This window comes from Melanostigma gelatinosum (assembly GCF_949748355.1).
Source record: "Melanostigma gelatinosum genome assembly, chromosome: 11".
Taxonomy (NCBI): Eukaryota; Metazoa; Chordata; class Actinopteri; order Perciformes; family Zoarcidae; genus Melanostigma; species Melanostigma gelatinosum.
The window spans coordinates 15,070,653-15,339,285 of record NC_136644.1 but is presented as its reverse complement, the minus strand read 5'-3'; the positions used below and the strand labels follow the sequence as shown (position 1 = coordinate 15,339,285).

The 268,633-nt window shown below is 41.9% G+C and overlaps 24 protein-coding genes across 35 annotated transcripts; 11 read left to right on the top strand and 13 right to left on the bottom strand.

Annotated features, from left to right (window-relative positions):
• Nucleotides 1-17,552: 17,552 nt before the first annotated feature.
• Nucleotides 17,553-33,359, top strand: krt222 (keratin 222; the record flags this gene model as incomplete). The annotated part of the gene is made up of 9 exons (XM_079278636.1): nt 17,553-17,564; nt 17,975-18,057; nt 19,454-19,607; nt 21,929-22,219; nt 24,774-24,899; nt 25,186-25,406; nt 26,924-27,144; nt 27,223-27,319; nt 32,961-33,359. 9 exons carry the CDS (start codon nt 17,553-17,555, stop codon nt 33,172-33,174), a joined length of 1,419 nt encoding a protein of 472 aa, XP_079134762.1. The 3' UTR covers nt 33,175-33,359.
• Nucleotides 33,360-35,984: 2,625 nt separating this feature from the next.
• LOC306784292 (tensin-4-like) lies at nt 35,985-45,741 on the bottom strand. The gene is made up of 13 exons (XM_079278198.1): nt 45,691-45,741; nt 43,996-44,281; nt 42,542-42,878; nt 41,693-42,024; nt 41,502-41,597; nt 41,189-41,320; nt 39,773-39,865; nt 39,016-39,093; nt 38,837-38,896; nt 38,197-38,368; nt 37,998-38,066; nt 37,771-37,800; nt 35,985-36,807 (listed from the first exon to the last, which is right to left on the bottom strand). Exons 2-13 carry the CDS (start codon nt 44,249-44,251, stop codon nt 36,675-36,677), a joined length of 1,788 nt encoding a protein of 595 aa, XP_079134324.1. The 5' UTR covers nt 44,252-44,281; nt 45,691-45,741; the 3' UTR covers nt 35,985-36,674.
• A 1,892-nt stretch (nt 45,742-47,633) lies between these two features.
• Nucleotides 47,634-50,602, bottom strand: ccr7 (chemokine (C-C motif) receptor 7). The gene is made up of 3 exons (XM_079279554.1): nt 50,558-50,602; nt 49,276-49,325; nt 47,634-48,995 (listed from the first exon to the last, which is right to left on the bottom strand). The coding sequence occupies exons 1-3, from the start codon at nt 50,571-50,573 to the stop codon at nt 47,910-47,912; spliced, it is 1,152 nt and encodes a 383-aa protein (XP_079135680.1). The 5' UTR covers nt 50,574-50,602; the 3' UTR covers nt 47,634-47,909.
• Nucleotides 50,603-51,914: 1,312 nt separating this feature from the next.
• LOC306784607 (SWI/SNF-related matrix-associated actin-dependent regulator of chromatin subfamily E member 1-like) lies at nt 51,915-57,790 on the bottom strand (the record flags this gene model as incomplete). Its single annotated transcript, XM_079278635.1, has 8 exons — nt 51,915-53,107; nt 53,189-53,435; nt 53,858-53,959; nt 54,080-54,252; nt 55,912-56,083; nt 56,306-56,437; nt 56,760-56,840; nt 57,689-57,790. The coding sequence occupies 8 exons, from the start codon at nt 57,788-57,790 to the stop codon at nt 52,902-52,904; spliced, it is 1,215 nt and encodes a 404-aa protein (XP_079134761.1). The 3' UTR covers nt 51,915-52,901.
• A 6,416-nt stretch (nt 57,791-64,206) lies between these two features.
• Nucleotides 64,207-82,736, bottom strand: LOC306784736 (insulin-like growth factor-binding protein 4). The gene is made up of 4 exons (XM_079278843.1): nt 81,845-82,736; nt 68,756-68,919; nt 67,449-67,574; nt 64,207-64,876 (listed from the first exon to the last, which is right to left on the bottom strand). The coding sequence occupies exons 1-4, from the start codon at nt 82,200-82,202 to the stop codon at nt 64,739-64,741; spliced, it is 786 nt and encodes a 261-aa protein (XP_079134969.1). The 5' UTR covers nt 82,203-82,736; the 3' UTR covers nt 64,207-64,738.
• LOC306784735 (uncharacterized protein) lies at nt 73,630-74,982 on the top strand. The gene is made up of 2 exons (XM_079278842.1): nt 73,630-74,742; nt 74,891-74,982. Exons 1-2 carry the CDS (start codon nt 73,648-73,650, stop codon nt 74,900-74,902), a joined length of 1,107 nt encoding a protein of 368 aa, XP_079134968.1. The 5' UTR covers nt 73,630-73,647; the 3' UTR covers nt 74,903-74,982.
• A 2,545-nt stretch (nt 82,737-85,281) lies between the features above and the next one.
• LOC306785257 (zinc finger protein Aiolos-like) lies at nt 85,282-94,259 on the top strand. The gene is made up of 8 exons (XM_079279560.1): nt 85,282-85,346; nt 86,238-86,302; nt 86,628-86,738; nt 88,659-89,075; nt 90,060-90,227; nt 90,639-90,755; nt 91,748-91,858; nt 93,182-94,259. Exons 2-8 carry the CDS (start codon nt 86,251-86,253, stop codon nt 93,808-93,810), a joined length of 1,605 nt encoding a protein of 534 aa, XP_079135686.1. The 5' UTR covers nt 85,282-85,346; nt 86,238-86,250; the 3' UTR covers nt 93,811-94,259.
• Nucleotides 94,260-96,912: 2,653 nt separating this feature from the next.
• On the top strand, nt 96,913-116,776 carry LOC306784137 (protein AF-17-like). The gene is made up of 20 exons (XM_079277983.1): nt 96,913-97,089; nt 97,948-98,027; nt 98,147-98,201; nt 98,308-98,417; nt 101,577-101,680; nt 102,336-102,429; nt 103,110-103,214; nt 103,521-103,610; nt 103,707-103,854; nt 103,960-104,820; nt 105,299-105,498; nt 106,120-106,237; nt 106,450-106,516; nt 106,858-107,006; nt 110,599-110,799; nt 111,370-111,446; nt 112,080-112,447; nt 112,624-112,729; nt 113,778-113,981; nt 114,069-116,776. The coding sequence occupies exons 1-20, from the start codon at nt 96,981-96,983 to the stop codon at nt 114,102-114,104; spliced, it is 3,282 nt and encodes a 1,093-aa protein (XP_079134109.1). The 5' UTR covers nt 96,913-96,980; the 3' UTR covers nt 114,105-116,776.
• Nucleotides 116,777-117,124: 348 nt separating this feature from the next.
• On the top strand, nt 117,125-129,146 carry LOC306784973 (CDGSH iron-sulfur domain-containing protein 3, mitochondrial-like). 3 transcript variants are annotated; one of them, XM_079279185.1, is made up of 5 exons: nt 117,125-117,276; nt 117,634-117,750; nt 125,780-125,873; nt 126,617-126,646; nt 128,157-128,267. In XM_079279185.1, the coding sequence occupies exons 1-4, from the start codon at nt 117,205-117,207 to the stop codon at nt 126,640-126,642; spliced, it is 309 nt and encodes a 102-aa protein (XP_079135311.1). In that variant the 5' UTR covers nt 117,125-117,204; the 3' UTR covers nt 126,643-126,646; nt 128,157-128,267. The 3 variants fall into 3 exon arrangements, with proteins under 3 accessions (XP_079135311.1, XP_079135309.1, XP_079135310.1); XM_079279183.1 differs by lacking the exons at nt 125,780-125,873; nt 126,617-126,646 and adding an exon at nt 128,351-129,146; XM_079279184.1 differs by lacking the exons at nt 117,125-117,276; nt 117,634-117,750; nt 125,780-125,873; nt 126,617-126,646 and adding exons at nt 127,322-127,516; nt 128,351-129,146.
• A 2,232-nt stretch (nt 129,147-131,378) lies between these two features.
• On the bottom strand, nt 131,379-137,706 carry LOC306784964 (polycomb complex protein BMI-1-like). Of its 2 annotated transcripts, none has more exons than XM_079279171.1 (9): nt 137,590-137,706; nt 136,819-137,399; nt 136,295-136,391; nt 136,146-136,201; nt 135,922-136,051; nt 135,624-135,663; nt 135,429-135,527; nt 133,800-133,880; nt 131,379-132,547 (listed from the first exon to the last, which is right to left on the bottom strand). In XM_079279171.1, the coding sequence occupies exons 2-9, from the start codon at nt 136,970-136,972 to the stop codon at nt 132,167-132,169; spliced, it is 1,038 nt and encodes a 345-aa protein (XP_079135297.1). In that variant the 5' UTR covers nt 136,973-137,399; nt 137,590-137,706; the 3' UTR covers nt 131,379-132,166. The 2 variants fall into 2 exon arrangements, with proteins under 2 accessions (XP_079135297.1, XP_079135298.1); XM_079279172.1 differs by having other exon boundaries at nt 136,819-136,946; nt 137,590-137,704.
• A 2,757-nt stretch (nt 137,707-140,463) lies between these two features.
• LOC306784641 (phosphatidylinositol 5-phosphate 4-kinase type-2 beta-like) lies at nt 140,464-150,523 on the top strand. Its single transcript, XM_079278689.1, has 10 exons — nt 140,464-141,035; nt 143,830-143,927; nt 144,748-144,844; nt 144,959-145,111; nt 145,637-145,783; nt 146,065-146,103; nt 146,505-146,618; nt 147,700-147,961; nt 148,180-148,283; nt 149,365-150,523. The coding sequence occupies exons 1-10, from the start codon at nt 140,892-140,894 to the stop codon at nt 149,443-149,445; spliced, it is 1,239 nt and encodes a 412-aa protein (XP_079134815.1). The 5' UTR covers nt 140,464-140,891; the 3' UTR covers nt 149,446-150,523.
• Nucleotides 150,524-151,144: 621 nt separating this feature from the next.
• On the bottom strand, nt 151,145-154,046 carry psmb3 (proteasome 20S subunit beta 3). Its single transcript, XM_079278690.1, has 6 exons — nt 153,902-154,046; nt 152,592-152,776; nt 152,219-152,326; nt 151,913-152,090; nt 151,395-151,489; nt 151,145-151,314 (listed from the first exon to the last, which is right to left on the bottom strand). The coding sequence occupies exons 1-6, from the start codon at nt 153,902-153,904 to the stop codon at nt 151,266-151,268; spliced, it is 618 nt and encodes a 205-aa protein (XP_079134816.1). The 5' UTR covers nt 153,905-154,046; the 3' UTR covers nt 151,145-151,265.
• A 756-nt stretch (nt 154,047-154,802) lies between these two features.
• On the bottom strand, nt 154,803-158,753 carry cwc25 (CWC25 spliceosome associated protein homolog). Its single transcript, XM_079278190.1, has 9 exons — nt 158,615-158,753; nt 157,694-157,866; nt 157,366-157,602; nt 157,207-157,276; nt 156,832-156,971; nt 156,643-156,712; nt 156,317-156,522; nt 155,646-155,813; nt 154,803-155,471 (listed from the first exon to the last, which is right to left on the bottom strand). Exons 1-9 carry the CDS (start codon nt 158,630-158,632, stop codon nt 155,360-155,362), a joined length of 1,194 nt encoding a protein of 397 aa, XP_079134316.1. The 5' UTR covers nt 158,633-158,753; the 3' UTR covers nt 154,803-155,359.
• A 3,088-nt stretch (nt 158,754-161,841) lies between these two features.
• Nucleotides 161,842-167,636, bottom strand: sp6 (Sp6 transcription factor). The gene is made up of 2 exons (XM_079277862.1): nt 167,498-167,636; nt 161,842-162,896 (listed from the first exon to the last, which is right to left on the bottom strand). The coding sequence occupies exon 2, from the start codon at nt 162,776-162,778 to the stop codon at nt 161,852-161,854; it is 927 nt and encodes a 308-aa protein (XP_079133988.1). The 5' UTR covers nt 162,779-162,896; nt 167,498-167,636; the 3' UTR covers nt 161,842-161,851.
• Nucleotides 167,637-175,846: 8,210 nt separating this feature from the next.
• scrn2 (secernin 2) lies at nt 175,847-185,721 on the top strand. 3 transcript variants are annotated; one of them, XM_079277839.1, is made up of 9 exons: nt 175,847-175,956; nt 176,658-176,820; nt 177,977-178,158; nt 178,827-179,026; nt 180,074-180,289; nt 180,437-180,602; nt 182,466-182,646; nt 184,540-184,696; nt 185,213-185,720. In XM_079277839.1, the coding sequence occupies exons 2-9, from the start codon at nt 176,659-176,661 to the stop codon at nt 185,239-185,241; spliced, it is 1,293 nt and encodes a 430-aa protein (XP_079133965.1). In that variant the 5' UTR covers nt 175,847-175,956; nt 176,658; the 3' UTR covers nt 185,242-185,720. The 3 variants fall into 3 exon arrangements, with proteins under 3 accessions (XP_079133965.1, XP_079133964.1, XP_079133966.1); XM_079277838.1 differs by lacking the exon at nt 175,847-175,956 and adding an exon at nt 176,320-176,408 and having other exon boundaries at nt 185,213-185,721; XM_079277840.1 differs by lacking the exon at nt 175,847-175,956 and adding an exon at nt 176,473-176,562.
• Nucleotides 185,722-186,458: 737 nt separating this feature from the next.
• LOC306784253 (uncharacterized protein) lies at nt 186,459-191,094 on the top strand. Of its 2 annotated transcripts, none has more exons than XM_079278141.1 (4): nt 186,459-186,617; nt 187,472-188,132; nt 188,221-188,322; nt 189,197-191,094. In XM_079278141.1, the coding sequence occupies exons 2-4, from the start codon at nt 187,512-187,514 to the stop codon at nt 190,412-190,414; spliced, it is 1,941 nt and encodes a 646-aa protein (XP_079134267.1). In that variant the 5' UTR covers nt 186,459-186,617; nt 187,472-187,511; the 3' UTR covers nt 190,415-191,094. The 2 variants fall into 2 exon arrangements, with proteins under 2 accessions (XP_079134267.1, XP_079134268.1); XM_079278142.1 differs by lacking the exon at nt 186,459-186,617 and adding an exon at nt 187,166-187,332.
• Nucleotides 191,095-193,583: 2,489 nt separating this feature from the next.
• LOC306784710 (uncharacterized protein) lies at nt 193,584-201,189 on the top strand. Of its 2 annotated transcripts, XR_013772378.1 has the most exons (7): nt 193,584-193,703; nt 193,862-194,392; nt 194,531-194,674; nt 195,631-197,013; nt 198,165-198,240; nt 198,653-198,727; nt 200,681-201,189. XR_013772378.1 is itself a non-coding variant. In XM_079278803.1 (6 exons), exons 2-5 carry the CDS (start codon nt 193,904-193,906, stop codon nt 198,237-198,239), a joined length of 2,091 nt encoding a protein of 696 aa, XP_079134929.1. In that variant the 5' UTR covers nt 193,584-193,703; nt 193,862-193,903; the 3' UTR covers nt 198,240; nt 198,653-199,689. The 2 variants fall into 2 exon arrangements, 1 of the variants encoding a protein (XP_079134929.1); XM_079278803.1 differs by lacking the exon at nt 200,681-201,189 and having other exon boundaries at nt 198,653-199,689.
• Nucleotides 200,650-202,721, bottom strand: LOC306784712 (group XIIB secretory phospholipase A2-like protein; the record flags this gene model as incomplete). The annotated part of the gene is made up of 4 exons (XM_079278805.1): nt 200,650-200,768; nt 201,230-201,395; nt 201,674-201,762; nt 202,460-202,721. The coding sequence occupies 4 exons, from the start codon at nt 202,719-202,721 to the stop codon at nt 200,650-200,652; spliced, it is 636 nt and encodes a 211-aa protein (XP_079134931.1).
• Nucleotides 202,722-205,082: 2,361 nt separating this feature from the next.
• Nucleotides 205,083-213,732, top strand: LOC306784986 (uncharacterized protein). The gene is made up of 10 exons (XM_079279200.1): nt 205,083-205,430; nt 205,516-205,594; nt 206,806-207,168; nt 208,954-209,067; nt 209,202-209,317; nt 209,445-209,553; nt 209,654-209,790; nt 209,941-211,712; nt 211,811-211,915; nt 212,878-213,732. Exons 1-10 carry the CDS (start codon nt 205,348-205,350, stop codon nt 213,186-213,188), a joined length of 3,189 nt encoding a protein of 1,062 aa, XP_079135326.1. The 5' UTR covers nt 205,083-205,347; the 3' UTR covers nt 213,189-213,732.
• A 2,588-nt stretch (nt 213,733-216,320) lies between these two features.
• Nucleotides 216,321-231,699, bottom strand: LOC306784131 (integrin alpha-L; the record flags this gene model as incomplete). 2 transcript variants are annotated; one of them, XM_079277972.1, is made up of 31 exons in its annotated part: nt 216,321-218,825; nt 219,000-219,110; nt 219,226-219,258; nt 219,356-219,469; nt 219,563-219,688; nt 219,780-219,821; nt 219,932-220,039; nt 220,253-220,328; nt 220,459-220,539; nt 220,676-220,755; nt 220,929-221,027; nt 221,424-221,565; nt 221,642-221,712; nt 222,414-222,530; nt 222,877-223,043; nt 223,134-223,291; nt 223,843-223,973; nt 224,406-224,603; nt 224,934-225,080; nt 225,539-225,681; nt 225,848-225,965; nt 226,955-227,028; nt 227,143-227,272; nt 227,558-227,705; nt 227,883-228,025; nt 228,126-228,256; nt 228,381-228,495; nt 228,623-228,690; nt 228,828-228,919; nt 229,274-229,391; nt 231,648-231,699. In XM_079277972.1, the coding sequence occupies 31 exons, from the start codon at nt 231,697-231,699 to the stop codon at nt 218,613-218,615; spliced, it is 3,546 nt and encodes a 1,181-aa protein (XP_079134098.1). In that variant the 3' UTR covers nt 216,321-218,612. The 2 variants fall into 2 exon arrangements, with proteins under 2 accessions (XP_079134098.1, XP_079134099.1); XM_079277973.1 differs by lacking the exon at nt 216,321-218,825 and having other exon boundaries at nt 219,009-219,110; nt 219,563-219,654.
• Nucleotides 231,700-234,599: 2,900 nt separating this feature from the next.
• Nucleotides 234,600-237,685, bottom strand: LOC306784000 (nicotinate-nucleotide pyrophosphorylase [carboxylating]-like; the record flags this gene model as incomplete). Its single annotated transcript, XM_079277805.1, has 4 exons — nt 234,600-234,809; nt 234,931-235,062; nt 235,898-236,208; nt 237,433-237,685. 4 exons carry the CDS (start codon nt 237,683-237,685, stop codon nt 234,600-234,602), a joined length of 906 nt encoding a protein of 301 aa, XP_079133931.1.
• Nucleotides 237,686-240,299: 2,614 nt separating this feature from the next.
• ppp1r12c (protein phosphatase 1, regulatory subunit 12C) lies at nt 240,300-253,997 on the top strand. Of its 3 annotated transcripts, none has more exons than XM_079278498.1 (20): nt 240,300-240,623; nt 242,855-243,029; nt 243,145-243,275; nt 243,617-243,735; nt 244,588-244,747; nt 244,892-245,036; nt 245,234-245,308; nt 245,412-245,476; nt 245,739-245,851; nt 245,939-246,000; nt 246,679-246,809; nt 246,975-247,062; nt 247,472-247,589; nt 248,249-248,364; nt 249,867-249,901; nt 250,252-250,279; nt 250,546-250,650; nt 251,011-251,061; nt 251,397-251,447; nt 252,885-253,997. In XM_079278498.1, exons 1-20 carry the CDS (start codon nt 240,415-240,417, stop codon nt 252,969-252,971), a joined length of 2,064 nt encoding a protein of 687 aa, XP_079134624.1. In that variant the 5' UTR covers nt 240,300-240,414; the 3' UTR covers nt 252,972-253,997. The 3 variants fall into 3 exon arrangements, with proteins under 3 accessions (XP_079134624.1, XP_079134625.1, XP_079134623.1); XM_079278499.1 differs by having other exon boundaries at nt 251,369-251,447; XM_079278497.1 differs by having other exon boundaries at nt 250,546-250,659.
• A 700-nt stretch (nt 253,998-254,697) lies between these two features.
• Nucleotides 254,698-262,316, bottom strand: LOC306784893 (rho GDP-dissociation inhibitor 1-like). 2 transcript variants are annotated; one of them, XM_079279073.1, is made up of 6 exons: nt 262,244-262,316; nt 258,931-259,119; nt 258,289-258,372; nt 257,128-257,204; nt 256,704-256,767; nt 254,698-256,544 (listed from the first exon to the last, which is right to left on the bottom strand). In XM_079279073.1, exons 2-6 carry the CDS (start codon nt 259,115-259,117, stop codon nt 256,354-256,356), a joined length of 603 nt encoding a protein of 200 aa, XP_079135199.1. In that variant the 5' UTR covers nt 259,118-259,119; nt 262,244-262,316; the 3' UTR covers nt 254,698-256,353. The 2 variants fall into 2 exon arrangements, with proteins under 2 accessions (XP_079135199.1, XP_079135200.1); XM_079279074.1 differs by lacking the exon at nt 262,244-262,316 and adding an exon at nt 262,003-262,135.
• A 694-nt stretch (nt 262,317-263,010) lies between these two features.
• LOC306784168 (aly/REF export factor 2-like) lies at nt 263,011-266,322 on the bottom strand. The gene is made up of 6 exons (XM_079278022.1): nt 266,037-266,322; nt 265,281-265,439; nt 265,050-265,197; nt 264,881-264,947; nt 264,015-264,219; nt 263,011-263,923 (listed from the first exon to the last, which is right to left on the bottom strand). The coding sequence occupies exons 1-6, from the start codon at nt 266,229-266,231 to the stop codon at nt 263,909-263,911; spliced, it is 789 nt and encodes a 262-aa protein (XP_079134148.1). The 5' UTR covers nt 266,232-266,322; the 3' UTR covers nt 263,011-263,908.
• Nucleotides 266,323-268,633: the final 2,311 nt, after the last annotated feature.

The following is a 268,633-nucleotide window of genomic DNA, read 5'->3' as shown; positions in this document are numbered from 1 at the left end:
ATTCTCATTTTTCAAATTTAACTGGATGGATTATAAATAATACATAGAAAGACATGAATAAATGTTCTTCTCATTTCAAGTAAAATAACGGCTGGATTAAAAAATAAATTACTTGACAAAATTAATTTTAGCAAAATCATTTTCACTGAATTGCGCTGCAGCTTTAAATTCAGTTCATTCAGGGCGAAGTGAAAAGCCATAATATTATATTTTTCCCATCTTCCAAAAAGAGAAATTAGTGTTTGACTGGACAGACTCATATAGGTGAATTTTTCAGTCTAATGACTCTGGTCTCTCCGGCCATTTCTCTCTTTTGGAGATCGTCCTATGATTTGACTTTCACCACCTCAATAAATAGTCCTGCTCTGCTCATATGTCCTCGTCTCTCCCCGTGTGTCACGGTGTGTGTACATCTCACTCAAGTCAGGAAACTTGTCAGAATACCTATATTTCATTGGCTGAGCTTTATCATGTGATGTGATTCACAACGCATTGGTCGGTGTTTTTCCTGCACCGCTGAACAAGTGCCGTAAATGCTGGAATAATTCCGCTGCATAAAAAATGCCCTTCAAAATTAAATCACTTTTTTTTGTCCCACTTTTGTCCCACGCGACCCACTGAAAACGGGTCCCCGACCCACCAGTTGAGAATCACTGCCCTAAAGCATCCCGTGCTTTATCCTCTATTTTACTCCAAATGGCAACATAAGTTACGAAATGACCATCATGCTGTATTGATGAAGGCTTGAAACTAGCAATGGAGACTATAAACTCATGTTTAAAATGTTTGAAGTAGTTTCTCATAGACTGGACTTCTTTTTGCAACCAGAGAAGATGCCCCCTGCTGGCCATTGGAAAGAATGCATGTTTAAGGCACTTAGGTTTCAGGCTCATCAGCTTTATTTGCAGCCTGTTTGGGGACCATGGCCATGCATTGGCAATATAATCAACAGTTGAAACAGTAGACTACTCAACAAAGTATTGACCCCTGTGAGCGATACATCATACAATATTCTCCCACACTGTTTACACAACATGATTCTGTGCTGCCAAGGGGCTTTTTAAGATGACTTTGGATCACTTTGTTGGTGTTGGCACAATTATCAGGGATCACGTATATAATTGCTCAGAATAACTACATGTTCCTTTATTGCTGCTTCAGGCTGTTGCATTTTTGTGTGCTCAAACTAATTACCGGTATGTTGAATGTCTTGAAGAGCAGCTACCGTTTCTCTGGCCTTGTGTACTATGCTGCTCCCTCTTAGTCAACTAATCGGTCGTCATAATAAAACATCCGTGTTTTCCAACGTTTTGAAGCGCTGAGAATAAACCGTAATTTTTCAAGATGAAATGTCACGTAAGTGCTTCTGATATGTGAGAATGTCTCTTGTCATATCAAAGTTTTCTTCTAATTACAGTATTTCTTATTTGTGCTTTAATTAAATAGTTTAACTGATGAGATTGTCTTCTTCTTCTCAGTTTGAAATGCACTTTCTAACTAAACTCAGAACTTGGATGTAACTAAGAACAAGAATCGTCCCCTTTTACAGAAAGACAGAGGCCCGCATTTCTCCTTCAGATAATAATCGTTTCATGCCATGTTGTGGTTTATTGATATCCAGGCAGGTCTCAGCATGTTTTAATTCAAGTGACCTCAATTTGCAACCGGTGTATCACAGAAGATAGTCACACAAACACAAGTGTCATCTGATCCCTCACTGGCAGATGCACAAGACTGGGATGTTGTATTGGGATAAGGGCTGGGTATTGTTTATAACCAGTACCCTTAAAGTGACGCTGATACCAATAGAGTACTTCATTTGTACCTTTTTTTGCTACTTTTCAATACCCGGCAGAAGCGAAGCGCTCAGTTGTGTTAAAACCACCTCCACAGCCGCCACAGGTGTACTAAAGCCATACATTCAACCGTTTTTGTGGCATTTCTGCACGCTGAAGTAGAAACTCCATCAAATTCACTGCGCTCGATTTCACCACATACCACCGACTGTATGGGTTGTAGCTGGTAATGGGCCAATCACAAGCTGAATTAAATAAAAATAAAAATGTTCTCTATCTGGGTATAAAAAGGATCTAAAGCAGGTATTGTTTGACTGGAGAAGTTTTGAAACTACTTGGTACTGGATGATTTCGGTTGACAACTTAAAGGTATGGAGTACCGATTACCAGCCCCAATTGGGATCCAGGATGACTAGAGTTCACATTACAATCAAAACGTGGAGCAATCCGTTCCTTTCTATCTGCTAAAAAGCTTTCTTTGCCTATACTGTGCAAAAAAATGTTTTGCCGTGACAGTAAAAATTGATATTGGCAGCAATAGTGGAACAGGGTTTGGTAACTGCCAAGCAGCTGTTATGGGAAAGAGAAACTCTGAAACTGAAAACTGGAAAGGCTCCAATTCCCATGAAAGGCGTCTATATATCATTGAAATGATTTGTTATTACCAGTGTGGACCATGTGACAGGGATAAAAAAAAAAAAAAAGAGACTTGCACCTGTTGTGTTACATTAGTTAATGGGTGGACGAGCAGGTACTGATTTTTGGTGTTTTTAAGCTGTCGTTTCTTTTGTCTATTGCTACCTTTCAATTTGCTAAGGACACCTTCAGTAAACTGGTCTTCCGGGTTAATGTTTACTCTCAAGTAACCACAATATCGAGCCACAAACCCACAGAGATAACCGCACAGCTATTTTTAACCGTTTCAGAAACTTTCAGCTCATTGTTGTGGTTTTAAAGCCTTTACTGTCATCAGTTTCATTTCGAGACACACAGCAAGCAGCTAATCAACCTACATTTACAACAGCAACTTTGTACTTCATAAGAAAAATATTTTCCACAAGAGTTTGTGGAGACCAAGTCAGAGATTAAAGTATTCGGTTAAGAGCCTGCCGGCGTTGCTCTGTTTTTATATTTTTCTTGTTTATTTGTAAACATATACGTTGTGAGCAAAGTGAAAACCGGAGTCAAATTCCTTGTATGCGTACGCATACATGGCCAATTAAGCTGATTCTGATTCTGATCCCTTGGAGATTAAATTTTTGATGTGGTGTCATGAATGACCTTAATGTTAACCTTAATGTTGATATGGCAAAAACATTTAAAAATGACACTTCACATCAAAAAGGTTGCCAACCCCTGGGTTAGACCAATATATAGTTTTTTCAACATACAGTGTCAGGCCAAGCTTTTTGTTTGTCCATGTTTATCTGTGAGATGGAGGTCTTTCACCTTAGTTTTTAAAGTGAGCTGTCAATGCACCGCGGCCTGTAAAGACCCACTGTGGACACCATGCGCGGCTCATTCCGCAGAGCCCTGAAGCCCCGAAGAATTTATGGCTTGTTTAGCCAAAGTTAAATAATATTGGATGTGTCATGTGTTCAAATTGCACCAATTTCGACACTGCACGTCCTTTGGTACCCATAATACACCCGCCAATAGGTTGGATGAACAAGATATGCGCTGGACACACATTCATACTAATTCATACTGTTTTATAGTTAGATTTAGAGGTAAAACAGACAAAGTGGGAAGATTTGAATTCAACAAGTTGAATGGACCCCTGGAAAAAATCACTCAAACAATAATCTGTCATGAAATAAATCACTCCTTTACAAATTGAACTATAGCTGTAAGGTAAGATATCACGTCATAAGGAAAGCCAGTGCTAAAGCATATCAGGTCATCATCGGGGACAAGCTAAGAACACGGTCTTGACTTGTTGGGCTGTGAAAATATTTGCCCAACCTTGTTTTACACATCGCTAAATGACAGCTAAGTGTGACACTCCTGTTGTAATTGTGTGGTGTAAGCCTGAGGCGCGTCGCAAAAACATATTATGGCGAGGATAATAGTTTTTCAGGCCCTGTCACAGTAGTTCTTTTCAATTATTATGCAAGTAATTAATGACACTGACTTTAATGTAAGTCTTTAAGAGTTTCTTCAGGTGTTTGATCTTTTCCAGCCTTAGGGGAATACTCAAACTTGTTTTCTCTGTTGCTTTTGAGAACCAGTGTGGGATGGCACAAAGCAGCATGAATGACGGCAGTTAATGACACACTGTTTTCTAATTAATTATGTTCCATGGAATCCTTTTCAACCAACTTTCCTTGTCAGTCAGGAGGAGCCACCCGGCCTTTTCCAGGCATGTGCGTCAGAAGAATCTAGCCGTTCCCTTTACTGTATAGTTTAAAAACTTCTTCAAAGTTATTTGTCTTCGAGACTAAACTATGAAATGTATGGAATGATGTGTGGCTGGTAGTCTGTATGGCAACCACTAATTCACCACTGGTACGATCAACATGAAAGTCTGAGGTGTGGAGGGGAAGGGAACGTTAGAATTAAAAGAGGAGGGAAATGTTCTTGGCTGATAAGCTGCTGTTTGATCTACGATTAAAATAAAATGGGCTCATTGATACTTGAAATGTGTCTTCTTCTTGGGCTCAGGTTCAGCAGATTTTAATTCAATGTTTCAAGCTTACTTACCTGTCTGGATGGCTGCGGCAAAACACAACTTTCGTTGCCAACATGCGCAAGCATATTTTTTGATGACCTCGGTTGTAAAAGGGTCCATACAGGTGTTCTTTTATGCTACACAAGAAAAACAAATAAAAACAGAAGCGCATTCCTGAAGACCATTTTTTCCTTTGCATCAGATCGAATGTAAACAGCAGCAACAAAACACTGGTGAATTCTGGTCAGATAATATGGCCGGAATTTTAACATAAAAAAGTTGACATCGGGAAAACATTGTCGATCAACTTTGATTCCGTTTGAGCATCAAGTATTACAGAGACCAACAATGGGCTAGTCACTAACTTTATCTGTCTGCCGTTTGATGCGGGACATCTAGCATAGACTGCGTTTATTAAAGCTTTTTTGTGAAATTAGGCTGTTGAGAGCAACAAATCTGAACCAAAGTAAAGTTGAGGGCTGGAAAACTAAAACAATAAGCGGTAAGGTGCTAGAACTGAACTGATGGTAACAGTGGATTTGGCTGTCTTTTGGGTTTTTCACTACAAGCGACTTCTTTCACGTCAGATATTTGAATGGTTGGTACAATGATCATTTTCAGTAGAGGCATAGATCACGAGTGCTTGAATCAGAACTTGACAGGCATAACTCACGACAGGCTCGAAGGGATTTATGTAAGTTAGAGGTTGAGTGATGTGGCATTTGTAAGATCTACTGTTATTGCACTTTCTGTCTCTTACAATACCTTTGAACAACAAGTAAACACACATGAAATGTGCTTTATTTGAACATAGCCCTTATAGCATAGTCTGGTAAAGAGTTTATGTGAAGATAATCCCTCTTGCGGTTTTGGCTTTACACCACAATACCTTCCACTCCAGAACTAATGAGTTTTATGTAATTATATCAAGTACAGACAAAAACCTTCTGGCAGGGAGTTTGTTTTAGAATTGTTAAAGAGTGGGTCAAAGTGTGGTATGTCTTTATAACGGATGTTTCTCTTTTTTCACCTAAAAGGGTCCTTGTACAGAAAATGAGGGCTCACAAATGACCAAAGAGCTCCTAAGCGCCCACCCTTGTGGGCAACAGAGGCAGAGGAATGTGAAGTCACAGAGGTCGGGTACATGCGGGAGCTCTTAAAACGGTTTAAACCTGTAATCTGAGGCTGACTTGTTTGGTTTTCATCCTCTCGTAGGCAGTGTCCACCTCTGATGCCTCCACCTCTGCTCCTGAAATTTGACTAACAAGTCACCACCTGCATTTCCTTGTAGCCCTCAGTTACGGGATTCCCCTGGCCAAACACTCCCGTAAATGTCGTGCGACAAGGAGCAAATGAGATTTCTTGGATCTTTGTGGGAGCAACATGTTGTGTAAAAACAGACTCGGTGGCATTTTTGCGGTCACAGCAAATCATCTGTCCTAGACACTGAGAACAAACACTTCGCTGCTCTCTTGCCAACGGAAGGCCACCTTGCTGAGAGGGTGTGGGAGTGAGATGACGGTTAGTCTCCCAGCTGGCATGTTTGGTTAGTCAGCATGCTTTTGTGTGTTTGCTGACTTATTAAAATTCACATTACCATTTTGTTCTGTCTACAATGGACATTTTCTCCCCCTCTCTCTATCAATCAGGGGTGAAAACCACAACCCTGACACCACATGAGAAAGTCATCCAGCTCTTCCTCCGTCCCTCCTCTGCAAAAAGAACAAAGGTGGAAGTGCAGGCTCAGCTCAGTATTAATAATCCCCACATCCTGCCTCTCAGCAAGGCAGGCTTGTTTACCACCTTTAAGTCATATGATTAGCAAAGCCTCAGACACAGAACAAATGTACAAAAGTGGCTCCCTGAGGGCAAATTAGGTTTCACAGAAACAGAAAAAGAAAATCTTACTAACAGGGAAACCCTGTATTAATATAGACTCCGATTTAACTGTACCATTCACAATTCATGCACGTTTGTAATGTTTTCAAACCCTTAAAGGTTCTCTATACGATATTCAGAGTGTTAATATAGCATCAAACAACTATTTCCTCTGTAAAGACGCAGTTGAGTAATGAAGAATGAAGTCGCTCTCGCTCTGTGCATGTTGTTATCCAAGCTTCTCCTTGCTTTTTTTTTACATGGATGGATCGGCCACGCATGCCTTTTAGTGCATGTTAGTGTATGTGAGTGTGCCCCACTGGTTAGCTCAAGGCAGCTGCTCTTCACTGTTCTCATACACCGCTTACAGCTGATAACGTCGTCCACAACTCAGGGCGGCCTCGCGTTGGCGCAGCACCCACCCTCCGCTTCTCCCTCAAGTGCAGTGTTAGGTCAACGCTGGTTAGCATGTTAGCAGTTAGCCCGTCAGCTGAGTCAATACTTGCTCGGCAAGGTAATTGCTTCTTGCATCACTATGTGTCACAAAGGCACACATATAGACGTCACCTCGCTGTGCCACTTGTTGGTGTGACGTGACCCGTATGCTATATTTTAGCATTTAGCCTGGGACTTCCACTTTTAGGGCAGCGGTGGTTACAAAGTCTCATATTAGTGAAATCAGAGAGTAAAGGTCAATTACGTAAATTTAGCGTAGTTTTATTCTCTGAGCCATACGATTACAGGTTTTAATTTGTGTGGGCCGACCCATTTGTTTACATTTGGATCACAGCTTGTGCCTTCAAACATTCAATACAATCTTCATGTCACGCCCCTAGCTTAACCAAACATACATCTTATCATAACACCTTAAATATTTTCAGTACAGTATTGATGTCTGTGGTGACATCATCTGCTGGCTGTACAAGATAGTGTATATAAAAAAGTCACAATGTGACTCTGCTGAAACCATAAAGTCTATGGCTGAAACACAGGGCTGTAGTTGTGGCATGTCTTTGAACATTGTATCCAAGGAAATGTTGAAGGGCACATTATAGTATTTAGAAGATTAAACCTTTGACCCAGACAGACACAAACTCAGCTATTTTAAAACCAGCCAAGACTGTTATTGAGCAAGAGGTAACTCTGCACAAAGTGTGTATTACTTGACTTCAGATCAGTGTATAGGCACACATTAATTATAGTACATGTATTGGTATCCCCTTATTAAAGCACCACTCAAATACACACTCACACATACACACTCACACAGGTCCTGTCACTGTGTCTCCCTGAACATTCCCTCTACAGCTTGTGTTGCTGCCTGTTTGAAAGCGGCTCAGTAATCCTGGATCTGAGAGTACAAAGGGCCCCAGAGTGCTGGTGATGTAAGCACTGTGTCCAGCGCTTACCCCACTGCTCTCCCTTCTCCCACATGCTGCCTGGTGGGGGGGGGGGGAACATCCCTGTTGTGGGTGATCCTGAAGACCACAGACTGTCGGTGATACCGGGGCAGGCTAACAGCAGCCAGTCTGCTCTGTCTCCGTGGCCTACCGCTGATGACCTGGGACACAGTGGGAAGGAGAAAGTGTTGACCAGATCACTCTAGAGGAATGTGGCTAATCTGTAGGGAGTGGTGGATCGGTGCAGTGTGACCAGGAGAACAGACTGAGGGACTTTTGCTGCATCGTTACACTTACTGTGCCTTATTCATATAAGGCCACGTTGCCACAAGTGAGTATCACTGTAAACATTTACCTGGTTAACGCCTCTGCAGCGTGTGATCTGAAATGGGTAGCGAACTGTTTGCTGTTATAACTTTGTAGGACTGTGCATGTATTCTGCAAGAAACGACGTCTGTCAGTCTAAATATTTAGGCTGTCAGTCTAAATATTTAGGCCATCATCGGCATTATTGGCTGTGTCATGTGATGGAATCGTCAGCGCCTGGTAGTGTGTGTCTGTAAACATTTGGATGTGCGCTCTCTCAGGTCTCCATGGACTTGCTGCAGGACTCCAGTCACACTATGTGGGGACTGAACGTCCGCTTGAAGTGCTTCCTGGAGCAGGTGAACAGGCTGCAGGAGGCCAACCAGCGGCTGGAGGCTCAGATAGCCGACTGGTCCGTCAGGAGCACCTCACGCTCCCGGGACTGGTCCCAGCAGGAAAACACTATGAAGGAGCTCCGCGTCCAGGTAAGACACTGTTTGTTTCTAGAGATTGTTCAGCTATCAGGTGATTATTCAAAGTCTCTCAGACTATTAAAAAGTGTTGCCAGAAAAAGATATGAGGTGTTGCAGATTTGCTCCAAGACTATTTATATTCACGTGTCATGATTATGCTCAGATTATGTTCCCTGACTTCAGCTCAAGGCCATAGTAGCCTGCAGGCAACAGAAGCAGTTGTGAAAGGCAGCAGACTAGTGTTGCTGACAACTGCTTGCAACATTCATTTAATTGATTAAAGCCACCATGTAACAACAACTCTTTAACACTCTTTGGAAAGTGATCCAAGGGCTGAAAGTGAATGGTGGTTAAACCTGGGTTTGAGGCTATAAACATTGCTGTTGATTGTTTTCAAGTTTCATGTTTTACTTCAGCTGGTTGGGAGAATCAGCAACCTCTTCTTGATATAGAAAACCCTTTTCAAAACCGAGGGGATACTGAAACTCACTTGTCATCAAGCTAAAAGAAGCATATCTTAGTTCTGTAAGAAACACTGTTCTGAAACTGAACAATGAAATGCTTATTTGTGATGTGTAACTATGGGTCAAGTAGGCTACTTTGAATGATCTGTATTTTTTTTAAATCTGTACATGAACAAAATGTCAGTACTTAAAGTGTACTGCAAGTCAATGAGGTGAGAGGTAACTCCACATCAAACAAACTTGTTGCAGAGGATTAGTAGCAGATAATGTGTGTCATTGTGTCTGGGTCAGAGCCAGACAGACGCTGGCTGTCACACACTGAAAGAATGCCAAACTCTTTATTTAAATTGTCGTGGAAAAATGCAGCAAGAAACACAGACCTTCTTAAAGCAGAGAATTGTATTACAAGTAACAAAAGACAATCATGTTTAAAAAGAGACAGCTGAAAGATGATAAGACGAATAATGTAGTGATTGTATAGATGTGACCAGCTCATAAGAAGAGATGATATCATGATTGACAGCCCCAGACGATGACAGCTGGAAATTATGAGTCGGAGCAGGATGAGAAATAAACTACAGCCCTAAGCGTGCAAAAGGAATGGACTTCCTGACCGAACTTACGCTATAGCTTCATTACTTTAAAGGTCATTCCACTTAGTAGACCGCATTACTAACCGGTCTGGTGATCTCACATGATCCGACATGATGGTTTTTAACTGCTCCCTTGTGTAAGAGTCAGTTTCTGCATGAGTAAGTGTCACTGACAGATCGCTCGTCTCCAGAGCTTTGGCTGGTATTCCCATGACTATGAGCAAACTCTTAGTAGTTTCATTGTTGAGTGATGCATAACTTATGGGATTACTTTTCTATTTGTCTTCTTAAGAACTATAATGGTATTTACAACACAGACTAGTAAAACAATAATATGAGATTGTGTCAGAGTGCAGATTCACTCATCACACAAGAGCTCAAAAATGAGACAGTGTATTGAGACATCTTCATCCTGTTGAGTGTCTCTGTGAGGTATAAATGGTATGGAATATTCCATGTTATCTCTGGCTTGCCTTCAACATGGGTGTGTGAGATAAAAGTCAAGGAGCCTCCTTTTTGTAAAAAATCAAATAAATCTTGAAAGAATTGTGCGAATTTCAGCCACTGCTAATGTTAAACACATAAATACAGTTGTTTGTTGGCTGTGTTGAAGATATTAGCTTTATTCCATGTACAGTATGTATGTAGTATGATGTACATACTGAGAGGTAATCACTAATTTCTTTTGAATGTTACTTGTTACGCTTTCAACTTCAGTTTTTTAAACAATTCAAAATACATTTGTATTGTATTGTGCTATAGACCTCAATATCGATTATGTTAGGGGGGTCTGGGGCCCACAGGGAGCAGGACTCAAAAGCAGACTCAAGGCGAGGTAGATAGGTTCCACGTACAAGTTCTTTACTTCGAGTAGGGTTCGGTACACAGGAGCGGCACACAGGGAAATATCGCAGATACAATCCTCAAACATCTCTGAGACAAACTGGCACAGGACACAGAGGAAACACAGACTAAATACAAAAGGGGAACGAGGCCCAGGTGGAAACAATGAGGGCGGGCTTGTAATCACCCAGGAGGACGGCACACGAGAGAGGGGAGGTGTCTGAAACGAGAGACAAGGTGAGTGACAAACACAACAGGAAAAGACTGTGGCAACAAACACTACCCCGAAGGCCTAGGCGTAACAGTACCTCCCCCTCCACGGCCGGCACCTGACGGCCCAGGGTTCTCAGGGAACCTCAGGTGGAAGTCTCGGATCAGGTCCGGGTCCAAAATGTCACTGGCCTTCTCCCAAGACCTCTCCTCCGGCCCGTATCCCTCCCAATCCACAAGGTATTGCCGACCGCGGCCGCGTCGGCGAACCGCTAAGAGCCGTTTGACAGTGTAGGTCGGCCCGCCATCAATGATTCGGGGTGGCGGTGGGGGTCTGGTGGCAGGGACCAACCTGCTCTCCTTGGCTGGTTGTAGCCGGGCCACATGAAATGTGGGGTGAACCCTCATGGGTCTGGGGAGTTTCAGTCTCATCGCCACTGGGTTAATCACCCTCGAAATCGGGAAGGGCCCCACAAACCGAGGCCCCAACTTGCGGCACTCCCCGTGAAGAGGGAGGTCACGTGTAGATAGCCACACCTTCTGGCCGACCCGATAGGTAGGGCCCCGGATCCTCCGTCGATCCGCCGTCCTCTTGTACCGAGTAGTGTTCTTGACGAGAGTCCGGCGGGCTCGGGCCCAGGTGCGGCGGCAACGGCGGACCACGGCCAAAGCAGAGGGCACCCGAGACTCCCCCTCCAGGGCAGGAAACAAGGGTGGCTGGTAGCCATAGGCACACTGGAACGGAGAGAGACCAGTAGATGAGGAGGGGAGAGTGTTGTGCGCATACTCAACCCAAATGAGGTGTCTGCACCAGGAAGTGGGGTTGTGAGACACCAGACAGCGAAGGCCGGTCTCCAGCTCCTGGTTCAATCGCTCCGTCTGCCCATTCGATTGGGGGTGGTATCCAGAGGACAGACTGACCGTTGCTCCTAAGAGGCTGCAGAACTCCCTCCAGAACTTGGAAACGAATTGGGGCCCCCGGTCCGACACCACATCTGTAGGGAAACCATGGAGACGGAAAACATGAGACAGAACAGCCTCCGCCGTCTCCTTGGCGGAGGGCAACTTAGGCAGGGGAATGAAGTGGACCATTTTGGAGAATCGATCCACGACCGTAAGAACAGTGGTGTTACCCCCGGACAGGGGAAACCCTGTGACAAAGTCCAGCGATATGTCCGACCAGGGGCGATGTGGGACCGGTAGCGGCCGTAGGAGACCAGACGGAGGAAGCCGGGGAACCTTACTCCGCGCACACACCTGGCAGGCCGATACGTACTCTCCTACCTCCTTCTCCATTGCGGACCACCAGAACCGCTGCTTTATGACAAACATCGTCCTCCGAACCCCGGGGTGGCAGGAAACACGAGAAGAGTGAGCCCACTGGATTACCTGAGATCGGAGAGAAGAGGGGACAAACAGCCTGCCGGGGGGGCAACCCTTAGGGACAGAAACATTTGTGGTAGCCTGTCTCACCCTCTCCTCAATCTCCCATGTGACGGCCCCCACCAGGCAGGACGGGGGCAGAATGCAGGAGGGAGGATTGGGGGGGGCAACAGGGTCAAACAGCCGAGACAGCGCATCCGGTTTGACGTTCTTCGAGCCCGGCCGATACGACAAGGAAAAGTTAAACCTATTAAAGAACAGAGCCCACCTGGCTTGACGAGGGTTCAGTCTTTTAGCGGTTCGCAGATATTCGAGGTTCTTATGGTCGGTCCAGACCAGAAATGGGTGCTCCGCTCCCTCCAACCAGTGCCGCCACTCCTCCAGGGCAATCTTGACAGCTAGCAGTTCCCGGTCCCCGATATCATAATTCCTCTCTGCAGGTGAAAGTCTCCGGGAGAGAAAAGCACAGGGGTGGAGCTTGTTATCCTCCGCTGACCTCTGGGAGAGTATCGCCCCAACCCCCATCCCTGAAGCGTCCACCTCCACCACGAACTGCCGCCGGGCGTCCGGAAGAGTAAGCACCGGAGCAGTGGTGAATGCGCCCTTGAGGCATCGGAAAGCAGCATCGGCGGCGGGGTTCCACTGAAACTTAACAGCAGAGGAAGTTAATACATGCAGGGGGGCTGCTACAGAGCTGAAGTTCCTAATAAACCTCCTATAGAAATTAGCAAACCCCAAAAACCGTTGGACCTCCTTGCGGTTGTTAGGGGTGGCCCAATCCGTGACTGCTCTGACCTTCTCAGGTTCCATCTCCACCTTGCCCTCAGACACCCTAAATCCCAGAAATGAGACAGTGGACACGTGAAACTCACATTTCTCAGCCTTCACAAACAGCTGGTGGTTGAGAAGGCGACAGAGAACCTGCCTGACGTGACCCCGGTGGGTCTCCTCGTCGGGGGAGAAGATCAGAATATCGTCCAAATAAACGAAAACAGAAATATTGAGGAGATCCCGCAGGACATCGTTCGCCAGGCCCTGAAAAACAGCTGGAGCATTGGTTAGACCAAACGGCATCACGAGATACTCGTAGTGCCCACTAGGGGTATTGAAAGCAGTCTTCCATTCATCCCCCTCCCTAATTCTGACCAAATGGTAGGCATTTCTCAAATCAAGCTTGGTAAAGACCTTCGCGTCTTGTAACAGATCAAATGCCGACGAAATAAGAGGGAGGGGGTACCGGTTCTTGATGGTGATGTCGTTCAGGCCCCTGTAATCAATACAGGGACGGAGGGTCTTGTCCTTCTTGCCGACGAAAAAAAACCCCGCTCCTGCCGGCGATGATGATGGTCTAATCAGGCCTGCAGCCAACGCGGAGGTCACATACTCCTTCATAGCCTGTGTCTCCGGCGCAGACAGGGAGTAGAGTCGCCCTCTGGGAGGAGACGATCCCGGGAGTAGATCAATGGCGCAATCATACTCTCGGTGTGGCGGCAGCGAGGTGGCTCGGGCCTTATTAAATACCTCCTTAAGGTCATGGTAGCAAGCCGGCACCCTGGACAGGTCCGGGTAGTCGGAATCCAGTGGAGGCGCTGGCCGAGAGGTAGGTGGTGTAAAGTTCAGGGAAGTCCCTGTGGGGAAGCACCTGTCCGCACACTCCCTCCCCCATGCAATCACCGTCCCCGAAGCCCAGTCCAAATGGGGGTTGTGTAGGATCAGCCAGGGGTGGCCCAAAATGAGGGGGTGTTGCAGGGACTGGAACAGGTGAAAACAAATAGTCTCTGTGTGGTGGTCAGGGAAGGTTAGCTCTACAGGAGCCGTGCGGTGAGTTACCCGGCAGAGTAAGCGCCCATCGAGGGCGCTAGCTTCCAGGGGTCTGGGGAGGGAATGGACCTCCACCCCTAACCTGCAAGCCAATCCACTGTCCATCAGGTTTGCGTCAGAGCCGGAATCCACCAACACCTCCTGACTAAGAGAGGCGGTCGGAGAGGTGATAGAAACACTGGGGAGTCTACGAGGGGAATCTACGGACAGGGTTGTACGGCTCACCAATGTCGTCCTCATTGGTAAGCCTGGTCTTTTACTGGACATGCGGCAATGAGGTGGCCCCTCTGTCCGCAGTAGATGCACCTGCCCTCCCGTAGGCGACGCTGCCGTTCCTCAGCAGTCAATCTGGTCCTTCCAAGCTGCATGGGTTCCTCAGCGGGGAAGTGGGGGGCGGAGAAGCCAGGAATGGCAGGAGGCCTAGAGGCTGGGTTGGTACAGAGATCGCTGGGGAATGGGTTCCGGTTGAGACCCGGCCCAGATCTCCCGAGGTGAAACGGAGGGGCTGACAAGCTAAAAGGGCGGCTAGGTCTCTCTCTCCTAAGCTCCCCAAGACGGCTCTCTAGTCGTACTGCGAGGGCGATTAAGGCATCCAGACTCTCCGAGTCGTCCCTCACTACTAGCTCCCCCCTCACCGGGTCATTAAGACCTCTGAGAAAAACCCCCTGAAGAGATATATCTGACCACCCTGACCCCTGTGCTATAGTTCTGAAGTCGATGGAAAACTCCGCTATGCTCCGGGATCCCTGCTGTAAGGAAAGTAGACGTGAGGCAACGTCCTTACCGAGAACGGGGTGATCAAAAACCTTCCGCATCTCCTCTGAGAAGCACTGGAAGGAGGAACTAGTGTGAGACTGACTCTCCCATATGCTAGCAGCCCAGGCTAACGCTCTCCCAGTAAGTGACCCCATAACAAACGCGATCTTAGCTCTGTCCGTCACATATCTAGAGGGCTGCTGGTCGAATACTAAGGAGCACTGCATAAGAAACAACCTGCATGTCCCCAGGTCTCCAGCGTAGCGCTCCGGTGCTGGGACGTGGGGCTCCCGGGCCCCAAAGATGACCCCGACAGGAGTCACGGCGTCCGGGGCAGCATCCGGATGGACCTGTTGTCCCAGCTGGTTCACGTCAGCAGCAAGGGACTGGAGGGTCCTCATCATGTCCCGGAGAAGCTGGTCGTGTTGACCCAGGAGAGCGCCTTGTGCGGCGAGGGCTTCACGTAGAGGCACGGAGTCCGCTGAGTCCATCGGTTTGGCCAGTTTGTACTGTTAGGGGGGTCTGGGGCCCACAGGGAGCAGGACTCAAAAGCAGACTCAAGGCGAGGTAGATAGGTTCCACGTACAAGTTCTTTACTTCGAGTAGGGTTCGGTACACAGGAGCGGCACACAGGGAAATATCGCAGATACAATCCTCAAACATCTCTGAGACAAACTGGCACAGGACACAGAGGAAACACAGACTAAATACAAAAGGGGAACGAGGCCCAGGTGGAAACAATGAGGGCGGGCTTGTAATCACCCAGGAGGACGGCACACGAGAGAGGGGAGGTGTCTGAAACGAGAGACAAGGTGAGTGACAAACACAACAGGAAAAGACTGTGGCAACAAACACTACCCCGAAGGCCTAGGCGTAACAGATTACTCCTAACTATTACGTCAACCTGATTATTTCAGTATTCTATCAAATATTTACAAGTTTAGAGAATTGATATATTATGTAGTCTTGATTGTGATTATCTTTTTCAAAAGAGATACTGTAATAATGATGTCAGCTAACTGAATCTTAATACAAACGTTTGTTTTGTGGATTGTGCAACACCTTTTAGTCACAGTTTTGAAGGGAGTGGATTCATTTCGTAATACACACGGTTTCCCTTGTTCTTCCCTACCCTTGTCAACAAAGAAGTTAATTTGATAAATTAGCTGTTTAATGACGTAGTAATCAACCGTTCATCCGATCCTCCTCACACTTGGCGGGTGTATTGCTGAGGACCAAATGAAGTGCAGTGTTGACTGCGAGCTCTAGAGATCTACGGGATATTTTTATTCGGAGTTTGTTATGTACACGTTGTGTAGTGTATTGAGAGGGGACCGCTGGGTACAGCTCCCCTTTTGTCACTCGCTACAATACAGTGCTGCAGGGAGGAAGTTACCGCATTGGTTCCCTCGACAAAAAGCAAATTGTTTTTTTCAAACTAAATACACCAACTTGTGATAACCACAGACAGACAAAAACACAGTTAAAAAAAAACATTACCGTAACTATGAGAGGGGGATATCGGAAGTGCAAAAATGCTAACTCATACTCATTTATGACCCAGTCTTGCAGCACTCTATATTAACTTTTACACTCCCGCCCACACAGCCTGCTATGCAAAGCTTGCTCTTAGTCGATATTTGTTTTGCACACAAATGATGTGTATACTGTTGTGTGTGTCACGGGAGTTCACAGGTAGGACCCAAACGCAAGACCACAGGAGACAGAAGTTAATATTAACAGGTTTTATTTAGACTGTGTGAAGGTGTGGAGCCCGTGGTCCGACACCCGGGTGGCAGATCGACGGTGTGAGTCCCGTGGCTCGACACCGGAGGGCTGACAGCTTGACGGCGAGTGTAGTCCGTGTAACACAAGGAGGGCAGAGCGGCGGAGTGTAATCCGTAGACCACAAGGAGGGCAGCGCGGCGGAGTGTAATCCATAAACACGAGGGCAGAGGATGCCACGGGGTTTCAGCGGGTGAAAGACGGTACGACCTGACAACCCCAGACTGCAGGACCAGAGTTTATATAGAGACAGCAGCCTCATTAGTGGGCCCTGAGTCTGGTGTGTCAGGCTGCAGGAGGTGATCGGCTGGAGTGTCCTCAGCTGTGCACAATCAAGGGTGCGGCCATGGGAGGTGTCTGGAGGCAGAGGACAAACAGAGCCCATGGCACACAATAACAAACAGGGGAATGACAGGACACATGAGAGGAGATCAGGGGAAACACCCAACGGGTCAGACAGGGATCCTGGATCCAGACAGTACCCCCCCCCCCCCCTTAAGGAACGGATTCCAGACGTACAACAAGACACAAAACAGGGCGGGTGGAGGGGGTCCGGAGGAGGGATGTCCCCACAGCTACAAGGCCAACTAGGGTGGGCGGCGGGAGTCCGGAGGAGGGGTGACAGGATCTGACCGGCCACGGGGCCGCCGAAGAGCATCGGCCACCGGTGCTCCGGCGGACGGCCGTGAGGGCAGAAGGGCTCCGGACACGGGTGCTCCGGCGGGCGGAAGGGCTCTGGAGAATAGGATGCCGGTGCAGCAGTGGCAGGTACTGGAGGTCTCTGCTGCTCCGCGACAGCAGCGGGCACTGGTGGTCGCTGCTGCTCCGTGACGGCAGCGGGCACTGGAGGCCGCTGCCGCTCAGAGACGGCCACTGGAGGTCGTTGAGCCTCTGGGACCACCAGGACCAGAGTTTATATAGAGACAGTAGACTCATTAGTGGGCCCTGAGTCGGGTGTGTCAGGCTGCAGGAGGTGATCGGCTGGAGTGTCCTCAGCTGTGCACAATCAAGGGTGTGGCCATGGGAGGTGTCTGGAGGCAGAGGACAAACACAGAGCACATGGCACACAATAACAAACAGGGGAATGACAGAACACATGAGGAGAGGAGATCAGGGGAAACACCCAACGGGTCAGACAGGGATCCTGGATCCTGACAGTGTGGGGCTGCAACTATGTCACGGCAGGTGTATTGGACCCAAGGAAGCGTTATGTTGAGTGTGAAGTTGTTTGGATGAGAGTTTCTTGAGGAAGTCGCAAGCAGCAACATCGAAGGCCAAGCAATGTACGAGCATCAAATCTTTTACTAGTATTACTACGGTTGTAGAAAAAGGAGACACATAGTCATCCTTGATAGAAAACCTATTCCACCAGTTGTACTTTTTCATACAATGACAAAATATCACTTGTTGGTGATAAAACATTCAATATTCATATAAAGTCGTTTACTTTCATGTTTTCAGTAGATTTCACCCGAATGCCTCAGCCTAAAGCAATTTCACTTACATTCTCATAGAAAATGCTGTAGAATTGCATATAGTTGTGTACTTTCCTTGATCTAATCTCATGTTATTGTATTTTTGTTTTGTGTTGTCAGGTTGGTAACCTACTGATGGAGAATGCCCAGCTGGCATTACAGTCTGACAGCATGAAGTCCAGAGCTGCTGCCATCCAGGCCAGGTCAGCTGTATTTGGCTGTAGTTTTCCTAACGCTCTAAACGCTAAATATATCAGGCATGAGGTCGCATCCCAAAAAAAATGTACACCCATTCACACAGTTTATGTCTAAAGTGATCAGGCACAGAGGAGGAAAATACAGATTTTAGATAATATAACAGGTAACATGCGAGAAGAAAATGTGTGATTATCATTACTGGCCCATTAAGGCATCACAATATATGAACCATAGATGTAGAATAACTACACTTCCTGTTTTCATCCTGCTGCAATGCTTTTCCAGTCGTCTGTTATCTAACTCGGGCCAGTTCCCACTCCTGTTAGCCAACCTGCATACAAATCCAGGCCGGGCTTTGTGCCGCGTCGGCACTTTCACTTATGTATTGATGCAGAGTGACACCAAGCCCCCCCCCACACACACACACACACACACACACACCAGCCTCAACACACGCACCCACACACACCATACCGCTGCTGTCAGCCATTAACCCCTGAAGGACAGTGGCAACCTGTTCTATTTACAGCTCTACCTGATGTCTCCTGACCCGCTGAGTGTGACTGTGAGACTCTGGACTCTTTTTCTGACACATTTAAATGATGTCAAGGTCTTTTTCATCCTTTGGACTTGTACCTTCCTTCACTGACACACACCAAAATGGGATATTTCAGCTAAAACAACCTTCAATCCCTTAGTGGATACTCACTAGCTATTATCTATTTTCCTTACTGATACCAAGTACCGATCCTGCATCAGTGAGTTAAAAACACCAACAATAACAACAAAAAGACTATATCTATTGTGTAAGAACACAATTCAATTGATTAGGATGTAAATGATTGTTATAAAAAAATCTTGGCATTAGTACTTTTAATCATGTGTTATAAGCTGCTGGGAGCTAGTGTTTGGAAATGAAACAGGTCATAATATCTATTTTATATTGCCGTGCTAAACATCTCCTTGAAACAACAGTATTTATTCAGGATTCTCACCAAAAACTACATTCTACAGGATTACATTTGAACTCGTCATGATAGCATCAGATTATAATTTATTCTTCGGGTAGGGAGTGACTCGTGTTGTTGTTTTTGTGTAAATGAGCTAATAAAGTATATGATAAAGTGACATAGACCAAGCGTACTCCCTGGAACAATTTTACTGTTATCAGCAATCCCCTTTTAAATTGAGTTAATCTGCATATATGCCAAGTCGGCGGAATATGTCAATACTTTCCATTGGACTTTAAACTGATAAATGGCTCTATTTGAATGAATGTAATTTCTTTGGCCTTTTTACCCTTTCTTCCCTGTGTTTATTTATGTATGTCGTGATTAAATGATTGACAATAAACACAGAATGGGGCTCAGTAAAGCCCTGTCTGTTGACGTCACCTCATAGGTGTGAGACTGAGGAGAGGAACACCGGGCGTCTGGAGCAACAGGTGGCTCTGCTCAGGGAGTCAAAGAGGAAGGCAGATCAGAGCAGCACGACGCTGCAGGCAGACCTTTGGCACTCCATGTCAGATCTGCAGGCGATGCACCAGGAGTTTGAGGTCACTAAATGTGCTGCGTGCAAATGCGTGTTATGACATCTTTTTCTTTCTTTCTTTTCCCTTTTTCTATCAAAGTCATGCCTCTGCCTTTTACACTGTGCCTGTCTATCTTTCTTTCTGAATGGTGTTTTTTTTCCATCTGTATGCATGCACGGTCTCACACTACAACCCTTTCTATTTTAAAGGGACAATAGACACGTTTTCAGTAGCTTGCATAGCATAGACGTGCTAATGCTAGTTAAAGACGTCTGTAATGATGTCTGTTGATGTCTGTAATGATGTAATGTTAGCTCCACAGGTTGGACCCATCGGAGCTGGCTGATGCTACGCTATGATTGGCCAGTCTGCCTAAATTGTTCAGATTGTTATTACAAGTGTCTGACAACATTATGAAAAGTAACCGACAGAGAAATAAAACGTCTTTCTTCACAATGGTGGCAAATTGTAAGCACTTTCTGTAATCGATTATTGGTAGCATTAACAATCAATCCAGGCTTAACACCAACAAATATGGATTGAAGCAGAATATTTTGTTAGATAAAAACATGTTATTGAATTTAACCATTTTTAGAAATGGTCACATGTATCTTTATTCAATACATTTTAACCTAGGACTGAGACAAGGATTTAGCGCTATGATGTTCGTGGTTTTTTTTGTTTTTGAGAGAGGAGGGGAGAAAAGGCTGAAGGTGGACTAGTGCACTCAATGTTTTATGTTTAATAATATTTTGAATGTCTCAACGTTACGAATAAAGCTTCAAACTATTCGGTACAGCCCTAGAAAACACCTCCTTGGACGTTATTTTGCGAGAATGCAGACATGCTGTTGTGCTAGATTTGCCAGTTTGGGGAATCCTTGCATTGACTTAACTAGTCTGTCGGTAGTTTGAATCCAAGAATGGGAGTACATCTCATTAAAAAGTTGTCCGTTACATTTCTCTTTAAAAGCGTGTGTTTTAGCACATCATTAACTAGCGTTAGCAATTCTATGCTACGCTAGCTACCGCAGGTTTACAGCATGTTTCCACATGCTACTTTTGAAATATAATCATTACAACAGTGAATAAAGACCTACCCGGCACTACAGGAGCCTTAATTTAATTGTCTTCTGTCTCCATTGCCCGGTGATGTGGTGGTTCACTTTTACCCTGTGATCTGTAGGCTTTAGCTTCTATCTTTCTCTTTCAACCTGTTTTCACAGTTTGACATCAGTTTGACATCCTGGATAATGTCCTTCAAACGCTTATTGAGGATCTTTCTGTGTGCTTTTCTCTAAAATCGCTTTTTTGTTTTTTCAAAAATTTGATGAATTTTTTTCAGGGAGTGCAGTTAGTGACAGTCTGGACTCCATGCCAGTAGCAGTGTGTACGTGTGTGTGGGTTAGCAAAGGGTCAATTACAGTGAAGGATTACATAACAGCTCTTTTAGCAGCCGCCTGCCATGGTAGTGTTGCTAAATACCAGACCAATTTTGAAAAATGTGTCCCCATTAGTCATTTAGATGCAAAATCATAGGAAAATCTGGTTAAAAATTGAAGTTGTCAATTCAGCTTTCCAGATCTGCGAGCGTGGCTGTTGGCTCTTAATTTTGCTTTGCACAGTCCTTTTTGAAAATGCAGTGTTACACCAGCTGACATTGCTGTTTTGCCATCTTGTTATTGGTACTAAGATGATGCTAATGCTGACCAGGACAACTAGTTCTAAGAGCAGATAAAATGATCAGTGTGTAATTTATTGTATTTGAACATTACAGTATAAAATCTCTTATCATTGTTATTACAACAGTTGAATTATAAGTAGCCTGTTGTACTTTATACTCTCAACCCTGACATTAGTGTTGCGTCATGTGTGTATGTGTGCATTTGATTTGTAAGGGATTCATTTCACAGCATCTAATGATGTCTTGTCCCTTTACTATGACCTCATCCACCCCTCCTCTCTTCCTCATTTCCTTATTCCTGCTGACTAATACTTCCCTCCCTCAGTTCAAGTGTCTTTTCCTGCATACAGATGCACACACATGCTCACTTACATACACATATGTACACGTAGGGCTCAATAACAGATTTTTCTTTTGTCTCTTACCTCTGCATTGCGTGGACTCTCTGCCCCACACACACGCATACACACACTCACTCTTGCCATCTTTTTCTCCTCTGCACCTATTCATCCACAAACAAGTTTCTTCTCCCTCTTTGTCTTGTTTTTCTCTTCTCACTCTTTACATCACTCACTCTCTTTCTCACCCTTTCTCTGTCTTACACTCTCCCTCTCTCTCCTTCTCTCCCCATATTCTTGCTCCATCTGGTTGGCTGTTTGCAGGCAGCCCGGGCTCTGCAGCTGCAGCGGGCCAGCTCCTGCGATGCTCTGTTAGCGACGGCCACAGCAGCAGCAGCATTAGCAGGAGGGGAGGAGGAGGATGGCACAGGGATGGAGCTCACCCAGCTCCTCGACCGAATCAGAGCGCAGTGTGACCATGGCAGACTTCCCGTCCTGGGCGAGAGACACCTTGGCCTGGGTACCGTGTCAAATCCACCCCCCGGCTTGGTCAGGCCCAGTTGCTCTGGAGCGGCAGCAGCAGCATCCAGAACACATGGAGGAGTTCTCAGTGAGGTACGCATATACTACTGCATCTTCACTTGTGTTTTTTTTTTTAATGTCTCTCTTATGTTGTCCTGGCCCACTGCCAGCCAGACACACCCTCAAGACCCACTTCAGGCTGTCCCATAGGCACGGCTGAGTGATGCTTGTGCTCGGCTGGAGTTAAATGCTTAGCAGAGTGGTTGACTGTGCTGAAAGGCTGTAGATTTAGGGCTTGCATGCTTGTGTATATTATTGCCTGATTGCCTCCTCACTCACTTTTTACTGTGACACACATTTACAATATTGTGTTACAAAATATGATCAGTTACTTCTCTGAGTGAATGATCCCTGACCTTCATTAAAAATGAATGAGCCAAATTACAACCTGAGTATTCTCATATATCTTGAAGATGTTTCATTGTTTATCCAGTAATAGCAGCATTTCTACTGTTGTTTTAGCCTAACTGTCCTCTTTTTTGTTATTACGGGAAAAGGCGCAGTATGGGTGCCTTTTATGATACCAGTGTTCCTCTGCCACAGAACAATGACTTTGGTCTGACAGCCATAATAAAGTGTCTTCGCCAAGCGCTGCAAAGCAACCACAGTGCTTAAGTGGAGCAGGTTTTATGAAATGCTGTTGTTTGCATGAGACCTTCTCTGTCTTTTCCCCCCAAAGTAACACAGTGGTTACACAAGAGTTACACAATGCTGTGTAGTCAAAAGCCTGCTTGATGTCCATAATTATCATGGATGATATTTACATTTAGCTCTGTTTTTTTTTAAAGAAAAGTGCTAAACTATGACTATTAACATGCAATCAGCGCAATGTTATATTACAATATTAAACAAACAAAATTTGTGCTTCCCGGGAAGAGTTGGATTATTTCCTCCATGAGTTGGCAAAGTTCGGCAACAAGGTAATTCAAAGGTCTTTACATAAAGCATCAAAAGCATTGAGACAAAGTGCTAAATAAACACTCCACAAAAGGACATTTAGATACAATTAAAAACATTAAAAAGCCAAGAGAATAGAAAAGGAGCTAAAATAGCATAGACTATAAGAATAAAGGTTACAGTGCTGTGTAAGAAAAATATAATTGTTTGATTGAATATAATTCAGCAGCAAACAGAAAAGTCTTCAGCCTTGAGTTAAAATAATTGAGAGCAGCCGTAATCTGGGAGTTTGTTCCTGATATTGTTCTCCATGTTTAGTTTTGCAGGCACAAAATCATGTTTAGTGAATCTGTTTAAACTTAAATGTGCCCTGCGAAGTTTTTTGTACACAAAAAACAGTTATGTGTAAAACGGATTGAGTGTATCCTTCAATGTGTTGAATGCATTTCCTTCCACATAAAATATTTGCAAAGCTGATTGCATTCTTTACATCCATGGTTGCTAGCTTGTAGACCTCTGCACTGTGCTTGTTGATGCATTGCTGTGTTTCTCAGTGTAATAACAATGCCCATCGACCAGTAGAACAGTGTGAAACCATTTGTAACCACTGTTGGGTCGTGCATGTGTGCCTTAAAGCATATGCACGATACATGCAAAACGGGCTCGTAAAACATTGCTCTATACAGCAACACTGGTGGTCAAAATCTACATAGAGTACCTTTATATTTTGCTCAGTTAGAATATCTCTAATGGTTTATAATATAAACTTTAAATCAGTAACAATATGTTCAGATGTACAGACACCAGTAGTTGACAAAATCAGACCAGTGGTGTATGAAAAAACATCAGTTCTGTAAAGTAACAATTTAAAGTTACTTTGCTTCGTATTTCCATTTGATGCTGCCGCACACTTCTACGTTCCAGAGCGAAATTTTTCTCTTTTTACAAAATGTATCTGATTGTAATAGTTATTTGTTTATTAGTCAAGCTTTTATATACAAAACAAATGACAGTCAAATAAGATTAGATGCATTGTTATAGATCAAACAATATAAGTTTAAATTGACTTCACCTCGACTGCATTATTTAATAAAACGCTACTTGTAGTACATGTTAAGTATGTAATATAATATATAATAGTATGACAGGAGCCATTCTGCATAATGAGTAACTTTAACTTTTGTAGGGGAGTTTAAATAATGAGTGCCTCATCCATCACTGCCTGAGATGACAGACAAGACAAGATCAAGACAGCTTCGCTGCTTCACTGCATTTGAATGGGGAGAGGACGGAGGGTGTGATGCGCTCTACAGCTGTACAGTGTAAACACAGCTTGTACAGCTGTGTGTACACATGGGTGTCTGCTCTCCTGTCTGTTTACCTAAACTGAAACACGCACTACCAATAGCACCACCTGCAGCTGCTTCTCCTCTGACTTTCTGATTGACTGCCAATGGGAAAAAACTGTTACCCACAAGGTGAAGGTGTATAAAGTTAACTGGGGATTAGAGGTTCAAATGAGTGTGTGTGTGTGTGTGTGTGTGTGTGTGTGTGTGTGTGTGTGTGTGTGTGTGTGTGTGTGTGTGTGTGTGTGTGTGTGTGTGTGTGTGTGTGTGTGTGTGTGTGTGTGGATGGTGGCAGTGGTTTTGGGGTTCTTGTACCTCTGTCTCATCCCTGTCACCTCACCCAGGACGAGGCAGCGTGGATGCAGGTGAGCCTCGGTGGCGCTGCCCTGAGGGAGGCCCGGGCCGAGCTAGCTGAGGCCAGGAGCCAGTGGCACTCACTGCAGGTGGAGATTGAGACCCTACATGCCTTGGTAAGAAATCACACATCATCACGTATCACCCCGGTTTAGAAAAACAGAATATATTTACATTAGTTGCTCAGAATGTAGCATTAATCAGCAGGGCCTAGGGCTTGGCCAGACCAAGCTAACAAACACAACTGACATTGTTGGTGGTGGGAAGCCAGTGAGGGATGATGCTCTTGTTTTTTATAACTATTAGACTAAGTTCTAACATAATTAGCTTCCAGACTCTTAATCAAATTTAAGGACAACTGTGTAGTCATTATCCTAAAGCTCCCTGCGTTTTGTTTTTCAGGAGAAAGGCCTGGAGAGCTCCCTGCAGAACACTCAGCGGGTGTACTCCAGCCAGCTGCAGGACCTTTCCCAGGTGATCGCTGGGCTGGAGAGCGAGCTGGAGCAGGTGAGGAGCGGGCTGGCGACACAGCGCCAGCGCCACAGCCAGCTCCTCAACACCAAGATGAGGCTGGAGCGAGAGATCGGCACTTACCGACGTCTGCTGGAGCGTGAAGAGGGCAGGTTAGGGCAAGACGCCGAGAAAGGAATGGAAACATTAGAGGAAGCAGGAAGAAATCATTCAGTTGGCATTGTTTGTGGTTTTAGTGTCAAAATAGAATGATATTTTGTAGTGGAAAAGATTTCCCCAGAACGATGGAGCAGTAACAGGGCAGCAAATATAGAAAAGAAAGGCTAGTATATTAATACACAATATTATAGAGCAAAGTCTGAATCTAAATTGCAGACTACACACACACTGACTTGAGTAAGACAGAAATGTCTCCACTTCAGAAATAAGTCAACAAAAGAATTACTATTTTGTTTCTTTAGATATGACATTATTTCGCTAGAGCAGCATTTATGGTACACGTAAAGTTTGGTCAACGTTTACTGTTCTGTTAGGGATTATGTAAAATCTGTATGGAAACTGAAAACCCACACTATTAATTGCAGGTTGAGTCATACAGAAGCTGTAGAGCACGGCCAAGAAACACAGTGACATGTAAAAACTGTGATTGGAAATTTATTACAAATTCCAGTTATCTGCACAAACAAAAAAGCATGAACGACACGTGAAAAAGACAAACCTTCCACCAGTAATTCATAGCCTAGAAATGCAGCTCTGTCTTGAATCAGACAAAATCTCTTTGTCTGGTCTCATAACTTATTTCCTGCCATCGTCAAATTAGGGAATATTCCATTCTTTTGGCATGGCCTTTAATTATCGTAGACATCTCTCATCCAGCTCCTTTCCAATTTAACACATTGGCTGCCTCAACCATGTGATTATCATTTTATAGTTTTTAAAGTAATTTAGTTTTATGACACATAGAGGTTACATACAGATTGGGGCGCTTCTAAATTTCTTTGGATGCTTTTCATTCAGGATATAGCCGACTGATGTCATTGATCCAAGGAGAGACAGGACGTGGCATCTGAAATTTGAATTGTTTGTTCATATTTGAGAAGGGTGGCGACTGAGCACAAAAGGCTGTGTGACAAAAAAAGGAGACAAGACCATCCTCATACAATGAAAATGACTCTTTCTCACTGAAGCATCTGCACACATAAAAGCTCAAAGGTTTGCGAGTTGGGTACGTCTGCAAATTAACCGAGTGAAAGGGACAAAAGATGATACTGAAAGATCAGTGCACAATACTTTTATATCATCTTTTAACCATCCAGAGTTCTGCTCAGGCAGTGCAAAGAGAGCTCTTATGAGAGAAGGAAAGAAGGAGGACGCGAGGAGGGGTAGATGGTATTTGAAGAAGATCATGAATCAAGTTTTTCACTTACACTCTTTCAGTTATCGTCATGGAGGTTAGCAATGACGATGACTTCAAAGTAATACCAGCACACTGTGAGACACAAATGTTGGTGGCATCAATCCAGTGAGCTTGGGTCGACGTGTCAGACCTTCCAGTAGGAGTTTTACAACTCTTCCCCTAGTTTTTTTAGCCCTTTACTAGGCTTCTGCTCACCGCTGGACATAGATGTCATAATTTCCTGGACAGAATGTTGTGCCCTTCTGCCTGCAGATACATGGGCCGTAATGGGCAGCCAATGGGTCTACGGCCATGGAGGTTTTCCATGGTGGAGCCGAAGGATACAGGGCTAGAGAACGGCTTCAGTGACCTTGCAGTTACTCCAGACGAACCCAAGTCTGAGCCCCTGCCTGAAATACCGTCACTCCTCCCAGCAGACAGCGGGCTAAAGAAAGGCATACTGCAAAGACAGCAAAGCCTTGTGATACTCACAGGTAACACACACACACACACATACATACTCTTAATACAGTCATATCTTGTTATGATTTCTCATCAATGTCTTCTCACAGAGCCAGAAAAAGACTTGCCAATCTCCACTGTGAAGACTCAGGAGATTCTTCAGGGCAATGTGGTGCGGGAGAGTGCTGAGGGTCACGGCACCATTGAGTAAGTATTGATCTTTTTTCCCCCATCGACCTGTAGTCAGCACCTTTGGTTCAGTCCGATATATAGGCCTTTTGTAGTAGCGAGCACCAACAGCATTACTTCAGAGAGCGCTGCGCTACATTGCCTAGATAAATACCTTTTTTGACTACGAACATAGTTGCTTGCTTGGTTAATCTCCTGAAACCTTCACACCTCTTAGGCTTTGACTCAATGAGCTTTTAATCACTCGTTAGTTTACAATCAGACAATCATCCAGCTCATCCCCACCCCGGCGACGTCTGGTCCAGATGACTAGACGTACAAGCTCTCAGAGGAATTACCATTGCACGCTCAACAAGTTACGAGGCATAAAACACTTAGTTGGCAGCACAGGTTCCCATGAGTAATTCATCATAGCGCTGCATGGGAATGTTCCACCTTTCATGGGTTGTGTTTGATGTGGAGATACAGGTTTGGTATGGAATCTACAGGGCGTGGCACCTGCTATTGTTGGACGAGACATGGGCGGAATTCTTTGGTCATGCTTCGGGTGTTACTGTCGGGAATGAAACTCACCCCACAGAGGAGGCCAGACCACACGTGTCTCAGCTGCTTTTTACAGTCGACACGCTGCATTAATAACTCTACCAAAACTGGTTTACAGTTAAAGGGATTTAATCCCACTGATGCAAGTACGATTACATTTAAACATTGGAGTACATACTCCTATGAAGTATTACAATATTAACCCACTTTGGAAAAAACTACCTCTGGTCCCAGGACACAGCCGTCCCAGGCAACCACACGCTAAAAGAGGCAGAAAAACACTTCTATCCCCGCTCACATATTCGTTCGCGACTCCTCCCCTTCCGTCTATCTCAATTTTTATGAGCTAACTTCTCTATGCACTTCAGTAAACGCCTATCTCCACATCTCTCTCTCCCTGAGCAGCTAACAAATTCAAATTCTGTCAGTTATGACTTACTCCCTTCTATGATAATCCTTCAGTATAAAAGCTAAACTTCTGCAACTTGGCAGAAGCTTCATGTGTTATTAGCTCCTAATCCTACAACACTTTATGTTTATCTTAATTATGCATTCCCAATACACTTATGATGATGACAAATTATGAATTCTTAATTATGAATTATTAAACACTTTTATTATATCTACTAAACACACCGTTTTTTGCTCAAATTTCTTACATTACCAGCCGCATGCAAAGATCCAAAAAGCAACACACACACACTCATGCATTATATCATAAGAGAGCTACACGTGTATAGTCACTCCAACCAGAATATTTACTTTGTCTGTGAGCAGCATATCACAGTGTAAGTCCCTCTGTCACTTGTGTTGGGGTCTGACCATATGGCTTCAACATGTGCTGTGAACAAAGAGAATCAGGCCTTCCCTTTTGCAAGCAAAGGTTACATCCTGCTTGTGGTTTGATGAGAGCAAACCTCCTCTGAAGGAATTTCACATTAGGGTGTGAATTCCCCCCCCCCCCAAAAAAAACTATGGTTCCTGAAGTCACCTGAATGCACCGCTGCAATCTCATTGGCCGAGAGCCAAGACAGCACCAGGACCCCTGTGGTTCAGCCACTGTCCTACAAAACTGCCTGCAGCTCACACCTCATTGCTTTTCCCCTTCGACCTCCGTCGAGCTAAGGAGCACACAAACGCTCTCTTCGCTCTGACCCCCGTCCAGGCCACAGAAGATTCAGCTTTCCCCTCCAGCGTCACGCTAGCGACGCTGGCCACGAGGAAGCAACGGCCTTCTCCCCTCCTCAAACCCTGACAGGTCACGAGCCATTTCGCTGGACGAAACAGACAGTGCTCCACTTTGAGTAAGGCTCCTTACCCCGCTGAGACGGATCCCTCCAACGAGACCCGTCTCCGCTTTTGCCCTTTTCTTTTTGTGCACACATACCGGCAGGAGGAAAGACGACTAAGCCTCAATCCTCCACCGATGATTCCCGGTAAGACGCACGGACCACGTCGTCTAAAACCGAAGTAAAATCATCCTCCCTGCAGCGAGGATAGATCACGTCTGCGTGTCGCTCCAGAGCGAGCTCACGCCACGACGGCCCGACGCCAGCTGCAAAGCCGCGCCGACCAGCAAGCTCCCCCTGAACACCCTTCCTGACGAGGAAAAAGGACAACTTCCCCACGAACACTTTTCCCTTGCTCCGAAGCATCTAAAAGTAAGGTTCATGGTATCTGGCCATAGCTTAGCTTAAATTAACTTAAGTTTAATTCAGGTCATTTCATTTATGTGTTGATATTCCCATATTTTGTTGTGAGAAGTTACTGTCGTGCGATATTAAGGTGTTGCGTAATCAGCGCGGACGCCGAAGCCCCGCTGTATTGTCTTGAACTGCTGTAACTGTCTGCATTAGACCCGTCGCTGCTGGGAGATTGAGAGTTGTGTAGTATCACTTGAGAGATGTGATCAGAGAACACTACGCTCATCTCACCGCAGCGATAAAGATCTGTTTATTTGGGGATTATTTGATTTCATTTTGTTTCTTGCTCTATTTCCTTGAATCGATTCTGTGAGTGAAGTGTGGAAACGCGACTATCGTGCACAAGTGTCGTCAGTTCGCGAAGCGACAACGGCAGCTTGTGCAAGATACGGTCTGCGACCCTCACACTCACTACGACGCGACGCCGCACACAGAAACTCTGATTCCTCTGTCTGCCCTTTTATTTCTCTTGGTTTTCCGTAACTTGCATACACAAACCCACAAACCAAGCCAGAAATCTAGGTGTAGTTATGGATTCAGACCTCAACCTGAACAGCCATATCAATTACAAAATCAGCCTACTATCACCTGAAGAATATATCAAGGATTAGAGGACTTATGTCTCAACAGGATTTGGAAAAACTTGTCCACGCATTTATCTTCAGCAGACTGGACTACTGTAACGGTGTGTTTACAGGTCTCTGTAAAAAGTCCGTCAGAAAGCAGCAGCTGATTCAGAACGCTGCAGCTCGAGTCCTCACTAAGACCAGGAGGGTGGTCACATCACTCCAGTTCTGAGGTCTTTGCACTGGCTTCCTGTCCAACCAAGAATTGACTTTAAAATACTGCTATTGGTTTACAAAGCACTGAATGGTTTAGGGCCAAAATACATCTCTGATCTGCTGCTACCTTATGAACCATCCCGACCCCTCAGGTCGTCTGGGACCGGTCTACTTTCTGTTCCCAGAGTCAGAACTAAACATGGAGAAGCAGCGTTCAGTTTTTCTGCTCCACATATCTGGAACAAAGTCCCAGAAAGCTGCAGGTCTGCTGAGACCCTCAGCTCATTTAAATCAAGATTGAAGACCTTTCTGTTTGCTGCTGCCTTTAATTGAACCACATTCAATTAATATATTAATCAATTTCCTGCATTTCTGCATTTTACGACTGAATTTAATTTCTTACACTGTTTCTTTAATTGTTTTTAAATCTCCTTTTCTTTTGCCTTATGTTTTGATGCTTTTAATGGTTTTATGTGAAGCACTTTGAATTACCTTGTTGTTGAAATGTGCTATACATATAAACTTGCCTTGCCTTGCCTTACACATAGGCTGCCCCTGGGTAACCCCGTTGCCTATTGTCCCAACTCACGCGATGCATCGGCACATGTGATTACATACAGCAATCTCACAGTCATTTTGTCAGAGTCCCTCGACTGCGCCATCTGGTGGTAGTTTCGCTGTAGTTCTTTAAGGCACCTCCCCTCACACACACGTGACTACACGCACAGCCTCCCCCTCCCTTTTGTCTGCGTCACTCGGCGCCGCCATCTTTGTAGTTTTCGACTGTAGTTTTAAGACCCCCCTTTTCTTTTCACACACAGACCCACACACACACACACCCACACACACACACACACACCCACACACACACACACACACACACACACACATACTTGTATTACATACATCCTCACCCATTTTATTCATTCTTTAGATATTAGGCATATAAAATTGTATGATAACGTTTATTGGTTGCAATATTAATTGATTTGATCATTTACTATTTTGATTTAATAAACTCTGTTATACTTTAAGGAGCAGTCGTCTGTGATTACTTGTGCATATGTGCGTAATGAAATTGTATGTAGTAGCCCTGTGTACGAACTTAACCCTTCACTGTCACTGAATGTGTAGTCGCACCCGACTATTGACATTATGAGTGACCACTAATTATGAGACTTAGTTTTATCGTTTGGTTATTGGTCCCTGTTCGCAGGGTGGTGCCCCGTTGTTATTAATAATCATTAATAATTGTTACATACATTAATAATTCTATTGATGTCAAGAATTCAGTTTCTTAAATGCTGATAACCCAAACATGCTCCTTTACGTTCCCAACACTTGATTGATTCTTTACTGATAGCAAGGGACATTTAATTTATTTTAACTGAATGTTCCTTGACTCCTTATCCTCATCATTTCTGTCAGACAGGAAGCATTACCTTGTAAAATACTCCCATTAGTTCTTGATGCTTTCAAAAGCATTAAGTTGGTCGGCTACTTTGTTAGGTAATGCTCCAGCATCAAGGCACCTATAAGTATTGATGGAAACAGTGTTAGCCAGCTGAATGCTCCCCATACCATTAAAACTACCTCACGGGCCAGTTCAGTTGAAAACATTCCTAATGTGCATGTCATCGATGCTGTTTGCGTCACAGTCATAGTCAAAAGCTGTGGTGATATTGGAGCTGAGATTCATGGTACTAGACAATATTTTCTACTCACTGATGTGTCTTAACCCACTGTAAAAGCCGTCAGCAGGTTATAAATGAAAGAGTGTTCAGGTGTTATGAAAGAGGTTGCTCGTGGTGTTGAACCCACAGAAAATAATTACTCGACTCTGCTGTTCACCTGCGCTGTACACAGCATTGTTTAGATTTTACAAATGTATTGTTTGGGCTGACTCTCACTGCACTCATCAACCTTGTTTCCAGTCGCAGCATGCGTCTATTCTCTGCAAACACGCTCTAATAACCCCACTGTAGGCTACCTGCTAAGTGGCAAACAGCAGACAGATATTTTCATCAGGCTAAAAGGAGAGTGAATATTGGACTTATGTTCATCTGTTGGCCAGAGACACCAAATAAATGCTAATGTTGCTCTGCGTCTGTTATCAATTGGTCTGATTGGTTACCCTGTTCATGCAGTGACACACTTGCATATAGACAGACATTTGGGATGTACTTGACAATCATCCCAGGTCCTGATCTTCAGTTAGTCAGTGCCAGACTGGTTGCATGTTGTTTCAAAGGGGGTGCACTTTCTGTTATATAGCTTTTATACCAGGTCGCATCTAAGGAAATTAAAATGTTCTCTCTTATTGCCCCCTGGTGTTACTGTTCAACCAGGTGCATTAAGCATAAATTAATGAAAGGATTTTAAAATAGTTTTGTAACACAGTACCATTGAAGTGGTCCATACCACATGGGATTACATGACACACAAAAATACTTTCGAGAAACAAATTGACTGCCGGCAAATGAAAGATCAATTATTTCTGCATATCAAATACTATAAATCTTCCAGAACAAAATAAAACAGATTTGACACATAAACCGAATAGAGGCCAAAAACATTAACATCACCTTTTATTGCCACGGCTTCTAACCTTCTAACCTTCTAACCTTCCAGGACCGAGAAGATTGACCAGGTGATAAAGCAGTGGGAGAGCTCTTTCTTCAGAGGGAATCCCAAGCTGCGCAAGAAGTCGGTGTCACTGCGCTTTGATCTGCACATGGCTGCAGCAGACGAGGGGTGTGCCCAGACTAAACAGGACAGCCTCCCCGACGTAGAGGTGCGTCTGATCATGAAGAGATCTCGCAGCATCCCAGCCATCACACAGTGACTCTAACTGGTTCGCCAGACTCAACACTGCATTGCAGTTGTTTGTGGAAACCATGGTGAGTTACAGAAATAGTAGCTGGGTCATTGACATCTAGGCAGTGGTGGACCGCCAGGGCCTGTAAGGCCTTCTCTGCTGGCCTAAACAGAATCACAAAGTTATATCTATTTTATAATTTAATCATTTTTCTTAAATACACTACATGTATTATAATTTATTATATTATATATTATACTTATTTTCTCATTGCACAGCTACTGTCTTCCTCAGTTGCTCTGCTTCCAGTGCAGCTTGTTTTAAGTAGAGCTTTTATCCAATCAGATCTCACCTCTGTGTCTCTAGGTAAGAAGAGAGGCCCGAGGCCTGCAGACTCACAAGTCAATCCATGTGCAGTTTAAGTGAATGGGGACGATATTGTTGATTGTCATAGTGTTCAACCAATCAGATCTTGAGTTTGACATGTTGGGCGTATTCTTTGACGTGTCAGCGCCTGCTAGCCACCTGCTTAGCCAGCCTATGACGTCAGCATTACGTGCAGCTCAGTGTCCATGTGCAGCTCTGCCGCAAGGTGCAGAGTGTGCTGTGATTGGTCAGTGGGCGAGCACGTGACTATCGTGAAACGAAACTTAACAGCAGAGGCTTAGTCGGGTAGTGAATCACATCACGCGATGCAGCTCAGCCAATCAAATATGGGCATTCTGACAAGTTTCCTGACTCGAGTGAGATGTACCACACACCGTGACACAGGGGGCGAGGAAAGATATTGCAGAGCAGTAGTACTGCTCAATGTTCAAGTTGTGAAAAGTAAAATCCTAAGATGAACTCTGTGGGTTGCGGCTTGTCATTAAGGAATGATGGTGGGTCCCACAGCCAGACCAGCTGAGAACCACTGTCCTACATGAGCGCAGAAAACATTATATTGTCCTGAATTGAAGCTTCTGCATTTTCCAAATGCTTTAGTATTAATCAAATGTATTGTAAGCCTCGTACCGAACAGTTTACATGGTTACGGCCTTAAAAATGAATAATAGCTGTGGCGCCATCATGTGGTTATAAGGTGGTATTTCAGCTGCAGGACAGCAGTGAAGGCCTAGGTATAAAATGCACGGCCCGCCACTGCATCTAGGATATTACCATCCATTGCCACCATACCTATTATGTATTTTTAAATCAACATTGCTGATGACTGAATCTGAATTTTTTCTCATCAAATCTGGACTCTGGCACAATAAGCATTTCCCATTAGGCTTTGGGCTATTTTTTATAGTGTCAGAAAACCATCATCAAATATATCAGACCGACATCCATTACCTTACAGAGGAAAACAATTTAAATATTTAAACATATTTAAACATATTTCTTCATCATCACTCTAGATGAAGAAAAGTGTCCCTCAATACTGTGATTGTTTCAGTATGAGGTCACTGGACAAAAGAGATTATATCGACCGTATGACTCTGTTTAACTCGTTCTAATCAACACTTGGCCCAGGAGAATGAGTTCACAGGTGGATGCAGATAATTGGAGGTGTGGAGCCACAGATAACCATGAGCTGCTGTGAACTATCTAAAGGTGGATTTTTTTGCATTTGTTCTTTAAGAGACTGTACAAAAATTCTCATGGGGAGAAGGGTGCAGAAAAAGAGATGATTGTGGCTTTTGTTTTCGTAATTGAATGGTATCTCTTCAGTTATCACTTAATTTCTGCTCCATCACAATCAATAGCAGCTCCGAGCTTCACCGTATTCTGCATCTCAACAGAAAGCAGAACTGCAGTAAACATAACGTAAATTTTTTTTACACCTTTTACTTTACTGTAGTTCTATTATTGGCCATATGTTTAAAGAACACACTCTTATATTTTTTTGTGTGATTTTAGTTATTAATGGCAAATTGAATTGTAACAATTCAATAAATCAATATTACTTTAACATTTTGTTGTGAGGGTTTTGCAATTTTTTTCTAATTCAAGTCATGATGCTGAGGAGGGTCATGCTTTTTAAAAAGTAAAACATATTGTTCCGCACTCCCCCCTTCCCACCCAAATCATTTCCCTACAGTTCACATGCAGCACTTATAAGAACATCAGCACTGAGAGATTCCTTGATTGTGTGTGTATTGAAGGTATTTTGTCATTGAAGTTAATTCCTTTTGTGGAGAGAAAAAAAAGAAATCTTGCAACTCATGCTGACAATGTAGCTTTATTTTACGATGCATTATCGCAAAAACAACAACAACAACAAAACAGCTCACTGTGATCTTAACAGCAGTGAGGCTCTTAACACTCACCATGTGTCTCAGAGAATTTAGATTCCCTGCCTCAACCAGAGGAGGGCAGTATTTGTAAATAGATAACTCTGTAGTCAATGCTCAACTCTGGTTTTGTAACAGATCTGTTACACCTTAGATTACGAGTTGTTATGCTAAATTTTGAGTTGGCACCAAAGATATTAAAAATAAGAAAAGGACCATGGTGAATTGCATTTGAGTGCCTCACAATATATTATATTTAAAGATATTATCTATGCAGTTCTGTGCTTGATTTTGCTTTGCTTCATGAAGCACACTTCATTTTGGGAGCTCTGTAACTTCAGAATGGAGAATTGTGCTTTTAGCTAACACTTTATCATTTAAAATTAAAATAAAAGAGTGACTTGTGTTTTCTTTCTTTTTTTATTTCATGTATTCCATTTCTCTGTCTCAGACGTAAACATTTGCAAGCATGCACACACCCAAGTTCAACATGTTTATTTCTCATCATAACAATTTAAAAAAAAACATGAATATACAGAGAATAAATTGTTTACAGTGCCGTATAATAAATATTCTGAACAATACAACTAGAGTAACATTTCTGCTTTGAAATGAAAGGACGTGACAATTGTTCAGTTTTTCTTCTAGTCTATTAACAGAACCTTCAAAATCCCTCATATCAAATCACTATCATCATCATCACTATAATTAATCGCCGTTAATGAGTTAACCATACCCTAACCTCTATGTAGGTGTTGGTTTCTAGCATTTTCGACAATATTTTCGACAACATTTTACAAACATGAAATATTTTTTGGGAGCTTCTTATATCAAGAATTACATAAATATTGTTGAATTTGTTTTAACATATTTACAAACTGGTTGGACATTATTTTAACAGTATCAGTGTGGCATTTAATTACAATCATATGTTGCTGGTTGCTTGTATGTTATGTTCTTGCTTGACAGCTGTTCAGTCTTGTACATCTTCATATATGTATATACAGTTACATCTGTCTTTTCAATATGACTTTAATCAGGTGACCGTGGTACGAGTCGGGGTCGTCCAAAGCGCTTCTAAATCAAATTGTGATGGTATTGTGTCTGGCAGAAAAAGTAATTCATCCAGTTTAACAACAGCAGCAGACTTACGATGACCACCATATTGGACAGGTTACTTGAGAAAAGTACAGTGTAAGACAGACAGTGTTGGTGAGGTCTTAAGATCATGTTGTCTCCGTCCTTGTGTGTCTAAGGCTTGGCTATGGCAGCCTGAATAACCTCAATGACTTTGTTGCAAGACTGCAGAGGGTCATATTCTGCAAAGACGTGGCATACATTCTCCATGCGAGCCTCCACACCTTTCGCCACGAAGCCAAACATCCTATTGGGACAAAAAAACACTCGATTAGATTAAATTAGTCAAAGTTCAAGAATAAGTGTTTTTTTAAAGTGGCAATAGAAAACCTTTCTACTCCCCCCTTAGTTTCGAAGTGGTATTATTGGTGTTGCAAAGGTTACTTTTTGGTTTTCCTCAGTGGCTAATACTAGCAACAAACTAAGCAATTTATTCAGACCATCAGGGAAACGGCAAGATATACAGTATATATTCAGATATATGATATTGTTGTTCATTCCCAATGCTGCTCAGAATAATCACAGTCCACAGCTTCTCTGCAAACAGCAAGCTGTCTCTCCCTCTCCTCTTGCATCACACACAGGCAGTCTCTCCCTCACTGCCAACCAATAAGCTGTATGTGAGCTGACGTCAACAATATGCAAATGAGTACATGACGTCATCTGCCGCCTTTTAGAGCTAGTGCTAACTACTTTCATTGCAGTTGTCAACACTGCACAGGACACACTGCATTTTGTTTTCCACAATTACTTCAGTTCCGTCATTTTTGCTTCAATGGATCGGAACAAATTGCAAAAACTTACATTGATACTCTTTGGTAACTGGAGACAGATACCGATCGATACCGTGGAAAACTAAAACTCTGTCCCCTTCCTGTTTTGGTTGCACAATGGTTGACGCACTTCCTTTATGCTGTAAACGGAGCCTTCATTTTCTTGGGAGATTGTTCCCAGTAGCCGACAGAATTGCAAAGTGACAGCAAGACTTATATGGACGCAATCTAACCACCAATGGATTCATCATTCTATAACCATTACATTGTCCAATCAACATCTATTTCATACTGTTAAAGCAAAAAAACTTTACTATTGCCACTTTAAACACAAGTATAAAAGGTAAGTATTGCATGTGAGCCTGAAACCTGGGAGACTTTAAAGTTAAACACAAAACATTTTTCTGACTTTGTAAGCAATTATAGTTCAAAATTACCTTGCACCAAAACTGGAACCTTTCAACCACCTGTAAGAGTTAAAAAAGAAAGTTTCAGATTACAATATGTTGACAAAAATGTTTTGTTTAATGGTACTAATGGTGATCTGCTCTTTGTATCCAGTTACTGACATAAAAGACAATGCAACCATAATGAATGTCACATAAGAGTGTATTTTCTAAAAAATAAAGGCCTTTGATTTCATAACTTGTTGCTGTATACTCACAGTCGATTGTCTGGATCTTCACCACTGTAGCTAAGCAGGTGAGCAGGGTAATGGCGTCTGAAGAAGAGTCTGTGAAGAAATTATTATGGCTGTTAGAAATGATCAGTTTTAACAAAATGTTGCACATAAACCATCATGATTGGTTGTGCACTGTAAATACAATCTCAGCAGCAGGATGACAGGATGTGTGTTTTCTTACTTCCTGTTGATATCTGTCAGTGTGACACCCTTCAAAGACACCTTCAGGTTGACTATGGTTGGTATGAAGGAACCCGGGGCCTTCTCAAGTGTAGAGCGCACCGCTTTCTGCACTGCACATGGGCCCGTCAGCATCTCAGTGGGGACAGCATTCAGGTAGACAAAATTGCGAGCTATGGAAAAGGCAAATATTTTGGAGGTTATATTAGGAATAGAGGTTGAATGCACATGCACATGTCATTAAATATGTAGGGTAATACATTTAAGTAAGTGAAACTCCCTCCCGGAATTTTCTTTTAATTCTCATAAGAAAAACAGACATGAACAGATCATTTGAAATATGATTTGGCCCAAATTTACGTACATAGCATATATTTGTTGCTAACAGGAGACACAGTAACCTTTGATCAAAGCTGTCTTTTCACATGCAGTTCCAATGGACAGGTCTATTCTCTTCTTATTCACAGCCAATGTCTTAACTCATCATAACAAGTACAGCTGTAATCAATACCACTAATTAGCTAATGCTTCGCTCCACTCAAGATTCTGGGTAAATGTTTGACAAGTGATAGTAAAATGTACATGCTAATGTAAACAATTTGGGTTTTTATTCTTTTATATTATTTATTGATTTGTCCCACCTGTTCTACTCTTGTCCTCTGATGTTGGTTTGTGATTTGTGCTCTCTGCTGCATCCAGATCTGTGTAGGCAAAGAGATAAGGGTTTTCATTTATCTACACGTACACACACACACACATACAGATACATACACACACACACAGACAAAGAAACATCCTGTGTCTTGCAATAATGGCCTACCTCTGGAGTGGAGCAGTAATTTGCAGGGTAAAGCATAGGCAGAAATAGTGTGCTGGTAGACCAGGGCAGAGAGGCTACCTGCAAAGATAACACAAAAGCATTGCTTTGGTTAAGTACAAGTTCTAAAAAGAAACCATTGTGTTATTTTGAAACAAAAAAGGTCTGACAAAAAATGTAATATTTCAATGGCATTATTTTAAAGTGTAATTGAGGAGGGGGAGATTTTATGATTATTAGTGCTGCATAGTTTTTTTCTGTAGGTTATTTTCTTGGTGTGCATAGAAATTTTGCTTTTTAAATGTATTTCAATCCATTGGTTCATTCTAGGATCAATCTAGTTAAAAAATTCTAGATTCTTTTTTTACATGATATATACACTTAAAGGTGGAATTGAAAACAAAATCTGCTTCAGATTGCTGTTTGGTGGTTTTACAGAGCCAGATAGATTTCACTATAGAGATATCATTCTGTGGAAGCAGATAAGAAAGAGAGCCACAATAAACCGTGATAATGGCTCTGTGGGTGTGAGAACACACCCAGTGAACTCATACTGAATAAAGAAAAAGATCTACCCGCTGCCGCCCACCCATTTGTTAAAAGGCCCGACATGGCTGACTCAGTGCTGGTGGGGCAGACATCATCCGCCAGACCAAGGTGTGTACTCAACCTGAGTAGGCGAGTGCATTTTGAGTGAGTTGAGAAGGATTACTTCTAGATTATGTGCAACAAAGAGGTCTTCTTGTTGACCTTTACTTACCAAAGTATGGTTCCTGAGAAGAGCCTTTGATACGTACGCCCTTAGCTGATGATTCAATAAGGAAGTGTCTGATGAGATCTGAGTTGCTCTCTCCTGTTTACATGAAAGAACAATTGTCAGAAAAAAATCATATTTACAGTGGAGTTAATGTACATTATATGATATTGATACATAAAAGTGATGGCACTGCCAGTTATTTCATGGCTTATGGCTGATCAATGTAAAATATATATATATTTAGATTATCTTAACTTATTGATTTATAATGTCCTGAGCAACATATGGGCTGAGAAGATTCTAGACAACAACAAACACCAAGATGATCCCACCGCCAACTCATTAAAAAGCCAACTTAACAAATTACCTTCAGACAACCGAAATAGGAGTCAGCTTTTTTTTCAAAAAGATGATTCTGTCGGTTGCTGTACATGAGACATTTAATCACAAAATCGAATTCATCTTGAACAACACCAAGATCACTAAAAACACATAAATGCTGCTCTTCAGGAATGCCTCTATACCTGTCTACTCCATCTACTCCATCTGCCAGTGTCTGTTGACTCTTATAAATTAAATTCAAAATGTGGGTCTATGTAGTACTCTTTCATTTGAATGTTATTTCCAAGTTTGCACTTGTTTCTGATCTCAGTGTTCATCGGCCCGTCAATGTGCCAGCTCTTGCTGGCTCATTATATCATTGAGCTGCCCCCACCACAGCTGACGCCCACACAAATGCATTATGTTTTGGGGTTATCCGTCTGGTTCATTAACGCAATATCTCAGGAATGCCTGGAGGGTAATTATTAAAAAATTCAAAATGTCCACTTGGACTCAAGGATGAACTGATTAGAATTTGGTGGTCAAAGGTCACTGTGACCACACAAAAAAAACGTTTTTGGCCATAACTCAAGATTTGATATGCCAACAATTCCACACAAATGTCTAATTGGATAAAATGATGATGTGATGACGTGTTGGACAGACATGGACATAAACTGCAACATGACTGGTTGGCGGAGGCATACAACCACGAAGCGGTAATTCTAGTTTCCTCTTTGATTGCTTGGAGTGCCATAAACAGCGGGTTTTCTTTCGTGTTTACACAGCGTATACTGTGGGTGGAAAACATAACAGCACTGTCTCCTGCCTCACCACAGATAGCTGGAGGTCATCAGACATGCCCATTCACATCAGCACAGTTGGGTAAGTGATTCCTTGTTCCTTCTAGACCCCTGTTTATAGACAAATGACGACAGCTGCATGGCACACTATGTTCACATCTGTGATTGTGGTAGTTGTGGCATTAATGACCTTCTCTTTGCTGTATCTGACCAAACACTCCTATGACTTTTATAACAGCATGTGATTCAACATTTGTCATAAGGGCAAGACACCCGACTGTCAGTAAAAGTTTACCTGGGTTGGTGGTATCAGTGATGTTGGCGGCCGTTTGGTCCACCTTCATAGCCAGACCGAAACTGCCTCTGTGGGAGGTGCTGTCTCTCACAATAAATGCTCCTACTTCCTTCTCCTTTACCAGAGCTTCAGCTGGAATGAATGAAACATCACAGAAAAGGCCTTGAGACAGTTGCAAATGTGTGTATCGGTACTGCAGAGTAGTCCTACACCCCTGAAGGAAATATAGTAGATACTGCAAGATAACTTCAGAGCTGAAGTAAAGCTATTACGTCTTCAAAGAGTTATTTCTGTAATGTTTTGAGGTTCTCACCTTCTGCTCTGTTGAAATGTGGACGGAACCAAAACTTTGAAGTGTCCATGACGAACTTCATTGAGGGCTGGCTGCCATTAAAATGGGCTTGGAAACCTTTTACAACCACAAAAATATGATAGTGAGGTCAAATACTGTTTTACATACGGTAGCTGCCACTAAAATAGACTACTGTGAGGCGTGTGACTCACTGTGAGGAGAAAATGGCTTTGCGTTAGACACGTGGACGGTCTGCATTAAATCAACTTCTTGTCCAGACGACTGGATGTGCAGATCCGGCTGTGGTTCACCGTTGACTAGCAGTACAGGAATATCGCTCAAAGACCGAGAGAGTAAAGCAGGACTTTTCTGTGCTCCTTTGCCTTGAAGCTCCTGCAGGTGTCCTCGCTTGAACAGCGGGGGCTTGTCTGGGCTGTGCCTGTTCTCATATGCTGTAGTTCTGGACCCATCGCTAAAGGAGGCGGACGTGTGAGTGAGGAAGACGTCTTGAAAGTCAGCGTCTTCACTGGCCAAGGACAGGTTGCTACGCAGGGAGAGAGGATGGAATACAAATATACAGATCAACACGGTGTACTAGTAAACTTTAACATCACAGAAAAGGAGAAACGTTCTACCCGTCTGTTATTGATGGCACCACATTGTTTCTCGGAATAAATGGTTACATGTTCCTGTTTGGTCAGCTTCTTAATACAATACAATACTAAGCTATTCAAATAATACACAGGTTCATATATTCATGTTTTTATTTTAAACATGTGCAAGGCACAGTGAGTAGGGTGGCCGTGCCACTGCCATTTATAAACATACCTTTATATTTATATATAACATACATTTATAAGCATACAATACTGAACCATTAAAATAATGGACAGATTCATGTTTGGAAAAAGAAAAAAATTGTCTCATAAACCAAACATTTCGCGGACCCCCTGCAGTACTTCCGCGGACCCCCTAGGGGTCGCGGACCCCCTGTTGAAGACCTCTGCAGTAGTAGTGAGTAGAGATTCATATTTTGGACTGGCTTTGATTATGATTTTTACCTGCCAAGGATGTAGCTGGTGTCTGAGCATGTTGACATGGAGAGTAGCGAGACGCCACTGTTTCTGTTGGAGGGTGACAGGCGCATGGATCCTTGCGAAAAGGCTGCGTCATGTTTCGGTGACGGATTTCGACGGGCTGCACTGCCACATGGCAGCGGAGGCCGGGAGGATGTAGGGGAGCTGGAGAACACCAGTGTGCCATGGGGACTGCAGCAGACACTGCTGTACGTAGGGATGGGGATACTGGCTGACACAGATGGGACCACAGTGGGCAGGGAGCAGGGAGAACATCCTCTCGGGACCAACACGCAGTGGGAGACATCTTCATCTGAGTCGTCTGTGAATAGAGAGGGAAGTGTTAGCTAACACACTGGAAATGGATAATGTGGGAAACCCCTGCGTGTTGCTTGATTTTGCTTATTTTGTGCCTTTTTTTGTCAGCAAAAAGGGCTTGGCCTCCTTATGCTTAGTTGCAAAATCTCCGAATAAACACTTCCATATTTGTCATGCAGGTACTTGCTTGCAAAGCTCAGATCATTCCTTCCAAAATATGTGCTTTGAATTGTGCATTTCTGGTGTTGCAATGACACCAAATCACTAGAGGAGTCCCAACTTGTTCTTCAGGCATCTGTCTGCCTCACTGTGTTAATGGGCACTGAGTGAGTTCATGCCCTCAGGAAAACACTGAAGCCTGTGGGCAATGTGTGACTGGTGGTCGTCTGCACCACAGTTACACAATAATGACAAATGTTGAAACAGAAATATATAAATGTGTCTGAGACTACTGGCAGGTGCCGTGGTGAGTGCTGTTTCAAAGGGGAAATACTGTATTTTGCAGCAATGGTAAAGAAGCACGAAACTTAGCGCATTCATTTTCTCTTTAATTGTTTTAACTGATGAAATTAACCTTTCTTCACCTGATGTCTCATCTCTGTTGCTTGATTTCCTTTACTTTAAGCACTCTGTCCCATAAACATGCAACCAAGCATCTTTCAAGACAAGATGAGCAACAGGAAATCCATTTGTATGCTTTGTTGACTCTTGTGCACACTTTCTGATCAGCGCAGGTCTGAGTGAAGACACCCCCGTACCACCTTCGGTCTACTTCAGTGATCTTCTCTGTGTATGCAGCCCAACATGTGCAGGGTGTGGTACTAGTCTGGGCAGTAATCCCAGAACTGCTGAAGTGGTGCAATTACCCCATGATTTAGAACAATTAAAACCATCTCAAAAAGGAAGGGTGCATTCCCAAAGTCCCAGCATATGAGTACTATTTGTTCTATAAGGGTGACTGTGGTTTATTTTGCTCTTTTTCACACCCGAGTAGGTTGTAGGCTGTTATTTGTTGCCCTTTGTTGACCTCATTGATGTGTTTTAAGTAAGAGACATAATATGGCAATAAAAGTTTGAAAAGTGTAGAAACAAAGGGAAGTGGCTTTACAGTCGCACTGTACCTGTAGGAGGGCTGATGCACAAAGGACTTTTGTTGACGTCAAAAGGTTCAAATGTCGGATCCAGTTCCAGGATGAGCTGGTTGAGATTATCCAGGGAAATATCAAGATCAGGGTCACCATGGTTACTGCTGGGCTCCGTGAGACTGGGATGTTGATTGACTGTCACCTGCGGCCCCGAGTCCAGACGGATAGTTTGACCCACTCTCAGGACGTGATTGGGTATAATTTGGGACATGCATTTAGCTGTAGGCATCATGTTAGGAGAGCTCACAGTCTTCTGGGACTACTGCAGACATGAGATACAATGAAGGGAGATCAGTTACACCTTCGTTACTGGAAGGATAGCCTTACCTTTGTCCTTTTTTGCAAAACAGACCCATTAAACAGACCCCCCCCCCCCCAGATACTCATATTCATAGATAATTTAGTGCATTTTGGCCACTGTCACACGATATGCATAAACACTTTTCTCAAGTTTTTCATTGTTGCCTTCTTTTACTAAATCAACATCTTCCCAACATTTGCAGTGGAAAAGCAATTTGCAGCTGCCAGATTTAAATAAAATATGTTCTTCAATAGATGTGATAGATAAACATTTTTTTCAGTATTAACACATATTTCATTAGCTCACTGGATTTTAAAGGAAAATGTGCCACCTATTATGTGGATGTCCAATTAGTGCTGATGGTAAATGTACGCAATCAATTACTCACTTTGTGCTATACTGACCGAGAAAGCTGAGTTTTCTTGCCTGTGGAGCAGAACCTCGGACTCTCACTGCTGCATTTCTTCAGCTGTATACTCTGTCTTAAATAAATACGGCTGAATATCCCAGCGGCACAGACGGCAAATCCAAGCTAAAATTGCAGCCTGTAGTTCTTTCTTGCATTCCACTACGTCACTGTCACAGCAAATGACGGCGCTGGATGCAGGAAGCACAACATATTTTGCAGCTGCAAACTCAGCTTTGGTCAATATCGACTACATTTATTCATCAACACTGATTGGACTTCCACATAAAAAGGTGGCAAAGTTTCTCTTTTAAGCTAAATTAACTTGACAGTAAGTTTGTGTCCTACAGTGCATAAGTCAGTACATGTAGCGCAAGGCTTTTCATACAACACAATGAATAATGACACAAGCTGAGTAATTGTTTCAATTCAATGCTGATATCAGCATGAATATAGCTGTGCAGGAAGGGTGTGTCATATGAGGGATGATCAGATCATAATATGTCTCCCTCTCCGTGTTTCAGACGAGGAGTGGTGCTCAATGAGTCACCCAGGTGACTCGTGGTTACCGTAACTACAATAGTGTTTTTCATAAACAGCCAAAACATTTCTTTTAAGTAGTCTCCAGACAAAATCAGCTTGTTTTATTGAATAGTCAGATCTTTTTAAAAATGTTGAGCAGCACCCATTTAGGTTTACAATTCCTCATCTTGGTCAATAACATAGTGTGCCATGAAATACAATGGGCATATGAGCTGTAATGCAAGAATGCAACTTTCGAGTTATTCAGTCGTATTTCATTTCAGGAAACAAGAGTATACATGTGGAGCGTCCTAATTTGCTTTAAAATAGCTTTTTATCTCCCTGCTAATAACTGCTGCAGTAATAATGATAATAATAATAGACACAGTTTAACTGCAACTGATTGTACATCTTAAGTTGAGGTAAAGAACGGTCATCTTACCTTCTTTTCTTCTTGTTAAGATTCTGCATTCGTAATGTTTTACTCTTGGACTGTTCACTGTATTACCTCAAGTTTTCGTGAGTTGCATGCTTTTATTAATAAAATCCCCACCCTTTTCCCTGTGAGCCTATCAGCAGTGAGGATCACTAATCCCTGCTGGCTCCGGCTGATGATGTCACCATAGCAGTGTAAAGTATTTGAATGGAGGGGTGGGTGTTTTTTTTTACACCTTTAACTGTACTAAAGAAAGTGCTTCAAAAGAGATTGTAATGTTGTGCTTGTGTAAACACTTACTCACAGCTGTTTCAACGTTAGCATGATGAAATATATCACTGGCGAGGGCATACAGTAGCTGTGGAGAGTGCTTGCAGAGAATGCTGTGTTATAGGAATCGTTGAAACAAGCAGGAGCTTAACTCCACTGATCCTGTGTGTTGCATTCTCATCCATCATCACAATCTGAAATTAGCTTTATATCTGATTTTGTTCTGATTTTACTGATGATGTAGACGATTTTACAAAGCCAGTATGGTGGTGAGTTTATTAGTGCTACTGAATATTTAGATTGTATTCACTGTGTGAAGGTAAACATAGTATCATGACACAACTCAAGCTGCAGCTGTGAAGTAAGCTTTTTTTATGTGAAATGTAAAAAATATTATTTTCTTTACAGTCAACCTGCACACTGTGCATTCTGGTGTGTTTAACAGCATGGGATAACTTGGTAAATTGTTTCAATAAAGCATGTCAGTCTGCTCTGGAAGTTTATGCCTCCCTTAACCTTAAAGTCAAGTGATGTCTGGATTAATGATGATATCTGGTGTGGAAAAGACTTCGGATGCTGCATTTGCCATTCCTTTTCTTAGAAGCAAACTTAAATCTGTGTTTCTTTTTTCTCCAGCAACTCAAATACAACAAACACCAGCACCGGGGGTCTGATTCCGGACTTCCCAGACTCCCCAACGGGTCAGCAAACTCTCTGTGGCTGCCATTATATAGGTTAGACCCAGCGCTGTGGCTGGCCACTAGCCGGCTGTAATTATGGTTGCTACAGCAGCGAACTAAAGATCCATCTCCCGTAGATGCCGACCGCTCTCCTCCCGGTGAAGTAGTCTCCTGGTGGCGTGAAGGCGTTTTCTCGTTTCAGACACTTTGGATTTAATTCCATAAAGAAACTATCAAAATGTACACTGACACAATAAACACAACATATCAGAAACCACACGGGAAGCTTATAAGGTAGCAGTGTTATTTTGACCGTCTCTGGGTTTCAGCAGTTTGGTTGAATTTTGCATATTCTTGCCCTGCTGTTAGTTAGTTGTTGGAATTGTTATATGTTATTGTTTGGAGCGTGCATCCAAGTGTTACACATTGTAACTTTAAGCCTTATGCCTAATTTGTACTTTGACCAAAAAGATTTCGCAGAGCTTCTGCACCCCTCATGAAAAATGTGCCTATGCGCCAGACGCCTCAGAAGTTTGATTGAACTTGAGCACAAGGAGCTGGGATCACTGCCTAAAGAATTTAAAAACAGCACGTCCAAATAAAAAGAAATGACATGCACCATGCCTCGGCACTACATATTCCTGGCCCGGACAGTACTGCTGTAGAAGTATAAATCATTAGCGTCCTTTGAGAAATGTCTTCTGGTTGTTATGCAATCTGCACACATGCACTGTTCTGTTTCCCTATGCCAAAAAACTTTGTTGTGTTTCATAACACATATTTGGATCCATTTTTCCTATATTTTATCAATGTCCCTGAGCATAAGTTAATGTGTTTTTTTTATTTATTAAATCCACACTAATTCTGTCAATCCACCACTTTAAAGTCTTCAGTGATTCTAATCTTATTGGTTTGTTTTTCAATATTGCAAATTGTTTAGAACACAGAAAAGAGACTTTGATTTGTTCAGTTTATTTAACATGATTCGGTGTTCTTCAGATGGATGAGCTTTTCATTAACACTGTGAATTTCTTGAAATACTGTATACTGTAGCCAACACAAACAAATAACCAAAGCCTTGTTTCATCATAACTGATGAGAATAAACACCATCAAGAGACAAACAACAAAAAACAACAAAAACCCAATTGTCATTTAAGCTTGATATGTCCATGCACGATGTTCTGTGTTTTAGTTGAGACTTTTATCCTAATGTTCAATAGTCCACTGTGTGGTCTGCAGGAATGAATTGGCGGTTTTTCATACTGAAACAGCTTTAAGGAGAGAATGTGGTGGTGGTCTCAGTGTCGGTGGCCCCTGAGCTCCTCCTCCTGCCCCTGGTATACCTGATGAACCAGGCATGGCTCATGCAGCCCAAGTCCTTCAGTAGCTTCAGGAGGTCATGACGAAACTTGACGCCAATAAAGGCGTAGACGAAGGGGTTCAGGCAGCACCTCAGGAAAGCTATGCACTGGGTGACATCGGTGGCATAAAGGACATTGTTCTCGTAGTTGCAGTCTATGGTTCCTCCTTTTGCTGTGACAACTGTGTTCAAAATCAAGACCAGGTTATAAGGCAATTGACAAAACAGGAAGACAGCTACCACAGCGAGAATCACCTTGATGGCCTTATTGCGTTCAAAGCCACGAGCCTGGCAAAGGGTCTGGACAATGCTGCTGTAACAGATGCTCATGACCAGGAGCGGGAGGGCAAAAGCCAAAACAATCTGGCTGGCCTGTATTTTGACACGGAGCATGTCAGAAGTGCTGGAGTAAGGGGTGCAGGTGTTGTTATTGATTGTGCTGTAGGTCATTTCTGGTATGGAGAAGATCAGTGCCATCACCCAGATGGCAACTGATGACACCTTGCTGAGAAGCACTGCCTGGGAGCGGTAGCGGTGAGCAGAGACGGCCTTGGCGATGACGAAGTAGCGTTCCACGCTGATGAAAGTGAGAATGAACATGCTGCTGTAGAAGCTGACCTTGTAAACAGTGTGCATGGCTTTACACACCACCAGACCCAGCACCCATTCTGACATGGAGTTGGCTGCCCAAAAGGGGAGCGACAGAGCAAAGAGCAGGTCCGCAAAGGACAAGTTGAGCAGGTACACGTCCGTCATGGTCTTGAGACGCTTGAAGTAGAAGAAGGTGAGGATGACAAGTAGGTTCCCTGCCAGCCCCAGAAAGCAGATGATGGAGTAGAAGGTAGGCATGAACCAGCTGCGGAACAGGCGGTTGGATTCTTTCACACAGAGCTCAGGATATGCACCATAATCCACACTGTAGTTTTCCAGGTTGATGGAGAAGTCATAGTCCGTGATGTTAATGATGCTTTGACTGAATTCATGTTGAGACATGGAATACTGGAATCAAAGTCAGATTAAATGGTCAGATAAAAGCAAGTAAAGTAGAGCAAGTAACCAACACGTTTTTTGTTTTTGGTACACCTTTTCAACCACTTCCTTCGAGGAAATATTGCTTGTGAGGGGAAGGTCGTGGTTAGTTACCTGCTGCCTGCTATTTTCCCCTCTGATACAAACAAATACGATGTGGATACAAATTGCTACGAATGTGTTAACATCTTGTCACCTTTCATGTTTATAACTCTAATAAGATTGTGCTGCACTTGTGTTTTAATCTTACCTTGAAACTCGTTAACAGTATCAGCACAGCTGGCAGAAGGTTTGGGAGATCTGAAAAACAAATGAATACATTTTTAGAAGACCAAGCACTGTAATAGCATGATTGACAATATCTTAATAAGCGGTATAGACGACTATCATAATGTTAGAGAGCAATAGAATGATCAGTTAAAGGGGTGCTGCAATCCCATAATGTCAAGGTACTCGTGAGAGACAGATTTACAAAAGAAGGGTCAAAACTGAAGAAAAAAACCCCAAAATATCTTGAAAATTGCTACACCAGCCATAATGCTACCAATAGCATCTCTCCATTAGCCTCTACCTGCCTGGTGCATACATATGTATTTTTAACTACACAAACCCAGTTAATAACCCAGACTTTCTGTTGTACACGTGTAGTGTCCAAGCCCAGACTGAGATAATTATTTATTTTATTAGACTTGACAAAGAATATCTTCTTATCACTAGTAAACTGACCTGTATGTGGAAAATTGGTGGAGTTCCCCTTTAAATGCTAGCCTGTTGGTCATATTCTCTGCTTTGAATGTGTTTTCAGATTACTATGACACTGCCGTGCATTTTATTGTTAGATGTAAATGTTTCCAGTGGATGTGGTTTTAGTCAGTAGTTTAGTTCTGCATTTGTGTTAAAGCTCTTAGTAATTGTCATCAGCCAACATTTCCAGTCATTGACACTGTGTTGTAAAATGTGTTTTATTACACTTCAATACAGACTGCATATAACTTGACATTGGTAAAACCATATGTGTTTTTTACAGGGTATATGTCAGTAATTGCTATTTGGCCAACGAGATAAGACAGATATCTGTTTATGTTATTGTCTATTTAAAAAATAATAGTAATCAAATATGACCATTTAGATTTCGGCTACTCCAAAAATAATGTTGGCTGATAAACAACTACAGACGTACAGTTCTTACTGATTAACACATAAGTTAACAACAAAACACGTCTACGACAGAGACTGAAACATTGACACCAGTGTTCAATCATTTTACCCATTGACACTTTAAATGTAGTTGATGGTTGACACAATATCTATGAGTTCATTTGATTCCAGAAAGTTATTTTAGCCTGGTGTTTTAGGTCACTTTTATCAGATATGCTTTTGACTATTACTATCATAACTATGATTACCTTTAACTTGTTTATTATTTCAAATACTGTATGATCATTTTGATGCCTTTTTTTTATACATGCATTCATTCACAAAAGTAAATACGACATCCTTTTAGCTTAGTTAAACTCGAATAAGGTACTCACCGCTGACGCCAGTCATGTTGACTGAGAGTAGTACGCTGCACCTAAAGCCACTAAACACAGATGAGTTGATGAGTCTGTGTTTGATGGTGGTTTCCCTTTTGTTGAAATGAAAAAAACAACTGTCTCCGTGAAACCTTTTTCTCTTCAGCCCTGAAGTATCATGTGAGGAAACCACAGACTCCAACTAAAATGTCAACCAAAAACTTCTTATTTTTTGTGGTAAAATAAACTCTTAAAGACAAAGCTAATCATGCGCAAATCATGCACACGTTATCCACACACTCATGCATGATACACAAACGTAACTCGTGTAAATTTGCGAAAATGTCCTATAAAGTGTATCATATGTGTGGGGTCGACGGCCCTCTAGCTCCTTATCGCGCTTTGTGCCTTATGTTAAATGTTGTACATCAACCTGTTCTTTGTCTGCCCTTGTGTATTTTATCTCTGTATCTTTGTACCTGTAAAGTCCCCATTTATTTTAGTTGTTGCACCAATAAAAATTAAAAAAAGAAAAAAAAATGCAACAATGCCCAGTTTGCCAGACTCATTTTGGGGGTTCCAGTGTATTCAACTTTCGCACTTAACATTCAAACTGTTATTTTTATCTCACAAGAGTAAATATTAAGTCATCATATAGTTTACAGTATTTAATAAAATATGATGAGAGACAGCTTGCTTTTCTTAAAAAGATAATTCTGTTAAAACCAGGAGTTATTTGCTTGTATTTCCAACAGCCTTTCTTTTTGCAACATTGTACAGTGTACAGTTTTATGGAGACAGTTGTCGTGCTGGACAGCCTACAATGAGTTCTAGACTGGCGTCTGCACACCTGTGTCTCTGCGGTTGTGGTTTCTTGCTTTCACTTGAGGCAGTGGTAACCGCATGGAACGAAATGTGGCAAGTTGCATTGCAGGCGACATCTGTCACATTGAAACTACAGCACTATGACGTCTGATCATTACTCCATGCTATGGGAGGCTTAAATCATAGAAAACATGACACATAAAGCTTATATCTCCTATCAGGTCTAATTCTCTCCTTTAGGCTCTAATGCTGAATTTTGTGACAACACAAAATAACTTTCAGGAAGGTTGCTAGTTCTGCACTGATAACAGGAAATCAGAACCATTCCCTCTCATCTTACCCACTTCCCTTACCTATACTGTGCAAAGGACTAATAGCTATGTGAACGCACTGCACATTGTGTGCAACTATGAGTGTTTGATACAAGCCTCTGCATACCTGTTTACCACGTACTTGTTTGTGATCTTTTTGCTGCAAAGGTTTTTGTGAACAACAATTGAAGCGAGAACTTGTTCAGGGTAGAAAAGTTTATTGATATAAATATGCAAAAAGGAAATTCATTGTAAGACTGCATGGTTATGACTGTTCTTCAAGCTGTTTCACAACATGAAAATCCATGTTTAAGCAAACCTCGTTACACTGTGTACACAATTACGGTACGGAAAATTGCAATATTCATCATGACAGACATGTTCTAAGCATACTGCTTTTGATTTGATTGACAGCTAGCAAACTTGAGAACACTGGTAGTCGAGCATTGTACAGCATTGATGATCATGTGATATACTTATTGGATGAACTGGGACAACCAACACACAAAGTTTAATAAAAATGCTGATAATAAATAACAGAAATAAGCACAACTGCTTACAGACTGCTGAGACAATACTGTCACTGTAATACTGATACGGAGAGTACCGGGTAAACTAATATTCTCCTGCCAAGGAGATGGTCACCCAGCATCACTCTTCACAAGTGTGCCAACTTATTTTCAAACATTGCATCATGCAAAAATGACAATCAAAGAAACAAGGGCATTACAATACAAAGGACAAAGTTAAATATAACACTGAACAATGTTTGTTTCATGTGACAGCGTTTTTTCAAATAGCCAGCCTTAATTTGCGAGTCTGGCGTCTGCGAGACAGAGTGCTAGAGATATGTATCGGTGTGTGCTGAAGACGGCTCGTATGGGTTCTTCCAAATGGCAATGAGGCCTGTGGAGGAAATATAGTGCTTTCACATGGGTGCACTTAGCAGCCATTGATTTTAGACAGGACCTTTGCTTTGTCAGCTTTACATTTTTTATCATTTTTTTTGTATTCAGCGCATGTCTGCGAGCCTTGGTGTTTTCAAACTCAACTCAAACATCCTCTTTCCCTCAGGCGTGTTAAAACATTGAGCCCATCTAAATGTTCTTCATATTCTTTGACAAACTAAGATGATACTGTGCAATATATGATATCAGAGGGTGATACCGGAGACCGGCAGACGCAATGATAGCCTTACAGTTCACAGCTGGTGAACCTTGTTGGACTCAGTGGGCTGCTTTTGCCCTGCTGGACCCCTCTGATGGCTCACTAGTCGGGGCATCTTCTGTCTGAGCAGAGGTGGTCTCTGAGCCTGTGTTACTGTCGCTGGTTCCCTCCTCCATGGCTCCCTCTGGGACGCTCTCCTTGTCCTCAGATGCCCCCTCCTCACTGCCTGGATGAGTCTCAAGCTCCTCTGAAGCTTTTGGCTTCCCTGAGTCAAAGAAACAAGAAGATTGCATGATGTTAAAAAACATGACGAGAGCTAGATAACAGCAAAGCCAGCGTGGCTCACCTGGTGTATCTGTGGCGTTGGATTCTGCTTCCTCGCCTTCTTTGTTGCTGCTTTCACTTTGAGAGTTTTGCTGGGACTTATTGCCATGTGTGGCACAGATGTGTTTTTCTTCTTCTGCCAACACACAGGTTGAGGCATCTCTTGTGCCTCTGTCTCCTGCATCCTTATCGCGTTCTACCATTCGTTTGCGAACGTTCTCTTCTGCTGCGGAGATCTCCGCAGAAATCTTCTCCATGTCCACTTCCACCTTCAGACAGCACAGCTTTAAAGTACAGTAATGTGGAATTTAATGTAGAAAGGTGGAAACGATTGCTGCACTCTTCACTTTTCAAAGTTTAGTATTGGTTGAACATACATGTGCAGGTTGAACACAAAGTAACAACTTAATGTAACTGAATAATGTAACTGAACGAGTTACGTTCATAACTACAACACGGTTTCAGTACATGTTTGAAAATACTACTTCTGAGTCAGTGAATAGATTCTGTAGAGGATAAATGGCGCCGCCTGTTGTGAACAGTAGACAGTGCATTCAACTGCACAGTGCTGCATCTCATTTCAGAACTAAGGTTATCATTAGGGCTACACATTGTAACCACTAACAGCTATGGTAAACATGCCAAATGAAGCTTGCGTGTGGGCAGAACGATGATGTCAAAGATGGCGTACCCTTTTGAGCTCATTCGTGAATGACTCTGTGGCATCGATGAATTTTCTTTTCTTGTCCTGGTGGCGATCTTCAATCTGAAGCAACTCTGCTTCCAATTTTCTCTGTGACACATGACACACACGGTTCCAAGTGATTATTACATTATTAACCCATAAAAAACAAAAGCTGTGTGCTAAATGCCACCGTTATGTGAAGATTAGAAGACCACAACGGGATCGTACCTGGTGCACCATCAGAGACTGGACCTGGCGTTTGAGGACCTGCATGCGAGCAGTGGTAACAACTGAGCGCACATCTGGGACGACGCTCTCACTGAGGATCTCGCTGATCAGACGGTGGTTGCGTTGGAAACGAGCTGCAGCCGAGTGCTTTATTGAAAACCCATCGTCGTAATCTGAAGAAATAAAAAAACATCTGAGTTATAAATAAATATTCACACACCTGCCTGTCAAAAGGCAAAGAGTAGAGATGTGTTGCACAGTCACAAGCATGAGAGGCTTCGGCAAACTACGACACTCGTGACAGAATGATGCAAATACTGCTGTATCAAGAAACTATAAACAGGAGGAGGATATTGCTCAATATTTATACAGAAAGAGGCTGAAGTATAGGCCATTATGTGAAAATACATCCTGAAGCAAAGCAGAACCGTTATTGTAAGGCAAATGGAACCAGCGCTTAATTATAACCCAGTGTAAGTGGACACTTTCAAGATGTAGTCTGCAATTTCCATTCGTCAGCAAATGTTCTTCTTTGTCTTAAATGTATACTCCGCTGACATTTAGATACAGGATGATGGTGCAAGAAGAATTACACCTGGTTACTTCTTCCACACTGCAGTGGTAAGGAATCAAATCCAGATTACCTTCAAATAGGATATTTTATTTAATTGTATATTTTACAAATGCATTCAGACTAAAATACAGAACTACAGTAACTGTGAGAATCATCTTTGCCAGTGATTACAACTTGTTGTTCAACACTGTTATGTGCGAGGCACTCCTTTTTGGCTTTGTTGTGGCAAAACTTTGCTAAACCTCTGTGCGATGCAACAAAAGCTCTCATCACGTGAAGTTGCTGCTGTGTGTGCACCCATGTGTGGGTTTCAAAGAGAGCAGAAATGAATCTCATCTGCCATGTTGAACGTTTCAACGGTGCTCAAGTATTTGACACCACAACAGGAAACAGTCAAGTAAAACATTCTGACGTTAGTGTGTGAGAATTCAGTCCCATCAATGTGTTGAACTTGGTATTTTTTGACAATATTCTGCATGATTAATGTTGTTTCAGGTTATGTTGCATTAGATTTTAAGTATACACGGCACCTCCTGAATGGCAAATATTGTCCCGATTAAATTACACCCATTACAAACGTTCAACAAATACTGTATTTATTAATAAAGCCCAATCTCTGAGTATGTAGCCACCCGGAGAGCTTACTCTCATTTAATCATTGACGTACGTGCAGTCTTATGAGAACATAACTCACTGGGATACAAAGTCACATTTTTATGGTCTGGGGTGTTTCTGAATAGCAATTGGTTTTATCTGTAGTTTTCCTGTTCATCATTATCGTCTACTGTAACCCTGCCCGACCCCAGACAAGCATCATTTCCTTCAGGTGGGTGTAACTCAAACGTCTTCTTCTGGCTTGGGTGTTTATCGTGTGTGTGTGTGCGTGTGTGTGCATGTGTGTGTGTGTGTGTGTGTGTGTGTGTGTGTGAGCGTGTGAGTGTGCGTGTGTGTGTTTGTGTGAGTCTTAAAAACAACAGACAAAAGAATGTAAATTCTGCAATTACGTCTAAACCAATGCCAGGAAAGTTTACAAAATGTAAACAATTGTGCAAAACATAAATGTTTTTTTCCCATTTTGCAGCTTGAAAGCAGAAATGGGATTTCAAAGGTAGCGTTGCCAAAAATGTGGATGTAGCGGTGTAGAAAGAGGGGGGAAGATAACACAGTGTCAACTCTGTGTGGTCATGCTACAGTAAATAAAGCTCTGTCACAGTGCTCTAAACCTTGGGAGACGAAGCATTTAGCTGAGTGGCCTTACCATCTGGATCCTCCGCTGGCTGAATGCTTATGTAAGGATCGCCCTTGTCCAGTCTGGACTGCCTCTGGCGGCTCTCCTCTTCCAGGGCGGCCTCGGCCCGGCTTTTTGCAGCGACGTAGGCCAGGTAGGCTGGTGAGTTGTGATAGGCCTTCATGCTCTCGTTATACTCAATCTACGGCGGAAAAGATGAAAGGAATGACAAGGAAACCAAGATGGCAAGCAGACACAGCGTGGGCCCTCGTTTCTATCAACTACGACATGATAGGGAAAGAGGTTTAGTCAGGGCTGTTAGGAAGCAAGGAATAATGACAGGAGGGACCCACAACTGTTAGAGACACATCTACTGGTCACCCGTCAGAAAAATCCCATAAACACCCCTTGTTAAACAACGAACCTTCTCTGCTTCGTAGTCATTCAAATAATCCTGTTTCTCCTCATCAGTGAGGTCCCTCCACATGCCACCGATTATCTTCCCAATTTCCCATAGCTTCAGATCAGGATTGGAGGCTTTTACTTGATCCCAAACCTGGTGATGAGAACCAGACATGGGTGTGAAGTTGGGTTGGAGGGGCTTTAGGTGGTTATCTCTTTGCAGAGAGGTCACAAACCAGAGGAGGCCGTGTGTTTTGAGCTTCATCTCCAAGTTGATGAATCCCACTATGTGATGTGGACAGTCCTGGCTTAATTTAGCTTGATACCTACCTCGATAAACAGCTGTTAGTCTCTGAAACTAAATGTGCGTCTTGCTTTTTTTTTAGCTAATAGAATATCTTAAAAGCAAAGCATCCCTGTCTTCCAACAGAGCACATCATGTTGCAAAATGCAGCAATCACACACTTTGTACTTACCTTACGACTATATCTCATATATGGCATCAATGGCTTATCAGGTGGCTTGGGCGGCTTTGGGATATTTGTTCCAGAGGAATTCTGGTAAAAAAAGAAAAAGAGTCACCTTAAGGCAATGTTGCTGTGGAGTTATCAGTCAACCCTGTAAACACTCCTGCTTACCTCGGCTAAAGACAGCTCATGAAACTATGTGCAGGTGCATGTTATGTAATATGAAATAAAACTATCCAAAAAAATGACTTATAATCAAATACAAGATGCATCAAAGTAACTTTTTATCAGTTCAATTAACTTGATTTATTAATGACAGTTTGAGGAGCCTTTGAGTACAAAGGAACAGCGCTGACTGTGAAATGAAAATACAAAAACCCAACTTAAGCTGAGATTTGCCCATAATGCCATTATTAGAGTCAGCGACTGAATTACTGCTCAGCAGCGAGTCTGTAATACCATGGCAGCACTGGTGGCATGGGTTACTTATTTACATGGCTGTCAGAAATGACGTCTTTGAAAGGCAGGTGGAATTTGAACGCACACAGATGGAATCTTAACCAGCCTGCACTGTGATGGAGACAGCAGAGGGAGTCTAGAGTGACACGCATTACAGGTTCATTCTCAGTAATAGAGGGAGTTAGGCTTTTCATATGGACCTTTTTATCTGCAGCGTCTGCTCTTTTAACAGTGGGAATGCAAAATATGTCTCTAAACTTATTTGCAATGAACAAAGCAAAGGTCGATCTTGTGAAAAGCTCCAACGCTGTTGATGCTTGCAGAGGTTTCTGCAGTGTCTTCTTTTGACTAAGCAGGCTGACTGTTTAGTGTTGTGTCAAACTTAAGTAGAAGTGAACTGTTTTATTTCGATTTTAGTTTCTCCACTTGGGTCTGCTTGACATTTTTGGTCACCTTACGTTTTCTGTTCATATTCATACCGTTACACGACTGTTGCTGCTTTGGCTCCCTCCCAGTCTGTAGTTGTTGTAGGCCAGATGGCTGTATGGGTTGTAGCCCACAAACCCGGCAGTGTTGGGCATTTGCTGAAGGAAATAAATGAGACAGAAATATGAATGAGAAATTACATAAAAGAAGATGGGGGGGGGGGACCCCAACACAAAATAAAAATAAAGTAACCAGTGAAAAAAGCTGGGAAAATGCAAAATAAAGAAACTTGCATTCATGCTGAGGCAATAAAGAAACAATCATTTCAGAAGCAGCGGTAGTCAGTCTTGATCCTTAACAGGGTTTGTGGATTCAACAAAAAGACTAATCTCTTTGAAGAATGTATGGTAAAGCATATATTAAAATCATGCACTTAAATTAAGTGTCCAAACAGCAACATCAGCTCTTACTGTTGTAGGGGCGGGGGGAGGGGGCGGGGCATGTGATGGTCTCTCTGTTGTGAGAGAAAAGGTCCAAATGAAACATCAGCATCAGTCAAGTGAAACAGCATTTTATTATTTCCAATTCTCCAACATTCATTCTTAGCTAACCCTTTTACTGTTATTTCTTCGAAACAATACTTGCTGTCTAAAACCATCAGTAACAAATCTATTCTGTTCATCAAAAATAAACGTAAGATATGAATGTGTTATGATTGTGTCACGTAACATGGATTCATGGAGACAGTCTGATGTATGTGATACTTTATATCATAACGTTAGCTAAAACACTCCCAGGTCCTTACTTGACATCTCTGCAGTGAGGAGAAGGTATCAGTGTGTTCCAGTCATTGGCTCTGTAATAAACACATTTTAAGAGCAGGATAGCGTTTGATCTCGTATTGATGAGTTGAATTATGTGGACAGGGTGGTTCCTACATGGTACAAAACAAAAGAGATGCCGTCGGTGACGCCGGCTAGAAAACGACAATAGTTTATTATCTGCAGATATTTCGGATATAACTTGCAGGAACATTTCATGTTAGGCAACGAGATGTTGTCAACAACAGCGTTTCTTTGATATGGGTCGCACGAAATGTCAAAGACGTTATGACTATTTGGATATGGCAACGTGGAGAGGTGGACAAGCACTGGTAATCGGGACTGCACCCTACGTTCTCCCGACGCTAGCGCTACATCTATGCGAACATCAATGAGAGTGCTGCAGTTTAGCTACCAAGCTAATGTTAGCATGTATTCATGCTAGCGGGGTAGCTAGTGATGTAACGTTAGCTAGCTACTGTAGTTTGTTGTTTCTACTTAGCCTGGTTAGCTAGTATGCAGCAGAAGCCAGCAGCAAATACAGCGTTTGTTAACGTGCGTTAGCTGTAATTATATTGTTTTAACGTTAGCTAGATATTTGATACCATATCGTTAGCTTGTCTCCTCAGATGAATTAACGTTAGCTGGTCTGGTTACGTAGCTTAGCCTATATGAAAAGAAAAATGACATCTGAGATACAATTAGCATGCAACGTCAAGTCAAACCAACATATCTAGAGGTATACAAATTCCAATATATTTTTGATGGTGACAAGCAAGCTTGTATACTAAAGTGAGAAAACTCACCCTTATACCTTTAGTCCCCCACCACAGTTGTGGCTTTGACAGGGAAGGCTAACCCACCTAGCTCCTAGAAACAGTCCCCACAATAAACGAATGAAATGGGGTCCACTCGTAAGATTCCTGCAGAATCTTCCAGAATTGCACCCCCACCCTCTCCTCATAACAGCTGTGCTTTGCCTCGATGCTGATGCTCATCGCCATCAACTGTCAGTGCTGCAGCTCTCACTTATCAATATGACAGCAGAAACATATTTCTCCTCAAGAACTGTCACTCCATTCTTATAAAAGAGAAGGTAACTTAACAGCGCAGCCAAATGGGATTTCACGTTTTACCGACATTATCTTTGACATGTAGATGTGCACCATCATAAAAATTGTCACAAACATAATGGAGCAAAAAGCTGATTTACAGTACTATCTTGACTGCAAAATGACATCACCTCATGTCAAAAATGTACCACGCAAGTGCAGCTGCTCTACAGTTTACAGCCATGTTTTGCAAAAAGGTAATAATCTCAGGATATATCATGTTTTAAAAAAAGTATTCATTATGTCACCATACCGTAAATTGTATAACGGAGGCTTCACAGGCCACTAGTTTTTGAGAAAATCAAGGTTGCCCTATTCACTGCTCCATTGTTGTTAGAACTGAAATACTTTGCATTCTTGTTCACATTGTTTGAGAGCCGCCCAGGTCAATAGATGTAATAGTGTGTTCCCTAAAGACAACAATCCAAAGCCTGTAGGATTTAGCCTACATCTCTGTCCATTCAACCTGAATAGTGCTTGTTTTGGATTTGTTAATTGATTGTGTTCATTGTGTCCCCGTTTCTGTCTGTTTGCACTGCACACTTGAGAGATTATTGTATTTCTGCTTGACCTGCATCCTGTACAATATGCATGAAGACGATGTTGTGGTCCAATCTGCAGGTGTGGTGCTTCATGTTCTTTTCCTCTCCCAGGCAATGGCCAGAAACCTGCAGATTCCACACAAGGCATGGGCAGGAGGACCTTGTATAGTGCCGGACACCTGTTTTGGAGTCCATCTGGAGGTAGGGTGGAGGTCACATGCCTCCTGTAAGCTACTGTGCAGGTTTAACACACACACTCGCACAGGGCCTCCCAGGCACAGCTGTGGGATTGTGGATGCCCAGAGGCAGCAGGGCCTGTGACATTTCTAATCAATCAAAGGAAAACCTGTAAAGCTGTTCTTGTAATGCAGCTTCAGACCCAGTTCATAAGCCTTTAGAGATCCCCAAAATAGACTCAGGCAGTGGAACTAAGCAGACTTGAAAGTTTATTCCGGTGGTGGATGGTGGGGGTATTTTTAGAAGCTGCTGCAGTCAGATTGTTATGATGTATCATTCCAGAGGTATTCTTTTGACAAATGCCTTATGTTTTATCATTAACCTGTCTGTCAAACCAGCATTCACCATATGTTCAAGGAAACATATGGGGCATTTTCTTTCTGACTTGGTTGGTTTCATGAATTCCTAAAAGTCAACCGTAAATGTTAAATAGTATGCCTCTGGCCGGATGCAACCTTTTGACATTTTGTTGAAAGAAACACATAGACTGATAAGCTCTGGTCTGGTTGTAAATTCTGATGTGAAGTATCTCCTGGAACACAGCTCATTATGTAATCAAGCACCTGCAACCTTTTATCCAAAAATGTACAGTATCTATCTGCACAGTATCTATTGATGCTTTGGTTACTTTTTCCTAACAAATCACATGTAAGCATTTAGAAATAGTCACAACATAACTTAAAAACAACAATACAAACACATCACAAATATGTTGCATTAAATAAATAACATTATATTACGGCTATTAAATACGTTTTTGATAGAATAGCCACCAAAGACGAGTTCATCTTTCTATACTAGTAAATTCTTAATGTTTGTTTACTTTTCGTATTTTGTCTATGTGATACAAACTAGAAAACAAAGCTGCATGGCGTTTTGTACTTCCTGTGACTTACTGGTACCAATATATCTGATAAGCTAAAATCGTCCAATACTACTGATATTACTACTGCTACTAATAATAACAGCAACAGCAACAAAATTGTAGTTTCTAAAGTGTTTTAATTGATTCATTACAATGTGTACAATTTCATCAGGTAAACATTTACAATGTAACTGATCATCTCACTGGTTGAAACTCTAGATTTCAGTTCTTTCATCACACATGGCGTTTTATTACAGTGGTCCTGTTCTGGACAATATACACAAGACCTATATTTCCAACCCCGGCCCATTTGTATGCATGCAAACATTAATTCATATCTTCTGAACGTTAATAGATAATATCAAAGGCAAACAGGGACAGTCTATTCCCGAGAAATGCAATTACAGTTCAGTACAGCAAGGTTAGAGATCAAGCAACGTACTATAGTTTACGTAAATACACAGTTTATAGTTAGAAGGCCTTTACAATGTCAAAGCCGAAGCCATTTGCCATTTACTCTCTCAAATATTACCATTAACATAAGAGAAATGTGTTGAGTAACAATTCATTAGTTGATGGTAATGATTAGAAGGAGTTTGTGCATGCAGTTCACTGAATGAATATTGATGTCTCCAGATGCTTGTAATCTTTGGAAGTTTTATGATATTTGGTTGTTGACAATTTTAAGCTGTAGCAATGATTCTCCATCCATACCATCTCCTATCTATCTCTCTGTGTTTTGGTGAACTACCTTAGCATACATTTCGTTTTGTAGTGACAAGCTAAATTGGTCATAAGGTGGCAATACATTGTTTCCAGCAAACTGACCACTGGCTTCACTGATATGATTACATTTTTCTTGTATGGAGTATGTAGTTTTCTTTCCTTAGATCATTTATATTAGTTTAGTTTGTAATGAATAAACATCTAGGATGTGAATCTATTGCAAATTAATTGTAATTCTCTTTAAGTTATTTTTTTCCAATTTCTTAAGTGAGCTTTGAAGCAAAATGATAGAAGACAAAGTGCACTAAAAACACAACATTCAAGTTCTTAAGTTTAAAAATAGTAGAAAGATTGTTACAAAATGTCACCTTCATGAAGCTTCAAGATGCACTGAAGATACGTTAAAGAAATCCTCAGTCTGATGTTGATTTTGGGATTGGGCTGGCCCATACAGTATCTAACTGTCCTCACTTTGCTGTGTTGAGATTACTGGGTGAGAGCAACTACATTTCGCAGCTGAAGGTTTTATGTTTTTCTCCCTCGCACGATAACCGAATGAGAATAGCACCACAATTAGAGGAGTTTACCTTTCTCACTCACTACTATTTATATATGCATATACTTCTGCATTTTCGGGGGGGGGGGGGGGAGTTGGACCGAATTGAATATGAAAAAATGTGCAAAAATGCATTAGAATAATGATAACAGTAATAGTTTTCATGGCACTTTTTAACAACTGTGTGGAGCTGAATGGACCTCCCTTCAGAGTGTTGTGCTCTAATAGTTCTATTTAAAGCTCACCGGATGTAATATCAGTGTGTGGAGACAGAAAGAATCAGAACTGTGTGAGAGTAGCTGTCTCGTTATAATCTCTTTTGTTATCTGACATTACTACACTGTAATCTACACACCAATGATTTGTTAGGTTGACATTGATGCTGTTCTGCATGGTACAGCAACACTAATACTGGCCCTCTATATCCACACAAGATGAATTTGTGCTTGAGTCATTTATAACCAAAGTCTCCCATGGAACAGATAGAGCAGGCTGTCCAAACACCACCACTAGCTTAAACCTGCTGCTCTGCTCACAATGCTTTACAATCAAACTGTTATAAGAATATTGCCAGTCTTGCCTACAGTATCTAAAATATTTGATGAGTAGCTACGTCATTTGCACTGGTAAAACACTCCTTTACTTATTAGTGGGATGCCCTACAGACGACATGAACGCTGAACACTAGTGTTGTCAAATTAAAAGAGGAAATTCTGGTTTCCACATAATCATTATGCTATCTTTACTGCTGCACCTCCTCCATCCAAAGCTTTATGTTAAGTAGGAGTTGCTATGCTGCTAGGAGCTTAATCATTCAAACGTATGACACTCTGCTTGTATATTTGAGACACATCACATCTGCAATTTACAGCACTGGCCAATGAACAAATCAGCCGGTTGTAGCTGCAGTGATAGTGCAGCACCAAGGTTGGATGTTTCTTTCATATTTTAACAATAACATTCAAAACACACATTGAAAGCAGCCTTTTCCAATAGTGCAGGTGGTCACACATTTAGGTGTTTCCTCGCACTTGCTGATGCTAATTGCTCCACTTCCTCAAAGTCCCAGTTTTCTGTTACAATCCTAAAAAATGCCCAACAATTTTTAATTTTGTTTTGTATTTTGGCACAATCAGCATATAGCACCACCAAAGTTCTGCCAAGCAGTCTGTTTGGAGAGAAATCCTGTATGTTGAAGCGTATTCATCCAAACATGAAAGACACACTGGCATTTTAGCACCAGCTGGAGAAATGAGATTATCCTATCAGCAGTGTACAGAGTTTCTAGCCCCGCTATGCTGCAAGTCCCTCTGGAGCTCGATGCTAGAGAGAGCTCTTCGGCAAAGAGAGCAAGCAGAGTTAACCACCGGGAGATGAAGCACATCCATTCTGGCCTTTCAGAGATACAGTTGTTCAAACTAAATCCCTTTTCACTTTGGTCTTGATGTTGTGAAAAGCTATGGCTTATCATTTGGTAACTCATAGCAGGGGTTTGTTGCATTCCTTTGTTTCCCGTTTCTTTTTTCATTTTATCTGTTCTCATCCCATCTTTTATTGCTACTCTTGTGTCGTCGCTGAACTAGACTTTCTGTTTGCAAAGACTTTTTGTGCTTTGTTTTGACCTTCTGACCAGATGGGTGGGGTTTAAGACATAAAGGGCAGTAGAATAAGAGCCATATGTTACAACCAATTCCGCAAATTGTGTGAAAAACTAGTCTGCAATCCTTTAATTAATATTTCTGGATAGTCCTAATGCAATAATTCTAACTGGTCTAGTGCTCCAGAGAGATTAAAACAAATGTTAACAGACCCTGTTGTAGTTGAGGTCTGATTATCTGGTATGTTGATGCATTTTCATACTTTTCAAGAAAACCCTATTGTTAGACTCAGGAAAACAACACATTTTGCTCTCTAACAACAGTCACAATTACGACTGTTATCTGTGGAAGGTTATTTTCTGCCACCTGTAACTTTAAAGCACATGTGTCTCAAGACTTAACGGTCTTAAGTTCACATAGTAGAAACAATACACAACAAGTGCTCAAAAGACACGCATACTCTCACACACAGAAACAAAATAGCAAAAGAACTCAAATCATTGGTTTCCTCTTTGTTGCACAGGCTCAAGTACCGTTGGCCTCAGGTGAAGTGAGGCTTTAGAGCAAAGTCCTTTCCTCGTGTAGTTCTACTAATAAACGCCAGTAGAATTCAGCTGGTACTGCACCCTCACTGCTTCTCCACTCTTCAATCTCTCAGGGTAGCAGTCATTAACTGGTGGCAGTCCAGATCCCCTCGAAGCTCCAGTGGGCCTGGCAGCCTCATGCCCGTCTTCTGATCCACACACCAGCACTTTCCCCGCAGTCCGTCACGTGCGGGATGACACTGTGGCCAGAAAAGAAATATAATACTCTCGTCACATATAGCAGCTTCTTCAGCTACAGGTTCAAATATTAAAGTTGCTGTAATAAATGTTTTTGTATTAACAATGGAATAAAGTACTTTGAGTAACGTGAACATTGTTGCTCTTAATAACAAACACACAGACACTCATCATATGACTCTGCAGTTCTCATAAGCTTCACTGGGCTTTATGGCATTTTATAAATCAGTATTGTGGTTTTACTGTTCACTCTCATGATTCTCATCAGTATATACAATGGTTTTAAAAGCCCACTGTACACTACCTGTCCAGCACCAAATGGTATGCTAACAATGTTGGCTACTAGCTGGTGAACACTGCACAGATGGGGACTTGGACTCAAGTTGATTTCAGTCGCACTCTGCTCTTGCTCAAAGATGTGACACTTGACTTGGACTCCAGCTCAAAGACTTGAGACTTGGCTTGGTCTCTATTGTAGCTCAAAGTTTTGAGACTTGACTTGGACTCTAGTTTAAAGACTTGAGACTTGACTTGGACTCTAGTTTAAAGATTTGAGACTTGACTTGGACTCTAGTTTAAAGATTTGAGACTTGACTTGGACTCTAGTTTAAAGACTTGAGACTTGACTTGGTCTCTGCTGTAGCTCAAATACTTGAGGAGTGACTTGGTCTCTAATGTTGCTCTGTCTCTGCTGGATGTCTTAATAGGCAATTACTTGTGAACATGTTTGGTTCAGGTGATAATTAGTGTTTGTGTTTACAGCTTGTTGTGCAGCCCTCAATAATCAATGAATGCAGGTTTATATAAAACTGAGCCCTAGGTAAGAGGTTCCAGACTATTATCTTGAAGAGCAGTTGATGCTCTGTTGGCAGGGCCATATTCCGCTGAGATAACATCAGACCTGCAGCTTTTAAAGATGCTTTCAATGAGATGTTTTCAAACGACTGTATGTCTGATCCTGTTTATTTATATATATATATACACACACACACACGCACACACATGAATATATGTATAAAAACAGACTACGCCCAGATCACAAGTAATTCAATTATCAGATTTACAGCTGGGTGCATGAGATTCCTTTTGCAAACTTTAAAAAAGTAATAAAAGGTTTATAGGGTTATCTTGTACTTTTTCTGGAGTTGATGTACTGTGTCAATAAGCACCTAATACCAGTTAACAATGTCAGAGCAACCCTGCCATGAAATGATTGCCAGTTTTCCCTCATGACCTGTGCTTTACTTCCCAATAGGGTTTTATCACAGTGCGGTTTTAGTTAAACAGTAAACAGATGCCTGTGATTCTGAGCAGACAGAGATACTTTAATCATGTTACACAATCAACATAACTCAGACTCTTGATGACTGGTGCCTTAGCAGAGCTCTCTTTTCTATCTCTCACTCTGTGTCTGCTGCTTTGATTGCATACACAAGTCACAGCAGTCTTATCTGTGTTTTCGTGTTCTCTGATTCTCTCACCCTTATCTGCATAGTTGCCCAATCTTGCAAAGACAGATTAACAAAACAAGTAACTGCATCCAAAAGCTAATTTCATCCATCACAGCAATAAAGTGATTATCGTTAACGGTTTAGGTGAAACCACTTAACACACACTGTTTAACTCTTGTTGCAAATTTATTGTAATTCTCTTTAAGTTATTTTTTTCCAATTTCTTAAGTAAGTTTTGAAGCAAAATGACAAAGTGCACTATATAGAGACTTGAGACCTGAGACTTGACTTGGCCTCTACTGTAACTCAAATACTTAAGACTTGACTTAGACTGTAGCTCAAGGACTTCGACTTGACTTGGTCTCTACTGTAGCTCAGACTTAAGACTTGACTTGGTCTCTAGTTCAAAGACTTGAGACTTGACTTGGACCGTAGTTGAAAGAATTGAGACTGGCCTTGTACTCTAGCTCAAATACTTGAGGAGTGACTTGGTCTCTAATGTTGCTCCGTCTCTGCTGGATGTCTTAATAGGCAATTACTTGTGAACATGTTTGGTTAAGGTGATAATTAGTGTTTGTGTTGTGTTTACAGCTTGTTGTGCAGCCCTCAATAATCAATGAATGCAGGTTTATATAAAACTGAGCACTAGGTAAGAGGTTAGAGAATATATGTATAAAAACAGACTACACCCAGATCACAAGTAATTCAATTGTCAAATTTACAGCTGAGAGCATGAGTTTCCTTTTGCAAACTTTAAAAAAGTAATAAAAAGTTTATAGGGTTATTTTGTACTTTTTCTCTACTTGTTCCTGGACAAAAAAAATTGCTTTTGTGAGCTTAGAAAAATAAGGACATGGCATTACCACGACTGTCTGCTTGGAGACACTTTTGTGTTGATCTTGAAGTAGTAAATGACAATGTTTCATCGGCTGCAAGGCCTGTTTTGTGTTTTTGCCCACAGATTGCTGGTTTGAAAGGAGCTGTTTGAAGTATAAAGATAGGCATGTTTATTTGAATTGGCTTAATAATAGAGACTAATAGATCACCACTGCACATGGCCAAATAGTGGTCTACTCAGTAATTCAATAAAGCTCATAACGAGTGTGTGCTTGAATTCCCACACCTGTTTAGGGTGGAAATCTCCGTTCTTGTCACAGTTGGGTATGGGGATGGTGAAGAGATCATCATGTGTGCGGCTGTTTGACGCCAGTCTGTCCAGCGCTCTCTGTAGCTCAGCACGACATGGAGCCTGGAGGAGAAATCATTTTTCATTTGACATCAGCAGCGTTCCAGATGTAGATTTGTGTGTAGACATTTACAGTGGTGCAAAAAACAAATGGCTGTTTCTAAACAAATGCAAAATTATTATCTCCGATTTTCAGAAGAAAGTTACGAGGTCAAATAAAAACATCGACCACTATAAGTTAAGTGAGTGAGTGTCCGCGCGGCCAAAGTGACGTCACTCCATCAGACATGGCCCTTTGCGGGGGTTCAGTGCGGCAGGTTTTCACCTGTACGTGCACATCAAACATTGTCTTTACGCGGATTGGCAAAGACACTTTGGGGAGAATGTTGGTTTGTCTCAAGGAGCAACGAGTATAGAAGATCTAAATGTTTCCTCTTTACGAAGCCGCGTCAGTTGATGTCTGTGCAACCGTCCTTGCAGAAAGTGTATATACAAAACTACCGGTATGTATATAAACTTACTTTTTCACATTCTTATGACAATTTTAGTTACATTTTTATTGATTTAACCAAAATTCTGGCCAGATCTTAAAAACAATTCCAGAAAAATTCAGAGCAGGCCAACTTTAATTTTGCAATCATGATTTATTTATTGAAATCAAAGTCTAAGTGCTTTAGTGAGGCAACAGCGAAACAGATGTTTTGATTTGACCCAAATACATTTTCTTACATTGTTCTGGCATTTAGATGTATTTGCAAATAGTGCTAAGAGTGAGCCTCGTTGAATTTACGAGCCAAGTATTGACTCCATGTGAATGCATCATTCTGGCAGATTCTTTTAATCAATCTCCAACAGAAAGTCTTTAAAAACATAAAACATTCTATACGTGGGAGACGGTGGTATTACTGTGCATTCATGCTACACATTTCTGTGGTAAATGAATGTACTAAAATGTGGTACACCCAGCCTGTTACAGTTTAATGGGGACTTTAGGATCCTGCCCTTGCCATGTTGATGTCAATGTGCACCTGTACTTTATTTCGCAAGACTGCAATTCAATGTTATGGTCTGTAAATAACTAATTTGTACATTTACAACCTGACAGTTAAGCTTGTGGCTTTGGAACCAAAAAGCCTTAATCTAAAACACCTGCTGGGGCCGAGGCATGTGCTGCAGAGGGGATTGCTTGGGGTTTTTTGTTTTCCGTGAAACTGATAAGATGTCAGAAGGTCGGTTTCTCTCACCAGCGCTGCCTTGGTCTCCTCCCTGGCAGTGTTGCTTCTCTGATTTGTGGATTTTGGAGGATGTCTCGCCAGGGTCTTCTGTATGCAACGCTTGTCCTGTGGACTGCACCGGATATTGCTGTTGTTTGGGTGGTCGGGAATGATCTCATCCTGCCTGTCCATTGCTGAAGGACAAGGAATAATACTTTAGTTCCTTAAATCCAACAAGAAGGACACATCGAGCATTGCATAAACAGTTAGTCAAACACATTTGCATTTAATATCACGTTTTAATACGAGCATAATTTAGGGCAGCATCCATTATTTTAACGATTAGCTTGGGTGTCAGAGCAGGAGCTGTTCTGCCTTTCCCCCTTGTCCTTCTACATAACATCCCATACAGCTGAGCATGTAGAGATGTAGGCTAAAAATAAGGTCAGGTTAACCATCAAGGACACAGAGCCGTATTTCCGCTCTGGGGGGTAATCTGTATCTTGGCTCTTGCTCTGGTACTCAACCACCGCACCACAGCTGTGCCACGAGCTCGGAGGCTATTTAAACGATCGCTGGAGTGCTGTGGTCCGGCAGGCAGCCAGCTGCTTCCTCAGGAAATGCCCCCCTCCCTTTTCATTCTCCACCACTCCACAACAACCTTGGTCTGTGCCAGATGGAGGTTGTTAGAGGGTATTTGCACTGTCACGAGTGGGCACAACTGTGTGTGAGGTGGTTGGTGGCCTGGGGGGCACAAGATGGGCAAAATGAAGGATAAAGGTTGTGCGTGCCTCTCTGTGTGCACATGCATGCAGCTTTTCACCTGTGGCTTGTAAAACTTGGCAGAGCTTTCTGCTCATAACCCATGGCATTTTACAGATTGGCACCAGAGTCAAAGCACTGCAGTTTTACCATTTTGAAGCTGTTCACGGTCTGAACCAGATCCGAGCTCTGGTTAATATCCAAGGTCACTGCCAGGCATTCAGTTAATTGCTGTTGGCAAAGAGACAATGAAAGTGGCTCAGTATAGCCTCCTCTATCTTGTGCAATGTGCAGCCTTTCTCAGGTCTACAATGCATGAAGGACACATACACACAATCCAAACCAGTCAGCGTTTCTTTCTGGTACTAGTTTGTGAGTTGTTTTGTTGTTTTTTTACAACTTGGCAACAGGAGTTGGAAGGTGACCATGTTTCTCTGAACTTCATAGAGAGTCATCTTTCTTCGCTTGGTTTGTCTGGGGGAGAAGTGTCTCTTGGCTGTTTTTAATCTTTTTGCACTAAAGGCTTGCTCATCAGCATTTTCTTCCCCACGAGCAAACAGGGTTTCAGCTGTTTCCTTTGTTCCAAGTTGTTCGTTCACCCCTTTTTGCTAGTTCACACTTTTCCGATACTTTTCGTAGGGCGAGCCAAAGTGATTTAGAAGTGGGTCAGGGGTGGCATGTCCTGTTTGCTACCACTGCTGTTTTCTATGGAGGAAGTTGCAACTTCTCTGTGTGGTTTCAATTGAGCAGCTCTTGGCTTTTAAAAACATAATTGTTACGTTGCATTGTCATCCCTAGAGCTGATACACATGTGCACAGCAAACATAAAGACAGATCAGGAGTAAACATATAATCATTGTTGCTCAATCAAGTTCATAGTTAAATATTTGTTGTCACATATCAGCTGCCGCACTTGCAAATGTATTCATCATTCAGGCCACCAGCCGTGTGAGCATCATTCATTATGGGATAGAGAGAGCAGATCAACACATTTTCTGGTTCGGGAAACATCACTTTACAAGTTATTTGCGAATACATAATTGAATCTACATTATTACAAGTCCATGCCAAATGTTCTGTTTATATGTACAGTGGTATGAGGAATTAAAGGGGTCATCAGATTTCAAATTCCACTGTTTGTGGCTTTAAGGCTGAACTTGTAAACCTCAGAGACAAATATCCTCCTCAAATAAATATTTAGTTTTGCTCAGTAGGATTGGCAGAGTGCTTTCCTATGGTTTATACTTCCACTCGCTCAGATATTGGGTCTGAGTCAAACGAGTCTCCGCTATGTGAGACATTTGTACAAACGCCTGAGATGCAGCCATTTAAAAATAACAAATAACATTACAAAACAACATCTTCATTTGTGCTTTGTTTAAGACACACTAAGTATTGCTACAGGGTGCAGGTAGATAGATAAGCCTTTACATTTAAGTTTGAAAACAGTAAGAGGAACTGCTGAGTTACAGGGCATAGAGCCTGACTGAAGTATCAGCAAATATATTCTTGTCACAGATACATCTGTATTGACATTTGTTATAGAGTAACAATAAATTGGAGAGCGTATGTAAGAATACTGACGGGCATGCTTTCCAACTGTAAAATGTCCCACTCAGTTCATATATTGATGACAATTCTTTAAAATACTCACGTAATTTGCTTTTTCTGACCTCTAGTGGTTTAGCGCCACAATTCGCCGCAATGATGTAAGACTGTGCTTCAAGGTGCGTCAGTACACGGTGACATCACTCTTGGGTTTGGTTGCAGGTGAATATTTGGTTAGGTATGGCTCTACAGAATGACATTTTTTAATCAAGGTTCAAATGTAATAAAAGTTACATTTGATGCAGTCCGAGCGTCATAGCACTTTTCTGACAAAACACGCTGAAAACATTTAACTTCAGTGGGCAGTAAAGCTACTTTAGTCTAAAATGTCAAAATAGAAAAGAAACAGAAAATAAATTGTAGCGCAATGGTGAAATCAGTATTGTTGAGATCTTAAATTTAACTTAAATTGAACTCTTATATATGCTATTTGTCTTCTGCATTTAATCCATCCCAACTGCCCAGGCGTCAACTCCATTACTGAGTTCTGTGCCTTAGCCAGGGTCATTTCTGTTCTGCCGCCTTATTGATTACAGACATGGGGATTAGCCTGATTTTAACAAAATGCAAAACACAACTTGCCTAGTGTGGCTTGAAATGGGAATTTCATGTTGTAACTTTCCTTGACACCAGTTAGAATAAATTATACAATATTGACACAAACTAATCTCCTGAAAAAGTATGACTCTTTGGGGAGGCTACTCCAAAACGTTTTGTAACACTTTAATAAGCGTCTTTTCAGCAGTTTTGGGCAGCAGCTCAAAGGTCACTTAGGCTACCAAAAAACTATTATTTTCTCTCAATACTTGATCCTAGTTTCCAGGCAGGAGATTTATTTGAATCCGTTAATCATCATCGTTCGTGTCTAGTGCACTTGTGAGAACACTGTTAAAGACGACCAAAATGAGAAGGCCAATGGAAATTTTGGAAAAGTGTCATTTGTCCAAGGAAAGATGTGAAATGAAGTTAAATCTCCTTAAATCAACACTGAATCACAAAGGCAGCATTTGTGTAACTGAAACCTGCTGCTGCGGCCGTACTGTCTGATGCTGCTTTGGCCACTTACTATTCATCTGATGATGAAACAGACATGTACGAGGTAGGACATGTTTGTGAGTTTGGATTAAAAGAGAGCAGAGCAGTCAGCAGTTTGCTGTCCTGTTTGATTAAATCTTCAACACAATCTTTTACATAGAAAATAGCTGTTTGCTGCTATATTAATGCTCTGAATATAGAGAATCTTTAACAGCCCCAATCAAGAGAGAAACAAAATATTGTGGCAGCCGGAGGGGCAACCCCAGAGGGGTAGTGATAGAGGGACGATATTGCATGACATGGAGGCGGAGCCCCCATGTCAGGGAATGGAAAAGAGCGCCAAACCACCATCAGCCCAACAAGCAACACCTGAGGAGGAGAGACGAGGGAGCGACCACACCCTATCAGAGGAGGAGGAGGGGACTACAAAAGGGCCCAGGAAACAGGAAACCAGGAGAGAGTAGGAGTAGAAGAAGAAGAAGTAGCCTGATCAACGAACCCCTTGGAAAAGACTGCCTTACCCCTGGATCACCCTGGAACGTCTGACTACCCGCCCGGCTCACGACCCCTGCCTGTACGACTACCCTGCTCCTGCCCGCGCCCTGGACCGTCTGAGGAATACCCGTTGTGCACCGACCCGTGGAATTGGACACCGACCCTCCCTCTGGAAAGCGGACATTGTGTGCTTGAGTGTCTATCCTACCTCTTTCCACTCTCTACCTTCAGTAAAAGCCTCACTTGAACCGTTTATCTGCCGACTGGTTGTGTTTATTGGTCAGTGTTGTCGTGAAACCCCCTGTCCACCCCGGGGGCTGTCACAATTTGGTGGAGAATGTGGGCACAACCCGGTTCTGGCAACGCTGACCGATAGACCAACCGACCCAGTAAGCATGGCCACCCCGGTGCCATTTCAAGAGCTGCTAGCGGGGCTAATCGCTAGCAACCAAGAAACCCAAAAGCGCCACGAACAAGCCATGCAAGTACAAATGCAAATCCTCCAATCCCAGCAGCAACAACAATACCAACAGCAAATACAAATGGAGAAATATATGGAATTGCAAACAGAACGCGCGGATGCCATGCAAAGCGAAATCAAGGGCATGTTACAAAACCAACAGGAGCAACATACCGTGGAGAAAGCCAATCCAGCGCGCTTCATGCTCAAACAAACGGCAGCTGACGATGTTGAAGTTTTTTTTCAAATATTCCAGACAACGGCACTCCGGGAAAAATGGCCCGAAGAGCACTGGGCAGAGTTAATAGCCCCCTTTTTGATCAATGAAACGCAAGTAACGTATCAGGACTTAGAGCGCGCTGGAAAAGTTGACTTCCGGGTTTTGAAAGCGGAAGCGTTACAGCGATGCGGGGTCACGCTGTTCTTAAAGGCACAGCGATTTCATGAATGGTCATATGACGCCTCACTTTCTCCGCGAGCCCAGATGCATGAGATCAAAAGGATTACGACGGCCTGGCTACACGCAGAGCCAACAGAGGTGTCGCCCACCGATCGCGTGGTCATGGACAAATACATCAGATCACTCCCGTATGAGGCAAAAAAATTGGCAGGCCAGAGAAACCCCCGCAACATCGAGGACCTGGTGGAAATAATGGAGGGTTACCAAGCAGCACAAGCTTTAGTGCGTGGGGGAAGAAACCAGACATTAGAGGGGCCCACCCGCAAAGGAAAAATTAAAACTGAGGAAAATAAATATGTGTCTCCCTCCTTCCCCCCAGGCTTTCCCCGACGTCGGCCGGCGTTTGGACAGGAAGAGAGGAGGTGCTACAACTGCGGCGAGATCGGGCACATCGCCTGGGAATGCCCTCACCGCCAGGACGCACCCATGCCCACGGCCAGTGAGGGGAGTCGCCCATGCGGCTTGATTACCGGATGCTGGGCCACTCACGAGGACCACATGCCCCTCACCCCTGTCAAAGTCAACGGCCGCGACGCCTCAGCGATGGTGGACTCCGGGAGCGCCATTACATTGGTGAGACCCACGTATGCTCAGTACCCGCTCCTAACAGGCACCCGAGCGGTCACGTGCATCCATGGGGAGACCCGCGAATACCCCACCACCGCCCTAGAGATCTACACGACAAGGGGTAGATACATCGGCACTGCAGGAGTCGTGGAAGGACTCCCCGTAGAGGTGCTCGTCGGCCGAGACCTGCCCGTGTTCCAGGAGCTTTGGCGCAGCCTGGTGGTGAAACCAGGTACGACCCCTCCCCGAAAGTACAAAAAAAAAGCCATCTGTGGGCTGGGGGAGGAGATCTCCACCGATCCCCTATCGGAAGGAGTCGCCAGTGCCGTGGCCCGGGCGTTGGTGGAGGCCACCCAACCCAACCCCGATGACGTCTATGCCACAGCCATCGAGAACGACGGACCCTCCAGCCCCAGTGAGCCCGAAGGAGAGGCGCCGCCCATCCCCGAGGAAGCAGATACCCCCTCCCTCGACGAAGAGGAGCTGGCCGGGCTGTTTCCCCAGGACCCGGAGGAGCCCATCTTACCCGGGCCCCTCACAGGGAGGTTTGGGACGGCCCAGTTGGAGGACCCCAACCTAGCCAACGCCCTTCGGCAGGTGGCCGCCGTAGACGGACGACCACTGGACGGGGTAAGAGACCTCCCTCCCACACATTTTTCCATATATAACGGGCTCCTATACCAGGTAGTAATGAGGGACGGGGCCCCCCTCAGGTTGTTACTGGTGCCACGGCCTTTTATACCCTCTGTCCTACAGTTAGCCCACTCCCATCTCCTAGGTGCCCATCTAGGAGTGGAGAAAACCCTGGAAAGGGTGAGGGCCAGGTTCCACTGGCCCGGAATAAAAAAGGCCGTCGAAGATTACTGCCGGAGCTGCCCCGAATGTCAACAAGTGGCCCCACAACCCCATCACAGAAACCCGCTGGTGCCCCTGCCGATCATCACCGTCCCCTTCAGCAGGATCGGGATGGACCTAGTGGGGCCACTACCCAAGACCAACAGGGGACACAGGTACATCCTGGTTATTGTTGATTACGCCACCCGGTATCCCGAAGCCATCCCCCTACGCTCTATGGCCACCAAGGGCATAGCCAGGGAGCTGGTGATGTTGTTTTCCAGGGTCGGAATACCGGAGGAGATTCTCACCGACCAAGGGACCCCGTTCATGTCTAGGATCATGAAGGACCTGTGTGGCATGCTGAAGGTGACACAACTGAGGACGTCGGTGTATCACCCCCAAACGGACGGCCTAGTAGAGAGATTCAACCAGACACTAAAAAAAATGCTGAAAAAGACCATGGACCAGGACGGTAAGAATTGGGACCAACTGCTGCCATTCCTTATGTTCTCCATCAGAGAGGTGCCCCAGGCGTCTACAGGATTCTCACCCTTCGAGCTCCTGTACGGTCGCCGACCCCGGGGACTACTCGACCTGGCCAAGGAAGCCTGGGAACACCAACCCTCCCCCTACCGCACCATGGTGGACCACGTCGAGGAGATGAGGGTGAGGATGGCATCACTCTGGCCCATAGTCCGAGAACACATGGCCGAGGCACAGGCGGCCCAAGCCCGCGTGTACAACCGGGGAACACAACCCCGAGTGTTTAACCCAGGGGATCGGGTGTTGGTCCTGGTGCCCACGGCGGAATGTAAGTTTTTAGCCCGATGGAGGGGACCGTATGAAGTGATGGAAAGATTGGGGCCGGTAAACTACCGAGTCAGGCAACCAGGTCGAAGGCACCCAACGAAGATTTATCATGTTAACCTTCTCAAGAAATGGGTGAGTAGGGATGCCATGCTCTGTTTCTCTCTCTCTACACCCCCAGGAAAAACAGAGCCAGTCGAGGTACCCGTGGGAGAAGAGTTGACCCCCCGGCAGAAGCAGGACGTCCGGGAAATGGTGGATCGGTTCCGAGACGTGTTCTCCCCGGACCCCGGATACACCACACTGGTGCAACACCGGATAATCACCGAGCCCGGGAAGAAGGTAAAACTAAGGCCGTACCGCATCCCCGAAGCCCGCCGGGGGGCGATAGAGCGAGAGGTACAGAGTATGCTGGAGGCAGACATCATCGAACCCTCGACTAGCGAGTGGTGCAGCCCTATAGTGTTGGTTCCGAAACCAGATGGCTCAGTCAGATTCTGCAATGATTTTAGACAGCTCAACGCCATCTCAAAATTTGATGCCTACCCGATGCCCAGGGTGGACGAAATGATAGAGCGCATCGGGAGGGCCAGATACATAACCACCCTCGACTTGACTAAAGGCTACTGGCAAGTGGCAGTGGCCCCCGAAGACAGGGAAAAAACGGCCTTCACTACTCCCATGGGCCTGTACCACTATAAGAGGCTGCCGTTCGGTCTCCACGGAGCCCCCCCCACGTACCAGAGACTGATGGACCAGGTACTTCGTCCCCATCGAGAATACGCGGCAGCCTATCTGGACGACATCGTCGTACACGGGGAGGAATGGGGGGCTCACCTCCAAAGACTGGAAGCAGTCCTGAAAGCTCTGCGAGGGGCGGGGCTGACAGCCAACCCCAAGAAATGTCGCCTCGGCCTCCGGGAAGCTGACTACCTGGGGTACACCATCGGCCGCGGCTGCGTCAAGCCCCAGGTAGGGAAAGTCGAGGCGATCCGGGAGTGGCCCCGCCCCCCGCACAAAGAAACAGGTACGAGCATTCATTGGGCTAGCTAGCTACTACCGACGTTTTGTTCCCCAGTTCTCTGCCCTTGCAGCGCCCCTGACGGACCTAACCAAAAACCGGCTGCCAGATCGGATCGTCTGGACGGCAGAGACCGAGGACGCCTTCGAGAAGCTGAAGGAAGCCCTTTGTTCCGAACCAGTGCTGGTGACCCCGGACTTTACCCAACCGTTGGTGGTACAGACGGATGCCTCCGAGACCGGGGTGGGTGCCGTCCTGTCCCAGCTGAGGGATGGAGAGGAGCACCCCATCACATACGTAAGCAGAAAACTATTACCTAGAGAAACAAGATACGCCACGGTCGAGAAGGAATGTTTGGCCATCAAATGGGCGCTGGGGGAATTGAAGTACTATCTGCTGGGACGGCACTTTACCCTGGTCACGGACCACGCCCCCCTGGTATGGATGTCTAGAGCGAAAGACAATAACGCCAGGGTCACCCGCTGGTTTTTATCCCTTCAGCCGTATGCTTTCTCTGTTGTCCACAGATCCGGGGCCGCTCATGGAAACGCGGACGCCCTGTCAAGACGGGACGCCCTAGGTTCCTGGAGCAGTCCTCCCCCCAGGTCGGATTTAAGGGGGGGGGTATGTGGCAGCCGGAGGGGCAACCCCAGAGGGGTAGTGATAGAGGGACGATATTGCATGACATGGAGGCGGAGCCCCCATGTCAGGGAATGGAAAAGAGCGCCAAACCACCATCAGCCCAACAAGCAACACCTGAGGAGGAGAGACGAGGGAGCGACCACACCCTATCAGAGGAGGAGGAGGGGACTACAAAAGGGCCCAGGAAACAGGAAACCAGGAGAGAGTAGGAGTAGAAGAAGAAGAAGTAGCCTGATCAACGAACCCCTTGGAAAAGACTGCCTTACCCCTGGATCACCCTGGAACGTCTGACTACCCGCCCGGCTCACGACCCCTGCCTGTACGACTACCCTGCTCCTGCCCGCGCCCTGGACCGTCTGAGGAATACCCGTTGTGCACCGACCCGTGGAATTGGACACCGACCCTCCCTCTGGAAAGCGGACATTGTGTGCTTGAGTGTCTATCCTACCTCTTTCCACTCTCTACCTTCAGTAAAAGCCTCACTTGAACCGTTTATCTGCCGACTGGTTGTGTTTATTGGTCAGTGTTGTCGTGAAACCCCCTGTCCACCCCGGGGGCTGTCACAATATGAACAAAGGAAAGAGCAGAAAGTCTTCCAGATGGATCATCCTCAGAATAAATATTCTTTGTCCTGACAGAAATCTTTTGGATCAAACATTTCACTGCATGATGGAAAGAAATCACGTTTGGCAAACTGGAGTGCAGTTTGAGGTTTCCCCTACATTCACTGCCTCCTCTGAGAGTCATCGTTTTCAGGATGCAATCCTATTTTTCAATTCATATAAACACATGTTCAAAGACATGTGTCACTTATCCAACAACATAAACTAAACTGAGGTATTATATTCATGTTAAACCTCAGTGACGTAACTCCATAGGCAGTTTTCAAGATTTATTTGCCAGCAGATCTGTGAGTAAATTCTGTCACAGCAAGCTGAGGTAATCTTGGCCATCCATCACTTGTTGATGCACTAGAGAGAAACCTGCAGCTGCAGTGAATTATGTCAATCTATTTTGAGTTACATCATGAACTTAATTTTGACTGGATTGCTCTTGTTTTAATATATGCACAGAATCAGGGTCTTGCCAGGAGAGGAAATGATTAACACTGCAGTATTTATACAGGCCAGTGAAGGGATGCTATGAATATTCGTAACAGATACAATATTTAATCTTTATGAAAGTTATGGATGAACAGTAATGACCACTGCTCAGAAAATAGAATTGTCAATAAAATTCACCATTAATCCAGATTTTGACTTGTAGATTACTGCATTGTTTTTATTGAATGAATGGGTTCATGTCTGAAATCTGAAAGTTTATGAGGATTAACTGTCCTCCTTAGATTAGGCCTGTTTCATGGCAATGTTGGGTTGTTTATGTATCTCTCAACCCCAACACTAGAAGGGGGCTAATCACAGTTAATCCTGCACGAGAGCCCCAGCTGTACAAATGTGCTGCACAACCCAAAGAAAGCAAATACACAACATTAAGTGACATCTGCTGAAAGAGGTTTGGGGAAAATCTTGATGTAGCACTCTGCAAATACGTCCACATCTTAAATAAAACTCCCAAAACATACTGAGGAGTCCTCGCTCATAGCAGAGAGGAAAATCTAGGTTAGCATGCTGCTTTCATAAAGAACTGTGTGCGTCACAGTAAACTGGGGCGTAGTTGGACAGAGTCTGGCTCCATCGACAGCTTCATTCATGCAACTCCTTCGGTGCCTGTAGGTGTAGGACTTTTCATATCTGACATCTGTATCGGTTTGTAAATAAGATCCGTTCCACTGTCAGAGGGAAGCATTTGCATACGACACCAAGGCAGACTCTGCAGGAATGCAGTAACAGATGCCAACACACGCATGATGATTTATTCCAAGTATTGAAATAGAGAGGGTTTTCTAAGGATTAGATATTAAGATGCACTAAAGCCTGACTCAGACCTTGTCATAAGATGCAAGGTAATATGTGTTGTTGCTGTGGAAATTTGGTTCAAGATTAGCCTTAAGGTTGATACATTTTTGAGAGAAAAACACAGTTTAGAACCAAAGAAAATGGACTAATGGCTCATAATTCTTTCCAGCCTGGTTTCATGAATTACCGTTACTTTGCTACTTCTTTCATTGGTAGTTAGAAGAAAGTCAGCCTTAAAATGAAGTAGCAAAAATATGTCAGCACAAATCTTTGTGATACAAGTGTTATGTTGCATTATGTTGATGCGGAGCTGTAACTATTAGCCCAAACACCCTAAATTCCCTTTAATGGGCTGCTGAGATCTGCCTCTATCCCAGGGTCCTTTTTATCATGAATTCTCTTGGATTTTCAAAACCCTCTTCCCTTTTTATCTAGCATGTTCACTGTTGCTAGGAGTGGGGCAGTGTCAGACATGTATTCAGGAGATGCACCCCCTTGTTTAATAATGCATAAGTACGGTGAATGCACCACAAAGGAAATCTCCTGCTTGTGACTGGAGCTCGCCTCTCCCCCACGCCTTTCTGATTGTCTCTCTGCTGCCATGGTTTACATAGAACATTCTTATACAGCGGTTCTGAGCTGCTGCCCAGAATAATTGATTTACAGTGAGATTTATTGGACAGCACCTTCCCCACTTTGTTATGACAGACTCCAGGGGTGAGGAGGAGTGTGGAGGTAAACAAAACTCAGCACTCAGACTACAGAACACCAAAAACAAAATGTATGAACTTTCCAAAAATCTTCCATCTACTGCCGTCCATCCCCTGAGAAGGGACCCGAGACTCCCCCAAATAATGAATATTCTGAAAGATAAACTGATATGGATGGACAGAGCCAGGCCAAGCTAAGACAGCCCTCCGTTTGTATCGTGCTGTGAAAAGCTTTCCTCTTCTTTCTGATTCCATTTAGTCATGCTATGTGCCTGCCTAACCTATGCTGGCCCTGCACAGAGAGCAGAAGGCTCTCATTTCAGCTCTGGCAGCAAGAGTGCCGATGAGCTCATCCTCTTGAAGGAGCTTGACGTGGTGGGCGATGCGCTCGAAGGCTTGTTGGGGTGGGGGTGGGGTCCAGGGGAAGCAGATGCTGCAATGAAGATGAGAGTCCTGGGAATTTTATATTGGCTAAGTTTATCCAAATCTTTGTTGTTCTGGCGCTAGCCGACAGCCAACTGCCATCAACAGTAACTATTTTGGAGCCTGGGCTCAGTGGGGCCTGTTAGTTGATAATCTGAAACAAATGCAAAAACTGCGACACACATAACAATTGTCTCATATGGCATAATGGAAATCAACACCACTCCCTTTGTGGAGAGCAGAGGAAGACAAACAAGAAGTTAACGTCAAAGCAGTGAACTGGATCTTCAGATAAGACATCCAGCATTAGACATCCCCCTGTGTGAAAGTGGAAACAGACTTTGTTCTTTGCAAGAGGAATGCAACAATAACGAGGAGAACAAGAAGCCACACCAAAAGAGTGTGATAGAGACATCAGCAGTAGAAGAAGAGTACGACATCTGCAGCAGCAGGAGGAGGAATGGGGGCGTCCGTGAAAGAGCACCAAGTGAATTACTGCGAGCTCTAATAGCCCCAGGCTGGCCACACTCCATTACAGTCATTTCATACAGAAGCTTTTATTACCTCCTCCCATTACAAACACACACACATATTCACTTCCCCACACACACTCAGACTCTCACATTCCCAGTACCACCACAATGCATTTCAATTCACTGCCTGCACTACACGACTACCTGCAGGATCTCAGTTTAGCATTGGCGTGACGAGGTAATTGCACACCCAAGGGTTTCTGGGAAAGGACAATTCTAGTGTGGCTATTCCCTCAAACAGGTAACTAACCTGTATGCTAAACAGTTATAAAGAGTGCAGACACATGCAGCAGATACATAGAGTAGAATGAGTCCTCATGCACACTAGTATGCACACACGTCCACCTCAGCTCAGCGCTCTCCTCTCTGAAGCCTGCTCTGCGTCTTACATCAGGGCCCCTTTCACAGCGAGCGGCCGCAAGACAGCAGAGGGACTGTGTGCGCTCTCCCATCAGGCCATGCGTGAGGAGCTGGTGTGTGTCCACCCTCTGGTTCAGGGCTTAGCCGAGATTAGGGTAAACAAGCAGCACATTGTCACCCCCCCCCCCCCCCCCCAGCCCTAACTCTGACCCTGCCTAAGGTAAGGCCCAGGGAGCGGAGACAGAAAAATATTCTGGTCTGCTCGGGTCCACAGAGCGAGAGGAACATGAAATGCCAGTCCAGGTTTGGAGAGACATGGTCACCATACTATGAGAGCATCTTGACATACTAATCTGCAGATTAAAGATCTGGTGTCAATGCTTTGGTGCTGTGAGCTTAATTATAATTGACAATTACTAAAAGGAAAAAAAAGTGCCCAGTGTAAAGAAGTTCACACACAGACTCTGACCCCTTCGCTCTCACCTGAGTTGTCCTCCACCTCTCTCTCATCGGTGCACACCCCCTGGCCGTGCATCAGTGAGTGCAGTGGCCTCTCCACGCCACGTGGCGGGAAGCAGCTGAGGCCCGTGCCACAACGGGGCGAGTAGACACCACAGTGAGCCCCTTTTGGCAGAGCGCAGGTGGGGCAGCAGCCACAGCCGGGCTCCCGCACGGTCTCCTCACAGCCATCCGGCAGACGACAGCTGGCTAACCTCTCCTCGGAGCACACCGGGCAACGGATGGCTTGGTCCGACAAGCACAGTGCCACCAGCGACAGGGCGCCAAATGCCCAAAGGCCCCAGCAGGAAGGAGCTACTGCCACGCCACCTCCACGCACCATGGCAGCCCCGGCACCTGCACGCAGTCCTTCGCCCGCGTATATGCTCCCCTTGGCTTCCCTCTCCTCTGAGTGTTGTGCAGCTTTTGATCACTTTCTACTTCAGCAGCAGATCTTAGACCTACAAGGGAGGTTTGAGGTTTGTCCAGGATAGTCTTTGATATTTTCAGCTGGTTAGTGTTTCAGTTGCAGAAATACTAAGCCTCTGCTGTATTGCCTCTCTGTTCCTCTGATTCAATTTCACAGCGCAGAAATTGGAGCCTGCTCTTGATCTGCGCGGCTGGCGAATGTAGTGGTGATAAGAACTAGTTTTTGTTATGTTGGAATGAACAGTTGCAGGAAAGATATCCACCACTGTGTTCAGGTGTGTCTTGCGCTCTCTTCGAGTTTGAGTCCGGAGGCTCGCCCGCCCTCTAAATGAAACACCAAAAAATCTGGTCTACAAGTGTCCAAATGCAAAGCAGGTCATCAAAAGGCAGCGTTTTAAGTAACAGCTGCAGTTTCCTCCTCTTGCCGGTGTGCAGTGTAAAGGACTCGCTCCTGAGAATGGCTCAACCCGAGTGGCTCTCCTTGGACTTTATACTGGTCCATGGACACGCCTCTTTCTCCAGTGAGAGGAGCTGAAAAGCACAGCAGAGAAGAGCCAAGCCAAAGCTCTCTCCCTCTGTCTTACTCTCTAGCTCGCTTAGACAGACACACAAGCTTATATACACACTCACTCACTTGTCCTTTCTCAATCCTGAGTGCACGCAGGGAGACAAAACAGCTGAATCGCCCGCTCACTTGTTCACACACTGATTACACTACGTCCTCTCTCTCCACCCTCCTATTATTGTTCTCGTCAGTCATTTATGTCTGACTTAGTTCATGTCACAATTACTCGGATATATTGATTTGATGTGACATTTGGGTCCATAAAAAACAAAGAACATATTGTGGTGTTGACCCCCAAATGCCCAACACACACACACGTGTGCCTCTGGGGTCGTATCATTGTTCAAACAACAAAGCAGCCTCATGCCTGCCCCCTCAACAAGGTATCAGTGTGTGTTTATGTGTGTGTTTGCATATGTGTGCGTCCAGTGGTCAGTCCAGTCTTTGCTGTTGCCCCCCCCCCTCATCATGTCCTCCCCCAAATCTCTCTCTCTCTCTCTTGCTACTAACTGGAATGGGCAGCTATAAAAGGCAAACGGACAGCCTAACCCCCCCCCCCCCCCCCTCCTTGCTGCCGCCCTACCCCCACTGGTCCTAAAAAAGCCTCCAACCAGTGAGATTGCAAGATAAGTTTTAACAACGCTGCAAACCGGGGCCGTTTATTATATATGTGTGTGTTTCCGATCATGAAAGAGTATGTAAATCAGTGTGTTACTTTGTTCTTGTTTGCCCGTGTGTGCAGATATGCCCCTACACCCAGCTTTTAAGGTTTTGAATCATGGCTTGTATTGGTCGACGTCTCTTTTTTCCCCCTGTGTTCCTTTGCCTCCATTTTGCCATGGAAACCCAGCATGTATTGTAATGCCTTTGTGAGTGTGCTTTCTTTCAGCTTTTTTCTTCCGTCTGGTAGCTGGTTGCCATAGGCGGACCATGGGCCGCAGCCAAGCCTTACAAGGCCGTTCACCACTCAGGTGGGTGCTGGGTGTTTGTCTGTTACACTGCAGCCAGATTCCTCATCTGTCCCTTGGTAAATGATCAGGAATTAGTCAAGATCCTCGCTGTGATTCAGCCACTTTCTGAATTGCAAGTCAAATATTTGAGAAGAAAAACTACATCTGGTCAACATAAAGTAAATAGCTTGACAGAATGTAATAACAATGTACTAAAACAGTTGGTAGTTAGAGGAGCGGCTCTCTGGTCCTGGAGCTCATAAGAGAGGCAGCGGTTTCATTATGTGTCATTTATGAGGTGTTTTAGTGTGTGTGTTTTAGTGTGTGTGTGTGTGTGTGTGTGTTTTTCAAGGATTTATCATTGCCATTTTACAATACAACATTGCACAATGAAATGTAGTCTGGGGGCATTCAGGGTGATTACTCAGAGCTTAGCCATGCTGTTCTGTAGGTGTTTGATGTGTGCCAATGAGCTGTATTTTATTGTGTGGCTGTAGTTTGTAAATTGTAAATTGGTGAAACAGACCAACAGAACTAAGATAGATGTGAATAAATGTCTTCCTGTGCGTTTCTTTTAACCCCAACTCCCAGCCCTCGGTCCAGCCTCGGTCTCTGCCTCACACATGAACAGCTATTAGTGCATTTGACAACTTTTAGGACATATTGATTTAAACCAGGGCTATTCATGCATTTTTACTGGGAAGTTGATGTACCTCAAAAAACAGAGAAAAAGATCCACTGATTTACAGACGTCTCTTTCCCAATGTAAGTCTATGGGAAAAGTTAGTTTGGCGCTCTTCCAGTGCCCCATCATCCAATACTCAATAGCTCAGATAGTGTGATGTTATTTTGTTATTTTAAGAGATGAGTTCCTCAGTTGATTTATTTTTAACTTAAAATGATGCCTAAAGTTTGGGCCTAGTTGAAGTAAAAATATTTTTTGTACGCTACATTTTTACATTGCTCTCATTTGGCAGATGCTCTTTTCCAAAGCAACCTAAGTACATTAAACTCAACAGGAACAAGAGATACAAATATGTTCGAATAGCTACAGTACAAGTACTTATAGGGTCTTTTCAAAAGTGTCTACAGTCTTATTTTATTGATTGGGGAGAGAAAAGTTCGAATGAAAAGTAGTGTTGTAGTTTGGCCACAAGATGGAGTGGTAGCTCCTTAAATGGTCAGGAACCATGTGGCCCGCCTGAATCGATACAGGACCCATAATCAGGTCTTTGTTTCACTCATAAACGTACAGTTTTATAGACTCTACTTGTTAAGTGAAGGAGTGTTTGTGTTACGATCATGGAACCGGTAAGGCCGAGTAATCTAAATCTTTGGTGTTGCTACTCTGCTGTGTGAACATGCTCTGGTCTTTGTTGCTCAACATTGTTCAAAACATGTTCCTGTTCCTTTAAGGGATCTCTCCTACTTCACCGTAGTGACGTTGCGCGCAGTATATTCCTTATTCAGAGAAAGTCCAGTGGCGGAGTGTGGAATCTCCTACTGCCATAGCAGTCTCCTCCAGGTGCTGAGCAAAAAGCAGGTCAGATCATTTCATCTTTACTCCAATCTTTGCTACGTCCAACAAACTATAAAACACAAAAAAGTGCCGTGGCATTAATTGTCACGTTTTGACATGCGCTTCTCAATTTCATTTTGAGTGTGTGAGAAAGTTTGTTATTGCTGTATTTTCCTCACAGAATGTGATGTAAGAGTAGTTGCAGCTCTCTAAATGATAAACAACTGTTCTACATAACTACGCAGGTTTTATTCTAATTACGGTTACACTTGTAATATACATTGTAAAAGTAGTCATGCTCTGGGAATTGTGATTAGTTCAATGAAAAGTGATATCGTGTCTCTAAAGCGGATCTGTATTTATTTATTTCCAAATTAACTTTCAAACTTTGGCTAAGAGTGTTGGGAGACTCACTGGCTGTTGGTGGTGAAAGCGCGTTTACACTTGCTCCTATGTACAGACCTGGCAGGAAGTGCATGTGCAGTGAACATCATCTCTTTCTCATAAGGCTAAATGTAGTGGCAGGGTTGAGCAATCAACCGTGGGCTTTTACCCACATCTTTTTTTAATAAACTTCTTTGTATGCTGTCCAACCAACAGGAACAGTGAGATGCACATGTTCCTTCTATTTCTTCACCTGCTTTTTCGAAATCGTAAGGGAGGCTTTTAATAGTGTCGAAAACCTTAAGAAAGGTATATTCGTGTCAATGTGTCAAGATAAAAGGCCACACTTTGAATATATGCAGCAAATATCATTTTTATAATGTGCTAGATGTTCTCTCTCCATATTGCTGTGTAAACTTAGATCTAGTTCTGAAAACACGATATATAAGAAGTAATGTGGCTTGACCTGATTACATTCATTTGGATTCCAAACTGTCTCTTATTGATGAATATTGTAATTCCTCTCCACAGAATATTTTTTATCATGAACACAGACAAAGATCCTGAATTTACCACCCCAGAGGGAAACGGGATGGGTGAGTGTCTGATTCCTTGTCTTTCGTGTGAAGGCGTACGTGATCAGGTTGCACACACGTTTCTCCACAGCTGCCACCATCCTGCTTACCGCACTGCCTCAGCACACATGACTGAAAAGTGTTGAAAGCTGAAGCTGGATGTGTGCAGGCTGCATTTGATAACAGACCATAAGTTTTCTGTGTTCCTGAACATTGATTGTCTGTGAAGGGATTTTAATATTCCATTATTCTAACAGATAGCTGTGGCTTACTGGTTTAAAGTTCTCCAAATGAAACAAAAAGTAACACAGAGTATTTGCACATGCACAACGTGTCACTTTTTCAGACGTTTGCAGTGATGTTGCAGATGTGAAGCCACAGGAGGAGGAAGAAGAGAGGGAAGATAATTCATTCAGTGAGAATGGAATGCAGTGCGCTGAAGGTGTGACGGCTTCACGTATGTACACCCCCCCCCCCCCCAACACACACACACACAATTTACATCTTTCCATTACGCTTCGCATTTTAGCCATCGAGCTCACACCGTCCATCAGTTTACACTTACTTTGTTGTCCACTGACATTCCGAAGCGTTGGAAAAAGTTTGAGGTACGAACCGCTACAAACCCTGTGAATTAATACAATGAAGCGCTGCTGTTTGGAAACACATTTTAGTAGTAAAAGTCTAGCAAAGTAACTCAAAACATGATCTCGTTTCTATCATTTCTATGTTTACCTGAAGGCTTGTAATAGTTTCGTATCTCAAAGTGTGATAGAATTTTCTGAAACCATCGAAACAAGGGGGAGTTTTATCCTTTCACTTCAGTTGAAATAATAATAATATTTAAAAAATGTAATTAAATATGATCAACTAGTGACAGATTACGGACAAGTGCATGAAGTAAGAGCCATTTGTATGTCCTCCAACAGATTAGACAGGAAAGGCATCATGAAGGCCTTCTAGTTATCCTGGGGTAGAGTTAAACGCTCCTGCACTGGAGCTCATCATTAGGTTTTATTCAATGCAAATTAATGAGAAATTCATTCTCAGAATTTGATTCAATCTGCTTTGAACACTGTTCGGGAAGATCCAGAGCATGAACATGAGAAACATGTGGGCTAGATCAACCCCAGTCTGGTTTTGTTGCTCATTGCAGTGTCATGTATTGTCGGATGAAACTTACATCTTAATTCATCTTAAATGTGACATGTTAACATGGTCAGATATTATGGGTATTTCTTCATCAGCAGTTTACACTCACACCGGGCAGAAACACACACACACACACACTATTTTGAGTGTGGAAATGTCACTCAGACTTGTGGCCTTCGCATCTCCTTTGTCACAAAATAACGTGGTGTTACAGACAGCTCTCCTATTTTTTTCTGACTGCCACCCATCTGCTCCACTGGGTGCACATCCTAAAGCCCTGCTCTGCATCTGATGAGTAGCCTGCGGTTCACTCTCTGAGACCCTGGACTCTATATCGGGCCTCTCGGAGCTCTGCATGTGCAAAGTTTCCATTGCACCTCTGAGCGCTTTCCACAATACAAGGTGCCGCTCTTCAGCTCATCACCAGTCGCCGCCAAGACCACAGTGTGGTTTCTGGATGGAACCGAGTACATTGACACTAAGCAAGCGTTTAGGTGAGAGGTCCTGCAAACCATGGCCTCGGGACCGTGCGTGTCAACAGCTGTGGGGTTGAGAAATTGAAATACAGTTGGGCGGATCCTGTAAGGTGTGGAAGTTTGACCTCCAGTGGGTAAGGAGTTGTGGCTAAGATAAAATGGTCAAGAAGAAATAACAGGAAAAACTTGTATATGCTAGAATTGGACTAGAATTACAGCAGTGCACTGCTGGCTGTGGTGCAGATGAATGTTTTTCAGTGTCAGGGATACAGGCAATAAATAATCAATCTGAAATCTATTTTTAAAAGCAGATGAGGAATTGGTGGTGTCTGTGTGAGGCGCCTGCTCTCTTTCTCTCCTGCCCTGGTTCTAGTTTCTGTGTGTTCAGAGGAAATGCCTTCCCCCTTATCTCGTGTACACATCTTCTGAATCTCTTTGTGACACTTCACATAAGCCCAAATTAAGATACCCACACATTGGAGATGAGCTAGTATTAGTATGAAACTATCAGCTATAAATACAAATGTAGAAGTAAAGATGTGACAGCGTTTTGCATTCTGGTTGGAGTGGAGTCTCATCAAGCTTATTTAATGCCTTATTTGGAAATGAGAACAAACATCAACTGTTGTATATGGACTACACATCACTTCACATGTCTTGTCTCTTCCTTATCACATTTCAGTCACTGCATGTGTGTTTGCATCCGATGTCACTCCAAATATATTCTCCCTTGCTTCCTCCTTGCTTAGATGTGATAAAGATTGAGGCAGAGGAGATGGAAGACGACGAGCAGTACCCTCAGGCTGAAAAAGAAAGAGAGATATCGCTAAAAGAGGAAATGGAGGGGGCCAGTGAGGACGGGACGGAGGAAGGATTCGATGAGGAGAGGACAGAGGAGGACGATGATGAAGAGAGGGACGGGGAGGGTGATGAAGAGGGAGATACCCTGAATGAGCCACAGGACCTGTCGCTGGTGGACTACTCGCGTTACGACAGCGCGGCCCAGCCAGACGCCCACGCAGGAGCAGCGGCTGGTGCAGAAGGGACCTACGTGCCTGGAGCCGTGGCCCCTCGCATCCAGACGACAGGCAAGCTCAACTGTGACATCTGTGGCCTGTCCTGCGTCAGCATCAACGTACTGCTGGTGCACAAACGCAGCCACACGGGTAAAGCACAGGAACACAGCCTAAAGCACCTGACCTCAAACACAACAGTTGCACAATCGTCTCTCTGTTGATAGCACTAGTGGATACCGCCTTGCATTGACTAGGTCAAGATGTTTGATCGCGTAACTACGATTAAGAACGCACGAGTCTGCATGATACATGACGCACGTGTCCTAACCAGTGCTGCAGTGACAGCAGGAGGTTGTGAAATATCCTCTGTTGTTGTTTAAATATGAAGCACATGCAGTACCTTTGTGATTTGTGTGTAAACAGATAGGTTAACATAACATAGTACATCTACAGTCATTATTTGCCCTGAATTATGCAATTCCTGTAATTAATGAACTCACTAGTATATATGGTGCATGCTTTTTGTCTATCCACATGTTGTAATACTTATCATTGTGCAGAGTGGTTGTCAGCCACATGAACACACGTCGTCTATTAACACACTCATCATTTTACTGATGAGTACAGTTGACTCGTAGAAAAATGCTGACTTCAGATGGAACTCATGAGGATGTGTTTTTGACACGGGGAGTGAGGTGCACAATATTCTTGGCATTTGCGTGGTTTGAGTCGTGAGAACATTTGTTTCTAGGTTTCTGGCAATCTGAGTGGATGTTGCCTTGTTCCCTTTTCAAAGATGGTGAATGATTACGTGTTTTTTTGCAATTCACTGTAATACTAGGGACAAGAAGAGTGTCGTTCAACATTAGTAAATCATTAAAAAAAACAGTTTTTTTATTTCTTAAGATATCAACATCAGAGTATTAAAAGATTTTCACTCAATAAGTTTTGAACACCACATCAATGTGTTCAACAGTAACCCAGCCCAACACAGTGAATCTGCAGCAACAGATCATTTACAGTGGTGGAACTTGACGAATAAAAAAGTAAATTAAAAAAAAGTTGTGTGATCAAAAGAAGCAGATGTCATCTTGCAGGCTTGTTTTTCATGGTGTGTTTTTCTTCCTCACCTAGGTGAGAGGCCATTCCACTGCACTCAGTGCGGGGCCTCCTTCACCCAGAAGGGAAACCTGCTGCGCCACATCAAACTGCACTCCGGGGAGAAGCCTTTCAAATGCCCCATGTGCAGCTACGCCTGCCGTCGACGTGATGCTCTGAGCGGGCACCTGCGCACCCATTCTGGTACCAGCCAGCCACATACTCACTCTCATGTAAAGCTGATATGCACTGATACTGTATGCACCTGTGCACAGTGTCATGTTGGTTGGTTTGTCACTCCTTGGTGTTGGTTTCTCACTCCTTTTGAATCACATGAGGTCTGCTGAGCCTGCATTGCTCTTCCAGTAACAACCTGCCATGTACTCTCATACGGTTACGCTCATCACATATGACGTCTTACTCATTTACCTCTGGAAACTTACTCATTCACTTTCAGTTCACGTGTTTTACCTGCAGACACGCTGCACAGTCTCTTAATGTGCTCATCATCAGTTTTGTGTGAAACCGCAAACTTAAGGAAATAATACTTGCTGTAACATTTAGACGGTGTTGATGTTTCATGTGTTGGTGATTAACTGAAACTCCTGCTCACAGTGGAGAAACCCTTCAAGTGCAACCACTGCAGTCGCAGCTATAAGCAGCGCAGCTCCCTCGAGGAGCACAGAGAGAGGTGCCATGTGTACATTCAGAGCAAAGGCCCCGCTGAGAGAGGTGAGCACACAGTACGAACTCAGCCACTTTCTGACACTCGCTGCATCGGGCAACATCTTTGAAACTCCTACATGTCTTCACAGGACACACAAAGACACACTTCAGATATGCACACATAACTGCTAATGTAATCTGACCACTGCACAGTTTACATAAGCTCATTTGCACATATGGAGCGCGCAATTACAGCTGTTATTTCTATCAGATCCTGTTTTTATAGCCTCGTTGAATTAATGAGCTTATGACTGTTACCCATCATTACAGCTAAATAGGTTATGGCTGCTGCGGTTTGGAGGCACAGCGTATGAAGACCGCTTCTAATGTCTGGAGCGACAAAGGGGAAGCCAAATATGTAGGGCAAATGTTTCAACCCAGCCGCTCAACACACGCACACCAACCCTCTAAATTTAATTTATTCAACTGTTATTTAAACAAATAATATCCACTGATAAAAATCTATCTGGCCAGGAAGGCAGCAAAGTTAAACATTGATTTCATGCATACAATACAATACAATACAGAGTAAACAAATTAAGTCCACGCATCAACAGAAGAGGTTAAATTGACACGATGTACATAACCTCCCCCCAAAAATGCCTCTACGTACAGGACAGTTGCACGGTTGCAACACACGAAGCTCTGCTTCTGTGGTCACCAAATGTCGTAAGTTTATGCCTGATAGTGCCGTAGTGGTGAGGAAGTACATCCTCATCCTGTGGTCTCCTCTCCTGCACTGGTGAAGTAAAAACCCACCAGGAAGTTAAGTCAAAGGAGCTTCTGATCTCAAATTAATATCTTGTTCCTCCCAGTGTGACTCAGCTTCGAGCAGCTGGTGTGTCTTGCAGGGTTGTTGTTTTTTTACTTCACTTTACAACCTCAAAAGCTTTGACAGGTGGACAGTTGCAGCTCAGTGCACTGCCTTTACTTTTGATCGAGAAGAGGTTCTCATTTCTGTGTTGCACTTACTCTCTCACTCTCTTCCTGTCAAGCAGAGGACAGCCAGACATCCAGGACTCAAATGGGCACTGAGCGCGCTCTGCTGCTCGACAGGCTCGCCAGCAACGTAGCCAAACGGAAGAGCTCAATGCCACAGAAGTTCACCGGTAAGAGCAGCTGAACACACAGACACGCAGGGGCCGAGTAGAGGCAATGACCTAAAGCAGATTAAAGAGTGTTGAAGTTTTAAAATGATTTAAGATTAAAACAAAAGATTATGAATGCCTACATTTTCTAAGTTTGATTGATATGTTCATCTACCGATTTGCTTATTAATATTTTTATGTTAATGCATATTTGTTTCCTGACTTCTGTATTTTTAAACTTTATCATCTTGTGCTGTGGTCTTTTTGACATTTTTACATTGTTTGTGCTTTTTGCTATGCATTTATGCTTTGTAGATGATTTCAAGTTGTCTGTATAAGCTACTTGTTTGTCTGTCTATTTGTCTTTGCTGGCCTCCATCTCTTGGCAAACAGGAATTGAGGGCAGAATACCTGCCTCATACCTGCACACACCACAGAGTGGCTGCCACTGTCCTAAATTCTCTGCGAGAAATGTGCCGTAGGTGGGTATTGGTAACCATGCATGGTTAAATTAATGGCTACATGTTTAAAAAAAAGAGAGAGAGAGAGCGATAGAAACAGAAACTTGCACTTGAAACTTGTAAAATATGTAATTCCTCACTTTGTAGGTTTTCATTCAAACTCGGATGCTTTCTCTGAGGGATGAATGATCTAAAGATATGAGTTTAAGTGAATAGCTGACCTTGGGGTCCTACACACACACACACACACAATGATTTTCAGTTTGCTCTTCAGCTTGAACATTGGGTTGTAGTTTCGTAAATCATACCTCAAGCTGCTCACAAAAAGAGAAAAAAACTCCTACATGTCTCTATCAGGTTGACAAATGAAGTGAGATCTTTCAATATGACAACCACAGGGGGGAAAAGAGAAGTAATGTCTGCAACCACAGAGAGAGAGAGAAAGAGAGAGAGAACAGGCGGGAGGCGAGAAACGTGAGCAGGTGCCTCTCTGTCTATTCTTTGTGGTACAGCTGCACTAGAGGCCTTCGTCTGCGTCGCCTGCTTCCTCTCAGCCCTCTGTCCTCTCATGCCGCCAAGCTCAACTGCTGGCTCAGGGTCCTCTACTGCTTTAAAGCTTCTTCTGTCCTGGGATCCGGGCATGTTCCAGGTTTCCTTTGTGTTTACCCATGGATGCAAATTGTTCTAATTGTCTTTAGTCAACACCAAAGTGACGACCCCTTAGAGTCCTATAAGGATCTTTAGTAGATATTTTCCCATCTATAAGCAATAACTGTTTTAACTGCTGCTTGTGCTATTTCTCTGGGTCTGCTGTTGGATGAAGTATGTGAAACATCTTCCTGCGGAGTCTTCAGTGCTCTTTTTTCTCATGCTGCCGGTCTAGGCGATAATGGTGTCTGCCTGGACCTGAGCTTTAACAGGGAGCTGGTCTACCGAACTGACGTCAAGGATCCTCCGCCGGGCTCCCCAGGGCCCGACACCCACCAACAACCCACAAGGCCAGACAGTAACCCAGCTCCCTCCCGCAGGCCCTACCCCATCCAGTTGGGCCGCAGCGACATCAGCCCCATGGGCCTCACTAACGGCCACAAGATGGGCATGCCGGTTCTTGGCCACCCCCACGCCACCCAGCCACCCCTCGGCGTGGACTCGTTCCATACTGACGGCTCCCAGATGTCCCAGCCTGTAATGTACAGCTTAGGGCACCTCCTGGGGGGGCTGAATCATCAGAACGGCATCCCTCACCCACACGCCCAGTCCATCCCCTTGTCGCCACTGGAGGCTTTACGGGTGGTGCGGGTAGACGGGGAGGGCGGAGCGCTGCCCGGGGCGGTGTACCCCTGTGGCCACTGCAGGGTGATCTTCCTGGACTATGTCATGTTCACCATCCACATGGGGTGCCACGGCTTCCGCGACCCGCTTGAGTGCAACGTGTGCGGCCACCGCAGTCGGGACCGTTACGAGTTCTCGTCCCACATAGCCCGCGGCGAGCACCGCCTAGAACTGAAGTAGCTTTCATCCATGCAGACATTCATGCTTTCAAACACACATACCCTCACACATGCACACGCACACACACACACATATGCTCCGATAGATAACACTGTATAAGAACACACAGATTTACTCATATAAGTAGCTGGTAGTATCAGAAATGAAAGCATGAAGTAGTAGTCTTTTATGTGTGTGTTTGTGTGTGTGTGTGTGTGTGTGTGTGTGTGCGCGTGTGAGTGCATGTGTGTGTGTCTGTGTGTGTGTATGCGTGCGTGTGTGTGTGTGTAAGATAGAGCTATTGAGAGAGATGTTATAGGAGTGCGGCAGGTGTCAGTGTTCTTAGTCATACTGTACTCATCTGAAAAGATGGCCTGTAAAGTGTCTATGCGGGAGTAATTCTACTTCCTTTTCATATGTTACATTAGTAGTTAATGATCACTGCTGTAGCCACTGTTTATATGATATAGTCAGCCATATATACATTCAAATGTTCAACAAGATAGCAAAAATGAATGAATTTATTGTGTATCTGCTGTCGTTCTTTTACTGTTATATGTGTAAAGATGTAAAAATAAAAGATAACCACTCCTTTTCCTTCATAACACATAGACCTGCAACTTGTTGAGAGAAGTTTATCTTCTCTTGAAAGCACTTGCCAATTCAAGACTGCAGAAGAAAAAAATCCTATTATCTAGAAGGTCACATGTCTCCCTTTAGGCTGTGGTTTGAGAGAAGTGCAGTTCACAGCTTCAAACGACATCCCTTCGCTCTGCACCATGTGTTGGTTTCTCACAATATTATACACTCAAAGTTAGAAAGGGCTCACAGAGTTATTGTCGCACGGAATAGAGATGTATATATTTAGGACTTAGAAAGTATCAGGGGTATAAATGAAAGTTGAGATAGGTCTAAATTAAATGTCAAGTGCTGTTGAAGATTTCTCTGAAAGCATATTAAAGCTTTTACATTAAATCAGGAACAAAGACTATGAGCCACTGCAGTATATACAATTGGTATTATCTGAAAAAATGATCAAATGACGGTAAAACAGCAAATGACTCTTGCCTTGTGATGTGGGATTGTCAATCGACATCACCTCTTCTTCCTTCCCACCCGGATGGTGAAGAAATGAATGGCAGTGGATCACAAATCTCTTCACACCAGCCCCCATCTGCTGGGAGAAGTGTGATACTGCACGACAGTGACTTACTTTTGATGTGTTCTCCTTACACAGTATCACTCCAGAGCAGTGGGTCCCAAAGTGGTTTCTATTATCCACTTGGGGCCCTTTAAAATAGTGCAGGGGGCTCCCAAACTAAACAAAGAATAGCGCAATGCATTTATTATTTCTTTAACTTGAAGAAAACTCCATGAGAGAATTATTCTTATCAATAGTTTCACTCTTCCCACTAACTCTCACTTCACCCACAGAACAGGTGGTAGTAAGTGATGTCTGCCAGTAAAACTCCACACATGGGAATTTATGTGTTTGATGGAAAAATGTAGCTTCAAATGGAGGGTATGTGGTCATTTTTGATATGACAGACTTCAGGAACCTCCGTTGACAGCTGTTATTGGAAGAGGTTTAGGTGAACACACAAAATGGGTTCTGACATAGCAACTAAGTCGGTGCATGGGGGCCGTGTGTGGATGCACTACGCCCACATGACAGCGCGGGGACTCAGTCACGCCTTGCTGCCTTTCGACCAGAACAGGGTGTTAGCTTCATCCAGCTGCCACCCCGCTATCTGTCCTCTCCATCAGTGCCAGTTCCCTTTTCTCTCTTTGGGTTTGATGAGAAGTGACACTTGTGAGGCAAACTGTCATGACAGCTTCATGTTCATACGTTAGATAAAAAAGCCCAGTCATCCATTTAAAAAATGTCCAGGCTGCTTCTCTTTTTTTTACGAGATGTAAAAGGTTGACTTCAGGGTCATTTTCTTCTGAGTAGTTTGTTGAGTAAGAGTGCAGAAGTGTAAAGCTAGAATGGAAGTCAGGCACGTTTGTGCTAGTGTAGGAGGATAAGAAAAAACAACCTATGGACTCATATAGGATATTTTTTGACACATCACTCCTGAGCAAAAAAGAACAAAAGATAAGAAAAGGGGAATTGCACTATGTTCAGACAGCCCTGCTTGTGTGTTTCCGGAGTCCCATATCCACCATAAAACCGGCCTGTCAGACAGAGTTTACTCAGCCAGTCGAGACAAAAGTCATAAAGCAGTCCAGTCAAAACGAGAGGTGTCTAGTGACATCTGCTGACTGAATTATAGAAGTCAACTTATTTACCAAAAATCTGAATGAGACCCATGCTGATGTAGTTTAACTGGAACAACACACTGTACACTGACCTTAACAGCAACCAAGGAATCAAATAAAGTTTGAGTCATGAAACCTCAGTAGGCTACGGGTCAGTTTGACAAACTGGAATTTGAATCTAAATGTGTTTTTATTGTTTTGGCTGTAACGGGAAAGAGTGATGCCCACAAATAGAGAAAGAATACAAGATAAATGTAGATAACTGTTTGTGAATCATTTTAACCAAAATGGAACGAATCAGAATAAAGTCAAATGAAATGGTCATATACACACAGGTGTATCATTCACACTGGATGTTTTGCATTTTAGGTCAGCACATCGGATGGTGAAATAGCTTGTAATTCTTTCCCGTTATTCTGTGGAAATCCTGAAGATGGTGCTGTTGAAACAAACTTGATAGAGAAAGAGTGCAGCCAGCGGTTTTGACTGACTGCTCGACATGTTTTACTAATCTAATTTATAGAACTATTCCACGCCTTTAGGTACAATATATTGTCACATGATGATCATTTCAAAAATAATGCTGCAGTCTGAAAACACGCGGCGAAAAAGGGCTTCATGTCCACAAAATAACAATAACTTGCTACCTTTTGCTGTGACTTATTCCGAACCAAAAGAGCAAGTCTGAGCATGCGCACTGCATCGGTTCTATGGGGACGGGGAGGACATCACGGAAAAAACGTAGCAGCAGCAGCACCACAAACCCCACGCCGAGATTTCCCCTCTCCGCAGCGCTAGAAGTGCGCGACGAAAGCGGCCCACGGCTATGCCCGGTGCGGCGTTAAAGTGCGGGACGTCCACTTGACAGGCCTGGGTGAGGTCTGAGCCGTTACCGGGAGGAAAAATACATTTATTCGTATGGGAGCAGCATGCGGGAAATGGTTGGAGGTTGCTGCGTGTGTTCAGACGAGCGAGGCTGGGCAGAGAACCCTCTGGTTTACTGTGATGGACACGGCTGCAGCGTCGCCGTTCACCAAGGTAACGTTAGCCGCCGATGGAGCGTAATTACTGGGTAGCTGTGGCGGCTGGAGGCAGCCAGAGGTGCTGGTAGGTTTCTTCGTAGGTCCATCGCTGTGTACGTGCGTGTGGTGTGTGTGGGAGGGGTAGGTAGGCGTGCTGTTTGTTGTTTCCTCTCCGCACACATGATTAAACACACAGGGCCAAGCAGCAGAGTGTGACACCGAGTCTGGATGGCGCCTTGATGGCACTTCAGGTCCGTGTACGTACGTACGTGCGTGCGTGCGTGTCTGGCCCGGTTTGGATTCACGACACACTGCGAGAGGCGTGTTTTTGCGACAAAAACAGCCCCGGCGAGGCCCGCCGGTTTGGACATTATGTTGCCTTGTGTCCACTTGCTTTGTTGCTTTTTAAGGAGACAAAACAAGTGTAGCAGTTTTAACTTCCAGGATCATGTTTGTGAGCAGAAATCAGCCACTGATTGTTGGACCAACTGTGGGAGGCTGCTGTAGATTTATGCCTGGTGGACTTTCCTCATCTGCAGGTTGATTTTTTTGAAGTAGAGATGACTTTGTTCCTGTAAAGTCAACGAAAGTGCTATAACATGTAATAAAGAAAGATTAGTTCGAAGCTGCCACAGCAGGCTGAGTTGAGAGCTGTCTTCATAGGGTCAATTTATTTCATATTCAATCTTAAATTGAAGTTCCAACTGGATACATTTCTTCTTTCAAATATTACCTGACCAAGGTGCCAGCAGCACTTAACGGTACTGACACAACAACACAATATAAGAGATGTGTGTAAAATACATTGCGGTAGAAAATGGAATATGTATCAAAATAGTACTATTAACCTGTCGTGTGTGTGTTTCCATCCCAGCATGTTATGGCATTGTCCAGGTTCCCACCGGTCCGTGGTTCTGTCGGAAGTGTGAATCACAGGAGAGGGCGGCACGCGTGGTGAGTATGCCAACACACACACACAACATGACACGAAGCACACCCATCCGTTCCTGCTTCACCCGTTAGGATCGATGCCACGCTCACTACAAGCTCTGCTCTCTCCTGTCCTGCCTCAGAGGTGTGAGCTGTGTCCCCACAAAGATGGTGCCCTCAAGAGGACAGACAGCGGAGGTAAATCTAACCCTCCTGCTGTTTCTCTAAGTGAACTGAACAGATTTCTACTTCATTCATAAGCAACCTTATTGTGTTATTGATCCACTGCCAATCTCTCCGTCAGGCTGGGCACACGTTGTGTGCGCGCTCTACATCCCTGAGGTTCAGTTTGCCAACGTCCTCACCATGGAGCCCATCATCCTGCAGTATGTCCCACATGAGAGATACATCAAGGTACTGACACACACACACACACACTCTGTTGACTGGATAAAACCTGTAACACATTGTGAAGTGAACAGGTTTTAGTCTACAGGACTTCCTCGTGGTGTGTTGCCCTGTCTCGAAACTTATACTAAGGATATACAGAAAGGTGTTTGTATTTCTGGACAGCCAGAGAATGGTGTCCACATGTCATCTGTTTTTTGTTTTTTTCCTGCGGGAGTGGCTGAAACACGCATAAAAACACCCTTTAGCAGAGATGACAAGCAGAGATGACAAGCATCTATGACCGGGTATCGAACATCGATACTTTCAAACCAAAAGAAGTTTGTTTTGAAAAAAACAGCACCAAATGATTGGTCCGATTCATATTTGCTCTACCTGTTCTCTCTTGAAGTTTATTTAGGCAATGTTCTCATACAGATGTTTGATTATTATAATGTTGTATCTTATTTTCCTCAGTGATATTTCTGTTGAACATTTGTTTTAGAAGTAAAGTTTTGGAAAACGTAAAGTCTTGGTATCTGAACTCAAACTTCGTCTTACACAACTAATTCAAATAAACCTTTCTTCACTTAGAGTGGAAATAGACAACTTTTCAAATGGGAATAGCTAGCGGGGAAAACAAAAGTGCTCTACTCTTCCTGCTTTTGTTGACACAGTTCCTTTGTGCCCTAAATATAGCCTTTATTTTTCCAGAGAGAATTGCATCGTGAAACCAAGGATTATGGAAACCAATCTAAACGCAGATGTTGTCATTATTCTACAGCTATCTAAATCATCATTTATTTCATAATGATGAATTAAATAAAAAAAGCTTTGTCTAAACCATGTATTTTGCCACTTTCAAGTTCAGTTGGAAATAGAACTGAAAATATCAGCTTTGGAGTCAGTCCCTGAAAAACAGAGAAACAGAGCAGTGCCTTTGTTTTAGGAAACACTTTTTTCTGCAGTGTCACAAATCCCACAGAGAGAAATCCATCATAAAAGAAGAAAGCATGAGCAGTTTCTCCACCAACGACAGTAGCTACAGCAAACGCAGCTTTAAGTCTTCCGGGAAACGGCACAACTATTATTTCTCCTTTAACCGGAAAAGAAATGTTTTCCTCCACCACATCACCATCTCTCCACCTACATGCTCCGTAGAAACCCACAGCCGAATGTGGCAAGGTCGCTTCTGCTCTCTGGAGGTTGTTAAAAGTCATTCTGGGAAACGTGGGAGATTTTCATCTTAAAGGGACAGTTTACCTCAAAATCAAAAATGCATATTCCTCCTCTTACCTGTGTTGCTGTTTATCAATCTAGAATGTTTTGATCTTGAGTTGTGTAGTTTTTGAGGTATTGGCCTTAGAGATTTCTGCCTTCTCTCCAATAAAATGGGACTAGATGGCACTCGGCTTGTGGAGCTCAAAGCGGCAAAAAAAAAAGAAGATACCGGTACATTTGAAAAACTTGAATTGATTATTAAAAAACAGTTAGTAAAAATAATCATTCGTTAAGGAGTACAGAGCGTCATGAATTGATGGTATCTGACAAAGAAGCATCTCCAGGTCTAATCATGTAATGTGTGTGTTCGTAAAACAAATGAACAATGATTTCATTCTGCATACTGACAGACAAAATCCAAAGATAGCCGGACCTCACACAGAGTCCTAACGTGCAGAGTAACACATATTCTACTAATGTGTATTTATTTCACTTTTTAAAGCAAACTGTTAAACCACAAACTACTTCAAGACCATTATCATACATCTGCTGTCTTGTAACTTTATCCATTTGTACCTTTTTTTTATTGTCTGTTCAGCCTTTGGCAGACTGTGTTTACCAGAAGTAGTGAGCGCTGGTGTATCCAGCATGCATCAGAGCAGGCCTTTTCAAAGCAATGCACATTACAAATATATCAATATTTGACGCATGTACTCATTAGTCTTGGCAGCCAGTGGCTGACGTGCTGTGTGTATGTAATGTGAGTGTGTCTGTGTGCATGCCTGCATATAAATATACACATGTGAGTGTTTGAGTGCCTGGTTTCATATTACTGTGTCAGCTACAGTAAATTGCATGCAGCTTTCCCTGTCGGAGCCATTCATCCAGATTTTGCTGCCTGCATTCCTAGACAGCGTTACAATGTACAGGGAAAACTTGAGAAGCCGCTCTTCCTTTTACACGCTTGGTGTAGTTATGGCTCCGGCCTTTCATTACATAGACGACATCCTCCGAGGGGAACAGGGAGCAGAGTAAGGATGACGGGAGTAGAGGAAGACAGAGGAAAGGGAAGAGAAAGGGCAAAACAGAGAGAGCTGAAGCAAAAAAAAAGGTAAAGAGCCCGCTGTTCCTTTGTCCTGCACCTGTTGCTAGGCCTCTTCTGCCCCCCCACCAGCAGTCTGCCCCGCTTACTGGGGACAAGCTGAGGAAGAAGTACAAAAGCTGTGTGTGTGTGTGTGCGTGCGCGTGCGTGCGTGCGTGCGTGCGTGCGTTTGTCTGCTTGTGTGTGTGATCACATGTATATGCTTGCATGTATTTTGTGTGCACATTAACATGTCAGTGAAGACTGATGCTGCTGTCATGCTGGAGGCATTTTTTTTGTTTTTCTTTTGCTGCATCAATGCAAGTTCCCCGCAGTTTATCATGAAACCATTTTACACCAATTGTATTCAAACTAGAAGGAAATGATGGAGGAAACACATTTTTAGATTTTAGTACCATCCTGATGCAAAACTAAAAGCTCTGTTTTGAAAACAAATGCACAACAAGCCATGAGCTCTTCAGTGTCAGCTTTTGTTTCATTCAACATTCCCAAACATCTGGTTAACAGTTTTGCTGTACAAAGCTGGAAGCACTGAGCAAACTGCGTTCTGTTGGAAAGCTCCATCTGTTGTCTTGACAAGCAAAACGTCCTAATCTTTTACAGTAGAGCTGCCTCTGGACTCAAACTAAGGACAATTCAACTTTGTGGAATTCACAATGGTTCTCTTGAATAGCCAAATAACATGAATGAATGAGCGTTACTCAGCTTTCCACATGAATTTGCATTTTAGTTTTTCGAAATGGTGAAGGCTTTGTGTGCACTTAGTTCTTCTACAGGGCAATGTAGCACCTGTTAATAATACTAATAACTGATATGTCTCTGTTCCCTCTTCTCCCATTCTCTCCATTTGGCCTCTTCACCAGACCTGTTACATCTGTGAGGACCACGGGAGAGAGAGCAAGGCGGCCTGCGGAGCCTGCATGACCTGCAACAGACAGGGCTGCAGACAAGCTTTCCATGTCACCTGGTGAGTCTTAAAGGGATAGTTAAGTGTATTACCGACAGTAGATGACGGTCCGCATACTCCCAGTTTTGAAAAACAGACACGAGTACGAGCACGGAAGCAAAGTAATGTACTGGTGCGGATTTCAAATTTCACCAGAGTTGCACAATAACAAAAACTACGATCAAGGCGTAATCTGATTTTAGATGCACATGATTGATTTTACTTGTTGACTGATGCAATTAGTTGTGAAACAGCGCCAGAATGAATGGCCTGCTGCCGTCCACAGTTGGCCTCAGAATGCTGATTTGTGTTTCCCTTAGCTGTATTTGTTTGCACTACTTTTCCCACTCTACCACCCTATCTGCTTACATTTCTATTTATTTGCTCTGTGCCTTAATTATTATTATTTATATATTATAATGTGTAAGCTGCAGCTAATTCCTATCACAATGCAGAAGTTGAAAACTCAAGGCTAAAATCCATCCTGGAATATTGTACAGCGCAGATTTCTGTGTGCAGAGATCTGACATTTGATCCATCCTGTCTTGATCAATGGCAAAAGCTCTCAGGTGACTCAGGTGTGTGTGTGTGTGTGTGTGTGTGTGTGTGTGTGTGTGTGTGTGTGTGTGCTCTCCTGTTTCCTCTCCTGTCTGACCCTGTGACACCCTGCGTTCAGTGCTCAGATGGCAGGTCTGCTGTGCGAGGAGGAAGGCCCAGAAGCTGACAATGTGAAGTATTGCGGCTACTGCAAGCACCACTACAACAAAATGGTAAGATGGACAACAATATGGCAAACTAATATCATCGCACAACACGTCGCATAAATCAAGAAATTAAAGAGTTGATTGACATTTTAACAATTATTGATGAAAATGGTATCAGCTACAAACATCAGAGATAAAAGTCCTTACCCAAAATCCCCTCTTAAATGCACTGTGAAGTGTTAACTCTGCCATTTAACAGTAAACATAATTGCTAAACTTTTTATTACCACCTCAAACGAGTAGTTTATTTGTATGTTTGAGTCTCAGCAGCCTAATAATCAAATTGAGCTGGCATCTTTAGTTTAGTTGTGTTGATTTCATCCATGCTTGATGATGTTTTTGTGGCTCTGGCATAGGGATGGGAATAGAGAACCGGTTCCAAATTTGGAATAGTATGCCTCCGAGGTTATCAATTTATTGATTTATCTTTCCTTTACAGTTGCGCATTACAAAAGCTCATGCAACATGGCGTCAAAGTTGCAGTGTGTCACATTAATTTGACTACCTAGACGTATGCCCTCCACCGTTTCATAATGACCTGAACATATTTGTACAATAAGTCCGCGCACTCTGCCCGGGGATTCAACTTGGCCGCTCAGTGTTGGAGGATACCCTTGTGTGCCACACAAGCTGAAGTTTTATTTGTTGTTGAGACCATGCTTACTTTTTCCTTTTGGATTTTACAGCAGAAGAAGTTACGTTCCAGTGAAAATACAAGTAGCTCCTTCGGTCATCTCCGGGGACGCTCAAGTTCTCCAGCACTCGACAAACATCACCACAGACAGAGGAAGGTAAGTGCTAGTGTCGATGGGTGTAACTGTAAGGGCCAAGTGTGCTAATTACCAAAGGTTTGCATTGAATATCTGGTTTACACATTCTTTGACCAGTAAGCTTCTAATGTAAATTATAACTTTCAACAATTTTACAGAGGTGAAGTTCTTGTCTGTCTGCTTGTGTTAGAGTAACAATATCATTTATGAACTATTGCTGTTAATATTTTTTTTTAAGTGTTTTGTGGTTTTGTGGCACTACTTTAAAAATATAACTCCTCGTAGGATCTTAACATACCTTAGCCCTGTGTATTTATGTCTGTTCAGAGTCATAAGGACAAGATTCGGCAAAAAGAGCGCCACAAGAAGTCCTCTGACAGCCTGGGCTCTTCAGTGATGACCAGCAGTATAGAAAAGGTATGAAAAGCTAACCCACGGGATGACTTGTGACATGCTGGGCACTTTGACAAGTAGTCGAGCTAATCTAGTTATAACCTGTGTGTTTTGGTAAAGATATCCTCCAGTCACCACAGCAGCAAGGACAGTGAAGGAAAGTCCAAGAAGCTGAGCTCACACAGTCACGGTCATCGCAGTAAGAAGACGGGAAGCACTGGCAAGAGCTGCTCCTCCTCCTCCTGCTCCTCCAGTCCATTCAACACAGGTACAATGTGCAGAATGAAAGAGGAGACAGAGTGAAATGTTGACATGAAGGCTAAGTATAGCAGTTGTATTTGAATTTGATTATCACTTTGTGTTTCTATTGGAGGTGGCTCACTGTCTTCCGCTCCGGATTTCCATTCGTTTTCATCATCCTCGCGCCTGGAGCGTGAACAGGACCAAGGGGCCGACGTCCACAGTGGTGAGGAGCGTAAGGAGCGCCACAGGAGGCCAGCAGTCCAGGAGGAGGAGGAGGAGGAGGAGAATGAAGAGGAGGATGAAAAGCACGAGGACAAAGATGAGGAGGACAGTAAATACCACAAGCCACCAGCTTTGACTCCTGCTGATGGCCCACTGGCAGGGTCACAGGGTCACGACAGGTCGGAGGGCAACTCGAGCCCTTTCGAGAACAAGGTCACTATTTCCACCTTTGGGTCCATCATGCGCATCACCTCTTCGTCGGGGCTGGGCAGCAGTAGCAAGATCCGGAAGATCTCCTCCTCCGGGGACTACAAGCCCTCCAAGAGTCTCTGTAAGCCGTCTCAACTGAGCACGCCGCCCATCCTGGAGGAGGCGGCCCAGGAGGACAAAGCCACGCCTCCACCGCTGCCCAGAGAGAGGCGGCATCGCGGCAACAAGAAGAGCAGCCACGGTCCAGGGCGGCCACGGGGCAGCAAGAACCGAGAGAGGAGGGAAGAGGAGCACCACCACCACCATCACCGCGCAGTGCCGCCTCCTCCAGCCTTAACCTCCTCGCTATACCCGAGCCCATCTTCCATCCCTCACCCCGCCTTCCCCTCCACGCTGCCTCCCACAGCCATCTCTTCTTTCTCCTCCACGCTGCCTCCCACAGCCATCTCTTCTTTCTCCTCCACGCTGCCTCCCACAGCCATCTCTTCTTTCTCCTCCTCTTCCTCCTCCTCTTCCGGCGTTTTTTCCACAAGCCGTGGCAACTCTCTGCTCAACTCTGGTGAGTCTAAGTGAGTGGGTGTGTGTGGTAACTCTCTAGCTTCCTGTGTGTGAGAGCGAGTGTGTGTGTGTGTGTAAAAAAAAAAAAATTCACTTTGTTGTGTTCATTTGCAGCTTGCTTTTAAAGTGGTGAAATGTTTCCATTTCACATGTGCTATGTCAGCGCCACCGTAGCAGCTTATCTGTATATCAGAACCTCAGAGTGTATTATAATAAGCCATCGGATACTGTTAAAGTACATGCCACTGTTTCCATACACAGGGTTTTAAAATTCAGAATATTGCCCTAGATAGTGTTTTTTGTGTGTGCTCAGCTGCACATATCTCTGAGTGCTAGATTTCCTGCCCTACTTACAGATTGATTCTCTCGTGTGCACGAATGCTCGGCTGCCATGTGTTGTTGTCTTTTGGGGGTCTTCCAACTTCTGAGATGAAATTATTCATAAATATCTTTTTTCTTTTATCTCTCCCATCCTTCAGGTATCTACTCCAGTCTAAAGGACCCTCTTGTACTGGGCGGGGGTGTCTGCAGTACCCCTCTCTCCCTGGGTGGAGGGGTGTGTAACACCTCCTTGTCCCTGGGAGGGGGCATGTGTAGCACCCCTCTCTCCTCAGGACTTCTTACTTCCCACGTGTCCTCGCTCTCACTTCCGTCAGTCAACGCTGTCTCAAACACACAGGTACTTCAGAGAGTCAGCATTCGGGTCACACAGGGAACTGTTTAGTAAACTTGTTATCAGTACCACTGCACAGCTGCCATGCCTGGTGTTTATATTTGTGTCTGGGACAATATCTACTTGTTGTGTTATTGTTAGCATGACATAATTATACAGGTGAAACTATGAGTCAACTAATTATTTAGCTGATCGGCAGAAAAAATAATATTCAACTTTGACAATTGATAATCATCATTTAGTTATTTTTCAAGCCAAAAAAACAAACAGTTCCAGCTTATCAAGTGTGAGGATTTACTGCTTTTCTTTGTCATATATGTCAGTGAAGTAAATCTCTTACGGGTTTGGACAATCAGTTGGATAAATTAAGCAACATCTCCTTAGGCTCTGGGAAATTAAAATGCACATTTTTTACAGTTGTCTGACTTTCTTTCTTTATTATTTGATTATTATTATAATTACTATGAATAATTTCTTTCCGTAGACAATTTAATATATCAAGACATTTTATTTTCTTACTCCTTTGTGTGCCTGCTGTTCTTATTTGACCTTTTTTTCACCTGTAGTGTATCAGTCGCATAAAGAGATTTCTTTTTCGGCCAGATGTTGACGTTCACTGTCTCGTAGGTCCATCCAGGTTCCAGCACCAGCTATAGCCTGACCTCCACTCAGCCATTCTCCAGCTGTCTCTCCACAGCCCCGACGCTGCCACCACTACTGACCCAAGCCCAGTCCTCACTGCCAGGTGAGCGGGAAATCAAGGTTCAGAGATCAACATTATGTTTTTGCATTTGTTGAGAAACTGAAGCTAGTTTTAGATTAGCTTCCTTTAAAAAATGCTTCTTCTGACATATATTCCTACCTTTGTCAGAATCCGGCATGCATTAAATCTCTTCAATTTGTACCACCTTTCTTTAAACAGAAGTAAAGTTCACAACTCTTTGTCCTAATTTTCAGAGTCCGACCTCGACGACTGTCGCTTCCCGTGTCAGGGGAACTCACCAAGAGAGAGTCTTTCTTCACAGTATGTCTCATTTCATCTTTTTGGTATTTTTAATGCTAAGTCGTGGACGTTACACTATTTTAAATCCTGACTGAAAATGTGAGAGCGAGTAGTAAAACACATCTCTTTGATACATCAAAGGAAACATAATTTGGATAAAGTGTCCCTGTACTGTAGCCTGTTGTCAGATCAGTTTCTATTTCTGTAACCAGTAACAGGAAAAGGAGGCAAATAGCAGCATTAGAAAGAAATAGTAACCACAGCCACAGGGTTTTGCTGGTAGTTTCCCAGCTTTGCTGCAGCGATGACTTCTTATTTCTTTCTGACTCCTTGTTGGGTTTCTTCTCCTCCTCCACACGTAGGTCTCCTATGAGCTGTCTTCCTCTTCTGTTTGACCAGAGGGACGGGTTGAGTGCTGGAGTCAGAGCCCATCCTGAGAACGTCCCTCCAGCCAGCTCCCACATTGAGCTCCTGCTGGAGAAACACAGCAATGGAGAGATGGGAGTTAACAGTGAGTGACATGGACGAGTGGTTACCACGTGGTTCCAAGACAAAACTCTAAAAATGATTTGGTTATTTTGCCTAAATTACGGGGTACTTTCATCTTGTCAGGTCTCTTGATGATTTGAATTTAACAATGTTGTTTAAATGTTGTTTAATTCAGTTTAGTGGTCACACTAAACTAGACATGGTAAAAAAAACAAAAATAGCATTTATAATCTGGACAAGATTCTGTTTACACTGTGCAGTTCTGTCTGTGCGAACATGACCTGGTACTATTTAGTAGGGCTGTAGCGAATAGTTTGAAGCTTCATTCATAACTAAATCAACATTCGAATGCTGCGCAGTTTGTTTGATTGTTTTGTTTTTTGCATGTCTATTCATTGTTTAAAATCGTTTAAAACCGGTATTTCAGCACAGTTGCAGATAAAGATTAGTCTACTCTAATATTAGTATTCAGGGTTCCCGCGAATCCTTTTAAAAAATCAAAAAAAGGCCTCAAATTCATTAATCTAAAAATAAGGCCTTAATTGGTATTAAAATATCTTAAATAAACCTTTCAAAAATACGAAGACTTCGGAAGTAGGATTTTATCAATTCCTTTTTTCTGACATTTCAAAATCTCAAACCAATTGGTAACATCTATTTTTTCCATAATTTACAAATTGCCTCTCGTATTAATGTCACACAGATCAAGAAAGCGTAACAATAAACATTTTTGTAATTGTGCGGTTGGTCTTAAATTTATTTTGGAGTAGCATGAAATAGTCTTAGCATTCAGCTGTGGGAACCCTGAGTCTTTTACCATTTGTAGATTTACATTCCAGTGCTGTGTTCGTGATGCGCTGACTTTCTATCACGTGTTTAGGCAGGCGGTTGACAAAGTAACGTTCTGAGTAAGTTATTAATAACTTAGAGAGGTGGAAGGTGGACGACTGCACGCAGCTGTCTCCTCCCCTCTCTCTGTCTCTCTCTGCTCAGTCCACACCACAGACTGTATCTAACTTCACACATATGGTCTTTGATCCGCACCTACATTCTTTATGTTGGCCACACTGCTGAGCCATATATTCATTTAAGAAAGTCAATTTAATAAGAAATTACCTCAATTATTTTTAACTGATTTAACCACGGCATTCAAATTGAGGATTTTGTTTGACTTTTTTTTCTTTTTATGCCTCTGTGCCACCAACAAACGTGGCCTGAAGCATTATGCTTTGGGGTTGTCTGTCTTTCCTTCCAGACGTACATGCATATGTCAAATTTGGCACAAACGTCCACTTGAACTCCAGGATGAACTAGTAAGAATATGGAGGACTTGTTTGACTGGTTTGCGGAGGCATGCAGCCGCGAGGAGGTGATTCTAGTTTTTAATTCTATTACCCCAGACATTCCAAGCTTCTTTAGAAAACCTCAATAGACGCTTTGAATGTAAAAACATAATGACATTCGGTACAGCCCTACTACTGATGATGAATGTGCCTGTAGACGCTGTTGGGGACAAACAATAGCACAGCAAGAGATGGCATGCTGTGACATGCCAAGCTCTAACAGCTTTGTTTCTCATGTTCCTTAACTGCTTTCTGTTGTGCTCTCTCCTCAACCTGCTCACTGACTCTTGCTCAGACTCACTTTTTCTCTGGGGACATCATCTGCTGACCCTTGCTTTTTTTCAATCTATTTTCGCTCTGTTTTGTTTCTCCACCCAGTGATGTCACACTGTTTCCATTTTCCCTCATACTTCTTTTACTTTTCCTTTTCTTTTCTACCGTTATTATCTTTCTGTTTCACCACTGTTGCCTCTCCCAAGCTCTGACTTGGACCCTTCTTTCCTCCCCATCCCTCGTAACATCTCTTAACTATGTACATTTGTATGCATCTTAGCCTCCCATCCTCTGTAAACAGAAAAACCCTGCAGTCTGCACCTAAATATATTTCTCTGTACCCCAGGGAGAGTTCACTTTCGACTAACGAGTGTTAACTGCTCTTTCTCTCTGCAGAAATGAGAGAGAAGTGTGTTTGTTCTCCCAGTCTGTGATGCAGGGCACGCTGCACTGATAGCTCCATAGAAAATCAATTACGAAAGCATTTAGACTAGGATGGGGTTGAATTCCTAGTTCAGACCTGATGCCACTGCTGTGAAGTAACACTCGGTCTAAGAGCAAGTCCAGGAACCACCAGTTAATGTCAGCATTTTCTATTCCGGGTTGAAGTGTAGTTTCTGTAAATTGTACATCTTTGGCAATAGTTTATAGAAAGATGTGGTGGAGTTACAAATGTTTGTGTCAGAACTATTTTATCGAAGTTAAACATGTAGGATTTTCTCAAATAGTATTTCAAAATTAACTCCAATAGCAGCAACTGTAAGCGTGTAATAATGGTATCGCATTGAAACTGCCACCCTTTTAAAGCCCTCGTATACCTGTAGTCCACCATTATACCTAGGTCTTTCTACATATTCTTCTTGATTAGACCCCTAATCCAGAAAAGGACTGTGTGGGTGTGTCCACACTCAAAGCGATTAACGTCTCCCTCATTCGCTTCTTATCTTTTTTCAACCTGTTATGGTGGGACATCTTAGGACTCCATTAAATCAGGGGTCATCAACTACATTTGTCTAAGGGCCAGACACAGTGGGGATGGGACTGTAAAATATATCATATGCATTCATTTAGCCTATTGATTAATATTATTTGTATTAGGCCATATCAGTGTAAACAGACTCCTAAAAAAACCTGGGAAATCCATAATGATAACTAGACACTTAACTAGAAAATACTCTGAAACCTCCACCAAGGAGGCAGACCACTGAGGACTGATGGTTCAAATCTGCAATTGGGACAAAAAAATAAATTCTTTTCCATCAATATTCTGCGGGCCGAATGAGTATTAGTTTCTAGTGAGCAATAAATTGACATGTCAGACACTTACCAATCATCATTGGTAGGGCTGTCCCCTCTTTGGGATAGATATTTCCCCATGCATTAGATTGTTTAACCACAACTAATTTATCCTGATACATTAATAGGAATATTATAAAATCAGTACTGGGTCTTCTGCTTATTGACTTTAACAGCATACTTTCAATTAGGACAGATACTGACTCATTTAGAATTGTTAACAGATTTACTGAAAAATAAATAGTCCCGTATTTTATGTTAATTGCCAATTACTTTGACCTCCTGGAAAAAGCTGAATGTATTAAGTGGATTTTTCATAATAAATAATATTCCAGTCATCACAACTGGTTAAAATCTTTTATACAATAAACAATACATTTTAGAATACATTAGTGTAAATATGATTCATAGATGCAAGTATAGATGAGTAAGTAGACATCCTGCTCTGTCCTGATGGCTGGCATCATCCATCATTCAGTTGGATTTTTTTTTTAACTGTGACAGCTCAAAATTATGAGCAAAGCATCTCACACTTGGTATATAGTGGTCTTCCCATGCACGTTGTAGTCCAACTCATTTGGATACTTCTTGTCCGCATCACATGCCACCCCACAATGCAGTCAAATAATTTCAGTGGAGGCGGACCTCCACTGACATGCGGTTTCTGTATGATGACACGTCTGTCCTCCCTGCTTCTTGTAGTTGTGGAGATGCTCCAGTCGCTCCACTCCCTGCAGCAGGAGAACCAGCGCCTCCAGGACCAGATCCTCAGCCTGACGGCAAAGAAAGAGCGGCTGCAGCTGCTCAACACGGATCTGGCCGTGTCTTTCCCTCCACACTTTCACTCCGCCCACGGCCCCATGCACACCTCTGCCCAGATCAACTTCCTGTCATCCTCCCAAGGTCAGATGCCAATTTGCAATAGTTGAAACACTTGTTCAATAAAATGTCCAGACACTGGTGGTGGCTGATGAGTTGATGAAAAGAGACGGCAGCAGGATGATAGGCTAACGATGTAATTGTGTCGTTGTGCTATTGGATAAAGGAGACCAGCTCATCAGAACAGCTGATATCATGATTTACAGCCCCAAACAATGACAGCAAGGCAATTATGAGTGAGCATGCGTGAGAGGAGTGAATGACAGATGTATGAGAAGTAAACTTTCCTTCCACTGACGCAACAACTGATTGTTAACTTCTGCACTGGAAGTCTGCACGTTTTCTGATTTTGATAACTAAAGTAATGTCCCGCAATCCCGTAAATCAATGCAGCAGATTTCCCATGAAATCATGCCTGGCAGCACAAAAATAACACATGTTGTAAAATGCAGTGTAGAGGACACAGAACTTATTCAAATAAAAGATGTTGTGATTATTTGTTGATGTGAAAATGTGATATGTCAGGAATTTAAACATCAATTTAAAAAGAAATTTGTAGTTTTCACCCTGTCTTTGTGCCTCTCTTTTCCTTAGACCCCCTCAGCACCAATAAGAGTCCCCTGTCCAAAAGCTGCTTCCTGAATGACACCTCCTTTGTTACCTCGTCTGAGGTGAGAACCTGTAGACCCTTTCTTACCTTGAACACACCATACAAAACTGTACTGAATAGTTCCAAGCCTCAATCATAACATTGGCATTTCAATTTTAAATCCACATTTGAATGCTACTCAGCTTTTCTTTGCATGTCTATTTATTCTGTTTAGATCTGGCATTTCTGCACAGTTGAAAATAAAGACCAGGCTACACTAATATTATGAGTATTATACTGTTTAGATGTTGAAATTAGATTCCAGTTGTGGCTGCATTGTACGGGTTTCTGACTTGTGTGATCCAAATATTTCCAATACCTACAGAGTGCTGTAAAAATGCATTTAAAAAAGATAAATGGAATCATTTCCAAAATTCACATGTTTTTATCGAACAAAATACTAAAATCCATATTTGTTGGCATTTAGCCTTTCATAAACAATGCTCTCCTTCTTGCACACAAAGGGAGGCACGCACCTGTATTAACAGGACAATCTAGCAGCAATCTAAGAGCGCCATAAATTATATTTTCATAACTACAATAACACAAACACTATTATTTTCCTTCGATAAGATGTGCAACGGCACTGAATTCACATCAGAAGCAAAAGCTCAGAGCTAAATTGCTACAACGCTTTTTCATGTGTTTGTTTCAGGAGCTCCACTCTGGCAGTCAGTCCCGCAGTAGCTCCTCCCTCTCCTTCCAAAGTACTCCTCCTCCTCAGCAGAGCCCCGCCTCCTTCGGCCAGCCCCTGCTGAACGGCCTGAGTCGAGGTTTGAGCGATGGCTTGGGGCCCATCGGTCAGGCTGTCAGCTCCTGTCAGCTGGTGGGCGGGTTCATGTCATCCCTGGCAGGAAGTCCTCAGCTGAATATGAACGGCGTGCTGGGCAGTCTGAACGGTGTGATCCAGTCTTCTGTGCAGAACGCCTCTCAGCCCACACTCCCCGCTTTGCGCCCCCAGCCTCCACCGCTCAACTCCCAGGCACTGGCACAGGGCTTTCAGCTGCCCAAGAGTGTGAGCCCGTATGTACCAAGTCTGTCTTTAAATCAGCCGAGGGAGAAATCCACTTTGAAATACATTCTTGTTTTCTTTTAAGGCCTCGACATTATGTCTAGGACAAGTAATGTAAGTGTTTGGACCGATCAGTGTTGCATCGTGTGGTGTGTAATGTGGCCGTGTGTCGTTGCTTGTGTTTCAGGTCTTCTCTCCTGACAGAGCAGCAGAAGCAGCTTCTTCTCGAGCAGCAGCAGCAGCAGCAACAGCAGCAGCTCCAGCAGTTCCTCACCTCACAGAACTTCACTCCTGTAATGATTCACACTTTGTCATATTCTCACCAGTTTTTCTCACGATGTACATTTTCTCATAGAATCGCAAAGACAATGGCCATAGGCAGATTTTGTTACTTTTGGACAGAGGCTAGAGGTTTCCTCCTCTTTGCAGTCTTTTTGCTAAGCTAAGCGAACTGTATGCTGGCTCTAGCTTCATATTTAATATACAGACTTGAGAGCAATACTGATTTTCTCATCTAACAATCAGCAATAAGTGTATTTCCCAAAATGTCAAACTATTCCTTTTAATGAAAGTAAATTTAACCTGTGTCCGAATCAACCCAATTTATTTTAAATAATTAACCAGAATTAGGAGTATTTTGTCTATATACAAAAGTAGTGCTCCTTATTTCTTCTTACTTCCTCTCATTAGTCTTTAGACAAAATGTAAAGTCAAACATGTGACACTAATGATCAGAAGCACAATGCTTAATTAACTGTACAAAATGGTAAGATGTCACATATTGTCAATTCATAGCAATTACATTTTAGGATTAATATTGGGGTAACAGTGTCTCCAGTAGTTCGAGGCCAACTAGCTGCTGATGTTATGAGTCATTGTGTGACTCCTTTTGAACAACAGGAAACTAGCCACCATGAGTCTTCCTATTTGACTTGCAAACTGGTAAAAGTCTGGTAGAGTTTGGAGCCAATCAGACACTGTGGACATCTGGTAAACATAAAACTGCTTCTTTCTTTGGTGGCTCGTGTTTTAGGGTTTATTTGAGATCATGTTCTGGTACATTCAAGACACCAGTGAACTGGACTTTTCTACTTTTCACGATACAAGTGTTGCACATGAAAAACGTACGTGGATGACCCAATGAAAGTTGCACTTGTTCAGCGGCTTTGGACCAGTTTTTGTAGGTTTTGTAACATTTTGGGGAGATGAAACACTTGCTGCTTTTTAGTAAACAAGATTACTAAAGCTTACAGATGGATTAATGTGAATTAATGTTAAAACCTTTCCCAGGGTTCCTGAATGTCCCATAAACTGGCTGTTTTGTCCACCTACATCCACCAGGAGCAGCAGGCGATGGTGTGCCAGATGCTGCAGCAGCAGAGACAGAGGGAGCTGCAGCGCCTCACGCTGACGGGAGCACTCACCTCCACCCCAAACTCACCCATGATCACCCAGTCACCCAACCTGCTGTCCTCAGCTACAGCCTCACCACTACAGGGAGGCAGCCTCTTTGGTCTGCAGGACAATGCACTTCACAAGCCTGGGGTGAGTAGTACTGCAGGACTTCTAATTGTGATCCAATTATATAAAAGTTTTTGAAATTGAAGAACCATTGTGTGATTGTACTTTCAGGCTGCGGGGGAGAAAGGTGGAGACAAGAATGGGTGACGTTTCTTGATTTCACAGGAGCAGCTCAAATGAAGATATGGGGCATCACAGCCCGCTTGAAGAACTACGGTCAACTTACATGACTTCTGAACATGTTTCCTTCTCTGTCATCTTTATCTTCCATCCTCTTTTATGAATGTATAACAGGATGGACTTAAACGTCAAGGTGAAGTTTTTCGTGTTTATATCAGAGGTTCTTCTCATCGGTTTTTTTGTGTAGGCAGCTTTCAGAGAGCATGAATACAGTGGTCTCTTAAATTGCACTAATTTGTTAACTAGACCAATGGGGCTGCTTATGAAGGCAGAGCCAGAGTTCCTGCTCATCCCTGCAGGTGCTGTGGAGGTGTTTGGGTTGAAGTGTGAACTCGAGGTCAGAGCGCCTCTTTCCTGACTTCTCCAAGCACAGACCGTTCATGGTTTCCCACTGTGGCTTGAGCCAGAGTTTCCATTCTGTCCGTGAGAATCACAGACGTCTGGCACTTCTTGCAACCTCCACTGTCTTCCTTGATATTGTGTCTTCCCTTTGTGTTCACCCCATCCAGATCTTCTATATGTTGCAGCCTCTCGCAGGCACTTATTATGTAAAGGATACATTTACTGTCATTTCTGATGTATGGTTCGTGGCATTTCAACATTAAGCTAGTTATTACCTCAGATGTTTCTGCCACCCATTTTCCATTGTTTAAATTTTGTGCTGAGTCATTGCCGCAATAGCCTTCACTGGATATAAATGCCCACCAAAAATCTTGATGTTAACTCAAAGGTTACCCATGTAAATGTAAAAGTGGCACTAAACTCACGTGTCCAAAATGGCGCTGTGGTCCCCTAGAGACTGGCCTCAACAAGAACGTTGAGCACCAGATTTTATTCAAGACAACCTAAAGATTTTTATATCTTCCCAGTTGCTATCGAGATTACGCAGACAAAACCAAACATTTGGAAATTGTAAGTAAGAAATGACTTGTTTTTCTTTCGTAAACAAGTGTGCACTTTGCATGTTAGTAGCTAACAAAGCAAATTAGCCATCAACACAGTACCTTTATGAAGGACGCTCGGTACTTACTAGGCCACCAGGGACTGACAGGTTTTTGATTTATGTGAATATTTTGCACTCCTCCTCCTGAAGTGTCAGTTTTTATGTTACTTCCATACATATATATTCCTTTCATGTTCACCAACTAGTTGTTCTTTTAGCAATACTGGATAGATAATGCCTTAATGATGCTAGATTTACAGAGAAAACCATGAGCCCAAAGGCTTATACTCTCTTGTCGTCTTTCTTCTATAGTGTTTTTTTATCTTGGGGTACAAGGAGAGGTATATTAGCACACTGAAAGCACTCTTCCTAAAAACCCATTTATACTTTTGATAGCTAACTGATGATTTCAAAAGTTGAAATGTGTGAATAACCGTATAGTGGTAACTGAAGTATCAAATCATTTTCTATTGCAATTTTTGTGTTCAGATGCAATGTTCTTTCGTTGTTTGTGCTTCAGCGACCTGAGAAACAAGGACTTAAGGAGAATCTGACAGTATAGCCTGACCGGCTGTGTCATCGGAGACGGCTGGGGACGGCCAAGATGTAAACTGTTATTAAAGTGCTGTCGCAGCGGTGTGTGATGCATAGTGTAGCTGTTATCAGACGGTGAATTGCCGGTGTCGTTACTGTTGACCTTCACTGCAGGGCCGTTTGAGCCCATTTCATAACTTAAGCAAATGTAGAGATAAGCGTGTCTTTCCTTTCACTTCACTTGATCATGTGATGCCTCTGTTTGGCTCAGTTTTACTAACAAAGGCTACTCGCAAAGTAAGGGATTGTTTGATTTTATTTTCTCCTGTGTTTCTCACTTGTTTGCAATCTTGAACATGATCTCCCTTACATGTGATATCTTGAGTGCTAGATTATTTTGTTAGCAGCTAATGTAGACATCATAAAGGAACTTCTAGCAGCTCACTAGTCTGTGATAAATACTGTAGCAATGACAAAAGGAGAATGTTGATTCTGTTGATAAAGACATGAGCCAACGCGTTGACATGACTCCTAGTGGGAGGTCTGCAATTGACCAAGTATGTCCTTATGATTCACCTCTCAGTTGAGGCAAAGTCCAGACACACGACGTCCAAGAGTTTTGCGAAGGATTTCTGAAGCGGTTTGTTTCTCATGTTGCACTGGGGCGCTTTGGGCCCATTTGTAAATCGTTTTTAGTACCTTTTCAATTTTGTTGGAGTAAGAGTTGTATACTTTAATATGTTTGTATAAAAACACATTCATTCTTTTAAGCCTTGAAGTTTGGGTAACCAAGATAATCCATGTTCTGAACGTCGTACTGTGTATCTTTTATGTATTCTAACATTTAAGCACCTGGCTCTGAACGAGGTTTGATGCAGAGCGAGTTACCTATTGGGATATGAATTGCATGAAATGCAGTGACGTCTCTCAGATGTGTTGCTTAATACCAAGTATAACTATGCATAATTTTGAATGCATTGTTCCCTGAAAAAAAAAAAATTTAACTGCAATGAGCACTGAATTTAAAAAAAGGACAAGCATGTTGTCATTGTACAGTGTATTTGTTTGAGAGAATTGATCAAAACTAATTTGACATTATTCAGATTAAAAGCCCTGTAAAGTATTTTGATATTTTTGTGTGTAAAATTAAAAGGATGGATTAAGACGACTTTTTTGTCAATAAATGTATTTTACTGAGTTGTTTTACATTTTCTATCTCGTGTTGAATGACTTACCTGTTTATTAGTTTGTGTACTTGAGTAGAGAGGAAAGAGGAAATGAATTCATACCTTTTTAGTTACGAATAATAAAAGAAAATACTCTGTTACAGCAGTTTAAGTTAAGCAGGTATTTCTTCTTAACAGTTCTGACAAGCGAATTATACCTTTTAAATGTAATGGATGGAAGAGGGGTGAGGTAGAAATTGAAGGAGTGGCTTCAGCACGTGAACTAATTACAGTCAACCAAGAGGCGGAAGCCATGTTGTAACTTCTGCTGAAGTCCGCCCATGTTTTGTGAGGCAGCTTTTTGTTAAATCCTGGGCTTTTGACAGGAGTTAAGAATATCACGATTTTGTCACGTGAACTTTAAATGAACACGAGCAGCTTTATCGTCGCAGTACGGAGAGGATGTACGCACATCAGACCTGTTCCCTCGTCGATGGTGAGCGATCATTGTCTAATCTTACAAACTGAAAGTCTCACTATATGCATTGCTTATTAGCTGTTAGTGGATCACTTTCCTATAATATTTACTGACGATATTTAGCGGAGTATTTCAGAGTGCTCAGTCACGAGTCACGACAATAAATCGAATGTAGGCTACCTTTCCTTTTTAACGCAAACCCAAAACACGACACCTACTGGTTAAAATTGAGCTGTCCAAGAACTATATTCTGAATATTTATTCATAGATATAAATACATATATATTGTATGTGTGTATGTATGTATGTATATATAATTGATTACGCAGTTCTCTGTGCTGTGTCACGTGTTCTGATGATTCATTCTGTCTGCAGGTTCAGCACTGCCTGCAGTCCACACAGCCTGTAGCTGCAGCTCGGCTGCCCTACAGAGTGAAGGTGACTGCTGGGAAACGTTACGCCTGGTGTGCTTGTGGACACAGTAAGAAACAGGTGAGTAAGTATGGCGTCTTAGGGTTCAACTTTCAGAAGCGCCTGGGCTAAAAGCAGGAAGCCGGTCATGTAGCGTCACAGCTCATTTACTGCTGTCTGTGTCGTGTTTACATTCCCACCAGTTTGAAAGAAGCCTTCTGTGAGGCAGTTTGCTGGTGGAGACTTAAATTTCCTCTTTTGACTGACTACAATTGTTGAGAATAAATCTCATGTTGAGGAGAAAACTCAGGTGAACAGACTTAGGTCGAGGCGTTTAGCTCAATTCAAGCAATAAGGTTTATTTGTGACAGAAGTATTATGTCCAGCAGTTAAACGTGCACGGACCTAAAAAGTTCACTCTGTAGGAGTGAATGAAAAGCTAAAAGGCGCTTAGACAGAGTGCGCATGCGTTCATATATTAGGTCCTCCTTTTGGAGCCTATTGGTCAAAGCAATAGTAGGAGGCGGATTTGTTTCTAGCATTCAAATGGCCCGATGGAGCACTGAGCATCTCCGCCCACACTGGCTCACGTCCGGGATCCGCCTTCTCTGGAACATCAGTGTGAGATGTTGATTCAGCAGCATATTGTTATGTTCGGCCAACTAGATAAGCTAGGCGCTAGATATGGAAGGGCGCCTCTTTCTATCTCTAAGATGGAGCAGGCAGTTGAGACTGGTTCTCTGTAAGACTATGTGACATTTAACTGGGGCAAAAGCTATCCTTCAGAGTTCTAGTAATTTCCACTTTGTTCAGGCGAGTGCGAGAGTGCCCCACCTGGCGTTTTTGACCTTCTTGTACTAGAACTCACATATCCGCGTATAAGCTGTGTTTAACATTGAATGAATGTATATTTTTATTTACAAATCCCCCTTTTCACACCTGCTAGGTGTGAACTTCTATGTTTTGGAACTACTCATTCAATGGCTGTAACTCTATGTTTAGGTCCCTATCATCTGAATCGTCTGGATCGGAAACTGGTGGGGTGCTATGTCTAGTTCGGGTGTGGTGAGGGAGGAGGGGCAGTTGAATGAGATGGGTGCTGGTGTGTCTGATACTTGGTTTCTAATCCCCAGATCAGTAAGGCAACTAGTATGCCCATTCCCACCCCCATTATAGTTTTCTTCCCACATCCCACCCCTTCCCAGGTGAAGCGCTGCCGACCTCGGTCGGCGGGGTTTGCATAAGATTGCATAATCTAAGTTCCTGATGCATTTTCCAAATTAGTGCGAATTTCTCCTAGTGTTCTGGTTGGTACCGGTGCTGGGACACAATGTGTCAGGTGGTGCCAAGGGGCGCCTGATTTGCCCTTGACCTGGACCGAGTGTGAAGTAACCTCCTTCACCTCGTACGGCCCAGTCCACCTGGGGTCAGTCCACTTGCGCTTGTGAACCTTGACCCTGACCCAATCACCTACTTGTATCTGCTTTCCAGCTGCCGCTGCTTCAGGTACTGCTCGAGTCCTCTCGATCTGCTTGGAGAGAGCTTCAGCAAGAGAAGTTAGGGCACTCATATAGTCAGACATTTCAATCTGCTGTACATCCAGAGGTGGCATATGACCTCCATCTCTGGGTGGACCTGGCATCGGCCGGCCAGTCATGATCTCGTGTGGGGAGAGATGTGTCTCTCCCCCTTTTCCGGACCTCATGGCCATAAGGGCCAGGGGCAGGGCCTCAACCCATGTTAATTTGGAGCCCGCGCAAACTTTGGCAATTTTGGCCTTAAGGGTCTGATTCGCTCGTTCCACCAAGCCCTGAGATTGCGGGTGATAGACTGACCCGAATCAGTGTGTGATTCCCAGAGATTGCTCTACCTGTGCGAGCATGGTGTTGCTAAAGTGTGATCCGTTATCAGAGCGGATGCATCTCGGCACTCCGTAACGGGGAATCAGTTCTGTCTGCAGCCACCTTACAACTGTCTGCGAGTCTTCTCTCTTGGTGGGAATTGCTTCCACCCATCTTGAAAATCTGTCTACCATTACCAAGATGTACCTCTTTCCCTGCACTCTGTTCTCTAGTCCCATATCTGTATAATCTATGCTGATGTCTTGGAAACAGGCAGAGGGCACGGGATAGGATCCCATCGGTGTCTTGAATGGTTTTCTTGGGTTGTGATTTCCACAAATTTGACATTCATCGCAGAAGAGGAAAGATATCGCTTCCATGTGCGGATGCCACCATAGTTGTTTTAAATTGTCCAATGTCCGTCTCTTTCCCTCGTGTGTAGGTCCGTGGGCCCCTGGTAGGAGTGCTGCACACAGTTCTGCTGAGGCAACCACTCTGCCGTCGTGGGCTCTCCACAGACCTTCTTTGTCTTTTGAGGCTCCTTTTCGTGTCCATTCGGACCATTCCTAAGGTCCTGCTTTCTTTTGATGTTCTTTGATGTGCTCGATTGTGAGCTCAGGGCGGATGTTGGCTTCCAGTGGATGGCCCATGACAATATGAGATTTTCCACAGTGTCAAGTTTTGATGTGTGATACATCAGTACCTGTCTCTCACCCCCCTTTTTCTGGAAGAGTACAGCATTGAGTAGGCTGTCTCTTTCGGAAACATCAAGGTGGAACGGTAGGGAGTAGTCTGGGGACATGAGTGCAGTGGACGTGCAAGTGCTTGCTTCAAGTGGGAGCTGAGAATGGTGGTGTTGTTGGTGTAGGCTGGGATATGGGCTCGTGAGTAGCCTGTTAAACTCTAGATTTCGCGGCGGCCTCAGCCGCGTCGTGTTCTTTGAGTTGTTTCTTGAGTAGGGCCTTCTGCAAGGTCTTAATTTCTGTTTCACTTCCAGCCTCAGTTTGAATGTGCTTGGAGAGGTAATGTCGGAGCTGGGCGTTCCACATGTCTTGTGTCATTTCCTCTAGGCCAACCACTGCGTCCATGCTCTGGCGAGGTCCATCAGGTAGGCCTCGTTTTACCATTGTGCGCCATAGTGCCACTGTGGTAATGCTTGCATCATGTGGTTCTCTGAAGGCCTCGCGCCACACCTGTTCTGCTCTGGCCAGATACAGGGGTGGGGGCTCTGCCGGGGTCCAGATGAATGCTGCCACTGCGCCTTGGTTCACTGGAGTGGGGAACTTAGTTCTGAGCTCCTGCCACAACGCTGTACGATATCGATCAAAGGGGTCGGCATCTGGTGCCACACCGGCGCCTGCCATGTATAGTAGGGTAGTACACTGGGTTGGGTCCAGACAGCGGAAGAGAAGTGCTCTCAGGTCGCCTACCGCCAGCTGACGGCCAGCTGTCAAAGCTTCCGTGAGCTGAATCCACGGATCGGCTCCTGCATGGAGGGATGGAAGCTGTTGTACTATGCTGGTCAGGTCTGCAAACCCAAAAGGCACAAATTGAACACGCTGTGGCTGCGCGAGGGTGGGGGCTGCTCTCAGGGGATATTCACTGACAGTCTCCTCTGTTTTTGTTTCGGGGGGCGGGCCATGGGACCGAAGGTAATGGTGGGGGGGAGGAGCGATAGTCTCTGCCCGAAGGGGGGTGACTTTTCCGTGTAGAATGCCCTTCACCTCATATGTTGACTGCTCCACCGGTGCTCCTTGGTTGCTGGACTCTCTGCCGCCGCCCATAATTGAGGTTAGAGTTTGTACTAGTTCTTCTGCCTCTGTTCGCACGACAGAGAGCTGCTCCAATGTAGTTGGTCCGCTTGAGTCTCTTCGTGATGGCTGTCTTTCAGCTCCAGGATTATGGTACAGGTTGTTTGTCACATAGGTATCTTCTGAGTGCATGGGGCGAGGTGATGTGTCAGCGAGTTTGTCGCGAAGTCGCTGAATGTACTCCTGATTGAAATCTCGCTGCCCCTTGTCGTCTCCTTCCTCCTCGTTGTACCACTGGCCTCTCGCTGCTCCTTGAAGATCCTCTTTGTGTTCCCCACTGGTGACTCCTGTCACAACTCTTTCCAACATCTCCATCCTCTTCATCATGTCTTTCATTGCTCGCTCTGTTGGGGTGGAGCTTGTCTCGATGGTGCACCCATCATCTAGTGCCATCTTGAATGCTCCTGACAACATTCCTCCTTTCACTGTTCTCACTGGTGCTTGTATAAACGGATTGTTGGAGGAGTATGGGGGAGCAACTGGAGGGGGTGCTGGATAGAGGCCAGTTGAGGGCGGGGGAGGGGCCGAGGCCAGAGATGCCTGGCCCGGTTCCTGTGCAGTCTTTTCCAGACCTACCGGGGCTTGTGTGGTAGGGGTGATGTCGAAGGGGGTGATGTCGAGTAACTGATGGGGCCTGGTTTGTTCTTTTTCGGTCAGCATGTCCACCTGTATCCGATCTGTCATGGCCAATTCTAATGCTATCATCGCCACTCGATGTTCCTCTTCTCTGTCTTTGCGGGCTTGCTTCAGGGGGTTAATGAACACACGTCGTTTGGTTTGATTATTCTCTGCTGTCTGTGCGTAGGCCACTCGTTTTGTCGAATCTTTGGCAAAGAATCGGAGGTTGTTGGCTGATGGAGGCAGTGGACTGGCCGCCCACCACCAGCCCTCCTTTGTCCATCGTTTCATGCAGTTATCCCAATGAATCTTGTCTCTCTTCCATGCAGTCTTGCCTCTTGTGTCTGTTACAGCTTATTTCAGTTTTGCACGCAGTGCTCCTGAGTAGCCACCAGATGGAGCCACAGCTCCAGCCATGTCTTCTTGTGTTGTTCTTTTCTTTTTCAGTTAAAGTTTTTTTTTTTTTTTTTTTCTTCAATCAATCTTTTTCAATTCCAATCCTCTTTTCCAGTTCCAATCCTCTTTTTCTTTTCAAAATGTTTTTTTTTTTTTCCCAATTCCAATCCTTTTTTCAATTCAAAATGTTTTAGGTGCTGTACTCCCGAATGTCCAACAGAGGGAGCCAAAGCTCCTGTGAAATGTTCTTGTGCCCTCTGTACGTTGTTATCTCTCCCTGCTTTGGCTGCAGCTGTCTTTCTTATCTAAGATGTTCACTCCCTTGCCTCTGTGCCTTTGCCTGCTGTGTCTTCGCTCCTAACTCTGTTCACGGTTCCTATGGAACACAATTTCCAATAAATCTGTAATCTTTGTAACTCTACCAGTAAAACTAACACGTATATTAACCCTCAGCTTTCCTCTTCTATTCTAGTGTTTCGTGGTTCTGTGTTTGAGTGCAAAGTTTGTGTCTTATGCGTGTGCTCTGCTCCACTGACCGTCAATCTCTGAGAAGCACACCAACCTGGTGAAAAACACTACAACTTTACAACTACACATGTACTCTCTAACACCTGTACGCTTCACACAGTCACTCACATCCATACCAGATTGACACCATACACTGCCGTCACTGAAATACGCACAAATCACATATAGATCTGCTCTTATAGCGTTTTCACGAGCACGGTCCCGAAGGAGATGGATACCTAATAGGCATTACTCAACACTCAATCGACCATACACTGCCGTGATTCCACAAATAATCGCACACAGACCTCGTCAGGAAAGGTCTATTGACCTTATTGTTTACAGTGTACGCCTTGTGCGAACCCGGTCCCTAAGGAAATGGCGAATTCTTGTGCATTCTCTGAATTCCGACCTGTGTCTCCCTGAGACATTACCCAGCACTCAATCGACCACACACAGCCGTGATTCCACAAATAATCGCACACAGACCTCGTCAGGAAAGGTCTATTGACCTTTTTGTTTACAGTGTACGCCTTGTGCGAGCACGGTTCCTAAGAAAGTGGCGATATCTTGTGCTACAATTGAATCGATGTCTCCCTGAGATCATCTATGCTGCATGCAAACCCATACACTGCCACTTCTGCAATACTGGTACACAAACCTCATCAATTACCTCAATTTGACCTCATCAATTTATTTTTCTCAATTAAAATTCTCTGGATGGATCTTCGTTTTACAGTGTACAACATTGCATGAACCTGGTCCCTTTAGGAAATGGCGTTTTGCAGTCTCCAGACACACTACAGTCACATCAGCGTATTCCAACAACATTTCTATATACTTGATCCAAATCTCAGCTTGCAACTTCGCATAAATCAACAGTGTGGCCCGGAATTCAGTCTTTCAGACCGTCATTGGTCAGCGAACCGAAGCTTTCGCCACGGCTGTGTAACCTCCGAACAGTTATCAAAACTTACACGGTGAACACGATGCCAGTTTATAGAACTTACAATCCTTAATTTCTGTTAGATCCACTCACACACATGTACATTCTATGCTAAAAAAACCCCACTGCTGTCATAACAATCCTGTCACAATGCTTCGTCAATTTATCTTTAAAAATTTAGTCAAAGCAATTCATACTCACACCCGGTACTTCTGATCAATTCAATTTGGTTTTTCCTACATACAATTCTGCAGATTTCATTTAAATAGGCTCTGCTTACCTTTTGATTGCAGCTGCTTTGATCAGTTTCCCGAGATGATAAGAATGGCTCCGATTGTCAGCCGGAATCCCCAGCCTCTCGGGAAAACACCTGTTGTTTTGTCTGTTGACAGAAGAAAAAGTCCGTCACGAGATGTCTCTCCTACTGATCGTTAAGAACCATCGCTGCTACCATGTTGAGAATAAATCTCATGTTGAGGAGAAAACTCAGGTGAACAGACTTAGGTCGAGGCGTTTAGCTCAATTCAAGCAATAAGGTTTATTTGTGACAGAAGTATTATGTCCAGCAGTTAAACGTGCACGGACCTAAAAAGTTCACTCTGTAGGAGTGAATGAAAAGCTAAAAGGCGCTTAGACAGAGTGCGCATGCGTTCATATATTAGGTCCTCCTTTTGGAGCCTATTGGTCAAAGCAATAGTAGGAGGCGGATTTGTTTCTAGCATTCAAATGGCCCGATGGAGCACTGAGCATCTCCGCCCACACTGGCTCACGTCCGGGATCCGCCTTCTCTGGAACATCAGTGTGAGATGTTGATTCAGCAGCATATTGTTATGTTCGGCCAACTAGATAAGCTAGGCGCTAGATATGGAAGGGCGCCTCTTTCTATCTCTAAGATGGAGCAGGCAGTTGAGACTGGTTCTCTGTAAGACTATGTGACATTTAACTGGGGCAAAAGCTATCCTTCAGAGTTCTAGTAATTTCCACTTTGTTCAGGCGAGTGCGAGAGTGCCCCACCTGGCGTTTTTGACCTTCTTGTACTAGAACTCACATATCCGCGTATAAGCTGTGTTTAACATTGAATGAATGTATATTTTTATTTACACAATATAACAATAAACATCACAAACTGATAGCTGAGGTTGTTTATTTACATTTTCATACTTCATACATCACTTCAAACTAGTCTGAAGTGTCCGGTAATGTAAAGTAGAGGGCCTAACTAGATTGACTTCATTAACATATATATTTATTTATTCGGCAATTCTTATCTCTTCTCAGATCGAGATAACTGTTTGGATTTTAGTGACCATTTGACTTTATTCCCCAGAATTCCTGGTTAATATAACACATAAGATCAGTATGAACAGCCAACAGGGTTGTACGTTTTTTGTTTGTTTTTTCATTTTGGACTTGTCATAGCATGAAAAGCACAGGTGTAACCACTCACGTTATCAATGGTCTTGTTCGATTTACTTGTCTCAGTTTGGAGAAACGGACAGGAGAACCAGCACGGGATCAAAGCAATGTACTGCCATGGACGACATATTTTAGCCACCTAATAAAAGTGTACACTATATGTAGAGTACTTTCACCACTTTACGGTTCCGTCGGACAGCCCATTCTGACGGGCAACTGAAGCAGTCATCTACGCTCCTGTCAAATTGACAAAAGCAGTAATTTAACCACACAGGTGGGCCTATTTTCAGGCGTCGATAATCCATTTTGCTGCTGCCCCAGTCCTCATCAGTATATTGCTTTGCACTGCTACTCCTGTCTGTTTTCCCAAACTGGGGGAGTACTGATCGTCATCTGCTCTAGGTAATACACTGACTATGTATAAGTACCTCATACAACCCCCCTGTAACTGACGTACCTAAATTAGTTAACATTACAATAGAATAAAACTTCAAAATGGCCACGAGGATACTAAATGAAGTCATTACCTGAGACAAATTTTTACAGTCCTCGCACCTTTTTTCTCTTTCTGTCAGCCTTTCTGTGACGGCGCTCACAAGTCAAAGGCTCCGAGTATCTCTCCTCTGCGCTTCACCCCTGACAAAGACAGGACGGTCATGCTGTGTGCCTGTAAGCAAACCAAAGGCGCACCATACTGTGATGGCTCACACTTCAAGGTCATCTTTCAGGATTTAGTGAAGTCGATGAAAGGCGTCTTTAAATGAACAGCAGTCAGAATGTCTGCCCTGGGAGCTCAAAGGGCAGTAAATGTAAGAGAAATCGTGTAATTGTGTCCTCTTCATACTTGTCAGACTGATATTTTTGTCTGTATGAATTAAATTGGTTTGTTTATATATGATTTTAACACAATGTTGTATACCCATTAAAACATGCCTGAAAAAAACGAATGTGTTGTGACGATTGTTTTTTTAAAATGCTTATTTAATTAACTACTAAAGTATCCAGCTGCAGCGGCTGTTCGGTCTGGTGTTCAAATAGGTTATTTATCACATAGGTTCCTCTGAACAGTTGTCCAAGGATGTCTGAATCAAGATAGTTCACTTCCACCAACAAGCAGAAGGCTACAAAAAACATTTCAAACTACCGGTACCTATTTCAACTGTCTGAAACAATATCAGACAACTGGATAACTGGAACAGTTGAAGTCAGGGCAAGATGTGGAAGACCAACAAAGATATCAGGGCAACAAAGACCTGCACAGAGCCGCATAGGTTAAAATGACAACGTATCTGTTCTGGCAATTGTGGGTTGTGTTCATTCAAGGTTAATTTATTGTCATGTTGCATAAGAAAAACACACAGACACAAAAATGTAATTATATGGTGGCAGCTGATTTCTCTGTCTTTTGCCAGGTGGCAGCAGGGTGAACAGGCTGTAGCTGGGTGGGTATTGTCTTTTACTATTGTTTGGGTGCAGCCACCAACATCACACTTGCTTGCTCGCATGCTTGGTAGATTGGTACCAATGATGTCCAATACTGCCATTGTAAAAGACGTTTTGATGAGGGGTGCTCACATTTTGCACACCACTATAGCAAGTATAGTAATTGTCAGTTATATAAGCTACCTTAAACAGAGCAGTGACCGCCGACTAGAATATCTGATTTTTATTTATTGATTTTTAAAGTCATATGTCCCAGAGTTCTATGTTTTATTATGTTAAATGTGTTTAATTACAGTATTTGTATTGTTGTAATTTGTCACATTTCTGGACACTATTTAAAAATCATTGGTACATGCCCCTCAAATATAAAATGGAAACTGCACTACAGGTCCCCAAATTCCAAGAGACAAATAAGTACTGAGGGAATTACCTCTGTTGTGGTTTTCAACAGTAGCTTTTGCAGGTCCTGCAGTGTTTTTGGACTATAAATCTATTCATTTAAATCTGCGGGTGAGCGATATCCGCCTCAGGATTAGTTCAGCTTTGGACACGTGACCAGACAGGAAGTGATTCCTCCAATCGCCTTAGTCCGTTTTTAGTCTGTCATATGTAGCACTATTCCCAGACAATTTGCATTGATACTCCTTTTTTGTTTCTCAGAGGTTTATTTTTCTTCCTCTTTTCTATTTCCTGAAGTAATTGTGACTTGACGTCCACGGTGGCTTTAACTGCGCGCTACTCTGAGCAGCTGAGGTTGACATTAAGTAATTGTCTTTGGAAACATGAACACGTTGGTGACCAAATTAGACCACAAATGGTTAAGTTTAACCCTGCGGCAACCTTGGAAAACAGCAATGGCCGGTTCCAAGGTAAATTAACCACTAATATTACATTTACAAGGGCAAATGTGATATTTTGGGGCTGACGTTTCTGCAGTAACGTTAGCTGGGTTGTTAAATCATCTCATATGTTTATCTAACGTTACTTGTTGACCGACGAAGTATTCTTTGTAAACCTGGGTACAATTTTGAGTCACTTAACGTTAATTGGTACCTGAGACTTAATTTCTACCACAACAAATTTCAGATAAACACTTTACCGTCCCCTCTTTTATTAATTTTCTGACTAATGTTTCATTGTAACATATAAAACGCAACACTCATAACAGTGCCACCCACCTTGTTACATTGAAGCACTGCACAGCTGTTTGTAATCAGAGCCTGATTAGACTGGTGTAACAGACCAGAGTCAGGACCACATAGTCCTGAGAAGAGGTTGAATCAGGCAAAATAAGTGATGGTATGTATGGGCTTTAATGCTTAACTCCTTCTTAAACTTTGACCGTTACTCACAAAGAGTACTTTTGACAATAAATAATTCAGAGTTAATATGTATTTACTTTTACAATGCAGAATATGTAGGTTGAGTGTAGTATTTGCACCCTACAGCATTACTACGTATCGTTAAACACAACCGAGTACTCTTATGTTCTTCTGTCCACATGTCCAGCTCTCCACACTTCCTCCAGAACCTGTCATCCCCTCTAAGAAGCCTTTCAAGGTGGAGCTAGTTGGTGGAAAGCGATACTCATGGTGCACCTGTGGACACAGCAAGAATCAGGTAAAACCACCCTTTGACTCCATCTTGCATCGCTCCTGTCTAAAGTCCTGTATATTCCCCTCATCACATCTTTTATCTTTCAGCCTTTCTGCAACGGAGCCCACAAGACCAAAGCCCAAGGCTTGTCCCCGCTGCGCTTTGTCCCCGAGAAAGACGCCACAGTTTGGTTGTGTGGTTGCAAGCATTCAAACAACCCACCTTACTGTGACGGCATGCACAAGCAGGACTTCATTGTTTCTGCCACATTACATGAACAAACAGACTCTTGAAAAGGACGGCAGAGATGAATTTGAACTGAGTATTTATGAATGAATGAATGAAATTTATTTATAGAGCGCTTTTCACAGACATAACATCACAAAGTGCTTAACAGAGCAGAAAGTTAAAAGCATAAAGAACACAATGTGACCCTAGGGTCAATAAATTACATACACAGAGAAAAATAAAAAATAACAAAAAATAAAATAACAATTTAAAACATTTTAAGAGCAGGTTAAATGTTTTATGTTGCTGCTGCACTCACATCTTTGTACATCATTGCACTCTGTTAAAGCAGCGCACGTAAACTAATCAAGTGCTTGAATCTTGTCTTGCCAGTGTTCCTCTCTGTGCTTGGGAAGAGTGCCGTTTGGGGTTAACACCACAGCCAACAACTTTAATTGTCCTTACGTTGTCTTTTCTGTGGGAGAGACAATGTTGCATTAACAGGTATATGATGATATTCTGTGATTATAAGAGGTTTGTGTACTGAGAGAGATTTTACCATGTGGTTTATACTGAGGTGGTTATGAGATCTTCGTTCTGTTAAGCCATTGTGGGCAATGTTGCATATACACGCCACGGTACTTTCAGTCCATTTAAAGAGGGGTTGATTAGTAGTATGGCTAAGATTTTGAAGATCTATAGAATGTTTTTCTGTGTAGAAATTGTACACTGAAGTGTGTTCATAAAGCAATGTGTAATTTCATCCTGTAATCTGTGTGATAGTGTGAAACTACAATATGTCAGGGCCAGAGAGTGAGCTTCTTCTCCATAAAATGCCACTTTCTCTTCCCGTTTAACTTACTTCATTTAAATTAAGAAATAAACAGTCACTTGAGTTGCCAGTTGGGTTGACTTGTCTGTTATCAAATAAAAAAGAGAGCCTTGTGATCAATGTTCCCTCTAAGCTGCGCGCTTGAGCAATCGCGCACTGCTCGCACATTCTCAGCGCACAAGAAAATCTATGCAGCGCATAAAATAAAATTCAACATAAACGTATTAATTAATATCTAATATTAGTCCTAATCTTATCTAATCAATTAAACCAATAATAATAATAATAATAATAATTTTGTTTTCTGTACTATTTTGCAACGTAACTCAGTGAGTGACAGGTGTCCAGCCAATGATACGATTCGGTTCACTTACGCTACGCAGCCAATCATAGCATTGACACTATTGCCCTGCCCATTCGCGCCGTGCAGGTTAGCTAGCTATCAACAGTGCGGCGGAGTTACGAGACGCAAATGCTAACCCCTTATCATGGCGAAACGAACGGGCAGCGACACATCCACTCACCAAGCCATTGGAAAAAAGAAATGTGGTTCTTTTAAGATGGAATGGCTGTCGGAGTATGTTCAAATAGAAGAACAAGCGGTGAAACTGGGTGAGATTTTTTCTTTTTCGAGGGGGAAGGGTCTACTCTGCAAAACATGCAGCGAAGCTAAAGTAGCAAATGAGTTTTCCGAGGGAAAAATGTGGACTGAATGGAAGTTGGACTACCTCAAGCGTCACATTCAGCAGAAAAAACTAAAACTAAAATGAAAACAGCATCCAGAAATCGTCTTGAAGTGGCACATTTGGACCAGCTGATGCGCATAAAGTCAAAGCAAGAAGCAGACGAATCCATCAACCTGGACAAAGTGTACAACCATTGGAGAAGTGAGAAGGACAGACGTGAAAAATAAGGTAAAATTTAAGTCAGATTTGTGCATATTCTCGTGACATTTATTAAGATTTTTTACTTATGGATATTAATCATTAAATTATGTTACTACTAGATCATTTATGGGTAGTAGAAATTATAATAAAAAACTGAGTAATTACATATTTTACAGACAGAGTTACAGGAATTTACACTGTATCACAAGCTACAGCACACGTCATTGTGCAAAATGTGAATGTTTTAATGTGAACAAAATGTTATGTCTGAAAGGTGTATATGTATCATTTCTTCCAGAACAGGACCCTCACACAGGCCACAACAGGACCTCACACAGGCCAAAGCAGGACTCTTCCCATGGCCAAAGCAAGACTCTCACATAAAACATACTACACATCTCATGAACAACAAGATTTTTGTCTTTTTCCTTTAAAGTTTGTCAAATCACTTATATTAAAAGTAAACTAGTGAAAATTGCTGCTGTAATTTGATTCTTTTAATAAGCCATGTAACTTGCTATGATCCAAGGTTTTGAACAGGTGTGATACTGGTGTGTGGCCACAGCGTGCACATCTGATGTTGCTCACAGTGGTCCTCAGTGTGCTCAGGGAGCTTGTGTGTATGCCCAGACACATGAAAAATTAGAGGGAACATTGCTTGTGATATTGTAGACATACATTCCTCTACACAGAGCCTTGATATTGACAATGTGATGTACTGCATGTAGAAACTATTTGAAAAACGTTTTGGTAACAAATAGAGAAGACACTCTTCAACTGTATCATCCAGCAGGTGGCTGTGCTTGTGAGCTACTGACATTTTGCTGTACATGCACACGGTGAAGATCTGTTAAAATCATGTGTTCAGATTCAGAACAGGCTGCTTAAGTAAAACTTAAATGTTTGTGCTGATATTCCACCCTGTCTTTCATCTCCAACAACTGTTTCAAACTCATCCTGGTAGGCAGGGGGTTTGGCCTTTTATGGATCACATGACTTTCATCATGCGTGTCTGTTCACTCTATTGCACACACAGGTTATCTCCCTGTGAGAAACCACAGAAAATAAGCTGTTGATATCAAATGTCAAGCAAAGCTTCTTTTTTTTATAAGCTCCATTCTTGCAACATGCTTTACAACCTATCACATTCAAGGAATCATAAACAGGACAGTCAGGTCACAAAAGTGGTAACTAGTAAGTAAACATTTTTATTGGCCTAAAACATGCACATATGGCTGATAAAAAAAGTATCATTTTTTGTTGAAAAGAAACCAAAGGAATGTTGAAATTTATGGAATTACAACATACATGGCCAAATATTCAAATCCCTTTTGAGCTCTTCAACTGCCATGAGAGAAAGAACATAGTCTGCTGACAAACCTCTTATGAGCGTGGTAGTGCTTGGAACTTTGTAAATATAAATTCCTTCTGTTGGAAAATACCTCGACAAAGTGCATCAACAGTTTAATGTAATGTACCTGTGTTACCTGATGAGCAATTGCTTATAATGGACACTTACAGTTAATAACATGACTGTTTTTCTTTTTACATCCAACTCCCGCAGTGATGAGCACTGCAATGCCTTTTAAGCATTTTGTCCCAAGTGAAACGGAGCCAAATCAATGTTGACGCAACTACAGTATGGAAATGAAACAGACCCACTGCATATACAATACAAAACGATTACAATATCTTGTATAAAAGATAAGTTTATACATATGTATGCACACATGCTCACATTTGATACATACTGTACAGTTTGTATGTGTGCACTGTTCTAGTCTAACACACATAAACACACGCACGCACATACAAGTGTCTATTTGGCTGCACTTTTCAGTCTTTCCTGTTGAAAGATGAAAACAGTAATCTGCCTCCTGTTTTGTCCAGAAGACTCGAGCTTGTCTTTTCTCTCTACTTGGAGAGAAAGAAGGGAGCAATTCAAACACTGTCCTCCCCGCTGCCCTGTATACACGTTAGGTCGTTGGAGGCAAACCACTTTTGTCGCCTCCCCTCGCCTCCTCTTTGCCAGCCCCAGAGCTCGTGCCGTTGACAGTCACCTTCCGAGCGTTGGCGCCCTGTTTGGAGGCCAGAGTGTGTCGCTGAGTGTTGTTGGTCACAGTGGTACCGTTGGAGCTTTGGATGGCGGGAGAGACGTTGTGGGACGCGGGGCTGGATTGTGAGGAGGCTCGGGGCGGCTGGGCTGCAGCGGGACTGTGGACTTTGTCACTCTGGGAGTCGCTCTCGGACGTCGGGCTGGTGTTGACGCCGTCAGAGTGGCCCTGGGCGGCAGACTGGGGCGGCCTCCTGCGCTTCCGGGTGGGTTTGACGAGATACTGCAGGGGGATGGGTCCAGTCTGCACAGAGGGACACACATCGTCAGGACTGTGGATAGCAGCTCAGGTTTTATTAGTCATCAATGACATCTATAAACATAAAACGCCTCAGTAAATACCCCAAACGTGAATTTTGAAGCGTTTACATGTCTTTAAAAAAGACTGTTGCAAATAAGTCGCTAAATAAGACAAAAAAAAAAACTTCATCACGCTGAATACTCACCTGCCTTTAGCTTTGTGGCGGTGTTGTGAAGTCATGCGACGTGTTGTAGTTCGTTTGTGGCGTAACGTTAGCGTTTTACTAAAACTCAAAAGTGGTGTTCATTTGTGAAGATTATTTTGTTGAACAAAACATTTATGTGTCATAAACATTTGTTTGCCAGAGAGATTATTTTACAGAAGAAAAAAAAAATATATATATATATATATATTAAAAACACATAAATGAGCCCGAGTGCTGCACTGGGTGACATGATCCTTCATAAACATGGGCACCGTAGTTTATTTTGACTTAATCCCACAAACGCTGTCCTGCTGCCCAAACAAAACACACCACCTGTTTTAGGAAATGACTCAGCCTTCTTTTTCCATATATATCAAATGTAGTTTGACCAGTTATCAAAGAATCACATAATCAATAAAAAAATGATTGGGCCTGGTCTGAGAGCCACAGAGCGGGTTGGATGGGACGGTTGGAGTGTATTTTGGACATTTCATGTGATTTGTTGACAACAAAAACATACCACCAGCTTCATCCTTTAACATACCTGTGTCTAAATATCACAGTTACAAGCTAGGAGCATGTCCATATAAAAAGGAAGTTTATAGCAAAATTGTCAAAGAATGATCATGCCATGGAAGCAGATACATTGACTTTAAACATCGACAACAGCAGAAATGGAAAAAGCAAAACTTACACTAAAAATGATTTGTTTTCAACAATGTCAGCATAATGGAGGAACAAACTTGTGTTTGAACCCATTGAGACAAATTGTGTTTTAGAGTATCTCCCTCTAAAACCAAAGACTTCCTTCCATGCATCCATCCATCAACAGCTCCCATTGGCTGCCCGTTACATAATCAATTTAAGAACATATAGACTGCGCAAGAAAATTGTCAGCGGTAATGTCAAGGGATTTTTAGTATTTAAACGTCTTGGAGACACTGCAAAGAGGGGAATGAAGATGAAATCATGCTAGCTACAGGAAACACAAGAGTGATAATCGTAATATATTTGTGGTCCACAGTGACAAGTATGAAAGCTGCCACTCACTCTTCTCCACTCGTAAAAGTAGGCAATATCCATTAGTGTGTAGTAGTCCTTCAAGGGCTCATCGCCATACAACACCTCCACCTGTAACACACATTTGAAAACCACTTAACACAGTGTGACCAGCAGGAAACAGCCATCTGCCAGATCTTCATTTTAAAATGTTTGGATTTCTTCATTTGGAAGATTAGGTAGACTCTACAACACAATACAAAGCCTCCATTGAAATCATCAACACAGTGCACATAACGGGGCTGTTATCCCGGCTTAACTCGTGCAATGCCCGTTCAAGGCAAACTTTTGTTCCACTGGCCTCAATTACGTTGGCATAAAAGTTGAAAGGTTACGTTTTGTGTTTCTACCTCAAGATAACTGGCCCTGCGCACTTTGAGTTCCCCGTTATTAGAACAGCCTTATGTTGTCAGCATGCAATAACATCTGCCTCATTCACGGGTAAGCAGCAGAAGACATCTCCGATTATTTTCAGGAACCTGGCGGGCGAACTGTTTTTGTCCAGTGCCGATGTTCTTGTAATGTATTCAATACAGTTTGTGAGAAAAGTCAAATCACCCGCAAAAGCATAGGTGTACGTTTTTAAACCGTAAACACGTCGTGGATTCAAATACGACATCAGCAGAGCCTTGTGATTGGTTCGCTGCACGAGAAAGCATCTTTCGTCAAGACGGACGTAACCATGTCTGTGCTCATCCCCGCAATGTTACTGCTGTCGTTCACAACATAGTCGTACCAGCATTTTCCCTGAAATGTTACGAGGTCGTGAGGTGGAAAATTGGCGGCACAGATCTCCCTGGATATTCATCCATGACCCCACTCACACATCTCTGTGTGAGCTGTGTGCGGGCTCTGCTATTGTGAATGCGGTCTCACTGGGACACTTAATGGAACAGCGCCATCATTATTAGTCACTCCTGTGCTTTTTCTGCTATGACCCATCAAAATCTTTACCTTGAAATATTTAAAAGCAATAATAGGTTGGGGGGGGTTTTTGCAGCTCAATGGAAGTGGAATGTGCTATACAACAATGACGTATCATCACCTCACAAAGTTGTGATGGTGACAGATCTGAAGCTAAATTAGCAATCATTTTGGAGTCTTGCTTGTGTCCACCTTATGAACAGAAGTCCAATGTTTACCCTTTAGCTCTGGTTTAGTCTCTGCGAACTCCTGAGAAAAATATCTGGCTCTTTAGCTGCCAAGCGCTCCACTGTGTTCACCAGCTAGGAGCTAACTTTCTCCTCCGTACGATGCAGGGAAGGTTGTGCTCAATACGTTTATCAGAGCTTTCTCACTAAAAAACAGCTGCTGCGGGTGAAAACAAGGGGAGAGCTGTGAAAGAGAACCAAAACAGTGACGTTTTGGGCTGAGATCGCTGCCGCTTTAATGATTTTGCAGCAATGCCACTCAGTTTGGGCACATACGATTTGGTCTCTTTAAAAGCATGCAACCGAATTCGACCCACCTTTGTTACAGTGTTAACGACTGTGATCACATTACTTCAGAGTTAAAATTCATTTTAAACAAGGCAATTATATTATTGTGTCGAAACCCCTGAAATTTGCCACACAATCGATACAGCGAGAGTTGCTGTGTACGGGTAGAGTGTCCACTTACCCGATAGTTGTTGGGAATATCCATCTTGCTTCGGAGGAACTTTGCCAAGTGCATGACGGACATGGCTGCTGGGCACTGTAGGAAGCGTTTACCATTGGACTGGGAACAAAGACAAGAGCAGAGAAGAAAACCACATTAAACATGAAGCGTGTCGGCTTCAACTACTGCTGTAACCAACTCAAGATCAGGCTTTACCTTGTCTCCTTCCAACTCTGAATGCTGCCTCTCATTATTTCTGCAGGGGAATTTGAAATACAAAGAAAAGGCGTTAAATATTAAATCAACAATTTTTTCCCACACATAGAGAAAACCAAATTCAGAGAGACATACAGCAGGTGTGAATGGAATCGTTTTCACACAGGTCTTATTCCCTTCTTATATTTAAGTAGTTATTCTCTGTTGTTTGCTGTAGTTAAATTGCATTGTTTTTAAATCTGTCTACGATTTCACACGGCTGTTTTTTTTTGTAAAAACTGAGAAATGATTGACTCACTTGTTCCTCTCGTAGAACTGTATGGACAGACTGATGATTTCATCCTCTGCTATGTTAAACGTCTCCACCACTTCCCCCGGTTCCAGCACACGATTCTCTGCGTAGAAGTCCCGCCTCCGTTTCATCTCATCTGGGTTCAGAAATACACGTGTCCATTGGCAAAGAAATGCACCATAAAAACGGTAACTTATGACAACAGCCGGCTTCGAGTAACACGGTCTTACCTTTGAATAACCCCGGTACGAGCTTATAAACAATATCTTGTAGAGTTTTGTCTGCCCTGGAAAAGAAAATAAATCTGTTTATAAGCATGATACTCCTTGCAGTCAGAAGTATTTTCAGAAAACACCCTTCAAAAACCATCAAAACGTACCTGATGCTGAGCTGTGGACATGTCTTGTGGACCTGAACGTCACATCGAGGGCAGAACTTATTTGTCTCCAGGAAGGCAACGATGCAAGTTTTACAAACTGTACGGAGAGAGAAAGGACAGCGACGTATTATAAAACATTGCTCTGTACATTAATGTGCATGTAGTGGACTCAGTATCATGGGCACTTTCAATTCAATGTAAAACATTAATATAAAACTACTGTTGATTCTACATCAGAGGAGACTCACCATCTCATACACAGTGCCAACATAAAATGTGAATTCTTTCACATGCGGTACATTATTATTGTGCACACAGATGTTCCCGGAAGTAGACTTCTTATAGGCCTAGATTCCAAAAATGAACATTACGGTGGAGTCACAGTGTGTGACTCAACATCACCTCCTCACTAGCAGGAGCTCTGCTAGATGTGCATACAGTCGTACGGTCTGTGCTAATGTCATGCTGGGGGGTTAATGAACACACTATGCATGCATGAAATGCTTTCACTGTGAGGAACTTACAGGAGTGCAGGCACTCTACAATGGTTGTAGCATCAATTAAGTAACCAGCGCACAGTGGGCATGTGAGGTGAGGATTCAGATCTGTGATTTTAATCCGGTTGGGCTGCATTTTATCCATCTGGACAGATCTGCGGTGGGAAACAAACACCAACATGAGAGGTTCTGGTTACACAGTGGGGCACAGGAGCCTATGTGAATGTGCTGGTTAAGACAATTAGGGCTTTCCCCATATGCTCAATGAGCGGCTGCCACAGTGCTCCCCTCAGACAATGTCTGCAGCTCGTCCTTGGGACAGCAGGTTGTGAAACCACAACAAAGAGAGCTCGTGGCCAACGAAATACAACTGCGATGACATGTTGTGGCGACGAATAACGTGTGGAGAGCAGGGAGTCGTGCAGCTAAATGCGGGCTGTGTGCTGGTACACAGCAGCCGACTCCTGAATCGCCCCTGTAGTGGCCTCATCTTGTGCATCAGCTCTGCCCCTCGACCAGCGGACCAACAAAGAGCGTTTCCATTTCTCCCGGAGCTCCGCCGTCCGACCGGGCACCACAACCAAACACATCCAGAGGCACCACCGACACTGATGGGGGTGCAGAGCCACATAAAATCACACTGGTACACAAAGCAGCCATCTTAAATTCACTGACAGGGCTGTATCAGGAGGCGAACAAGAGAGACTCAAAATGTGACACCGTGCACTTTGTGTGCGCCTCAGCAAACAGCGGCGCGACGTGCCCGATAAAGAGCGATCGCCGACGCTTCGTTCCTACCTGGTTAGACATAAAAGTTTCCCTCTCCTCCCAGCGAGGATCCAGGTAAATTATTTGGACTTGGACAGAATTTGCAGCAGCGCCAGAAAATGGCTTTTTTCAGCACCGTCAGAGGACTGCCCATTTTGGATCACGTGATATTATTTTGTCGCCTCGTTCACGGGGCATACTGGGTATCAGGCCCTGCTGACTTTTTACACGTTCACCCACCCTGCATGGGCCCGACATCACATTCGTGTTTTGTTATTGTTATTTTACCTTTGTTTATTGTTATTTTTTTCAATGCGTTGCACAGGAGAGCGATCAGTCACGCCCTCTGTTTGTCTAAATTCTAAATGATGTTGTCTGAGAGGCCCTGCAAGGCCTCGTGTCCCGGGGCCCGAGCTATGGGTTGTCCCACAAAGACGTGTGGAATTTTATTGGAAATGTGCAAATCTTGCTCCAATTAAATGTTTTTTTTTTTTTACATTTATTATAAAATATGTTATTTTTATGGCATATACTAATAGAGTAAATGATGGGTAAAAAAATGATTCAATTATTTACATGGTAAGAAAAATAATAGATTTATACCACTCAGAAAAGTTATAAATCCCTTATCAAATACATACATTCTGAAGAATTCTTACTATAATCCAGTGAAATACTAAATTAAATATTTTTTTATTAATTTATATCATGTATCAAATTAATGTTTATCCAATTAAATCTGAGATTGGAGATCTCCTTTTCCAGCTAACCTTGTAACCAATAAAAGCAGCAAATTAATTTGAAGACAAAAATATAAGGACAGTTTAAAAGGACAGCCTACTACTGACTAACAATACTGTGTACTAATGGAGAGTCAGTATACCCATTGGTAACATGCAGAGAACATCAAAGCGTTTGTGACAGCCCTGGGGTCAGTTTACAAAAATGAATACTGTGAGTGATGTAAACATAGTGTATTATAATCAAATCTTTCGGAATGGCTGCACATTTGACAGGGAAAACACAGTGTACAGGGGTACATGGTGATTGCATGCTATAAGCTGAGGAACAAATAAATTGCATTGTTCCAGAATAGTTCTTTGATAATTAGGAAATGCAAGAAACAATCGTTTCATTAAGTGAACAAGAAAAAACATGCTGCAGGGAATTTTATTCCTGTGATCTTGGATGGTTCAGACTTAAGCATGAGGTATCCTTAAAGAAAACAAACCTATTACAACTGATTGCATCTTTTAGTATAGTTGTACATGTATTTATGTTTTAGTACCCCAGTAATTTATTATTTCTCTGCCATAAAGTTGTGGGACTCAAAAGTGTCAGATTTAAAAGTATAACTGGTCAAATTTAAAGCAGCTGGAGCCCGAGATCCTGACTTGTAGTCCCAAAAATGGGTCCATCAGCTCAAGAGGCACGGATACTTAATAATGCCATAATGCAACTCAGTATCTGTTCGTAAGGCTCACCCTGCCCTTGTCTTGTTCATGTCCCCTGTTTGTTACACATTGTCTTTTAAATAGATTTGTAATCTCCAAGCTGAAGCTGAGATAACCCTGATGACATCATTTGGGTTTATTTTGTCAGACTTGACAGAGCTCCATACAAATGTAGCACTAACCATGACAAGTAAATTGAGAAATGAAATTGGTTTGATCATATCATCAAATGGTGATTGAACCATTAGCAATAAACAGTTAGTGAACAAAGAAAACGAATCAGACTTTACATTTATTTTCCAAAGAATCAAAAGAAAGTTTGTCACGAACACTGTTTTATTTTCTAACTTGCTGTAACTTATCAAATCACTTGCTTTAGTTTTACCCTGAAAATGTCTTGATATCATCATATTGAACCATTTGAAATGTGTGTAATTCTGCAGAATATTGCTGACAATGCAGTGCATGAGTGAACCTGTGGCCTCTATACAGTGTTGTCAGACCAGAATCTGTGGTGTGTGGCCTTGGGGTCCTTGGGGACATTGTGTCCTACATCTTTCTGTGTTTAGGGTTTTCTACGTAAATTAAGACAAATCTCACTGAAATTAGAATAATGTCACGCGTATATTTCTCATTTGTTTGTATGTGACACTGTGAGGGGTTCCTGTTAACCATCAGGTGACCTGGTGAGGAATTTCAGCTAGTTTGCCAACAGTTTTAACCATGGCGACATCATTTATTGTGACCTGTTATCAAACATGGTGGTAAAATCTTTAACAGCTTAGATGCATGGCCCATTCTAAATACTGCAGATAGAAACAAGAGATCAGCTGTTATCAATGTGTCTTCAAAGCACTCACACCTCACCTGTCAATGTTTGATCAACCCAACAGTACATATTTTTTTTGGTGACTTAGAATCTGACAGGTTAACGTTACATGTTTTAGTGCAACAGCTGTTACAACCAGGGACATTCTATTGAGGATATACTGGGTTGATGTCATGTTGTTATGCGGGAGTTTTGGCATTTTAGCAACCTGGGGGAGACTAAACAACAAAATTGGTGAATAAAATCAACACTTGGTGTTTTTACAGTGATATTTAGCCGTTTTTATACTATTTAAAGCCAGTATTTCCCCACTAAAATGTTCCTTGTGGTGTGTACAACCAGCATTCACACCCTTATCTTGGCAATTGACTTGGATTAAAAATAACAGTTAAGTGAATGAATAAAATATGAACACTCCAACCACTAACATTTATCAGATTGGGGATTTGGACGGACTTGGTCTCGGAATTTTAGTCCTCACTCCTTGGCTATATAACCCATCTACCCTCCAGGTCCTGGTCCAGATTGAGGTGTGGGAACCCCTGTAGTTCTAGCGGCGGCCTGCTGGGCGCGCTGTTGACCGTTAAGAGCAACACAGACGCCATCTTGAGGAGACCCCGAACTGGTTGGTGACTGTCTGACAACAATCTCAGGCGCATCATGATGGGATTACGCACCAACAAGTAAAACAGCATCACATCAGTTCCGCGTTAAAGGGAAAGGAGAGGAGCTGTCCAGCGTTTGTTCACCGATCCAGGTTTTTTATTTTTTTAAAGAGAGAGGCTGCTCTGTAGCCTGATGGCCGGCTAGCTGCTCTCTGGACTCCACCGCGGCCTGCTCGGGAGGAGGAAGGGTGGTGACGGCGCAAAATGCTCTACCGCTGACTCCCAACAAGACCCAGAGACTCGCTGCGAGTTGGACGACGAGCACGATGCACTGATAGTTTTTTTTTAGACGCCCTTAAACTTTCCCGAATTTTTGTGTTGTGTGTCGAGGCTGTGAACGACAGTGAGTGCCGTCTTGCGTACCCTGAATTCCCAGCCTGAGACATGTCATCCAACTGCACCAGCGCAGCGCCTGTCAGCGCTAGCAAAACCAAGACGAAAAAGAAGCATTTTATAGGACAGAAAGTGAAATTATTCCGTGCGAGTGAGCCCATTATCAGCGTTTTAATGTGGGGTGTCAACCATACGGTAAGTGCGTCTTAAATGTCTCGTGGTCGCCAGTAAGCGGTTTGTTTATGCTGCTGTTTTGATTTAGCTAGCCAGCTAGCTTAGCCAGCTGCCCTCATCTGTCAAGCCAGCTCTGATGCGCTCAGTCGACCGCGTTAAATGTCTCGTTTCACGGATATTCGCCAAGTATTTAGTAGTGACGCTTGGACAGAGACCTGCTGGCCGGCTCTGTACCGAGCTGCTCGTTGTCGTACAGTTTGCAGCTAACTGCTGATGCCTCGACAGCTAGCAGCGGATTGCTTCGCATGAAGCGTGCGTTTTGCAGGGGATTTTGACGTGTGTCTGTTTTTAAGTCCCTGCAACTGTGGAGTGAATATCAGGTTCGACAGGTTGTGCGTTTTCACTGACCGCGTAGCGTTAACAATCTGCCACCATTTGGTGTTTTTGGAGTCAAGTCGTGAGCTGCGGTTGCTGTAACGCAGGCATGGAGTGGGAGGGGTGTGCCACCAGTCAGGCAGCTGGAGCAGCAGGTTACACCGATTTTCAGCTCCCACAGCTGCAGACAGCAGCCTGCCCCATTGTTTAAATAAACCTGCTCCCGAGCTTGCAGCTCCAATGCTCGGCGCATGCATCCAACTGCTGCAAGTTAATTGCATCACACAATCTCCCTATAAATAGCTAGCAGTAAAAAAAAAACATGTATATCAAATTCACTTTTGGCCGAGACTGCCTATGGGCTATGTAAAGCACGGTGAGGGGCAGATTCGACATCAGTGATGGATGGAGTTGCACCAGCAGCTTGCTCTTGCCTAATGTGCAATACACATAGTAACTGTTTGGTCACACTCTGTCACACAGTTTGATTGATGCATGAAAAGCAGCTTCTCAGGTGTGAGAACTTTACGTCCAGAGTTGAAACTTTTTTTGATCTGCTCTGAGTAAAAGCACACCTGTATGGGTTTATTGTCACAGTCAGGTGTAGTTTGTTTTTAAAGCACACTGGCACTGTTTTGATGAAGTTACAGTATTGTGTGGTGAACTGACTCCTCTTCCAAAGATTAATGTCGTCATTATGTAATTGGTAATAATTCAAAGGTGCGTAACAGGCACGGCAGATGTGAAACTGTGACACTGGGAATGTGTTTCTGCGTCTGCATCAAACCACGCTGATTTCGGCAAGACGTGATCCCAAACACTAGCCTGTTAAATGAAAGGCGATGTACTGCAAACAACCAAGGAATTAGGGAAGCAGCTAATGATATGGTTATCACTGCAGCATCTCCAGTATGCAGTGGGTGAACTTTGGCAGTGGGCGTGTGGGTGCAGCTCATAGGCCTGGTGATTTGAGGTGTGGGTGGGAAGCCGATTCAAGACATCAAACAGACTTCTCATCAAAGTCCTCTTCTTCCAGTCAGGAGTTGTATGCATTTTTAATTGTGCCCTCGCTGTTATGCTGCAAGACTTCACTTCCACACAGTGTCAGTCAGTGTTTAGATGATGTACTGCTTGTTTCCATACTTCTCAAAGTTGCACATTATTTTTAGATACGTTTCATGCAAATGAACAGGCCTCCACTAGGAAGCTACCTGACTGACTATTTCCTTTATGGCAACTTAACTACTATATTATACTTATATTATAAAAGTATATTAACTATACTCCTATAAATAAGGTTGTTGTTATTAATATTGGGAATGGGGAAGTTACAGCTTGGAATCAGATGATATTTAAGTCGGGTTGGCTGTTTATGAGTTTATTTGTGTGCTCGCTAAATATTCTATCCAGCAGCTGTTATAACAGTAGCATATTTAAATCTCATTAATGCACCATCAGGAGTTTGAGATGACTTTGAAAATGAGAAGAACATATATTAAATTGCCAAACAGCACTGCCAGGACCGTGTACTGCCCCTTTTAGTATCACTTCATAGTTACTCACAGGCTCTGGGGTAGTGGTATTTCTTCAGTCTTGTATTGCTGTTTACACGATAATCTTCAAGGACATTTTTTCTTAGCGGTCCATCAGCGTGAGCTTTTGCCCTGGATGAGTGTCCGCAGATAAGATCAGAGTTGTACATGGATGGATGCGTAATACAACACCTAGTATTCCCATATTTAGCCTAATGGATGTCTTATTTTATATGGATAATCTTAACTTTAACTTATCTTCTGTAATTATAATGGGAAAGCATCATATCCATGTAGAATTATAACTATAACACTATGGAAACACTTTGAAGATCAGCTTTTATTGTAACATTGTTTAATAAGTGTTCACAGTTTGCTTCTTCAAAGGCCCCCTGTACAATAATGTATAAATAATAGATTTGTTTTATATCAGTTAGGTTAAATGTGATGATCACATTGTCAGCATTTTTGTTAATGTCCCATTCTTAATTTATAATAATGTTATTGATTCAAATGCAGAGTTAATGGTTGGTGCTGGTAAACACTCGTATTAATTCGGGCTGACTGTGACATGCGACTGACGATGGATATTGTTCTTGTGGAGCGTGTTGCAGGTATTCGCAGCTCTGCTCTCATGATGAGCATGTCCAGTACTTGAGGGCAAAATGAGATGCTGTACATATTTTTCACTGTTGTATCTTTATATGTTATGATATGTTTAAAGGTGCATCTGGATTTTAGTATTTCATGCAAGAGTCTGTATTGAGTATAATTTCAAACTGTGAAATAGCAAAAGTCCATATTGCTGCTTTGATTTCTTAATCATAGAGTCTGTAAAGTGGGAATATCAGCTCCGGGCTGTTGTCTGATCTCTCTCTCTCTCTCTTTTTCTCACTTCTCTCCCTCAGATTAACGAGTTAAGTAATGTGCTTGTACCAGTAATGCTGATGCCAGATGACTTTAAAGCCTACAGTAAGATCAAAGTGGACAACCACCTATTTAACAAGTAGGTACATCACAGCTTATGCAGCTCAGTCTGTTAAACCCAACGGCTGAGTTCAAAACACCTGACGTAACTCCTGAAAGTCCACTTTCCATTTCATTGCTCAAATGCTCAAATTACTGATTATTTTGCACTCTCATCAAAATACAAATTGAGACTTGCTCTGAATGGCCCTAATATGTTGTATTCAGAATGGATGTCCCCAACAATAACGCGGCAATGACTTCACCAAGAATCCTAGCAATACAAATCATCCTCATGTAAAGTAGCATCTTTGTTTTCTTTAAGGCCGAGAGTAGCATGTGACGACCTCCAGCAATCAGAGAAATGTACCCGTTTAGTCCTGAACTGTGATGAATTTGTGATGTTTGCTGCAATTCCAATTTCATTGCGCATTCACATTCTAGCGCGATAATATTTTTGGGGTGATTTAAGGGTTTCGGTTGGTAGTATGGATGCAAGTTCCGTAAAGTGACTATTTACACACGATTTTTACACATCTGGCTTCAGTCTCGCATGTCGTGAAAAATGTCATATATTTAAATGAGGTGTTGATTAAAAAGCCAGATGTTTACTTTACTATTTTATGCACTTTAAAATGTTGTCATCCTGCAAATAGGCAGCATCTAAAAGGAGAACAAATGCCTTTGAAAAAGGAACTCAAAGCTGTAAATGTCAATTCTGAATTGTATTATTGTCTGTGCACACAACAGCAGAAATAAATCCGACATTCAACATTTTGCAAACTCTTCTTCCTCATTTTCAGTAATGAGCCCCTGAGCTCCTGTTTGTTGACTGACTGGTTGTGTCTTTTACTTGTCAGAGAAAACCTGCCTAGTCGCTTTAAGTTCAAAGAGTACTGTCCCATGGTGTTCAGAAACCTGAGGGAGAGGTTCTGCATTGATGACCAGGACTACCAGGTAAGTCACTTTGATGAATGAAATCTAAATTATTTCAGGGGAAAGAGGACTTGGGTCATTTCTACTTTGACGTGAGAATATAACTGGATGTTGTTGTTGTTGTTTTTTGGGCAGAACTCTCTAACGAGGAGCGCCCCACTCAACAGCGACTCCCAGGGGCGCTTCGGCAACCGCTTCCTGTCCAGCTACGACCACCGCTTTGTAATTAAAACGGTTTCGAGCGAGGACATCGCTGAGATGCACAACATCCTCAAGAAATATCACCAGGTAGAAGTCCCTTGTCCCACCACACGGGACATCCAGAGACGGAATCAAATACCTTATGCCGTGTTCACACCAGCGTCACACCATTTTTTCACCGAAGTTGAAAAATTTCAACTCACGCGTTTGGGGTGTTTTGCGTTTCACGCAAATTTGCGTCACTCCAGTCCCATCACGTCTGTGCATAGACTTTGTATGGATTTGCCCCGTGTTTGTTGTGAACACAGCATTAGATATCTGTAATGTGCTTAAATGATGGGTTTGAGTATTTGTTATTTCATACACTATTTAATCTAAATGTTTACTGTTTGTATAGATGGAGTGTAGGAAAGACATTTAGGAGCATCATTCTGTGAACATATTTTAAGATGTGCTTCCTTCATTTGAATCTAAGGTTACTCATGCATGTAAATGATGCAGAAGTGTTGAAATGATGTGACTGTAGAGCAGTGCTGTGTCCAGTTTTCATCATGCTGTATATCTGATTCCTGACTCCCACTCTCTCGGCTCTCCTCCCTTCATTGTCTCCAGTTTATAGTGGAGTGTCATGGCAACACGCTGCTCCCACAGTTCCTGGGCATGTACAGGCTAACAGTGGACGGAGTGGAGACGTACATGGTGGTGACCCGGAATGTATTCAGCCATCGCCTCACCGTACACCGCAAATACGACCTGAAGGTACAAACGTGTTTATGTCGATCACAGGATATTTGCAGAAGATTACAAATCCAGCTCATCTGTAAAGAATTCTGGGTTTGTGCTGAATATTACAGTGATCCTAAAACAATGCCTCATGGCATAAGCCTCTTCTACTGCTAAGTATTCTCTGGAGAAAAGCTTACCGCTCCAATATTGACAGTTTAAAAAGACAGTAAAATGCACCAATGTGTGCACCTCTGATGTGTCTTGAGCTGCTTTCAATTAATTCTATTTTTACTCTCATTTTCTCTCATTTGTAGGGTTCTACGGTCTCAAGGGAAGCCAGCGACAAGGAGAAGGTGCGTTTTATTTCTGTACAGTGACGGCTGCTGACATGATGGGATAAATATAAACTCCCTTAGCTCACCCCAAAGGCAAACCTGTCCAATGACAGCTAAATTAAGCAAGTTTTAAGTAAGGAGATTTATTCTATTAGTACCCTTTTGCACTGGCCTCATGTGGTCAGTGTGTCATACTCTGTTGTACTTGTTTTGTTTGTTAGTATGCGCTGTAGACTTGGTGGAATGGGACGTTATCTGTCATCATTGAAAGACTATTTATTTTGACCATATCTCTATGTATTTGTCATAATATTACATTTATGACTGTGTAATTGTAACACTTGCATGTGACCTCTAATCATCCTCATTAACAACATTTTTCCGACTGTTTGCTAATTCAAGACTTCTCCTCTCTTCAGGCAAAAGAACTCCCAACTTTTAAAGACAACGACTTTCTGAATGAAGGCCAGAAGCTGCAGATAGGAGATGACAACAAGAAGTACTTTTTGGAGAAGCTAAAACGTGATGTAGAGGTAAGGAACGCATCCGGGTTTTCATCTTGTCAGCTGTAAAATTGTTCATCTTGTTGTTATTATTATTGAATGAGTTTGGGTCGAGATGGTAATCAAACGTTAATACTTTTGGTTGCACCGAATATTGACAATCGTCAAATACAAAAGGTGGGATTTGTTTTTCTACTTTGATTTCCATTAGAAACGTATACTGTACTAACTAGACTACGCTATTTTCTTTAAACATTTATATTCCTTGAAGTAAAGTATATTACTGAAACATCATCTTACAATAACTCGTGTGTTGTAAGTACAAGTGTTGAAACAATTTGTACAAATGACTGGTTGTACTGCAATACACAGATCTATTTTCCATGGCAAGCTGAAATACATTTCAATGCTGCCTAATTATAGATATAATACCCATTATTACATAAGTTATTTGTTTATTTAACATGTTACTTTGAATACATATGCCATATTGTTTGGCATTACAATCTAGGGCTACTCTGAGTTTATTTTTTTTACATTCAAAGCTTCTATTGAGGTTTTCAAATAAAGCTTTGAATGTCTGTCGTCGCTGTTTAGGACGCCATCACCCGTAAAACTGTGGAAATATAAAAGAATTCTATGAATGTAATTTATGGTGCTGTTCGATTTTCTCAAAACATTTTGACTTTTGGACTTCACAACGCTCTGACATTATTTGAGATGTTTGGCTCACTCAAGTCTGAAACAATTCTACGCAGCCACCACTCAAAGAAAAGCTGGTCAGCATTCAAATGTCAATTTAGAATGATATGAATGAAGGTTCAATCTGTTATTTTATTGACAAACAAATGTTCTTCAGACCTGTATGACCGAGAAACACTCAAAATACAGACGTGACAACGAGGCATTACATTGAGTGTTATTTGTGTATTGTGTGTGTGTGTGTGTGTGTGTGTGTGTGTGTGTGTGTGTGTGTGTGTGTGTGTGTGTGTGTGTGTGTGTGTGTGTGTGTGTGTGTGTGTGTGTGTGTGTGTGTGTGTGTGTGTGTGTGTGTGTGTGTGTGTGTGTGTGTGTGTGTGTGTGTGTGTGTGTGTGTGTGTGTGTGTGTCAGTTCCTGGCCACCCTAAAGATCATGGACTACAGTCTCCTGGTGGGAATCCACGATGTGGATCGGGCCGAGCAGGAGGAGATGGATGTGGAGGGCGTGGGAGAGGAGGAGGAGTACGAGAACGACGGGATGGGCGGAGGCGTGCTCACCGGCTCCTTCGGCACACCCCCCGACAGCCCCGGAAACCCTCTCAACTGTGGAGGATTCTTCGGCCCCGGGGACTTCGACCCCTCTGTGGACGTTTACGCAATCAAGAGCCACGACAGTGAGGGTCGCCTTTGACATCCATCTGACTCAATTAACTTAGCTTTATATTCAGCATTGGCAGTTAATTAGATGACAACTTGTCTGTAAAGGAAGAAATCATTTCTATTTGTTTAGTTTGATTAAGAGCACTCAAAACTAAGGAGTAGTCAAAGCTGCCGTCCTCGTACAATAGAAGAAATGTGTGTAAAACCTTGTGATGTGTTGTTCTTGTGCTAGGTGCTGTGAAGAAGGAGGTGTACTTCATGGCTATCATCGACATCCTCACTCACTATGACGCGAAGAAAAAAGCTGCACATGCTGCCAAAACTGTGAAACACGGGGTGAGTGTCAATACTACATCATGCCCCATCCCTCTATGGCTACACATTCAGATTACAGAGAATCATTTAAATTATTCAATAATAACATCATGAATACTTTATGCAAAACACTTTTTGTAAAGCAATACATTATTGTATCATTTCATATTTATTTAATCATTAAAACTCAATAAAATCACATGTGACCTCAGCCTCCCAGCAGGCTAACCAGCCAACCAGCTAGCTACAACAACCAAAGAGAAAGACAGTGGCTGCGTTCCAAATCTTGTACTTTTTCTTTTTACTTTTAGTACATACTGCCTCTGCCATTACAAAGTATGTACTGCAAGAATGCATTCAATTGGGACGTACTACTTTGTGAAAACATTGAGCCAGATAAGCATGCTGGCTTGCGTACGGCAAAATGCGACCGGATGCAGCAGGACATAGATCTGAATAAACGAGCGAGCTGCTACTGCCAACGCTGGCTCTTCAATTTAATGCTAAGTAATAAATCTAAGCTCATTAACAGGCTGGTGAGGTAGCATGTGTAGCATTGTTGAGCTTAATAAAAGGAGAAGCCAGTTATTATATTGTACCCGTTTGTGGCTGGTATTGTTGTGAGTCTGTGTGTGACTCATTGTGGTAAAACGTGTTCCTGTAGACACCTTCTGTAGCAGGAACTACCACAGAAAAGGTTTCGTGTACTTGGCCAGTTACTTTTCTGCTGTGATCATCACAAGATGGTCTCTAGTTGTATTTCTTTCAGTAGCAGTGTCTGGTTTTTGATTCAGAATAACTATAACAACAATGGCTACATTTTGGTGGCTGAGCTTGTTTAGAAAGACTGGAAGAATGTGATTGACAATTAATAAACTATTCCATAAAGAAGTCAAAATGAATCAAATTTCATAACAATTAGTGTGGTTTTCATAATCATGAATTAAGTTTTAATGATTTATTATTATTATACAGCCCCTGAAAGTACATTTTACTCCATGTAACACAAAAATGTATGGAAATCAAAAGTATTAATGATCTTATATTGCATGTTCGTCGCTCCATCTATCTAATGTTGTACCTTGTTGTTTGTGTTTCTTAGGCGGGGGCCGAAATATCGACGGTGAACCCGGAGCAGTACTCAAAACGATTCTACGAGTTCATGTCCAACATCTTATCATAGACTCATCTCCAAGTCCAGCCAGTCACTTTCTGTCATAGATCTGTCAAATGCCACGCACTTATTTCTCTTCTCCTTCACATCAGTGTAGGTCCATCTCCCCCCTGCCTCTCTACGCCCAGAAAAAAAAAGAAACTACCAGTGTCCTCCCACATCCAGCATGAGTCTGGCAGGAAGGATGCACCGCGCCTGTTACACTGTCCCCCACACACACACACCCCACCACCTCCCCGGCTCCCTCATCTACTAGCTGACTGCAAAAACTCATGAAACCACTCACTGAATTCGGAATGACATCCCGATAATCTCCCTGTTCTTTTTTTTAAATTTTTTATTCTGCCTCCCGGTTCTCCTCAGCCACCTTATTAATCCTCACGCCAGCACGGAAACTGTCTCACTAATGCCTTGAACGAGTGTGTCAGCTTCAGCAGTTAACAGTCCGTCAGTACAGTCTCTCTGGTTTCTGTTCATGTCGTTGTTGTTCTTATCATTTCTATTAGACACACACACATACACGCGCAGATGTAAACAACTTGCACAGATGCTGAATGGTCAGATTGCATGACAAACACTTTGACAGTTGCTATCAGGCTTCTCTCACAGTACCAACAAAAGAATCAAAAGCACTGCTGACAAATTGGAACAGGGGGTAAACACTTTAATATATAATGGTGTATTAAGTAAATTAATGCAATATCAAAAATGCATGGCTGATGTGTACATGAGACTCCACCAGTAGGTTGAAACATCAAACCACTGAACTTAGCATCTGAGTGTTATGACTTTAAAAAAAAGAAATTGAAAAAAAATTGGTGTTTAAATGTTACGTTGCCATATTGTTTTTGAATATTTCTGAAATTTTAACAGTGAGCTTGGTGGAGGTTGGTCAAAGAAAAAAAAATTCACATAAAAAGGGGAATTCTGCAGCAAATACTTGTTTTATTACCATAATGATCATTTTTATATCTTTACATTAATGTAGCAATTTTGTGTTTGTATACAGTATTGTTTTGTTAGATATTAGAAAAAAAAAAAGTTACTTGAAAATGATTCATTGCATATTAAAGGGAGTTTTATCTTGTTTGGCTATGCTTATTTCTTCAGTGACTGTACCTCACTGTTTGACCAAAATGTTTTTATTTAGGTCACAGGATAACTGAGCTATCTCCATGGCAACTGACCAAATGCCATCTACAAAGGCGGACTGTGAGAGGCAGTTAAAAACTTTGGAAAAGGCCTGTAAGTAGACCCGGGGTTAGGGTTTTTGTCCAAACACCAGAAAACATCTCATTAAGCAATAGCATTTCCCTGAACAGTTAGGTTATTGATAGACTTCAGGGGCTCCCAAAAGATTTTAGAAATAAAGTACAGGTCAAACTCCATAAATGCAGTATTCTACACTTCCCATAATGCAACTTTGTATGGTATTTTGCATGGTCTGAGGGTTCACATCAGGACTGGCCCCTTCAGGCGTTTCGTTGAAAGAATGTCAAATTGTTGCTACAAGTGTTCTCTGCAGTGACGTGTCGACATGTCGAGAACCAAGGTTTACGTATTTTTAGGTCAGCCAACCTTGCTGATGTAGTCTTCCTTGAATTTTAATTTCAGTTGCCAATGCCTTAGTTTGGTGCAGAACTGGTGAATTTGAACATGAATCAAAGATCTGAAAAGTGATGGCAATGTAGTGCAATTTCTTCCATCAATAATATCAGTCAAGTTCATTGTTTAAACCTACATTTATTTATTGAAGAAAGAAAAAAAAAAAGACAGTACAAGCATTGTTTATCATTTGTGTTGGTGAAGTGTGGGGAGAAACAGAAGCTCTAGTCCATCCTGGCTTTCAGGGTTCGTGTGGTGATCTTGTCTTTCTCACTGCAAGAGAAAAGAAAAGGCTGTCAATCCCTGAACACCTGTCATTCCACCCAACCCTAACCTGTGCACACTGTACTTACATGACATGTACAACGACTCCCATACCAGACACTGCATCTCTATCAACGGCATTCAGCATCGCCTGTGAGATGGTCTCAAACAGGTCCTCTGGTTCCTGCGTGATCAAACATTTCTCAAATAAACACTCAAGAATGGTTAACTGAAGAATACCTGAATTCTAGGTAGAACTCACATACATGCTATGTATTGGCCTCTGCAGTGCAAATGGAATAAACAGACAATGCCGATAATAAAAGGCAGCAGATTTCTACTCTAAGTTGAACTTTGTGTTGAAATTGTCAGCTGTGTAAAGACAACATTGTGTTCTCGTTAATCTCCGCCCCAAAAGTTAGAGTGGCCAATTTACCAATACCGTAAATGGAAGCTAGTAGTAACTACATTTACACAAGGTTTCTCATTATCATGCAAACATTATATACTTGCGATGGGCAATACTCATTTGCATATTAGGAAAGTGGTCGTAACTGTAAGGAACCTACATGCTTAACAGTGACCTCAAACTTCACTCACTACTTACCATTTCTGGCTCCCACAAAGACTCACACATGCCGTACATCTGCTCTGAGCAGGTGCCACTGACAACAAAGTCTTCTGTCACCATGGGACAGCCAATCAAATCCAAGGAGCAGATGAATGGCTCTGAGGTTTTGGGATCAAGTCCGGCAATCACAGGCTCGATGTAGTATGGCCCAAACCTAATGAGATCAGATATTCTTTTACCTTCCATGCAATAATCTATGCCAACGGTATGCCGTCTGTCTGCAGCTTATAAATTGGACATGGGTCTTGTTTAATGGGTCTATATTAACTTTGGTACTCTCACCTCTTTTCATACAGCAGGTTGGACACCATGCTCATGAAGGTCTTGGGCTTGATCTGGCGACCCTCCTTCAGCTCATACAGGTTCAGTCTGAATTTCAGCCTCTGGGATCTACACAAAAAGCAAAGACACAATCGTTCCCGAGACATTTTACAACAGAGAATCTCTTTTTCAATAATCACAAAGAACGCAAACTTAACTTACTTCCTAGCGGTGACTAACCGCATAACTAAAACCACAGTGTCCCCTTTATACCAATACATAAGATCTGAAAGTAGTCAAAGTAATTTCGTAGATGTGTCATAGTCATGCCCTGGTGGTGGAAGAACTGTTTTTGCCACTTTGAGAGAAAGACGTGAAGGTTAAACACACTCACACTGTCTGAACATCAGTGGCCAGTCCAGCCAGCCCGATGTACAGCTTCTCTCCCATGGGGAAGATCTTCTGGAAATCCGTAGTGACCATCTGAGCCTGAATGCCAAATCTCCGGTCTGCTGCTATTGCCACACAGTTCTTCCCCCGCATGGCCATGACGGCCCCTCCGTTATAAGACATAATAGACTGGATGAAAAAGGACAAAAGTAAGTCAGAGTTTAAATGATAAATAGTTAAATGAATTAGTCAATTGACTAAAAAAATGTATCAGCAACCATTGTGATGAATTTATGCATTTTCAATTGTCATTTTCAGCTAAAAAGACAAAACATTTTTACACTTGTTCTGACATTTAACTGACTAAACAATCAATTGATGGATTTCTATGAAGCAAAAAGGTTTAACAATACAAGAATCAAAAGGAAGAAAATAAGAACCTCAACCACAGGACCGAGGTATTTGTAAGAATACTGTAAATATATTCTGTAAGTCCATGTCTATTATACAAATAATGTAAAAAACATTTGTCTTCAAAATACATCCGGACTCAAATTGATTTCAATAAGTTTTAAATATAGCACGTGCCAATTTAATTAATCAGAGTTACATCTTAGCCACATGTTTAAGTAACGTTAAGCATGTAGAAGTACTTTAAAATAACAAACTAACAAAAGTAGCAATTGTAAAATAAAAGATGTAGTTCTAGGACCAATGTCTGAAATATCGCGCGTGAGACTTTTCTAAATGCAATGATATTTAGATGAAAATCGTAACTGGGTTGTCACTGTTGTGACAGTAGCCTTACCTTATCCAATGCTAACTAGCTAGCGTTAGCCATATTTAGTTGGAGGTTCAGCTTATGAAGATGACACTGTTCAATCAACACGTTAGCTGATGTTGACACAGACGGAACAACAGTTTAAGCTTACCCTGGGTATACAATCAAGATGTCTTTAAAGTTAATTAAGGACAGCGTTAGCTCGTGTGCAGCTAACGTTGAGTTAGGCAACGTTAGCCGTTTAGCTAATAACTAAGCTAAGTAAGTTATTTAGCTGCACAGCTATCGTCCGCTACTATAACAATGTATTCCTCTGAAACTATTTAATTAATTAACCGAACACAATAATTGTAACTTTACAGTAGTTTGTTTCCAGAGAATTGTTAGCATGCTAGAGATGTGTATGCGCTAGCTGTTAGCTACGAACATTAGCTTAGCCAAGCTCTTGTAACTATTAGCCTTAACTAGCTAGTTAATTGGACGATTTTGACCTCAAACTCATTCGCATATGATCTGATGTATGGCGCTCTTACCATCGTGAAGGTGTTGCGGTATATTCCTAAATGCTAGAACTTGCGAACTCCACTTCTTCTTCACTATTATGAACAGCTCGTTGGTTTCCAAGAGTGACTACACGATTTAGAAACACAGAGATCAGAGTAGCATGATTCTCCTACTTCATCGCTTTCGCAGAAGGCTATTGGCTGCATGAACGGTATTGGGTGCAAAGCGCTGCTGTCATTGGATGATATCGGTAAAGGAGAACGGTGCATGCATAGTTTATTCGAGGCGTGTTAAAGTGAAATTAAAAACGGGAGATGTCTTTCAATTTTTAAAGATGCTTTTTAATCATCATCATTTCCCTTTATGCCTCTTGGTATATACCTCACGCCCCTAACTATAACTATATATATATATATACACATATATATATATATATATATATACACATATATATATATATACATATATATATATATATATATATATACACATATATATATACACATATATATATATACATATATATATATATATATATATATGTATATATATACACATATACATATATATATACACATATATATATATACACATATATACATACATACATATATACATATATACATATATACATACACACACATATATAATATATATATATATATATATATATTATATATACATGTATAAAAAAATATATAATTTTTTTTCCCGTCCCGATACCGTATAGGGACGGAAAAAAGTCAGATCCTTGCACCTCTATTTATTTGTATATTTCATGTATTTATTTATACAGTTCTAACACTTGTAAGTTATTCATGAATTTGATTTAATTGGGTAAGTTTTAATTTCTTTTTCATGTCAGCTGGTATTTGCCATGTTTCATGTTGTCCGGAGACCAAGACATAAAACAGATTATCCAGGAAGACGATTGCAGAAACGGCTGATCGGTCATGTGAGTTAACATTAATTATGAAATTGTTCCATATTGATGTGAATATTTGGCCATGTTTATGTTTGAAGGCGTGTTTCAACTATCAGTATCTTAACGCCAGAGTTGAAACATGTTTTTATTTAATTTGCCACTCACAGGAGTAACAACACTAAGTAACAAACATATTACAAAAACCTTAAAAGCAGGTCCTATTGTACTGGAAAAACTAAAACAATTTACTGTACAACATTCTGATTACATGAACATTAAAGGGGTATCAGCTTTTAAGAAAGTAACTAGAACAGATCAGCCATGATAGTCTGAAATATAAATTGTTACCATTGTGGAAAATACTTTTCAAAATAAAAGCAACTAGTAGGCATGGAGCCTGTAATTCCTTGTTTGAACTCATGACAGACTCTCTATCCATCCTCACTGCATTAATAAATGCACATCTTCTTCAATACATTAAAGAGACAGATAAAGGAATGGGTGGCATACTCTTGCCAAGCCTTTACATTTAGATCATCTGTAATATACATGTGTTGTGTCTTCATCTCTTCATGAAGTTGTCCAGGGAGGCTGCCGTCCTCTGAATGGAGTGGATGTTCCTCTTCACTCTGTCCTCTACAGTAGAGCTTGCAGCACTGTCCAGCTTCATGTTACTGCAAGAGGGAAAGGTGAGTGTTACTGGAGCTAAACATTTAAAAGGTGAAAACTAAAGAGACATCAGGAAGAATATATTTGTGGATTTAAGACATATTTATAATAATAGTAGTGGTGGTAATGTGTGTCACACCCTCTGATTATCTCTGTGTCAGAGTTGCTCAGAAACTTACTGAATGAAGCCAGCATAGCGGTCATGCTTGACATTTAGTTCTCGCTGTTTTTCCTGTTCATCTTGCTTCTTGTATCTCTTCACGTTATTCTCCCTGTCCTCATCCCTCTGCTTGGCCTCATCCATCATCTCCCGCCTCTTGCGCTCCAGCTCATCTGAAGAGAGCTTCCTACAGCAGACAGGAAATAAACATGAGAAAATTACAGGAATCCATTCAGTGTGGGTGGTGATTAAGACAATGCTCTGATGATCATGCTTTCGCCGACTAACCCATAGAGTAAGCATAATAAAATTAAAAAGGGGAGTGACTTGAGACAGAAATGGTACAGCTACCCAACTGTTTTAAGGTAAATTTACTTCCATTTCAAATATACCTGAGGAGAATAACTCAAAGCAGTTATTCTGCAAAATATGTATAAAGTTAGAGAGAGGGATATATACCGTGGAAGCACATGATAGTGGATTAAAGTTTGAATACTGGAGTGAAACTCCAACATTGTATTTTACTCAGGAATGGGTGACTTATATCATTATCAGCACATCTTTTTTAACGATTGTTGACATACTGAGATGCAAGCAGGTAATGAATCCGAGTAAATTAGAATAATGTTAGAACTTGGACTATAGCCATCTTTTACAAGTGCAACGTCTATACTTTCTGGAGCTCCTTACTTGGACACAGGGTGTCTCTGTCTCTGGTAACGCTCTCCTTGTTGGCTGGAAGCTTTTGGCTCAACCTTCTTGTCGCCTTTGTGTGAGGAAGAAGAGTTGAAGTGACTTTCTCGGTTGTTTCTGTGTGGCGACTGGGAGCGGCTGCTCCCACGGCGCCCTGAGTGATTGGATGGAGCGGAGGACTGGTGATGTCTGCCAGCGGGGAGCTAAGAGGGAAGACATAAATTGTTAAGACTTAATGGTTCTGGTCCAGAGCAAGATTAATAATTGAAATTGAAAAATAGATAACATTGGTGTAATGAAATACTGCTTTGCTGCTTACTGACCTGTAGGCCATAGCCTGAATGATGGGAACGCTTTTTGGTATCTGCTGAAGATTCATCTCGGGAATGTGACCTAAAAATAGATAAAAGATAATAATGATCGGTGATATTTTTGCATTCTACGTGTGCTTTGCCGTTTGAGCACATATCTATAGAAATTATAATTATTTCATTCAGAATCTCCTTACATACCTGTATTTTTTCTCATCTTCCTCAACTGAGCTTGAACTTGAATTCCTTCTCTTCTGCTTCTTCTCCTTTCTTCTCTCTTTGTCTCCTTTCTCTTTTTTTCCCTTCTTCCTCTTCTTTTTCTTGTCGAGATTCTGGCGCAGCTGTGAGAGAAATAAAAAATACTTGACAATCTCCCCCTCCTGACACTGATTCAGACACACATGCAGTTGTTTTTGATAATGAAGTTAGTGTAAACTTCGCTGAAAGATGCAAAGAAGGAAAATACAGGTAAATGTCAGACAAGTTATTTATTCACGGTAAAATAACCAAAATCTGTAAGTCAAATGTCAAAACTAGAATCCGCTACAAACCAATACATCATAATAGAAATTTTACCATTTCTTTGATTTTCTTCATCTTCACTGGATTACTCAAAACTTCTCTCTTCTTTTCTTCCTCACGTTTCCTTCAGAAAACCAACAAAAAATAAATGAAACAATTGCAAAGTGTGTCGTATTTTTAGAAAGAACTACAAAAGATAAGGGACATACTGACCTGATTTCAAATAGGGGATCTTCCCTGATCTTGGCAGCCAGGTCGAGATTTGAGGCAGGAGTGGCGGGGTTGAAAATGGACCCAGGCAGGAGGCCAGTCTCAGCTGATGGACCGTTCTCGGGCTCCTCGTATTGGTCGGTGATCTGCTTGTCAATGGCACGTCCCAGAAGATACTCATCTCTGGAGACCTGACCAGCAGGGCCCTGGTACATCCAGTCCAGGCGGTCATCTTTCTTCCTGTCACCATAAAACAGGATATTTTGACTTAGACGCTACTTTTTTTTGTCTTAAACCACAAAATAACTAATGATAATATCAGAGAACTAACTTGATGGAACCCGCTTGCTGTGCAAATCTTGTTATTTCTTCTCGAGCTCGTTCGTCTTTCAGCTCTTTCTGGAGCTCCTCGATCTTCTTGCATTCAGCCTCGTGTTTCTGTTCAGCTTTCCAAACGCGCTCAATATTTTTCATAGTCTGGGGATGCCAGCTCTTTTTCAAGTTCTGACAGAAGACAAGAGTGAGGACATTTAGTAGCTGTAAGTGTGAAAACCATCAGGTACAGGCTTTAATGTACAAGTTGGAATTGAAAGGGTTTAACATGATCATTCATGTAGACTGACTATAACAGACAAATACATACAATTAATAATTATCTACCTGATCAAATATCATCTTCTGGTACATTAGGCGAGGAAATTATTTATTGCGGAACTATATATATATATATATATATATATATATATATATATATATATATATATATATATATATATATATATATATATATATATATATATATATATATTTATATATATTTATATTTATTTATCTGTATAATTCGGGTGATTCTGTTGCGACTAACGTTACTTTTTATGGTTGAGCAGACCCATTCACTCGTCAAATACATGTCATCGTACCGTTGGCCTTGTGTTAACATGACTAATAAAGTAAATTGTTATAGCTGCTCAGTCAGTTGACCTTAAGCTAACGCAAACTAGCCATTACGCTACTTGCTATTAGCTATTGCAACAGCTATTGAAATAAAAAGAATAAGATAAGACCGAAGTTAAAGTGAGTATTGCTGGACTGTGGCTCGTAACTATTCCTAGTAGGTATCACCTCATGTTGTAACAGCTATGTAGAAAACAGTAAGCAAGCGAACATCTTTGAACACCCATATTCTAAACAGAGTTTGGTATCAACCATCTCTAAACAGAAAGCTGTTCAGGATAACTTAGCTCATACTTACCAGATCGCCTCCCCCCATCTTGGAAAAGTCGTCGTTTCAATCCAGTAATAAATGGAAAAAGACAAATCTGTCTGTACTATAAAAGGTGGAACAACGAAAGTTCAACCCAAGCAAGAAAATGGAGCCACCGAGACGTGTGTGTTATGTGTTTTGTATACTTCCTGTTTTGTATAATTCTCTTTCCGGTTCCAGCTCACAATGCCTTCACGCGCCTATCGTCAGGTCCTGACATTACAGCGTCATCGTCGCGAGTAAACCGGAATAAACAGTCAGCGATATGGCTCGACGTGACTTTCTAGTTGTTATGGTCGCAGTTCGTAAAAATTAGCTTGATGTAAATGTACGTGCTTTGATGGTTGTTAATTAGTTGCACATACTGTATGGATCATCCTTATAAAATAAGGTAAGATTAGTGGGGGAATTTACAGGATTACAGCAGCATAGTGGATAGTGCAAACAAGAGACGGAGTAAAAAACAATGTATCAAAACAAGTATTATAAATAAGTAAATAAATAATAAACAGTAAAGAATATAAAGTAAGTAAAATCCACAATAACTAAAATATAACTATAACTAAAAACTAAAAATGTTATATATATAGACAGAATAATTGTTGTATTGCACAGTGTATTTATATTGCACAGATGTTTTAGTGTGGTCTACAGGGAGCAAAGCTGGTTGTGCAGCCTGACAGCAGCAGTCTCTTCCTGTCGGCTGTCGAGATGCTGCCCCAGCAGACCATTCTAAAGACCACACTTGTGTTTTTAACTTGGGAGTCTAACACCACATCTAATTGTGTAAAAAATGGTACGTAATATATGATACAAACATTTACAGGGTCTAAAGAAATCCAACTTACTTGTTGTTATTCTGCTACTACTACTAATGGTAATAATAATAATAATGCTGTTGTGAGTACAAATTAAACTGGAAAGAATAATTGACAATTAGCACATCTTTTGGTTAAAAAAAAGGTTCAACATGGGCACAGAATATAGTTTTTTTATTTAAAGGACAATAATACAAGTTATAACACCATGATACTTAACTTATTAAAAGTTTTAGAACATATTTTATTACAGTCAACTAAACATTCACTACATCAACAAATTAAAACAAAGTTGTCCATTTTGTTCTACCGACCAACATAAAAGAAGACTATTTCTATTATTAGAAATAATAGAAATAGTCAATTGACTAATGTTTAAGCAGTCTTCCATATCTTATCTCCGATACATAAATACAGCAATTGTTAGCCTCCAATAATGCAAACTCCCTAAATGTATAGAAATCTCAGCCTAGTGTCTGTGATGGGTTACATACATCCTAATAGTGTTTTAAACTGTAAAGCTGCCTACATTGCTTGCTACAGAACTATTGATCACATATTATTGATTATGAAAGTTGACTATTCCAAACAAGTAAGCTAAACAAATTCTGATGCTTGTGTTGTTAAACTGTTTTTCTTCCATTAACTACAATGAAAACAGAGTCGTTCTCTGCTAATTCAGAGACATGTTTCAAAAAGTGTTTTGTTGAATGAGTTGAGTGTCAGTGAACATGGAAAAACTGCAGACACACCAACAGCTCTGAATGAAATGTGTTGAGAGCCAAGCCCTTCACACATTGTTTGTTGATGATTGGGACGACAGCTTGATCCGACATGCAAATGGTTACCAAGCTGATGATATTTGGAAGAACTGTATAAACCCACATGAGGTACACCTAGATAGTATTCATAGGACAACCTACTGCTTCAACCACAGCCTGAACCTTTTCAGGCATGAATTTAACTTAAGGATCGCTCTTTTAAGATTTCCTGTTGCACATTTGGGATATTAAAAGCGGATTTTCTTTTTGGTCACTTGATGGCAGCAGAACTAACTGTGTATAAAACTTTGACATTTCATCACCATGTAAAGATTTTGATGAGAACGGTGAGACTGAACTAAAACGGTAAATAGTGTGCTCAGTAGAGCTGCAGAGTTTAGTGCTAATACTCTGAGAGTTCATCAGGCCCATTTTTTCCTTTGTTAATATTGAAATTGTGATGAGCGCAGCTTTACATCTTGTGACTGCAGAGGCCACTGTAGTAAACAACCCAACTGAGTTTCATTCAGCTGCACCAGCAGCCTGTAGTGACGGACATGTGGAGTCGTGTTTGTAGCAAAAAGATGAATTTGCCCATTCAGCATTTTTTCTCCATGTCCAGCATTAATGATCATGCAGCTCAGCGTTCTCTCTTGTTCTTACGTGCCAGAAGTGGAGGGCATTACATTATGTCCTCAGCGGCTCTGACCACTTTTCATTTTTAGGTTCAATTAGTTGTGATCTGTGAGTTTACTCTTTTCACATCATCATCACACTTAATTCCTTAACTATTAACAATGCAATTTGCATTGTTGTGGTCCGTCTGGTAACCTAAAACCAACGTTCACATTCTCCTACTGTGTGATTATTCGTATTAATAAGTGTTTTACCATCATAACTACGGTGGCAACAGAAACACACAATTCTTTGGTAAATACGAGCCTTTGTAGTGCATGGAATTCCATTTTCTATATTATATTATCATATTATCATTGCATACCAATATACGCACAGTTTTGTGGCATGAACCTTCAACCTTCCAAATAGCTATTGTCCTTTTTAAAATTACAAAATGCTGTATTATATTCCAGTGTCTTATCACAACTTGCACAGTAGGCTACACACACATATGGTGATTGAGACAAAAACTAAGTATCACTGTCTCTTTTCTCCATTCAACAGCATGCTGCCTTTGAAATTGTTATATTAAACTGTGTTGGAGTCAAACATTTCTCCAAAACTTCCAGTCACACATTTGATTAATTTCATTGTAAACGAGTTAACGAGCCACCTTCAGTTAATCTCATCCCAGTCTCTTGGTCTGCTGGTATTTGTAGCTCAAGCAGCAATCCTTTAGCCACCTTCCATTTTAATAAAACAGAGTAAAGTTGTATCCACAAAATAGGTCAAATTCCTTTTTTTCTGTGTGCTATAACATTTAGATCATCACTGAGTTAGCTCAGTTGATAAATGCACAGGACGACAGATGAACACACTCTCTGTTCCATCCAACTTTCATCAGAGAAAGTTTGTCCAAACCTTTTTTCTATTCTCTATTCTATTGTAAAACTATTACGCCTCAATGACAGAGAGGGGAACAAATGTTCACCTTTAACTGCAATAAAAATCTTCTAAAAGTGATGAAATTAGCCAGACTGCCCTGTCACCCCTGAGACTGAGGGGTCTGTCTCACATTTCAGCTTCAGCGGAGGCTCTGTGGTGTCAGACGCAGACACATTGGAGGAGGACTGAGGAGGTTTAGGTGTATCAAAGCCCTTATCCATCCTCCCGTCTCCATTTACCCTCTCCTCCCCATGTCCTGGCGGGGACTCATGTGTGCGCATGTGCTTGGCCAGGTGGTCATTACGCATAAACACTCGAGGACATAATGAGCAGCTGAACTTCTTAGCACCAGTGTGTGTCTGAAGGTGTCGCTGCAGTTCATCAGAGCGTGTGAATCTCTTGCCGCAAAAGAGCCAGTTGCAGACAAACGGCCGGTCCCCGCTGTGCCATCTTAGGTGAGCCTTCAGATGGGAGGTCTTGGCGTATGCTTTGCCGCAACCAGGGATGTGGCAGTTATGCATGTGCTTCCTCCTGCTGTCGTCAGTGCTCTGGCCCAGCTGTTCAGCATGGACGCAGTTAGGGCAGCGACACGCAGCCTGGCCGCCGCCTCTGGGAGTGGAGCGGCGCTGGGGCTTGGGGCGGGCTGAGACGGGGTTCTCCTGTGGTTCCTCCAGGGAGAACGATTCTTGCTGCAGCATATCAGGGGCCAGTGGCTCCATCTTGAAGCCATCCTGGGGGAAGAGGTGAGATGAGTGTGAGGATTGAACGAGTTGAGCTGGAGGCAGGGTGCACAGCTGCGGGTCAGATCCGTAGGGCCCTAAAGAGTGCTGCAACCCCATGGAGCTCCCTGGATTTCCTGAAGGCAAGCTGACACCCTGCCCTGTCTGCAGGTCTATCCAGCTCCCTGACTGGACGTCCCTGTGGAGGTCCCACCAGGAGGGGATGTTCATGTCTTCTGGGCTGCCACTTGGTGGTGCTGTCCTTAACCAAGGCTCGTAAGGGTGGGCCATGGCAGAAGCTGGTGCAGGTGCAAGACTCCTGATGAGGTCGCCCGCTCAAAGTGTTTACTATTTTCTGGGTAACACTGAAAATATTAGCATATGGTAGGACGGTGATGCATCAAAAAACCTGCAAAAAGAAAGAACAGACAAACTGTTATCTCTCCAAATAAGGTATCAACTTTCTCACTCTTTCTCACTCAGTGTCTCTCAGTGACTACACTGAACCACATGCAAGGACTTTGAAGCCTTGAGGTAATTTTTTTCCCAGTCTGAAAGGCTTTGAAATTACTCAGCTTTTGCTGATCTAAAGTTTCTGAACTTCAGAAGTGAGACATTCAGGCCTAAATCCTCCCGTCTACAACATTTAAACCCCGAGCACACCTCCTTCATCGCCATGGATACTGCAGTTCTCACGCTGCGTGGCCGAGGAGACAGAGGAGAGGGGGAGACAGACGTGTCCAGGCAGAAGCCACATGCATCCGCTGCCAGGTACTTCCCATGGAGGACAGTCAAAGTCAAGCGCAAAGAAAACAACATCGTTGGCCCTGTGCAGAGTGCAGAGGGGGGGGGAGGGACGAGAGTGAAGAGGAGTGTTGACAGGAGAGCAGTTTGGTAAAAGAAGAAGTTCCAGGGCGGTATGGCTGCAGGCCAAAGTCTATTTGTACATCTCTGAGGTTTGTGAAACCTGGCAGACTGGGGAACCTGTTTTTTATGAATCACACATGATTTACAACAGCCCTCCAGGCAAGTTACAAAAGGAGCCCCGTAAAACGGCCCGCCTCTTACACACTGGCGGCAGAAAGCATCAACAGTTGCAGACTGACGGCATTCAGGAGCTTGAGAATGGGAGACCAGCAATGACATGAGAACAATTGCTCTATGTGTATAATTATGGGCACAGGCTCCAAAACAGCATCTTGTCCCCAACACACTCCAGGTATGTACAGTATGTGGACACCTCAACAACATCAGTCAGCGAGAGGAGGGGCTCTGATTTCCATAGGTGACACAAAGCTTGTTAAAGTTGGACAAGTCTGTGGAAATCTATGCCAAGAAGCTATAGCAGCCTGCAAGACCTGTGCTCGGCTCCAAACATGTCCTAGCCCCAAACAATCTTGTTGATTTCCACTACACCCCCATCCTCGAACATCTACAATTATCTTTACAGCAGGAAATAGTAAAGAAGGCTGAAGCTTCAGAGGTTGGTGCCTAAATCTCGAGATCACTTGTTGTGAAACATATCTGACATAGCAAACTGCACAAGGTTGCCAAGAAAGAGGTCAAGCTCCAGTGGAAGACATCCTGTATGTTATGTAGATCCATCAGATGCTGGAGGAGTATGCATGTTCCTCAGCACACAGGTGGTGTCACTCTGACTGACATTGAAGGATGCCCTCAGTAGATCTCAATTTGTTGAGTCAATCCGGCCAAACCAAGAGGATTACACATCATTCGCAAAGGTTCACTCAAACTAACTCAGAGATGCTTCTAGTTGCAATGAAATTGTAAAGTAATTAGTTTGGAATTCCCGAATGAAAGGCCTGGTGTTAAGGGTCAAGCTGATTTATTTTTATGTCGGCCTGGAGCCAGAGTTGCTGCTCTCTAATCTTTTGGGAATGCGACTCAGACGCACAACAGAATGGCCCACTCTGCTCTTCCTGACATAACCGTAAACAAGCGAAGACAGCGGCATCCTCCTCCGTTCGCCAAAGTGCTGGGAGCGCTCCTAAGGGAAACAGCTGGCATAGGGGGGCCCCCAGGGGGACAGCAGCTTGGGAGGAGGAGGATGGTACAGAGCAATGACAGAGCTATGGTCATAAAACCTGCCCGACCAAGACCCAGCTCAGACCCCGGTTTACAAGCCTGCCATTTGGAAGAGGCACAGAGAGGGAGAAAACTTTACTCTTGATTTTTAAAACATAGACACTACAATGAGTGCAGTTTTTCACAAACCTTTTTCCACTCTCTGTTCTGATATGATAACCTAATGATTTGGGTTTTCCAACATAAGACGCTTATTTCAAACTGATAACCTGCTTGTTTAAATGTTTGCATTAATACATTTTGAGTTACACTTTCAAAATTATTTACAGGCCCAATTTAATTCTTGTTCTACCCGCCACAAGTCCCCCATTGTACCTCATCCCAGTTAAAACATTAACGCTGACTGTCTGTGGACACTCTCGTCAAGACAGACCAGTTTTGGTCAAATGGCATTTACAAGAAGTTTGTTTTAACCTGCTTAGAGGACAAAATGGATGGAGTAGATGGAGCACACCAATTCTACAGGGGTCAGGTCAGCTGCCAGACGAGTGTACCACGATGAACTTCAAACACTTTTCTGTTACAACCAAAGCTTTCTGACCTTTTCTATGTGACCATGTGAGGGAAAATACTTGTGATCAACTCAAAAACATACGCAAAGAAGCGGTGTAGTTCCTAAAGTCTGACCCCACACCGGTAACAAATCTGGTGGGTGCAATAATGAGGAGGAATAAAATTGATTTTTATTAGAATTTATAAAATGCTTTGACTGGATTATGAATTAAAATGGCAGTTGCACTGAGTGAAGGGTTAAGTGAGATACAAAGCTGGAGAGGGAAGGCTGATCTCTGCTCCTCTGCACTTTAACTGTATGATTAAGTGCAGACTAGAGATTTTTCAGATATGGATGACAGCTTTAAATCCTCACTGATTTAGGAGTGTCTGTGAGACACTTATTCATACACAAGCACAATGCGTTTTACGATACGTATTTTACTACAGTATATACCGCAGTTAATGTGTCAACAGCCTTTTGCGTCCTTCTCTCGTCCTTCTCTCTTCTGAGTGGACACACTGCAACCAGAAAACTGTTTCACATTTGATTTACAAATTATCAACCCGCTGTACATTAAGCTCCAGTACGAAATGTGACACATCAAGTTAAAATTTGAATTACTAGATTGTCAAGATACGTATATACAGTGGTGCAAAGTTACTACTAACATTTATTCAAGGTCTGTCTTTACACTAGAGAATTGCAATCGTCTTTATATACATGTTATATAGTACTTTAAATTTTTTCGAACAAATATAGTCTATTTTCCGATTACATTTGAAATACAATGAGTTTATTAAAAAAAACTGCATTGTTGACCATTTACAGCATTAAAGTACCACTTACACATTCAAACATCAATCATCCAATAATATGATAATATAACATTTACATGGGCTATTCTGCATATTGGTACTTTTCTTTTTTGGAAAATGTTTTTGCTAATACTTTGTGACAATTTGAATGCATGACTTTACTGATTAATTGATTTCATGATTTTACTTTGTGGCATTGCTACTTTTATTGAAGTAAATTATTTGAATACTTCTTCCACAACTGCACATATATCGTACCTTATATATCTTTGTGTAAGATATGTCTTATATATTTTATCTGTACCATATGGGTAAAACCCTGAGCAGCGAGTCTTCGGTTCGATTCCCAGCTGGCCGGATCATTTGCTGCATGTCAGTCCCCTCCTCTCTTTCCCCACATTTCCTGTCTCTCTCCACTATCAAATAAGGGCAAAATATATATTTTTTATTTATTGAAAAAGAAAGACTATCACTTGGTCAGTCAGCACTGAATAAGCCATGGCATTTTTGAATAAAACCCTTTCTATACAAAGATAATTAATTCAAACTCCAGACAGTCCAGATCGATGCACATGTAACACACTCATTTCATATCAAATCCCATCATGTACACTTTGTAAATGTCCTGTTTGTGCTAGATAATCTTAATTCAATATCTTCTCCCTTTGTTGCATTTATTGTCTTTTATTGTACATCCAGGAACTCTTTCTTTATTCTCCAGTTTTAATAAGTTGCACAGGGTCCCTGCAGAATCGTTCCTATCGGGAACATGACAACATTAAAGCAGTCTTCACAGGGACAAAAGGAGCTACAATGACATTAGACCATCATTTAAAATAAATAGCCACAATGAGTATCGGCAAATCTTCTCAACTGCATTAGTGTACAGACAGAAAAAAATATACAGGTCTGATTCTCCATAATTTGTTAATAATTTGCCTGTGAAACATTATTCAAACTAACATTTTAAGACATAAAATCTGCATGATTATTTATTTGAGTAAACAATACATTAGGTTACATCCTATTGACACTGACCCTTCACACGTACAGGTCAGCTTGTTGACTGCAGAAAACTGTCAGTTAAATATAATCCACACGTATACTTATACCTGAAAACCTGGACTATATTTTACACATATTTTTGTTTTATCTGACAACATTTCATTTTTCGGGAAATTGTCTGTTGTGTTTTGGAGAATGCTTTATATAACAGACAAGGACAATAATTAAAACTTGAATTACAAAATGTTTCGGTTTAGTGGCAGCTCCTGTGGTCTCTTTGTGGGAAATGTATTTTCCGTTTTTGTCTCCCAGTAAAAAAAAGTGTTAGATTAGTGTCCTAATCTACTAAATGTTCTGTTTATTCAAAACTTACAGTGACATTGTTTTTTTTTTATTTTGTCTGCGTTCAACATGAAATGACTTTGATTTTCTCATATATTGATCTGTAGTTCCACTTCAATAAATGATTCGGCTAATATAACAATGTCTTAATGTTATTGAAGGTCAGTTTATAATCAAGTCATGTTATTAGACATAGTAGTAACTCTTAATGGGCAGTGATGGCAAAGAAAACAAATCCCGATTTACCTGTTTGTCCTTGGAGCTACTGCTGTTAGTTTCTTTTTGGTTGGATACACTTTATCTCAGCTCAGCTCTGCTGCTTCCTCCTTTCGTCGAAAAACGTGCGCATAAAAATATTATCCTCATCATCATATTTCATCTGATTTTCTTCATCGCAGACGGTCCAACTGAGGCAATATCGGCTTTTTGGCGCACAGGTAAGCAGCCCTCTCAGTAGTGACAAACTTTATGATAGGCTGTGCGTATTGAGTCCCTCCAGGCTCCGCCCTCTGCCGCTGTGCCGTCTTCTCCTTTGAAGATGCGCCTGAAGCTGGAGGTGAGGAAACGGCTCGCTTTAAAAGGAACACGAGGCTCAGTGGGACAGTCGGTTAGAGTTGCCAAATATCTAATGGTTTTGTAAAGTTTGGCCCGGGTCCCTATCTGATGAGGTACCAATTGTAGGCTTATTATTATACGTTTTTAAAAAAAGAAGCAAAATAAGATAATTCATAAGTTTCATTCCACTACAGTTCAGACAAATGTGTGATTCTGGGTGACAAATGTGTGATTCAAATGTGTTTACTTTATACTCCAATTTTAGGACAAATTCTACTCATTTCTTCACCACATATATTTGACAGCTGTCGTTAATGTTACTTTTTAGATGAAGATTTTACAGACTAAACAGATGATCAACTCATTCCGAAAAAATTAGAAGTCAGCCAAAAATATTTTGAAGTTAAAAAAAGTGTAAGTAATGAGATGCGAAATACAATGGGGGGGGGGGGGGGGGATTATTGCATCCATAATTATGACAATATTATATTCATAATTGAATATTCTGTCATTCTGCATAACAAGTGCTTTTACTTTTAAAACTTCAAGTGCATGTTCGATGCAAGACTTTTACTTGTGATGGAATATTTCCTGTAGTTTGGTATACTTTTAGTCAAGTAAATGATCTGAATTCTTCCTCCACTGTCAACGATTCAACAACAAAAATATCCAAAGAACAAAATCTTAAACAGTGGGCTGTTTAAACAGAAGCAGCTAGGGCTGAGATCATGACGTGAGAGTTGAAATACCCCTGCTCTGAATCTGTTGTTTTTTTTTATCATTATGTACATTTCGATATATAAGATTTAGCAACTAGGTAAAACATAGTTACTGCAACTTTTTAGCATTAACATTATCCACATTTGGAAAACCAGTTTTACAAAGTTTACTTAAGCTTTTTCCATTTATACAACTTTTGTGGGGGGTTAAATTACAACTTCTGTTCTTACTGTTTCCAAGTCAACACGAGAGGTTGGTATCTGGTCGAAGAAATAAATGGTACACTCAGAAGTATTCTACTTTATTTTACAAACAAATACAAACTCAAGCGAATTGGAACCTCATAGTAATGTCTTACATGACACTGTCGTAGTTACGGTTGTGTACCAAATCTAGATGAACCTTTACAAACTGTGACGCATTGGTGCAGTAACCTGGTCAGTAAAGCGACTGCAGCCTGTGAATCAGATATAGTTGAGACCAGGAAATCCTTTGATTGCGGACACTCCTGAGAGGCGGTTTGGCTCGAGCCAAAACACAGGCGCAATACGCAAATCTTGAGATCTTACTTTGCAGAAAACAGTTCTACTTATTAAATGTCCTGAACCACTCAGAGAAACAGCATGTGTATCTCCCATTAGTATGAACAGTGATATAACGAATGAACTGCTACAAAAGGCTTCTTATATATGCCAAATGTTGAATATATCAGAGTTTAATTGACTGCATGGCTTTGAATGTGAATTTGAATTACACATTTAATAGTTTTTAACATCATCTTCCTTTGAGGGCTTTTTTTATTTTGTCTCCTCACTGAGTTAATTCCTTTCCTGTCACGGCATGTTGGTGGAGCAGCTTCAAATCAACTGACAAACATAAACCACAGACAGGCCGGCGGGAAGTGACTTCCTACCCTCTCTGCTCCTCTTTCTCTGAAGCAATTACTGAGTTTGAACTGATTTACACGACAGTCATATTCTGGAAACACCGGGCGATCAGCAAATATTGACAAAGTCTTGATTCAGCACGTGCCTTGGCAGATTTATACACACCTTCAAGTCATAAAGAGTCATCACACTAATCAGGAAATGTTCTTTCCAGGAGCACATTTCTTGGCCAGCAACTTTAGGTACCAGATTAGAGTTTAGCAAATCAAAGAGCATTCTGATATAATTGCAAGGACAGACAGAAAACTTAAAACATGACAAATTTGTTGCTTACTTATTCAAAATGAAATAGGTATAATGTCTCGGTCTCATATCTTTCAGTACAATGCACTTGTACACATAGAGATCAGGTCTCCCAAAGGAAGACCACACACCACGTTTAAATGCTGTTTACAGACATCTTTAAATAGTCAAGCATATTTCCTCATGAATACAATGCAGCACAATCAGAAAGACACTGCCTAACTTTTAATTACAGTGCAAATTCAAGTAGGGGCTTACAAATTATCCTAATGATTTAGATGTGTTTAGATAGCTTGTTTGACAGTTTATTTTGTGTCTGTCACTGCTTGCATATTTTTTTGTACAAGAGCTGTTTGCTATGTACATGAAAATGTTTGTGGTTCTTTAAACACTCTTGCAAGAAGGCTTGTTCTGAAGTACTGGCATTTACTCTTGTCATCAATCCAGCAAAAGCCCTGCCATGCCAATGTGGTGAAATAACATCTATTTATATAACTGCAGCACCGTTGACCTTTACGTGTTAAGGCGGCTGTTGTTTTCAGATAAAACCCTTCCACCTATACTGGTTACTTCTCCCCAATAGAAAGCACACACATGTACTAATCAATCAATGTCAATGTCAATGCTTGGTACTCAGTATAAAGACTTCAATGCTGGATACCGCTTTGTACCAAGAGTAAGTGATACAGGGCATGTGCCTGCAGATCAAGCTGCAATTTGGAACAAATTCAATTTTGAAAGCGTCATAAATGCTCGTGGAAATGTTTTTGAGCTTGCTCCTCAAGCCAACATACTCTTTTTGTTTTTCTAACTATTTTAATTTTGTATTTGTACTACAGGACAACAGTGTTTAGCAACACCAGATACAAAATATTCTAATTCTGTATACCTTCATTCCATTTTGTAACTTTTCCAGTTTGCATTTGTGTGTACAATCAGGACACGGCATTAAGTGTCTTTCACACACGGCACGGTTTGCACGGTGTGCCCACTCTTTGTTCAACGCAGGGAAAAGCCATTGAAAAATAATGGGCTTCAGAGCGCAGTTGCCAATGTCATATTCTGTGTGAGGCCCTTTATAGGAGCAAAATGGTGAAAAGCTTCACCCATCTGATTTTATATATTTTAACCACATACCATTTTGCAACTACTTCCTACCCGCCTACTTGCGGCCCCCTACGGACCACACCCATCTTCGAACATCCTTAATCTCAGCTACAAACCTGGAGTTCAGATTCAAATTAACATGTAGTTTCGTGGCTGTATCTTGCACGGTTTTGATGCTCGCGGTCAGAAAAATCTGTCCACCATAAACACCTGGCAAAGGCTTGTCAAAGGCTACTCAAAAGCTCTTCTGTGGTAGCTCCCGCAGGTTTAGTAAGTAAGTATGATTTCTTTGGTCTACTACTATTTACAAGGTCAAGAATGGACTTTTACATTCATCCATTTAAGAAATAGTCCAACATTCTGGGAATTATGCTGATTTGCTTTTCCGCTGAATGTCAGATGAGAACACCACTGTCATGTTTGTATGACAAACAGAGGACTGGAAACTAGTGGAAATGTAATAAAATGTACCTACATGTCATATCTTCTTTGTTTAATTCATACAACAACAAAAACCGACGACCACTGTGACCAGCCAAGCCATAGTTCAGCACTTAACGCAATGTGTTATTTCTTCACTTTGTACAGATTTAACACACAAGATTCAATGTGTTAATTAGTGAGCTTTAGTGCTGCAGGTAGATTTGTATTGCCGTTGGACAGAGCCGTTCAGTTAACGAAGGTACATGAGAGTCGTATCAATCTTTCGGCAGGAAAGCACATATAAGTGTCATTCCAAGAATGTAAAGCTATTCATTTCACTCAATACTTTTTATTGCTGGAATAAATAAAAAAAAATGTCCCAAGTCCTCACACCCTAAACTTACAGTATCATTGTATCTTGTACTTTTAATTACAGTAATTAGTCAGGACACCAGTCTGTATTCAGAAGCTCACAGTTTGTGTGTGATTGTATTTCTGTGTGTACAACTTGGGTCTTTCCTTAAAGGACAGGTGTTTTGTATACAAGATTCCCACCATATAAAGTTGGTTCTGATTCACTGGCCTTTGGCTGGTTTGACTTGTCTCTAGTCCCACGGGAACCACACCGCTGTCCCAGACAAATCCTCCTGCCAACACGCCAGCCTCCAGAGAGCTAGGCCGGCTAAAGCCTCACTTCCCTTCCAGAGGCAGAAAAAAATCCCAACAAAGTAAACAGTGAGCACCTAGTAGTCAACTTCCTTATCCTTGTTAATTATTCAAAATCCCGGAGGAGAGACCGGCCCACAGTTGTCTTCGGACTGAGTCACTTTTTTTCTCATACAGGCACTCACTCACTCACTCACCACGACGGCCCCCCCCCCCTCTCCTCCCGCCTCCCCTTTCAACTTCAAACCCAGTCATTTCTGCAAGCTGCGCTTTGATTGTACCAAACACCTGTATTTTTCAAGGAGAGACTTCCTTGCGAGCCCCCGCCTCCGATCTTTGATTGTTAAACAGCAGTGGCGCCGTCATTACTGTCTGTGCGACTGATGCCGCCCAGCTTCCCCTCCCATCTCCCCCTTCTGCCTTTTAACCGGAACTTTAATTGCTCAGAGTAAATTTGGATGCTTTATTTTATCTAATTTTCAAAAACCCTTTTGTGTGTGTGTGTGAAGGGTTGTAAAACTTTAAATGTGCCTTGCTGGATTTACCGGATGAACTGGAGATGATCACAGACTTCCTACCAACTTTTCAGAGCTTAAAGTTGGTAGTAGCCAGATGGACACAGACTCACTACATACCAGTAATCCTCCAGGAAGACAGACAGACAGACACTTACACACACCTTTGCAGCAGTAATACCATGCTTTATTAGACGGCCTCTCCTGCCATCCTGTCTCCCCCCTCAGATTAATATCCTCTGGGCTTCTCACCAGCTGTTTCCTTCCCATAACACCCCTCATCTTCCAGCCGGCCCTCCACTTCACATGGCACGGCTTACAAACTGGGCCACAATGCCTGCGTGGCTCTAGGAGAGGTCTTTGGGTTAGCACACTGTGTGTGTGTGTGTGTGTGTGTGTGTGTGTGTGTGTGTGTGTGTGTGTGTGTGTGTGTGCGTGTGCGTGTGCCTGTGCCTGTGTCTGTGTCTGTGTGTGTGCGTGTGTGCGTGTGTCTGTGTGTGTGTGTGTCTGTGTCTGTGTGTGGGCCTGTGTCTGTGTCTGTGTGTGTGTGTCTGTGTGTGTGTGTGTGTGTGTGTGTGTGTGTGTGTGTCTGTGTCTGTGTCTGTGTGTGTGTGTGTGTGTCGACATGTGAGTTCATCAAGTGGGATGAAGGCAGGATCTCTTGTCCACGCAACTGAAAACAGCCACTTAAAGAAGGACAAACACAGACAGCCTTAATTTTATGCATTATCTGGATTTGTTGTCTAGAAGTTTTTTGCTAATGGTGCAGCCACTTCTCCACACTCGAACTGAAGTTAAAAATATATGTTTTTACAGAACTAGCAAAGCCCAGGAATCTGTGTTTTATATCCATTTCCATCAGTTCATCACTCAACACCACTGTTTGTTGACAACATGATTTGATTTATTAGTGTATTTACAAACTTTTTTTCCTCCATGAGTTATAGTTTCACTGTGTCTGTGCTTGTTTCTGTGCTCGAGCGTGTGTGTGTGTGTGTGTGTGTGTGTGTACTGTATATGTGTGCGAGGTCTCTTTTGGGTGTGTCTGCCTTTGGTTCAGGTGGGTGTTTACTTCTCATGGTGTTTTTACTGTTTGTGTGCAAGGGCAGACAGGATGTGCGGTGCTTGTCAGCATGCTCTAGGAGATGAAAGGCCGGAGAGGGTGTGGAAGAAGCCGAGTGCCGTTCAGGTAACAGGTTGTCTTTACAGAAATCTCTCAAGTATTTAGTCCTGTTGCCTTCAGCATTCCTAGTGAGCCACGAGTGAGCACCACTCACCACCAAGCTGCTTCAAAAAATAACTCAACACCTCCTACAAATCTGGCCATAACTGAATGCCAGTAAGGTCCAGGTGCTCAATCTCAAAACACAAACATTAGTCAAACATTTCGGAACAGATTGGATGGCCCTCCTTGTTCCCATATGCGCTCAGGTGTGCGTGTGAGCTGTTATTACTCTACTGCTGTAAAACTGATTGCATCACCAAGAGACACGCCATGAGTCAGTTTTAAGACTGGGGCCTACTGACATGCATGTTGATGAGCAATAGCTACTGACACGACAGCAGTCTGATTTGGATGTTGACATATAATGCTGTAAGTCACTGCAATGCAGTCGGGCAGGTTTCGGTTGGTTATTAGAGTTATTACTTACAGCCAACACATTGTTGACTTTCTCTATTGTCTCATCTCTTGTTAGCACAGGGGAGGTTATTAGTTTGACTCCATGTTGTCGGTTTACTGTTCAATAAATGGAATTGTTGTGAACAACAGCCGTTGCTTTGAACCGTGACCCAAATTACCACAATACATATTATTTATTTGACCAAGTACACAAGATTACAAAGTTAGCCAAATAATCGTGAATTTGCTTTCACTTCATAATTCAGTCAGACATCTTGTGTTGGATTATTTCAGTTTGGGAAGAAGTTTTTCCCTAACCAATCAGTACTGAGTGACACATCAGCAGCTAGCTTTCGCTAGTGGTTAGGAACAGTTAACGTAAAGATTATTTAGCAATTGTTGGCTACTTTGGGGCAGCTCAAAAAGCTGTAAACACAAAATAAATATATAATCTCTTACAGTAAGAGATCAATACAGTTGATAAGACAAACTTGTTAGCAAACAGTTGCCTATTTACACATCCAGAAAAGCAACAAGAGCCTTGTGTTGTGTTTTTGTCACCTGTCCAATAGTTATCCACCTGCTTTTTAGCTCTGTTTTGGTCTCCACCAACTCCTGAGGGAAATGGTAGCGCTTTAGCAGCTAAATACTCCACTATATTTACTGTACTATCTAGTTTAAGGTGACCTGACGTCACGGTTTGTCCAGGACAGTTTTCACCTAAATTAAAATAGTAATAATATACTTATTGTTTTCAGAGCTTACATAAATGTTTATCTTGTTCTGTCCCACTCATTTATAAGTAATGCACCACACTTCTGAATTCAACACTGATTTGATTACTCAACATGTCGTTGTCAAGGCTGTTGTTATGATGCTCTTTGGCTGATATGCCGAAGAGAATGGCGGAATTTCTCTAAGTCTGAAGAAAAGCAAAAGCTTGAAACGCCACTTTTGGATAATCAATTGCACTTAAGGCAGCAACAGTGTGAGGACCTTTATTTACATTTCCATTGCTCTCTTCTTTTGGTCCAGCACCTGCCTGCAACAATTTTTGTAGGTACTTTACTTGAGTATTTATATTTTTATGATATTTTATGAACAATAGCAAACATGTTTTACTAATACTTTGTTGATCACTTAAAAGCCATTAATATGAACAACATTTTGGTTGCCAGGTTATGAAAAGTCCTGTCTTTATAGACCACATGCTTTGTCTTTTTAGTTCACTTTTTTATTCAATCGGAATAAAGGATTATAATCTACTAATGCAACCGTGTGTAGGATTTAGGGAGATTTATTAGCAGAAATGGAACATAATATTCATAACTATGTTTTCATTGGTGTATAATCACCTGAAACCATGTTTCTATAGTAGCCCAGAACAAACAAACCAAACATTGACTCTAGAGAGAGCCATACACATTTTCAGCTCTGGTAGTGTTTCTTGTGAAAATGTGAATGCTAAGTTCAGCTCATCCTCTTGAGTCACACATACATGAACTAATGCTGTGATTATATGAAACAATATTTTGCAATATTCATCTTCTTACTATTTCATTTGCATATAAAATGAATGTGAAAACTTCTTGGTAGTAACACTGGGTTATAAAAACTTGCATCATGGAGGGCTCCCCATGAACTGGAGTGGATAGTATTGGCTGGGGGTTTGCAGCCCTGACAAACACGGGGAAGGGGAGGCAGACTCCTGATGAAGAACTACATCACGAGACAGGGAGCCGTTCACAGGTGTGGACTGGACTCCTGTGTGAGACGGTGAGCTGTGCTTGTGGCCAGACGAGACGAGACCTTTAAGTACATACCGTTGGATAGCTCGGTCACGTGACTCTGTATCTACAACCTGCCTTCTCACAGCCGGTCGCCCGCTCTCACCATTGAATAAAAAAGGTAAACAAATTATATAGCAGCATTCGCAGACTAGAGCTAGTTCACAGACTCATAGCCCAGAACTTCACGGTTGTACTAAACCCCCATAAAAAAGGCGGAATGACACGAAGCTACAGGCGCGTCGCTGCTCCGGAGAAAGACGGGGAGTGACGGTCGGTGTGGGCACTTTGCTCATTCAGGCCTTATCTGTATTAAACACTGATCACAAACCGAGTTTTTAACTCCTCCTCCCAAATTAGCTTCATCCACGATCGGCGCACTTTTTGGCGACATTATTTCCGGATTGTATGCGATTCATTGTCGCAAATGCGCGACGAGAGCTACAATAGACCAACGTGGCGGTCGGATTTGTGAAGATTACAGTCAAGTGCTGTGCACAAGGCTGCGACTAATCCCTGTGTGAAAGGGATGGGCAGTGCACCGGCGGAATCTGACTTTCTGCTAAAAGCTGGGTGGGGAATGGAGGGAGACTTTTCCTCTCGACTCCACACATGCACATTATGGTCAACAGGGTGTAGTCTCACTTGGGTTGAATGTCAAACGCGCTGTCAGACTCGTATGATTAGTTCGAAGTCCGATTGTGTCAACAGTTACTTGGCTGAATCAGTGCGTATTTTATATGTCACCACTTTAAACTCCCCCCCCCAAGAGCCACCCGGATGTCTAACGGGGGTATTTTTGTGTTGTTTCTTTATTTGCAGGATGGCAGAGGTTCCCATGTCATGCGATTGTTTTGTTTCTTTGCCTCCTGGCTCTCGCGATGACCATGTTATTTTTGGGAAGAACGCAGACCGTCCCCGGGATGAGGTGCAAGAGGTGGTTCACTACCCTGCAGAATCTCACCCTCCAGGCTCCATGCTGGAGGTAAAGCAGTCCCACGCCACATCTGATGCTGGTACAACTGACTGGCAACAGGCCTCATGAATCATTGAAAGAAATACACATGTTTGCAGATATACTGCATACGTCCACAGTCTGGTGTATTGCAGACAATTAATTAATAAAGATTCAAACCATATATTTGCTCATTACATTGCTGTTCCCAATAACCCTGTCTGAACATGGTACAATAGTATACAAGAGACTTGATGGAGAAACATTCATTCCTGTTCATGTTTACGGGAAAGGAACTAAAAGTTTTAACCCACTGATTAAATGCTTTCTCCTTTCCACCTCTCCCTGGTGTTGTTAGTGTAAGAAATACTGACTGATCGGTACACTGTCGGATCAGACATGGTACCGATGTTGGTGCAATGATATATAGCAACATGTTCTGTCCAGATGTGTTAATTGGCTTCTGGTTTTTCTCCAACAGCTCTTTTGGCTTTTCTGTTGAGTAAAGAAAAAGGGGGAAAATCCCAACACTTTCATCTTTGAATGCACTGGTACTAATCATTTCAGAGTTGATGGTATCTAGTCCTGCAGTTTGGGTTTTAATTGTCGAGGTTTTGACATATCTGTCGCTGAGATTTCTGCCTCAGCCTAAATACAGTGGAGGTAAAGGTTATTATGTTCGGTAAACTAAATTAAAATAGAAAATAAAAAAGACAAATAACATAGTTTTTGCTCTAGTCAACAAAAAAATATTCTAATCACGGGAATGGTTTAAATTTACAACCCAGTTGTGATGTAAATTCATGCACAAATTCACCAATATCTGTTCTTAAAATGCAATCTGACTTCAAACTTCGTAATACCAGGAACCTTTGTGTCCCTGTCAGTACTTTTCATTCTGAATGGGACTAATGGATGCCTTCATATATCGTAGAAAGGCCACATATCTGATGGTATTGCTGCATAGAGATGTGTGAAGCAGGAGCTGATGAGATTCATTTATGTACAGCAATAGAAAGTCATTTTGACCTTTGAGTTTCACTGATGTGAAAGTGTTTGTCCAATACATCTGTGTCCGCTTTGCATATAAGGTACATATTTCACTGAAATTGATTGTGCAGAAAGGGACCTTCATTGAAACAACAGCATTCTTTTTTTCTCAGTCTCCGTTTTTTTTTGTCTGCAGTGCACATACATCCAGATCCCTCAAGTGGAGCAGACCCGCGCCGTCGTCCTCAGCAAACCTGCCTGGATGTGGGGCGCTGAAATGGGAGCCAATGACCAGGGAGTCTGCATTGGGAATGAGGCTATCTGGACCCGAGAGCCCGTCGTCCCCGGAGAGGCTCTGCTGGGCATGGACTTTGTCAGGCGAGCATAGAAAACCTTTTTGATACTGTATTGCTTAAAAACAAATCATTTTGGATAAAAAAAACGCTTACCCAATCTCAGCAATGAAAAAATAAATACAAAAATCTTCAGAGCTGGCTGGAAGCAACTATTGACCACATCCTAATTAATTAAATACAGTTTGGATTTTGTATATTCAGTAGAAGTATTAATGGATCCCTTCATATGTCGTAGAAAGGCCACATATCGGATGGTATTGCTGCATAGAGATGTGTGAAGCAGGAGCTGATGAGATTCATTTATGTACAGCAATAGAAAGTCATTTTGACCTTTGAGTTTCACTGATGTGAAATTGCTTCCTTTTAGGCTTTGATTGGAAGGGTGTGTTGTCGTGAGCATGTTATGACAGGTGTAGTAAATACTGTATAGCACAGTATCGCTTATCTATTCATCTCTGTATATAAAAATAGCAGTATCATTTTCTCTAAAATACATGGCAGCGGAGCATGTAAGCATTGCCTTCAAGCTTAACTGGTCTTCACTGTTAGTTAAAAAGACACAATAAATACATAGATCAAAGTAGATAAATGCTTGAAAATGAAAGAATAACATTTATAACTACATAACTAATGCCCTGTAGAGAAAGACTTTGTTCTTTGAAGTAATCCTGCATGACTTGTGGTCATCAGACTGGGGTTGGAGCGTGGTGACAGTGCCTGGTCGGCGCTCACAGTGATCACCAGCCTCCTGGAGCAGCATGGCCAGGGGGGGCAGTGCAAGGAGGACCCTGTGCCCTTCAGCTACCACAACACCTTCCTCCTGGTGGACCGCAATGAGGCCTGGGTCCTGGAAACTGCTGGAAGGCTGTGGGTGGCGCAGAGGGTCACAAGTAAGCACGGAGGGTTAAAAATCTAGGGTGCAGAGTGAAGGGTACATGTATAGCAGAGGTGGGGCCAGTTTATTGTTTTGCAAGTCACAAGTACGTTTCATGTCTTTCCCCAAAAATCCCAAGTTAAGTCCTAAACTTTAAGTTTTGAGTCCTAAAGAAGTCATAATGTGCTCTACAACCAAATGCAATGCCATTTGCATCTCTATCTGTAATTTTCGACCCACACGTTATGGAATTATTTTTACCAACTGCCACTCAGTAACATCACGTTAGTTCTTCATGGTTCTCTCCTGCAACTTGATTGGATGCTGTAGCATGCAAGATTTTACAGCACGTGACATCTTTTAGCTATTCACTGAGTGAAACCTCAGGAATAGCAACGGACATAAAACGCAATCGGTACCACTTGTGCAGTAGACAAAAGCAACAAGAAACGAGTTACAATATATAAATGTGAATTACAATATGCAGCTACAAAGCACTCAGAATACAGAGTACACAGTATACTGTACAACCAACAGTTGAAACACTGACTGAGACAGATCAATGATTAGATCAAAGGCTTGTTTTGCATTAGCAAAATGGGGTGACATTTGTATTGTAACGCATCTAAACAAGTCCAGAGTCACTGGAGCCTCAAATATGTATTATCCAGGGTTGAAAATAGTTAAAGTAAATGCACTATTTAGTCTTGTTTGACTAACATTTGCAAAAACTACAGTGCCCATCTCTATTACGAAATTACTGATCAGGCTGTGGCAATAAACCAAAGACAAATTAAAGATTTTCTGTAGTCACAAATCACCAAAATCAGTCATGGCAATGCATCCAGTAGTTGAGATTTTTCAGTCCGGACCTCAGTTGTGGAACAACCAGCAGACCGCCTCTGTCATTCCTACAGCCGCACCGCTAGCATGGCTGAAAGCATTTCCAGGACAAAAATTATGCATGGAGTGCTCGGATGGTCACTCAGAAATTTCAAACACATTGCACTTGTAAGCAGGAGACTTGCATCTTTACATGCTAACAGCCACTCTCTCTTCTCAGAGGGTGTGAAGAACATCTCCAACCAGCTGACCATCGGGACTGAGGTCACCGCAGAGCACCCAGAGCTGCGGGGCGTGGCCCAGGCTCAAGGCTGGTGGGACGGTGAGGGGGAGTTCAACTTTGCTCAGGTGTTCAGCCCCGAGAACCCGCCTGCCAGGATGGAGCTGGCAAAACAGCGCTATAAGGGAGGCACAGAGCTACTCCAGCAACATGACGGTGAGGGTGGTCGAGTCCTACATTTCCCAGAATGCTTGTGGACACCCCCCTTTCAACATGACTGTCCATGCAGCATTCAGTGATAGGTATAAACAGCAGTGATTAGTTACAGTTTCTGTGTCTCTCCTGCGTTGTCTCTGGTCTCAGGCTCAGTGATGGCAGCGGTGATGATGTCCATTCTGAGGGACAAGCCCAGTGGTATCTGCATGGATTCTGGAGGTTTCTGCACCACAGGCAGCATGGTATCTGTCCTGCCCCGAGACACCAGCATGCCCTGCATCCACTTCTTCACTGCCACCCCAGACCCCTCCCGGTATGTCGAACTAGATTAGAAACATCTGTTAAGACTATAATAAACCATGTATATCACAACATATTCAGGAATGAAATTATAATTAGTCTATTCTGTCACACTTTATAGCCACCTACTGGAAACGCAATACTGTAGTAATCCCTTCACATGACAGCTTTTAAATGTGCTGTTCTAAATAACTTGTGTCTTATGCAACACTTTTATAATATATGAAAACCTCTTTATCACAAACTGTAGCAAATTGAACTCTTGTTGAAAGGTTTTAGCACTGATTCATATTGCATTTGCGTGTGCGCTGTTCTGAGTGCTGTTCTTTAGAAATTCTCAAAAATCAGGGAAACAAAAGGGTAAAATTTATGAATAACACATTTTATGTTTACATCTGGCCAAAAATAATGATAATCTCAACGCAACTGATTGACCTAACTACAATGTATTTTTCAAAGCTTTGTTCCAATGTTATGTATATCTTTTAAATGTTACAAAATGTGTTTCACGGTGCCGCAGTGGCTGTTTAGACACTGCTGTTTCACATCAGGCACTCCCAACAAAAGGAAACAAACATGTTCTAAATGTTGACATTTCTATTGTTACACCCACTGCATGTCATTATAAGGAATGACAAGAGTAGCATGTTCAGCTTTGCAGTTTATATTCGCTCACCTTAACCGTCTCTCAGTTGACTTTCCAGCTTTTACTAACAGGGCAAGGACTGGCTTCAAATAGCACGCCAGTGCACATTGTAATCAAAACATCTACTGAGTGAGTTAACACATTCCAAAGTTGACAGGCATGATTACTTTCACAATTAACAATCACGTCAAACCTGAAACACACCCTGACTGCCTGACTGGGATTTGACCTGAATAAAGTTGGTTAAACAAAACAAACAAAAAGAAAACTATTTTGCCCCAATGGCAAAATCCATATCTTTTTGCCCACTATTGGTTCACTCAAAAGAACCCTCCCAAAAAACAACACGCAAACAACAAATAAAGTCCCACAGCAAGAGCAGCTAATGGACCAGTGATGCTCTGCAGAGAAACAAATATTAACAATCTTAAAAAACGCTTCATAATAATACATGACATACAGATTAGATGTTAAATATTACATGACTGAACTTAAGAAAACCTGAAACGTCGGTCTACATTGCGGTCGACTACCAATCGCCTTCAACCCAGCAGGGAATGCGGGTCTGGAATACATGAAAACAATCAACACCAAACATTCAACAGGATTAAACACTGCACAAAGAAAACAGCCTTAAGACTACCAATTTGTTCCTGCACTCTTGTCTTCCCTCCACGCCAACATGACACCCACATCACTCCACCTGCCTGAACCACGTGCAAACTGCGTTCTTCCTGGAGGTAGCACTATATCTGAAAACTTCACTATTTAGAAAAAAACATCCCTTTTTTTCACCTGCCACATAGTTATATATTCTAAATTGTGGGTGTATTCCTGGTGTGTGGTGGGTTCTGTCTGGGGAAAAATGGAAGTAATATGTTTTAAATTTATGGCATCAGAAACAAAGCTGTTAGCATAAGCAGCAATCGGTGCATAGAAAAGACAGTGAAAGGCTAAGAAAAAAACCTAAAAGTGGCTGATATGCTGATTGATCTTTGAAGCTTTAAATTAAGTTTAAATTTTGAAAATTTGAAATGTCATTTCAATGTCATTGAAATGACATTTCAATGTCATTTCAATTTTAAACACAGACATTGAGAAGGTGTTTCAATGCTTATATTCTTTCCCTCCCCATCTGTAGCTTTTCCTGCATTCTGTCTCTACTTTGGGTTGAACGGAGTTTCTGTATCTGTCTTTTTCTCTTCCCTGTCCCTACTCTTACCCTGGTAGGTCTGTATTCAAGCCTTTTATTTTCTCGGACTTTTCTACCCCTGTGCTGAGGGTGGTCTCCCCACAGTTTGGCCCAGACGACCCTGTCAGGAAGCAGCCTCGCTTTCAGAGCCAGGTGGACCGAAGACATGACCTGTACAAGGCCCACCAGGTGGCGCTCAGCACCATGGAGACTAACCCGGTGGGCACTGATGGATGTCCTAGGTCCAAGGTCAATGATTGTGGTGTGCAGATCCTGGCAAAGTTGGAAGCTCATTTTCATTTCGAAAATACATCCAAAGCAGAATCAATTATATTAAGAGTGGAAGTTGGTCAGTTGTTGGTGATAAATTACAGGCGAGTCGCACACTGACACACTGACACTATCAGAGCAGAGCAAAACACAACAGGACCTCACAGTTAGTGCACACAAGACACAGAGTGTAGACTAAACATGAACACACTACAAGTACACATTCAAAACCAAAGAGCAGGGTTTCAATCACGACTACCTCACGACCTCACAACCTCACGGGAGGTGTTAGTACTTCAAAACAAAGTGACAATTTCCATTAAAGCCATTCAGCTGACTATCATATGTTTCAACCAGCGATACTACATACTTGCTTGAAGCAATGTTTTTTGAGTATGTTGGGCATTCACACTGAAAAGTGTAAAAATTACAGGTGCACTGTTTAGGATTTGGTGGCATCCAACAGTGAGGTTGCAGATTGCCACCAACTGAAACTTCTCCCGTGTGCCAAGTGTGTAGGAGATCTACAGTGGGCGACGTGAGTCAGTGTTTGGTTTGTCTCTACTGGGCAACTGTAGAAAAATGACGGGCGGCTTCGTATGTAGATAAAATGGCTCAATCAACAATTCTTATTTTCAGATGATTATACACTAAAGAAAACATACGATTTCTGCAAATAGATCCCTCTAAGTGCTACACACTGTTCCTTTAAGTACATGTTGGCTTAAAAGTTAGTATAAAAGTTCATTATTAACCTTGCAAATAGCAGTCTGAAAAATCAATCCAAAAGAATTATAAAAATATGTTTCTCTCCTGTGTTTAGGAGAGAAGGTGAACAAAAGTGTTTACCAAGATAATTTTTCTGTTCCTTAAAAAAATGAGTGTGTGAATAGATGGGGAAAAGGCTGCCGGTTCGATTTTTCTTTTTTTGTCAGGATCATTTTCTGTAAAGTGTTTGTTGTTTTAATACTAATTTCAACGACAAGAGGCCGAAGTGCACCTCTACTCCACATTATAAATAGGACTAAACACATTCATGTTTTCCCTAAGAGCAAATAATACATTTCTAGCCAATAGAAAGATATGACAGTAATGTTACATAACTTGCAAACACGTAATATTAGTGTGAGTATTACAACAACCAACACTTTTTTCACCTGTCAAATGTATTTATTTTCATCTGCTTACCCGGATGAAAGAAAAGTAACCTTTTTGTACCTGTTCTTGAGTCATAGACAGGAGATAAGTCTATTTAGATCAGAAAATGGACCACCAGATTATTTTTCTCACTTGCCTCTCAGGGCGTCTGTAATTTTGTAAAGTTAGTGAAGTTTGATTGGCTGTGGCATTTCAACGTTTGCTTGATGTATTTTGGTGCATGGATTTTATATTTTGTACAAAGTAGTTAAGTGTTTGTTTTTGCAAACTTACTGCGGAACAGTATACTCAGGCAATTAGTCTATACATTTTGTACATCATCAGTATGTAGTGTGGAATTGAAACACGACTGTTGCCTGCTGTGTGGGTGAGCAACAAGAGTATGTAGACACCCAGATTAGCCTGTCGAGTAAATAGAGGTGTGTGATAGCTGGTGCTCAACTACTGTCATTTAGTCTGCATCTCCCACCACAGACGCCTGGTTGAATTTCACTCAGGACTTTCAAAAGGCTAAGAGTGAGATCTGGATTCTCGTAAATGTACGTGATATTAAATACATGGAGTTGTCCATAGTTTAGGATTAAGATCAATGACTCTGTTAAAACATACACGATGCAAATACTATTTGACCCAGTTCTTACGGTTGTTTTGACATCTCTCTGTCTTTTCCTCTCTGTGTGTCAGGACAAGGCTTCAGCTGTCTTTGAGATTCTGAGGGAACTGGAGTCGCAGTGTCTCAGCGAGATTTCAGCCATACTGAGTGGAGAGATATCAGGAGAAGAATTGGGGGACTTGTTTTTTGATTCCGTGGACACAGAAATAAAGTTCTACCAGTCAGGAGGTAGGAGGCTTCAGGAGCTGTATGTGATGTATCGTGCATGAATGTGTTCCTGTTGTGAAGGGAAAACTTTAGACTGCAACTTGGGAGCGGAGAAACTCAAACCGGTTTGACCAACTCAAACCATGAAGATACGATTACTGTAATATAGTGATAAATATCCATGACTATGATAGAATAGACTTTCAGTAGCAATATGGATTAAAGAATACATTGGGTCTGGACATAAACCAGTAAAAAATTGTAGAAAAGTAGGAAGAGTTGAGCTAAAGTCAGTCATTTCCATGTGTTGTGTTAACTTATGTAGGGTCCTTGCATAACTTAAGAACACACGAGATAATATCTGAATCAAACACCATTAGATGATGATTTTTAAGATAATTTCTGCTGCTTTAACACCTCTGCCATTTTTTTGCGTGCAGAAATAGAAGTAGCCCTGTGTGGAAATGTGACTGTGTTCCCAGCAAAGCTCATTAAGTTCTTAACCTGTGTGCTGTGTTCAACTGTTGTGTTTTACAGCGCCCTCAGGTGGACATCCCGAACGCTAGCAGAGTTGCAGGAGAAGGCCCCCGGTCTGTTAAAAACCCTGTGTTCCTCATCTGATTGGGCTCTGCCTCACTCACACAACACACTTCCATCATTAACACAGACTAAATGTCGAAACTGCTCTGATTGGAGCAAATGTATCATCTGAATCAACCATGGAGCAAAGAGTGCACCTTTATTAGTGAGTATAATGATGTAGACTACACAAGCACCTATGTAGAGCTGTGTGAAGTTGCACAAATGCAGCGTGGCATTTGTTTAACAATTTGTTTGTTATTGCAAATGAATGGGTTGTCATTTGATGGCTACCTGTAGGGAAATATATAATAAAGAATGTGCATAGTCTGTTCTGTGTCTGTTGTGAGCTTCCTGGCCACTGTATTTGTACGGCTGTTGGTATTGGTAATGCTGGAGTACGTCTCCTTTACATTTTCTCTGTCTCAGCCCTCTGTCCAGACTCAAACAGCACTTTTGCAAGCAATACAGCATTAATATTAAGAATTCAACTTCTGTCTCCATCCTATTTATTTTTTATCATTACTCTGCCTTGCTTGAAAGAGAAGTGGAGTATGCATTATTTGGGGGATTTATGTTACTACTACCTCCCTGACATTAATTTCAAAGTGATATAAAGTGGGTTTTTTAAATGTATTTGTCCAACTGCTTCATGTATTGTATTCAAGTGTCCAATTCAAGCCATGACAGTATAATAATCAGTTACCATGGACCCGAACCTAAAACTGCTAAAAGGCATTCGGCCATTATTGATTTTATGATTTACACTTGTGCTTTTCCGAATGTGACATGTCAAAGTGTCTTCTATAAATACAAACAGGCCGATAGACAGTTACGCATTACTTCACAAATAATGTGCAGCTCTGTTTAAATTGTAAAATGTAACACCTTTCTTGAACCATAAACGGTGAAAAACCCTGGAGCTATATGACAGCAGCCATAGTGGCTAATTTGCTTTTCTTTATTTAACTTGCAGGGGGATTTTTGGGTGGATTTCCCCTGTAGCATTAGGTTGTTTTCAGCCTATCTGCTGTTTGACACTCCAGTCCAATAGGTGGCGCTAATTCGCCTATAAGCTAGTTTACCAGTCGCCAATGGATGAACCCAATGAAGAAGAAGACGAAGCACCATGTTCGGTTGTTCACACTCCTTCCAGGAGGTGGCGGCAGTTTAAATATCTGTGACTGTCTAGGAGGGTAACACAACGGCTTGGTGGTGAGCGAGGTACACCAACTTGGCTACAAATGTTAGCCAAGTGCTAAACTGTTCGTTGTTGTCAAGCCTTTGTCATATTGCCGAGCCTAGTTTCAGCATTTTCATCTGTCCACCCCCTTAAAGAAAGTGGAGTCGTCCAACGGAAAAGGTAATTTAACGCCAGGACGCTAACGTTAGCCAACGCTGTTTTGATGATTGCTAACCAAAAGCTGCTCCCTGCACCTTAGCTTCCATACAGTTAGCTACACCAGGACGAGAGGGTAAATGTGTTGATTCTAGATGGAAATAATTCCCTTTTTGATGATAATAAATTGTGATTTTTCCTATTTTTATACTAGCAAAAGCTAACTAACGCAAACAAGATACACTCTGCTACTATGAAGCAGCCTACCTAATTTACTAGTAAGCTAACAACCAGTAGAGTTAGCCAGCCAAGCTAATGTTAACGTTAGATCTGAAGCTACTGAGGCTAACTTCTCCATTAAAATCGTATGTTTCAACACTGGACGGCGGATAATTGTACTGAATTATGCGCATGTAGTTTAAGTCAATAGTTGTTTCTGTAATCTGGAGTGAAAATCTACTCATTTTAACTAACGTTCGTTCATGACTTGTGACACCTGCTGACGCTGTTAACGATCAATGTTTCATCCCCTCTCAACATCTTGCCATATTTGAAGATACATTTTACTTTTGGTCCCCTCTATGAATCGCATAATAGTTCTATGTGCTTAAATATGTTGTATGGCTTTAAGGGATTCCTTCATGAGCAAGTGTGACGGAGTTTTTGGACTAAGCGGTGGCGAGAACAAGTTGGGGTGTGCACATCCATGCTATGGTGTCACTTAATAAGGCTACATTAAGTATGATTCAGTCGTATACTGTTGGTCCTCTGTGATTATTCAATATGCATTATGTAGGTTTGGCATATTAATCTTTCTGAACTCTTTAATTCATGATTTCAAAGCTACTTCTCATTTTATTGTCTTTTTTTCGCTGCAGGCATTGACATCCACTCCGCTGCTGGAGTTGCTGTGAGATTATGCAGTCAAACAGGTCTGAGCACAGTCACGGGCGGCAATACAGCGACAGAAGTTCCAGGCTGTGGGATGACTATGATCACAGATGGGAAGAAAGGCATGAACCTCACAGAGATGTATCGCAGGATTCCTATCAGAAATATGGTGGAAATGTAAAAAGAGGCAAAAAGAGGACACGCAGAAGTATAGCGTACAGTGAGTCGCTTAGGATGCTGTACAGCGAAGACTCATTTAACAGAGACTTGATCAGAAAGAGCTCAGCGAGGGGACTCATGTCTTCCCCTGATTGGGGTACTTTTGAAAAGAAAAGGCAAAGGTTTACAGAGGATGGTAGAGATGATAACAGATACAGGCTTGAGCCTGAGGATAATACAAACAGGCTGTCACCCGACAGTTTTTCACATGCACACGTGACTAACTACTTTAAACAAATGCTACCACAGGAAGAGGATTTCAAATGCAGGAAAACACCTCAAGACTCCAGACACAAATATGTGCATGAGGAGTTCACCTATAAGCAACAACATGGCAGACAATCGTCTGGATATTACAAAGATAGAGTGGGTCGTGAAAGGAGCCGAGACTGTTCACAAGAGAGGAAACGATCGCGAGATCGCTCTAAGGTTAGTCACAATGTATTAGTGTCACTGTAAGGACGGTGAAAGCTTATTTTTAATGTAGTTTAATAAAATGTTCCTCCATGTCAAACAGAGTTATGTCAAACCTAGAGAGAGGAATGACAGCCCCTCTACGGATCATGAGGAGCATCTTCAAAATACAGCAAGGTTTCCGTTGACTGGATCTTGTGGACAGGTGGGTTTGTTACCTTTATCCTCAGTGACATGTGCACCGGATTTCGCTTGGGGTACTAATAATAATAATAATAATAATAATAATAATAATAATGCATTCAACACACACACACACACTTTACAAATTCATAAGCTACCCAGCATTAAATACAGTAAATAAAACTAAGTCCACCTTTACCAGCTGCAAAAATAAAGTGATGAACAAATGTATTAAATAATATGATACATGTTATTCTGAAATGGCCCATTCCAAATAATGAGTACTTTTACTTTTGGTACTTTTAAGTATATTTTGATGCTAATACCTTTTGTACGTTTTTACTCAAGTAAAATCTTGAATACAGGACCTTTACTTGTAACCTCTCAATTGGTTATCTGGTGATACTACTTTAACTTAAGTAGAAGTTCTGAATACCGGTACTTCTTCCGCCACTGCCTTTAAGTTGAATGTTTTTGTGTTCCCACTATTGATGCCTCCACTGTAGGAACTGATTTCGTAGTTAAGTGAAGGATTGAAAAACAATTGCAGTATTTGATTTTTGTAGTATCTCCACATAAGAGAGGATGGATATATCTTACATTGTTAGACCCTGATGTGTGGTCATAATATACCCCAAATATTAATGGTAGAGTGTCAAAGAGAAGGACGCCACTGTAAGTTACTTTACTAGTCTTTACTAACCGGATCACTGTCCTCCTCCAGCTACTGGAGACAATTACTGAGCTGTCAAATCATTACATCTTCAAAGTGATTTGTGTGTGTGTTTTTAGTTTGTCATAGGTGGTAGTTCCATATTCTACACATTTATTTGTCAAATAAATAATGCAGATACTGTTTCCATAAACTGCAGTTGCTTCTGTGTGTTTCCCATCAGTCTTTTGAGAGTGACGTCCCCAACCAAAGGCCTGCTGTTCCTGAGCAGAAGTCCCTCATGGGTTTCCAGCGCTTCCTCAATGTGCTCAACAAGGGTGTGAACGTCGAAACGCTCACCAAGATAGTGACTCAGACCTCCACAGAAGTGGGCGGTCCACTGAGTTCTACATCTTCTTTCGTGAATACTGATCATCCCTGGTCACCCGGTTATGCCGGAGGGCAACAGGGAAGCCACCAAAATACCAGCCACTGGCGTGAGAGCGAAGGGTTTCAGAGACGGGCTTCTTCACAGCTTCGTCACAGGTCCTTCAGCCCAAAGGGGCGGTCTCTGTCTGATGAGAAGTCTCTGCAAAAGAGAGACGGAGAGCAAAGCTACTCCAACAGTAGATCCAGATCTCCCTCAGAAGAAGAAAAGACAACACTGACACCTGAAGATGAGCACAAGCACAGGCAAATGCAGGATGTTTTGCAGGCCATTGGCATGAATTTAGGATCCGAGGAACTGGGCCAAATGTCTACTCGAATCCAAGAGCGGTTATATGGAAAGAAGGAAAATGACCGCCATCGTAGAGGAAGCAGGGAAAGAGATACCAGGCAAGCGTTTTCACCACGACCACACAGTAGATCATCATCATCCAGCAGATCTAGTTCCAGCCCGTTAAATCAGGAATATTACAAGAAAAAAGACTCCTATAGCACTCAGAGTGATGTAACCGAGGTACACCAAGTACAGGTGCACGAGGGTGTTGAATATGGCCAGAATAGCACCAGTATCACTTTACAGGAGAGTGACGAATGTGAAACTTACTCCAAGGAAAGCACGGCTGCATGTCAAGCATTTCCTCAAAATTCGGCGTACACTTTCTTAAAGCCATCTCCTACACCTGTAATGCCGATGTACCCTCCAGTAAACTGTTCATCGCTGCCATACCCACCTCCTCCTAACTTGCCTCACCTTGGACCCAGGCTTTTCTGGCCTCCCATGCCTCCCTTCTTCCCCTCCCCCCAGGTCTCACCTGTAAGCATCTTTCCAGCAGTACTGGCTGAAACAAGGCACCTACTCCCACAGCACATGAGTCATCCCTATTCTTACTTCCCGGGTATAGACCCAGCACTGTACCACTCGGAAAAATGGGAACCACTGTCAAGGCCCCGCTGTTTGCAAGCCATTGAAATCAAACAGACCAAACGGAATGAACTGACCAAACAGCCTGGATGAAGACTGCTGCATTGGGTGAAAATCTGACTGATATAGCAAAAAAAAATTGTCTTCTCTCTCTGGGGAAGAGTAAAATATCTTCATAAAATAAACAGCTGGGCCTTCAGAGTTCACCAAAAAAACACGAAACACCCATTGATAAAATGAATATTGAACATTTGCAAGCATCCTGTCCGACAGCAACAAACAAGGCAATAAATAACACGGACAAGGAAATGAACAGGCCTCAGGTTTATTGACTTACCTGGAACTCTGTCCATTGCCCACCTATTGTTCTTCCACCCGAAACACAATGTCACTCCAACGAGAACCGCTGTGTGAAGAAAGTGTTTATTGATCTCTGAACATTTAGTTTTCTTGATTTTGTTTTTAAAGCCATGATTTGATACATTAGAATTTTTGCTGAGGTTATATTTGTCAACAGAAGTCTTTTTGTCAGAATTATCTTGAAATGGCATCATGGTATTTCGATCTTCAGAGGGTTTTGGCCAACACATGATCTATAAAATGTGCTGTGCTGTATTCTTAGTTAAGTAGAAAATGATGTTGTAAATATTTGAAGAGCATAATATTAAATGCAATGATTGTAAGTAAATTGCAGAGATGTTTAATTGCACCAATTTTTGTTGACTATATTGTGAAGAAAAAAGCAGTTCTCAGACGAAGGAAACGTTGGATAGGACCGTCGTGTATAACATTTAAAACGACCCTCCATGGCAGGCTGCACAGTACATTCAGTTATTGAGATTGCAACATCAGAGTGGGACCAATCAGGATCTTGGAAAACAACTGCATGGTTTGGAAAATTGTTTAATTTTAATTGATCCATTTCTATACCAAGCAGGTTCACCATACATTACATATATTATCGCATAGTTTGTAGAGATACCATTCTAGACAAACGATGAATAGGACATGTTAATGAATTCTAGACTTTGGTGAGAGGAACATGAGAACACACCTCTACATGAATGGAGCTGACGCGGAGCAAGTGAATAGTTTTAACTTCCTGGGAATCGGCATCACAAACATGACATGGTCATCGCCCAAGAAAGCTCATAAATGGCTGTATTTCTTAAAGGAGCTGAAGACGGCAAAGCTCCTGTGCTCCAATTCTTGTTAGCTTTTACAGAGGATCAATAGAAAGCATTGTTGAGGTATCCACCAATAATGTCCGAGACACGCTACACCCTAGAAACTATCTTGGTATTAAAATAATGAATACATCAGTTGATTAGTAGATTTAATGTAACTATGATTAAGCAAATACTTGTATCGAAGAGAAGGCTGTAGTGCTGGTGCAAACTGCAGCTGAACTCTGATACTCTAAACAACACTTCTTAGCCTGGGGGGGGGGGGGGTGAGAGACGAGACAAAGAACGTAATGACGGTATCATAGACTGAGCATCTGGCTGACACTTACATCGTTCTGTGTATTCCCATACTGTGTTGAGATGGTTCAAGGATGATTTTGATTTAATGTGTGACTTCATATCCTTTATCAAAATATAATCATGTGAGAATTATAATGCTGAATGAATGTGTAAGCTAAATGAAATAAGTAAACTCACTCTGATCGGAAGACGGACAGTCAGCAGGGGAAGAGGGGGAAAGTAAAGTAAATCAGTTAGTCAGAGAGACACCCTGTTCAATGGGGCCTCTGTATTGAAGCATCCTGCGCCACACCGTGCAGGCCGTAAAATGAATGAAGTATAGGATGTACTATCTGGGTAACATCAGGCACATAAAATGTGCATTGTATCCTTAAGGCATAGAACACGGGAAGATACGATGAGTGCTTGTTCTCGAGGTCATAAAGAAGGGGGGCAGGCGGTCAGAAGCATATATATCACATGTTCCCATTACACCCCTTCCTCAAAAAGGGGTTAACGGGGAAGTTGTCTAAACTTTAAATTAGGCCTGTCAAAAGTGAATGAATACTTGTAGTGTTTCGTTAAATGATCTGAGAAGGACCTGTTGTCTACCATATATGGACATGAAGGATGGAGAGGAGAGGAGAACGAGGCTTACGTTGATGACTCCGGTGAGGTGCATGCTCTAGAGAATTTGACATTTTGTAAGAACTTTTCGGATTTTCAATTTTTGTAATTCGATGTTTTACTTTTTGTGAAAACCAAATAAAACCGGTCTGTATTTTGTGCATTCCGACCAAAGTCCAGTGTTGCTCATCTCTGTTGGGGTCCTAAAGGTAAGAGTGCTCTTCCCCTGGGATAGGCTGACGGTAAGAATTTAGGGGTGTTAGGGCCAGGGTCCTGAAGCTGCCCTTAACAACCAAGCGAGGTTCCCAACCACACAGGTTTCCTCCTCCAGGGGTGACCCAAGAGAGCGGGTCCACCCTGGTGTACGTCCAGTCCTCCCACACCTATCACACACACACACACACACACACCTAAATCCGTTGATATCCGGCTGTCGGTGAGACCGACGTTTTTAGCCTGAAATAAGTGATACGACGGTGGCTAGTGGTATTTAGTTATCCTGGTTGTCGCACCTCGAACCAGGTTAGGACGGCCTCGCGTGTAGATTTTGGGGGGGTGCGTTCGGTTACCTAGGTCAGAGGTTATTGGACAAGCCGTCTCCCAGCGCTCCGTGTGGAGGTGGGAGAGGGTATCGGTTACGCAGCTAGGCTGTACACCTTTTCAGCATCCTGGAAACATGACAAACTGGCATGGGATGTACACATGATGGTACGTACCCACCTACCGATTGGTGTCAAGAGGTGCCAGCGAAGAGCCCAAAGGATATTAGGACATTGCCCACCTCAGCTGCCCACCCTGCTGCCATCTGGCAAGAGATACAGAATTATCAGCTGGGATACCACCAGACTTCAGAGCAGCTTCTTTCCTTTAGGCTGTTAGACTCCTAAATTCAGCCTTTACATTTATGTTATTTCTACTTTTTAAATGTTTTTATTAGGTAGCAAAATTGGACTACAAACTGCATGTCGTTGCACAACAATAACACCTTGTAAATAGCCTTTACTCATTAGCCGAGTTATTACTGTGGTCTCGGTACTCCCTCCAGCAGGGGGCGCTGTTACCATCCACTTTTCAACACCACCGAAGCAGTAACAGCATTCTTAGCCACTCTTCCTTACGTCAAGCTAATTTTCAACACTAACGAGTGTCCTTACCTATTCCCGAAGCTTACTAAAGGTCCGTTTTGACATTTCGCTTTTCAAGAACATAGTTTTCGAAATAACACCCCCTAAAATAACCCCTTGTCCGCGATTGGACAGAGGAACGGGCAGTTTGAGTCGCAGTAGTAGGTAAACAATCTGTTAGCTGCGAGCCTAAGCTATCTAAACACAGTGTTTAACTTATCGTTACCTGTTATATCACACCATCTTACATAGAGTTTGGTTTATGCACACACAGGTCTGCTGTGAATATCCCACAGTAATCTCTCACTGTTTCTACTCTGCAGAGTGCACTGACTTCATACACCGTGAGAGAAATTGGCTTACGGATGAATCCACTCGACTGGGATCACGGTGCTGTTCGCTCATTCCAGAGAAGTCTGAGTCCAAATCACCAGAATGATGTCTACAGCAGCATGGAGGATGCTTCAGTCACCAATGAGGAGTGGCACACTTTCTGCAAATATGCAAGACTGACTGCTGATGAAACTCAAAGCAGCATGGGATGGGAGGAACTCAGTCTTCCCCTGCACAACGTTTACACTCAGGACTCAGAAGTTGAGGACGCAGATGGAGAAGCCTTTGAAATGGATGAAGAGGATCCAGAGCTGGCAAGAAAGCGGAAAGAACTGAGAGAGATAGAGGAGCAAATACTACTTAAGAAAGCTGCTATTGCCTTGAAAACAGTTGAACCGTTTGTGAAGAGCATGTCTCCAGACTTTTTCTGGAATAAATCAGCATCATGCATCGGTGCAACTCTTAGAGACAGGGTGAATTTGATTTTACAGCAACAACATCCTGTCAGCTGTCTGTTCAAGGTGAGTAAGGGATTGTTGGATCAGGTAACCAATCTGCTGTTTTAGATCATTATTTTACTTTGAGAATCAATGTTTCCAGCTTCAACTGTTTTCCAGATAATATTATAGTTTATTGTATTGCCTCTTTTTTTTTCTCAGGTCCGTTCACCCAAAGAGAGAATGAACTCATCCCGCCTGAGCAAAGATGGTCTGCTGCAGGACGACCATCCTCTGAAGCTCAGAGTGAAGGCACTAATGAAGCGGAGATGTAGCGATCCATTTGTTTTGCCAGCAAGCATCGAGGTTTGTAATGTTATTTGCAATTTTGGTTGGTCTTCTGTCTGATTAAGCACCCCGGTGAACCCCTAGGTAAAGAGGCAAGGCAAGGCAAGGCAAGGCAATTTGTATAGCACATTTCAACAACAAGGTAATTCAAAGTGCTTCACATAAAACCATTAAAAGCATCAAAACACAAGGCAAAAGAAAAGGAGATTTAAAAACAATTAAAGAAACAGTGTAAGAAATAAAATTCAGTAGTAAAAAGTAAAGGAGATTTAAAACATACATTGAAACAATAATTGATGTCTCCCTGAGACATTACGCTGCACGCAATCAACCATACACTGCCGCAATTCTGCAATTTAAAAAGAGGGGGTAGAGGGAGCCTTTTGACTGCTTGCCGGTGGGCCTTGCCTCAGACTCGCATCTCCCAGAGTAGCCTTGATGTTGATGTGGCTGTGATCCCTCGGCAGCCTACCTCAACTCCAGTCAGACCATTGCTTTCCAGCCATGTTTTTCAGCGTCGGCTGCAAGCTCAGCGTATCTCAGCTTCTTGCGCTCCTAGGCCTCCACTGCATCCTCCCAGGGCACCGTAAGCTTGATGATGTAAACGAGATGGAGGGCTTAATCCCAAATTGTAATTTTTGTGCTAGCTATACCTTCCGTCCAAAAGGACCAAAATAATGGATGATATTTGATGTCATAAATAATCTCATACTGAAGTCAAGATTTCTTAACAGACTGCCTTCTATAAATTAAAAAAAGTAATTGGGTTGTTTATTTTAGTGAAGCTACAGTAGGAGGTTTTGATTATTTGATTAATTATTGTTCTTTCAGTCTCTATAAAATTTTTGTTTGGAAAGAAAGTGGATAAAAACATTCAAACTTTCAGGAGTTGATCGTCTGGTTTTAATTTGTTTATGTCTTCATGAATTGTTTTTAACGAAGAGTAATACTTCTGTTTATCTGATTTGATCCAGGTCCCTGACCTCACACCACCTCCTTCCAGCCCAAGCATTACTTCACCAGACAACGAGAACAGCGTCAACGAGGGTTTCCTGCGCTTCCTCAGCGTTCTCAACAAAGGAGTGGACATGGACTTCCTCAGTAGGATTGTCAACGATGACAGTGTGGATCTTCCTTTGGGTGAGGAGCTCCTCAACAATCCTGTTCCTGCCGTAGAGAACAAGTCAGATCCAACCCTCAGGAGAGGGAGCCAGCAATCAGATAGTGGAGCCTCGCTGCCGGGCAGCTGTGGAGAGAGGAAATCTGACCCGCCCAGTCAAGAGAGAGCCCTCAGTGAGAGACTTTCCCCACCTAATGATGACGAGAAGAAGAATGACCGGAGTCGATCCAAGTCTCCCTCCGCAGTGAAGAAGAAAGAAGAAGAAAAAACAAAGGTGGACGAGCAGCGTGAACAGCTCCAGAATATTCTTAAATCTCTGGGATTGAGCCTGGAAGTGGAAGAGATGAGCAAATTAGCAGACCGGACTCAGGAGAGGCTGTATGGGAAGAAGCATGAAGACACAAGAGTAGAGCGGGAGAGTCGGCAGAGGGGCTCTCAAAGACATGACAGTAACTCCTCCTCCTCCTCCTCCACCTCCTCCTCCTCCTCCTCCTCCTCCTCCTCCTCCTCCTCCTCAAGATCAAGCTCTAGAAGCAACAGTCCAAGCCCCTCTCGCCGTCGGCGCTCGCGCAGCAGAGAACCAAGACGAAGGTCTGAACACAGCCGCTCGAGAGACAGAAGGGGAGATGGACTGACACTCCATGACGGTAACGAGGACAGCAAGGAAGAACAGAGGTACAGGGACGAAGACGAAAAATACCCCAAAGAAATCTCTTCTCATCAACATCCGTATCAACAAAACCATACGTATACCCAGCCAGATAACAGTTTGCCCCAAGACTCACGGTACACTGCCGACCACAGTGGCATCTACAGCGCTGATTTAAGTTCTTACTGGGCACCTACTCAGGGTGCCATTCCTCCCTTCTTTTATACGAGCGGGCCTCCTATTCCACAAAACACCTACCAACGCTTTCCTGGCTCTGTAGTGGCACCTAACGTGGATTACCCACATCAGCGTGGCTCTTTTCACGTCAACCTATTTGTGAATCCAGATCTGTCTAAGAGTGAAGGCCAAACTGGATCTGCTTCAGGCAGTCGCTGCCTGCAGGTCATCAGCACTGAGCAGCCGACATGCACAATAAGGACGAGACAACGACAACGACAACTGAGAGAAATCCAGATGGTGGAGAAGGTGGAGGCTCCACAGCTTAAAGAAGATGACACTGAAGCCAAGCAGTCGGAAGAAAAACGACCGCCAACGGACAAGGAAATTAAAGCGAACTTGAGGAAAAAGGTTGGTGGAATGTTGGTTTTATCAGCTTCCTAATGCATCTAATTTTGTGAGGTTAGATAATGGAGGTTTTGTCCCGTTCGTCTGTATGCTTGTTTTCAAGATATATCAAAGGAGTATTTCACTTAAATCTGCTGAAAAGTTGGGCCATGATGAGCTGAACAACAATTGATGCGTTTCATTTGTGGACCAGGGCCCATATTTATCAAGTGTCTCAGAGTAGGAAATCACCAATGATTGTTGGTGATGTAAATGTTTTTCCTATCTTTAGGACCAGGGGGCGTATTCATAAAGCTTCCTAGTATAAGGAGCTGCTCCTCGTGACAAAATGCTAAGAATAATCAAAGAAGAAAGAGAAAATGGTGGAAACTCACAGATGTAGGAGAAATATTCTCTAAAACGCTGAATAACAGTAAATTAATGAAACTCCACAGATGACATCGTGCAGGGAGACTGTTTGTGGTGAATTTCATTCGAGGTTCGCTCACTTCTCCAACCCATCGCAATAACGCTGTAATACCAGGAGTAAAAGTGATCACAACACTAAGATATCTGGCAACTGGATAAATGCAACGTCACTACTTATACAGGCTGTCCAGCAATCGCAGAAACGGGTGAAAGCTGAGCCATTTCCCAGTAACATTAAATAAATTACTAGAATAACCAGCATGGTAAATAAACTATCAGCGTATGAAGAGGCTACTGAGCAAGTAGGCCTAAATGTGTTCATATAGAACCTATACACAAAAGAGTGGTGCTGTTTTCTGCTTATCAAATGGTTTACGTTGGTATTTGAAATTTAAACTGTCCGAAAACTACAATATGTGATCATATTTTTAACTTTGCTGCTAAAAGTGTTGTAAAACAGCGATGTCACAGAAAGTCAGTGTACGGTAGGTCCTACTATGAGGCAGGAGGTTTTTTCCTTAAGAATGATTCTGAGATGCATGATCAAATCGGCCTCGGGCATCTTTAGGATTTCTCAACATTTTCAGAAAGGGAATTTAATGTTTTCTCATGGAGTACCGCACCTTCGTATTACATTGTTTCTTTACACATTTATCCTGTTCTTGTATAGGCCGGCAGTGCTACAACAATGTAAAACATGAATTATGTTCTGCATTGTTCAACCACTTCTATTATTTTATTTCAAGCTTGAAGCGTTTAACCAGAAGATGAAGCAGAAAGTCACACAGCAGGCCAACCCCCCCCCCCCTCAGACTGGTTGAAGTAAGTAAATCACAGTGTGACGTTACAGCGTGTGTTTTCGTCAATGAATAAATGTTCCCGCTTTGGACTGCTTCTGTTTCGTAACCACTGATCAAATACAATGTTTTTCTTCTGCAATGATTCATCGCCACCTATTTATGATTCACCAATTTAACATGAAATACGTTAAGTTTTGTTATGATGCTCCATTTGAGGCGTAAAAACAGATTCCAACCAACAAAACGTTACAGAATGTCTTTTTCTTTCTCACTTAAATTATATTTTGATAATATAGAATTAAATGTCCATTAAAAATTAAGAAATTAAGTCTTTATTAACTGCACAATGAAAAAAAGGGAACTTTGTCAGCAGCACTGAGTAACTGTCATTCGGTCTCGCGTGTTTTACTTTTTTTTTTCTCCTTTCTCTGTAGATGTGTGGATCGTCATGACAGATAATTTGAACCTGCTGTGAGCCCTGACGGACTATCATCCTCAAACTCGAACAAGTATATTTTATCTTTCTCAAAAGAATATTTTTGTGCCATTAATTGCCGGTTTGGGCTGAGACGGGTATTACCCGTGTCAGCACCACATTTCTGTGAATATTAACTACTTTATAACTCTGTTTTTAAACGGCCTTTTTTTCTTGGTGCTGTATAGGCTACATTTGATTAAACAAAGTATGTTTTGCAGGCTTTCTTAATCTGTTGATGAATATATATATTTTTATCATTAAAAGTGTCAGGTGCAGGTGTTTTGCATTCAAATTGCTTTTCCAAGTGAAGTCTTAAAAAAGTATTGAAACATTAGTAGTCGACACTAAATCGGTGCAGTTCTCTTCCGAGGTCATTCTGACCAGCTCAACACTGTAAACATTAGTTCTTTAACATGTTAATATTTATCTGTCAGTAAAGTTTAGGCAGACAAAGGACCACTAAAACGAACAAAAACAACCTCAGCTTGCAGACGTAAATGAAGCCAATTGTGACAATGGAGAGCTAGAAGCTGAAGTCTTTATTTGTGAAATGTTCAGTGTACAGTAGATGAGCCTTTTATAGACCCTTTGAGTCAACACAACCTTAACTTTCTCACCACTTTGGACTTACCCTTCAAAGGTTTGAGACTCAACGGCAATGTCTCTTTCCAGAAATTGTGATTTCAGTTTTTCAAATGTGTCTTTTGGAGCTTTGAGCACCACAAGCAGAGTGCCATATAGTCCCTGTAAGAGCCATTTTGGTGTTTTTGTTTTTGTACAACCTCCCACCACATGGGGGTGTGGTGCTGGTGTAAATCAGAGCACAGGTAATATAATCAGTGGGGTCATTGGACACAGGTTGTTGCTAATAGGCAGAAGCAAACAGTTTTTGACCGTGCACATTTAACGAATGTAAATGTTATGATTTATTGGTTCATGGACAAAATGGATAACTGAAGAGAAAGTGGTGAAACTGATTATGTGAGAAATAAAATGCCGATATTGGAAACTGGACTTCGTTATTTATGGCACGCGTCAGAACAAACATTTCAGCAACCGTAGTGACTTTTATTGGGAAGCAGCGGTCACTGCAGTCCCATTATATTCAAGAGAAGGCAGACATCTCTACAGCCGATATCTCCAAAACAAGGCAACTAACACTAAAACAATCTATTGATGAATAGGAAGAATATGTATTTTTGATTTTGGGGTGAACTGCACCTTTAAATTACAGGAGATTATAAACTGACATTAGGAGAATCAGTGTAACTATACAATACGGTTAGTCTATGTCCATTTTTAGGGGCAAAAATATAGTCATTTACTTTAAAGGAAAGTTTTCAATAGTCTGTTTAAAGTGATTGTGTACCAAAATATGAATCAATGCTGATACTACCAATAGAGTGATGATACAGTACATGCTCTAACTTCCTTAGATATAGCTATGCTGTGTTCTAAGCAGACTTACATGACAGATTGTTTATTACAACCATAAGAGACTTGAGACTTGCAAAAAATACTTTTGACCATCTCTGCTTGTGTTGAATGGTGTCAGTAGTGTACCATGAAATGAAATAATCACGTCCATGCATGTGTCCATAACATTTATTCATACTGTATACTAAGTAGAACATGGTAATACATTCCCAAAGGTATCAAGCACAAGAGGCTATGTGCCGTAAGGTTTAGTTCACGCCACAATATTTTTGCTTTTCCAAAATCATATTATGCCTTTGCCAACTGTATTGGTGCTCATACACAAACACTATTGACAAATACAGTTTTGGTTTGCAACAAAGTTGAACTTTTAACAATAACATCTACATTTTGATGCAAAGTAATGTAATGACCAGAACAATAACTTCCAAATAAATTACTCAAGTAGTCCACACAGCAGTCTTTGCAACAGCTGTTCTAGTTGATAGTGTTATAAATAGGAGAGTGTTTCATGCTTTAAAGTTCATCCTTCTCCTCTCCCTGACAGAGGCATGATGCTCTCTGGCCGTTCATGTAGGGTCTGCAGCCCAGAGTCCACACTGTGTTGAACAAGGTGTCTGCTACTGCTTCACATGCTGAGGAGAGAAAGTGACAGAAGCAGGAATGTGCAGTCAGCACACAGCAGTATGTAAGGAATAATAGGTCATATTTCACATTTTCTAAAATACACTCAGCATACAGTTAATGTCATAGTCCTCTGAATTATCAGTACTTGGCAGGTTTTAAGCATGTGAGCATTTTAATCGCTTGTATTGTATTTGAATTTCTTTCTTTCTTTAAATAGATTAGCCGATTTTTGGGGGGGATGGTAGGAAATAAAAAAATACTAGGAAGTATCACAACTGGTCATATTTTTCAGCTGTCACATACTGGGTGTATTTCAGTCCCCTCAGAGACCACAATTGTATGCAAGTAGAGCGTGTACCTAAACCAGTTGTTGAATTATTAAAGCTGAAGTTGAGGCAGAATGGTGCTGAAAAACAGGGATGGGCTCAGTAACTCAGTCCTGGGTAAAATATGGGTGAAAACAACCAACCTTCAACTTTTGACACAAAGCCAAGACTCTTCTTGAGGTCCGAGCAGATGCTGTGGAGGCACCAGCGGAACTTGGAGTCACAGCGGTACTTGTTGGAGCCGCAGGTGTCGTAACACATATCCAGCTGATTGCAACACTTGGTCATGGCAGGGATGCCCATATCCATCTGGTACACAACAGAGGTGACACATGTATTTGTATGTGGCATTCACATGTGGTTATTTTTGCTGTAAACTCAAAATATATTCCATTATGCAGTCAAATAAAGACGTTTATGGACTGTATGATAATTATTAAGGACGAAAGGTTATATATTATTTTCTTTTTGCCAAATGATGTTTTTTTGCTCCACATGTAGTTTCAGCTTTGTATATACGTATCAATCAAAATTCCAAGTTCCATAAATCCCCATGGCTTTGTCCTGAACAGACAGAAGAAGCATACCCCCTCTGGAACAGGAAGACCGAAGAAGTAGGAGCTACACCCATCAGGCTCTGGCATCTGGTAGCCAGGACGAGGAATAGGATCTTTACCTGAAAGGAGAAGCAGACACAATATCAGATGTAGGTCATGTATTACAGCAGTTAGAAAACCACATGGGTTTAAAGTTGACCCATGCACATAGAGAGACAAAGGTTACTTATTTGGTTCACGTGTTATTAGTAACCTTCCCCAGTCACTGCATGAATCATTATGGGGTCACAGTCCATTTCCAGATGATAACAGCTATGATAACAATGGTGATATGATTATCAGTGCAATTTACAAAAATGATACATTCAATGTGGTGAAGTGTAATCAAATGAACACTCTTCTTGTGAGAAACATGGCAATTAAAAGGCTTTCATTTGAGACGTATATGTTCTGTTTATGTATTTTGTTTAGGTAGAAGAGGCAGATTTTTTTTGCAAATATTCAATATCTATGACTTTAACAATTTGATTCCAAAAAGGAAGACATGTTTTCTCTTGAAGGACTTTATTGTTATTGGGGTGGAAACACTATCAACTGGAGCATAGGACACCCAACCCTTAGACTAACCCTTTCCACTGAACGTAATCAGTATTAAGGGGATAGTGCAGTAATACATTTCCTCCTTTCAATTTAAATTAAATTGTAAAATATTTTGAAGCTCTAAAATGATATATCAGTGGTGGTCCACAGCGGCTGATCAATATCAGTATCATTCTAACGCTAAACTATACGTACTCATCCATTTAACCAACTTACCATATCGACAGTGGTATTGGCACACTCCATCACGTCCACCCATGAACTCCAGCAACGAATCAAAGTATCCGCCGACTGACTCAAAGCTGTCTCTGAGGGAGTTCATTCCCCACTCTGCGTCCTCGTCCTCCGCCTGTGTGCCATCAGAGGCCTGGCCCTGTGGTGGTGGTGCGGTTGCAGCAGGGTTCTCGGCATCTTCACTGACAGCACTGTGGATGAACAGGCCCAGCAGGAGGGGAGCAATAAGAGCCCAACGGGTCATTCTGTTGCTCAGACAGCTCAATATGGACAGTTAAGAGTTGAGAGACTGAAGGGAAACACAAACAGAGGCAAAACCAAAGTGTCTGTGACCTGAACTTTGAGCCCGACACAGGGACGGCCTTCTATGTGGAGGAACAAAGTCCAGGCTCTATCGCTATCTCTTTGATTAACGAGAAGCAGAGTGTGCTTGTTCACCATTCAGCCGAGGGGATTCAATTACATGTAAGATTGAATTGCTCTTGACAGTAACAAAGAGACGCAAACTGGATAGAGTGGATTTGATTTATTCTAACCCAAAACCATAGACCCAACTTTTTATGTTAAATATACATCAGTGTATTTGCTAAAGCATTTAAATGAGAGACTGTGTTGTGGGTGTTGTAGTACAGACCAGTCTTATATTTTCATTTCAGTATATTAGTCTGTCAAATCTGTAGCCAAACCAAATCTCAAAGTACAGTTGCACTCATAATTATTCAACCCCCATGGAAAATTAGGTTCATTGGCAAAATTGACTAGCTGTTTTCAATAAACAACTCAAAAAAGGACAAACAAGGCTCAACACAACTAATACTACAAGTGGTTTCTCTGGCTTATTAATATGCAGGCACATTGGAGCCTATGGGTCAGCGGTATGTTTGGAGGAGAAAGAACAAAGCATACACTGAGAAGAACACCCTGTCGACAGTGAAGCATGGCGGTGGCTCGGTGATGCTCTGGGGCTGCTTTGCTTCTTCTGGCACTGGAAACCTGCAGCGTGTGGAGGGCAAGATGGATTCAATCAAGTATCAGGAAATCCTAGGAAAAAACGTCATGCCATCTGTGATGAAGCTGAAGCTTGAGCGTCATTGGACATTCCAACAAGACAATGATCCCAAGCACAACCTCAAAGTCCACCAAGGCTTGGTTTCAGAAAAGGTCCTGGAAGATTCTACAGTGGCCATCACAGTCGCCTGACTTGAAAATCCACAGAAAATCTCTGGTTAGATTTGAAGAAGGCGGTTGCAGCACGCAAACCCAAGAATATTCGAGAGCAGGAGGCCATTGCTAAGATTCCTGAGGAACGCTGTCAGAAATGGTGTCTAGCTATGCATCACGTTTGCATCAGGTCATAACAGCAAAAGGGTGCTCTACTAAGTACTAAAGATGCTTGTCATGAAGGGGTTGAATCATTTTGAGACTGCAGTAGTCATGAAAAGTGGCATTTTGTGTTGAATTTGGAGAAACCACTTGTAGTATTAGTTGTGTTGAGCTATTTAAATGGTCCTTGTTTGAGTTGTTTATTGAAAACAGCTGAAAGTTTGTCAATTTTGCCAATCATTTTGAGTGCAACTGTATTTCATCACAGAACAACAAGTAATGAAGATAATTGTAACGTGACAACTCACGGGACAATAAAGGTTATATTTGCGCTAAATTTGATAATTGACAAGGAAGACAGACCAGCAGATACTTCTCATGTACAACCATTGATTTTCACAAAGAGCATGGTTTATGTTCTCAATGGAACATGCACAATTCAAACTGGGGAATACAATAATAAACATAAACTAATCACTTAACACAGGTGGAGAGTCAGAGATAGGAATGGGAGTCGAATAAAGGCTACAAAAACAAAAGACGGATAAAATAACATGTAACATAGTCATCAAAATAATAAAAACTGAGATATAAAACAAGGTAGTGTCTTGGCACTTTTGTTGGCTACAATTTAAAGTCATTATTAAAGTGTGTACAGTTAAAATGAGTCTCTTTCCATTTCCTAGTTGGATATGATATTTAGTCTATAAGTAGCCTAATACTACAGGCCTTTTTCACAGCAGACGTTTTGACTCATTATAGTCGGAAAAGCACACGTGTTACTGATAACATTCACAATTATAATGGCTCTGTTTAATTCAAGTGTCCAAATAAGCCATGACAGTGTGACAATGAGCCAGCACACATTAATACCAGGGCCCTGAAACTGGAGCACATAATTGGAACTCAGCCATTATTAGTTTTGTTATTTACATTTTTTAGTTACATGTAAAAATGTCTTCCGTTAACAGACAGACTTTCGTGGAATTTGCTATTATAATAGACCATCAACCCAACCCAGAGCTGCATCACAAAACACATTTTGTTCTAAGAATCAGCAACAGGGTATGTACTATATGTATTGTAATCCTAAAGTTCAGCATACATTATGTACCATATATATCCTGCGATACATATTTATACCGCTAGATGTCTTCAAGTATCAGGGTCTTCGGTCTACACCCCCCTCTGTCCGTACTTGGTAGAGTCCAGGGACATGACGTCTTTCTCAAACACGGAAGAAGAGGTGAACGAAGCTGGAACGATGGAGTGAGTCATGTGATACACACATTTACTGGACCGCAAATCAAACTTAAACGTATGTTTGGCATTTCAGGCCTGAACAGAAAAGCAGGGTAGGATAGGTGATACATGGGGGAGACTAAAGCAGCTTTGTTTTAGTTCTTGTTTTATGGGCGCGAGGCAGCATTCCCCTCTTTGCAGGTGGCTGTTAAATTGTTTTTTACTTAATAACTTCTGTGGCCACAGCCACATCTTGCTAGTCTTTCCACCAGAAGAAACAAATAACTAATGACGAGCAAAATAAAATGGCTTTCGCAAACCTGTTCACGGGACTAGCTGCTGTCGAAGAAGGTGTCAAGAACCCTGGTCCACCCGCCTTTACGCACAGGTGACGGTATTTAACTGTAGTTGGCCATTAGCTGTAATGTGCATGTTATGGTCATTATTAATTAAACATGTATTCTGTTTTGCAGGAACGAGACTGGGAGTGGTCAGAGAGGCAATGCCAGAAAGAGGAAAATCCAGGTTGAGCATACTGGCCCTTATAAAAAGGTGAGATGAGCTTTAACTAATATTAACTTAATTTATTGTCATTGTTTGTGGTGCCATTTTTCGACATAGGATAAACATTATATGTGGAGGGTTAATTAAGGGGTCTCACATTCTGAAGAAAGAAGCTGCCTTTTAATATCCGTTGGGCTCTTCGCAGGCAGCTCTTGTCATATCACTGATTCTGGGTAGATGGGTACCAATGATGTTCTGAGCAGTTTAAATCACCCGCAGTAGAGCCCTCCTGTCCTTTGCTGTGCACATCTCATGCCAGTTTGTAATGTTTCCAATCAGGATGCTTTCTATTTATTAAAGTTGGGTCCTTGTTGCAAAAGATTTATGTCGCATTTTTTTAAAGTGATTTTGTTGACTGCACCATTACATCACAGGGAAGATTCTAGGTTTATGCATCGTTGTAGATGCACTCGGCTTCCAGTTTATGTGATGCACCCAGCTAATACTAATGCAGCTTAATTAATACAACAGCCCTGCAATAAAGCTGACACCCGTGAAGGTTATAATGCTGTAACATTTCAGTGTTGGCTAATGCAAGAGAAAGAGTTGAATTCTTGCACACTGGCGGCATAGTTTGTTGGAGATACGTTTCTGTAATGTAGGTTTTTGTCATCTGTCAAATTCACAATATGAAAGATCAAATCAACACTTGAGTCAATTACAATAATCAATTATTTTTAATTTTGAAATGAGACGAACAGCAGAACTCAAATGAAAGAGGAAAATTTAAGAAAAATGAATAAAGATGAGATTGGCATTTTAAACAGGATTGTTGCAAGAAGGCAAAACGATATGGCCAAAATGAAATCAATGAATTGATGAGAAAAAAAGATTCAATTACTATTAAGGAAATCTGATGTTCATAGTCAAATAGTACACACAACTTTATTTAGTGTTCCGTCATTGATATTGTTTATTAGTCAAAATATTTGTAACTCCTCCCAGTATGATGCAATGCAATACACTTCAACAGCCTCACAAACTGTAGACTTCAAATTTGAATAGCTACATCTTTTAGTGCAGAAATGTAATATTGCAAGCATTCGTTTCCTCTTGGTCTACTTGCACCTTTGTGTAAGTTATGCGGGGTTTGTGCTGCTTGTCTGCACAACAAGTACTTCCCAAACTTAAAAAGGTTGTCTTACAATATTAACAGGCATGTCCTTGACATTTAATTTCTTTGCATTTTCTTTCCACAGAAGCTATGTCACGAAGTCCAGACAACCAGAACTTCTAATGCTGCATCCTTCAGAGAAGATGACTTTAAGGCCATACACCACAATATCCATAACACTGATAGCGGACATGCAAGTGCTGGCTTCACCAAAGAAGTGATACATAATCATAGTTATAAACCTGGCCACAATAACAAAGGTCAGAATTACACGACTAAAAATAACCATAATGTGAACAAGCAGCAGAAAAACAAGCCGGAGTGGCCGAAAAATCATCATCATCAACAGAAGGATCGATGGAGGCCTGCCAATAGAGGTGGAAGCCGTCAGACTCAACCTACTTGGGGACAAGGTGGAAGATACAGACAAAATAGAAATGACAAGCAGGTAAGGAAGAGTGTCAGCCTTGCAGAGTCCTTTTGCATGCCTACTGAAAACAGGGCCGACTGTATATTGTCAAAAACAAAGCCAAAGAACTTTTTTAAAACCGGGGCAGATGATGGGATGAAAAGTCACAGCGCTAAAAGGCTTTTGATAGCCAATCTACTTGCTGATGGTCTCATTTACTTATGTAGGTCATATAGAGCAGGGGTTCTTAACCTTTTTCATCTCTGGGCCCAACTTTTCAAGGACAAAGTGTCCCGGGGCCCATTCAAATATTAACACTATTAGTTTAACTAATTGATCTCACTCTTGGTTTGATTTGTATTCAATAACTATATTGTTACCTGTTCAACTACACCCCTATTTTGGAGCAAAACCGCCTAAAATGACATACCCAAATTAAAATGGCTGTAGCTTCTGAACCACTCTGACTATATACATCAAAAGTGTCAGAACACCTGTAGGTCATACAGAAACAGAGCAGTGGGCCTTTGGAGTCAGTAAAAATTGAAGATTTTTGTCCGCATAAAATAAAAAAGTATCTTTCAGTATAAATAACTGCCTGTGGCTGTATCTGTACAGGTAAAGGACAGTATAGGGATGTAACTACACTATCAGTGAACAACTGCCTCAAATTTGAAGAAGATTGGACAAAGTATGACCATTCTACAGTGTTTCTTCCATGAAGAGATCCAGGCGGAGCTCTAAAAGGATATTTGGAGACCCAAATGGACACATGGTAACCAAATGATATTCTGACACACTAAAGGTGTTTCTCCCTTTATATTTTGATATTATATGATTTTCCTTTTATTTTTAGCTTTTGCAAATTGCAAAAACTATGTATATATGGTCGAAGACGTGGTGTGTGAGTAGCAGACTTGCTGTGCTTAATGGCTGCGACCGAGCGCACGATCGAGTGTGCGGGCACTTCAGTTACGCAAAGGTTATACGTTGGTTTACGGCTTACGTAAGAAACAGTCATGGTTTGTACTATAAGTACTAGCGTTTTCTGAAGCCACTAGCTCCATGGTAACATCTGCTAGCACATTGTCGGGTCTGTAATGTGTATTTTTCCGTCTAAATGCTGCAAGATCTGACTTGCAGTGGTTATGGCGACTTTGGACAGTGTGTTTTGGCTCCTTTTGTGAAAATTCCATAATAAATGAAAGAAAATCGATGATTTCTTTGCAAAGATGAGGATTTTGGGCATGCTGGGATACCAAACACGACCATGTTTTGTGACGTAGTTTGCGCAAGCAAGCCGTAGGAACGGAAGGGGAGGGGATCGAGTACGCCGGCGTCATCGCGGAGTTGAACAGGCAAAGCCCTTGTTAAATAAATGAGATGATACACAATGTGATGGTCACAAAGACATTTATTTATCATGTGTATGTAAACCTGCATACACAACAAGAAGCCCAACAGGCTTTCCCACGAGTGTAGGATGTTTTGTCGCTACATGTCTCTTTAGTTTCGAAGGCTTCAGTGCTTTAGTTTGATAGCAGTAGCCCACATTCCACACACTGAGCACTCGGCTCTGCCTCGTTGCCTCCGTTCACAAAGCCGTACTTAATAAAGTCAGGATTGTACTTGCGCACACATTTAGACTTTTGGGGGGGGGGGGGGGGGGGGGGGGGGGTATGGCACCACTGTCGCAAACGAAAGCTTAAATACACCACTGATATTAGTTCAAGGGGTCAAAAAAAAAGCTTCCTTGAGAACGTTTTAATCATGTATTAATTCAAAATGTTTGAATCTTAACGTTATGCTCATCTTTCCTCTCAGGGCGTCCAAGTGAAACGTCCAAAGTTAATGTCACAGGAATTCAAGGACCAGAATGGCGTGTTGGTGGATGGGCGGTTAATTTGTCGACATTTCCTTTGGGGACGGTGCATCAAGGCAGGTTATGTTAAACATGTATATATATTTAAAAAGTTATGTAATACCAAAGTTGACATGTCTAAGTAACTTATAGGATAGAACAGTGTCATTATTTTTTGGCCTTTATTGAGTGTCATTATAACCTCACACAGGAGGACGACTGCCAACTGGAACATGTTAAGGGATCCAATAATCTCGTCAAAGAAGCGTGCAAGTACTACGTTCAAGGAGTCTGCACAAAGGAGGAGAGCTGCCCATACATGCATAATATCCTTTGGTTGAACAGCAATGATCTGTAGATTTTTCATAAACCCATTGCAGTTATAGGTCTTGTACTATTTGTCAGAAAACTCAGGGTTGTTAAATATCTAATATTTCCTTGACTAAGCTGCACAGTCATTTCCTTGCAAGTTCTTCCACAGAAAAGGAAAATGTTCTCAAGGAGCGGATTGCAAGTTTTCCCACGAGCCACTTAATGACGTCACAAACCAACTGTTGCATGAGGTGTGTGTAAGAATACACTCATGCTAATGTTCTTACAATGTTTTATAGGCATTGCTGTGTGCTGAAAGCAATTGCATGTCTTCCCTTCTTCTCACTGCAGGTATTGAAACGTGATGATGACCTCTATGCACTTTCAAAAAAAGCTGAACAGGAGCCGTCCGGACAGCCAGAAAACACAGATGAGCCAGAAATTACAGAAGCAAGTAGGACTTCTGATACACTCCTGCAACCACTCAGGTATGCACATCCAAACCTTAACTTGTCATTGTGATTCTGTAAATGCATCAATGTAATTCTTTCATTGGAATTCATCTAGTGATCAATCGTTGATACCAGTTATGATAAAAGTAAGTAGCATGCTGATTTTTTTTTTTTTTTTTTTTGTAGGCCTATCTTTTACAACAGCGGAGAAACAAATGCTGAGAAGGACTGTCAGACTAAAGAGCTGGCTGATATCATGGAGGAAGTTGTCCCACCAAATGCATCAGATGCTGCCCAACCTCACCTCCCTCTGTCAAGTAACCTTAAACATGAGGAGCCAGTTTGTTATTCAGTTGCAGCAGTGCTTGGACCTCAACTATTCAAACCGTTCCCTAGTTTCTTTACAACTCCAGGAAGTCATGAGTCTGCCAGTTCAGTCTCTGCAAACCAAAGCAAAGTTCCCTACTCTGTGGATGCTGTTCTCAGGTCTTGTAAATCAGTGGAATATTCTACCTTTAGACACTCACCTACCCCTCCTTCTGCACAGACTGTGTCCTATACCCCAAAAACTGACTTTGAAGAGGTTACTGAGCCCATGCTAAGCTCAGAAACCCAAGATGAGAAGGTCTTGCATTCGGTAAATACCAGAAATGGGGTGAACAATTCCCAGGAAAAAGTATTCAAGAGCCTGTCATCCCTCCAAGTGCACACCAGTGTGCTTTCAAAGAACTGTCTTACTCTGGCCTCCAGGGATAACAAGACACGAGGTGGCAATATGCCAGAGTCGATGAAACCTGCTCAAAGAGCTGCTCATGAAGTCAAGTCGGAGTTGCTTTATTCTCCTGTTACTGTAGCAGAGAACTCTGTGTTATCCAAAGGAGATATGAAAAGATGCATGCGCCTGCCTTTGGATAGTACATGCTCTGACACCTGTAAAAGTGAAGGTGTTCTTCCTTTTGGACGCACTAATCGCAAAAGCATTTTTTCAAGGCCATCAAGTCAGACATCGACTTCCAAACGTCCTACAGAGTTGAGGCCAAATCTCTCTGTTCTGACGTCTGACTCACAAGCCTCAACGAAGCCTTTTTCTCCTTCAGGTTTCACCGACTTTATAGTTGGAGCTGCTGTTCCTGTTAAACCTGTCACCAGCGCCTTTAAGACAAGTGCTTCTAAAAACTCTGGCAGTCGTCATTTTGTAGAAAAACAACCCGTTGAGATCCACCTGCACTCCAAAAAAACACAATCTGTTCTCAACCATGAGACACCTTATTCAACTGCCATCACAGCAGAGTGCAGCAGTAAAACAGCACATTGTGGTGATTTGGCAGTTGGATGTAAAAAGACCCTGAAAAGACCCTTTCATAGCCTTTTTGCAAGCCCCATTACTGACAGTGTAATGCAGCCAAAAGACGATTCTGGACCAGATTCCCCTTGTCCTCGAGGCTTCATCCAATCTTCCTGTCCTGCTCCACAGCCTGCAGGTTGCAGAAGTAATAGTGTTCAAAGTGCAGTTGAACCTGACAAAGCCCCTGCCAGGTCCTTCCTCGGCCTTTTCGCTGCCCCTCCCAGTGCTGCTCCTCTCCCGTGCATCCAATCTCACCCAGATTATTCAAGGCCTTCCTCCTGCTCTCAACAGTCAAACCAGTCAGTTGATAATACATCTCCTTCATCAAACTCCAAACCAAGAGCTTCTGATTTAGAGACGCCTCTCCAACACCAGCTTAGAACTGTCAAAGAAATCTCCTGTGCGACAAGATCCTCCTATTTCTCTCCTAATCCTAAAATAGAGAATGAAGACAGCGCAACGGAGCACATAAATAAACCTACAAAGCAGCTGCTTAATCCTGTGAGTAGCTTTGATTCTCTCTGTGAGGTATCTACCAGTATAATTCCTTGTGGTAACAGTCCATCTAGAACCCATGCTCAGCAGCAGCTGCCCGCCATTGCATCCCACAAAGGTAAGGATGTGCTCAACACTGCTTACAAATACCGGTGTGAAATTCTGACTTGCACAACTGAAATATGTTGTCAATGCCTCATTTCGTTGGATCTGAAGTTGCAGACGCTGCAAATTCAGTTCTGAAGACTCTCTTCCTGTGCCTGAGCCCGTACCAACAGGATGAAGAGCAGCAGGACCGTTTTCAGATCGGTGTCACTTCAGGTATGCTGTTTACTCATTCCTGTTGAAGAGATGTATATTAACTAGTGCAGGGCCCTTTGAAAATGTGCCCGTTCAGAAGAGGCTGAATGCTGGGCCTGTGGTGTTTCTGCTCATACAAACACACTCAGCACTGTGGTCTGCTACTCACGGTCAGAAACGACAGGGAAAGACACTCTGGTGCAGGAAACAACACCATGGGCAGACTTATCCGTTAATGTAAGCAACCCCAAACTAAAAGGGCCCCCGACAGCTATTGATTTACTATGGTGTTCAGATGTGAAAAATATGAAATTATTATTATTGTAAGTCAATGTACCTTGAAATCAATTACAAAAAAAGGCTCTTAATACAACTCAAAAATATGCAACTCAACTGTATACGACTGACTGTATACTTCTACTAAGTATTGTAGTACTACATTTAACTGACAGAAATGTGACTGGTTACGTTGCAGATTTAAATATGACTCTCAAACATGATGCATCATTTATTTATTTAGCTAGTATTATATTAGAATTGATAAGTGACATTAAGTACATTTGAGTACCTTGTGCTGATAATGCCGCGCTCTCACTGTTCATTTCAAATGTTTGAATGCATGACATACTGCACAGTATTAATAGTTTTACTTCAGAAAAGAAGTTTTGAGTAGCTCTCATCTTCTACCACTCTCAGTTAGAGAAAGGGTTGAAAGTAAATCCAAAGCACAGGGTTTTCCTGGGACAAAATCTGCACCTGAAAAACACACCCAAGTTGTGGTTACTCGCGGTCAGAAACATCAGGGAAATACACTTCGTGAATTTAAACACACTTTAGATGCTTGGGGCTTTATTTTTGGAATTTCCATTGGTCACTGTCACGCTCTATGGTTCTAGTTGTGTTGTATCCCACATTTCTCTGGATAATGTGTGGCTGCTCATAACGTTGTGCCTCTTTCTCCTGTTATTGTTTGTAATTTGCAGACTCAAGACTCCCAGTCACTGAGAAAACAGTTGCACACTCAACAGAGCACCAGCCGTCTCTCCAAATCCCCTTGGAGGCAACAGTTGGATCTACCCCCAGCAGTCCGGGAACAAATGAACTTCAGGTGAGAAACGCAGGCGCACACAACATGCCGTGCAAACCAGTGGCGTCACTGATGCAGCGTCACACCCGCCCAAGACCGAAGCTCGCATCAGAGGAAGTACCGTGGGTAAATAGGGACGTGGTGGTCACACCACTAAAGGACCTTTTCAAGACTTTAGAAACCACTGTTTTCCATTTTGGACATTAACGTTGGATTACTTTCATGTTAAATCTTACTCATGATCTTTATTAATTTTGCCTTGTGGTCAGTCATAACAACCGTGTTATGAGAGCGCACATATTTAAGTCTTGTTCTTTATTCAGCATCTACAGTCTTCTTTGAATTTATAGTTTTGTGCAGCTTTAAGACTTATTAAGACTTTGTGTAGTACCAACATTGTAATAATTGTAATAATTAAACATTCAAATATTTTAAGTTTATTTTACATTTTACTTACAATAATACAATATTTCTACAATGGTGCTACATTAATAAACTTCTTGCAAAAATTGCCTTCTGATTTGTCTTTTGAAGTTTGTGGTTGTACCAAAAATTGATGGCAAAATCTTCAACTTATATTTGTTTTCTATGTTCATGTTTCTCAGGTATCACAGATATAAACAACTCTAGACTTAAATAAGGGTTTCTGCTGGTTTATTAAACAGAATTTAAAAAATAGTACTCGCAACTTCAAAGATTTTCCTTTTGATACCATGTATTGTTTTACATCTTTGGCAATGACAAATAAATACATTTCATCAGTACTATACTACAAAATGTCTATGCTGTGCTTGTGTACAGGAATGTTGGTGACATACACTGATAATATATCATTGCACAGATTTGTTGATATGAATATGTTGTAATAACTAGCGAGTGGCCTCAACATGTGAGAGGGGAGGGAGCAGGTGCAGTTGGGCGGGGGGGTGAAGGGAGCTTCATCATGAGCCTTGATCGTGAATCACAGAAGTTGGTGTCGCGTAATTACACTGTAGAACTAGACAAACGATTGATGTGGAAGAACAATATACTCATTATTTTCGCTTCATTTTAAAACTATTATGATTGTATGATGGTAATTTCAGTTATTGTTCTACTGACTCATTCTTCCGTGCATGTTTGTCTCTTACTGCTTTTCAGATGTGCATATTTGAAATTCATCTCAAGTTCAGTAATACCAGCTCAAAGTTACTTTTAAAAGGTAACCTGTGAAACCGTTATCGTTTCTGTTCAGGTCACTTGAAAACAAAGTCAGAATAAATGGCCTTGCATGCAACTAACAAAGTGACTTTTGGTAAAAACAAAGTTCACACAGCTCTTTTACAATTGTTTTCCTTTTTTGTTTGTTTCAATTCATCCAGAAAAATGATATTAAACTGAGAAAAATGTAATCATCATCTTAGTGTCTTTGGTTACATGGGCCAAAGTTCTTGACAGGTGTTGTGTGTCCGTAAGATTTCTGTGACCGTAGCATTTGATTAGAACTCGAAAACAAATACCAACATTCAACTACAGTAAGAAACATGGCTGAATCCAAATGTCTCGACTTCACCGATCATGCAGACTTTTGGACCCAACAGGTGTTTGCATTGTGTATTCTGCCGTGAACCATCAGGACAAACGCCCTGCGGTTAGTTACAGGATCCAAGATCAACCTCTCAGCATTGATTGTACGGTAATGATTAAGGTCTGAAGTCTCTCCTCATAGCGTGTTTTACCCCCTCATAGTCCAGTGCCTTTGCAGACCTGATGCGATGACGGTGAGCACTTCCAACATGTCACACTACTTATGACCTAAGTCCAAAGGGTGGACATTTGTGTTTATCGTGTAGCTCGTTTTTAATTTTATACACATGGGTGACGAATAATGGCAATCCTGAAATGACAAATGCATGAGTTGAATGAGTGAAGCAAAATGATCTGATCATATACTATGGCCTTGGCAGTTACAGGTTTGTTTTTTTGGAGTGACGTCTTACACTGCACTCTCCACCATTATCCTCGTGGAAAATCTTTCTGAGGAACGGTTCATCCCTCCAGTTAGACATCAATGACGACGAGCACTGAAGCTGTTCTGGAGGCTCATGGTGACGCAACACAATACCCAAACACTTTGTGTAGATTTTTTTTTTTTTATATTTATTGTTCTGATTAATTGTGTAATATTGATCTCACAAAAAATATTTGGGTTTGGTTTCGATCAGAATTGTGTGTTTCTCCACATATATTTAGCTGCCGGAGGGCAGACTCAAGTATCCTGTGTAGTAAACTTCTGGGCCCCATTTAAAACAATTACTGGACATAAAAACAATGCATATACACAGAAATCATACATAGGGCATTTATGAGGCAGTTCATTATATTTTCATGTTATCCTCAATTGTGGAGCACTTAGATAAATTAACTACAATATGAGTGCTATAAATGAATAATTGATTGCCTCTCTGACATTTAAAATGTATTCTCTAGATCGCAGCCAAGACACGTGTGATGAATTAATGGTTCAGGCACACTAAAAAGGCAGTTGCTGTTGAATTTAGGCAATTTGACACAATTGGTAAAATGCAAACCTGTTATTAACGGCTTTTCTACATCCACTTGTGACTAACTGGAAATTGGTTCCCCCGAGTTGCACAATGATTGAGAAATGTTCAGTTCAGCATAATGTTTTCTGCACAATAATACAAAAAACAGGAATTCTGAAAGATTCTAATCATTATTTTTCATTGTGTAGTGTTAGTGTCGGGAATAAATAATCTTATTCTTTCAGTGTAAGTAGTCACTGAGGTTGTAGAAGTAGTCCAGGTTATGTTGAATTCTTCTTTCAACCCAAAGACTAAAGTATTCCCCTCAACAACACAGCAGTTTTATTGTTACTTTCTCAATGTCAATGTATCTTATGCAACTGATGGCACGGCCAGCATGTGTGATGAATGAGCTGCTCTGGGGCTTCGGTCACACTGATGCCAGGGTGCAAAGCGCTTGGTGCTTTGCCAACACACTGAAAGGCAAACCACAGCTAACTGAAGCAAACGTCACAAACTCATTTAAATAAATCTGTTTAAATCATCAAGATATATGTTTAAGGGCGTCCTTGCATTTATTTTCAGTTTGTTTTTTTACTACTTGTTTTTCTGACAACATATATGAGATGCCATTTTTCTGGACAGGTTGTCAGTGAAAAGATAATATATTTTTACTTTATCTCTTGCAAGTAAAAGGGTGTTTTGTGTGTTTTGTTTAAAACTGGCACATCATAGAATGATACATGACAAACACAAGATACTACTTTAATAAATATTCAATCTCTCACAGACACAGTGGTATTGTTGAGGGTTTTTATTAATAGAGCGCATGAACACTGCCCCAACAAGATAATCTAAGGGCATAAGAAAAAAAAATATATATATATACTGTACAGACACAATGGAAGGCCAAAAGGTTTATCATACTGCTCCTGTTAACACAACATTGTACTTGTTTTTTCCCTGTGGCCTGAAATGTAAAATGTTATTTAGTAAGTCATTTGAAGGTTTACTTTACAGGAATTGTTGCTTACGTTTTGTAAACACAACATTCAAAGACAAAATTTGATTGTGACTGCCTTTCAGGCTGGAAGATACCCCTTAAGCTGCTCCTCCTTTAGACAGACGCAGCAGTTTCTACCATTGATTTCCTCCACATTCGCTTGGCAACTATACACACAATTTTGTGTACTTTGTTGTAAAGTGGTACAAATCAATTGACTGCTGCTTATAAAAACAATGTTTTGCAGGCTCACTAATTAACAATGCATTAAACTTACCACTGCATTCACACAAATTATCAAAAAGTTATACATTTTCAGAAGCACTTGGCTATAATACAAGTAGAACTCACATTTGCTCAATAAATACTGTGGGGGGGGGGGTGAGAGATTCATTTTCAACACATGAAATGTCAATTGATGTGACTCATTAAAGCTCAGTCATCATTTTGTGAATACCTCAAAAAACGTGCCTCTTTAATATTAATACTATATATTTCACCATGTTATGATTTGACAAAAAAGTGAACAAAAAACAGCTTTTTCAAGAGGTTTTGTTTGATCCGGTGCCTCTACCTATACCTGCTGTAGCTATGCAACGTCTGTCACATGATAACAGTTTGCTGTATGTAGAGGGGAGATTATAATCTTTGTCTCTGTTAAAAGTCTGGCATCTGATGTGAATGTCCACTGACCCCTGGTTTTCCCAGTCGATGCTGTGTGACCACGTTCACAGACAGCTGATGTTTCTGGTGTTCATTCAGTCACTTTTTACTGTTATTGCGTGTGATGAAATACATCATGCATTTTCTTTTCCCCCAGGGGAATGTGGAGGATGAGACTCACACCCCAGAGAAGGAGGCCGGAGCACGTGTGTCCGCTGCTTTGTACAGTCGACACGCTCCAATAAGAAATCTACCAAGACTGGTTTACAATTATAAGGAATTTAATTCCACTGATGCAAGTACGATTACAGTTAAACATTGGAGTACATACTCTTATGAAATATTAAATCAATAAAACCCCATTTGCAAAAAACTCAACTCAGCTCCTCAGGTACAAAAAACACGTCCGTAGTCTGAGAGCCTTCACACGAGAGAGAAAAAGTCTTTTAAATCAAACCTCCCACATATTCGTTCGCGACTCCTCCCCTTCCGTCTATCTCAATTTCTATTGGCTAACTTCTGTAAACGCCTATCTCCACATCTCTCTCTCCCTGAGCAGCTAACACATTCAAATACTGTCAGTTATGACTTACTCCCTTCTATGATTATCCTTCAGTATATAAGCTACACTTCTGCAACCTTGGCAGAAGCTTCATTTCTTTTAGCTACTAATCCTACATCACTTTATGTTTATCTTAATTATGCATTCCCAAAACCCTTATGTTTATGACTAATTATGAATTCTTAATTATGAATTATTAAACACTTTTATGATATCTACTAACTACAGTTTTTTGCTCAAATTTCTTACAGAATCTTGTCATAAGAGTTTTGATCTCCCCCATGATACCAGACCAGCACTTATGTGACCAACGTTTAATACTTAGTCACCTCAATTATAACTGAACAAATGCTACTTGCTGAGGAAGACTGAGATGCAGTTGACAGCACCGGAGAAAGCTAATAATCTCCTCGCTCCAGCTTAATATTTAACAGACAGACATGAAAGGTATCAATCTTATCTAACTCTCAGCAAGAAAGCCAAAAATGTCAAACTATTTCTTTAACAATGTTATTCGCCAACAAAGCGCTGCGGGGGGAACGTTAGGCTAAAAATGAACTGCACCTTGTTTGCATTACTTCACGTCACCACCACTAAGCTCGTGTTTGGTGTGATGATGTTAGGACCCACCCTTTTTAAAACCCTCAAAATTAAAGAGTGGAGTATTTACTTACATATTTTATGCCATAGAACAAAACGTTAAAATCTCTTAAGCTTGTGTTGCCAACAGACCTTATAAAGCCCATTCAAAAAAAACACTGACTTTGAGATGAGGGAACTGGAAGTGCAAAAATTCTAAGTGATTTCCTGGCAATTCATTCCTGCAGCACTCTATAATGACCTGTGCATGCTGCATGCATTATAATTCAGTCAGCCCACTAATCCAGTCCCTCTGTATCAGCTGGTGGGGTGCTGACATTTGCCTCACCATCATCAAGAAGCGCATCTTCCTCTGAAGGTTTGTCACATTTCGATTGGCTGACGTTGGTGGGGGCAGATGTGGACTGTGTAGGGGTGCCCGCCTGAAGAGCTGCAGTGTCGTCGTCCTGCTCTTGATAATACTCAAGCGTTTTCCTCTTAAAGCAACCCAACTTATAACAGACACAAGAATATCATTAGACCAAACGCCACAGAGGCACATTTTGCAGCAGAAAAGTATAATTTAAATGTTATTTGATCAGTTACTAACATTCAAGCAACAGCTCGAAGTTTCCCTTGGATAGAAGTTTTTCTTGAATTAATTAAATTTGGAAATCGACTCTCACCTTAAACATGACGACAGTGATTATGATCAGAAGCAACAGTCCCAGTCCAACTCCAGTTGAAATGATCAGCAGTTGATCCGGGAGGATTATGAACTCAACCCGAACTTCAGTCTGTTGGCAGAGAATATACAAGTGTTCAAAGTGGGGCCTCTATATATGTGAATGAGGATCTAAAATGTCTTGTATATAAAATAGTTTTGGCTGCTCATTTGTAGACTGAATGTACCCATTTCAGCGTTGGATCGTTGTTGGACTTCTCCTGCGTAAACCATATTTATTTTGTTAATATATACAGTATACAAAAACAAAAAAAGCAATATCTTTAAAATGGCATAACTGGTCAAACGTGGACATACCTGTTGTTTATGAGAGTCCAGCACATATCGTTGCTTGTCATAGTTGACATGTATAAAGCTTTTAAATTTAACCTCTCCGCCATCTCCAGTATATCGTTTAAGAAAGGCAATATTCTGCAAAGTAAGAGTGTGTCAGTTCATGATATATTCACCACTTTCAATGGTATATGTGGTATGTACACTCTGTGTGTGTGTGTTGCTACGTACCGCTGCATGCTGTTTGAGATCCCTGAATTGTACGTCTCCTGACAATGTGAACTCAGTGGGTGATTCATTCTCCAGGACGAAACTGTCACACACTATGATTTTACAATATTTTTCTGGCGAACAGTACTGTAACACAGCAACAGTTAATTTTATTAAGGGATTTGTAATTCCACAACATGTTCAGTTAGAATATTTTGATACTGAATGTTTTACTTACTTCAGATTTTGTGTCAGTAATGCCTGTGCATTGAGTTTTGTTCTAAAAAATTAAAATAAAAAGGTAATTAAGGACACATTAAGGATTTGTAATTCTATAGAAAGCAGCAGGATGATCGAGTAAAAGTAGCGTTCTGTTAGTCGCTGAGTTACCTGCTGGACAAAGACTTGATAGTTTGTCATTTCAAAGTGATGTTCCAGTTTAGTTGGGAAGAACAGGGACACGTTGACAGGAAAGTTCTTGAAACCAATATTTTCTATCTGCAAGAGTGAGAGACAGTTGCTCCATTTTAAAAGAATAGTTTGACATTTTGGGAATTACACCCTCTTGCTGTGGCAACAGTGCTAGCCACTGCACCACCATGCAGCTCCTCTCATGTAGCCAAACAATCAGCAAAGGCAGGTCTAACATTGCAGCATGATCAGTAAGCTACTTAATGATGAGTTGAAATTTGCTGTCATTTACTGCCTCACCTTGTATATAGCAACTATTTGTTTGGTTCCAGTATCCTCTGTTGTGAAGTTCAGATAGTTGATAGGGTCTTCTTTCCTGTGAAGTGTACAGGATAATCACAACATGCAGGTAGCTGTAAGATATTACCACTGACTGGATAATAAATGTAACAATTTAAATTATAAAAATGACTAGGCATATTTAAGAACTACAGTTCTGAACTTACACTATTACTGCCATTTTTATTTCAAATTGCACTGGGATGCTTTTGGTCAGGAAAGCAATTCTGGTGGAGTTTGTATTGTCGCTGAGGATGTAAAAAGCATTTCTTGTTAATATTAAACAGGAAATATGTAATGATATAGTTATCAATCATATTTTAGGAATACATAGACAATGTTGGGCTACGGTCTGTGTGTTGGATTGTATGAGAAAGCAGCTACCTTTCACCAGTAATGTTTATCGTAATTGTGTCATCCCACTCATACTCAGTCATGATGTGGAAAGCAGTTCTGAATGTTGCCTTCACAGGAAAAAAGAAAATGTTAGATGTGAGTGAAAGAGAAAATATCTAAATGAGAGAAGTTGCCATGGTTGTAACTGTCACAGGTTCAGGCAGTTGGTCACAGCTCTTGATTTCTGAAAATAGTGAAACTTCTGTCTGCAATGAGGGTGTCCGGGTGCAATATGACTCACGGCTGATCTGCTGCGAAACACAGGGCGGCTGACACCACATGTAGTTCTGTCAAGTACTCCTTCTAGATCGTGACAGCTGTGGACTGTTGGTCGTGTTGCCTGTTGTAGGAAAAAAATATGAACTGAGACACTCTGGAATAAAAGCTTTTAGTTTGAATTCAATGCTGTCACGTTTGTGATGTTTTAGTTCCAGCTTTCAGGCAAGTCTCAAGCTTTCAATCGACATTTGTTCTCACGGTCTGATGTTTTGATCAGTAACACCTTTGACAACCCACACATCCTGAATGGGTTTTCTTCATCTACTTGTGAACTTGTGAAAGAAAGCATTGCAGTAGTTTTGCACTCGACATCAGGGGAGGTTAATTAAATGAATGTCTTTCTGACAGATGTTATTTATGATATAATTTAAAATTAGTATCATAACTTCTAATAAGCAGTGTAGTTGGACCAAGCAGATGTACAGTTGTAGACATAAACGTTGAACTTTAAAGTTACCTCTATAAGAGTCATCCTAGAGAAGGAGAGGCCTCTGGGATAGTGCATTGTTAGGCTGGTGTGGTACGAGTCATCACCATGATTGGACAGTTTAACAGACACGTTGAAGTAATTTTCTTTTGCCACCAATAATGTTGGAGTCCTAAGAGAGAGAGAGTAAATGTGGTCATATGATGTTAATGTTACAGTTGTGTGCTGTGTTTATAATTTATACATACGTGAAATTGAAATCCACATCAAGTTCGGCAACACAGGTGTCATTTTTTCTGCAATGCTTTTCAAAGGGAATCTGTAATGAAAGGAAATGTCTGTTCAGGTCATTGTTGAAAATGCAGAGCCTTTCAGAAAACAATGGTAACAAAGACACAGGATTCCTTTGGAACAATACACAAACCAGACCTTGTTACCAGACGAATTCATTATTAGTCACAGGTGATTTTAATGATGATATGACTGAAACGTAACAGGAATGCCCTGACAAGCTGATCTGCACTTTCCATCTACCACCACAATTAATGTGCCAGACTCTAAGGCTGGCAATGGTAGTTTACTGCTCCACCACTTTGGTCACAACTAAAATTTCTCAACAGATTTTGGATGTAAATTTTGAACATTGTTTGAATTAGTCAGAGAAGTAATTTCAAATTTCTTGCCAATATAACCACCAAAAAGTAAGATAGAAAAGTTTTACATTTCTAGCTAGCCTGGAAAAAATACCACTATTTGGCTAATTCAGATCTTTAGTAACTCAAGGCAGTCTTTGCTGTCTGTGTCAAAGGTAAATTCCGACTTGGAAAAGTGAAACAAAAGACAAATTGACAGTCATAGTTGCATCCGAAAAAATCAAATTCCATTTCACCTCCTAGATCCCTTTCTTTATGTTTTCACAAATGTCTCACAGATTGATTTTGGGACATTTAAAGAGAAAATCAGCATGGATTCAAATGAATGTGACTGCCTGCAGCCTTTTGCTGAAGTCAGTGTACATACCTCAACATTAGCCGGCATTTTGCTGTCAATATTCAGGACGGCAATCGCACGCTCACTGTCAACTTGGGAGAATTTTAATTTGATGATGATGGGTGATAATGTGTCTTTCACACATTTCTGCAAGAAAAAAAACAAGTCATCTGCTTATTGTTGAAGCACAGACAAAAAGCAGACACTTATATTTTGAAAATTGTGTTTCAACATTAAGCTAAAGTACTAAATAATGCATTAGTGTATTACAGTTATTATTATTACTGTTTTGTTTTTTGGTGATTAAGCTGACAAATAAGTCAGCATCTGATTTTTTTTGGAACATTTTGTGGATTTAAAGTGTATTGTGTGGGTTAGTGGAAATATCTAGAAATGAACTAGCTAAGGTATAGAGACATGGATGACATTTATAGATGTACAGTTGGTCATAGCGGCATATGGGAGGGTGAATATTATCAATTAATCTTCATACTGGCATGTAGACGGAGTAGTTGAAGCAGGTATCCGTATCCCTTAGTTTGTAGGTAGAGATAAGATTTCTAGCTTTCTTGTTGGTTTGACTGAAGAAACCTCGATTTGTTTGTCTCATTGGATCCACATCGATCATGTACGAGATGTTTAGGCTGGAGCTCATTCCCGCTGCAAAGGCATACATCAGGATTAAAATATTGATAGGGTGTGCTGTATCAGCAGCTGCTAATGAATCCCATTATTGGGTCAGGCCCGTACCTGGTTTGCTCTTTGTTGTTTCTACCATTGCAAAGCAGGCTGTTAGGGTAACCATTGGTAAAGTTTCATCTGTGTTGCCCAGACAGTCAATTTTGTCAGTACTTATCTTATTCGGTAGAAAAGACAGATGGGCAGTGACATTAAAGACGGGCCTGGACCTGAAAGACATTAATCAAAAAGATGGATAATCAGACTTTGCACATGATATTTTCTGTAGGCTGATTGTTTACTTATGCGTGAAGGATGGTTTAACAAGATCTCAGTATATGAATTTGAATTGTGGCTTATGATTCATCCATTGAGTCAGCCATTTAAGTTGCTTGTATAGTAAATGATTGCCAGTTCTCTCCTTCATTCAGACATCAATAAGAGTCCTTCCACTTGATTGGTTAAAAACACCAAATATCTCAACTTTATTTTGGAATTCTGCAAAAAGTGTGTTCTTCTTTTGTTTACTATAAAATCATCGAGTTGATATTTATGGAGTTCTACGGTTTAAAAAAGAGGCAAGTCACTTCATGTAAACACTCATGTACCATTAACAGTACATGATGATTGTTCTGGTCCGTACATTGTCTCATGGTGCTTGGTAGATTCTCGTTCAATGTGCTCAACTCTTTTGTTGTGAAAACTCAGCATTGAGATGTAGTCAGGCTTTGAAAGGGAAGGAGTTAGCAATTGTACAACATAATGTTCACAGAATCCATACCTTAAGACAACAGCAGAGCCCTGTGATCCGACGACAATATCTGGGAGTCCATCCTCTCCAAGGTCAATGTCCCCATCAATGGCTTGTCCAAAGAATCTCAGCCCAGACTTTATTTGCTGTCCCGTGATTCTCTGGAATAACAGGGATTGGACAACTGAAACAGTGCATGATTTGCACACGTGTGAAAATACGTTCATTGGAGAGGGGGTTGCGTCAAATGCTGTGTGTTTAGTTATTTTGGTAGATGCCCAGTGTGAGACAGATACAGGTTTTTAAAGCTAAATACCAATATCACTGAAAAATACACTGGTGAGAATCTTATTCTCTACTAAGCCATATTATTTAAAGGATGTCTTTGTTCGTTTTATTCAAAAGCCAGTTTATGTCTGATGTATTGGCAAACAAACTCATTTGTCAAACCCTCATGATGTTGATGCACTATCAATTATCAAAAAAAACACCTGCTCACCAAATCTGTGGCTGTTTTGTTCATGTATAGGGCCAACTACGTTAATCTCAAAAATACAACAAAAGAAAAAAGACAATGTTTTTCTCTGTCTCACCTGGCTGACAGTGCTGCGTATCCCTCTGTGTCTGTCACCCAGGTAGATGTACACAGTCCCGGTGTTATCATCCTCAAGGGGGGCTCCAACAGCTACGTCTCGGAGTTGATCTCCATTTAAATCTGCAAGACTGGATATGGTGGAGCCAAATCTCCCCATGGATGGTGCAGTCACATTCAGTTCACTTATCAGTTGCATCTGTTGGAAATAAGAACATATGTTAATTTGTAAAGAGAATAATGCGTTTATTAGCTCCCAGGAACGTCATTAATATTCAAACACTGGTTCTGAACCATATACTGTATGTAGGAAGTAGCTGTATTTACTGTGACCTCACCCATTGGTTTGGGGACTACATGCTGAACAGGGCATTTTTAGTTAAACAAAATGTTAAAATTGACTTTCATGAACTGAAAAGACACTGTGAAAGGGTTAAAGTTGTAAGAGCAAAACATGGTGAACTCCCAGATCGTGCAACGCCGTAGTAGTGAGCTGTCAATCACATAGTAGCCATTTATCACTGCCCACCTCATCAGTCAGTGTGTAGATGTAAATCTGTCCTTCTTTCTTTTCCTGATGCTGGTAAAACAGTGGAGCTCCCACCAGCAAGAAATCTGTGTTACCATCTGAGTTGACATCTACTGAGCACAGCTCTCCACCAAAGTAGGAACCAATCTGAAAAGTGAAGTTTATATCAATTAAGTTTAAAAAAATGTATATCCCTTAACCATTTTTGAAAAGCCTACATGTATAAATGTTTATTGTGCTTCGAAAAACTGTTATTTTCTCAAAGTTTTTCTTTAAGCAAAACTAGGTGGTGCAAGTACAAGGAAGTGCTCTGGTTTCCTCCCTGCAACCACAGAAATATGCCTTTGCACATTTTCATAAAGTTGCAACATCTCTAAATACATTTTATCAAACAAATATACATGATTACTGTAAGACAAAAAGAAGCCCGTCAGTTTAGTTTTCTGAGAAATGTCCTAAAAGGTAAGGACGCTAGGTCTAACAATAACAAAAAGGCAATGGCAGATTCAGGAAAACACCCTGAAAGCTGAAAACTTTTTTGTTTGGAATGTGTATAGTAAACCAGATTTTTAACAATAAATATAATTCTCAAGACAGTTACCGACCTGGTCCCCATCTATTCTTTGGGCCGCGTTCCAGTTCTTGCCATCGTGTCTGAAAAGTACGACCCGTCCTATGTGCTCAAATCGTGGTGCCCCCGTGAAATATAGAGGAACACTATTCTTCTCTCCAACAGAAAGTGAGTATCCTGCAACAGTGTCAGTCACATATGGTCAGATTGGAAACTGATCGAGGTAATTTACTGAGGCATGTGTTTTTGCCAAGCATCATCATCTTTAACCAAATAAAAGTATATTTTTTGAAATAAAGAAGCAGGTAATCTGAAAAGAAACAAACAACTGTATGTTCAGTACCCATGTAGGAGTCCATCAGCATTTCTAGATCATCAATTTGTGTTTCTTTTTGTTCATGAAGTTCTTGGAGAGAACCACGCCAGCTGTTTGATCCCACTGAACCCAGAATCAATTTATCCTGTTAAACAGAAATGTGCAGGTCCAGTCAGAGACAGAGAGGAGTGGAATTACCAACAGTAATTACGTTGGGAGGAGACAGATCAACTGTGTCAGAGAAGAAATCATTTAACAGACATCCAAAAAGCTAAGAAACCAAATAAGCAAAAAACATGTATCGCCATGCTAAAGTGGAGCATGCTAACTGTACATATTTAACTGTCAACATTGAATTGAGGGAGTTATGAGCAGTTAACATTAAGACGGTGTCACACTCATGTTGTACATGGTATTTAATGTTCATGGTTTGTTTGCTTGTTTAGTTTGAGGATTAAGCAGTTTTACAGATTTATAATGGCGATCTGCTGTAAAAATATTTTTGGGCCGCAGATTTTCTTTGGTTGTTTCAGTAAATCACCAAACAGTCTCTTTGTTTTAGGTAGCTAGCATCATTCTCAGGCCACTATTTACCTTTTATTGCCACACTTCTGCTGAGTTCTTCCATTGGCCCAAGGTTTACCCAGTTAGGGTACTGGATGGATGCTACATGTGTCAAAGAAGTCTACAGGATACTGCTTTTTAGCCTTATTTTAATAACTATTCCATGTATTTCGATTCACTAATTCCCTCTCTATGTATTTTTTTATGGTTGTTGTTTCTACATAAATAACACTCCTGGAAACAAGTCTGACTTTTTCTGTCGCATTTCTGATAAAGTGGCACAGCAACTTAATTCATATATTATGAGACAATTGTACAAGATGCAGTCACCAATCTCTACAGGTTGGATAGTTGAGTTTAAAATGAAGGCAGATTACAAAGATGGCTGTGGTCAGATCGCGGATGCTGGAAGTATGGGGGAATAGGAAGTGGGGAAGCGACCACTGGGACCCCACTTTGTGTATTGGCCCAAATTGGTCTTGCAAGATGGTCTCTAGACATAAATGCTTTTTATTAAATATTGCTGTTTAAAGATTACCTGACCCTTTACAGATTTTTGACTTTACTCACGTTGTAGAAGGCAGCACTGAATCCACTCTGAGACATTTCATTGGTCATGTCGCCTGACCGAGCCACTTCTGAGCCTAAACAGAAACCATTAGCAATTCATATTGCTATTGCAGAGGTTCACCAGGGTGATAAAAATTATTTTTGCAACACTATTGTATGGGAAGAAAAAAAACTGAACAGATCATCACCTTCCATTTTAAAGATCTTATTCTGAAATTTTTCCAGTACTCCTTTCAGTCCGTCATAGTTCTCAATTTTGAAGGCATTTTGTGGTTCTGAAGCAATGTCGCTGAATAATTTCATTTCAACATTTTTGACCTGAAACCAGAATGCTTCTTGAAAAAAATGTAGTATCCAGAGTACAATGTCAGCTAGATAAACAATATGATTTTGTACAAATTGAATCCGTACAAGTTTTACTCGACAAAATATTTTTATAAAGTTCTGATGATGATGTTTCTGAGAAGTATGACTGTGTATTATCTGCATAGTGGTACAGTTGTAAGACTTGATCCCTGAGGAATTACACGTGTGACTGTTTTAGCTGAATAAATAGATTCATCAGACAGAGTAATGAGACATGTATATCACATCACAGCTTACCCCAATGACGAAGCGAATTATGTTTTTATCGTCATATCTTTTAATAATGCCGTCGTCTGAATCGCTGGGATCTCCATCCGTAATTAGTACCACAACTTTAGTTGCATCAAGAGAAGCACCTGCCTCCAGGTTTTCCAAGATATGATCCCTGAAACAAATGTAAAAGTAGCATTAAGAAAATAAATAAATTACCCTTCATCCATAAATGAACATGTATTTCAACAAATAAGATGCTCATAAGTATAGTTATACGTGCAAGTTCTTTAATGCTTTTTAAATGTTATTCAGTTAGAATTTGAAAACTTTTTTACATAGCTGAACTTACAACACAAATATGAGGGCTCCATGTGTGTTGGTGAGAGACCTCATATGGGGTTCTTTCATAAGTTGTTTGCGATCAGTACCAGCTGTGTAGTCGTTGAAGTCAAACACTTTTCGAGGTGTTTTGGAGAACTGAACTGCTGCAAACTGAAAAAAGCAGACAAGATCATATAGTATGCAATGTTATGTGCATATAATTCAACAAATAAATGCTATGAATGCTTTCATTTTGCAGTAGCACACATACCTTGATTGATGAGTCCTTAAGGCTGTTCATTATATCCACTATAAAATCTTTATTTTTGTTGAACTCTGCTTCGGTCATACTCAATGATCCATCAAATAGAAAGACAAGGTCCACTGTCTTTTTTGTGCATCCTGAAAAAAGTGAAAAGGATATTTAGTCAGGACAAGGGCATTGAGAATGTTATTTCAATGCAGGAAGAATAAGTTGTAATAACCACAGAGTTGTAGAAGTTTACTCTCTCCAGTTGTATTTTACCTTGGAAAGCAGGTCTGAAAGAGGAGATTGCCTGAAGTTCATTTGTGATGCTGTAGCACTCGCTGTTCACATAAGAGTTCCCATTACATTCATGGACTACACTTGGACTGCACACCTAGATCCGAACATATGAGGTGAAAGAAATTGATTCATCATACTGATTTTTTTTTGCTCAGAACTTGTCACAGAGTAAGTGTATTTTCAATTTTATCGAGCTTATTGAGCTTTGTGATTTTTCTCACAGTGAATTCGGAGCGTTTGGAGTCTTCAGCTATCGACAGGCCAAAGTGCTTGACTGGTATTGTTGTGTCTGTTAGAGAAATATCGGTGACAGTAGCATTTAACATTTCATATTTCTGCATTGTTGGACACTGTATGTTTTCATGTTTTTTTTATGAAAGGATAAATAATTGTATAATATTGAAAAAAAAATAGGGATTTACATACTTTCAGGGTTGAAGCACTGGATCTTTTGGTTTTGGTCAGGTTTACATATGCTGCCAGATCCATTGAGCCGCAGCGGTGCAGTTACGATTATCCTGTGATGAAGTGGTTAATCATTTTAGTGGTCAGGCTTACATGAGCGCCACAGTTCTAACTAAAGGAAATACAAGGCTTCTGCTGTTGTCAGCATTATCTCTTTGTAATGCAACAGCAAGGTGAGTCACAGCAAGCAATATCATTCAAGGTAATGAACTATGTGTTCAGAGGAGCTTCTGATAAAGTAAACCAGAGTGATCTTCCTTACACTTAAAGTATATATATAAAAGGAAACCATGGATGGCTAATAGAAATTTGATCACTTTCACTTTATGAGTAATCACAATTTTGACAATTTCAGGACAACAACACGACATATCAACTGAACCACCAAGCTGCAAATGGAAACTTACCCTTTGTTCGTGCCAGACATGAATTGAAGCACTTTGTATCCAAAGAAATCCTTTTGTTCCCCAGTATAGACATCTGGAGTTTTCATATCAATGTTGAACGTCAAAGAGACAGGGATGGCTGCAATTTGTGAGAAAAAGACCACATATTCAAGTTTTGGTAAATGGACTTGATTTGTTTCGCTCTATCTTGATCTAAATAGGTGGCAAGTAATTTGAAATTTATAAACGATCAGAATTTGAGAAATATGAAATAACATTACTGTTTTAGAAATAATGTTATATTTCAAAGATTGACTAGTAATCTAACGTTGCCAAGCATTCATCACTACAGTTGTTCTTTATGATAATTAATAAATTAAGTCTGAACAACCCACTTTTTACATTTAAGAATATATTTCTAGAAAAAGAAAATTATAAATACAGTTCAAATATAGGAAATGTAGCTAATGTGTAAAATAATGCGAAAGGAAATCTGAAAATGTATATCTTTAATCCTGCCCTTTTCATGATGCACTTACTTTATACAGAAAGTATAAGAATCTGACTTTTTCTGTTGCATTTCTGATAAAGTGGCACAGCAACTTAATTCATATATTATGAGACAATTGTACAAGATGCAGTCACCAATCTCTACAGGTGGATAGTTGAGTTTAAAATGAAGGCAGATTACAAAGATGGCTGTGGTCAGATCGAGGGCGACGGAAGTATGGGTGAATAGGAAGTGGGCCATCGTTCACATACATTAATAAACGTATCTAACTAGGGGACAGATCAGCCCAGTTGACACCAGAATATATTACTTGAGAACGTCGGATTTTACAAACTGAACATAACTACACATCGTGACACTCAAGATGGTTGCTATAGTGTTATTCTTAACTCCACCGATCTAGCATTGCACTCCTAATACATTATCAGCTTCAGGATGGACTGTTTAAAAAAGGATCAAATTTGATGCAGCAAAATTAAAACTTCCTCTTGTCAAAACCCATAGATTGTATATAAGAAGTGGACGTAGGCACCGTGATGTCACCCATTGATTTAAGGACTGCAGGTTTCTCATAGACTTCTATACAATCAGACATCTTTTTTTAACCAGATAGTCTCCCCCAGATGGCCAGTAGAGAGAATGCAAGTTTAACAAAGTTCTGCATTGACTTTACCTTTTTTTACCTTTTCAGACCAGGAGATTGCCGCTTGACAAAACCCAGTGACTGCATTACCCACAATGCCACTCGTTTGCAACAATTTGGTCGGAGATCTGTGTGTGATGTGCAGTAGTGGCTATTGATTAAGCTGCTAGCCTTAAGCAAAGATGAGGAGTGGGTTACAGAGGTCTGGAAAGCTTAATTGTTTCAAAGTCCACACATCCAGATTTTTGAAATTTTCAATCTTCAGACCCAACCGAGGTTATCAGATGTCACACACACAAAATATACTACACAAAAAAAATATCTCACTTAGTTTCTTCAATAACATTTCTGCCATCGTTGTTGAACTTACTTCAAATTCTGGTGTGCTGCGCACATTCAAGTGCTTAATTGCATTATGGAGATATGTGGCATTAATTCTGAGGGCACACATAACCAAAAACCTAACGAAGGCAAGATGCTCCGTATCGGCTCGATGTGTAAATAGCCAACTTTACAAACAACTTTGCCATCACACCCATATAGTGATTTTATGTCAATGTTGTAATTACATCCTATAAAAAAAAGTCACTTAATGCAGGAAAAACCTTCAGTGTGCTCAGCTCTTTCGGCCATTATATGTTGTTTTAACATATTGTTTGGATTTAGAGGGTCAGTTCACCTAAATCACATAACAATTCCTCTTGTATCACGAGTTGTATTGATAGATTTGTTTTGTTTTTTTGTGCTGAAGTTTTGAAATAGTCCCCTCTGCATTTTTTTAAAAGTGTGTGCTGCTCATAAACATTTTAAAAATTACATTTTAAAATCTGAAAAACAATTTGTTTCTTTAAAACCACGGACCTTTCAGTTTTTATTGGCACCATGTCTTCTGTAAAAAGTAGTTTCACCATGATGGATTTCCTGAGCTTTTGCACTCAGCACACATCACACTGAGTGTTGAAACTTAAATGATTGAATATGACAAAATCTGTATTTTGAACATTTCAGTAAAAAAATTAAAAAACAAGCACCCATTATAATGTTTTCCAAATGTTTTACAAATTTCTATTATTTTACCCTCCCAAAAGTAGCTCACACAACATCAAACATCACTCAAGGGTTTTAGCCTCAAAATCACCTTCAAGTCTTACCCTACACACATCAAACATCCCTATCTTTCCTTTGGTAGATAAATATTGTTTCAGAAATTACGCAACATGTAGCAAAATTTGAGATCTTACCAACAGCCACCATGTAGGTGAGCAGGAAGATGCGACGCTGCCCATGCATCATTCTCTCTAGACTAACAATACTGCTACGACTGCTTGAGACATGTGACTCTGCAATACTTCCTGTGTCGTTTTTTCTTTTTTTTTTAGGGTGTTTCCGTTGCAGGTGGTTACGACACTTCTGCTCGCACAGCAATGTCTTTTTCCTCATTCTACCCCTTTCTGTTGTAATTCCTAAATCCCTCATTTTGCACCTCATTGTTATTGGTACTGTTAGCACAGGCGTCTGTCATATTGGTTTAACATCTTTAAATTAGCCTGGACCCCAAAACACACTATTTGCTCAACCTCCACAACATGTACACACTATAATAAGAAGGATTTACTGAGAACAAGACTGCTTCACTGTAATTGTTGTGCTTAGGCCAATTAAAGACTTAACTCCACTGCCATGCAGTTCTAACCAGCGTTGCACCAACGTGCTGAAGACATATTCCAGCAACTATTAAGAGCAAGAGACTCTAAACTAAAAGACTTCGAGATGAAAGACTTATATAATATTTTCTTTATAAATAACTTGATCATTTGATTTGTGTGTATATGTACACCTTGAGAAGAACTCCTGAGATTAAGATTAAATTGATTAATAACTAATTTGGAAGTTTTCATCCAAAATGTTATTTTATGTTAAATTCTGTTTGTCAAATTAATGGTGGCTTATGGCGTAAGCTGGGTACCATCATTATTTTATAATAATTTATGGGTTCATAAATCATAATTGAACTACTAATAATAGTGACATCAATTTATATGAATTTATTATTGATTAAATCTGCTACCAGCAACAACGCTACAACATACAGACAGTAGGAACAGGATTTAAACCACCAACCATTCATTCCTATCTATAGGTACCGGTATATACATTTTTTTTTTTTACGATATCATTCATAGTCTGATTTATAGAGCATTGTATTCTTAAAAACATGGCAAATATTTATTGTTTTTAATGCTGTTGACAGTATTTTCTGATTTATGGAGTGAAACAAAGAGAAATCCCAAACTTGAACATGGCTTTATCCCATTTTCAGATTTGTGTTCTTGAAATGTAATCAAATTAGCACACATTTGATAAGATAATGCCTTATTTACATATTTAAACATACACAGACAGCGACATACTTTGAGTAAAGTTATGTCGATTTTTTTTACCTCTGGAAAAGAAACTGGAGGTTCCGGTTTCACGTTGGCTGCCTGGGATGTCTGTAGATTATACAAAAATAATATGGACATATTTTCGAGAAAGAAATGAGGCTGTTGTATTTTTCAATGATGTGAGCACTATTCACCTCCCTTGTGTGTGGGGTGGGAGCAGATGTTAAACCTCAAAACGGGGAAAACTAAAACAAAATTATATGCGTTGCTAGACACCACTATCAGAAAATATTTCAAGTGAGAAGAAAAATGTTTGGTTGGGACATATAGGTCACCTGCTAACCTATAATTTTCCTTAATTGTCCTTTTATTCTGTATGTCTTTGATATCTCTGATGATTAATTTTAACTTATAACTGCTGTTTCTCTATGGCAGGGATTCCCAAAGTGGGGTGCGCGCACCCCTGGGGGTGCGCGAGCTGCCTCTAGGGGGTGCGCGAGAGGAAAAATGTAATGGCGGTGCAGTCCTGTCTCCTAAAAATTACGTTCCCCCAAAACTAAAATGCATTCTCAATTACGTTTTACCACGAACGTATTTTCTCCCTGATTACGTTTGTGTTTGACGTACAAATACGTTTCTCATCAACATATCTTTGCCATACTATAGTCTTTATTATTTTTCTGTGATCTGCCTCGCCTCTACCCCGCCACCCACAAGTTATTGACCCGCGGCCTGTTCCGAGGGCTGACAGACCTGACGATCGGGTGTCTCACGGCGGGGACGGCTGGAGACCTCGCGTCCCGGCGCCAACGAGTGAGCGCCCCGCCACTCGGAACCATAAAACCAAGTCCCGGATTTCACCCGGGGGACATTCTGGAGGTATTGTAACCGGGTGATGTGCCTCGTTGCTGGGGAGGTATGAGCCGAGAGTGGCGGGGTGTTATGGAGGTATATATTACAACTCGGTGTTGTTCCCGTGCGTGGATGAGCGCATTTCTGCCGGAGACAGGCGGCGTGTTGTGGTAGTATTCTGACCGCGTAATAGGGAGAAGGAGAGGCGGTGGTGGAGAGGGAAAAATGTTAAAGAGATGGTGGAATGTATGATTGGAGAGAGAGAAGCGAAAAAGTTGGACGTGATCCCGGTGTCCAACAACACTGTCGGGCGCATCGATGCTTTGTCCGAAGACATCCTGGCTACATTAGTCGGTCGCGTGAAGAAGAGTGAGTTTTACTCTCTGCAAGTAGACGAGCCTACAGATGTGGCCAATCTGGCCAATTGTCCGTTACCTTCGTAACGTTACGTCCGTTACCTTTTCGAAGGCACGAAAACAAACGCCACGCGCGAGCAAACTGTTCTCTCATTCGTCCGATTTTTATGCGGCTCTGTTGCTTTTTTTTTTTTAAGGTGTGTGTGTGTGGGGGGGGGGGGGGGTTGGGGGTGCGTGAAGCCGGTCGGGATGTAGAAGGGGGTGCGTGGCCTAAAAAGTTTGGGAACCGCTGCTCTATGGCAATGCAGCTTTGCATATTTTGCTTTTCGAAGAACTATAAAATCTTCATTGAACCTACACGGCCCTGGCAAAGAAGCAAGTTCAAGCTTGTTTCTGTTTTCATGTTATTAAATGACACAGTGAGCAAAACAGGATGTGATTTGTTTCTTGTTTCTCATGCTTTAGAAGCAGAAGATAACTGTAATCGTAGCTGTTCTGGGAAAAAACTGAACACACTAAAAAGAAGTCTCCTCTATTTATCAGAACAATATCTCACACCATGTTCTCATTCAATCAGTGGGCCACTGTGTTATTTACTGTGTCATTCTTGCAGGCTTGAGTTAACAACAGGCTTTTGAACCTTGAGAGAGAAGTCCACAACTGGGCATCCCTGTGTTATGCAGCCCAGAGAAATGATGTCCACATGTGGGGACAAATACAAAGGCAAGTTCTCTGGAGTCACTCCTCCACTGGCCTCGATCAGTAGTGTTGGGAACTCCTCCTTCAGTGCATGAGCTGCACCATGGAGCTCCTATGGTGAGAGACGTGGAGAAGGGATGTATTGTCTCATATAGTGGTTAAGTGGCAGGGTGAGTTCAAACCAGGCAATGAAAAGAAGTGATCGGGGCTTGTGTTTTTTCCATAATATTTACCTGAGGTCGAAAGTTGTCCAGCATAACAATGTCTGCTCCAGCTCCAGCTGCCTCTCTGCCCTCCTCTGCAGAGCGGCACTCCACCTCAATCTTACTGCTGAAGCCAGACACTGACCGGGCAGCTTTCACAGCCTGGAGAACAAACATGGTGGATTTTTGTTGTTGTACATATTGTATTGTAAGAACATCTGACTTTAGGACAGATGTCATTCTTTGTCGAACATTGTCTGTTGACTAACTTCCTGAAACAACTTGATTGCAACATACCATACATATACATAAATACACTGTAAAAAGGAAGACTATCTGTGACTTTTTTACCTTATGCCAGTTAATTTGAAGTATTTCAGCCTTCAGATAGTATTCATTATTTTTGATAGAATGGCTTAGTCAAAATAGTGTTCTATCAAAATAATAAATACTGCCAACATGTTTTTTATGCAGTCATTTTGATGGTTTTATTGTGTGATGAAAGTTACTTTATGCTTGTAAAACTGGCCTTTTAAATTTTGAACAACTTGAATAAAGTTGTATACTGTACAATTTATTATAAACATAATTTGTGAACCTTAAAAGACTGTTTAAAATTAGACAACTTTTAAAGGAGGATAATTAATATAGCATATTCGGATTAATGGTCTTCAAAGTTAAATATTTTAATACTTCTTGAAAATGTATAGAAGTAAAGAAAGATTATACTTTTATGACCAGGAAACCCTGTTAACCAAGTTTTTTTAAATTGCCCTTAATATGTCGTAAATGGAACCCACATAAATTAAAATAGATCATTTTAAAATTAACATTTTTGAATGCTATAAACGGAGGGGTAATTATATTTAAACTTTTTCAAGTTTTTTTTTCTTTTGAACATGCTTAACTTGTATAGGTTTGTGGTGTTTCTTTTTCAATGAGATGTGAGAACAAACATTGTACGAGCCATTGTCCGATCTCTGGTGCAGCCGCCCACCTGTGTGATACTTCCTGATGCCCAGACATGGTTGTCCTTCAACATCACCATTCCACTCAAGTCCTGTCTATGCATGGACACACTGCCAACCAGCATGGCGTACTTTTCCACCAGACGAAAGCCCGGAGTGGTTTTGCGTGTGCCGGCCACTTCTCCATACCAGCCTCTCACTGTTGCCATTGCCTGGAGCTGAGAACAGCGTGTGGCAATCCCCGAGGCCCGGGCCAGGCAGTTGAGAGCCGGCCTTTCCCCGAGGAGGAGGCACCTTGCTGGGCCTCTCACCACAGCAGTCAGCGTGATGGCATTTGGACCTGTTGAGGGGAGACAAAGATATTGGAGGATTCAGAGTTCAGAGAGTTTGACCATGACTATAACTATCGGATTCTAGCAGCCACTGGTAACCAATGCAGGGTACGGAGTAACTGTGTAGTGCGGGAGAACTTGGCTAGGTTGAAGACTGCTGCATTCTGGACGAACGGCAGAGGTTGGATGGTGCCTCCAGGAGCAAGTTCCAGCAATATACTGCCCACATTCTGGGCGGAGAATTGATCTGAAGTGATGTAAATGACATGAACCTTAATATGTGCAAGATAAAGGAGCTAGTCATTGATATTTGAAAAAGAAACGACTCATCTTGAGTTTTCACCACAAGTCAGCAGGTTTCCACTGCTCTTACAAATATCTTGGGGCCAGTTCCTTGTTTTATGCTGCAGTAAAGAGCATAATAACCAATGATGGGAACAGGATTAAAGGGCACTCCAACTATTTTGTGCTGCACTGTCGCTTGTCATTAAGTTGGTAGACCCACAAGAGGCATATTAAAAAAAAAATGTTTAAAAGTATTTAAAACTGATGCAGCAGAAACTGCGATATCCTGACTTTTTAGTCAACACGCTGGATACATTTCCATCATGCAACTCTGTACTGTAGCATCTTGATATTAGTTTAATTTCCTCAGACTAAACGTTCTGATGGCAAACTTTTTTCTCTGGCTGAGTTAACTGACTATGTGAGAATTGTGTGTTGTCATATTTGCTTGTTTTCTGAGATATTTTGCCACCTGCAAATGTTCTCCAACGACTCTGCAATCGTCGGCCTCATCACGGATGGGGATGACAGGGAATACAGAGAACTGAACCAGGACTTTATAGGCTGGTGCCAGCAGAACCGCCTCCATATCAACTCAGGGAAAACCAAAGAGCTGGTGGTGAACTTTCGCCCCCTGCACCAGTCAACATCCAGGGAATGGACATTGAGATGGTGATATCTTACAAGTACCTGGGTGTTCACCTGAATAGTGAACTGGACTGGACAGACAACACAAACACACTATACAAAAAGGGACAAAGCAGACTATCTGCTGATTGTGCTAGTTTGTGATTTATTGTTAGTAGTGGCAGTATGTCTTTGATATGTGGACTGCTGTCCGACTGGTGCATCTTTTGTCCAAACGAGCAAACTAGTTTCTCCTCTCGGGATTTATACATTTATCTCATCTAATATCTTGGTGCTTTGGAAGACTGTGTAATACCTACCAATCTCAGCTCCCTCTGGATGAATCCAGTCCACGGTGCATCCGACCTCAGTGAACACTGCTGTGAAGAAGGGGCTCCCTGCCAGGACACTGTGTGGTGTTTTACACAGCAACCGTGCCTCGACCTCCTGTGACCCCACGCACACTCCTGCCAGGTCAAAGTTTGGTGTGTCCTCTGCCAGCCACTCTCGTGCCAGCCGGGTCAGCGTGTGAGGTGGGATGGAGTGTGCTGCTTTGTGTGAGGGCCGAGACATTCTGATACATGCGTAAATGGAGAAAACTAGTAACTTGTTGTTCCGGTTGACATGGAAGAGGAAACTAATGAAGTGAAGTAACTGAAGTAACTCAAGGTGCTTTCTTGTCTTACAATGACTGTGAAATTCAGAAAATGTTGTGCTATGTGCTGTAGATCAGTGATTCTCAACTGGTGGGTCGCGGACCCGTTTTCAGTGGGTCGCGGGCCTTTGGCTGACAAAAAAAAAAATCACATGATAAAGCTCAGCCAATCAAATATGGGCATTCTGACACGTTTCCTGACTTGAGTGAGACGTACACACACCGTGACACACGGGGGGAGACGAGGATATAGAGAGCAGAGCAGGACTGTTGAGTTGTGAAAGTCAAATCATAGGATGATTTCCAAAAGAGAAGAATGACCAGAGAGACCAGAGTCATTAGACTCTTACTAGACAGACTCATAGAGGTGAATTCTTCCAACACTAATTTCTCTTTTTAGAAGATGAGAAAAATATAATATTGTGGCCTTTTCACTTCACCCTGAATGAACTGAATTTAAAGCTGTAGGGCAAATCAGTGAAAATAATTTTTCTAAAATGAATCTGTTAAGTTATTTATTTTTTAATCCAGTCGTTATTTATTATTATATGATATATATATATATATACATATATATATATATATATATATGTGTGTGTATAAAAAATGATATATCATTGAGGTTGTGGGTCCAGGCTTGTCATTCAGGGGTGATGGTGGGTCCCGCAGCCAGACAAGTTGAGAACCACTGCTGTAGATGACACTTTAAAAGTTTAATGATACATTTGTATTGTTCCTCTCACTCTGTTTCCACAAGAGAATGACAGTGGAGCAAAGCAACAACTGCAAGAACACCAAAGCAGATATTACACTCTGACAGACTTAATGCCTGAGTGGCGGAAACAAAAAACATCCTAGGGCTTATTTATTATCGTCTCATGAGCATGAGTAGAAAAACAAGAAGCCTGTATCTTGAGACTACATTCAACCAATCAGTTTCACAGCACCTCACCCACCAAATTCCTTTTTTATGTTAAACTATACTGACAAATGAATTAAAGGAAAACCCTACATTTTCACTTAAGAAGTCAGTGCTGTATCATAACCTACAACTAGCTAGAGTTTAAAAGGAATTATTACAAAGGCAGCATATTCTGTCACACATGGACTAGTTCACCAGTCCAAGATTGAAAAGCACAAATAAATGCAAATGAGATATTTACTTACTTCCTTCAATGGCTGTCCGATTTCTGTTCGTTCACAGACTGTAGAGTTGTACTGCTGAGCACAAAGAGCCATTGGAAAAACGTGACATGGAATTTGACCCCATCTTCACATTGGAATGTTGACACGCTATCTAAGAGTTAGGACTTAACATTGATTTTTTAAATCAATGCTGATTCACAGGTCAGAATGCATATTTGGAAAAATGAATGGAAGTAAATTCACGTTTTAAGTCCATGCAGCTGAGCAAAATATATGCATAACTTGCTGTAGGCCTGCTAACCCACAGGCATTGCATGACAAACTACAAAATGCAACTCTTTTGTATTAGGGACACATGATAAATTGGATATATTATGCACAACTTTTTTTGTCCATGGCACTTTGCATACAAATCTTTACCTGCTTCTTTTCTAAAACAGGCTTTACACCACTGATTATTTTTGGGCCTCTGTTGCTCTCATTGTGTGCCCCATGGATGTGGTGATCAGCAGCATTGTGCTAATATGTATGGGGAAGTTATTGCAACACCAACTACATTATACAGCAATAAAAACAACTCAACCTGCAGCACATCAGATTAACAACCGCATTGTTTTTACTGAGACACACTGCTTCTTTCTAAACCCCTATTGTGGCTTTATGAATGCTGGTTATCCCAGCCACAGGCTAGCAGCCACTGCAAGGTAGACAGCCCATGAGGATGAGCACTGCTGGATGGAGACATGCCCAGCAAAGTGGGAGGACTCGCACATCACTTACTGCTTGAAGGCAAAAGGTTGTATATTTAATCTTCAAACTAAATCGTGTACAGGTTGTGCGGCTTATGTAATCTCAATAAATGGCCCTGCTGTCTCCATATGGGGAAGCGGACAGGAGGAACTTTGAATAGTCATGCTTGGTCAATATCCTCAAAGCTTAAGGCTTTTTCGGATCCTTTAATAGTTCAGTCCCACTTATAGGGCACCATTTATAAAGGGGTAAAAGGTTGTAGTAGTGGCTTCTATTGTCTTATTGATTCGCTTTGGACCTTCTTAATTACCTTCATTGTGGATATAATTTCAAAATACAACTGACCCGAGTCTCACAAGAATCTCAATGTCAGGAAGTGTTGTGCACAATTCCCAGACATGGAGCTTTACTGCATTTCCCCTCCACCCTATAGACAGGTGTAATGGTCTAATCCTTCCTAAAATCAGTCTGTGGTATATTCTTTGTACAGTCTATGGTCTAATACTTCCTAAATTCAGTCAGTGGTCTACTCAACACACAGTCGATGGTCTACTAAAGAACGGTGGCGGTGACGTCAGACAGACAAGCCTGAGCAGCTTTGCGCGCTCCCGACGCTAACGAACACGAGCCGAGGCTTCCTCCACATCCAGAGCTAGAGCAAGAACCAGGAAGTATACACATGGAGGGTGTGTCGTTCCCTGCCAGTGAATGTTTTATTTTTAAAAACACAGTCCTCCTCCTCGGATAAATAATGGGAGACTCTGCGAGGACCAAGCGGCGGGAGCAGCTGAAGCGCTGGGCCGGCTCATGCACCAACAAAGCGTCGGCCGTGCCCAGGCGGAGGTGGCGGGGCGATGCCGAGAACGGAGCAGGGGAGCCGGAGGCCCAGTTTAGCGACCCGCCTAGGAACCAGCCAGTGTGTGTAGGCATAGATGAAATCAGTCCCCTTCTCAAACGACGGTGAGGAAATGTCTCGTCGAAACGTTTTACAGTGACGGCCAGGCTAACACCCAGCTAGCTTAGCTTAACATCTAAAGATATGCTAAAGGAGGAATATTGTGCTTGGGCTTGGACAGGGGGGTGGACAACATAACCCGACCCATATGTCTTTAAGTACAATATTCTAGCCCCCTTCAGCTAAATAACATCCACTCAACTGTCAGTGGCCGATGGTCATTATGTATGTGGCCATAGTTTGTAGTGTGTGTGTGTGTGTGTGTGTGTGTGTGTGTTAGCTATCTAGCTAGCTAGCTAGCACTTCTTAACAGTCAGTCCTGCTTGTCAAACACCGTGTTGCTTATTCACTTCATTTGCAGTGCTGCCAATACAGGCAGTGGCAATCTCTTTTTAATGCTGTTCCTTTTTGTCTTATTGTCAACAAATCCCACGAGAAGACCAAAACCACCAATGAACTGATCATAAAGCAAGTATTGCCTTTGTATTTAAAGCCTGGTCTTGCTTGTTTCCCCCCCCAAAGACTTCAATTGTTGGGAGCCCGACTGTTGAATTGGGTGACATGGTCCTAACATAAACTAGGCTACTATGGTTTACTTTGAATCAGTTCCACATAAACTGTCCTGCAGCTTTAAATATCCATTATCGCACCAAGATCTACAATCGGCAAAAGTCTCCAAGAAATGGAGTGGTCTCACCTACGTCACGATCTCCTTAGTTACGAGGTCGGTCGGCCATGTTGGAGTACATACAGATCCTACATGGCGGCGCGTAAACAAGGAAGTGCGGCGAAAATACAATACTTTGAATCACTGGATAGTGCATCAAAGGTTCGCTACCTGGCCAAATTGAAGGTTATTGGTAACTTGGATCCCTATACGATGAGTGCAGATCGTTTCAGTGCCGATCCTACTTATCTTCCATCGGTAAACTACGCCAACATCTACACGTATCTCGTGAACACCCCCAGTCCTCACACAAAAGACGAGCTGGAGTGCTACAAAGGGCTCGACGCTTATAATCAGTTTGTCAGTGGATGGGTCCGAGACGTCAAAGCAACGGCCGTCGACAATTCTCATCTCGTCATTGGAAGAGTAAATATATACAGATCTGGTCAGATATTTAGCAATATTCAATGTTTACTCAGCGCAAACAGACACGTGTGTTTGTTTACATTGTACGTGCACGTCATTGTGTGCGTGTGTAGGAATTCACTTTCAACTAACTCCTAACTTCATCCCCCCCACACACATATATATATATATATATATATGATCTGACGTTAAACTCCATCAAGCAATGCTGAGGCTGCATCTCTGTGTTTCGCCTGTTGTACACGCTCGACACGTCTCTGGTACCGACTGCTGTCACGGGCCGATGAAGCTTCGGTAACCTTCTCATGTCCAAGTTTAATTTATATTTCCTTTATTAAATACTGTTCACAAACGAATTTGTAAATAAAATCACGTACCACTTATAAAGTGATCCGCACATACTCTAGTGTACGCCAAATTCCATTCCTTTATATCTCGAGAGCCATTTCTCAGCGTGACAGCCATTTCTCGCGACGTCGCTTGGATAGCTCCTTCGTGTCATTTCCTTGATGTGTAATGACCGCTGGCAAACGAAAGAATGATTTCTTGTCTCTATCAGCTCTGCTGCCACAACCAAAGACAGCACAAAAGTTCACCACCGATAGGTTATGCGACTCAGCCGTGCATGCCAGTGGCTTTGTGTGTACTCCAACATGGCCGACAGCTAAACTGTGACGTCACACGAGACCACTCCATACATATTTTACTCTTGTTTGAGTGTTGTTTGCAAGAAATTCCCGGCTGTTTTAGGGAATTATTTAAAAATAGACTTTGTATTCATAACATCTCTGAAGATGTAAGGCTTCAGTGCAGCTGGCCTTGGGGCTGATCCACGGTTAGGGTAGGGATGCCTGAACATATTAAGAGATGGAAAAATGCATTGTTGGCTTAAGTATTTTCATTGGATTTGTTGACAGGAACAAAGCCATAGAATATTGCCAGCCTCATCCCGTTGACACCCCTTTAACAGTCGTATCAAATCATATTGACTTTTCCTACAAGGCTACTGCAACTGTGTTGCTTTCTTTTTTTGTCTATTCCCTGTATGAATCTCACTGGTGCTACAATGCATGTTTTTTCTTTAAATTGGCCAAAACTGCTAATAAGAGAGGTCATCGAGCTAACTGTATCCTCTGTCTTCAGGAAACGGGTGAGGTTTGACAGGGCTGCAGAGTTCCTGGCCGCATGTGCCAGCGGAGACACAGAAGAGGCCCAGTTGATGCTGAAGGAGGCCAAAGAAACCAAAACAAGGAATGGGGAGGATGTGGCAGAAATTATCAACTGTTCCAATGCCGATGGAATAACTGCCCTCCACCAGGTGAGGCAGTTTCTCCACCAACGGTTTAAACAGAATTTCTGGTTGATGCTGAGATGAATGAGACATTTATCGTCGCATTATTTTTTTACTTTTTGTTTTCCTCTGTTCTACACAGTCCTGCATAGATGGCACCATGGAGATAGTGTCCTTCCTGTTGGAACACGGGGCCAACATAAACCAGGTTGATAGTGAGGGATGGACACCGCTGCATGTTGCTGCCTCCTGCGGGTACCGTGACATTGCAGAGTGAGTAGTATAGGTCGCTACAGCTAGCAGACTACAGCTAACAATAGTACAGTACTCGTTGACACTTTGGAGACATCAGAATGCACCGTGGGTGCCAGAGTAGTTGTGCATTCAACAATACTAACATTGTTTTCCTGTTTGGCACTCAGCTGAAGCATGAGTGGGCTGGCCTGGCACACAAATGCATGCAGCTCAAATGATTTAGCAGTTGATGCACCATTTTTTTCCCCTACAGTGATGGGATTAGGTGTTTCGATCTAGAATTGGTTGTCCTTGTGTAGACTATGCAAATGTTTCTGCAGTTAAATGGATTCTGACTGTGTCCATGTTTATTTTGACAGTTTTCTTATGCTGGAAGGTGCATCGCTCTCTGCTGTGAACTGTGATGGTGACGTTCCACTGGACATTGCTCTGGACGAGAGCACTGAGTCCCTCCTTCAGGGTTACTCTCTGAGACAGGGTGAGTGCTGTCCTTTGACAGCTACGCACCCCTTTTTAAAAGGATGCTTCATCATTTGTTTGTGCTTAATCTAGGGCACGTGTGTTTGTGTTTCTTGATACGAGCGTTTTTAAATCCTACATACTTCTAAGAGGAAGCATAATTAGTAGAGATTCACCAATTTGGGATTTCAGGGCTGATAATAATTTATGATCTGTAGAGCTATACCAAATGTACTTTTTATTTTTTGCTCAAATTCAAAGCTTCTATTGAGATTTTCGAACAAAGCTTCAAATGTCTGCTGTCTTATTTAATGACATCATCACCCCAAAAAAGTTTTGTCATTGTGGTTATCTAAATGTAATTTATGGTCCTGTTAGATTGCTGCTAGATTGCCCCATTAATACAGGTGTGGTTCTCCCTTTGTGCGCAGCAAGCAGAAGAGCAAACTGTTTTTTGGCAACAATCCTACGCACCCATCACTGGAATCTAATTCTACAAATAGTATTATACTCAAAGTATTATTGTAGCCTTTAATCAGCCCTACAGCCCAAAATATCCGCTTGTTGTGGCCGATACCAATATGATAAATGTATTATTATTACAACTGCAACAATGTGAAGACAAAAGTAAATATTTTCAAACTGACCCGTTCATTCAACAGAGAGACATAAATGCACACTCAGAACATGGCTTTATATGGTTTCCCCCGTCCACAGCCAAGGCTCAGCATTACTGGATGGAAGTATCAACTGATATTTCATTACCGGAACAATAACAATGATTTTGTTACTGATGCATCCATAATAACTACCCAAATGGAATGCCTCACAGATAAAAGAAGAGACCATGTGTTTGACATTTTGTTTCCAGGTGTGGACTTGGAGGCAGCCAAGCGGCTGGAGGAGGAACAGATAATGACGGACGCCCGGATCTGGCTAACTGAGGCCCCACCCGCTGATGTAAGACACCCCAGGACCGGGGCCACCCCACTGCATGTGGCTGCAGCCAAAGGCTATCTAGAGGCTCTCAAGTAAGCATCTCCTAATGTTTTCCCTAATGGGTATAATTTAACATTTGAACTTAGAAATGTGTTTTCTTTTCCAGGAAGTCTATATTTTGTCATATAGTGTATCATGCAGTGCTGCTGTTGTCAACTTGCTGTTGTGTTGTTTAGGATACTGTGTCAGTGTGGGCTGGATGTGTCAGCTATGGACTTTGATGGCTGGACGCCTCTCCATGCTGCAGCACACTGGGGTCAGGGGGAGGCCTGTTGCATCCTTGCTGAACAGCTGTGCAATATGGAGGCTCGAAGTAATGCGGTATGACCCAAAATATTTACAAAAGCATCATTCTTCTATGTTGAGCGTGTTCTTTCATTTACAGAATCAGCATTCACCATGACATTTAGATCATTTGGAGAAGAACTTGGTACTGTAAATGTAACATGCATATTTATTTTTTAATTTTTTTAATTATGTAATGGTTCATTTTTGTCACGTTGTTTCTCACTTTGTAGGGTCAGACACCATTTGATGTAGCGGATGAAAGCATTGAGGAGCTCCTGGAGGAGTTATCACAGAAACAAGCAAATGTGAGAGGGTTTGTATTTGTACCTGGGATTATATGCATTTACTTTATGTGATTTTAACCAAAAGCACTGACAGCTGTCTCTCGCTCTCGTTCTTGCTCCATAGTCCATATTGGACAGGCAAAACCAACAAGGCTCCACCGCTGCAAACGCACCAATCAAACGGCGGAGGTTAGTGTCCATCTGTAACATATCCTGAATTAAATGTTTCCCAATAAAAACACTTTTTAATTGTTCCCTGCTGTGAACACATAGGGCAGGTTTCCCTGACAGGTATTAAGCGTAAACTAAAAACAAATGAACATGCCAGTAACCCCTTCATCCATAAACATTGCCATGTAATCAACGCATGAGCTCTGACGAGTTTCTTTGAGCAGTGTCATCCAATAAGGTCCCTCGGTGCCAACATCTGTCCCTGTTTCATGTCTTCCAGGAGCTCAGTGTGCAGGATGAGTAGTAAAGACAAGATGAATGTGCAGGACCAGTCTAAAGAGAGGGGTGTTTCGGGAAGCCTGGACATGAGTGAGGAGAAAGAGAGCAGCCCTGGTAAGCTGTGTAACCTGCTGTTGATAGAAGTACTACAAACTCTGTAAATGCCTGTGATTCCAACAGATGCTGGTTGTCTTTTCCCAGAAAGCTACGCCATGTCCAGTCCAGAGAGTGTGACCACATCCACAGCAAGCCCTGCTGACAAGGTACAAATTACACTGCACATCAGCCAGTGTTTTATATGAAGTCTATCATAGAAAAGACAAAATGTGATAAAACATCCTTGATATTGCAAATGAGAAAAAAAAGCCATAATGTGGTATGTCTAATGTCCCAGCAATTCAAAAACAAACAGCAGTGATATATAGATTCCAAATGGGAAAGAACGTATAGTTCAATACTTTCCGCCTACCTGACTGCCTTCTCTAACCCTAACGCTTTCAACAGAGGACATTCAGGATTGTTTTAAAGTGGAGTTGCATGAATTATTTATCCATAGTCGTATTACCTACAGTAGATGGCGGTCAGCAAGCCCCCAGTTTGGAGATGCAGGCAGGACTACAGACACAAGAGCAAAGCAATGTACTGCTGTGGTCGGGGGTGATTTTTTATTTTTCACCGCTTATCCTTGCTGTCAGACAGCCTTTACTGATGGGGAACTGAAGCTGTTATAAACATCTATGCTCTCTTCAAAAGAACAAGACTCCATTGACAAAATCAGTAACTTTACCTTGCAGTACACAGGCCCACTAACCTTTTAAAGAATGTTGCCCAAAAGTCATTTTGGGCATGCTGACATTGGTGCCATGTATGAAAAGTTAAATTGGGGACAGTTGATTACAGTTAAGCCGATGGCCTTGTTTCTTGTGTCTTACTTGGTTCAGACACCAGAGGAGAAAGGTGAGGAGGAGCATGAGCAGGACAAGGCGAACCGCACTGCCAGAGTCCAACCAACCCCTCAGACGAGGGAGGCCGAGGCCGAGAGCCCCAACACCCCCAACACTGACAGGCGCAAGTAAGAAACAACACATGAACACAAAACATTTTTGTATTTAATAAATAAATGAAAAATGCCGTACCCAAATGGTTCTCTGAATGTAAAAAATGTGTTATGATCATGGTTAAAATGTATATAATATTGTTTATGGAGCATATCATTTGTGTTTGTTGGTGTGTTTAGGTTCCAGGCTCCAGTCAGAGACGAAGAGTCTGAGTCTCAGAGGAAAGCTCGCTCTCGGCTGATGCGGCGGTCTCGTCGCTCCACACAGGTACTGCTTCACATCGATTTTATTATGTGCAAAAAAGTTTGTAACGGGCAATATATTTGTGTTTCAACATACAAAAAAATGTTTCTAGAGCAGTGTTAACAACACATGAAGTATGAGTGGACCTGTTTTATTGAAGAATAGCCGCTGACTGAGCTCCTCTAATTTGGTGATAAATATGTCATGTCCTAAATATTCTTCATAATAAAGCACCCCTTATTTTGAAATTTATCATCTGTAACTCAGAAGGGGCGGGCAGCATGATGCTGCCCCCCTCCCCCCCTTCTGAGTTACAGATGATGCTTTGCATCAATATTGTCATTCTTTGGGAGAGTGTATTTTCACCCAGAAGACTGAGTTTGGACTGTAATATAAGGCCATTGAGTGATTTGTTTTTGCTCTTTGCCGGCAGGGTGTGACTCTGACGGACCTGAAAGAAGCAGAGAAGACTGTCCCTGAAGCTGCAGATCCACCGCCTCGCAACATCCAGCCTGTCAGCCCCATCGTTACTGTCACACCTGCTGAGAGGGGTGAGTGAGGCTGAAGCGCTAGAGCCATTTCTATTTACTGGAATACTAGATACAAACATGCTGTACATTATGGGTGGAGTGCTCTTCCGGATAGTTTTGAAAGGTTGAGGTTTCCTCACATGTGCTGTAAGGTCTACTGCTGCTGGTGTGGAGGGTTAGGTGTGGTTTATCTGGTAGGGTGGCTACCATATATTCATAATGTCGTGGGTAGTGTACTGCTTCCTCTTTACTGTGTTTTGGTCACCCTTTCCCACACTCGATGCCTTTTTTTTTATGGGGAACTGAGCATTTCCTCGTCTGATGTATCCGGTGACACCATGTTTACATAAATCAGTCAAATACATCAGGTCCGTTTTTTAAAGATCATAAAGCCAAACAGAGCATTTTGTTCGTGTTAACTGATCTCGCTGCTCTCAACTTACAGAGATAGAAGTAGAAACTGAGGTCAAAGATATGACAACTTCCGGTTTCACAGAAAGTTAAATTTGGAAACTAATCTACCTGATTGTTGCTTAGATTAATCCTGAACTGAGCTCCAGTGACTCATCTGTCAAGCACCTTTTGTGTTCTAGCTGTGTTTGTTACATGTTATTCATTCTTCTTAGGATCTTTACACTGGCGTGGGACGTGGTTAGTTAGATTGTTTACTGTTGTTTCAGATACAGACCTGGTGAACGAGGTGGAGCTGGAGGGAGAGAAGCGTCTGGGAGTGAAGGACAGGAGGAGAGGGAGGAGGGAGCGACGCTCCACTGGCATCGTTCAGCCCGGCGGAGAGGTAAGAAAGAAAACAACCGTACATCATCTCAAACATGGCAGAGAGCTCACCGCAGTGTTTCCCATTGATTGCCTAGACTGTGGCGGCCCGTCGGAGTATATTCTACCCCGCCAGAGTTTCATAATTAACCTGCATATTTGTGCAAAATAGTGCAACTTATTCACTCATATTAAGGAGATTCATTGAAAGCACGAGTTATTTTTGAATTTGTATTTACAATATTCATCTAAATTGCTTCACCAGAAGGTACAGGCTGGCTCACTTAAGGCTGTAAAGGACTGTAGGCTGTGTAACTGTATCTCTCACATAGTGTGTGCATATGTGCGCTTACACAAACACACACAGGGGAAAAGTGAGAGAACTTCCTTCCTTTACAAGCGTATGTTACTTCTCACCTTTCACTCAGCAAGAGAAACAGATCTTAGTCAGTTATACAGCTGTTTAAAAAAAACACTGCCATTGCACATTAGCGTGCAGAGCATCCGGTTGCAGCCATTGAGCTTGAACCCCGGAAGCCTGTACATGAATACAGCAGTGTGAGGGGAGAGACCACAACAAAAATACAAGCTGTCATACTTTCCTCAAACTTGCACTCATTATATATTTATGCTGGACTGCAAGGATTTTGATTGAAACAAAAAAGGCTACAAAATGTGCAATAATCTCATAGAATACATTGCAGTGAAACCCCATAAAAACTAGCCAACATATATGCCTAAAATAACAGTTTGCTTTGTTGAGACTGTCTGTCTATTGATCTTCTCCACTACATTTCAGCACCCGGTGCAGCACAAACACACTCCCTTTACACACAACGAAGAGCGTTATCCATCAGGGACTCATAATAACCGAGGGTTACAGCAGGCTGGGCATTATTGCAAAATGAACCACGACGGTGAACAGGACCCAGCACAAAAAATCAAACAAACAAAATGTCAATGATTAGGATGCATTCCATCATACACAGCAGTGTATTTGTCTCAAGGCATAATCATGAGAAAATGGCTTTATCTGGTGGAAAATGGTAAAACTACTATTTTGCATCCCACGCTCTTGATTAAAAGCTTCATATAATAGACTGTAACGGCCATGGGATCAAAAACTGTGGTTTCAATGGGGACATTTTTGTCCTTCAGGGTCTAAGTGACTGTATTTTGGCTACACATTTTATTATAGACTTATCATAGGCGCTCAGGTTGACCTCACACCCTTGCCTAATTGTATGCCATTGTACAGCCAAAATTATCGAAAAATGAAACAGCCAAAATGTCCTTATTAAGATAGAATAAAATGCTGGAACAAGTTAATACAGATTATACTGTCAGACAGTGTAGAAGAATGAGTTGATTGTAAAGTTATTAAAGGGGGAAACCAGATGGAAGAAGGCTAAAGGAAAGAAACAGGCTTTCTGTTGAGTGTACTATTTCATATTAGACATGCAAGCAAAGTACTGTTCTAACTAGTGTCGTGCAGCTGACAATGTGAGCATTTTTGTTTTTCAGAATGAAAATGACGATACAAACAGTAATACCTACAAGTGAGTGTGTTGTCCTCTCTGTGCCGTTTTATTGTAATTTCACACATTTCAGAGACAACCCACTTTTTGATTATGCATTTCTTTCCCTTTTTAAAAAGAAAAAAGCTGGATTTTAATCATGTTGTGGTGTTTAATGTCTGAAATGACGGCCGCGGTGGAAGATTGTTTAAACATGTTTGACTGTGTGCTCTGAGTTTGTATGTGCACCAACTGGTTTGGCCTGCTAGTTGTATGTACGTAGTGTTATTTTCAGGACATAAAGGTGAATTCTTAGTTGTATCAATGTATAGCCTTTGTTTGTGTAAGGGTGTTCTGTCGGGTGTTTAAAAGTCTCTTGTGTGTCTCTGCAGCGAGAGTCAACTGGATGACTACAGAACGGTATGTGTCTGACACTTTTCTCACAGAACAGCTCACATATTTCTAAATACAACACACCTGAGGGCTGAGAGTGAATTATAGCTGATATCTAAACCAGCCAGAACAGGAGTGATACCCAGCAAGCTGTAGGGAGAAATGAACAGAAACCCCCAGTAGGCTGTACTGTAGCATCACCCTTGCTATTTCCACCTGCACATGTGAGCTTTTATCTTCAGGCTGTTGTAGTTTGAATATCTTTCTGTGTGTGTTTGTGTATTTCCCTCTAGCTGTACTTAAAAGTTCTGCAGGAGAACCTGGCGCTTAAGGATGAGCTGCAAGAAAAGGAGCTGCTGCTCAGCCAAAACAAAGTGGAGCTGGAGAGACTCCAACAGGTTCAGATGGTTGCTGCTACATCTTACCTTGTTATGCATTATGCTCTATGGGCACTGTAGTTTGTCTGCCATAAGGAGTGTGTGTGTGTGTGTGTGAATGTGCACAGCAGCAGAAAGATGTTTATCTTCATTTTCTTATTTTATTGAATAGCAGCTGCACATCCAGCACAAATCATCCCCTCTGTAAAAGTCTTTCATGTTTGGATTTGTCAATCAGAAACTTTTACAGGTTATATTATTTCATGAGCATACAATTTGAGATTTTCGGTGAGGTGGAAATGTCTGTTTTAGTTGCCCTAGATTGCAGCAGTTGTGTAGTTCTACGATCAGCTGTTTGAATACTGTTTCTCTCTGTGGCAGAGTCAAGAGTGCAGCACAGACAGACCGGCTCTCCTGGAACTGGAGAGATTTGTAAGTCTGTTTTTTTTCTGCGTCTGTTCTTCTAGGAACAAACCTCCTGTACTGTATACATAAATACTGTTTTATATAGAACATATATTTCTGTTTCACAATAAGGAGAAAAGCAAAAGAGTTGTAACAGTTGGTTTTAGAAATCAAAACGGCTTTTATTTCCTGGTCACCGAGAAGCTGATAAAATAAATGACCAGAGAAGGATTGCATGTTCATAGCGTTACAAGTAGAGCCGAGCCTGAAGCCAAGCTGTCAGAAACGATGAATGGACTTTCTGGCAAAACGTTTGCTCTGGCAACCTTCTCAGTTTGTGATGTTCCAGCCGTTGTTCACAGGAGAAGTTGGCCCTCCAGAGGAAAGCAGTGGAACTGGAGGATGAGCTGAAGGTACAGACATCAACACTGATTACTGAATTAACTTTAGTGTGATGATTTGATGCTCTTATTCCCAAATGATTTCATTGATTATAACTAAGTTGCACAAGCAATGCTGCTTTCAGATGACAACTTCAGAGCGGATGTCCAAAAAGAAGGGTTTTGGAAAATATATTTATTGGATGTGTTAAGTGAACATCATCATAAGCCTCACATATGAGACAAACTGGGCGCCAAAAGTATTGGTGACCTTGGTAGTGATCAGTCTTCCCATCACCTCACTGCAACATATTGTGGCCCATCTATGTTGGGCACCTTTTGTACTTGATGCAGCTTAAAAAATGTATACTTACAACGCTGAAGCTTGAATTGTTTTTAGCGTCATTAGTTTACATGTTAAATGTAGCCTATAGGGATGTTGCCCAGTCATTAGCGTGGCTGCATTTTGAGGTTTAGAGGGATGTTTTTGATTTCTTTAATAAGGAGGGTTGTATGAGGTACTTATCCATAGTCTACAGTAGACGGCGGCCGGCATGCACCCAGCCTGGCAGGAAAGTGGGCACGGAAGCAAAACGATGTATTGCTATGGACAGAGGCAGCAGCAAAACTTATTTTAACCACCTAAAATAATCAATATCAGTTCAAGGGTATGCTATATTAAGAATATTTTCACTGATTTACCAAGCCGTCAGCCCTTTCTCATGGGGAACTAAAGACGTTATATGTGCCATCTTCAAAGCCACAAACAAACTAACCAAACTACTCATTTATTTCTCCGAAGTAGGTAATACACTGACTTTGGATAAGTACGTCATACAATCCCACATTAAGCAATACTAATTGTATTCATTTTTTTTATCCAAATCTTTCACCATGTATGATCCAACGAAGGCAACATTATCGTGCGTTTGAAACAAATGTAGTATTGTACTGGAAACAAATGTAGTATTGTACTGGAGATCATTCATAGCAAGCATGTATTTATTTTTGCACCACCAAAAGTCCAGCACAGTAACGAGAGCATATGGTTCAGTTGTCAGCAGTGTAGTAGAATGGTGAGATTTCAGTCTCCTGTGGCTAAAAGCCCTACAAAGAAAATATATTTTTATTTATTGGTTTATTTGAACGGGACAGTGCACATTAATGAAAACATTTCTGCAAATGCGCCAGAGTTAGCCAAAAGGCTATTTTTCATCTGTAGTCCCATATTTTAGTAGTAATGGATATTTTGTAAAACCAGTTCCCACTGTAGATTTAATGTAAGATCACTTGAGGTTTCCTGAAGTGTTTTAATGCGGTAGAGGTGGACCACCTTGCCTGGTGGTAATGTAAAAAAAGACTTCTTCCAGCATAAGAATGACTTCTCTTGAATGAAGTAGAAGAGCAGGACGCTGTGATACTGTTCTATTTGAAGGAGTGCTGAAGCTAAAAAAAACAATGTTTCTGTAGGTTCTGGGGGATCTCAGATCAGACAACCAGAGGCTCAAGGATGAGAATGCCGCCCTCATTCGAGTCATCAGCAAACTCTCAAGATAAATCTTCAAAAAAAACTACATGGAAATAAATAGTATTACTGGATTTCTTCTTTTGCCAAAGTCAGAAGACACAAATCGGGAATGGAGACGGCAGCATCGAACACCTGCACATCACGTTCTACAGTAACTGGAACACGTATAGCTTTCAGGGTTATTCACCTGTGTTTGGGCCTTTATGTTTTGGCAGATCTACTGTATAACAAGCTGAACTGCACCGCCTGTGGACTGACGGGACATTCCTGTTTACATCCACTTTTATATTCAGTCTTCATTGTTGTATTTTTTTAACTGGAATATTTTAATGTGCTTTGCTCCTCCGAAACTTTGTATAAAATCTGTATCAAGAGACTTTAAGCCATGCACAGTGCTAGACTTACCGTAAATGTGCCAAAAACAGCCCCCGTTTTGCATGTCCTTTGGAGAAAACTCCAGGTGGTCAGTGTTGTTTCTCAGGATGGTGGATGCTTTCTGTTTTGGCTGACTACTAGTGGACCAAATTTGCATGCTCATTTCTCCCTGCTCCTCTGAATGTATATTTAATATGTATATTTATGTACAGGGGCCATCTGTTCTGACAGTGATGTAAAGGAAGTAGTTGTGGACTCTGTTGTACAAAGGACGGTTCTGGGTGCTTATCATAGAAGCCAGGTGCAGCTCATCTTCAGAGGGATTTTTACAGAATATGTTTGTTACAAATGTCAGATCTTTTCAAGAGCTTGAGGAGAATGCATAGCCTTATCCTGCTACCCTTAGTGCTGTAAGTCAGTAGTCATTTTGCTTCACCATTTTTGACTGGACGCCTCTGAAAGCAACAACCCCTAAGCTAAGTATTCACCCTGTGACGGACAGCTGTTAGTATTCAGACAGGCCAGATGGGTCAACATTTGAATGTTTACTCCAATTTTAAAGAGAACTTGCATGTCAAATTGTATTTTGATGCTGTGCCTTTCAATATACATTTTTAGCAATATTTTGCTTTGGCAAACGTACACTGTTGAGTATAAAATACAGGCTGGGTATAAATGTATTAAGGCTCTGGGTTTTTTTTTTTTTACAAATTACTGTAACTTGTCTGACTTTTTCTCAAAGGGTAGTATGTTTTTTTTAAAGTTGATACAGCGGTATACAGTATGTAAAGAACTTAGTGTGGAGATAAGAAATATTGCTTGGCTCTAGCCCGGACAATATATTTGCAGATTTTAGTTTATTGCAGATATATATTTTTGGCGAGTATGTCGGCCAATAAGTAATGAGTTGCATTACTGAAATGTCTGTCCTCAAAACAGTCTTGATATAGCATGTCGAAAAACGTCATGAAAAAAAGTCTCAGTATAGCGTGTTGGAAAAAGTCCTAAAGCGAATGTCCTAAAATCAATTGTATAGTAGGACAAAAAATGTGATAGTATACTCTAATGAAACACAGCATTTGTTATTAATGCCCACATCCTCCAAACACGCGCTTCCAGCTTGTAACACAGGCTTTGAGTTATAAATGTTTAGTGTTAAAGACAAAGCTCAGACAACCCTGATGACATCATGGTCATTTTCTTAGATCAGACTCTTCTAAAGACACAGAAAACACACAAAACATCTAACAGTTTTCACCAGCAGAATACTCTTCAAGATGGTTGAATTGAAGTTAGTGTGTAACATCTCTTCATTCACACAGTAAAATATAAGTAAAAGAAGTTCTACTTATTTGCCAAACACCAGCGCTGGAGGCCAAGTTGTGCAAAATCTTTATTGGCCGAGAAGAGCAATCACAAATAGAATAAACAACCCCACCAGCATGCCAGTGTTTTCATAGAAACTGTACAATGTATGGAGCAGGAATACATAGTCAATGTCAGAAGAAACAAACGAAAACAAAAAAAGTTAGATCCATAAGTTCTGGTACAGTACGAGTTGATTTCAATGAAATGTTTCCGGTCAGTTGCGATTAAAAACCCTCAATAAATATTGAGCACGTTTCGGTGGTAGTGTCACATGACCTGCTTTCTTTCTGAGAGGGTCACTGGGGGGGGGAGGGGTGGTCAGCTTTCTCTCTTCACTACCAGTGTCGGTCTGTGGGTGAGACCAGACACCGCCGAGGTCGCCAGCAGCAGACGGTACCTGGCTCAGCCGCCTCCTGTGCTTTCTCTGGGATGTCCTGACTGAGGCTACAAATGATGACGCAATCTGAATGAGCGAGGGGGGGGGGGGGGGGGGCTTGATGTACATTAAGGCAAAGGGAAACAACTAAAAAAATAATGCTCAATTACAAAGGTTTGTTTTTCACATAATTATAGTTTGTGCTAAGGCCTCATGGCTAAAAGAAACAAAAGTGCCAAGATCCAACAATACAGATTTTTCACTGGGTTTTTGTACCATTTCTTTAACATTCAGTCCCCTTGAATCACAAGGTCAGTATATTTTGAAGAGCCTGTATCCGAGTATATGTATAAACATTCCACTACAACAGGGCTACAGGTGGTTATTGGTTGGTAGCGAGAGTAAGCCCTTGATATACAGACTACCTGATAGCAAGCACCGCCTGTACTCGCAAGGCAATAGACAATAGGTTTAGACATTAGTCGATACATAACGCAGCTTTTTTTTTTCTCACTTTTTAACTTCCTTGTTCACTTTGGCCCCAGTCCCCATTTGAAGGGGAGTGGGTGAATACATGTAGGGAAGGGAGAGAGGCGCTGTACAGCAGCTCTCTATGAATTGTGTTTACAAGGCAGGTATTGGTAATTCTATCAAAAGACAGCAAACAAACAAAAGCTGTGTGGAGGGGTGGTGGATGATGTGGTGGGGCCTGCTATGGACACTACAGCTGATTAACAGTGATATGAATACAGTCACATTACACAACCATTGATACAATTACCGGTATATTAAAAAAAAGGCAAACAAAAGTTGATTGTACAGTTGCTTTTCCACATACTTCATATTGAGAGAGGAATTCTGGAGAGGTGGAAGGCGGGGTTAATCTCTTCAAGCAGCAAACATCCAGAATAAAAATGAAAACGGGGGGGGGGGGGGGGGGGTGAGAAAGGTGCTACATGAAACAGCTCAGTGGGAGGGTAGAGTGAATGAGGATGGCAGGTTGGTGAACAGGAGAGGCTTGTGTGCAAGAAATAAAACGTCAGGCAAAAGGAGAGGTGCTGGGTGGACGGATGTGGTGGCGGGGGACTGCTGCTACGGGTGCTGACGGAGGTGGGGAGGATGGCGGGGTTTTTTATACAGCGCGGCAGTAACTAAGACGTGAACTGCACAACAAAGTAAAGACAAAGAAGGCATAAATGGTGGACACAGGGTGGGGATGGCGGGGAGCGGCTGAGGAACGCACAGGACTGGGGGATTTCTGATTCCCTAGCCCCCGAACACAAAGGCCTCTTTTAGTCTTTCTTTATATTGAGGTTCCACTCCCAGGACAGGTGGTCGTGCTTGTCGTCGTCAGTAAACTTGGATTTGATTGCGTAGTTGCCGCGGGCAAACACGCCGGTAGGAGCTTCCTCCACCACGGTCAGGAAGTCATATTCAGCGAGACGAGGCCCATAGCTCCCCACCATGTAGTCGGATTTATCAACTGTTAACAGATGAAAATGGACATTATGGTGAGATCATATCCTTATATACACACACACACACACACACATAAACAGGTAATTGCTTTATAAATACTGAGTGTTTTGTAGAGGAAGAGTTGTGTTTTTGTGAGACAGGTCAACAAAAATTGTTCACTCACTCTTAATTCCTTTCCTGAATGTCTGCTGCACATACTTCAGTCCCGAAACAATCTCCTTGTTCACCTGCGGAGACACAAACATTGTTAAAGACATCAACAGGTATGTTCTGCTTGGGAAATAACAGGCATAAGAAATGAACGATTTGAGGCAGGGTGCCCCTGAAACCTTTTAAATCTCATAGGATGGAGGAAAAATGCTGAGTAACCCGTTTAGCATCTGACCCGTTTCTTTCATTGAGATATCGAAAGATAACTCACGACTGTGTCGCTTTTTATTAATGAGCCCTGCTCCACACACGCGTCCTGTGAGCATAGCTGGATATATACGAAATAAACATCATGAATAAGCTTAATACATATAGTGACATGTGGCTGTTAGTAGTGTGATACAGCCTGAATGTCTTTTCCATTTCACAGTTCTCACCTTAAAGCTGATCTTTATTTTGTATTCGACACCCTCCTTCAGAACGAACGCCTGCTTCTTAAAGGCTTCCAGGTCTCCTGTTACAAGAGGAAAAATGCACAAGCATCAATATTTTCTTCATAATAACTACAGTGACTAGTTGAGGTGTGAATCTTAACTGGCCTCACAATGAAGATTATGATTACAATTCACCTGTCAACGATTTAAACGCACAACTATTGTTGATGTTTCTCAATGTATCAAATTTTACATTTTCTATGAATTAGCCAAGCAGCTAGCAGACTTTTTCTAACTCACAGCTCTTCTAGTCTTACTTGGTTTAAGTCACCGCATCTCCCGACAGAACCAACACCACGGTTGAATTTCAGCCTGCATGCACATTTGTTTGTTGGAACAGAGCGGCTAATATTGGAAGAGAAACAAGTTAGCGAACTGCAGAGTTGTGTCTCTCTTCTCCACGCACAGAGTTTGTGTGTATTTATTCAAGTTTCTCACCAAAACTCAATTTTACATGTGAACTCCTCATGATGACGTTGTGATTTACCTTCGCCGAGGACATTTTATTAACCGAACAGTGTCTGAACGCATCATAATCTAATGGAATCTACGTACGTTGGCCATTAGCGATGCTACTACCGTTATTATAGATATAAGAGACCGTTACTAGCTCTCCTCGTGTCAATTTAAACACGCATTGGTTGTTTTCAATGTAACATTATCAGAGATCGGCGACTAGAAAAGCATGACTGCCAATGTCCTGATCACATATTTGACTGAATATTGGCGTATAGCGATCACCAGTGAAACTTTATTTCACACTGTGATGGTTAACTTTTAACTGTGTAATTAATCGGCAGTTCACATAAGTGAGGAACTGTGAGGGGTGATCCGTACGTGTTTTGGGAGGGTTTATGCTAAGGATGGCTACAGTGCGTCAATGAACCATGATTTCAGGCCTGCCCAAAAAAATCCTTTCCACAAATATGGTGGTAAAACGATCTATGGCAACAATTCAGTACGATATAATTGATAGTCTTTTCACATGTTTTCAGCCATTATTTAGTATTAACATGTGTAATGTGTTCAGAGACTCATCTCAGATTATACTTTAAGGCAAACGTTTAATTTAACAAGTAAGTGATCTCTGGAACAGGAACTCACCCTGCAGGTCCAGCACCAGGGGTTCTGGGGCGGTTTCACAGATCAGAGACATTCGGGTCACTTGGACATTTGGAACTTCAGGATCTGAGGGTGGATCAAAGAAACAGGTTGGTTCAATAAAAATAAAAAAACGTACTTTCCCAGAGGTGACATTTTAGACACTGTACATACTAAACAGCTCCTTGTTAACACCTGTAGTTGGGACAGCCTCTACATTAATTAGAATTTAGATTATTCTTAGTCCCACCGAAGACACCTTATCTCTTCACTTCTGAGCATACTGATTTATCAGGGTTTCAACGTGCTATGAAACTCTCGGCCAGTTTGCCATAGAATTTTTTCTTACATTTATTTAGAAGTTTACTTTTCTGAAACTAACTGGTTTGGGGGGAGAGGATCCTTCCTGACTCATTAGCAGAGCAAAAATGATGTTCAACAGAAAGATAGATCTAGGATTCATGTACATATGCTTCTTAAACTGTCTAACAACCACACACCCCCCCCACACACACACACACACACACACACACACACACACACACACACACACACACACACACACACACACACACACACACACACACACACACACACACACACACACACACACACACACACACACACACACACACACAGCATTACCAGCCTCAGAGTTCCCTTGGCCAAGCAGAGCGTGCTTATATTTGCGTAGGCTCTCATCATCCTTATCCAACTCCTGGATCTCTTTCATTGACTTTTGGGCTGGTGGCTTGTAGTTCACCAGCTCTGGCTCTTCGTTTTCAGCTGCAATGGCTGTAAGCTGCTCTGGAGTCACCTCATCATCGGCCATATCTGGAGACAGGTTGGGTACAAGGGGGGGGGGGGGCAGGTAGGGTTGAGAAAAATAAGAAGAAAGACTTTGTCGAACACACAGAATGCAGAGAATTCCTCCAGTATTCAGAATGGACACTTGTCTCTTGGGGAAGAGGCTGTAAATCACTGGACAAACAGATGACCACAACAATAATGCAAGTGAGAAATGTGCTGATAAGGCTGCTGCCGCAGCAGCATTTCTCCTTACACTCCTGCTGCTGCGGACCTAACTCTGTCTGCTGAGTGATATCATCTCAACACATTTCTCTGAAATAACATCATCACCACTAGGAGAGAAATGAATGAGGCATCACATGATACAAAACCATTCCAGGGGAGGGTATGGCCCCTCACGGGCCCAGACACTATTTAGGTCATGCCAAAAGCAGGGATGGACAGAACCGCTTGCCTGGGGCAAGTAAACCAGTGAAATGCCTCATGCGGTTGTCTGCAAGGGACATGAATATTATTGATTCATTGACATGCTGCTCTGAGTACCCGCAGAGACCCGGGTCTGCCTACAGCACAGGGTCTCTCTCTCTAGCACAGTGCTGCTGAGCTAACAGCTAATGATCTCTTCAGCTACATTACGGTGCGTTCAAGCTCCAAACGGTAAAAATGAGTATTGGCGAAGGTAAATTACAACGTTATCATGAAGTGTTCAAACGTAATCTTGTAAAATGTTGGTTTTAGCGAGAGACTTGAATAAATAGTTGAAGTCTAAGTCTAATAGTCTGAAGTAGAGGTTTTTCACAGCAATACAAAATACATATTAGAGGGAGAATTATGATATATTTCCCAACACTAGCTCTAAGCATCTTATAACACATAATGAAAACTACTAATGCCTCCCAAAAATCAATTACATTACGAAATAATTGCTTTTAAAAACATAACTTTTTAAACAAATAACAGAACAGGATTAGAATTTATATTTAAAATATATCTAAATATTGTTTAAAACAGTTATGTTTACAACAACAAAGTCACGATAGCAATATCTCACTGGAAACAAATGTTAATAAAATGAATGACACTTTTTAAGTAAAGTTTATAAAGAATGAAGAACACAGACATCCTTCAGTATCAGTCATTAATATTATTTATATATATTATCATAACTTGAACTCACAATGCTCCTGTGAACATCTGTAAAGGCAGTGGTGTTTATCACTACAGATTTCCTCCATCTGGTTTGAAGTGAGAATCTCTTAACATACCTTTCAAGTCTATCCTCTGACTTGCCCAAACTAGCAGCCGTCAGAGGAAGCGGTAAAGGAATGAACTCTGGCTTTAGTCTGCAGTCAAATAAACGTGCCTGAGCAGGGTCCAAAAAACTGTTTAAAATAAACTCCATTGCTCTATCTTACCATTCCATCGCTACACACAAACATTCTGGCACCCGAAGGAACCAACAAGTGACAAAGAAGCATTGTAAAATATAAATACGCTGAAATTGAACCTGAACATGTTGCACAGATTTTCTATGATCCAATCACCATTTGAATAAGTTTCTTTTCAAGATCATATGATGGTTTAGTTGAGGCATGTTCCCTGGTACCTTTGGATAATAGGAATGTAAGTTCAAATGCACAACTTGTATGGACATTACTGTGTGGACCCAGTGAGGATGGGTAATCAAACCAAACACTGCAGCAAAATACTTTTTTACTGAACATTCCTTTGATCTCAAAATGCACTCCAGTGCTTCGCTTAACTCGATTTGAGATTCGCAAGAGACTAAATTTGGATCGAGACTGTTTGTAATGACAGAAGAGGGGCTTCTGGCCCTTACAAACTCCTCATAATCCATTGGAAGTAGAGGCGAGGTGGACGAAAGGAACTCAGGATGAAAGATAACCTTGACACGGTCAGCAGAGCTGTTGAAGAGGCCGATACGGCGGACACAGTTAAGGATGGGGTCGCTGCTGTCGTCCAGCATGTTGTCGGTGCAGACTGTAGAGGGGCTTCAAAGTGAAGGTGCAACTGCTGACATTAAACTCTGTCACTCCAGTGAAAAATCAAGAATGTCCTCTTTAGGCACAAAGTCTTCATGTACATGGCTGCAGTGGGAAGTTTGTCTTCATAAGAAGTTTATGATGATTAGTATTTATATTTGACATTCCACTTTGAAAAGGAAATAGGATTTATTGATCATCCTATTTAGCTTGATCATGCACTGTTTGATTATACAGCTCAAATGGGTTCAAAAGGACACGAGCTAAGCAGGAGTTAACCAAAACTAATACGAGAGGCCTTTTCAAGCCCAGTCATGTGAAACGTCAACATTAAGAAAAGTCAGGATTGCATTTCTAATCCAACATGACAGGCCCACCCACCCAGAGAGGAAGAAACAGCCTGAACAAGACAGGAAGCTAACTTCAAATCCACACACAGAGGAAAATGCCCAGGAGGCTGGAACCTGATAAGACTCACTGAAGTTTACCTCTTCTCTCTGAGCTGAGTCAATCTATTGCAGCATTAAACAAGAACAAACTGCAGGGCAACAGCACGACCCATCCAGTCTCCTGCAGGCCTGATTCACTGAGTGCATGTCAAATAATACAGACTTATATGGAAGAGATGTAAATAAAATACATGTTTTCTCTTTGTGCAAATCACAGCAATTAGAAATCAATAACATTACGACATTAAAATGTCAAGATGGCTATGAAGAGGCTAAACGCAGCTACAGCAGTGATAAAAAGTATCCTTTATGTCATAACAGTGGTACCGTTAGCTAACCATCACCGCTTTTCTTATCGCCATCTCACAAAACCGGCTGAAATATCGCTGTTGACAGCACACTGCCGGCTGCAGTTTAGTTAACTAACGTGAGTGATTGAAAGGATGTATACTCACTAATGTGGCTAAACGTGTCTTAGCGCAGACCCTCTCATACACAGGGTGGGACTGGAGAGAGAGAGACAAGTGGCTAGGAGCTGGGGCTGGAACAATCAGGAACAATTCAGCCAAGCTAACCAGAGACTGTGGCTAACATTAGCCTGACAAGTTGCCATCAGGAGTGACATTAAAACGGCTCCAATTAGGATTACCCTAGACACATCATTATTAGCTGCCCTTGAAACGAATGCTCACTTACCTTTTTTTTAACGCAGTTGTGATTTCAGGTGCCTTTGCAGTGGCGCTAAGGTGCGTCTGTTACTCTGCGCTCCTGAGCGAGTATGGCGAACAAGGGAACGGCGGCGGCGCCGCACAGTGCGCTGCGCACGCAACACTGTTCCGGGAACAGGTCGAAGAACCTATAAAATGTCACTTACGTCAAATAGGTGCCAAGCCGGTATTATATTTTAATATATTTGTTATCAATAACCAATCAACTATCAAACTGATATTTTATTATATCTTTAGCCGGCCCTCTCGAGCATGTTTCCTATTATTGTCATATGCCTCTAGAAATCTGGGACTTTCTACTTGTAAATGTGTTTGTTCTTCACTTTGCTGATGTTGCATGCAATATGACTGTTGAGACACCCTACATTCATTTGGAGATTTAGTAGAAACAATCCATGTGAAGGTGTAAAAGAAACAGACATGGAGATGCAGTGTTGGTGAATGTTACTTCTCTAGTTTACTTGCCATCATAATTTAAGTGTGCACTAGCAAATAATATAGGCTAGATGAGCATGAATGTAACGTTAATTCACTGAGGAGTCTGACATACATTAATAAAATGATTTGGTTCGAACTGGTCAGCAATAATAGTTTGGTTATCTATGACAAAAAGTATATATCAACGAGTTCTTTTATTTTGTGGATTTTTGGAGCAGGTTCATACACTGCACGACAGTGATAGGCAGTACAAAATCATATAATGTAATACTCTACAAATACTTTTATAGTACAGGTTTCTTATGTTATTCTTGGTCACTTTGACATTTCTCGCGACGTCGCTAGGACAGCTCCTTCGTGTCATTTGCTTGATGTGTAATGACCGCTGGCAAACGAAAGAATGATTTCTTGTCTCTATCAGCTCTGATGCCACAACCAAAGACAGCACAAAAGTTCACCATGATCGATAGGTTATGCGACTCAGTCGTGCATGCCAGTGGCTTTGTGTGTACTCCAACATGGCCGACAGCTAAAACTGACGTCACACGAGACCACTCTATTGTCCGTTGTGGCCACATTCAGCAAAATTGTCTTGCTTTAAAATTTGACATTTTGATCTGCTTAAGACATCTGAATAGCTAAAGTTGCAGTGACTGATGTATTAACAAATATACAGAATAGGTCAAATATGACAACTCTTGTTTTCATTCATTTTTCTTAAAAATTAAAAAAAAAAAAGGCAAAAACTGTCAGTGAAGAGCAACTCAACTTTGTCTCAGGAGGAGAAATCTCCAAATAACCAAACACCAGAAAGAATTCCATATAATTATTTATGTACAAAACCCTTTGAAATATGTAATGTATACAGTGCCAAATGACAGAACTGCATTACATTAACATGTTTAACATTACATTACAGTCTGTCAAACCACTGAATCATGTTTATGCGATTTAAGAAAACAAATCATGTAGGTTCACGGCAATTGTCCATACATGTGGAAAAACAAAAAACTCAGGAGCATGGCATATTAAAAAAAAAAAAAATTACAGAATATTAAAACCAACAGAATATAATGGTCCATACAATAAAATGTTTAAAAAAAATGTAATAAAGTCCAATCAATCACATCCAATTGATTAAAAAAAATAAAATTAAACAAAAAAGGGGGGCAGAAGCATCATCCTTTGAGCGCCTTTAACTGGTTTCCATCTGAAACTCAAATAGGAGAAACGCAATTATAATAAAATACACAGTATGGTCAAATTATAGAATCATTATTTAATGCAAGCCGAGTACACACCTTGGCATTGTATGCATCCAACTGGGCATCCAGCTCCTCTGCTGAAAGTTGGGGTCTGTTTCCACCTCCTCTTCCACGACCTCTGAAGCCTCCACCACCACCTTGTCTCCTTTCACCCCTATCTCCACGATCACCCCGATCACCTCTGTCACTCCTTTCAAACTTGTGCTGTCCAAGCCTGCTGCGGTCAAACCCTCCATTTGAACTGCAAAAAAAGATCAAACATTTTCAGATGCAACCAGATATTTACAGTAAAATAACCTAATAACCGCCAAGCACTGGCACACACGTACATTAAATATGCTGTGCAATTTAGTAACAATAGCTTCCCATTGCAGAGCTCCAGACTTTGCCACGTCCATCACCAGCACCCATGGTGGAAAAATCACGTGTTTACCATGCTTCCTTATCAATAAACATATGCATGCATTGTATTGAGATGTGTATCGTTTTATTATGCTCATTAATTAATATATGAAAGTACTGATCACGTCCATGATGCGGTTAGTAAGCAAACTAACTAAACATTAGTAAAAGTCATTTTCTGCTTAACTATACGCAACCTGACTTCACAAGCTACAGTTGTATTACATACGATTGGTAATATTGGGTGTGTGGCTTATTCAAACTAATGAAGACAACATCGTATCTTGATGATAGTCTCCAACACAAATGTCCGTCACTTCCTTCTACAAGTTCAGGACTGGGAAGGGTCTAACCGACAAGGTGACCCAGAGCTCTGGAGTCAGACCCTTCTCGTTAGCAAAGCAAGCTTTGTTTATAAATGTTTGACCGTTCTCCCGCCATTATTCCCAATAACTTATCTTCCCAAACTTAAACTGCGTCGTCCTTGCCACATGACTCACCTTTGTGTAGAAGGTCTACTCTCAGTGTCAACGTCTGAAGTCACTTGCTGAATTTTCATGGGGCGGCCTAAAAAAAATAAAAGAAACAAGAGAACATCTTTCCTGAGCACTTCTGAACAAGCAACCACAGCACGACATTGCTATTGTAGAATGAGAAAGGTAACCTCACCATCAAGTGGGACACCGTTATAGTGCTTCATGGCTTTGAGTGCTTCTGCCTTGGTTTCAAAGTGGACATCTGCATTTCCTTTACTGCGACCAGACCGGTCGTAGTGTACAGATGCTTTCTGTAATGTCCCAAACTCTGCAAACAATTCCTGTGGATCAAAGTAGGAACATCAGTCTCGTTCACAACACGTTGATGCTGGCATAGTGGATTCCACAGGTTTTTATAAATTACCTTAATATCCAAGTCGGAGACACCAAAGTCCAGATTGGAAACCAGCAGCTTGCCATTATTTTCTACACTTCTGTCGGCTCCTGCACTTTGTCCTCTGTGCCCACCACCAGCATGCTCCTCGAACATGTCGTGCTGCCATTTGTCTGGCAACTCTCTGGGCTGTGAAGAGAAATAAAACAAAACCGTCATGTCTTCAGGTAAAGCTAGATTTGGTGAAAATGACAATTGATAATCTTTTAATAGTCACATCGTGATACAATACATGAGGAGATATCATGATACACAATTACATTGTCTAAATTAAGCAGACACGTGCCAACTCAAATTTATCAGAAAATTGTAAGAAACTAATTTTTATTTAAATGCTGGACCATTTTTGGTAAAGAAATGGCGACCCGTAGCTGATCCTCCTCACATGACAATTCAAAGGCAAACTTTTAAGGCACAGCCTCAGACACAAAGCAGCCATGTTGCGCAAAGCTCCATCCACACATGAGGACTTATTGACGATGAATTTATCAACCGATAGTTTCCGAACAAAGCTGAAGTTAAGAGCACCGGCAAAACCTAAATTCAGACATATGAGGTAACATAATCCACGCGGGGTATTTCAGGTAACTAGTAATTGAGGATATTTAGCTTATCCACTCAACCTAAAATGCTAACCATCCAAAATTCTCGATAAAAAACACCACGAAACAACGCGCCAATTTCATTTCCGTTTTTCGCTCCATTTTAACTGCGTCTCGCTCATACCCGGGTGTACGGTGTGGATCTGTTGTTCCTCTCGCGGTTGAAGTTATTCTCTCGATTCCGCACCGGCCTTGACGATCCACCGGCCCGACCTGAACTTCCACCCTGCCCGCCAGACGATCGTCCTCCGCGGCCGCTGCCTCCTTTCTTGTTGAGCTTGATAATGTCGTCCAGAGACATGCTCATCTTATCAGACATCGTGGTGGCTACGCGTTAAGCTAATGCCGGAGACGAACAAAGAACTTTCGGTGTCGAGACGCGGGTTGTTTATCGGCTGCTTTCTCCAATGGCGCGGTGTTAAAGCTAGCGGAAGTTGCGTAAATACTTTGCGGAAGTTACGATATACCATATGCCCCGCCCTTTCCTCTAAAAAAAAAAACTTTATTGACAATTTGCAACAAGGATCTGCACACATATCGTGTGAATCTGTGAACTTGTAAATAAAGCATTTTGATTGTTTAGTGAATCGAGAACATCGTTAGTTGTTGTCGATAGTTGTTGGTTTGCGGTCCTAATTAATAAATATGATATTTTACCCGAATACAAACCACTTATCATTTGTAAGAAGGCGCAGATAAAAACTAAAAGATCAGAATCAGTTTTATTGGCCTTGTATGCGTACGCATACAAGGAATTTGACTCCGGTTTATCGTTGCTCTCCACATACATACACAGAATTTACAAACAGATGTATGCACAAACATTTAACGACTATGTACAATATAAATATATATCCATACTTGTATTCAGAGAGCAAACAAGCACCCGCCAAGACTAGTAACTGTGTACCAGCCATTATAAAACATGTAGGCCTACAACTGATTCTGTTACAAAATGTTCAGTTCAAGATTTTTATTGTTCGACATGAGGATTAAAATATAAGCACAAAAAACACAGAGAATTTAAGACATTAAAAGTATGTATAGGCTGCATGCAAATTACAGTTGCTTGAAAGAGCAACCTCGATACACAATGTAAAATGTGTATTGCTCAACATTAATTATGACGACTGGTCATCGATTGTGTGTATCCACAGACATAAAAACACGGTGCAGGCATGACAATTTAACCTCATCACAAATAGTTTCTTACTTTTTAGTTGACAGTTGTCTGCCTGACTATATGAACTCAGTGCTCTTGGTTATAAAAGATAAAACAGATGGCATTAGTAGTAGTGACGAATGGAGCAGCTCTGGCTAGTGTACTTTCTAAGGCGAATGAGAGAGTTCTGATAGACAGGTTAGAATTATTTATTTCTACAAGTGATAATGAATTTGGTTTTAAAAGCAACCAAGACACAAAAACATAATGTACATATTTACTTATTGTTGCCAGTAACCATTGTTGCAATTTCACTTTGTTCATCGGTTTCTTGGATACTAAGTTTTTGATTGAATCAATGAAGATTTATCAGATTCATAAAATGTGTGTGAGAGAAGTACCTAAATTATTGCTCAGAATATATGCCAATATGTATACCTATCAGACCATGCAGATAAAATGGGGTAGTGGTGTATGTGACTCTTTTCATGTAACAGGGTTTGGCAGAATAGATATTGTTCTTTTCCTGTTTAATTTTTGTGTCGATATAATTTTCAGACAGTTAAATGACTGGTTCTGTTTTTGGTAATTTCATTATTAATGATTTTATGGGATTATTTTTTAACCAGCGGTCACGTATCATGTACTTCATGATGTGTAGGATTTGAAAATGTCTGTAGTGTCATCAGGTAGTAGTAGCAATAATAACACTGTGTCTGACAGCAATGCACACCACTTGATGTTTAGAATTGTATCTATTTTATTTAAACAAGGCAACAAATGTAACACGTTATGAATTATATATGTTATATGTGACCTGTTTGATGTAATTCTGTTCATCCAAGAGCCACGTTTTAGCCTATTATTAAACTTTTCTCATCGCAGACATTTTGACGTGTCAGAGGGAAAAGTTCAGCTGTTATTAATATCTCAGTGAGCCAGCATGTAGGCTGCAATATTAGAGCTGATGAACAACTACGTGTAATCCTCTTATCAATAATAATTAGTGATGTTACGAGATGTGCCGACGCTTCGAAGCGTGTGTCGAGTAATGGAGGGGGCGTTTCCTCGAAGCGCGTATCGAGGCTTGCTTCATTTAGGGGAGGAGCCAGAAATGATGACGTCCGAAGCCTCGCTGCCCGGCTGTACCACGTGACTGCTTCGGGAAGTGGTTCAGATTTTGCCGGGAGGTTTGACAGCAATATAAACCACTCAGGCTCCATTCAAAATGTGGGTTATTGGTGGAGAGTTGCGGTCAGTTGAGAGTTTGGATAGTTTGGAGAGTTTAGAGAGAGAGAGAGATAGTTTGGATAGCGTTTATATAGTTTGGAGAGTTTAGAGAGAGAGAGATAGTTTGGATAGCGTTTATATAGTTTGGAGAGTTTAGAGAGAGATAGTTTGGAGAGTTAGGAGAGTGAGGAGAGAAGGATAGGTGATAAGATGGAGCCAGCTAGGAAGAGGAGGATTTCCCCTGTGTGGGAACACTTTGATTTGATAACTCCTAATAAGGTAAGCTAAATCTAACTCTATTTCAGACACATTAGGTTTGCTTATCAAGA

Bases quoted from the DNA above. Each gene is read 5' to 3' on its own strand.
- LOC306784292 (XM_079278198.1), bottom strand. From the start codon at position 44,251: ATGATGCCTACAGCTAAATGCATGTCCCAAATTATACCCAATCACGTC. The intron at 41,321-41,501 runs GTGAGAACCTCA...CATTCATTCCAG, and splicing joins ACATTTCAACAGAGCAGAAG to CTGAAGCTCTGGTAAAGGAG. The intron at 38,369-38,836 runs GTGGGACAAATC...CCTTTTCCATAG, and splicing joins AGAGGACAAGAGTAGAACAG to CTCGCAATTTTGTCTACCTG.
- ccr7 (XM_079279554.1), bottom strand. The intron at 48,996-49,275 runs GTAAGATTAAAA...CTTTGATTCCAG, and splicing joins TACTGTTAACGAGTTTCAAG to TATTCCATGTCTCAACATGA.
- LOC306784735 (XM_079278842.1), top strand. From the start codon at position 73,648: ATGGACAAATACATCAGATCACTCCCGTATGAGGCAAAAAAATTGGCA.
- LOC306784736 (XM_079278843.1), bottom strand. From the start codon at position 82,202: ATGGTGCGTGGAGGTGGCGTGGCAGTAGCTCCTTCCTGCTGGGGCCTT. The intron at 67,575-68,755 runs GTGAGAGAAACC...TTTCTCCTCCAG, and splicing joins AGGAGACCAAGGCAGCGCTG to GCTCCATGTCGTGCTGAGCT. The intron at 64,877-67,448 runs GTGTGGGAATTC...TTCTGGCCACAG, and splicing joins GAGATTTCCACCCTAAACAG to TGTCATCCCGCACGTGACGG.
- LOC306785257 (XM_079279560.1), top strand. From the start codon at position 86,251: ATGAACACAGACAAAGATCCTGAATTTACCACCCCAGAGGGAAACGGG. The intron at 90,756-91,747 runs GTGAGCACACAG...CCTGTCAAGCAG, and splicing joins CAAAGGCCCCGCTGAGAGAG to AGGACAGCCAGACATCCAGG. The intron at 91,859-93,181 runs GTAAGAGCAGCT...CTGCCGGTCTAG, and splicing joins AATGCCACAGAAGTTCACCG to GCGATAATGGTGTCTGCCTG.
- LOC306784137 (XM_079277983.1), top strand. From the start codon at position 96,981: ATGCGGGAAATGGTTGGAGGTTGCTGCGTGTGTTCAGACGAGCGAGGC. The intron at 98,028-98,146 runs GTGAGTATGCCA...GTCCTGCCTCAG, and splicing joins AGGAGAGGGCGGCACGCGTG to AGGTGTGAGCTGTGTCCCCA. The intron at 106,517-106,857 runs GTATGTCTCATT...CTCCACACGTAG, and splicing joins AGAGAGAGTCTTTCTTCACA to GTCTCCTATGAGCTGTCTTC.
- LOC306784973 (XM_079279183.1), top strand. From the start codon at position 117,205: ATGAACACGAGCAGCTTTATCGTCGCAGTACGGAGAGGATGTACGCAC. The intron at 117,277-117,633 runs GTGAGCGATCAT...TTCTGTCTGCAG, and splicing joins GACCTGTTCCCTCGTCGATG to GTTCAGCACTGCCTGCAGTC. The intron at 117,751-128,156 runs GTGAGTAAGTAT...CCACATGTCCAG, and splicing joins GTGGACACAGTAAGAAACAG to CTCTCCACACTTCCTCCAGA.
- LOC306784964 (XM_079279171.1), bottom strand. From the start codon at position 136,972: ATGTTGGTGTTTGTTTCCCACCGCAGATCTGTCCAGATGGATAAAATG. The intron at 136,202-136,294 runs GTACGTTTTGAT...TTTCTTTTCCAG, and splicing joins TGTCCACAGCTCAGCATCAG to GGCAGACAAAACTCTACAAG. The intron at 136,052-136,145 runs GTAAGACCGTGT...TTCTGAACCCAG, and splicing joins CGTACCGGGGTTATTCAAAG to ATGAGATGAAACGGAGGCGG.
- LOC306784641 (XM_079278689.1), top strand. From the start codon at position 140,892: ATGTCATCCAACTGCACCAGCGCAGCGCCTGTCAGCGCTAGCAAAACC. The intron at 146,619-147,699 runs GTAAGGAACGCA...TGTGTGTGTCAG, and splicing joins AGCTAAAACGTGATGTAGAG to TTCCTGGCCACCCTAAAGAT. The intron at 148,284-149,364 runs GTGAGTGTCAAT...TGTGTTTCTTAG, and splicing joins CCAAAACTGTGAAACACGGG to GCGGGGGCCGAAATATCGAC.
- psmb3 (XM_079278690.1), bottom strand. The intron at 151,490-151,912 runs GTAAGTAGTGAG...TTGATCACGCAG, and splicing joins CTTTGTGGGAGCCAGAAATG to GAACCAGAGGACCTGTTTGA. The intron at 151,315-151,394 runs GTAAGTACAGTG...TTTCTCTTGCAG, and splicing joins GGAGTCGTTGTACATGTCAT to TGAGAAAGACAAGATCACCA.
- cwc25 (XM_079278190.1), bottom strand. The intron at 156,972-157,206 runs GTAAAATTTCTA...TTTCTCTCACAG, and splicing joins TGAAGAAAATCAAAGAAATG to CTGCGCCAGAATCTCGACAA. The intron at 155,814-156,316 runs GTAAGGAGCTCC...TGTCTGCTGTAG, and splicing joins CAGAGACACCCTGTGTCCAA to GAAGCTCTCTTCAGATGAGC.
- sp6 (XM_079277862.1), bottom strand. From the start codon at position 162,778: ATGGCCCACCCTTACGAGCCTTGGTTAAGGACAGCACCACCAAGTGGC.
- scrn2 (XM_079277838.1), top strand. From the start codon at position 176,365: ATGGGCAGTGCACCGGCGGAATCTGACTTTCTGCTAAAAGCTGG. The intron at 176,409-176,657 runs GTGGGGAATGGA...CTTTATTTGCAG, and splicing joins GACTTTCTGCTAAAAGCTGG to GATGGCAGAGGTTCCCATGT. The intron at 182,647-184,539 runs GTGGGCACTGAT...TCTGTGTGTCAG, and splicing joins GCACCATGGAGACTAACCCG to GACAAGGCTTCAGCTGTCTT.
- LOC306784253 (XM_079278141.1), top strand. From the start codon at position 187,512: ATGCAGTCAAACAGGTCTGAGCACAGTCACGGGCGGCAATACAGCGAC. The intron at 188,133-188,220 runs GTTAGTCACAAT...CATGTCAAACAG, and splicing joins GATCGCGAGATCGCTCTAAG to AGTTATGTCAAACCTAGAGA. The intron at 188,323-189,196 runs GTGGGTTTGTTA...GTTTCCCATCAG, and splicing joins TGACTGGATCTTGTGGACAG to TCTTTTGAGAGTGACGTCCC.
- LOC306784710 (XM_079278803.1), top strand. From the start codon at position 193,904: ATGAATCCACTCGACTGGGATCACGGTGCTGTTCGCTCATTCCAGAGA. The intron at 194,393-194,530 runs GTGAGTAAGGGA...TTTTTTTCTCAG, and splicing joins CTGTCAGCTGTCTGTTCAAG to GTCCGTTCACCCAAAGAGAG. The intron at 197,014-198,164 runs GTTGGTGGAATG...TTTTATTTCAAG, and splicing joins AAGCGAACTTGAGGAAAAAG to CTTGAAGCGTTTAACCAGAA.
- LOC306784986 (XM_079279200.1), top strand. From the start codon at position 205,348: ATGGCTTTCGCAAACCTGTTCACGGGACTAGCTGCTGTCGAAGAAGGT. The intron at 209,068-209,201 runs GCAGGTTATGTT...AACCTCACACAG, and splicing joins TTTGGGGACGGTGCATCAAG to GAGGACGACTGCCAACTGGA. The intron at 209,791-209,940 runs GTATGCACATCC...TTTTTTTTGTAG, and splicing joins ACACTCCTGCAACCACTCAG to GCCTATCTTTTACAACAGCG.
- ppp1r12c (XM_079278497.1), top strand. From the start codon at position 240,415: ATGGGAGACTCTGCGAGGACCAAGCGGCGGGAGCAGCTGAAGCGCTGG. The intron at 243,030-243,144 runs GTGAGGCAGTTT...TGTTCTACACAG, and splicing joins GAATAACTGCCCTCCACCAG to TCCTGCATAGATGGCACCAT. The intron at 251,062-251,396 runs GTAAGTCTGTTT...CGTTGTTCACAG, and splicing joins TCCTGGAACTGGAGAGATTT to GAGAAGTTGGCCCTCCAGAG.
- LOC306784893 (XM_079279073.1), bottom strand. From the start codon at position 259,117: ATGGCCGATGATGAGGTGACTCCAGAGCAGCTTACAGCCATTGCAGCT. The intron at 257,205-258,288 runs GTGAGTTCCTGT...CTCTTGTAACAG, and splicing joins CCTGGTGCTGGACCTGCAGG to GAGACCTGGAAGCCTTTAAG. The intron at 256,545-256,703 runs GTGAGTGAACAA...ATCTGTTAACAG, and splicing joins ATTCAGGAAAGGAATTAAGA to TTGATAAATCCGACTACATG.
- LOC306784168 (XM_079278022.1), bottom strand. From the start codon at position 266,231: ATGTCTGATAAGATGAGCATGTCTCTGGACGACATTATCAAGCTCAAC. The intron at 265,440-266,036 runs GTATGAGCGAGA...TTCTCTTCACAG, and splicing joins GATCCACACCGTACACCCGG to CCCAGAGAGTTGCCAGACAA. The intron at 264,948-265,049 runs GTGAGGTTACCT...TATTTTTTTTAG, and splicing joins TAACGGTGTCCCACTTGATG to GCCGCCCCATGAAAATTCAG.